The sequence below is a fragment of the Schistocerca piceifrons genome, chromosome 5 (genome assembly GCF_021461385.2).
Source record: "Schistocerca piceifrons isolate TAMUIC-IGC-003096 chromosome 5, iqSchPice1.1, whole genome shotgun sequence".
NCBI lineage: Eukaryota > Metazoa > Arthropoda > Insecta > Orthoptera > Acrididae > Schistocerca > Schistocerca piceifrons.
In genome coordinates, this window is record NC_060142.1 from 679,665,740 (window position 1) to 679,954,097 (window position 288,358).

General features: G+C 43.3%; 1 protein-coding gene and 2 non-coding genes across 3 annotated transcripts; 2 read left to right on the top strand and 1 right to left on the bottom strand.

Moving 5' to 3' along the window:
* The first annotated feature begins 2,487 nt into the window (after nt 1-2,487).
* Nucleotides 2,488-227,375, top strand: LOC124798585 (neuronal acetylcholine receptor subunit alpha-10-like). Its single transcript, XM_047262047.1, has 9 exons — nt 2,488-2,574; nt 47,857-48,026; nt 79,222-79,269; nt 101,298-101,407; nt 116,504-116,714; nt 140,985-141,165; nt 182,094-182,249; nt 192,426-192,592; nt 227,093-227,375. The coding sequence occupies exons 1-9, from the start codon at nt 2,490-2,492 to the stop codon at nt 227,225-227,227; spliced, it is 1,263 nt and encodes a 420-aa protein (XP_047118003.1). The 5' UTR covers nt 2,488-2,489; the 3' UTR covers nt 227,228-227,375.
* Trnas-uga lies at nt 226,536-226,609 on the bottom strand. Its single transcript has one exon. It is a non-coding gene; the product is annotated as a tRNA-Ser (tRNA).
* Nucleotides 227,376-274,133: 46,758 nt separating the features above from the next.
* Trnas-cga lies at nt 274,134-274,208 on the top strand. The gene has a single exon. It is a non-coding gene; the product is annotated as a tRNA-Ser (tRNA).
* The last annotated feature ends 14,150 nt before the right edge of the window (nt 274,209-288,358 follow it).

The following is a 288,358-nucleotide window of genomic DNA, read 5'->3' on the forward strand; positions in this document are numbered from 1 at the left end:
TATTTATAGCCGAAATCTAGATACGCAAGAGTAAATAGAAATATTAAAAAAAGGTAGGAAGATTTTTCTGTTTAGCAAAAGTGACAAAAAGCAGATTTCAGAGTACTTGACGGCTCAACACAAAAGTTTTGTTTTAAGTGCAGATAGTGTTTAGAATCAGTGGACAAAGTTCAAAACCATCGTACAATATGCGTGAGATGAGTATGTGCCAAGCAAGATGGCAAGCGATGGAAAAGAGCCACCGTGGTATAACAACCGAGTTAGAAAACTGCTGCAGAAGCAAAGGGAACTTCACAGCAAACATAAACATGGCCAACACCTTGCAGACAAACAAAAATTACGCGAAGCGAATGTAATATGAGGAGGGCCATGCGAGAGGCGTTCAATGAATTCGAAAGTAAAGTTCTGTGTACTGACTTGGCAGAAAATCCTAAGAAATTTTGATTTTATGTCAAAGCGGTAGGTGGATCAAAACAAAATGTCCAGACACTCTGTGACCAAAATGGTACTGAAACAGAGGATGACAGACTAAAGGCCGAAATACTAAATGTCTTTTTCCAAAGCTGTTTCACAGAGGAAGATTGCACTGTAGTTCCTTCTCTAGATTGTCGCACAGATGACAAATGGTAGATATCCAAATAGACGACAGAGGGATACAGATACAATTAAAATCGCTCAAAAGAGGAAAGGCCGCTGGACCTGATGGGATACCAGTTCGATTTTACACAGAGCACGCGAAGGAACTTGCCCCCCTTCTCGCAGCGGTGTACCGTAGGTCTCTAGAAGAGCGTAGCGTTCCAAAGGATTGGGAAAGGGCACAGGTCATCCCCGTTTTCAAGAAGGGACGTCGAACAGATGTGCAGAACTATAGACCTATATCTCTAACGTCGATCAGTTGTAGAATTTTGGGACACGTATTATGTTCGAGTATAATGACTTTTCCGGAAACTAGAAATCTACTCTGTAGGTATCAGCATGGGTTTCGAAAAAGACGATCGTGTGAAACCCACCCAGCTCGCGCTATTCGTCCACGAGACTCCAGAGGGCCATAGACACGGGTTCACAGGTAGATGCCGTGTTTCTTGACTTTCGCAAGGCGTTCGAGACAGTTCCCCACAGTCGTTTAATGAACAAAGTAAGAGCATATGGACTATCAGACCAATTGTGTGATTGGATTGAAGAGTTCCTAGATAACAGAACGCAGCATGTCATTCTCAATGGAGAGAAGTCTTCCGAAGTGAAAGTGATTTCAGGTGTGCCGCAGGGGACTGACGTAGGACCGTTGCTATTCACCATATACATAAATGACCTTGTGGATAACATCGGAAGTTCATTGAGGCTTTTTGCAGATGATGCTGTGGGTGTTTCGAGAGGTTGTAACAATGGAAAATTGTACTGAAATTCAGGAGGATCTGCAGTGAATTGACGCACGGTGCAGGGAATGGCAATTGAATCTCAATGTAGATAAGTGTAATGTGCTGCAAATACATAGAAAGAAAGATCCCATATCATTTAGCTACAATATAGCAGGTCAGAAACTGGAAGCAGTTAATTCCATAAATTATCTGGGAGTACGCATTAGGAGTGATTTAAAATGGAATGATCATATAGGGTTGAGCAGATGTCAGACTGCGATTCATTGGAAGAATCCTAAGGAAATGCAATCCGAAAACAAAGGAAGTAGGTTACAGTACGCTTGTTTGCCCACTGTTTGAATACTGCTCAGCAGTGTGGGATCCGTACCAGATAGGGTTGATAGAATAGATAGAGAAGATCCAACGGAGAGCAGCGCGCTTCGTTACAGGATCATTTAGTAATCGCGAAAGCGTTACGGAGATGATAGATAAACTCCAGTGGAAGACTCTGCAAGAGAGACGCTCAGTAGCTCGGTACGGGCTTTTGTTGAAGTTTCGAGAACATACCTTCAGCGAGGAATCAAGCAGTATATTGCTCCCTCCTACGTATATCTCGCGAAGAGACCATGAGGATAAAATCAGAGAGATTGGAGCCCACACAGAGGCATACCGACAATCCCTCTTTCCACAAACAATGCGAGACTGGAATAGAAGGGAGAACCGATAGAGGTACTCAAGGTACCCTCCGCCACACATCGTCAGGTGGCTTTTGGAGTATGGATGTAGATGTAGATGTAATAAAAGCTAACCTGATTACGACAGACTGTTGTGTGCCTCTCCTTCCTTATAGTCTAGGATCGCTGTACACGACAGTTCCTTACGGCATCAAAAGTTGATCTAATAGTCCACTCTGCACTGCATTAGGGTGATATTTTTGGTCAGGTAGTCGAGGCTGCAGGTGCGAAGTATCTGCACGCTTAAAATTCCCGTGCTGTCGGCCACGGTAGCCCTCGCTGGTAGCGAGCGGGCGGCGGTAATCGGCGGCGCGATCTCTGGGGGCGGTGCCGCGCCGCGCTGAGCCGTATCACGGGGGCCGCCGCCGCCTCCGCCCCCGCAGACAGTCTGACGGCGGCCATGGCTTCGGCGGACGCCCTCCTGCTGCTGCTGCTGCTGCTGCCGTTGCTGCTGTTAGCCTCGGCTAGAGCGGACATCCAGCCAGGTCTGTAGCCCAGTGACTGCTCCGCATCTGCATCTTTGTATACCAGTACACAGCACAGCCGATGTGCAGTGCGTGGCGTAGGGTACTTCGTGCTACTAACATCGTTTTTCTGCTCACTCCACTTGTGTACTGAACGAGGGAATAATGACTGCCTACATAAGGGAACAATTGACAGGAATGGGGGAAAGAAATACAGTAGAAGAATAATGAGTAGCTTTGAGGGATGCAATAGTGAAGGCAGCAGAGGATCAAATAGGTTAAAAGATGAGGGCTAGTAGAGATCCTTGGGTAACAGAAGAAATATTGAATTTAATTGATGAAGGGAGAAAATATAAAAATGCAGTAAATGAAGCAGGCAAAAAGGAATACAAACGTCGCAAAAATGAGATCGACAGGAAGTGCAAAATGGCTAAGCAGGCATGGCTAGAGGACAAATGTAAGGATGTAGAAGCTTATCTCACTAGGGGTAAGATAGGTACAGCCTACAGGAAAATTAAAGAGACCTTTGGAGAAAAGAGAGCCACTTGTATGAATATCAAGAGCTCAGATGGAAACCCAGTTCTAAGCAAAGAGGGGAAAGCAGAAAGGTGGAAGGAGAGAATAGAAACTTTCGAAATGTTGAAGATTAGGTGGGTAGATCACGTAACTAATGAGGAGGTATTGAATAGGATTGGGGAGAAAAGAAGTTTGTGGCACAACATGACTAGAACAAGGGATCGGTTGGTAGGACATGTCCTGAGGCATCAAGGGATCACAAAGTTAGCATTGGAGGGCAGCGTGGAGGGTAAAAATCGTAGAGGGAGACCAAGAGATGAATACACTAAGCAGATTCAGAAGGATGTAGGTTGCATTAGGTACTGGGAGATGAAAGAGCTTGTACAGGATAGATTAGCATGGAGAGCTGCATCAAACCAGTCTCAGGACTGAAGACCACAACAACAACAACAACAACAACAGGGGTCTCCAAACTACGGCCCGCGGGCAGAAACCGGCCAGCGAGGGCCGGAAAACCGGCCCGCATAAGGCTGTCCGGATATTCCCGGTATCCGGCCCGCCAACAATAGAGTTTCGAGGCCATCGCGACCAATACACCGTGACATTGGCTCTGATATTCGCTACCAGATTACATAACTAAACTTGTTGTTGTGCCGCTTGAAATAACAACGCGTTGACATACTCTACCTCTGTTACGTGTTGCAGTAATAGCGTTGCTAACAATGATTTTGACATTTCGTTAACTTCGGAGGACGCTTTCGTGAAGAATGTGCAGTGACGTACTCTTTTGACGGTGAAATTCGCCAGAACAAAATACGCCAGAATTTCGGTCAGGTACGTCCACCAATCAAAATTATGTTATTAAATAAAAATCGTAGATCGTTTCAGTGCTAGCTATTCCCACAACCTTAGATTTTTGCGATTTCTTTACATTACGGTGATCGTGGAGTGCTAGGGTGCTTTAATCCCCCTAGGTAGATCTTGGCCCTTATGACTTCGTGGAGGAGTCAATGTGGCGCGCAGACTAAAAAGTTTGGAGACCCCTGGCCTACAGCATCAACCCGAGCTTCACCGGCAAAATCTCAAATTCATTTTAGTATGAGAGACAGTGGTCTCTAGTAACATCAAAAACGAATTGCAAATCGCCTGATTTTTATCTTCATTTATGTTTGTACCAGTTGTGTTGTTGTGATCTTCAGTGGTTTGATGCAGCTCTCTATGCTACTCTATTGTGGTGTGCGTACTGTAAGACCTTCGGTACACACACCATCAGATTATTTGACTTGTCGCTCTAACGAAGTAGGCGAGCGCCAGCAATATGTCTCGTGGTTTTATCGTGGCGTGTTTATCTTCTGCCGTTAGGTCAGACGATAGAAATGCCACTTGCACGCTTAGAGTAGCACATTGACGGTGACCAACTTTAAACAGAACTTAATTTTCACACACATTTTAACTTGATTCTGGATGCTATTTACAATGGACAATCTGAAGTTCCTTTGGTCTTGGTGCGTTAATCTTATTCTCACATATATCTCTGATACTTGACAAAAGTGTCTATACATTTATCTTCATGGCTATGTACAGGAATATGGTAATCTTATTAGGCGCAGACTGAATCTTGACTATAGACTAATGCAGACTAATGTCGACTGATTAATTGGAGATCTGTACACTCGTTATAATACCTCGCGCGTTCAGGTATCACTGCGTGAGTGTGATCCGCGAGGACAGAAGGTTCTATGTTAGCAGCAATCTCATTGGCTGCGTTACATATTAATACGTGGATCGGCGGAGGCAGAATTTGGTCCATCTATATGACAGCGCCATCTCGTAGTGTGGAGATGGACGAGCGCTGCGCCTGCGCTGTTGTGCTCAGCGGGACGCGCTCTATTGGGAAAGTTGTGTACGTACTGATTACGGGGAACTATGTACACAACATCCATCCAATGCAAGCATTTTCATCTTCAAATTACTACTGCAACTACATCCTTCCGAAACTGCTTTCTGTGTTTATCTCTTTTTTCCCCTCTACCGTTTTCACTCCCACTGCCCCACTACCACTTCCCACTAATACTAACCTCATGACACCTTGATGTCTCGGCATGTATCATATCAATCGGTCCGTCCTAGTTAAGTTGTGCCACAAAATTATTCTCTCACTAATTCTATTCAGTATGTCCCCATTGATAATGCGATCTACCCATCTAATCTCCAGCATTCTTATGCAGCACTGTGTTTAAAAAGCTTCTGTAAAGTTTGGAATGTAGGAGACGAGGTACTGGCAGAAGTAAAGCTGTGAGTACCGGGTGTGAGTCGTGCTTCGGTAGCTCAGTTGGTAGAGCACTTGCCCGCGAAAGGCAAAGGTCCCGAGTTCGTGTCTCGGTCGGGCACACAGTTTTAATCTGCCAGGAAGTTTCAATGCTCCTAGTAATTTAAAATTCTGTTGAAAATTAAAAATCTTGGAGACTAACATTTCTCTTGGAAAGCAAAAATCATCTTAGAATCGAAGAATCTCTTAGAAAGTAACTTCTTAGAAGATATAAAATTGCTTGGAAAATAAAAATCCCTATGAATAACAAAATTCTCTTGAAACCTAGCCGTATATTACCTAAATTACCTTACGTTTTTATGTACTACCCCTGTGTTGGTGGCCTGCATACATGTAATTACACAACTCAAAATGATTGTGTTAATAGGTCCGTTCCACTTAGGCATATGTGTAAATTTGCCTTGCTTGAAAAATTCGAGTGCGTTATGTCGATAAACAGTCCACCCATCTGCTGAGAGGGCTACTCTTAGAAATTTCTGAAATATGAATTTGTCCTAGTTTTTCTATGTCGTGCTGCTTCACTCATTGGAGTAGATAATCTTAGAATACTTTGTGAAGGAACGTCTCCGTGGACACATCTTAACATACGAATTTGACACTGAGGGACAAAATGGACCTTTGTAAATGTTTCGAAACGTGTGCTTAAGTATTTTATTTGTGTGTGGTACCGTGGTGCATTGCTCATCGTTGTCTGATAAATTTTGACTTTTTTTGGCGATACATGGAAAGTTTACCAAAAAGACGGATTTAAAAGCAAAGGAATTTTAGATCTGGCGAGGTTCACAATAAATCCGACTACGAACCAACAGCGTCACCAGTTTTACGTCTTAGATTAATAATCGTTGTTTTTAACGGCGACCGAATGCAGACACATCGATTGTAGTCACCCAAAGGCAACCTAAACTCGATAACACGGATGTAGCCTGAACATACGTTAGTAATAGTTGGTGGCACTTTAACCAAACCAGTATCAACTGCAAGAACTGGGGATAAATTACCTTCTGGAACTCCGAAAGCCTTGAGAAACAATAACTAATACTTTGAATATTAAGGCTGTCCAAGAAGGACGCAGCTTTTGAAATGCTCGACATTTCTATTCTGGTAAGTTAGCAGCACTGAACGTTTCACGAATTTCGTCTGTTTTCATTGTGGTTAGTAATGGAGCGCTTCACGAAGAAACAGCCTGTTGTCTTAGTGAAAACTATTTGTAAATGCGTTGGACGTTGCGCAGAACCTGTCGGCGAACTCCGTGAAATGTTAGTTCATCAACGTACTGCACCGAATAAGTCGGTTATGATGAGAGTAATTGCTATATTGGAGAAACCAGGTGCAGTTGTGGGCATTAAACCCTTCAGTCTTCCTCGTGTTACTCGTTCTGCGGAAAACATCGCTACAGTTAGTGTTAATGCTGCTGTAGGTCCGAAGAAATCTAATCGCTGACGTTCACAAAAAAGGGATATTCCCAGAACCATCACACATCGAATTATAAAAGAAGATGTGCACATTTCGGTCAGTAAAACTCAAATGACACAAGAACTGAAACCAAACGATCACGATAAGCGCCGAGCACGTGCCCTTTGAGCACCTGTAAAAAAAGTGTAGACAAAAATTTCATCAAGAAAATAAAGTTCATTGGCGAAGCACTCTTTCTGTTAAATGGCTTCGTGAACAAACAAAATGGCAGGTTCTGAGACATAATACCCTCGATTAAGTATGAGAAACCTATTACATCCACAATCAGTGACAGTATGGTGTGGGATTTGGTCTGAGAGCTCAACTGATCCGTACTTCTTCGAAGATGAGGCCGGAAACGCATTAACAGTCGTCGGCGAACGCTTCAGCAAGAGTTACGAGAGTTTTGTGGTCTGAATTGTGAAAGACGTATTGTGCTAAGAAGCAATGACTGCTCCCATAACTCGTCATAGTTAAGCCTGAAACCTTCAGGCTGTTGTTGTTGTTGTTGTTGTCTTCAGTCCTGAGACTGGTTTGATGCAGCTCTCCATGCTAATCTATCCTGTGCAAGCTTCTTCATCTCCCAGTACCTACTGCAACCTACATCCTTCTGAATCTGCTTAGTGTATTCATCTCTTGGTCTTCCTCTACGATTTTTACCCTCCACGCTGCCCTCCAATGCTAAATTTGTGATCCCTTGATGCCTCAGGACATGTCCTACCAACCGATCCCTTCTTCTAGTCAAGTTGTGCCACACACTTCTCTTCTCTCCAATCCTATTCAATACCTCTTCATTAGTTACGTGATCTATCCACCTAATCTTCAACATTCTTCTGTAGCAATACATTTCAAAAGCTTCTATTCTCTTCTTGTCCAAACTATTTATTGTCCATGTTTCACTTCCGTACATCGCTACACTCCATACAAATACTTTCAGAAACGACTTCCTGACACTTAAATCAATACTGGATGTTAACAAATTTCTCTTCTTCAGAAACGCTTTCCTTGCCATTGCCAGTCTACATTTTATATCTTCTCTACTTCGACCATCATCAGTTATTTTGCTACCCAAATAGCAAAACTCCTTTACTACTTTAAGTGTCTCATTTCCTAATCTAATTCCCTCAGCCTCACCCGTCTTAATTCGACTACATTCCGTTATCCTCTCTTTGCTTTGTTGATGTTCACCTTATATCCTCCTTTGAAGACACTGTCCATTCCATTCAACTGCTCTCCCAAGTCCTTTGCTGTCTCTGACATAATTATAATGTCATCGGCGAACCTCAACGTTTTTATTTCTTATCCATGGACTTTAATACCTACTCCGAATTTTTCTTTTGTTTGCTTTACTGCTTGCTCAATATACAGATTGAATAACATCGGGGACAGGCTACAACCCTGTCTCACTCCCTTCCCAACCGCTGCTTCCCTTTCATGCCCCTCGACTCTTATAACTGCCATCTGGTTTCTGTACAAATTGTAAACAGCCTTTCGCTCCCTGTATTTTAACCCTGCCGCCTTTAGAATTTGAAAGAGAGTATTCCAGTCAACATTGTCAAAAGCTTTCTCTAAGTCTACAAATGCTAGAAACGTAGGTTTGCCTTTCCTTAATCTATTTTCTAAGATAAGTCGTAAAGTCAGTATTGCCTCACGTGTTTAACATTTCTACGGAATGGCTTCAGGCTATGCAAAAAGAAAAAAATAATGATGCTAATTCTGTGCCCCAAGTAACAATTTGTAAATGCAGTCTGACTCGTAAAGTTTGTTACATACATGTACACTTTCATGATTCAGCAAACCGGAATAATGGGCTTGCTTGGCAACTATTTGAATACTACACAGTGAATAACGATCCATGCAGACGGTGATCCAAAAGAGAGCAAGTGTTAGCTTTCTGTGCATATCGTTCATCTGTACAATGAGAACGTTTTCTCTCTATGGTAACCACTGACTTTAAATACAAAGAATAATTAAAACCTCAGAGGACAGTTCGTGAATATCTTCTTCATTCAACCTCACTGAAATATGCGAGCTCACTCTACACAGTATTTAGCAAGCAACATTCATCGATACAGCACATGTCGATCTACCTTGTCTGCACTGAAACCAGAGAAAACTTACTTATTACCTATAGTTTGTGACTGTCACTAAATATGTGGTTTTGGGTACGCCAGAATACTTATGGACTGTGAGGCAAAACCACAGTACACAACAAGAAGGCCGTCATGCAGACTGGCACTATCATGTGATTTAGATCGAAATAATTCCGGAATAAATAGATTCATGAATGTATATATTGTTATTAAAAATAGGTAAATGACATCCGAGCCTACATGGATCCTATAGCAAAAAATACAAAACTCAAAATTCACGACAAGTAACTGGAACATCACGTTCCCACTCCACGATTTTGAACAAAGCTTTAACTATTTCATAATTTAGGAAATGGTGAAAACTTTGAATTTGTAGTATGATCAGTTGAAAAGATAATATGAATTGCTATAATTCGATGGGCAGGTCGCCGAAGTGGCGTCAACTTGAAAGACCTGCACCCGGCGAACGGTCGACCCAACGGGAGGCCCTAGCCACACAACATATTTTTTATTGCTATAATTAGATTCAATTCATTCAAGTATGATCAGCGTATGAGTATCCATTTTACCACCCACAGGTACGTTTCTGCTTGCCTGAATTTCACTATGGTAAATGACTGAACTGGTCTCACTCAATTCTTTTGTCATTATAGAATCTCCACATCTGCCCAGATAGCCGCCAGACAAAGGCAGTCTTCCTCCCAAGATGGAACACAGGGCTCCTCCAAACAGGGCACTAGAAACTAACCAAATGGCGAATGCAAATTCAGAAACAGCCTGCGGCTTCCAGTACATGAAGGCTCCCCAATGGTAGAAAAAAACTTACTCCTCAAAGATGCAACACTACGCAAAGTGCCCATGGAAAGATATTCCTCATAATGTTCTACCGATTAACCGAAACTGATTACAGCAGTTATGCAAAAAGTATTGCGTAGATAAATATCGTGATCTACTAACAGCAAAATATAATGAGTAGAAATTAAAGTGTCAAATGAACAGGCAACTATTATCACACCTTCCTTTGTAAATTAAACAGATTGGCAATGTGCTGTGGAGGAGACCACTAGAGGACATTGTAAACTGGTACATCATATCCTAACAAATTTTCAAAAAAGAAAGTTGTTTAATAAGAACATTAATTAAAATGAGTATTAAATGAAAAATAAACCAGGGTAACCTCAAGGCAGTGCCTTCTGGCTTGATATTATCCAATTCTGTGACATGATTTCCTAAAATATAGGCTAAATGGTGTTAATACATTATGGCAAGACTTTCAAGTCTGTTAATACAAAAATTAGGCCATTTGCATCTCGTATTTGAAACTTGAATTTAAAATTGAGTAACCTGACATTAAGTAAAATAATAAGTAAATATGGGTTAAATTGAATAACTAAGAAATAAAATGGCTCAAATTAAATTGATTAACATTAAAAGAAATAACTCTCAAAGTTCTCTGTCGGCTACATGTGCTGAGGAAAATTTGATTTTAAAGTATAACAATAAATATAGAAATTAATCATGTTTATGAACAGGATAAGTGGTAAAACGTACATATGTACAATATCATAAATACAGATTTTTAAGTAAAAGATGTCATTATTCTAGTCATATATCAATGAGACTAGACATTATGGTGCGTAGATGATTTATGTAAGTGTATGCATACATCAATGTTATTGAAAAGAGAACACAAAGACCAAATAATTTTATGAGTTTAATAGTTTCTTTTAAACTGCTACACGTATCAATTCTACTCATACAAGGTAACATTGGCCAAGGATAGTCAAATAACTTTTAAATCGATTATGACACAACAGTTGTAAAAAAAAAAAAAGCTGTTGAATATCGTCTTCACCAATAAAGTTCTTGACTGATAATGCATCTCAGACTTGAAATGATTAATGTTCTGTCTCTTCTGCATTATCTGCATTATCGTATATAAATTAAGTACACTAACCATACACACAGACCGATTCAAAGACTTAGATTGAATTGTAATAGAATACTAATTAGCATAAAATACCATAGAAGACAGACTTAACACAGCGACTCTACATTCATTCGGAGATACTTCTCTGCAGTCAATAACTCATTATGATTAGAAATGAGTATACCACACCAGGTGCGTGTGGCTAACTACGTGATGTGCCACCAATAAAGATCAACATAAATGTAAATATTAAAGCCTTTGGCTGTACGTGTTACTGTACCTGTCAAAAATATGGAAACACCAAAAGTGCAATACATAATCATTCCTAATAAGTTGTAGGAAACGCATTGGCATTGAAACAGCTTCCAGTCGTCTCGGAATGGATAAATGAGGCCCTGTGCCGTTTAAAGAAAATCTTATACCATTCTTCTCGCAGAATAACGGCAAGCTCAGGCAACGATGCTCTAGTTGGATAGTGATCAAGAACCCTTCTCTCCAAACTAGACTAGAAATGCTTAATGAAATTGAGATCTGCTGTGGCCAGGTGAGACTCGAAATTTCTTACTTGTGCTTACAAAACCAGTCTTGGACTGCGCCAGCTGTATGAATAGGGGCCCTGTCGTCTTGCTACACAGCACCACCACTGGAGAACAAACACTGTACCATGGGTGATCAGCCAAAATGGTCACTTTATCGTTTGCAGTAATGGCACCATGCAGAGTAATCGTGAGGTCCAGGGAATCCCACCATGTAGCTGTCCAAATCATTAGTGAACCCCCGCCATGTTCCACTCTTGAGACGTAAATTTGCCCAGAAGTTGGAAACAATGTGAAACAAGACCCATCCAACCAAATGATATCACACCATTGCTCCATATACCAGGTTTTATGGCTTCGACTGAGGACTGGTTTTGAAACAATGATATTTGCGCACTTTCGCTACATGCCGTTTAAATCTTCCATATGGTGTCTCTTGGAACATGAAATACTTCGGTTTCCTTGATTGAGGAATCACCCGCCATATAAGCACCAATTGATTTAGTTGTGATACAATGCTCTCACAACCACACAGAATTCTGCTCCGGCCTCGACTAACGCTTGTACAGGGCGCTTATAATTAAACTTTGGTTGTATTACGCATTATAACATGGAAACTAATTACCGAACGAGTACCGAAGTTGGTAGCATTAATGCCCAGAATGTGGGCTGCATGATTCCCATGCATCACAGCGCCACCGTTTAGTTCCATCTATGGCCACTAGGAACCGTGATCAGTCATCTGATTCATAGTATCCCACACCTGACAAGTCGCAGGGCACTTTTGACGTGTCAGCATGAGTTTGGACAAAAGGAGCAGGGCATTATTGGTGAAGCTGTATTATCAAAACAACAGTAGTGCTGCAGCTGCCCTTCGAAAATATCGCCGGCTGAAAAGGTTACGAAAGGGTCCTGTTCCTCCACCTGCTGGGCGGAGCATGATGGGCAAGTTCGAATCAACTGGAGAGCTGGGCGTCGCTCCGGGAAGAGGCCGACGACCGGTTGCACCACAGGTGGTTGACGAAATCGCTGCTCCTATGGCAGACAACGCTGCGAGCAATTCCCGATCGTCAGGCAGTGCGCGTGCTGTGTCACGACAGTTGACCATCCCGTGGTCAACTGTACGGAACGTGCTTCCAACCATTGTCAAATGGTATCCATACAAGATCCACATCGTGCGGCAGCTTGCACCACAGGACGCACGACGACCTGTTGACTTCGCTCTCCACTTTCTCGTAATGTTGAACGATGACGAGGGCTCGCTCAGGGTCATCATATGCACGGGCAAAACACATTTTTCTGTGACGGCTGAGGTGAACACACAGAATTGCCGAGTGTGGGGACCTTCAGCTCCAGTGACTATGCATGAAGTTCCACTGTATGGTGAACGTGTCACCGTATGGTGTGACTTCACGGCTACGTTCAACATTGGTCCATTCGTTTTTCAACAGGTTGGCGCTCAAGCACCAAAGAGGTCAGCGTTACTGCGATATGCTTCGCCAGCATGTCATACCCGCCCTACAGGAGAGAGACGTGTTGAACCCAACAGTTTTCAAGCAAGACGGGGCCACACTGCACATCGCTCGTGAAGTTTACCTGCTTCTCCAAAACACATATGGAAACGATCCAATTATCACTCAATCGTTTTCCAAATGCTTGGTCGCCACGATCATGTGATCTCACTTCCTGAGATTTCTGGTTGTGGGGCTACACGAAGAAAGGGTTTACCCCGGGAACATTCACACATGTGCTGATCTGAAGCGCAACGTGTTAGGAGAGGTAGCCAGCATACCACGAACAGGCTTCGTTCTGCTGCGCAGAATGCAGTCCTGCGCTCTTTCAGACTCATCTGGACAGTGATGGGCGCCATATTCAGCCCTTTTTTAGCAGTAATGGTACCAGTATGTACTGATATGATGATTCTGCATGATTTCTCTTCGCCATGACACTGACATTAATGCTACCAAATTTACTCCTCGTACGGTAAAAAAAGTTTCGGTGTTATAACGTGTTAAATAGGGAAACCATCCGGTACATATTGAGGACATTGCACAGGGGGCGTTCGTGGTCAAATACAACAGCGCTACCTGCGGGCTTGGTTAGCATTGGCATTTATGTTCATGACATATATTTCTCACTGAGTTTCCATATTTTTGTCCAACCCCTGTATGTGAAACAGTCCTTGACGTGCTCCAGGATTAGCAGATTTGCTGCGGTTTTCTTGTGAAGGGCCCATGGACTACATCATCCATAGTTTCACGTCAATAATGCAGCTAGCAACTCATCAGGGAACCCAGGCGCCTGTTACGTGCCGAATTCCATACTGCTTGGCAGATCGATTGTTTCCTGTACTTTTCAAAAAGGTGAGGCACCTATGATTTAAGTCAACACCTCTCAGGCAAACTGTATGCGGTAATGTCTGTGGCTGTGTCCTGCCATCGACTACGTAGGTCGAGTCATGAAAGTTAAAAAAAAAATTAATCTTACGGCCTCATATGGCACATCAACATATACATTATTTACACCCATCATCTTTCAAGATGGACTCTCTATGTTATACAAGATTGGTTATAACTAGATAAATTCTTTGCAATTCACAATAACATACACAAGGTTCGCTATGTGACTGGACAGTTAACGGAAGTAAACAACATTATGAGATAACCATGACACAAACAAAACACAAGTAAACAAGATTCCCGTATCGTATCAAAGTATAATGACACATTGAACAGTAAATAAGATTCAAATCACAAATTTTATTTCCTGGAGCTATAATCTGATGATCTACCCTTTAAGCAACTGCACATGTCTCCCTACAAAGTCACAGTTACTTCAGTACCACAAAAATACTAAAATGACCACTTCTTCCGAATTCCAGCATCAACTAGAACCCTCTTATTCTTCTTCATTGGACGCCTTGAAACCTTCTTTACCTGTAGAAGCACTTGAAATTATTAATCAAATAATACCTATCATCAGTACTCAATTTGTAGTAAAAATTGAATCAAACCTCATTTTACGTTCATCACTGTTGCTGTTCTGCATCTCTCCTCTTCTCCTACAAAACATCAACCAACAGTGCAAGCTTCTGGTCACGTGATATATCAGTAAGAAATGCAAAAGTCTCAGCACCGTCTTTATTAATATAACAAAACATATTTCACATTCAATAAAACAAAATAGATTTCACATTCAAATGCCCTAAAACGGCATAGATATACATATTACCCCTAAATACGTAAGAGCAATTACAAAAAATGGTTCAAATGGCTCTGAGCACTATGGGACTTAACTTCGGAGGTCATCAGTCCCCTAGAACTTAGAACAACTTAAACCTAGCTAACCTAAGGATATCACACACAGCCATGCCCGAGGCAGGATTCGAACCTACGACCGTAGCGGCCGCGCGGTTCCACACTGTAGCGCCTATAACCGCTCGGCCACTCCGGCCGGCAGAGCAACTACACAAGTTAATATTTTAATAATGGTCAAACTAATTTTTCCTTCTGACTCATTACTTAGATTTTTTATTTAGAGCTCACCACTCAGTTTCCTATCTGACCTATAGTATGTGAAGGAGGGCTTTGCAGGTTTATACAAATGTAGAAGTCATAGTCCGAAACTAGTAATAGCATAATAAAATCGTTTCAAGAAAACCTGTAGCTGGTTGCAGTATTTCCTACAGTGTATAAATCCAGAAATCCAGTTGTGTTTCACAACCACGAGATTTTCCGAGCCCGTGCTCCACTATGTGATCAAAAGCATCCGGACACCCCTAAAACATACGTTTTTTATATTAGGTGCCGTGTGCTGTCACCTACTGCCAGATACTCCATATCACCGACCTCAGTAGTCATTAGACATCGTGAGAGAGCAGAATGGGGCGCTCCGCGGAACTCCCGGACTTCGAACGTGGTCAGGTGATTGGGTGTTACATGTCAGATAGGAAACTGAGTGGTGAGCCCTAAATAAGAGATTTATGAGAGATTTCCACACTCCTTAACATCCCTTGGTCAACTGTTTCCGATGTGATAGTGAAGTGGAAGCGTGAAGGGCCACGTACAGCACAAAAGCATACAGGCCGACCTCGTCTGTTGACTGACAGAGACCGCCGGCGGTTGAAGAGGGTCGTAATGTGTAATAGGCCGACATGTATCCAGACCATCACACAGCAATTCCAAACTGCATCAGGATCCACTGCAAGTACTATGACAGTTAGGCGGGAGTTGAGAAAACTTGGATTTCATGGTCGAGCGGCTGCTCATAAACCACAGATCACGGTGGTAAATGCCAAACGACGCCTCGCTTCGTGTAACAAGCCTAAACATTGGACTATTGAATTGTGGAGAAACGTGTGGAGTGACGAATCACGGTACACAATGTGGCAGTACGATGGCAGGATGTGAGTATGGCGAATTCCCGGTGAACGTCATCTGCCAGAGTGCGTAGTGCCAACAGTAAAATTTCGAGGCGGTTGTGCTATGGTGTGGTCGTGTTTTTCATGGAGAGGGCTTGCAACCCTTGTTGCTTTGCGTGGCACCATCACATCACAGTCCTACACTGATGTTTTAAGCACCTTCTTGTTTCCCACTGTTGAAGAGCAATTCGGGGATGGCGATTGCATCTTTCAACACGATCGATCACCTGTTCATAATTCACGGCCTGTGGCGGACTGGTTACACGACAATAACATCCCGGTAGTGGACTGGCCTGCAGAGTCCTGGCCTGAATCCTATAGAACAAGTTTCGGATGTTTTGGAATCCGACTTCGTGCCAGGCCTCACCGACCAACATCAATAACACTCCTCAGGGCAGCACTCCGTGAAGAATGGGCTGCCATTCCCCAGGAGACCTTCCAGAACCTGACTGAACATATGCCTGCGAGAGTGGAAGTTGACATCAACTCTAAGGGTGGGCCAACACCATATTGAATTCCAGCATTACCGATGGAGCACACTACGAGCTTGTAAGTCATTTTCAGCTAGGTGTCTGGATACTTTTGTTCACAATGTGTAGTATTGTGTCAATAAATCGTCTTCTTCGGTCTACTTCATAACGCTCCAAAGGAGTGTCTGTGTGTTACAAACTCGTTAAATTGATATCGATCATATGAGTTATAATTCGTGGGATGACTTCCATTTCGTTTCCTCTGCATTAGTGTGATCTGTACAGCCTTCCACTCTCTATGTATGGGTTTCTCTTGCCGTGAGATTGTTAAAAGTTGAGCCGTTTCATCAGCATACTCAGAAAGGAATCGAAATCGTTTATAACCTGGATTGATAGATCTGCCTTTGTATGTGACTTACGTTGCTTTGCTACACTGCGGGTATCTGCTTCTAAATTACTCATGTTGTCAACTGTTCTTCATTAGAATTCAGGAATACGTATTACATCCTCCTCGGTGAATGTGTTACGAATATCTGTGTTTAGTAACGCCACTGCAGCAGCGATGTTATCGGTAACATTATCACTGCTATCGTACAGTTAAGGTACTGATTGGTTCTTATTGCTGGTATGCTTTATATATCACCAGAGTCTCTCTGAATTTTTGGCCAGATTTCGAGACAGAGTTTTGTTATGTGAACTATGAAAAGTGTCTCACTCTGAAGTCCGCGCTAACGTTCGAGCTTCTGTAAAAATCGCCAATCCTGGATATTTTGTGTTCTTTAACCCTTTCGTGGGCAAAATTATTGAGCAGTTTTTTTAATGAATGGAGAGCAGATAGTAGTTAATAGATAGATATATTTATCATACAGAATATCAGATTTGCTCCAACTGTGAAAGTGAGGTCACACAACAAGGTGGGAAGTATTCTTCCCACTGCCCTTCCTTGGAGTTAAATGACAAAAACAACTTTTTCAATGTATGTCATATTTATTTGATAAACTTACTTCTCTTGTTACAATGATTGTTCACAATTACTTGCCATGAAATTTTCTGAAACATGGGTCTATGCACAATGGTATTTGACAATATGTACAAACACAGCGAGTGCTCTTTTCCGCAGCTTTGTACTACAATGACGGCACGTCCAGTAGGTTTGTCCTAAAATGGGTTGATGCTCCTCTACAGCCACATGACGAAAATCTTCAGGTACTTTACCTCTTTTTGCCAGAAAGACAGGATTTTCTCCACTCCTTTTTTGGGATGAGAAGCCAGCGATAAATTGTCTGGCTAGATGTATCCTGTATGTGAGTTGATCATGCTGTCCACTTTCTCTTTTACTTATTTTCCACAGGATAAAACTGTTCACTGCAGCAACGTCCACCAGGAAATAAAATATTCTGTGCCACCATTTTACAGAACGTCTGCCAATAGTATACCTTTCTCGTAATTGATCAAACTTATCGAGACCACCCATTACTTTGTTGTATTCTGCCACAACTTCAGGACATGAAATCTCTGTACTAGTACCATCCTTGTTTTTCCTTTTCATTGTTGCTGTTTCTCATGGGTCATGAATTGAGGACCTGAAAGTGACTGGACAGTTATCCATCCATTTTACTGCAGAAATGGCTCCTTTTGTTTCAAACTGGAATTCTCCTCGTTCCAATTTTACGTTTTCCTTCATAAATTTGTGTAAATGAAAAGTATTTACCTCATACTATAGCTTTGAGGGAAAAATCACAAAATGTCACGCAAACAGCACTGAAAGGTTCCTCCACAGAGCAACACTCAGCTATACAATGCCTCTGCGCGAAGGTACAACAAAAACGGCGGGAATTTCCGATTGGAAGCAGTACCCTATACTGTTCACTAGGTGGTAGCACCATACAGAGGTGGGAACTGTGAATCCCACGGGACTAGGAGCGAGTTCATTGTAGAGGGAAGCATGTTTCCCACGGCTCACGAAAGGGTTAAAATCTGGCCTGCATTTTCCGTTGCTTCTGCAACTGTGTTCTAGGCTGGTTTCGTGTACCACTCGCAATCTACTCCGTCTCTAGTCAATATATTTGTTATAAAACAAACCTATTCAAAATAAGACTCAAATTTTCATTGAACCTTCCGGCAAATACACCATCTGAGTCGGTGGCGGGGGAAGAGGGGAGGGAGGGGGGGTGCGGTCGGTGTAATGTACCAGTCTCTAATTTAGTACATTTTATTACCGAGTACTCTTTTATAAGTTGTCTTAAAATTTTTAGCTCAACGTAAACCCAACACACCACACGGGCTAAGCGTCGTGAATCCCGTCGGTAAATACCTGCTTGATATAGCAAGCGAGTATTGCCGTTGTGTTATTTCACGTATACATCAGAGAAATATCTGAAGAGGGCTAATTAATGGTCAAGTTTTAACTGTTTGGTTCTTTCTTTGCTCGGTGGTGTACGTTTAATTTGAGAGTGCAATTATATTACTTGCGTCAATGATAATATTGCGTCTGCTACAATACAGCAGCTACAATATAGCAGGTCAGCAACTGGAAGCAGTTAATTCCATAAACTACCTGGGAGTGCGCATTAGGAGTGATTTAAAATGGAATGATCATATAAAGTTGATCGTCGGTAAAGCAGATGCCAGACTTTCATTGGAAGATTCCTAAGAAAATGCAATCCGAAAACGAAGGAAGTAGGTTACAGTACGCTTGTTCGCCCACTGCTTGAATACTCCTCAGCAGTGTGGGATACGTACCAGATAGGGTTGATAGAAGAGATAGAGAAGATCCAACGGAGAGCAGCGCGCTTCGTTACAGGATCATTTAGTAATCGCGAAAGCGTTACGGAGATGATAGATAAACTCCAGTGGAAGACTCTGCAGGAGAGACGCTCAGTAGCTCGGTACGGGCTTTTGTTGAAGTTTCGAGAACATACCTTCACCGAGGACTCAAGCAGTAGCTTGCTCCCTCCTACGTATATCTCGCGAAGAGACCATGAGGATAAAATCAGAGAGATTAGAGCCCACACAGAGACATACCGACAATCCCTCTTTCCACGAACAATACGAGACTGGAATAGAAGGGAGAACCGATAGAGGTACTCAAGGTACCCTCCGCCACACACCGTCAGGTGGCTTGCGGAGTATGGATGTAGATGTAGGTGTAGATGCTGATAAAAGTGAGCTCACGATAAATTATTTTAAATCGCGGTTCTCTTGTTTCTGCAGTTCTATCCCAGCCATCCACTCTGACCTTACTTTTCTGCTCGTAACAAAATTAAAAAAGAAACTAAATCCACTCAGCCTGAAAATTACACATCTGACTACTATTGTCTTAAATTTATTGCGTGAATTTCTTAACAACCTGAAAAATATTGGGAGCTTCTCCTACGAAAGACGGTCTTTATCATGAACAGCTAACTGGTATTGTTGCCTTTACAATTGAACTATGTCCTCATGCTTCAACAAAATCTTCTCAAGTTAACAAGCAGAGTCACTTTGAGTAAAGAACTCGTGCTTTCGTTCGCTGTCTCCAGCGTCGTCATCATGAGTTAAAATCACTGACTGCTGAGGCTGACACACGGTTCCTTATATAGATGTAATGGCAGCATCTGAAATCTTCCAGAGAGGGCAGGAATGACGTATGTGCGGAAGGGAAATTGGGCAGCTCCTAGTAGTTCCGTTATGCCTCGGGGCCGAATGACGTCTCATAGGGCGAGGGCCGCCGCCATGTTTGAAGCTGCCACTACCGCGTCCCTACAATCGTCAAAACTACGTCCGTGCTGGCGCTCAGTGTCCATAGCCCGCCCCCATGCCGTACTAAGTGTGTAAAAAAAACTGGTCACTGTTAAAGTTGTTTCTGATTATTCTACGTAATGAAATACACTCCTGGAAATTGAAATAAGAACACCGTGAATTCATTGTCCCAGGAAGGGGAAACTTTATTGACACATTCCTGGGGTCAGATACATCACATGATCACACTGACAGAACCACAGGCACATAGACACAGGCAACAGAGCATGCACAATGTCGGCACTAGTACAGTGTATATCCACCTTTCGCAGCAATGCAGGCTGCTATTCTCTCATGGAGACGATCGTAGAGATGCTGGATGTAGTCCTGTGGAACGGCTTGCCATGCCATTTCCACCTGGCGCCTCAGTTGGACCAGCGTTCGTGCTGGACGTGCAGACCGCGTGAGACGACGCTTCATCCAGTCCCAAACATGCTCAATGGGGGACAGATCCTGAGATCTTGCTGGCCAAGGTAGTTGACGTACACCTTCTAGAGCACGTTGGGTGGCACGGGATACGTGCGGACGTGCATTGTCCTGTTGGAACAGCAAGTTCCCTTGCCGGTCTAGGCATGGCAGAACGATGGGTTCGATGACGGTTTGGATGTACCGTGCACTATTCAGTGTCCCCTCGACGATCACCAGTGGTGTACGGCCAGTGTAGGAGATCGCTCCCCACACCATGATGCCGGGTGTTGGCCCTGTGTGCCTCGGTCGTATGCAGTCCTGATTGTGGCGCTCACCTGCACGGCGCCAAACACGCATACGACCATCATTGGCACCAAGGCAGAAGCGACTCTCATCGCTGAAGACGACACGTCTCCATTCGTCCCTCCATTCACGCCTGTCGCGACACCACTGGAGGCGGGCTGCACGATGTTGGGGCGTGAGCGGAAGACGGCCTAAAGGTGTGCGGGACCGTAGCCCAGCTTCATGGAGACGGTTGCGAATGGTCCTCGCCGATACCCCAGGAGCAACAGTGTCCCTAATTTGCTGGGAAGTGGCGGTGCGGTCCCCTACGGCACTGCGTAGGATCCTACGGTCTTGGCGTGCATCCGTGCGTCGCTGCGGTCCGGTCCCAGGTCGACGGGCACGTGCACCTTCCGCCGACCACGGGCGACAACATCGATGTACTGTGGAGACCTCACGCCCCACGTGTTGAGCAATTCGGCGGTACGTCCACCCGGCCTCCCGCATGCCCACTATACGCCCTCGCTCAAAGTCCGTCAACTGCACATACGGTTCACGTCCACGCTGTCGCGGCATGCTACCAGTGTTAAAGACTGCGATGGAGCTCCGTATGCCACGGCAAACTGGCTGACACTGACGGCGGCGGTGCACAAATGCTGCGCAGCTAGCGCCATTCGACGGCCAACACCGCGGTTCCTGGTGTGTCCGCTGTGCCGTGCGTGTGATCATTGCTTGTACAGCCCTCTCGCAGTGTCCGGAGCAAGTATGGTGGGTCTGACACACCGGTGTCGTGTGTCCGCTGTGCCGTGCGTGTGATCATTGCTTGTACAGCCCTCTCGCAGTGTCCGGAGCAAGTATGGTGGGTCTGACACACCGGTGTCAATGTGTTCTTTTTTCCATTTCCAGGAGTGTACTTTAGCATCATTAGGACAATTTTTTTCGTTATGAGCATAGCTTTCTATGACGTCATTGAGTTTTTAAAAACATTTTAACTGTAGAAGACTTACAAGGAGACCACTCGGTCATCGGATTTTTGTAATTTCTTTCATTTTGGGGTACGTGACGTTTAAAACTCAAAAAACACTATCTCACAGCAGTTCTATACAGCACTCAAAACTTCCCGAGAAAATCGACTTTAAAGATTCCCGAGGAACTTGAAGCTAAGGTGGTATTTCACGACAAACTGCGTAGCTTACTCGGTAGTGTCGGAGAGTTGTGATTTGGTAATCAGTGGCTCGCTCGTTAGAATTTTACTATCGTCTTTCTTTCTTGTTTTGGTATTTTTCGTTCAGTTCGAGTACTTGCATCATTTAAATATAAAATTCGAGGAATGTATGTTAATTAACACAAATATAATCATTATTTTTATGAAAAATGTGCATCTTGTTTATAATTACATATTAAAGCATTATAAATATAAATTCTTAATCATCGATATTTTGTAAGAGATTGTTAACAAAGACGGTTTAAATTTAAAACGTTACAATTTACTAACAATCTACTGTAGAGTACCGAGTTAAGAATTTATGTTTGCAACGAAAACTAGAATTTTGCATCTGATATGTAATTACAATAAAGAAGCCCTAGAGTTCTCATTAAAAAATTAAGATTGGATATGTTTAATTGTTCGAACTGAACGAAAAATAATGAAACAAAAAATGACCATAGCGAGATTTAAGCCATCACTCTATTAGGTTATCCAGTTATCATTCTGCAGAGATTGGTGTTGCATTATTAGCTGTTCTGAGTTAGTGATACAGCACAGATATGATGTTACTGAAAAAAGAGGCTGCAGATTTAGCTTCTCCCCCAGAAAATATTTATCGAAAATCTCTTGCGCAGCGAATATTCCGACGTGACTGGGAAAGAACAAAAGTTAATTCTTATTCCGAAAACGATAAAAGATCGGATGCTCAGAATAACATAACAGTATCGCTGAAGTGCGTCTGTTGCATGATCAAACGTTAACACGTTCTTGCAGGTCAACAAGCTACTCTCAAACAATCAGCATAGATTCAGGGAAATCCGCCTTGCCGCTCGGTCTCAGGCATCTTGTCACGGTCCGCGTGGCTCCCCCCTTCGGAGGTTTGAGTCCCCCCTCGGGCATGGATGTGTCTGTTGTCCTTAGCGTAAGTTAGTTTAAGTTAGGGACCGATGACGTTAGCAGTTTGGTCCCGTAAGTCCTTACCACAAATTTCCAAATCCGCCTGGGTGAGACACAGCCTGCTTTATTCGGACACGGTATCTTACAAGATACAGGTGGACAGGTAGATCGCGTCTTCCTGGATTTCAGTCAGACGTTCACCATTGTGTCAAGTCATAGACTACCAATCAAGATCCATCTTGACAGTTACTCTATTGGCTCGGTGAGTATCTGCCCAGTTCGTTATACTGGACGACAAAGGACCGGTAGAAACGAAAGTATTTGCCCCATGGAATCGTTATGTAACCCCTAATGTTGTCAAAATAAATAAAATATTAATGGGGTAGGATCAGCAGCACTATGTACAGTGTTGCCTACAAGAAACTGTCGTTGTTGAACGACAGACAAGAACGAAAAAGTTATCACTTTGCATAATGAAAGTTGATAAATGTCTCCAATAAATACAAAGAACCTGACTGTAGAAGATTGCAACACACACACACACACACACACACACACAAGAGCGCGCGCGCGCGCGCACGCACACACGCACTCGCATACACACACACACACACACACACACACACAAACAAAAGAAAGACCGATGCACTGCGAACGAATTATCCGAATGGGACGGAAATCAGTAGAAGTGATGTACACGTACAGACAAACAAATGATTACAATTTCAGAAAAAAGAGAACGAGCCTTACTAAATAGAGCTTGTCCAGAACACGTTGGTCCACTTCTGTCATAGTGCAAGCAGTTATTCTGTTTATCGTTGGTTAACAGAGTTGTTAGAAGTTTTCCTGAGAGATACCGTGCCAAATTGTGTCCAATTGACGCGTCAGCTCATAAAAAACCGTAGATGGTAGACGGGTCTTGCCCATAACGCTCCAAACGTTTTCAGTTAAGGGGAGAGGTGCGGCGACTTTGCTGTCCAAGGTAGAGTTTGTCAAGCGGGGAGACGAGCAGTAGAAACTCTTACAGTGTGTGGTTGGGCATTATCTTCTTGCAATGTAAGCCCAGCAGGGCTTGCCATGATGGGCAACAAAACGCAATGTAGAGTATTGCTGTAAGGGTGCTGCGGATGACAACCAAAGGGGTCCTGAGATGAAATGAAATGACATCCCAGACCATTACTCATCGTTGTCGGGCCGTATGGCGTGCGACAGTCTGGTTGGTACCCTCCTGATGTCCGGGTCATCTCCAGACAAGTCGTCGTTGTTCTTTGGGGCTCAGTTCGAAGCGGGGTTCATCACTGAAGACCATCAAAACGTACTCCAGTCAATGAGATTCCAGGGCGAATGTGCTCGACACCACTGCAAAGGGCTTTTTGTGTAGAAGTTGAAAGTTTACCGTCCAACCTCCTTGCCTAGGGACACCAGATGAAAGTTGATGTCGTCAAGCCCTGAATGAAAATTGCGCAACGGACAACTGGGGAGGGGAGCTCGAGAGCGCTACCTAGAGAGCCTGCCCTTTCTGTACGATACTACGCAAGGGGCTGGAGGGCTCACACGCTGATGTGTGGGACCCTGCATTCTATAGGTTTTATTTTAAATAAATTCCTTTAACTTGACTTCTTTGTGATTTTTAAGGTATGTTAAAGGTTGATGACACTTGATTAACTATTTATTTTAAACATTATCACTCGACTTTACAGCGATTTCAGCAATTGTTTCGGTTTACAGATATTACAATTTTACAACTTATAGCTCGGGTATATTATATACTAATCTGCACGCACATTTCTACGGGTAAGACGGAATTGCTTTGGCCAAATGTATACCACCAAAGTCTCCCAATATTTTACATAGGACATTCACTATGCGAGGGCAAACTGGGGACCAGATACTTTAACACAGGGGGTCAAATTTCCGGAATTAAACGAGCACATTCATTTCCTTACACAATCCGAAGCTGGAAATAAAAGAATTAGTACAAATATTCAAATACCTCTCTTCCATCAGTGAACATTGAGACAGACGCACTGAGGGCACGTCTGCTCACTTACCCGTCTTCTGTAACCCTCCTAGAATATGGCGGGTACCCGGAGGTCTTCCTGTGCCCCGGTGGAGGGGATGGTCGAACCACTTGGCCGTGACCAACCTCTCCGCCCCAAATCTTGTGACACTGGAAAGTCTTTGACTTTTACCTGTCTGTGCTGTCTCTCTCTGATCCCCTAGCCAGGAGTAAGGTTGGCACTACTATACTACAGAACTACTTCCCAACAAAGATTTGGCCACGCATTACGGAAAGGTGTGAGGAGAATTAGGAAAGTTCATGTGCAGATTCACGTTCACGTACAAGAAATGCATAATACACGACACATATAAATACGTATTATGAAGCCTGACACATTTCTTTCCACGCGTCCACATGGGTTGTGTTGCACCCGCGGCCGGCCGCGTCGTGTAATAAAATTGGCTGCGGAGCGGTCTCTGTTTCTATTTCCCGGTGCGAGCGAGCAGCGAAACCTGCTGCTTATAGAGCGGAAACTACTGTACCGTTTCAAAGTCAATGGCAATCGGCGCAATGAAAAATAAAAATGAAATTTGTGGTAAGGTCTTATGGGAGCAAACTGCTGAGGTCATCGGTCCCCAAGCTTACGCACTGCTTAATCTCTTAATCTAACTTCAACTGACTCACGCTAAGGACGCCACACACAGGCATGCCCGAGGGAGGACTCGGTGACCTCCGACGGGGGGTGGGGGGGGGGGGGGGAGCCGCGCAGCTCGGCCCAATGAAAACCGTGAGCTCCCCGATACCTTGAGCCATCTATTAATGGTCCTTGTGGTCACCAGTTAAAGCGTCGGATATATCATAATGAAGAATCCGAGGCTCTGAGTGCCTCTCTGGTGATTTCTCGATCCTTTCGTTCTTCGTCTCTGTCTAGGTCAACCGCTTCCTTCTTGAATTTATGTCCCATTCCGGCCAACATCGTCGAATAATGGTATCCCACCAGTTCAAATGTCGAGCGATTCGCCGATTACTCCAACCAGCTTCTTTGAGCCCCATATACACGTCCTTTCTCAAACTATATGACATCTGCGTTTATTGATCACTTGCCAGTCTGCGAGGCATAGTTACTGTCGAACTGAGTGCACGGAGTTAAGCTCACAGAGAATTTAAGCCCTGGTATTCTTCTTAGATAAGCGAGTAATTTTGTTAGTATTTATTTATTTTCCTAGAGTGTATTTCAGTTTTATACCGAAACTCGATATAAAATTGCGACAGAATCAAGGAAGCCTAATGGAAGACAGATTTCTCAAAAAGATTTCTGGGGAAGTACAGTACAGTCCATCTGTAAAGGAAATCGAGTACAGAACGCAAATGAAACCGATTATAGAGTATTATTTCACTGTCTGGACTGCTTATCTCGAGGGCGTGACGACATAGTTACGCAACTAGGACAGTGATGGGTTGGTATACTTTGCTGTAGTAATTCGGTGGGAACGGAAACAGTCGCAACGCTGACTTGTGCGGTAAGTCAGTGTAAGTGGAGGCACTTTGCTATTCGTTCACCTACAGTAACCGACCAAAATTCGTGTTGCAAGTATTAAATGTATTTTTGATAGCAAAAATCTTAAAACTAATAGCGTTAAGAGCAAAATTTAAAACTGACAAAACAAATTGTGAAAACAGACTTTTACAGTATCTCAGCTGTCACGCAAAATTTCGTATATTTCTAGGGTCGTTGTGCATAAGGCCGTGACTGAAAAATAACGGCACCATTAAGTTTTGTACTCATTCGATTCCAAAGCTCCTTCCGAGGTCAATAACTGTCAACGGATGGCTGCTTCATTGGTCTTCCTTTTACGATACGGAAGGAGAAGGCCTGCTGGGCAGAAATGTGAAAGTTATGCACGTCACCAAACGAAAAAGCATAGTATCCTATGACTACAAATCAATGAGTCTCAGCTGTAATCGGTCAACTCATGCTAATACCTGGGTGTAACAATTTGTAGCGATAATATTGGAACGATCACATAGGGTCGCCGTAGGTAAAGGAGGTGACAGATTGCGTTTCATTGGTCAGCCTACGAAGGAGGCTGGATACAGAACAGTCATGCGACCCATCCTAGACTACTGCTCAAGTTCGTGGGACCCGTACCAAACAGGAGCGGACATTGAACGGATACAAAGAAGAGAAACACGAATGGTCTCAGGTTCGTTCGACCTATGGAAGAGTGTCATGAAAATCCTGAAAGAACTGAAATGGCAGACGTTTGGAGATAGAAGCAAACTGTCCTGTGAACAGCGCCTCAGAAAATTCCTAGATGAATCTAGGAATGCACTACACACCCCTACGTATCGCTACCACAGGTAGCGCGAAGATAAGATTAAATTAATTGCAGAACGCACAGAGGCATTTAAACAATCACTCTTCCCGCGATCCATGCTTGAATGGAATGAGGGAAAGCTCTAATAACTTGTACAGCAGGACGGACCCTCTGTCACACATTTCGCAGTGATTTGTAGAGTATACACTGAGGTGACAAAAACCACAGGATACTTCTTAATATCGCATAGGACTTCCTTTTTCAAGGCGTAGCGCAGCAACTCGACGGTGCTGGGGTTGGTGCATGGACTGACCTTCCGATTACGTCCCGCAGATGTTAGATGGGTCGCCAAATTGTTCGCTCGAACTGCCCAGGAAGTCTTCCAACACAAGTTGAAAAATGTGTAGTTGTCATCTATAAACATTCCATCGTTGTTTGGAAACATGAAGTCCATGAATGGCTGCAAATGGTCTCCAAGAAGGCGAGCATAACCATTTCCCGTCGCTGATCGGTTCAGTGGGACCAGACAGCCCAGTCTATCCCATGGTAACATAGCCCACACCATTATGAAGCCACCAACGGCAAGCACAGTGCCTTGTTGATAACGTGGATCCATGGCTTCGCGTGTCTGGGTAACACTCGAACCCTACGATCAGGTCTTACCAACTGAAATCGGTAGCCCATTAACGCCAAATTTCCCTGCACTGCCCTAACGGATACGTTGTTTGCGACGGTTTTTTTTTTTTTACTTGCGTGCGTGCGATGTACCAATTGCGACGGATTATACGTTGCTACTGCAATGCAATTTCTTTTATAATTTTTGTTCACCTACCTCTTTACAGCGGTAGATCTTCGCACGTAAACTCCTGACTGCAGCTACTTACGAGATCACAGAAAAGCAGTGTTGAGGAAACTGTAACCTCATAGCTACACGCCGGAGACAGCTATAAGTAAAATTTGCTGAAAATTGTCTATGTACTTTAAAGAAATGATTCGGAAAGGGGATGTCACTCGTACTTTAACCATGAAGTTCAAATTTAAACCTTCAATAGATCTCTATTGCCGTTAAGCAAGATCATCAGCCCACATTTACGAAAATTACTAAAGTTTCTGCTCACAGTTATCACCATACCTCAAACAGCCAGAACTTTTACCTTCCCAAATTCCGAAACCAATTACTTGTAACACAGTCAATGATCGGCCAATTACTTCTGCACACGATATTCAGTGGCTGTCTTTAGTAAAAGTATATGCTCGCCATAAAATACTCAGTAATAATATACTCAGTACCGTCACTTTCTCTGCCTCGTGATGACTGGGTGTTGTGTGATGTCCTTAGGTTACTTGGTATAAGTAGTTCTAAGTTCTAGGGGACTGATGACCATAGATGTTAAGTCCCATAGTGCTCAGAGCCATTTGAGCCGTCACACTATATAATTCAAAGTTCACTCGCGATTTTCGTCGGAACGAATTATCACAACACTCTGAAGTTTTCATAAACAGCTTCTGGTCAGTACCAGATACCATTAACAGTGGACCATAACGCGGAAGTCATCCCAAGACTTCATCTTACACATAATGCGAAAAGTCACATCCAGCATAACCGCCTCCAATCAAAGCTAGGTCACGACCCTCTCTCTCTCTCCCACTCCTCAAAACTATATCTCCTCGCTAGGCGGCCAACCGTCTCGCTTCTCATTGGCTGTCAGCACTTGCGACGAATGCGAACTCCCTTCTAGGGCGCGGCTCGCGCCAAAATCTAGCAAACACCAACCACTTCTCTAGGCTCATTGACGTCATCAAATTAAGTAACACAAAACTCTCTAATTAAATAAACAAAACAAAATGAACTATAAGCTTTACTCTATATCTGGAAATTTATTATGTAGTCGCGAATGTTCTGGTTGCCTTATACATAAGCATACATACTTGGACATCCGACATTCGCTAGTAGGAGAACCACTAGTGGCTTCGTTCCCACGTTACAGAGTTGGAACACTTGTCAGTTCCTGTAGAGAATTACATGAACGATTTTTAATAATGCTGAACGTCCCACATACTCTCACGCACACGCATTCTTATTCACACGCACCCTAACACGCAATACACATATTTACTTAGAATTCTTGAAATTATTATTATAGAAAAGTCACAGAGGTTTTCTGAAACTAAAAACTCTCCAAATTTATATATGAACACTGAAAGTGTTATCAGATCATCGTACATAGTCACTGAAGGTGAACTATTACATCACTGTATTTATTTAAATTCTTGACTGTCGGAAAATTACGTTTTTTTATGGAATTTTACTAACTTCCAAAATACAACTATTTTTGATCTCAGACTTTGACATATTGTTTGTTTTCACAACAGAAGGTTGTACATCAAATATGACGTTCCTCAGGTAATTCATTCATTAGTTATTAATATTTTTAGTTTCGTATAATGTAAGTGGACTGCCAGCGCTACTCCACTGCTTTCACACACGCAGCTGCAACAGATGGTCGTGACGTCAGTCTGCAGGACACAACTCGTCCCTTACTGACCGTGTAATACTCTACCGGCTTACACTGCAGCCCACATACATTCTGAAGTAAAGCTTTTAATAGACAAATGGGCGATCGCGCACTAGTTGCGACGCCACAGGTTGTACGTCCCATATTGATTTCTACGGTTATTTCACACAGTGCTGCTTGTCTGTTAGCACTGACAACGCTACGCAAACGCCACTGTTCTTGATAGTTACGTGGAGGCCGTCGGCCACTGCTTTATCCCTGGTGAGAGGGGATACCTGAAATTTTGTATTCTCGGCCAGATGTAGATCTCAGAATATGCAATTCTCTAACGATTTCCGACATGGAATGTCCAATGCGTGTAGCTCCAACTACGATTCCCCATTCAAATTTTCTTGATTATCAGACAGCTCCGCCAGTGCACAGCCCTTTTATACTTCGTGCGTGCAACACTACTGCCATCTTAAGATGTGCACATCGCTATCCGATGACTTCTGTCACCTCAGTGTTGATGTGGATCTAAATGTAGACAGAATAATAACTGCTGACGAGACGTGGGTTTAACGTGGAGACAAAAGCGCAATCAATGGAGTAAGTACGTGGACACACTGACAGAACAAGGGATAGGATGAAAGGGAACAGTCTCGCGAAAAAAACACGAAAAAGCCCGCCAAACTTTGTGAAGTCTACTGTGAGACATAAATAAAACTGTGGAGAGCCATTCTAAACACACGATGTAGTTTCTTGATTGCAGGCGTCCTGTTTTTGCACGACACTGCTCGTCCATACCCTGCCTGGTGAACACTAAACTTGTTTCGGCAGTTCAGATCAGTCGTTTTTGAACATCTTTTCTACAGCCCAGGATTGGGTCCAAGTGATTTCCACGTCTTCGTGGTCACGAAAATAATTTTGTGAGTAATTTCTTTATAGCCTAATAGAGACTACTTTATAATAGTCCTCTTATGTATACGACATGTCTGTATATCCTTACAGCGTTTTCCCTCGACGGTTCCCTCTAGTACCATGGAAGCTATTCTTCGAACTCAGTCCCTTTCATTCTATCCCTTCTTCTTGTCAGTGTTTCCACGTACTCACCTCCTTGGTGATTTTGTGGAGCACCTCCTAATTTCATATGTTACCAGGTTACTTAATTTTCAGCTCCTGTTGTAACATCACAACTCAAACGCTTTGAGTCTTTCCTTTTACTGTTTTCCATTAGGCTATAGCTCAATTCTATTCAATGTTTTTTTTCCAAATGTACATCCTCACAAATTTTATTGTCAAATTAAGAGCTGTATTTTATGCGAATAGATATCTTTTCGCGAGGAATGCTTGTGTACTGTGTCACTTTATTAATAAAGTACGATTTATAACTTATTTGAATAACTCTGTACAGCTAAGTACGTTCAGTTTGATTGTCACTGTATGGTGAACGTTTTATGTAAATCAATATGGAGTCTAGAGCACAGTGTTGTTATACTTGTAAGCATTATTTATTGTTAACGCATTTGACTTTCTGTACTATCATAAAGATTACCTAGTTCTTAAAGGAGTACTAGTACTCGAAAGTTATCACAATTAAATATTGGGTTTAGAAACGGCGTTCGAACTGAATTATCTGTAGAACAAAACTGTTTCCAGGTTTTCTCGGCGTGGTTAATTAACAGTGAGCTCCCAAGTGTTCAGCCGAATTGTTTCCATTTCCGGCACAATATTTCGACATCCAACTTCTTCAGCAGTTGTGAGTTTTGCAATTATGTGTACTCACTGCATGGACTGTGAGCTACCTTTGGTCTCACACCACTGCTTATAGCAGAGTTCAATTTCCGACGCACACTGCGCCCTTTGATGCTCTTCTGTTTTACAGAGCACGCAGTGGTACTCTGTGAAACGCAAATTCTCTCAGCGTTTCCCAACTCTGATGGATGTCATGGTCGGCGAGATTTTAATCAATTGAGTGCCGGACTCCAAGCGTTATTTAAATTGAAACTTCCATTCCTATTTATTAGGCTTGCTGACATTTTCATATCGATAGGCTCCTTCATTATACTGTCACAGAAACTTGGAGTTTGCACCGCAATGCTGGTCTCATCTTATTTCATTTCGTGATTATAAGCTCAGCGGCAGCTGATTTGCTTGGTAATTTTAGTCTGGTATGTTACTGATGTTTCTTGCATCTCTCCTCGCCTGTTCTGACAATCTGCTCAACGTAAAATATGCCTTGGCTTTCGGAGATCTAAACCGTCTTTAGGACACAAAGAAAACTTTTTATCTTAGCTGAAGGGACTGAACTATACTGGATTCCATGTTTCTGTAGGAATCAGTGCGTGCTCTACACAACAGAGGAGCATCAATGGGAGCCGTGGAAGTCGGTAGTCGAACTCAGCTACAAACAGCGGTGTGAGACCAACAATAGCTCACAGTGTGGCAGGAGTCCAGGCAACACGGGGGTGAAACTCATACAGGGAGTTCGGGGCTGCCAGACCATTTGGAGTGCTGCAAGTTTATCAGTCCACCTTCTCACTTTCTTGTTGGCTGGTTATTAGTCTTCCATGATTGTTTTCGATACATAGTTAACGGAAGCTCGTTTCACCGTATTGGGCTTCTGATTACGACTGCTTATGTGTACTGCACTCTTTGAATTGCGTTGTAAATATGTTACTCGTATTCTGATTGATTCTACTCGCATCTGTTAATATTGGGAGGTTAATTGATTTAATCTTCGGTTTTGTTTCACACAAAACAGAAGCTGGTTTCATCATATGATATTCTGTGGACTTTTGTGTATTTGTTATTGCGTTCGAATCTCTGTGTCAACTGCCCGATTTAAGTGCATGCAAAGTATATAGCTTTTATTCTGCTTTATTTTGTGTGCATCTGTTTTCCATACTTTCTCGCATTTAATGGAGAACTCCATGTTAGCAGGTTTTGAAAGTAATGGTATTCAACTTTATTACATTTTGGAAGAAATAAGTATGTAATTGCGCTTTGAATAGTGTTTCTTCTTGCCATTGAGTGTCATGCATTTCTCGGTGTTTTACTGAATATGAATGTAGATGTAGATCAGTATGCTTTGTATTCTTGGTGATTAGTGCATTCTTCCTTGCAAATGCTAAAAATGTGTCAGTAATCAGGTAAGTGTTTCCATACGATATTAACAGGTACTACAAACAGTACATTTTAGTAGAAGTCGATGAAAATTTTGATGGCCTCCATTAAATGCCGTAGTACGAAAAACGAATTCCTGTAAGCTTTCCACCTTTTCAGAGATTAAGCTACAGGCGAAGTCAGCGATATAACTTGCTACCTATACCGTTTATCTTTTAATATTTGCCGGCCGTTGTGGCCGAATGGTTCTAGGCGCTTCAGTCCGTAACCGCGCTGCAGCTACGGTCGCAGGTTCGAATCCAGCCTCGGGCATGGATGTGTGTGATGTCTTTAGGTTAGTTAGGTTTAAGTAGTTCTAAGTCTAGAGGGCTGAGGACTTCTGATGTTAAGTCCCATAGTGCTCAGAGCCATCTGATTTTTTTAAATATTTATTTTTATGAAAGTAAATCTGATTTCCTCTGCTTTTTCTGTCTTTGCTGTAGGCGGTTAGTTTGTAGTATTAATGATTTAAAAAGAATATATGATTCAGTGCTTCTTAGCTAATCTCCTTTAGTAATAGTTAGACGTAATATAATTAAACTCTTCGGTCAATTTTTTCGCAATTTCGGCCAACCAGCGAATATTGAATATCTTTGTTTTATTTGTTAGGACTTACTCAAGTTATAATGTGTAAGCAATTTTTTGTCTTGGTTTCATGAAATAGGTCGTTGAAGGGTAATTTACTTTAAACCAAATTTCTTTTTAGTTACTTTGCTTTGTTTTGTCTCTTTTATTTGAGATTTCAGCGCCGCCAATTCGACGTAAGTGAACGATTGTCAGCAATAAATACAAGTCCCCAGTGAATTAAAACATTCATCAACAAAAAGGACAACCAAAAGGCGGCAGCTGTGGCCGAGCGGTTCTAGGCGCTTCAGTCAGGAATCGCGCTGCTGCTACGGTCGTAGGTTCGAATCCTATCTCGGGCATGGATGTGTGTGATGTCGTTAGCTTAGTTAGGTTTAAGTAGTTCTACGTTCTAGGGGACTGACGACCTCAGATGTTAAGTCCCATAGTGTTTAGAGCCATTTGAACCTTTTTTCTTTTTTGACAAACAAAAAAAAAAACCTAGGCCGAGCTGATTGTACGATAGTCCGCGTCCATATCTGCCTTTGCTATCTTAGAAATTGTGTGGATGATGTTTTTCTGAAAGTATGACGGTACTACACCAGTCTCGTAGACTCTACACGCCAACTTGAATAGTCATTTGGTTACCACTTCTCTCACAGATTGTAGAAATTCTAATGGAGGGTTGTCTATCCTTTCTGCCTTATTCGGTCCCAGATCTTCCAGAGCAGTTTTAAATACTGACTCTTATACTGGACCTCCTATTTATTATACAGGGTGTTACAAAAAGGTACGGCCAAACTTTCAGGAAACATTCCTCACACACGAATAAAGAAAAGATGTTATGTGAACATGTGTCCGGAAACGCTTAATTTCCATGTTAGAGCTCATTTTAGTATCGTCAGTACGTACTGTACTTCCTCGATTCACCGCCAGTTGGCCCAATTGAAGGAAGGTAATGTTGACTTCGGTGCTTGTGTTGACATGCCACTCATTGCTCTACAGTGCTAGCATCAAGCACATCAGTATGTAGCACCAACAGGTTAGTGTTCATCACGAACGTGGTTTTGCAGTCAGTGCAATGTTTACAAATGCGTAGTTGGCAGATGCCCATTTGATGTATGGACTGGGACGGGGCAATAGCCGTGGCGCGGTACGTTTGTATCGAGACAGATTTCCAGAGCGAAGGTGTCCCGACAGGAAGACGTTCGAAGCAATTGATCGGCGTCTTAGGGAGCACGGAACATTCCAGCCTATGACTCGCGACTGGGGAAGACCTAGAATGACGAGGACACCTGCAATGGACGAGGCAATTCTTCGTGCAGTTGACGATAACCCTAACGTCAGCGTCAGAGAAGTTGCTGCTGTACAAGATAACGTTGACCACGTCACTGTATGGAGAGTGCTACGGGAGAACCAGTTGTTTCCGTACCATGTACAGCGTGTGCAGATACTATCAGCAGCTGATTGGCCTCCACGGGTACACTGCTGCGAATGGTTAATCCAACAATGTGTCAATCCTCATTTCAGTGCAAATGTTCTCTTGACGGATGGGGCTTCATTCCAATGTGATCAAATTGTAAATTTTCACAATCAACATGTGTGGGCTGACGAGAATCCGCACGCAATTGTGCAATCACGTCATCAACACAGATTTTCTGTGAAAGTTTGGGCAGGCATTGTTGGTGATGTCTTGATTGGGCCCCATGTTCTTCCACCTACGCTCAATGGAGCACGTTATCATGATTTCATACGGGATACTCTACCTGTGCTGCTAGAACATGTGCCTTTACAAGTACGACACAACATGTGGTTCATGCACGATGGAGCTCCTGCACATTTCAGTCGAAGTGTTCGTACGGTTCTCAGCAACAGATTCGGTGACCGATGGATTGGTAGAGGCGGGACCAATTCCATGGCCTCCACGCTCTCCTGACCTCAACCCTCTTGACTTTCATTTATGGGGGCATTTGAAAGCTCTTATCTACGCAACCCCAGTACCAAATGTAGAGACTCTTCGTGCTCGTATTGTGGACGGCTGTGATACAATACGCCATTCTCCAGGACTGCATCAGCGCATCAGGGATTCAATGCGACGGAGGGTGGATGCATGTATCCTCGCTAACGGAGGACATTTTGAACATTTCCTGTAACAAAGTGTCTGAAGTCACACCGGTACTTTCTGTTGCTGTGTGTTTCCATTCCATGATTAATGTGATTTGAAGAGAAGTAATAAAATGAGCTCTAACATGGAAAGTAAGCGTTTCCGGACGCATGTCTACGTAACATATTTTCTTTCTTTGTGTGTGAGGAATGTTTCCTGAAAGTTTGGCCGTACCTTTTTGTAACACCCTATCTATCGACTCCAATTTCTTCCTCTATGACGTCAATGGACAAGTCCCCCTCGTCGTAGACTCTTTCCGCCCATCCGCGCTCTACTGTGCGCTTAACAACGGAATTCCCATTCCGCTCTTAATGTTATCACTCTTACTTTTAATTTCAGTGACGTTTGTCTTGACTTTCTACATTCTGAGTCAGTCCTCCCGACTGTCATTTCTTTCCGATTCCTTCACATATTTCCTGCAGCTTTCTCGCCTTGCCTGAGCTGCACTACCTGTTTATTTCACTCCTAAGGCAATTATATTGCTATATTCCTGTCTTACCCTGAACATTTTTTACATTTCCTTCTTTCCTCGAGCAACTGAAGTATTTCTTCTGTTACCGAAAGTTTGCAGTTACCTTTGTTGCGCTTACGTTTTGCTATCCAACATCTGTGATTGCTCTTTTAGGGATGTCCACTGCACTTCAACTGAATTACCTAGTCTGGTATTCCTTATCGCAACATTCACATACTTACAAGGAGACGGCACGAGCGTGGGGTCCGGGATTTGTCCGAAATTTTGTGTGGTGAAAGAGGACCCCGAACACCTCACGTGGTTAAAATATTAGGACGCACTACCCGGAAAATCCCGGGAAAAATCGATCCAAAGTTTCTTAGGTGTCTTATGAGTATATAATGATAGTCTATTGCCGAGCCACTGTCTGGCCTAGATGTTTAGGGCTTGGATTATTACCCCAGAGGTCTCGGGTTCCATTCTTCCTGTGGCACTTTTTTCTTCTGTTTCATTTTCTTTTGTTATTCCACCAATTATTCAGAAAGTTTGCCAAACCTACATTATCTTTAACAAATTAGTTACATTATTGAATAAAAATTCCGAGGCATGTTCCCTTTTTTAAAGCAGTGACCATCGGCTGTTGGTAGCCACCCTGAGAGAGAAAAAAGATAGGAGGGCAACAGACATACAGGAGAAAAGGTTGAAGACATGGATGCTGAAAGAGGATGAACGGAGGACCCAGTACCAGACACTGATCAGGAAGAAGCTGCCAAAGGAAGATCAGAGAACAGTGGAAGAAGAATGGGGAGATTTTAAGAGGGCTCTAGTTGAGGCAGCTGAGACTGTGTGCGGAAGAACTAGCACAAAGAGGAGAAGTAAGGAAACCCCATGGTGGAACAACATATGTAAAGAGGCAGTACTTCGAAAGAACAAAGCCTTCAGAGAATGGTTCCAGACCCGAACAGAGGAAGCTAGGGTAAAATATAAGGGAAGCAAGAAAGCGGCACAGACCATAGTAAGGGCGGAGAAGAAGAAGTGTATGTAAAAATGGACAAGAATGTTAGAAGAGAACAGTGAAGGGAACAAAAAAGTACTTTACACCATGGTAAGAAATAAGAGGAACGATAGAAGCGAGTGCCTGAGGATCATGGATAATAATGGAAGAGTTGTGGAGGAAATGCATGAGCTCAAAAAGATTTGGAAGGAGTACTTTGAAGATCTGTTGAAAGCCGCCAAGCGGGTAACTAACAGCGATGGAGAGCCTAAGGCAGCAGACGATTATAATAGTGGGGAAATTGATTATCTAACTTGGAATGAAGTGGAAGAAGCCATAAAGAGGATGAAAGGGAGCAAGGCACCAGGTTGGGACGAAGTAACAGTGGATATGATGCGAGCAGCAGGAGAAGTAGGAACCCAGTGGCTATACAGAGTGCTGAGGGTGGTGTGGAAGGAGAACAGAATTCCTGAGGATTGGAAGAAAGGAATTATAGTCCCGATCTTCAAGAAAGGGGATAAAAGGAGATGTGAGAACTACAGAGGAATCACCCTGCTATGCCACTGTGGAAAAATCTATGAAAAGATCCTGGAGAAGAGAATAAGAAACAGTATTGAAAGTAGACTGCAAGAGGAGCAGTATGGTTTCAGACCGGGAAGATCAACAACGGACCTCATATTTGCGGTAAGGCAACTGCAGGAAAGGCACTATGAGTACGGGAAGGACTTAATCATGGCCTTTTTAGATATTGAGAAGGCGTATGACTGTATCTATAGGGACAAGCTCTGGGATGTGCTGAACGCAAAAGGGATAGATGAAGAGATAACACGAAAAGTCAGAAAAATGTATGAGGGAAGTGAGAGTTGTGTGAAAGTGGGGAGGGAACGTACTGCATGGTTCAAGCTGGAAAATGGGCTGCGACAGGGAAGTGCACTTTCGCCTTTATTGTTTATTATTGTTATGGATGAAATCCTACAGCAAGTATCAGATGCAATTGGAGATCATAAAATGAAAGCAGTGCTTTTTGCCGATGACCTGATGTTATGGGGAAATTGCGAGAAGGAGGTGCAAGAGCAGTTAGATGTATGGGAGGCAACGGCAGCACAATATGGAATGCATTTCTCTGCAAAGAAAAGTGAAATAATTGTCACAACAAGGAAGAAGAATAGGCCAAATGTGGATATAACTTGTGGAGGGGAAAAACTACAAGTGGTAGAGAACTTCAAGTACCTGGGAAGCATGATTGAAAGTAAGGGGGGAAACGCAATGGAAATAAATGAAAGGTGCAGAAAAGCAGGGCAGTTCTTCAAATGCATCAGGGGGCTTATTTGGAGCAAGGAGGTGCCACAGAAATCCAAGGGAATTATATACCGAACCTACTTTGTCCCCATATTGGCATACGGAAGTGAGACATGGGTAATGCACAAAAGCGACAAAAGTAGAATACAAGCTAGTGAAATGAAGTTCCAGAGGAGCAGGTTGAGTGTAACAAGACGAGACAGATTGCGAAATGTGTATGTGAGGGAAAGACTAAAGGAGGAACCAGTACAGGACAGGATAGAAAAATCAAGACTGCAGTGGTATGGACACATGAAGAGAATGGATGAGGGAAGAACTCCAAAGGGGGTGTTTGATCTGCAACTGGAGGGGAAGAGGCCCAGGGGAAGACCAAGAGATAGATGGGTGAAGGGAGTGAAGGAATGTGTGACGAGAAGAGGAGAGAACTGGACGAAGGTGGAAGAGGGGGAATGGTGGAAAGACAGAACACGATGGAGAGGCTTGTGTTCCCGACAGACCCAGCCAGTGGCTGGAAACTGTCCAAGATGATGATGATGATGATGATTGAATAAAAATTATTTTCGTTTTGTCCAACAACACAATTCATGGCGGTGGGTTTTCCATTTTCATTGTAAAGTATATACAGAGAATCACTGGGTTTTTAATCAGAATAACAAATTCTGATTGGGAAACATTCAGTCTTTATACATATAATAATAATAAACAAGAACCGCAGTGGTAATTACCATGAAAACAAACAAAGCAATAATTTTTGCGACATCTTGCACAACATACAAAAGCTGATTTTCTACCATCACAGGGCGTTTGCAATAAATCTGCCTCATTAACATTTACGAAAATGTTTTGAGTTTCTGATAATTTTGAGGCAAACCAGGCATATTGAATCATGTCTTGGAATATTGGTGACGATAACTGATGGTGAATAATAGAATGAATTTTATACAGTCTTCCCGGGAATTAATTTGACGATTCTCCTGTAACAATGCGCTGCAATTTTGCAAGCAACAGAAGGAAAAAAAAGTGCCGGAGGAGGAATCGAACCCGAGACCTCTGGCGTAGGGGTCCGACCGCTAACCATATACGCCAGAGGGCGGCTAGCAATAGATTAACATTTTATACTCATAGGGCACCTAAGAAACTCTGGATCGATTTTTCTCGGGATTTTCCGAGTAGCGCGTCCTAATATTTTAACCACGCGAGGTGTTAGGGGTCCTCTTTCACCACACAAAATTTCGGACAAATCCCGGACCCCACGGTCGTGCCGTCTCCTTGTTAGCGAACTTCAAGCGTGTCTTATCGTTCCTCGGTATTTCACTTCCTTCGACACTATTTTACTGGACGGTTCTCTTAAATTTCAGACTACTCTTTATCACTATTAAATTGTGAACTGAGTCTATACGTGCTCCTGGGTATGCCTCACAATATCTGATTTTCGAATCTCTGTCTTACCATGACGTAGTCCAGCTGGAATCTTCCCGTGTCTCCGTGTATTTTCCAAGTAAATTTCCTCCTCTTTTGTTTCTTGAACAGATTATTCATTACCATCTGAAATTTATTGCAGAACTCTATCATTCTTTCTTCTCCATTGTTCCTACTGCCAAGACCATACTCGCCCGTCACCCTTTCTTCTATTCCTTCCCTTACAACTGCGTACGAATTCCCATGATTATTAGGTTGTCACCTCTCTTAACATACTGAACCACTAGATCAATATCCTCATATATTTTCTCTGTCGCCTCATCTTCTGCATACGACGGTGGCATATATTCTTGATCTATCGTTTGGTTTGCTGTCGAATGTGATGAGACAACCCTATCACTGAACTGTTCACGGTAGGTCACCTCAATCCCAATTCCTATTCGTAACGAATGCTACATCCATTATATCGTTTTCTGTAGCTGTTAATATCACCCTTTACTCGTCTTTCCATTTCACTTCACCGACCACCACTATATCTACATTGATCCGTTGCATTCCTTTTTCGGATTTTCATGCTATCCTACTACGTTCAAACTTCTAACATTCAGAGCTCCGAGTTACAATATCGTTGGTTATGCGATCTTTTTCTCACCTCCCCCTTGGCAGTCTCGTGCCGAAGATCCGAGTGGGTGACTAGCCTGTAATCTGTTGGCAAAGGGGAGATCATCATGATACTTTTTCAATTACGTATGCTGCGGACACACATTGTGTGTCTTTAGTGCAGTATCTTCCATTGCCTTCTGCATCTTCACGCCGCTGGTCACTGCAGATTCTTCGGCCTTTAACAGGTGGTTTGCCACACCAAGGCCAAGCGGATGTCCTGAAACTCGGTCCTTTCCTCTTTCCTGTCCGACAAGGGCACTGGCAGAACGAAGGTGACTTCTTATGCCGGAAGTCTTCTGGCGCCATAGCCGACTTGCTGAAGACTTTTACTCAAAACTTAAGCAATGGCTTGGTTAAAAAGACGCTACCCTTAGTTTCGTTTCTTTTTTTTTGTCTCTTCATGATATGTTTAGCACAGTATTTGGAAATATTTTGAATAAAGCCCATACAAGTGTTGTATAATATGCTGAAGCTAATTGGCAGATACTGTTAATTTTTAAAACTAGCTATAAAACTTGTTGACGGTTAAGCCCTATTTTGTCGCTTGTGCGCCATCTTGTATCTTGAAACAGAAGAAAGTATTCTAACATGGAACACGTGATATTTGCAAATGAACTGAGTTTCTTTAATGTTTCAACGATTTAATCTTTCAGGAAAATGGAAATTTGTGTTGGTCTCCAGTAGCTGCTGTTTCAAAATGTTTTTAAATCTGATTTTTAGCTAATGTTTCTACTTAATATGGTTTCACTTACTGAATATTAGCCTATTGTAGAGTATTAATGCAACAAATAGTCTGCTAAATACAGTGTTGACAGTATTTTCTCGACTGCAACACTTTTCAATTACAATAGAAAACGTTTTCTGCAGTATACGACCATTTTTTCACATTTGGAAAAATTTTTCTTTTCCAGAGTAACTTTTGTAACTCCAGAAAAAGACTAAAGCACACAGAAAGTGAATATTGCAATTTAAGAATGGATTAGAAAATGATTAAACTTCTATTACAGAATTGGCTAGAAGGGAAAGTCTAAAATGTGTTGGATGGTACATCACTGTCCACTGCAGGGTACTAATCTGAGTATTTTGAGATGAGGAAAAAAACGATCGGAGTTGTACATGTAAGGACTTAACGGTATCTTGAATGAACTGAGCGTGTCACACTCGTGTTTCCAAACGGCTTATATTTAATTACAACTAACGCCCTATCGGTGGCACTGCTTTGAAAACCAATACGCAATCTACTGGGGTGTGGCCACGGTGGAGTTTACCGATAGCGGCCACAGGTGGAGCACTTTTCGTTACATGAAATTGCAGGCAGGAGTCTAACCTCCACTGTTACAGGATGTACCGTAGTGCCCAGAGCTGAACGGATCTAAGTTTCACGACAGTCTTCATCCTAATTGAAAGCAATTTATCGCAGGGGATAGAAACATACAAGAAACCAACGTTGAGGTGGTTAAGATTCTGTATAAAAAAGCTGTACATGCAGTGGAATATGAGGCGGCGGTGTTGGACTGTTTTGGAGAATATTCATCAATATGTGCACGTCAAGGGGCCTTTGAAACGCACTCTTCGAAGTATAGAGTACGGAGACGACGCAGGGGACAACCATGACACTGCTATACTAATTGACGAATGAAAGAAATGAGTTTAATGGTTTTTAACCCACAAATCAGCTCCCGCGCAGTACTGAACTTCCTACCGTTTATATTTTTCACTTATGGTGGGAGGCACCCACATGCCTTGCTCATACTGTGGCATCAAGCAGTCAAGCCTGCAAGATGAGTGGTCTGCCAAGCGAGTAGATTCATTCTTATTTATCGAGTAACATGAACTCTCGTACTCACAATTAAGTTACAAATTATCCTCCTATATGAATAATACGCAACGGAAACGCACATCTGACTATCAGTAATTTACAGAACTCTGACTGTTCACTACGCACTGGCAATACCACATTTTCTTTTTTTATTTAACGGCTTTTATCAACACCTGGCCATCGCACTGAATATGAGTGGCGCACACATTATAAATTCTGGATATCACGACAACATACAGTTCGAAAGAAAAGGACACCAATCTTTTTCTTTTCACTATCTTATTTATTCCGATAAATTCTATAACCTAAACACACAAATTCTATGACCTACAAGAATAACACATGAGAAATTCCGCACAGTGGGCATGGCTTTACATTGGTGAATCTCTTTCTTATGGTCTCGTAATTATTTAACGCTACAGTGCACATTCTGGATAGGGTGGTGGATCTTTTATTATATCTCACACTTCGACTCTCACAATCATCATCACGAAACTTTCCTCCAGACCAAGCGGTACAAAAGGAACACGCATAACCCACTACCTCTGAAACTACCTTGCTACTCTCCCATGAAAACCACACATACTTCAATTACATGACATACACCACACTACAACATGAAATACAACACAGGGAATAGTCACAACATTATCACTTTCAGCTTTCCCACTTCAATTAATATTTATCCCAGTTTCACACGACACTGCCCCACTTCGTAATTCTACTTTCCTACTATGAACTCTGGAGATATATGCACGTCTTCCTGTTCAATGCAAGCCAAGTGGCGTTGCTGGATAGACGACTGACTCACCTTGTTTCTCACTCAGAGTATTATAGTTTGAATCAAGCGTCACACGGAAACATATCTCGCAAAGTAATATTAAGAACATATTCATCACACACACGAGTCCTCAACTGATACCATGGATGAGTACTTCTCTTTATCCTTTGTCTCATACACAGATTGAGACTCACACAGTACTCACCACGTGGAAGTACTCGTCTCTAATTTCAAGTCCTGCACACGCTATTTCTTAAATATTTCAACTGATAGTACACATGCTAGTAATTCAGCTTAATTTAAGCACACGGAAGTATTTCAACTTATTGCTGCACGTGGTTTAATTGTGACCGTTGGTCACTTCCGAAGATTACTACGATCCCATTAATATTACCTGCCTGACATTTAATTCTCCCCACAAAAGTTCATGAAATAGAGAAATTATTATTTCAAACTACTCTTAAATATTCCACATGCATACCATGTCTCCACTCTTTTGTCTTTATGGAGCACACCTAAGACAGACCTTAACAGCACAAGATCCAGCGGCAGAGTGCTGAAATATGGCCGTTCTTCAGGTTCTCTCGCACCTCTGCCGAAGTGGGGGAGCACCTTGCTACCGTATTGGTCAGCCACATTTCAGGCTCTCAAAGCTCAGGTAAATTTCATCTCTTTGGTCCCACCAAAGGTGGCCAAAGGATCGACTGAAAGATGATCATATATTCACATTCACTATCTGCAGTTAGCAGACGACCATAAATTCATTCATTTCACAGATCTCACCAAACTGGATGTAGGGATTTACTTTGTGGGAGTGCACATGTGATCAATTAAATAAATAAATTATCATTCTTTCCCACACTGGTATCCGGCTTCGCTGTATTAATTAAAATTGAGTTATTTTACAAAAAAAGTGTTGTTGTGACAAAAATAATGAAGTATGTTGTACCTATTTTCAATGTCGGGCGGTACTGCACCCTTTCAATGGTGTCTCCCTCAACAATAGAGGTGTGTTCAATTGCCGCAGTAGTCGCGTATGGAGTGTTTAGATTTCTTATATCACGCTTGTATCACATCAGCAGCAACGATTTTCAAACAGTTAGTTAGAATTGTACCACATCAGCTAGTATGATGTAACCTGCTGCAAAACCGTTCGTACAGCACACTTTACTAAGTGCTCAGTCAGGGTGTGTTGTTAGATTGGTTGAAGACTGTACATCTTGTCGTCTGCGGGAGTATGTGGTTCCCATACGTCCGTGCGCCGGCCGGAGTGGCCGAGCGGTTCTAGGCGTTACAGTCTGGAACGGCGCGACCGCTACGGTCGCAGGTTCGAATCCTGCCTCGGGCATGGATGTGTGTGATATCCTTAGGTTAGTTAGGTTTAAGTAGTTGTAAGTTCTAGGGGACTGATGACCTCAGAAGTTGAGTCCTATAGTGCTCAGAGCCATTTAAACCAAGTCCGTGCACTACGCCACTTCGACATTAATGTCATTGCACGCCTGCAATCAGATATCAGTATCATTCCATTTGAAGTGTAGGTCAAGTCCCATAATCAGCATTGTCTCCGCATCTCATTTCTACAAATGTAGGAAATGCAAATAGAAAACCGAGCGCGGTGGCGCAGTGGTTAGACACTGGACTCGCATTCGGGAGGACGACGGTTCAATCCCGCGTCCGGCCATCCTGATTTAGGTTTTCCGTGATTTCCCTAAATCGCTCCAGGCAAATGCCGGGATGGTTTCTTTCAAAAGGGCACGGCCGACTTCCTTCCCCGTCCTTCCCTCATCCGATGAGACCGATGACCTCGCTGTCTGGTCTCCTTCCACAAACCAACCAACCAACCAACCAAATCGAAATATACGATATTATTTCTTCTCGTCCGTACATCTGGAACCACGACTGGAAAGCGACACAGGAATGTATGGCTAGTAGCTCTGCAGCGGATCTAGCTTATTAACGAAATTAAAGAGCAGAGATGCCATTTCAGTTCTCACTAACCTCAATAACGTGCGATGCGACTGCAAATAGTGCACATTGTGTGCAGACCGTGCCGCTACACGCATTATCGATGAATCAGTTCATAGGGAAAGTACATGAATCGGAGCTTGGAGACGCAATTCTAACCTAGCGCGACGATAATACTCCTGGGCGCCGACTCAACTCTGACTGAACTGTGCACAGGTTAGCTTCAAAAAGGGCAAGGTTTCTCCCTCGTAAATTATCGGAAATGTTCGGCGGATTCCTGGTAGCAATGCCAGTTGTTTCGAAAATTTAAATGTTTACCTCATTGTTTTACATACTTCCACTATACCGTCCACTTAAATATACTTTGTACTACTTCGCAAACTCGTAATTAGCATCTTTCCGCGGTTTTACAGTACTTTCGTCGGAGCTGCTTTCAATGAGATGTTACTAGTTCGAAACCTCAGCCCCGACCCCCCTAGATCACACCAAAGGCTTTGTTCCCAGCATAGATTGGCGTGGGCCTGCATTTTTCTGATTGGCCGACATCACAAACAGCAAATCAGGTTGCAGTATTATCCCGCGCTAACCCGCGCTTTACATCAATGACCAATCATAGTAAAACATTTCTTTTTTGGTAATTGCTAAATAAATAAATTTAGAAAAGTATCAAATATAAAATTACTTCTTCTGAAATTACCGATTAATTTGTGTTCTACTCACGATTTATTAGTACCATAAACTGACTACACATTTAATTATAGTAAATCCCCTGTATAGTTTAACTGGTACTTCGTGAATAAACAAAACAATTTTCATTTACTTCTGTTCTTCTTCTCTCATACAACGCTCACACTGCTAATTACTACACATATAAAACAATTATAATTATGCCAATACATTAAATATTAGTCAAACATAACTTTACAACATTGTTTTGACTTCGACTGCTGGCACTGTCCGTCAACTGCTGACCTCTGCCGCCTACTAGTACAACTCCGTGCAGCTCTGTAACTCAGGTCCATGTCAGCTGGTGGCATCTGTCGATGACTCATGCCTATAACGATATCGTCCTAACAAGTGACAGGAGCGATGCGAAGGCGCTACGCCTCAGTGTTTGATCACCTGCACTACAGCCGGTAATTGGCTCCCTCTGCGTTTCATCTCTGCTCACATTAACTACCCGCTACGAAGACAACATTTTCGCACAGACGACGAGCTACAAACGGGCGGGAAGCACAGGCGGCTACCTTATATGACGAGGTTATTGGAAAGTTGGTATAACTGTGCGACAGATGTCTTAGCTGGAGCGGGGACTATGTAGAGAAGTAGCTGGAAGTTAGAACCAACAGTCGCAAATAAAACATTCCTGATTTTCAATGTAGTCTCCATTTCGCTACTGATCGGAACTTACTTTCTGGACAAGCCTTGTATTTGAAGTATATTGCTTCTTCGTTCTGGATTCCGTAGAAATGTTGGAACATGTGAGGCAATACTGACCCTACGACTTATCTCAGAAGAAAGATTAAGGAAAGGCAAAAGAACGTTTCTAGCATTTGTAGACTTAGAGAAAGCTTTTGACAATGTTGACTGGAATACTCTCTTTCAAATTCTGAAAGTGGCAGGGGTAAAATACAGGGATCGAAAGGCTATTTACAATTTGTACAGAAACCAGATGGCAGTTATAAGAATCGAGGGGCATGAAAGTGAAGCAGTGGTTGGGAAGGGAGTGAGACAGGGTTGTAGCCTCTCCCCAATGTTATTCAATCTGTATATTGAGCAAGCAGCAAAGGAAACAAAAGAAAAGTTCGGAGTAGATATTAAAATCCATGGAGAAGAAATAAAAACTTTGAGGTTCGCCGATGACATCGTAATTCTGTCAGAGACAGCAAAGGACTTGGAAGAGCAGTTGAACTGAATGGACAGTGTATTAAAAGGAGCATATAAGATGAACATCAACAAAAGCAAAACGAGGATAATGGAATGTAGTCGAATTAAATCGGGTGATGCTGAGGGAATTAGATTAGGAAATGAGACACTTAAAGTAGTAAAGGAGTTTTGCTATTTGCGGAGCAAAATAACTGATGATGGTCGAAGTAGAGAGGATATAAAATGTAGACTGGCAATGGCAAGGAAATCGTTTCTGAAGAAGAGAAATTTGTTAACATCGAATATAGATTTAAGTGTCAGGAAGGCGTTTCTGAAAGTATTTCTATGGAGTGTAGCCATGTATGGAAGTGAAACATGGACGATAACTAGTTTGGACAAGAAGAGAATAGAAGCTTTCGAAATGTGGTGCTACAGAAGAATGCTGAAGATTAGATGGGTAGATCACATATCTAATGAGGAGGTATTGAATAGAATTGGGGATAAGAGGAGTTTGTGGCACAACGTGACTAGAAGAAGGGATCGGTTAGTAGGACATGTTTTGAGGCATCAAGGGATCACAAATTAGCATTGGAGGGCAGCGTGGAGGGTAAAAATAGGAGAGGGAGACCAAGAGATGAATACACTAAGCAGATTCAGAAGGATGTAGGTTGCAGTAGGTACTGGGAGATGAAGAAGCTTGCCCAGGATAGAGTAGCATGGAGAGCTGCATCGAAACAGTCTCAGGACTGAAGACCGTAATAACAACAACAACAACATTCTGGTCTTTGATAATCTACGGGAAGGGAAAAAATATGCAAATGAGGCAGCCGAATAATGCGTCGAAAAAGTGTAAAAGGAGAAAAAGTGTTTGATCCTTTTCTATTTTGACTCCAAAGGTCAAAGCTTATGGAGAGGTATTGAGAAGGAGGCCCTGGGCTCCGGGACTTTCTCCCGCCTACATCGACTGTCTCCCGCCTGTTGGCTGACCTACGACCCCTGACCTTCCTTCCCTCGGCAGGTGGCCAGCAGCCCTCGTGTCCAGCAGCTCCCGGACCCGGCGGGCGTAATGCAGCGCAGCGTCTGCACCACGACCTCTTCTGCGGCTACGAGAATGCCGTGCTACCCATCGCCGACGTCAACAAGAACATAGAGATCTCCATCAACGTCTGGCTGCACAGCATCGATATCGTACGTACACTCACCACATATAACTACTCACCACTCTAGCATTTCGTACTTTGTCGGGAAAGGGATTATACAGCGCTTTGAGGACATGACACTGAGGCCCGAATACTGTATTGACCCTTTTACCCCACCAGCCATTTCAGTGACTGCTGTGCTCCAGTTCGCAGAAGGTAAGATAAAAGTCATATCGAAACATATTATAAACATGGACTGTCGCGTATGCACTGAGGTGACAAAAGTCATGGGATACCTCCTAATATCGTGATGGACTTCCTTGTTCCTGGCGTAGTGCTGTAACTCTACGTGGCGTGGACCTGACAAGTCGTTGCAGAAAAACTGAGCCACACTGCCTCTACACCTGTCCAGAATGCGTCCACTTCAAAGAACAGTCTGTAACAACTGACAAGAAGTGCACAAGTCACACACAGTCCTAAAAACAGATTGCACCTTATATGTAAATAGTTAACAGCACCTCCATGTCTAATAAGAGCTTAAAGCTAGGTACCTCTTCAAGGGACCTATGCCTTCCGTTAAGAGGCAGCGCACAGTCTGGATGGAAGGATCTTAATTGTGGTCCCTCTCTTTTGAGCCCAACCCGACGGATACCTATGGTAGATCGGGGAAAACCACCGTTCAGGTAGTGTTGTCGGCAGGGCCGGGAGGTGCTTGCGCCTGATGTACTCTACTAGGAGCCTTGTAGGCTCAACACAAACTGTTAGCGTCATTACCTTTATTACTATTACCACAAGAACCCTTTCATTAGTAAGCACGAAATCGGTTACCTCTCTATTGTATATCGTAAATAGTTTAGCACGCTGGACATGGAGGTCTTAGTCTTAGTTTCTAGCTTTAACGTACCCTAATCTGCCCTAGTTAAGTTAGTTTTTAGGATGGTAGATGTTAAAGGCATGGTGGGCGATGACCAGCGTCTTGAGGGTCATTCCAAGACCCGGGCCGCCGCCCACAACCAGGTGACAGGCAATATTATACCTATCCCTTTTCTATTCAATTCTCTTCCTTCCTTCTTTCTAAATATTTAATTTCGTTTTGTTTATTAATATCTCACTTGATTTTATACCAAATGGATGTGAACAAATAGAGCCCGCCTCCACGTCGCGGGACACGGGCAAAAGTGTGAGTGGGGACTGGAGCCGGTGTGGTGTCACTTTCAGTCACTCCGGACCCCGGACCCAGTCACAGCGGCTAAGTGACAACATACGACCCACCATAAGAAATTAGACGGTGGGTCATAAAAAAGAAGAAGCTAGTGAAAAGAAAAGTGTCCATAATTGCGAAGGCGTTACCAGTGCAGGATTTTGTGCACGAACTGATCTGTCGATTGCCTCCCATAAATGCTCGATGTCGGGCGATCTGATCAGCCAAATCATTCACTCGAACTGTCGAGAATGTTCATCAACCCAGTCGTGAACAATTGTGGCCCGGTGACAATTTCGTAGGTGTTTGGGAACACGTTGTTTGGGAACTCCAAGTCCATGGTCTCCAGGTAGCCGAATATAACCATTTCCAGTCAATGACCTGCTCAGCTGGGCCACAGGACACAACCCATTCAATCTACACACAATCCATAGTGTTGACGATCCACCACCAGCCTTGTTGACAATTTGTGTCCATGGCTTCGTGGGGTCTGCGTCAACCTGGAACCCTACCATCAGCTCTTACCAATTCTAAGCGGAACTCACTTGACCGATCCACAATTTTCAAGTCGCCTAGCGTCCAACCGATATAGTCACGAGCCCAGAAGAGGCGCTGGAGATGACGATATGCTGTTGACAAAGGCACTCGTGTCGGTCGTCTGCTACCGTAGCCCAGTAACGCCCACTTTTGGCGCACTGTCCTAAAGAATACGTTAATCGTAAGACCCACATTGATGTCCGCGCTTATTTCACGCGGTCTTGCTTGTCTGTTATCACTGACAACCCTACGTAAACGACGCTGATCTCGGCCGTTAAGTGAAGCCCGTCGGCCACTGCTTTGTCCATGGTGAAAGACAATGCCTGATGTTTCGGCACACTCTTGACACTGTGGATCTCGGAATACGTAACGATTCCCGGAACTGAATGTCTCATGTATCTAGCTCCAACTACCATTCCGCATTCAGATTCTGTTAATTGACGTCGTGCGACCGTATTCATGTCGGACGCCCTTTTACATGAATTATCTGAGTACAAATGACAGCTCCGCTAATACACTGCCCCATGTGTACGTGTTACTATCACCATCTTTATGTGTGCATATCGCTGTCCCTTGACTTTTTCACCTCAGTGAATCCTGTGTAGCGGTTGAAACGTCCCCTTGGAAAAATTATAAATGACTGTGCGTAAACTGACACACAATATGTTTAGCGCAACGCAATTTGACTTTTAATAATTCCTACAAAAGAATAGCCCTGACTAACAATGACCTATACGTATCTTCTGGTAAACCTTCCGGGATGTAAGGTCGTGGTCCATGAAACTCTTCAGCTCCTAACGTTTTATGGACCACGACCTTACATCCCGGAAGGTTTACCAGAAGATATGTCATCCGGTCGTGAAAGCCTTCATACAATGACCTATACCTTTCATGAATCACTTAACTCACAAAAATCTTCATTACCCGAACTACTGCAATACAGCGAGCGCCAATACTGCCAGCTAAATGAAAGATTCTTACTACTGAAGTCACTAACTAATGATAGGCATAGTTAGCAAATGAAAGATTTTGATAAAGAACAAACAATGTGTTTACCTTAATAGTGTTCAAAAGTCATTATATATATATATATATATATATATATATATATATATATATATATATATATATATATATATATATATATACACTCCTGGAAATTGAAATAAGAACACCGTGAATTCATTGTCCCAGGAAGGGGAAACTTTATTGACACATTCCTGGGGTCAGATACATCACATGATCACACTGACAGAACCACAGGCACATAGACACAGGCAACAGACCATGCACAATGTCGACACTAGTACAGTGTACATCCACCTTTCGCAGCAATGCAGGCTGCTATTCTCCCATGGAGACGATCGTAGAGATGCTGGATGTAGTCCTGTGGAACGGCTTGCCATGCCATTTCCACCTGGAGCCTCAGTTGGACCAGCGTTCGTGCTGGACGTGCAGACCGCGTGAGACGACGCTTCATCCAGTCCCAAACATGCTCAATGGGGGACAGATCCGGAGATCTTGCTGGCCAGGGTAGTTGACTTACACCTTCTAGAGCACGTTGGGTGGCACGGGATACATGCGGACGTGCTTTGTCCTGTTGGAACAGCAAGTTCCCTTGCCGGTCTAGGAATGGTAGAACGATGGGTTCGATGACGGTTTGGATGTACTGTGCACTATTCAGTGTCCCCTCGACGATCACCAGTGGTGTACGGCCAGTGTAGGAGATCGCTCCCCACACCATGATGCCGGGTGTTGGCCCTGTGTGCCTCGGTCGTATGCAGTCCTGATTGTGGCGCTCACCTGCACGGCGCCAAACACGCATACGACCATCATTGGCAACAAGGCAGAAGCGACTCTCATCGCTGAAGATGACACGTCTCCATTCGTCCCTCCATTCACGCCTGTCGCGACACCACTGGAGGCGGGCTGCACGATGTTGGGGCGTGAGCGGAAGACGGCCTAACGGTGTGCGGGACCGTAGCCCAACTTCATGGAGACGGTTGCGAATGGTCCTCGCCGATACCCCAGGAGCAACAGTGTCCCTAATTTGCTGGGAAGTGGCGGTGCGGTCCCCTACGGCACTGCGTAGGATCCTACGGTCTTGGCGTGCATCCGTGTGTCGCTGCGGTCCGGTCCCAGGTCGACGGGCACGTGCACCTTCCGCCGACCACTGGCGACAACATCGATGTACTGTGGAGACCTCACGCCCCACGTGTTGAGCAATTCGGCGATACGTCCACCCGGCCTCCCGCATGCCCACTATACGCCCTCGCTCAAAGTCCGTCAACTGCACATACGGTTCACGTCCACGCTGTCGCGGCATGCTACCAGTGTTAAAGACTGCGATGGAGCTCCGTATGCCACGGCAAACTGGCTGACACTGACGGCGGCGGTGCACAAATGCTGCGCAGCTAGCGCCATTCGACGGCCAACACCGCGGTTCCTGGTGTGTCCGCTGTGCCGTGCGTGTGATCATTGCTTGTACAGCCCTCTCGCAGTGTCCGGAGCAAGTATGGTGGGTCTGACACACCGGTGTCAATGTGTTCTTTTTTCCATTTCCAGGAGTATATATATATATATATATATATATATATATATATATATATATATATATATAAATATATCAGTTCATGACATCCAGTCTTATAAATTTACTGTCTCTGATGGACACACGTCCAGATCAACCGCTCTCAAAACTCCGCCATCTCCCTCTCCACATCCACCGCTGCTGGCAGCTCACCTCCAACTGCGCAACGCTACGCGGTGTTCACATCCAAACTGCCCAACACTACAATAGCGACTATTTCAACAATGCCCACCAGCCACAGACTGCACACAGCGCAGCCACTGATTTTCATACAGAGCGCTACGTGGCGTTACCAATATAAAAACCTAAACAGCCTACTTACACGGTTTGTGAAGATGACGCTGAGCCCCAGATTATGTAGTGACCTTCTTACCTAGCAGCCATTTCAATCACTGCTGGCCGCCTGGTCGCTGACGGTAAGATGGTTCAAATGGCTCTGATCACTATGGGACTTAACTTCTGAGGTCATCAGTCCCCTAGAACTTAGAACTACTTAAACCTAACTCACCTAAGGACATCACACACACCCATGCCCTAGGCAGGATACGAACCTGCGTCCGTAGCGGTCGCGCGGTTCCAGACTGTAGCGCCTAGAACCGCTTGGCCAGCCCGGCCGGCGCTGAAGGTAAGAATGATATCCATAAGTATTCTAAATATGGATGTACGAATACAGGATGGCGCACTTAAACGTTTCAGTGCCGTTATCTCTGGAACAACAATCGACAGCGAAAACCGACTTTCACAGGTATGAAAATAAGGCAGGGTATCATGAAAATAAATACTGTGAAACATTCTAAAATGTAAGCATTTTCAATGCAAACTTACATATTTTTATGAACAGCCCGTATTATTCGTTACACAATCAACAAAATCACAATACGAATCGCGTTGGTTGCATCGCAATACGTCATTTATATCACGAGAAATTGCAAAGCGAATTGACGCTTGAAATAAAAGAAACGCGCCGCTATTGCACTTCCAGAGATACAAACATGAACCTCACGTTGCTCGTAGTCGCGATGTGACTGACGTACTATAATGCAACGAACGCTATACTTATTGCTGTTTACACTGTTATTACGTGGGCTGGAAACAATAGAGATATCTAGTCACTCAACTGCATACAACTACCATTTACCCTTCTGTTAGGCGCTTAGTCAGTCATGAATTATTTTTACCTGGTCGGTGATATCAGGTTTTTCGTTACCGTAGTATCCAGATTGTATTGTAGTAAAGATCGGTAAAGCACGAACGAGTGAACACTTCCATTAAATTTCATTGTGTGCGCTGAAACGTTTTAATGGACCACACTGTATAAGTATGTATGTGTATATATTTGTATGTGTATATATACCACATTTTCTCTTAAATCACTGGACCGAATAGATTCAGGCTTGGTACACATATCACTTACTGTCTGGAAATCATCGCTGTGGGGGTAAGAACCAGCTATCTAGAAATGGGTGAGGGTGAAGAGCACTGTAGACGCGCGAACACCCATGCTTTAGTCATACACTATTTCAGTTTGAGAGCGCTTAGAAACTTACAACAAACTTTACACATAATTTCAAAGCCTTTACGAAACTGTTCCTCTTTGAAGGTCCTCACATAATTATGAAAGGAGAAATTACCACATTTTCGCTGTTCGTGCTGTAATACTGCGGCACGAAACATGACGTTTTAATTTATTTTTCGTTACTAACACCTCTATTTATAACACATTTCGCTGACAGTAACCTTTTATATATCACTGGATGTATCTGCAAAATTATATTATTTTACAGCACACAGTTCAGGAGAAGAGTCGTCATAAGCTTTGAGCCGTGCGAAAATGTAACTGCAGGGCGAAATTCGCTCGAGATACAGGTGAAATATGAGTACAAACAATTGTGAAAAATCGTACAATCTAAGTTTTCACGGCCGCTGTTGACACCACTTAAAGCTTCCGGGCTATTGTGAGTACTATACGGTCTCCCACTCTCGAATTAGCTAGGCACGTTGCCTCGTTGCTGCAACCTTTTATGTTGATCGAACTATCATTTCATATCATTTCGTCGAAAAATTAAAAGAAATGCACGTGGGTCCATGTGATATCCTTGTTAGTTTTGATGTTGTGTTATTATTTACGATGATTCCGATGAATGAAGCTGCTCATGTATAGCGGATATTTTTCCAGCAGATATTGTGGAGTTATTCAGACACTGCCTCGCCACAATCTATTTTCAGGACATTAATGATTGTTATGAACAGACTGACAGGGTGAAGAGGAGCAGTCCTCTTATTCCGGCTGCGGCCAATTTGCTTATGGAGGTCTTTGATAGGGACCGACGACTTCAGCAGTTTAGGTCATGGACATTGCAGACCGCCAGAAAAAGACCAGCCAGGTGGAACCGTTATGTCTATGATATGGACACATGACGCAGCGGAGTTGAATTCCCTACTGAGACATATAAATAGTATCAATCCGAAAGTACAGTTTACGATGGAGAGGGAGAATAACGGCCAACTGAATTTTTTTGAATGTGTCTGTTATCAAGCGAGGAGTCGGAACTTTGCGCCATATATAGAATAGTCACTGTTACTGATCGTTACCTTCGTAAAGAGTCTAACCACCACTCCCAACAAAAAAGGGGTGTCATTAAAACCTTGGTAGACAGAGCGTACAAAATTTGTGAGCTTATTTAAGAGATGAGGCTGAACATCTACGGTGGACGTTCAAGAAGAATGGTTGTTCTACGAGAAGATAGGTGGAGCACTTCGCCCTGGGAAGAGCATCAGGATCGACGAGTAACAAAGGCTGCCCAAGGGGAAAGCTTTCCTTCCTTTCATCAGTAAGACTACAGATCGCATTGGGAAATTGTTGAAGTAGGTGTGGAAACTACCTCCAGACTTACAAGGAAGATAAAAGAATGTTTAAGATTGGCGAAAGATATACTACATCTTTTGATTACACGGGTGTATATAAAATTCCTTTTAGTTGTGGACTGGTTTATATTGGTACCAGGAAAAGAGTGTGAACACCAGTCTGGTTGAACACAGGAAGAATTGCCGCCTGGGGCGTAGAGATAAATCTGTCGTAGCGGAGCATGTTTACTAAGAGAGTGATCATGAAATACAATTCAGTGAGACGAGCGTCATATCGCAAACATCGCATTATCATGCGCGCCTGTATAGAGAGGCTATTGAAATTTATAAATACCTAACAATTTGAAAAGAAAAGAGGAAAGTGTTAAGTTAGATAAAATTTGGATGTTAGCGTTGCAACATAAGAGTGACGATCGATTACTTTCAGTCGAGAATGTTGGCATTACTGAAGCTAAATTCGTAGCCGACATCACGTGATGGAGAGTAGGGCCCTCTACTTTGTCCATATATTTGCGATCTCGTGAATTGTGGTTGCTGTTCGCCGCTTTAGCTCTGAAAATGTCTCCTGCAGTCGGAGAGGAAACGTTACGAGAAAGTTTTATATATCGACCTCGGCCTGTTACCAGAAGTTTTAAACATGACATGCGAAATATGTTAAGCATATGTGAGTACGCAGACAAAGCCAAGAGTAGAAAGCTCATCCAAAATCACTGGAACGATAAGGAGTACCCGGCAGTAGGTGGCAGCACAATGCTCCTAATATAAAAACGTGTTTTCGGGGATGTCCGGATACTTTTGATCACATTGTGTTTGTTTTGGAATATTCAGTGTTATTTACGATCCGTCTGATTTGAGAATGAAGGTTGAAATTAATATTTAGTGATTTCCGAATGTGTGGTTAGGCAGGAACCAAAGGGGAAAGCTTAAACTGCTGCGTGTGAATCGCGGAGCAATAACATTCATATTCTTTGTCACGAAGTAGATATCCGATCATGCGGTCGTCGATATTGCGTGTGACTCAAAATGACGTCACGTTTGCGGGAATTAATGTGAAACGAGCGTTACCCATATTGACATCCCATGGAATAAGCGTCCCTAGCTACCAGAGAGTACATAGCTAACACACACTGCAGTCACTTCTGTATCATTGCTGGCCGCGCTCGGCCGCGTAGCAAAGCTTCGCACACACACATATCGAGAAATTCATAGAGGGATGGGTATAGTATAACAGTGTCTCTCGGAGCTTCACCTTATTTTAAAACGCAATCTGGCTCTCCTTAAGTACCTCTTGAAATTTCCTTTCATCCTCTCCAACACTATTCTAATCAGTGTGAGGTGTTACATTATTTGTTCATTTCTTTACATTTTTTTCAATCTTGCCTTCGTTACCAGCGTGACACACATTTCACTAAATGTCGTAGTCAGTTATCCACGTCATAGACACCTCCTAGTGATTTTTGTAGCTCCAATTATTGATTCCTGCTAACGTTATTCACTGCTCTATCTAACTGTGCCCCTTTGTGTTTATATTAGTTATTTAAGGTAGCGAATTCGTGTTTGTTAGTTATTGTAAAACAATTTTGTTTTCAATCGCAATAGCAAATTGCCAACGATTGTGACTGAAAATAAAATTGTCTCCAATGTTTATGTTTTCTGTGTCTATCATCCATTTCTTCCAGATCAAACTCATACCCACTTTTGACCCACTTTTCCGTGACACAAATGTCGTAGAACCTCCTGCCATCTGCCCGGCGCACCCTCAACAAAATTTGAGTTCTACTGCCACCTGATACCTCATCATACCAAGAAGATGGTTTCTGAGTCGCCGATGTAGCATTTGAGCTCAGTGCTAATTGAGAAGGATCGAGAAAGGTAATCGGACGATACTTAACTGCTAAATTAATTCCGGTAATATATTCTCCATGGCCAACAAGCTGCTAAAAGAAAGAGCTTTGTATCGCCGGCACATCTGCAAATACGTGTGTGCATAGGCTACAGCATTTCAGGGAATGAAACAATAAGCCTACTGAAAAATTAGCTTTACTGTGAAATAAAACAGAAAACAATAATCGAAATATAGGCAGACTGTCGGAAAGCGTGTAAGCTGTCCGGGGGCTTCAAACAGATAAAAATTCACTGCTGCTGCACACAATGTCACGGAACACAGTTGCACACCGATCGGATACTTTATGACCGTGAGCCTAAATCGCCCGTACTTTGTTTCCCCCGACGCTTGTTCTCCTACAGCTGCCACGGTCAAGCAAAGTTAATCCTGCAATGTTAACTACCTGCACGTGGGATTATTTACACAATGAGTACCATGCATATTGGCACGAAAGACTTAAAGGGAGGTACCGGTGAAATTTCGACCCGATAGTAAAAAAATCACAAGGGGCCGAAAATTTGTTTCATAATATATCTTGGCATGCTGAATAAATCTAATTTGCTAAACAAAACTTTTTCATATTTTTGGATTTTTGAGTGTTGAAAAAATCATTATTTTTTTCAGTTCCGTACGTGAAGCTGTTGGTTATCACTGATTGTATTCATAAAAAGGATTTGAACCAAAATTATGTAGAAGTGACGGAGCAGTAAAAAGTTTTGTTTCGGTATTTTGATTTTTTCTAAGAAACTGAAGTATTGTGACCTTTTTAACACTATATAGAAACGAAAAGTGTAGATAAATTACAAAACTTTCATTTTATGATACATGATAAGAATTTAGCGTAAAATAGAATTACTACGACATCATACAATGTTTGGCCCAGTATGAAGGAAAAATAAAAAAAGGCGACTCGATACGTTTGAAAAATGTTTTCTTTATTTTCAGTTTATATATCACATGGCATTTGCACCGTATATTAGTGAACAATACGCCATTACATCAAAATAATGCGGCCCCGTAGGTTACAGCATCACATTCGGATACAGCTTCTTCTCTTTGACGTTTGGCAAAATTAATTTTTCGACGAATTTTCTTGTATTTTTTCGAATATTTCACTTCATCTTGCTGCGATGCTACTTTGTGCCTTCTTTCTGATGCTTGTGCTGCTCCATAAGCGTATTTAAGTCCAAATTTTGTCATTATTTCTGAAATAACTCTGTGAGATCCAACATTATATTCACAAAACTGATAGAAGCAGCTACTTTTACTCTCACTGCAAAAACATAGGTCTCTTTGAGATGCCTATTCATACAATAAAGTGCAAACTCTCATTAACATTTTGGGTTAGACATCCAGCATATCGTGTTAATAGTGAATCGTCAGTTAAACAGGTATAAAGCGGTAGTATGTTGTCTAAACAAAGTTGATTTATTGGTGTTTTTATGTTAGAAGCATTAGATCCATACTCAATTTCTTTTGCCAATACTAACTGATAAAAACACTATGTTGACTGTCCTTTCGTGCCGTGTGAATGCTGAGGATTTTTGTCAGCAGAAGCGCAATGATATATTGCATCTTTCGTATTCTGTAAATAATAAATTATCTGACGCTATTTCACCTGTAAAATGTCAATCATATCGAAAAGTGTGTTTGTACGTACCTTTTATCACCTTTATATCTATATATTGCTTCTTTTAAAAAATACTCTGGCATTTTTTTATAGTGTCCTTCAGTTGTCCATGACACTTGCCACCAAACGTATCAAATCGTCTTTTACTTATTTTTCCTTCATACTGGGCCAGGCATTGTATAACTTCGTAGTAATTCTATTGTAGCTAAATTCCTCTCAGGTATTATAAAAACCAAATTTTTATACTTTATCTACACTTTTCGTTTGTATATAATGTTAAAAATGTCACAATACTTCAATTTCTTAGAAAAAATTAAAATGGCTGAAACGAAAAAATGCTACTCCTCTGTCAATTTTAAACATTTTTGGTTCAAACTTTCTTGGGAATAACCAACAACTCCACATAAGAATGTGAAAAAATAGTTTTGTTTCATAACTCAAAAATCCAAAAGTGTGAAAAAAAATTTGTTTAGCAAATTGGATTTACCCACTTAATTTAGGACGCCAAGATATATTATTAAACAAATTTTCAGCCCCCTGTGATTTTTTTATGATCGGCTTGAAATTTCACCGGTACTTCCCTTTAAGGACAAAGTAACTTTCGCATGATGTGACACTACCACGTAACATAGCTCGTTGAAACTTCGACCGAAAATAGAAAGAACTGCTACTTGGTGTTTGCATACAAGATGGCCGCCGAGTGAGATCGTAGGTATTTTCTTTGTCCGACAAAAGAACTTACTTAAGAGGAAATAATGTCAAATTTAAATTTTCCTTCTTGCGTATACTTGCTGTAGTGTCTGTTCCTGTCATACAACTAAATATTAGCGTCCCAGCAGAACTTGTTCTTGTAAAAGCTTCGTGTTATCTGAAGTCCCGATAATCGCGACATAACCCGAAATTTTGCGTGACAAACACAAAAAATTCTATTCAAGTTTTCTTGATAGCGTGAAATTCGTTAAAAAAAGACAGCTACTAGTTTCATCAGTGTCTATTGTCGCAATAAAAGTATAATTAAAAGTTTCAAAATCGCATTTAACTAACACATTCCGTACTGTTTACTAGTTAGATAGATGCGGTCAAGGCCTAAATTTTCCGACCTATAAACGTTTAAAAATTGACCAAACACGCTTTATAGCGTAAATTTTCTAAAAGCAAAGTAATTACTACTTCATTCTTCTGTCATTGTATCTCTAAATCAGTACAAAACCAACAACAACCACACATAAGACCTTTGTGTCGTTTTTTGTTTACAGACAGCCAATTTGCGTCCTTGACAAATTTAAAACATCATTTAAACTTAATTATTCTTTAGAAACTGACCATGAGTGAGAAATGTGGGAGCTGTTATAGGATAGTAAGTAGAGGGATTGGTTACCAGTCTTGGAAATATTTTCACTGTGGAAGATGCAGCGGGGAGAATATTGGGAGAAGAGGCTCTCTCCTGGAACTTCAGAGTATGCAGTAGGAACAGTTTGACTGGGGAACAGGAAAGGAAAATATGTGCCCTTCAGGCTCAATTGGAGGAAGCAAGGAAGGAACTCATAACGATCAAGGGAGATAGGGGGGGGGGGGGGAGAGGGTGGTTGGGAACTGGCAGCTGGTAGGAGGATAGGAAGAAAGAGAACGCGATCTGACAGTTTTAACATCAACACCAAAAACCGGTATCTACAACTGTTAGAGTTAAGTGGAGAAGAGCCTCAGGTGGAACGAGGAGGAAATGTGCAGCACACTTCAACTGAGGCAAAGAAGCCTAGGAATGTACAAAGTACTATGATGAAGAAAGTGCTGCTGCTAGGTACTAGCCATGGGCGAGGTGTAGGCCCTCAGTTACAGGAAAGTTTAGGAGCAGCGTACCAGGTGACCAGTACCATCAAGCCAAATGCAGGACTAAATCATGTGATAATCTAGGGTCTTTATGTAAGGACTTTACAAAAGAGGACCATGTAGTGATAGTGAATGGGGCAGGAAACAGTTTGGACAGGGATGGGGCTTATGACATAGGTGGTGACCTGGACAAGATAGCTTCCCTGACTCATGGCACCAACGTACATTTTGTTGAGCTGTTCCAGGATCGACCAGACCTTGATGGAGCTGTGAGGCGAATCAATGTGGGGTTAGGGATGGCTCTGAGGACAGTCAACTTTGATCATATTTCTCTGGTGTCTGTCGGGACTATCAACAGATGGGGTTTCACTAGACATGGCCTACACCTAAACAGGACTGAGAAGGGAAGATTGGTACAGCTGATTCATGAAAGTGTAGCGGGTGGGTCTCGGGCCACACATGTTCAAATACCTGTTGTCATTGGTAGGAAAAGTAAGTCTTTTTTAGGATAAATCCAGACAGCAAATTCCCCTGCTTAAAAAGTGTCTCCAGTAGTTTAAAAAATACTAAAACAATCATTCACAAGACAGATTTTAACACTCCAAATATCACACATACCAGACATCACAAAGAAAAACAAATTGGAAATGGTAACATAGGGCATTTCCCAGATTTAACAATCCTCCATCAAAGCATGCAATGAATAAAAAATAAAACAACTGTTGAAATTTGAGACCAAATCTTTGAACTGCACAGTAGTTACTGAGCACTGGTGTAGAGACACAGAAATTCAACATGTAGAATTATCATTGTATGAAAGGGCAAACTCTTGCTGCAGGACTGCTTCAAGGGGTGGAGGATCATGCATTTATATCAGAAAAGGAACACAGTTCAAATCAAGACATGACCTCTGTACATTAAGTGAAGACAAAAACATTGAAATATCGGCTATTTTATTAATGGGGCTTGATATCACCAAAAATTAACCATTTTGTGTGTGTATAGACTTCGCAGTGGTAGTGCAATAAATTAACAGAAGTTCTAGCTAAAGTCTCAAGTACAAAGGTCAACATCATTCTATATGGGGCCATTAACATCAAGACTAATATCATAAATGAATCCAGGAACACCCTCATAAATATTGTTCAAAGTTTTGGAATGTCCCTATTGGTCAATTGTGCAACAAGGATTACTACAATCACTGCATCAGTAATTGACCATGTGGCCACAAATATTGATAGGGAAAAATGTGATGTAGCTGAAAAATCTCGGACTATCAGACCATCTCTGTCAAATAACAGTAAAATCAGTCATCGAATTATTCCCTAAACTACAAGCCTACAAACAACATCTATCAGAAATGAAAATAAAACATTTTTCAAAAGAACTAGCAAAACAAAGCTGGAATGAAGCGTACAAGGAAACCAATGTGAATATGAAATTCTCTAAATTCTCCACATTGCTTAAATTGAACCTTGAAAAGGCATTTCCAAAAGTATGCATGTCTGTATCAACATCTCACAAAAACAGATGGATAACAGCAGGCATTAAGAAGTCCTCCCAAACACTTAAAATACCTCAGTTCCATGAAAAAGAGTCGCTATGATCCAGCATCCTTAAATTTCTATCACAGATACAAAAAGATCTATAGGAAGGTGCTGACTGTTGCAAAAAAGTCATTTAATGACAAAATAATATACAATGCAGAGAATAAAAGCAAAGCAGTGTAGGATGTTATAAAAAAGGAAATGGGGAGAGGCAAACAAACACAGCATAACATACTGCTAAGAGAAGGGGATAAAACAATAAATGACCCACAAACACGTAGCAGACTATGTAAATGAGCATTTTTCAAGTACTGCAGAGAAGTTACAGCAAAAATTCCACAAAGCAAATATAACACCTGTAAACAATCTTGCACTAAATACAATGATGTTACTTCCAACCACAGAGAATGAAGTCTGTAAAACTGTTCAAAAACTAAAACGAGAAAAGTCAGTAGGCTTAGATGAAGTCCCAATGTGTGTACTGAAACAATGCATAGACATTATACAAAGCCCCTAAATATATATAATAAACGAATCCTTCACATCAGGGACATTTCCAGAGCAGCTAAAACAGGCAAGAGTTGTACCTGTGCTTAAGAAAGGTAATGCAGAAGACATAGAAAATTTCCAGCCTGTTTCTCTGCTGTCACCATTCTCAAAAATAATAGAAGCAATTATGAAAGACAGATTAATGAATTACCTGAATAAATACAATCTCTTAAGCGAATCACAGTTTGGTTTCTGAAGTGGCAAAAATACGGAGTCAGCCATAGTAGAATTCACAAAAGTTGTACTTGATGCTCTTGATAAAGATGAGTGTGTCACAGGCATATTTATGGATCTTTCTAAGGCCTTTGGTAAAGTCGACAAGAAATTCTTTAAATAAATTAGAAGCATTAGGAAAAAGAGATGTAGCTAATGACTGGTTTCGATCATACTTAGCAGATAGCGTACAAAAGTAGAGATAACACATACTTCAAGTGGATCTAATCATTTAGTAAAACACTTATCAGAACCAAAATACATCAATATGAGGGGTTCCACAAGGTAGCACATTGGGCCCAATACTATTCCTGATACACATCAATGACTTTCCCAGTAATATTACTTATGGTGAAAAAATTCTCTACATTGACGACAGCAATATTATAGTCACTGAGAAAACAAGAGAACTCCTTGCAGAAAAAGCAAATGAAACTCTCAAGGAAGTTTACGATTGGTCAATAAGCAATAAAGTGACATTGAACATAAAGAAAACTAATGCCATGAATTTCAGTTTGAAGAGGGAAAATTACAAGGTTAAATTAAATGTAGATGGTACCTCTGTAGTCTGTGTAACAAATGCAACATTTCTAGGAATGAATATTGATTCCCAGTTGAAATGGTGTGAACACACAAAGGTACTTGCAAACAGAATGTCATCAGCATGTCATGCCCTTAGAATCCTATCATTAGTGTGTAACATGCAGTGTCTTTTAGTTACATACTATTCATATGTACACTCAATTCTTAGCTATGGCATTGGTTTTTGGGCAACAAATGCACAGAATATGAACACAATTTTCAAACTCCAGAAAAAGAATAATAACCAGAAATAGTAGTCGAGCTCATTGTAAAGATCTGTTCAAAACACTAGGGATTTTAACTGCCTGTGTCAATACATTTACCAGTCAGTTGTACACATCAAAAATAACATTGGTAATTACTGCACAAACAGCTCTGTCCATGACAATGGAACAAGAGCAAGACTCAAATTACATTTACCAGGAAAAAATAAACATAAAACTCAAAACAGCATTTTCTACTGAGGAATAAAACTGTACAATAAATTATCAAAAGTCATTAAAGAAATTCCAAAAATACACTTATTTAAAAAGGCAGCTAAAGAGTACCTGTTATACATTTTATATATTGAAGGATTACTTAGACAAAACAGAGTAGGGATCTGGTTAAAAAAAGTTATACAAATAAATAATAATAATGATTGTAAGACATCCAGCATTCCACATAACACTTTCACACTATGTTTTTCCCTTATTTTTTCCTTTTCTAGAAAAACTTAGCCCCAAGCTATGTATACAACTCTTCCTCTTTCTGAGATCAAAAGTCATTAAAGAAATTCCAAAAATACACTTATTTAAAAAGGCAGCTAAAAAGTACCTGTTATACATTTTATATATTGAAGGATTACTTAGACAAAACAGAGTAGGGGTCTGGTTAAAAAAAGTTATACAAATGAATAATAATAATGATTGTAAGACATCCAGCATTCCACATAACACCTTCACACTATGCTTTTCCCTTATTTTTTCCTTTTCTAGAAAAACTTAGCCCCAAGCTATGTATACAACTCTTCCTCTTTCTGAGATCAACATCTCACTCATAGAGGGATGCTGACTCAGGTTTTCAGGATAGCAAATGGGAAGCTGCGGTACAGAAAATGGCCCAGAGATCACCAGTATGTGTGTGTGTGTGTGTGTGTGTGTGTGTGTGTGTGTGTAGTGAGAGAAGTGTTGTGAAACAATGTGTGTATAGCGTGTGCAGTGACTGTTAGTGAGATATGAGTGAACAGTGTGGCATTACATTATGTAATAAGTTATTTGTAAAAAAAGTAAAAGTAAATCTAATAATTGTCTGTAACTATAAGTCTGTAAGTGTATGTGAATACGAATTAGCTTACTTTACATTGGCCTGAACTTGTAAATATTTTGACATGTCCTATATCCTTGTACACAGAGGTCTACGGATGAATAAAGATGCTACTACTACTACTACTAGAATAGTATGCACAGTATTATACAGTACATTATAGAAGGTAAATGAAAGACTCAATGAGACGAACAGAAATGACATCTTTCATTAAATTACAATGATTACACTGAAATCACCGTAATTTATGATGGTCCCCTGGACATTACAAAGGGGGGTTGTGGTTCTTAATAGGGCGTGTGATCACCACGGACAGAAATGCATGCTATGTAACGCGCCCCAATGCTCGCTATAAGGTTGGTAAGGAGTGCTTGTGGCAGGACGTTCCTTTCTACGACCATCGCTGTTGACAGCTGGTGAATGGTCGTTGGTGGATGTGGATGTGCAGCAATGCGTCCCTCCAACGCATCCGACATGTACTCGATGGGATATGAGTCGAGGGAACGGGAAGGCCAGTCAGTGCGCCAAATATCCTTGCATTCCAAGAGGTCCTTCACCAGCTTTGGTCGACGCTATCGCGAATTATCATCTATAAAAATGAAGACGCAAATGCACCCCTGAAAAGATGCACATTTGAAAGGAGGACAGTTTTAACAACAACGTTAAATGCCAAGTGCGCCGCATTCAAAGAGGTGGAAGTCGATATGCCCATGCATCACCATGCCTTCCCACACCGCAACACCTGGACCTCATAAACGATCATTTTCGACAAAGTTTCTGGGAGTATCATGGGTACCCACCTCTCGCCATATCAAGGTTCGTTCAGAATCACCGCTCACAAGGGAACAGTCCAATCCGGGATATCGAAACCTGCCCTTAATTTTATTTCTGTACGGGAAGAATACACCGAAAGAAACACAATGTCGAAATTGTAGGTGCTAAGACAGACTGCATGTATTTTTTTTAAAATGTTGTAATTTGCCGAATTCTTAGCTCGCCAGGCGGCTCGAGAAATTTACACCTCAATCGTAGATGTAGCAGACAGTGCGTGTGCAACACGCGGGCACATGTCCTTGGTTGACGGCACATTGGTAAACACGTATCACGGTACAACGCGTTTGTAGTTTGTAAACCGAATTTCAGTTTCCTGTGATAATTTCTCTGACAATTGGTCACAGTTAGGCTACCATTCGATCGAATTTGCAAGTCATTTAATATCCATAATAATTAGCAGTTGCCTTTGTCGTGTCACTAAGCAATAATGGGGATAAAACTGAATTGATTGTCTTTGTGATTCCTTGGTATACACTTGCTAATAGCATCTGTCCTTGTGCAAGTTTCATAATTCCACAGTAATGTGGAATCTAACTAATGTTTTCAACCTGGCAAAGATGAAATGTGAAGAGCGTGTTACCGACGTGAAATCGAAATCAACAACTTCTCCTGAACATCTTTGATGTGTCAGCACAGCATGGAATTCAGCTTTTACACAAGGACACAAGCTCAGCACGATAGGCTGTGAGGTGGTAGGACTGGACCACGTGACACATCAGGCAATCACCATCGACAGTTGCACAAAACATTTATTTGGCACATTTAAACAAGAGAAATAACGAATAAAACATCAACACATTTTTAAAATTACCAGTTAGGAGAGAGCAAGTAACTTAAAAATTTAAACATTCATAAACCACGGCACTTATGGCTATTACATATTTAGTGAAATGAGATAAAAAATATTTACTCATAAACTATGATCAACCTGAAGAACAATTTACTAAAATTTAATGAGGAAATGTAGTATTTCGTTACTGCTGTGATTACTGTTACCGAAGTAATGCAGAGTACAGGCAACAACAAATGAGATACCATGGCATACATCGACGTTACTTAAATGGCAGGCACCCTACAATGTAGGACATATAATATAAAATTTCATCTGATCAAGCAACCTTGTGGGATTCAACAAACTACGCCCAAAGCCGCCGCCCGCCCACTCAGCTGTTTCCAATAGAGGCTCAGCATGGCCCCCCAAACGGGAGCAACAACGGTCACAAATAGGCACGAAAAATCCCAGAACTAGGGGGTATTACAACAGACTAACATCTGCCTTAAGTAAAAAAACACAATAATTCATTACAGCACATCACCTGAAGAATTAACCAGCCTATTAACGGACGTCAGCTAAGCAGTACAACTCTATTATCTTATGTGTGTAAGGCTACTTATACATTAAGCCGCAAGCGAACTAGATACACGACCAGCTGGCAGAGGGGGCGGAAAATGCACAAGTAGGACGCAACCTAGGAGCCCGCACCCACTACCAAAACAAACAGCAGAAGTTCCGATTAAACGAAATCAGATGCAAGTAACTAGCGTGCAGTCTAACGCTATATCGATCGAGACTGCCTCCCCCCCCCTCCCCCCGACGCAAAACACAAGGCGACTTACAGCAAATAGCCACACTTAAATCTGTGATTAAATCAGAATTAATTACCATATCCACATACTGTCATTGAGGAAATTCTTGTACTTTCATTAACAGAAGCAGTTTCAAACTATTTAAACACACAATAACAACTGGCCTCTCAGTAAGTTGTAAGAATTTATGAAACTACTCATTTGGAGTGAGACACGTGTCTCTCAGACACACTACCCCTTCAGAATAGAAACCATATCCACATACATTGAAGGAATTCTTGTAATTTCATTAACAGAAGCAGTTTCAAACTATTTAAACACACAATAACAACTGGCTTCTCAGTAAGTTGTAAGAATTTATGAAACTACTCATTTGGAGTGAGACACTTGTATCTCAGACACACTACCACTTCAGATAGAAACGTAACAGTAATGTTACTACAATTTGCTGCAAAATTATATCCAGGGAAAATTTTATACATGTACATCTACAGCAATTGCCCAGCTTAACTCCCTCGTGTGATATAAATACAAAAACCAGGCGGCACTTAGACAAGGACCAGCCAAACTGTTTTCAATGGCGGTTAACACTGACAGTAGCAATCTACAAACAGAATGTATCAGCACTCCAGGCCCTAGTAAATGTTAATCATCACATCACATACAGCTGTCACTAGAACCTTGCGTAGTAGTCGTCGTCGGCTGATACTCGTTTCCAAGTTTTCATTTCTCACCTGAGATTTCCTTTGTCACGGTTCAGGCGTGGAAGTGTCGTTGATGGCTTAGCAATCCAATCCTAGCGTGGAACAGGCGGCCACAGACATTACAGCTGATGGAAGGTGGAGGACGTGGCTGAGCCTGGAGGAGTTTAGGTCTCCGGCGTTTGTCATTCTCCATTCTTCGACGTTCCAGCTCAAAGTTTTGAAGAGCATTTGAGGTAACTGAGCGCCAGCGACTTCGATCTTCTGCTTTTGTGGACCAGTTACTCGGAACGATGTTCAAGTTTTTCAGATTTTTCTTGTACCGATCCTTATAACGTTTGAGAGGGGCACCTCGTGGCCTTTTACCTGTGCTCACTTCGCTGTACAGCATTTGGCGTGGAAGTCTGTCATTTTTCATCCGCTGGACATGTCCGACCCATCTGAGTTGATGCCCAATGATGAGAGCTTCCATGCTATACATTTTTGCTTTCTCAAGAACAGCCGTGTTGGATATGAAGTCATCCCATTTCAGGTTCATGATATATCTTAGCTTCTGTTGGTTGAAGCGTTCTAGTTTCTTCAGACCACAGCAATATAACGTCCAGGTTTCGCAACCATATAGCAGGGTGGAAATGACTACGGCTTTGTACACCATCAGTTTGGTGTACAGTGTTAGATCTTTATTCAGGAAGACACGCTTTGTAAGACGTCCAAATGATACATGGGCAGCATGTAATCTATTCTCCACATCTTTTCCAGATGAGCACTTAGATGACAGTATACTTCCTAGGTAGAGGAAATGGTCCACTTGTTCCAAGGGTGTATCATAAATGGATATGCTGAAATCGGGAACGGAGGAGCCAGGAGCAGGCTGCGCCATCACCTTTGTCTTTGGAATATTGATGGAGAGACCAAATCGTTCGTACGCCCTGCTGAAGGAATCAACTGTCAGCTGCAACTCTGCAGGTGAATGAGCTGGAGAAGCATTGTCATCAGCATACTGCAGCTCTGTCACACGAGTGGTGCAGGTGAACCTTTTTGAATGGAGTCTGGACTGGTTGAATAATCCTCCATCGAACCTGTACTTTAGTTCTATTCCTGCATTGTTTACGGACGTCTCGTAAAGTGTAGCTGCCAGATACAATGCAAATAATGTTGGTGCCAGAACGCATCCTTGTTTAAGCCCACTTGTTATTGGGAATTCACCAGTTGTTTCATTCTGGCAGAGGACCTGACCCGTCATATCATCGTGGTGAGCTTCAATCAAGTCAACAAAATGTTCAGGGCAGGCGAAGCGTTTTAAGACCATCCACATGGCTTCTCTGGGAACTGTATCAAAGGCCTTTCCTAGATCGTAGAAAACAAGTAGTAAAGGCTTTTGCTGTTTGTTGTGAATTGGCAGGAGCCAATTCACGGAGTTTGGAGGAAGCCGAAATGCACGCTATAAGCTCACGCAGGATGGCGTGAGGTCTGGAACAGTTAAAGGAGTTGAGTCTAGTAAATAAAGTACGTAGTTGCTTGAATACTTAACTTTAATCCTTAATTGTAGAACATCGGTCTGACGGTACATAATTTGAATCTCAATATAACAGGTAATGGCGCCTTGCTAGGTCGTAGCAATTGACGTAGCTGAAGGCTATGCTAACTATCGTCTCGGCAAATGGGAGCGCTATTTGTCAGTTCCATCTCTAGCAAAGTCGGCTGTACAACTGGGGCGAGTCCTAGGAAGTCTCTCTAGACCTGCCGTGTGGCGGCGCTCGGTCTGCAATCACTGATAGTGGCGACACGCGGGTCCGACGTATACTAATGGACCGCGACCGATTTAAAAGCTACCACCTAGCAAGTGCGGTGTCTGGCGGTGACACCACACTGTTCTCTGCACTTCTCCTGTAGTTGTCGTACACAGAAGTAGTTGTTGTACCTCTTGAAGGTCGAAACCCGCATTGAGACTCCGGTAGTATAGACTCTGAAAGTGTCTGTAGGCGATTTAAAAGGATTCTTGCAAAAATTTTGCCAGTGACTTGCGTACTAAGCAAGTTGAAATTAACACATTCAAGGGCAGACTCAGCAGGAGCAGCAACGGCCGGCCAAGAAAATGAAGTCAACAGCACAGAACCCAGTAGTCGATTCCAGCCACAATTTGCAGCACAAGCAAGGGCCTTACCCTCTTGCTTGTTCGACGAAGTCAGCCGCCGCAGATCCCCGTGTCAGGAGACATGCAGAAAGTGAAATTCACCAACGGCTTCTCAGTAACGTGACTGCCTCCACTCCGGTGATATTTCCTACGGCGCCGCCACCCGGGTAAACAGCCCCTTTTAGATGTGCTCTTCCTGCTGCCTCGCACGGCACCTGTACTGTCTGCCAGACTTCCCAAACGACGTTACTGCTATAGTTCAATTCTTTTATCTTGGCGGCTCGCTCATGCCCGCCCAGACGCGGGAGATTGCTGCGTTGCCAGTTGTACGCGCCAAGAGAAACAGCGCCATAGTATAGTTCGCAAACTTACGTTTAGGGGGGAGCGCGCAGTTTATGAAGTAAAGCCACCACGGCCGCATTAACCCTTTCGCTGCTACAGAGACGTGCTCCCCGCATTCCGCGCTGTGCGCGATTCTGTCATCATTGCACTGCTCGCCTGTGCAGACACATTGTGTTTCGACTGCTTTGTCACACTTTATCATTCGATTTCACAAAAACTATTTGGCACAAAAATTTGTTTTTTACACATCTTCTTGACTGATACCTTCCCCCCATAAATGACTTAATTTTGTTTCGATGTTCAACACAGTTATTGTGCAGCATTAAATGTAGTAAACCACTGAACGAAATTTTGAAGAGTTTGCAGAGGTAAAAGTCCAAAGCGTATACTTTCCGTATGGTCGATTTTAGTTGCTACTAGACATTAAAAAAAAAAAAAAAATACATTGAAACGAATAAAATTCGTGAAGTAAGACACTTCGATATTGTTTTTAAATAAATAAAATATTAAGCACCAATCAAGGTTTGAACCCTGAAATCTTCCCCTTAGCAGCTAAACACTTCAACCATTACGCTAATGCAGCTTATCGTTCAGTAGAGTTCTTGGAGGACTTTAAACTATGACGCAAAATACCGACAAACACTGTTGGTATGACTATGAATTACTCACGTTTCGTCGAAGTGCTATAGGAAATAAACGATTACCGCTGTTCTTTATTGCGAAAAAGCGGTTAGTGAGAATGATACAAACACCTTTCCTTGGTATCGCCTGAATTAGGAGGTTAGGAGAGGCTTATTGCTTGTTTGGTTTAATTAATTACTAGGATATGAAGCAGTTGGTATAAAGAATGCTTTTTCCAAACTTTCTATAAAACAAAGTCTGCTATCAAGACATTGCTTTTGATCAATTACTTTATTTATGACTGAACGTTTCTAAAACTGAAGACACTCGTCCGTGCTCTGCACTGCAGTCGAGCCCTGGCAACGTCGTTTTCTGTTCATTGGCTGACTGTGTTTTCTACATCTACATCTACATTTATACTCCGCAAGCCACCCAACGGTGTGTGGCGGAGGGCACTTTACGTGCCACTGTTATTACCTCCCTTTTCTGTTCCAGTTGCGTATGGTTCGCGGGAAGAACGACTGTCTGAAAGCCTCCATGCGTGCTCGAATCTCTCTAATTTTACATTCGTGATCTCCTCGGGAGGTATAAGTAGGGGGAAGCAATATATTCGATATCTCATCCAGAAACGCACCCTCTCGAAACCTGGACAGCAAGCTACACCGCTATGCAGAGCGCCTCTCTTGCAGAGTCTGCCACCTGAGTTTGCTAAACATCTCCGTAACGCTATCACGGTTACCGTATAACCCTGTGACGAAACGCGCCGCTCTTATTTGGATCTTCTCTATCTCCTCTGTCAACCCGATCTGGTACAGATCCCACACTAATGAGCAATACTCAAGTATAGGTCGAACGAGTGTTTTGTAAGCCACCTCCGTTGTTGATGGACTACATTTTCTAAGGCCTCTCCCAATGAATCTCAACCTGGTACCCGCCTTACCAACAATTAATTTTATATGATCATTCCACTTCAAATCGTTCCGCACGCATACTCCCAGATATTTTACAGAAGTAACTGCTACCAGTGTTTGTTCCGCTATCATATAATCGTACAATAAAGGATCCTTCTTTCTATGTATTCGCAATACATTACATTTGTCTATGTTAAGGGTCAGTTGCCACTCCCTGCACCAAGTGCCTATCCGCTGCAGATCTTCCTGCATTTCGCTACAAATTTCTAATGGTGCAACTTCTCTGTATACTACAGCTTCATCCGCGAAAAGCCGCATGGAACTTCCGACGCTGTCTACTAGGTCATTTATATATGTTGTGAAAAGCAATGGTCCCATAACACTCCCCTGTGGCACGCCAGAGGTTACTTTAACGTCTGTAGACGTCTCTCCATTGATAACAACATGCTGTGTTCTGTTTGCTAAAAACTCTTCAATCCAGCCACACAGGTGGTCTGATATTCCGTAGGCTCTTACTTTGTTTATCAGGCGACAGTGCGGAACTGTATCGAACGCCTTCCGGAAGTCAAGGAAAATAGCATCTACCTGGGAGCCTGTATCTAATATTTTCTGGGTCTCATGAACAAATAAAGCGAGTTGGGTCTCACTCGATCGCTGTTTCTGGAATCCATGTTGATTCCTACAGAGTAGATTCTGGGTTTCCAAAAATGACATGATACGTGAGCAAAAAACATGTTCTAAAATTCTACAACAGATCGACGTCAGAGATATAGGTCTATAGTTTTGCGCATCTGCTCGACGACCCTTCTTGAAGACTGGGACTACCTGTGCTCTTTTCCAATCATTTGGAACCTTCCGTTCCTCTAGAGACTTGCGGTACACGGCTGTTAGAAGGGGGGCAAGTTCTTTCGCGTACTCTGTGTAGAATCGAATTGGTAACCCGTCAGATCCAGTGGACTTTCCTCTGTTGAGTGATTCCAGTTGCTTTTCTATTCCTTGGACACTTATTTCGATGTCAGCCATTTTTTCGTTTGTGCGAGGATTTATAGAAGGAACTGCAGTGCGGTCTTCCTCTGTGAAACAGCTTTGGAAAAAGGTGTTTAATATTTCAGCTTTACGCGTGTCATCCTCTGTTTCAATGCCATCATCATCCCGGAGTGTCTGGATATGCTGTTTCGAGCCACTTACTGATTTAACGTAAGACCAGAACTTCCTAGGATTTTCTGTCAAGTCGGTACATAGAATTTTACTTTCGAATTTACTGAACGCTTCACGCATAGCCCTCCTTACGCTAACTTTGACATCGTTTAGCTTCTGTTTGTCTGAGAGGTTTTGGCTGCGTTTATACTTGGAGTGGAGCTCTCTTTGCTTTCGCAGTAGTTTCCTAACTTTGTTGTTGAACCACGGTGGGTTTTTCCCGTCCCTCACAGTTTTACTCGGCAAGTACCTGTCTAAAACGCATTTTACGATTGCCTTGAACTTTTTCCATAAACACTCAAAATTGTCAGTGTCGGAACACAAATTTTCGTTTTGATCTGTTAGGTAGTGTGAAATCTGCCTTCTATTACTCTTGCTAAACAGATAAACCTTCCTCCCCTTTTTTATATTCCTATTAACTTCCGTATTCAGGGATGCTGCAACGGCCTTATGATCACTGATTCCCTGTTCTGCACTTCCAGAGTCGAAAAGTTCGGGTCTGTTTGTTATCAGTAGGTCCAAGATGTTATCTCCACGAGTCGGATCTCTGTTTAATTGCTCGAGGTAATTTTCGGATAGTGCACTCAGTATAATGTCACTCGATGCTCTATCCCTACCACCCGTCCTAAACATCTGAGTGTCCCAGTCTGTATCTGGTAAATTGAAATCTCCACCTAAGACTATAACATACTGAGAAAATTTATGTGAAATGTATTCCAAATTTTCTCTCAGTTGTTCTGCCACTAATGCTGCTGAGTCGGGAGATCGGTAAAAGGAGCCAACTATTAACCGAGCTCGGTTGTTGAGTGTAACCTCCACCCATAATAATTCACAGGAACTATCAACGTCTACTTCACTACAGGATAAACTACTACTAACAGCGACAAACACGCCACCACCGGTTGCATGCAATCTATCCTTTCTAAACACCGTCTGTGCCTTTGTAAAAATTTCGGCAGAATTTATCTCTGGCTTCAGCCAGCTTTCTGTACCTATAACGATTTCAGCTTCGGTGCTTTCTATCAGCGCTTGAAGTTCCGGTACTTTACCAATGCAGCTTCGACAGTTTACAATTACAATACCGATTGCTGCTTGGCCCCCGCATGTCCTGACTTTGCCCCGCACCCTTTGAGGCTGCTGCCCTTTCTGTACTTGCCCGAGGCCATCTAACCTAAAAACTGTCGACGATGCTGCAGACGGTGAGCTCTGCTTTCATCCCGCTAGCGAGACTGGCAGTCTTCACCAAATCAGATAGCCGCCGGAAGCCAGAGAGGATTTCCTTCGATCCATAGCGACACGCATCAGTGGTGCCGACATGAGTGACCACCTGCAGATGGGTGCACCCTGTACCATTCATGGCATCCGGAAGGGCCCTTTCCACATCTGGAATGACTCCCTCCGGTATGCACACGGAGTGCACATTGGTTTTCTTCCCCTCTCTTGCTTTTGTGAGGTCAGATGCGCAGAACGAACGTAAACTCGTCCGCCGTCGTAAATGACACGCACGTTAGGCGTCGCAAAGCCAAAATCCTCGCTACTTGCTAGAGCCTACCCCTCGCTCCCCGATCGGCCCGGTGGGTGGCGCTACCGCGCGCTGTGCTCACACCAGCGGAAAGTTGTCCATACCGGCGGCGGGAATATCGCTGATCCACACGGCTCGAACTTATTAGTTATTTTCTTGGACATTCATTCCAATCATATCAATACATCGATAGAAATTGTGGAAACGTTATAAGAAACGGGAAACAGCTCTGTCGATTCCGTGAATTGCGGTTCGAACGACGATTCAATAACTGAAGTTCAATGTAACGCTCTTACGCCACCTTACTGGACGAACGTACATGCCTGCGTGGTACCACTCCACTGGTCAACGTCAGAGCTAACGTCTTGCTACATCGATAACCTTCCCATCGTCCATGTACTGCCTTCAGCGGAGTGCATATTTCATTAGATGGCTGTCGGAAGGTGCCAGATCCGGCCTGCTGGGTGGATGAGGAATAACAGTCCAATGAAGTTTTGTGAGATATCGGATGCGCAGACTTGTGTGAGGTATTGCTTTGTCACAGAGAAGTTCGTTTGCAATTTTTGTGGCGACCAACACGTTGAAAGGTCTCTGTTGGATTCCTTTCATGTTAATTTCTTAAATCTGTTGTCATTTACGGCACAAATTCCTCTTCGAAATTTACTGTGGTGCTTCTGACTATCTGGGAGAAGACTGAGCAGTGGAACGTGCTACTTTTACACATAAACAAGAACGATCTGCCACACTACTACACTTTAAAACACAGTTTATATGTAATTCATGTCACACAGTCTCATACGGAACCTACATCCGCTTTCTTTTATATGCTGTATATGATACGATACTGTCATCCCCCTTCCCGTCTGTGTGAGAGGATGAATGAGCAAATGTATTTCTAGTTGCATGCTTGATGGTAGCAGACAAACCTGTCTGCTAGAGAACAGTAGGAGCAATGTCGGAACAGGTAGCTACACTTTCTAAAAGCAGAGAGGTTTCTATTCTTAGTAAGGTCCTGTCCGTCCCTTGTCATGTTGGTATAGGAAGCTACCTCTCTGGTCACTTCCGTTTTGTATCTGTTAAGCACCCTCGGTAGGGGCCCAGGTCAGTCTGTCCGTGGCGAGCATCTGAAGTGGTAAGATCTCTGGCTACGCGTGTCTCTGCTACGTCCGTAGGACAATGGATTTCCTAAGTTCAGCCTAACTGAAAATTTAATCACCTTTATTTCAGGTTTAGATCTAAAATATCTAATGTTATCTTAAATTGCAATGCAGTGTAATTCAAGTGTGAAGTTCAGAATATCTTCCAGTAGTTGCTTTGTCACTACTTTGTGAGTAAAGTGGAACCACGTGTGGATGATCCGTAACTCTAACTAAGATCATCAATCTTAAATGCGAATGTGCGTGAGATTATAACGTCTCGTCTTGACAATATTTTTCAGTATAGCAACTTTTCTTTATGTTCAACCCAAATGGTTCAAATGGCTCTGAGCACTATGGGACTCAACTGCTGAGGTCATTAGTTCCCTAGAACTTAGAACTAGTTAAACCTAACTAACCTAAGGACATCACAAACATCCATGCCCGAGGCAGGACTCGAACCTGCGACCATAGCGGTCTTGCGGTTCCAGACTGCAGCGCCTTTAACCGCACGGCCACTTCGGCCGGTATGTTCAACCCACGTAGGGTGTACTTTGTGAGACCAGTACCACGTGCTTGTACAATTGTTTGAACCATCATGTTAATAATAAGACGATAGTAACCAGTTCGAAGTTTTTCTTTTGTTATTTGTGTTTCGATGTAATTTATTTTAATTATAAAAATTATTGTGGAGTTACACTATTTGTGAAAACCAAGTTGACCTCGTGAGGCGTGTGGTGTAATAATCAAAGTAGCGCTCAGCTGTTCTTTTTGGGAAGATTTCACAGAGAGCTAGCATGAATTTAGTATACCAGTGTGTGGTAATTTCATGACGGACAGGATTGCGCTACGAACGGAACTTCTTTGGGTGAAAATTGAATCGGTTGGTTGTGGTTGATTTCCTCTTGCATATGTTTCAACGTTCTTCGTGTGTTATTTTATGAATGCAGTGTTGTATTCAGTCTCCCAATCTCGGCTCCATATTTGATGTGTTCCGTAAGATTACAAACTTACATTTTCACAATCCTAAATACGGCACCAGTTTAGTTATGAATCAAGTTTAATATGCTGAAATTTTAACGGAACAATGATCAATGTTAAAATAAATGCCCAAATATAAACTGCTTTATTTTTTTTTAATTTAATTTCACTTTTTATATAAGTATCACCGGTTGTCGTAAGATGACTATTAAAAGATTATAATTAATGTTAGTCTGGTTGGGAATTTGGTAAGCTAGACTGGATACCTGGTGAAACAGTTGCTCAGCAATGCAAGGTTAACTTCCCCAGATGGCTCACAGCTTTTAACCCGCTTTTATTGTCTCGAATATCAGCACCGCTTTCAGAACAAATTAATGCATCAACATTACAACGTTAAAGTCGTTTCTTCAATTTCCAAAAGGGTAGCACAACACACTTCAGAGTTGATCGTTGGACCATGAGGGCGGACATCAAATAGAGTCCAAAACACTGTCGCATGACCTTACCGACTGAGGGTGCGGCTCTGAACTTTCTCTCCGGAGTAGAGGTGCTGTGGCGCCACTCCATGGACTGCTGCTTTGTTTCCGGTTCGGAGTGATGAACCCATGTTTTATGGCCTGTGACAGTGTTCGACAAAAAATTGTCACAATTAGCCTGGTAACGCGCAAGCAACTCCACACAGATGGTCCTTCATTGATGTTTATAGTCTTCTGTAAGGCGGCGTGGAACCTAGCGGGTCCACACTATTGAGTACCCCAGCTGGTGGGCGAAAGTGTCAGCACTGCCAACAGAGACCTCCAGTTGTGCAGCAAGATGATTGATTGTGATCCGTCGATCACCTCGATTGAGTGTGTCCACATGCCCCAACATTGCTGGAGTCACAACTTTGTGCGGCCGGCCGACTCGCGGGGGATCGGACAAGTTTGCGCGACGTTATGACGATGATGAACAAACTACCAAACTGCGCAGTGCCGTTGGTTCTGTTACCGACGACTGTGCCGCTAAAGCGGAGTTATTGAACGCAGTTTTCCGAAATTCCTTCACCAGGGAAGACGAATGGAATATTCCAGAATTCGAAACACGATCAGCTGCTAGCATGAGTTTCTTAGAAGTAGATACCTTAGGGGTTGCGAAGCAACTCAGATCGCTTGATATGGGCAAGTCTTCAGGTCCAGATTGTATACCGATTAGGTTCCTTTCAGATTACGCTGATACAATAGCTCCCTACTTAGCAATCATATACAACCGCTCGCTCACCGATGGATCTGTACCTACAGATTGGAAAATTGCGCAGGTCGCACCAGTGTTTAAGAAGGGTAGTAGGAGTTATCCATCGAACTACAGACCTATGTCATTGACGTCGGTTTGCAGTAGGGTTTTGGAGCATATATTGTATTCAAACATTATGAATCACTTCGAAGGGAACCATCTATTGATACGTAATCAGCATGGTTTCAGAAAACATCGTTCTTGTGCAACGCAGCTAGCTCTTTATTCGCACGAAGTAATGGCCGCTATCGACAGGGGATCTCAACTTGATTCCGTATTTCTAGATTTCCGGAAAGCTTTTGACACCGTTCCTCACAAGCGACTTCTAACCAAGCTGCGGGCCTATGGGGTATCGTCTCAGTTGTGCGACTGGATTCGTGATTTCCTCTCAGGAACGTCGCAGTTCGTAGTATTAGACGGCAAATCATCGAGTAAAACTGAAGTGATATCAGGTGTTCCCCAGGGAAGCGTCCTGGGCCCTCTGCTGTTCCTGATCTATATAAATGACCTGGGTGACAATCTGAGCAGTTCTCTTAGGTTGTTCGCAGATGATGTTGTAATTTACCGTCTAGTAAGGTCATCCGAAGACCAGTATCAGTTGCAAAGCGATTTAGAAAAGATTGCTGTATGGTGTGGCAGGCGGTAGTTGACGCTAAATAACGAAAAGTGTGAGGTGGTCCACATGACTTCCAAAAGAAATCCGTTGAAATTCGATTACTCGATAAATAGTACAATTTTCAAGGCTGTCAATTCAACTAAGTACCTGGGTGTTAAAATTACGAACAGTTTCAGTTGGAAAGACAACATAGATAATATTGTGGGGAAGGCGAGCCAAAGGTTGCGTTTCATTGGCAGGACACTTAGAAGATGCAACAAGTCCACTAAAGAGATAGCTTACACTACACTCGTTCGTCCTCTGTTAGAATATTGCTGCGCGGTGTGGGATCCTTACCAGGTGGGATTGACGGAGGACATTGAAAGGGTGCAAAAAAGGGCAGCTCGTTTTGTATTATCACGTAATAGGGGAGGGAAGGCGAACATATCGCCGTAATGACGACTGTACGTTTGGACAGTAGGTTGGTGGACCCTGTAACTGTTCTGCGCAACCCTCAAATTACCCTCGACAGTGATGAGACGCTCCAGATATTTGTATGTGATGCCAACCTAACCTAAAAAATTGCTCATCCACCTGTGACTGCATGCCTAAGACGTGAAATTAAATATTGTCATGTATGTACTTAAATGCCATATTTTAATTAATACTTTTATTTTTTACAGAACGAGTATTACCACGAATCGTTGCAAGTGAATACTTGGATACTGATGGTAAGTGTTCCATAGTGTTATGCCTATAGGTTTCAGTTCAAAAAATTCTGTATTCCGAAGGGACTTCAAAAAGTTACACATGTCGCCCCACGCTAAGACCACTGCAAAACGAGAGTGTCAGAAACCAGTACATGTTCTGTGTTTCACGCTGTCACAGTTCTGCTGTGGTACGGGTAACAGATGCACCACTGTTTTGGAATGAAATGGTGCAGCAACTGGAAACGTACGTCAAAGTTGAAGTATGTGGGGTAGCACGATTGTTTTGGAATAAACGTCTAAATTGCACATAGATTAACCTTAAAATTATGGCAGTATTTAGTTTAGTTTTATTTTTACGTGATCAAGCCCAACACACTGATCACTGCTACAAGTTTCTTTCTGCATTGTCTTCTACACATCGCTACCACCCGCCAACCGTCCACATCAGTGGCAGGTATTCATGGAGGCCATCCCACGACCTTTTCGTTGGTCTTCCTGGAATTCTCCTGCGTGTGGGGATGAAATCCAGGAGCTTCCGTGGCCACTTGTGTCTTTCCATCCGAGCCACATGTCCAGGCCACTCTAGTCACTTGCATCTTATGACTTCTGTATACTGGCATCTCGGTACAGTTACTCTAGTTCACAGTTGTGTCTGATTCTCCATTCATACTGTTTGTGTCGAACACTGGACCGAAGATCTTCCGCAGCATTTTTTTCTGTCAACTATGAGAAGTATTGGCAGTTAATTGGACTCTACTGAAGCAGCCTAGGACTGTAGCACACTTATGAACAGAACTGGGTCGTGATAATGTGATGAGTTCGCGAGAATAGGCAGTTGGCAGCTTACAGTTAGTCAGATGTCATCAAAAGGCAAGGTATTTGATTGGCACTTATTTGACTAAACAGGTATCAAATAATTTTAAAACCAGGGCAGCCACAACTACCGTAATTATACATAACTGACTGATCATACATATAGTATAACACAGAATATTACAGACAGGTGTCATAACTTTTAAAACACAAAACTGAATTAAAAGCACAACAGGTCGCAATAGCTGCATTTACTGAAGTCAGTTAGAGACACATATAACCGGTTTCGCAACTTTTAAGTTGCATCTTCTGCTGTACATCTGTGCAAATTTTTTTATAAATTAATGCTGTGACAATGGGGAAATGAAGTTATCTGAGATATTTTCAAACTGCTGAGTGAATAGATTTAAATAAGGAAGAAAGTATTATGCATCTGGTTAGGAAACTAGCTGTCGATCACATGCCCCCAATAAGGAAGGGGCCTCTTCGTATACAATAAGATCTGTGATTTCATGCCGGCAGATGGTTACTTACAATGCTATGTCGTTTGCTATAGCGGGCTATTACGGAATTACTGTTGGTGTAGCTAGGAAAAGTTCTCATCCTTCTTCGTCATCAATGATAAATGTACAGTCTACAGGGTGTTACAAAAAGGTACGGCCAAACTTTCGGGAAACATTCCTCACACACAAATAAAGAAAAGATGTTATGTGGACATGTGTCCGGAAACGCTTAATTTCCATGTTAGAGCTCATTTTAGTTTCGTCAGTATGTACTGTACTTCCTCGATTCACCGCCAGTTGGCACAATTGAAGGAAGGTAATGTTGACTTCTGCTAGAACATGTGCCTTTACAACTACGACACAACATGTGGTTCATGCACGATGGAGCTCCTGCACATTTCAGTCGAAGTGTTCGTACGCTTCTCAACAACAGATTCGGTGACCGATGGATTGGTAGAGGCGGACCAATTCCATTGCCTCCACGCTCTCCTGACCTCAACCCTCTTGACTTTCATTTATGGGGGCATTTGAAAGCTCTTGTCTACGCAACCCCGGCACCAAATGTAGAGACTCTTCGTGCTCGTATTGTGGACGGCTGTGATACAATACGCCATTCTCCAGGGCTGCATCAGCGCATCAGGGATTCCACGCGACGGAGGGTGGATGCATGTATCCTCGCTAACGGAGGACATTTTGAACATTTCCTGTAACAAAGTGTTTGAAGTCACGCTGGTACGTTCTATTGCTGTGTGTTTCCATTCCATGATTAATGTGATTTGAAGAGAAATAATAAAATGAGCTCTAACATGGAAAGTAAGCGTTTCCGGACACATGTCCACATAACATATTTTCTTTCTTTGTGTGTGAGGAATGTTTCCTGAAAGTTTGGCCGTACCCTTTTGTAACACCCTGTATAATAACGAAGGAATGGAATACCCCCTATAAGGAAGGGGTCTACTCGTATATAATAGTAAGATCTGTGATTTCATACCGGAAGATGGTTACTTACAATGATATGTCGTATGGTATAGCCAGAGAGAGTTGGTGTAGCTAGGTAAAGTTCTCAGTCTTCTTCGTCATAAATGATAAATGTACAGTCTATAAAAACGCAGGAATGGAATTGATAAAGAGAAACTGATGGTGGCTAAAAACTGTGTAGTAACTAAAACAAAAAGAGATGGGGACATTCCACTGCAACGTCAAACAACTGACGAAAACAGAACTGATCTGTGTTAAAATTACGATGAACTGTCATCGCTTGACCGATTACAACACCATGCTGAGGGCTGGTGTGTCTAGTAAATGTTATCCGGGAAAATGTTGGGTCTGGAGTGATTGAAGAATAAAAAATAGGTAAAGTTCATAATGGAAACTAACCAAATTAACGTATGAAAATACACTTTTTAAAATTACACTACTGGCCATTAAAATTGCTACACCACGAAAATGACTTGCTACAGACGCGAAATTTAACCGACAGGAAGAAGATGCTGTGATATGCAAATTATTAGCTTTTCAGAGCATTCGCACAAGGTTGGCGCCGGTGGCGACACCTACAACGTGCTGACATGAGGAAAGTTTCCAACGGATTTCTCACATACAAACAGCAGTTGACCGGCGTTGCCTGGTGAAACGTTGTTGTGATGCCTCGTGTAAGGAGGAGAAATGGGTACCATCACGTTTCCAACTTTGATAAAGATCGGATTGTAGCCTATAGCGATTGCGGTTTGTCGTATCGCGACATTGCTGCTCGCGTCGGACGAGATCCAGTGACTGTTAGCAGAATATGGAATCGGTGGGTTCAGGGGGGTAATACGGAACGCCGTGCTGGATCCCAACAGCCTCGTATCACTAGCAGTCGATATGACAGGCAGCCATCTTATCCGCATGGCTGTAATGGTTCGTGCAGCCACGTCTCGATTCCTGAGTCAACAGATGGGGATAATGCACGACCGCATGTTGCAGGTCCTGTACGCGCCTTTCTGCATACAGAAAATGTTCGACTGCTGCCCTGGCCAGCACATTCTCCAGATCCCTCACCAACTGAAAACGTCTGGTCAATGGTGGCCGAGCAACTGGCTCGTCACAATGCGCCAGTCGCTACTCTTGATGAACTGTGGTGTCGTGTTGAAGCTGCATGGGCAGCTGTACCTGTACACGCCATCCAAGCTCTTTTTGACGCAATTCTCCAGATCCCTCACCAACTGAAAACGTCTGGTCAATGGTGGCCGAGCAACTGGCTCGTCACAATGCGCCAGTCACTACTCTTGATGAACTGTGGTGTCGTGTTGAAGCTGCATGGGCAGCTGTACCTGTACACGCCATCCAAGCTCTTTTTGACGCAATTCTCCAGATCCCTCACCAACTGAAAACGTCTGGTCAATGGTGGCCGAGCAACTGGCTCGTCACAATACGCCAGTCACTACTCTTGATGAACTGTGGTGCCGTGTTGAAGCTGCATTGGCAGCTGTACCTGTACACGCCATCCAAGCTCTTTTTGACGCAATGACCAGGCGTATCAAGGCCGTTATTACGGCCAGAGGTGGTTGTTCTGGGTACTGCTTTCTCAGGATCTATGCACCCAAACTGCGTGAAAATGTAATCACATGTCAGTTCTAGTATTACATATTTGTCCAATGAATACCCGTTTATCATCTGAATTTCTTCTTGGTGTAGCAATTTTAATGGCCAGTAGTGTATTATTATTAAAACCTTTTGGGGGCCATCAATGAAGCAAAGGAAGAAGATTATGCTGAGGGTCAGATTTACCTGAAGACGACAGGGTTATGTGTGTGTGCCACTAGCAGAATAGCAGTCGTAACGGCTGACAACACAAGCTACGAGCGGTCCACATGATGTTGCCGGGGCGTGTGCAGTGACTGCCGTCCGGGCACTAAGATGGCTAAGCAAATTGAACGCAGGCAACACGGAAGATGAGGAACTGCGGTTGCACGCGCACTGTAGACTCTGCTCCCTGCGTCAGTTAAGAACAGAACGTGGGTGAAAAAAATATAATATGGTGAAAAAATTTAAATCTTACTAATCATTTCTGTAACATTAGAACAGAGTACACACTAAATGACTCAGAATGACCTACGTACAGTAGGAGTAAACCTGTATATTAACATAAAATGAAAATGCTGTTTTGTCGAAAATGACATTCTGAGCCAGTGGCTGTGTGTAAAATACAGAGAAGTCACTGGTGGCTGGTTGCTGTTCTCTTCTCTGCAAGAATAAAACTTGTGAAGTAGACATGTGTAATAAGCTATCCAACTATGTTGAGACTCCCTACTTAAAAATGCAAAATAGTCAAAATTGGCCAATAAAGCTCTGTGTCTTAATTCGCTTTCTTGTTGAAAGTATTACGAGGGGACTGTCTTACGAACTTTATTTCATGTATATCCTCAGGCTTATTTAAAACGCCACGCTTGGACCCTTTGTGTAGTATCTCCAAGCTACCTCTACATCTACATCTACATTTATACTCCGCAAGCCACCCAACGGTGTGTGGCGGAGGGCACTTTTCGTGCCACTGTCATTACCTCCCTTTCCTGTCCCAGTCGCGTATGGTTCGCGGGAAGAACGGCTGTCTGAAAGCCTCCGTGCGCGCTCTAATCTCTCTAATTTTACATTCGTGATCTCCTCGGGAGGTATAAGTAGGGGGAAGCAATATATTCGATACCTCATCCAGAAACGCACCCTGTCGAAACCTGGCGAGCAAGCTACACCGCGATGCAGAGCGCCTCTCTTGCAGAGCCTGCCACTTGAGTTTGTTAAACATCTCCGTAACGCTATCACGCTTACCAAATAACCCTGTGACGAAACGCGCCGCTCTTCTTTGGATCTTCTCTATCTCCTCCGTCAAACCGATCTGGTTCGGATCCCACACTGATGAGCAATACTGAAGTATAGGTCGAACGAGTGTTTTGTAAGCCACCTTCTTTGTTGATGTACTACATTTTCTAAGCACTCTCCCAATGAATCTCAACCCGGTACCCGCCTTACCAACAATTAATTTTATATGATCATTCCACTTCAAATCGTTCCGCACGCATACTCCCAGATATTTTACAGAAGTAACTGCTACCAGTGTTTGTTCCGCTATCATATAATCATACAATAAAGGATCCTTCTTTCTATGTATTCGCAATACATTACATTTGTCTATGTTAAGGGACAGTTGCCACTCCCTGCACCAAGTGCCTATCCGCTGCAGATCTTCCTGCATTTCGCTACAATTTTCTAATGCTGCAACTTCTCTGTATACTACAGCATCATCCGCGAAAAGCCGCATGGAAGATACTGTGGAGATCTGTAATGGAATTTTGATTGCCACGTAAAAATTTCGAACTATTCAAATTGAGATGGTCTTTAAAAGTAGTGTCGAAATCTCTACCAGTACGCCCAATGTACTTCTGGGTACAGTCATTACGGGAAATTGAATAAACCCGTGTGTCCTTATATGGGTTGCTAAATGACTATTCACTGCGTCTATATTTGGCATCTACATTCTGCACGTCATGTATCCGTGTCCCTTTGTAGTGCAGCATTCAGCTAAAGTTACTTGGTCTATTATAATAATGTGTAACTTAATTTTGAAGTCCCCTCGTACATCTTCACGAAAATTTAATGAAACTTTCTATATTATTTACAGATGATTAAGAAAGTAATGCTTTGCAATTACATACCAGAACGCGACATTTTGCATTGTGGTAACGCTGGTTACTTCTGATACTGTCGTTCGCTATCACAGAATAGGAGGTCAGTCTCACAGTGGAGTTCTGTTTTTCCGCTAAGTTAGCCCCGCGACTTCACTGAGCTGCCCAAACATAATACAGGCGTCTCTCTTGTATTTGACGGCACCAGCCGTCTAGAAAGTAGTGTACCGAAGGTCGTGAAAGCGTTATGTGGGTTAAGCTAAGCCAGTAGACACTCAGCTGCACAGCTTGACGCTAGAGTACGTTATTACGAATTACCAAAACGCTTTACGTCGATGCAGGCGACGTCTCAAGTGAAAGAACGTCTATGACAGCTTTTGTCTACAATCATAATCTCATAAACTGAATTTATGTGGACGGATGAAAATTTTGATAAAGCGATTGAACCCAATACTAAACTTTTCAAGCGTTCTGTCTTTCAGTATGACAGCTATAATGATTAATAACACACAAAAGTCATCTAACTGTGGTGGAGGTAGTAATTCGTCGCCAAATACTGCTGTACGTATATGCTTCAGCGAGGCTTCCACTCACTTTGCCTGTGCCTGGGAAACACCGAAGAGGGATTTTTGACGTTACGCTTGATAACGGTAGCAAGACTTAAGAAAAGGCGATATACTTTCGTGGGACTTGTGGTCACAGGAAAAAACGTTTCTTTCAGCCCATAAGCTAAAATACCACTGAGCCTTACATTACACAGTCGCCAATGACAACTTGGCAACAGTTTTATGTAATAAAATTATTAGCGGCAATAACATTTTACCTGTAAGTTACACGGCCTGGTAAAACAAGTGAAGTGCTCATAAGACATTCACAAGCTGCGACATTGTCACGAATAAAACAGTGACCCATACATACAATAAGTTTCCTTTAATTTACGTCTATGGTCACAAACGTTTTGTTAACAGATTACCGGTTTCGGTCTATAATGACCATCATGAGATCTGCAGCAAAAAATGGGAAAAACATAAATGCATTCGCAGATTGTCTACAGCTTAAAAACAATACATAGACCATAATGAAAAATACTGCTGACATATTTATGCATTTGTGGTCTATTTATTGTTTTTAACTGTAGACAATCTTCGACTGCATTTATGTTTTCCCATTTTATGCTACAGATCTGAAGATGGTCATTATAGACTGAAACCGGTAATCTGTTAACAAAAAGTTTTTGAACATAGACGTAAATTAAAGGAAACTTACCAGAAGACATTGTCGGAGGTCAATGAACTTCGTACACATCTGCACGTTATAGTCCTTTGTGAGAGATAGAACACTTATATGAGTGCATAAGAGCTGTTGGTATTTTGAAATGTTGGCAGGATTGATATGGGATATAACGGGAGTCAGATGTTGAGATATCACTGTGATGGACACGGAGATGCCGTGTATTTGTGTGGGAGAGAGTTATGAGCATCAGACGCAGTTTGAAAGAGGCTTCATCATAGGTCTCCATTTGGCCGGTTGTTCCAGTCGTGCAGATTTATGGGGCATTCTACAGCATTCTACAGCATGGGAGTGTGAGGGCAGGAGTACTTGTCATGTCAGACAACAAGGAAGGATCAGACTATTGGGCACCAATGTGTTGTGCGTACTGTAAGACCTTCGGTACAGACACCATCAGATTATTTGATTTGTCGCTCTAACGAAGTAGGCGAGTGTCAGCAATATGTCTCGTGGTCTTATCGTGGCGTGTTTATCTTCTGCCGTTAGGTCAGACGATAGAAATGCCACTTGCACGCTTACAGTAGCAGATTGACGGTGACCAACTTTAAACAGAACTTGATTAATTTTCACACACATTTATTAAAATAATAACAAGCATAAAAATAACTTAACTTGGTTCTGGATGCTATTTACAATGGACAATCTGAAATTTCTTTGGTCTTGGTACATTAATCTTATTCCCACATATCCCTGATACTTGACAAAGTGTCTATTCATTTATCTTCATGGCTATGTACAGGAATATGGTAATCTTATTAGGCGCAGACTGAAACTTGACTATAGACTGGTACAGACTAATGCAGACAAATGCAGACTGGTGCAGACTCGTACAGACTGACTAATAGGAGGTCTGTACACTCGTTATCATACCTCGCGCGTTCAGATATCGCTGCGTGAGTGTGATCTGTGAGGAGAAAATGTTCTACGTTAGCAGCAATCTCATTGGCTGCGTTACATATTAATACGCGGATCGGCGGAGCATAATTTGGTCCGTCTCTAAGGCAGCGCCATCTCGTAGTGCGGAGACGGACGAGCGCTGTGCCTGCGCTGTTGTGCTTAGCGGGGCGCGCTCTAGTGGGAAAGTTGTGTACACGCTGACTACGCGGAACTATGTACACAACAACCAAGCACATCGTAATCCCTCACATATACTCCTGCCATCCCATGGAACATTCTGCGCAATCCAAACGCCATTACTCGGAGACTAGCAGCAGACGGACTACTGGCTTACTGAGGCGGTTAGGGTAGGGTGGTGACGGGAAACTGCTGATGAATGGCATCACACCGTGTTCGGGATGAACCTCGGATGACCACCGTCGACTTGGGGAGAGGTTGCATTCTTCCAGTAACTTGGAGAGGCACAGCGGTTCTAAACTCAGTGTCATGATGTGTGTAGCCATCGAGTATGTCTTCAGATCACGGCTGATAACGACTGACGGAACAGAAGGCGCAGTCGTCTGTCACGGTTATCCTGACATCCTGCATCCCCTTGTGTTACCTGTCATGCGATAGTGTCTTGGTGCCTTTTTTCATGAGGACAATACTTGTCCACACATAGCACGTGTCTCCACGAACCGGCTGCCCGATGCTAAGGAACTGCCGTGGCTAGCACGATCCCCAGATTTGTTCCCGATCGTACCTGTGTGGTGCGGAAGACGGACGTCAAATGGCTCTGAGCACTATGGGACTTAACATCTGTGGTCATGAGTCCCTTAGAACTTAGAACTACTTAAACCTAACTAACCTAAGCTTATCACACACATCCATGCCCGAGGTAGGATTCGAACCTGCGACCGTAGCGGTCACGCGGTTCCAGATTGAAGCGCCTAGGACCGCTCGGCCACTGCGTCCGGCCACGGACGTCAACTCCCTCACAGCACCAGTATCCAGGACATTAAGGACGGGTTACGACAGCTGCAGGCCAGCTTGCCTCTGGAGAGGAAACATGGCCAGAGGAGTTCCAGCGTCCTACTGTTCACTGATCCCTTACTGCCAACTTCTTTGTAAATTGGACTCGAGTTATTAATCACTAAAATACAGGGCGGCGCACGAAATGTGTTACCATTTTGTTTTTGAATACAAGCTTTATTGTCAATACAATCTAAAAGGAACATATACTACAATGAAGAGCCGTCCATGGAGATTTGTTCTAACTCAGCACACGCTCAATATGTCCACCATTTCGTTTCCTAACTTCCTTCAAACCAACACCGAAGTCAGTGATTACCCTACGGCACATGTTTTCTGTAATTTCACTGCAAGCTTGAAGAATAAGTCTTCTGAGCTCCATTAAATCACGTGGACATTTCAGGAAAATTTTTTCCTTTAGGTACCCCCAAAGAAAAAAGTCACATGGATTGAGGTCTGGACTATTGGGAGGCCAATTTTGTCCGTCATTGAAGCGACCTGGAAACCTCAGTGAAATGATCCGCATATCGAAATGCTCGTGTAAAAACTCCAACACAGTGTTTGCAGTATGTGCGTGGCCTTCCTCCATCTTGCATGAACCACTGCGTGCTGAAGGGCAAGGCAGTAGCAAGAAGCTGTGGAATAAAGCTATGCCGAAGCAAGCTCAAATAACGCTCGCTGTTCACAGTTTCTTCAAAGGAAAAGGGTCCAATAAGTTCGTGACTGGAAATTGCTGGAACGCTGTAATCCTCGGAGCATAATGTTGTCGTTCATGAAGCACTTGTGGGTTTCAGTGGCCCAAAAGCGTACATTCTGTTTGTTAACCACACCGTCTAAACGAAAATGCGCCTCGTCTGAAAACCAAACGTTGTTGAGAGTTTCTTCCCTATCCTCCGCCAACTGAGCAACAGCAGTCTCTGCTGGTTGTGTTCATCAGTGAGCTTCTGTGCACAGGTCATCTTGTATGGGTACAGATGGAGTTCACTTTTAAGAATTAGTTGAACGGAGCGTCTGGATATTCCCAGTTGCACTGCTGCCTTTCTACACGATTTCCCGGGACTTCTCTGCACAGCAACTCGTACCGCTTCAATATTCTCCGGCGAACAAACAGGCTTAGGCCGAGGTCGCTTCGCTTCCAGTACTGCTCCTTCCTGTACAAATTTATCATAGAACCTGTGGATGGTCTTCTTGCAAGGGACCCATCGTGTGTTAAACTGTTGTCGAAAACGCCTCTGAGTCACAACAAGGCTTTTCGTTTCATGAAAAAGTAACACAATTGCCGATCGTTGCTGTGTCGTCAGTCTTCCATTGTCAGCCATAGCTGCTTACTAGTCTCCTAGCGGCAGTATCGTGAATTACACGTCATTTCGTAACTCATTTGTTTTTCCATGCTCTGCTGGTACTGCTGTAGAGATCGCAGCGGAATATCTGATGTGTGTCGTAAATTGTGAAAGAAACAATTGGTACTCTGAGTACCTCTATCGGTTCTCCCCTCTATACCAGTGTCGTTCTTGGAGAGAAGGACTGTCGGTATGCCTCTGTGTGGGCTCTAATCTCTCTGATTTTATCCTCATGGTCTCCTCGCGAGATATACGTAGGAGGGAGCAATATAAAGCTTGACTCTTCGGTGAAGGTATGTTCTCGGAACTTCAACAAAAGCCCGTACCGAGCTACTGAGCTTCTCTCCTGCAGAGTCTTCCACTGGAGTTTATCTATCATCTCCGTAAGGCTTTCGCGATTACTAAATGATCCAGGTCCAGCGGCCTTTCCTCTTTTGAGCGATTTTAATTGTTTCTCTATCCCTCTGACGTCTATTTCGATATCTACCATTTTGTCATCTGTGCGTCAATCTAGAGAAGGAACTACAGTGCAGTCTTCCTCTGTGAAACAGCTTTGGAAAAAGACATTTAGTATTTCGGCCTTTAGTCTGTCTGTTTCAGTACCATTTTGATCACAGAGTGTCTGGACATTTTGTTTTGATCCACATACCGCTTTGAAATAAGACCAAAATTTCTTAGGATTTTTTGCCAAGTCAGTACATAGAACTTTACTGTCGAATTCATTGAACGCCTCTCGCATAGCCCTCCTCACACTACATTTCGCTTCGCGTAATTTTTGTTTGTCTGCAAGGCTTTGGCTATTTTTATGTTTGCTGTGAATTTCCCTTTGCTTCCGCAGCAGTTTTCTAACTCGGTTGTTGTACCACGGTGGCTCTTTTCCATCTCTTACGGTCTTGCTTGGCACATACCCATCTATCGCATATTGTACGATGGTTTTGAACTTTGTCCACTGATCCTCAACACTATCGGTACTTGAGACAAAACTTTTGCGTTGAGCAGTCACGTACTCTGAAATCTGCTTTTTGTCACTTTTGCTAAACAGAAAAATCTTCCTACCTTTTTTAATATTTCTATTTACGGCTGAAATCGTCGATGCAGCACCCGCTTTATGATCGCTGGTTCCCTGTTCTGCGTTAACTGTTTCAAATAGTTCGGGTCTGTTTGTCACCAGAAGGTCTAATACGTTATCGCCACGAGTATGTTCTCTATTTAACTGCTCAAGGTAGTTTTCAGATAAAGCACTTAAAAAAATTTCACTGAATTCTTTGTCCCTGCCACCCGTTATGAACGTTCGAGTCTCCCAGTCTATATCCGGCAAATTAAAATCTCCACCCAGAACTATAAGATGGTGGGGACATCTACTCGAAATATTTTCCAAATTATCCTTCAGGTGCTCAGCCACAGCAGCTGCTGAGCCAGGGGGCCTATAGAGATATCCAATTACCATGTCTGAGCCTGATTTAACCGTGACCTTCACCCAAATTATTTCACACTTCGGATCTCCGTCAATTTCGTTCGATACTATTGCACTTCTTATCGCTATAAACACGCCTCCCTTTTCACTGTCCAGCCTGTCTCTGCGGTACACATTCCAGTCTGAGTTTAGGATTTCATTACTGTTTACGTCTGGTCTCAGCCAACTTTCTGTCCCTAGTACCATGTGGGCATTGTGACCGTTTATTCATGAAAGCAGTTCTGGGACCTTTCTATAGACGCTCCTGCAGTTTCCTATTAGCACATTAATATTGTTATTCCCTGTTGCATTTTGCCTACTCCTACCTTGCCGCGTCTCAGAAGGCGTCTTGTCGGGCCTAAGGAGGGAATTCTCTAACCTAAAAAACCCACATGTACACTCCACACGTACTCCGCTACCCTTGTAGCCGCTTCCTGCGTGTAGTGCTTTCTTAGGATGCGTGTCTCTTAGCACTGACAACACTACACAACGCCGCTGCTGCCGGTCGTTAAGCGAACGCCGTCAGGCACTGCGTTGTCCGTGATGGGAGGTAATGTCTGAAATGTAGTAATCTCGGCACACTCTTGACACTGTTGACATCGGGCTGTTGAATTTCCCAATGATTACCGAAATTGAATGTCCCACACGTCTACCTCCAATTACCATTCCGAGTTCGAAGTCTGTTAGTTTCCGTCGTGCGGCCATAATTACATCGGAAACGGTTTCACACGAATCACCAGACTATAAACGACGGCTCTGTCAGTGCCCTGCCATTTATGCCTTGTGTACACGACACTCCCTCCATCTGTAGGCGTGCATATCGCTATCACATCACTTTGATCACTTCAGTGTACATTGTGCACTATAATTTATTGGTTTTTAAAAGCTTTTTCTCGTAAAATTAAGACTAAATTTCAGGGAGCAAGCAGTAATTAAAATATCGGAGCATTACGTCTTATTTTCAGTTCTCATTTTGCTTCATCATCATGCCTTTCAGCGTTTAGTGTGGAGCATAGCTCCCTTATAAAATTCCTCCACGATCCCCTATTCAGTGCTAACATTGGTGCCTCTTCTGATGTTAAGCCTATTACTTCAAAATCATTCGTAACCGAATCCAGGTACTTTCTTCTCCTTGGTCTGCCCCGACTCCTCCTACCCTCTACTCCTGAACCCATGAGTCTCTTGAGTAACCTTGCTTCTCCCATGCGTATAACATGAACCCACCATCTAAGCCTGTTCGCCCTGACTGCTACATCTATGGAGTTCATTCCCAGTTTTTCCTTGATTTCCTCATTGTGGACACCCTCCTGCCATTGTTCCCATCTACTAGTACCTGCAATCATCCTAGCTACTTTCATATCCGTAACCTCAACCTTCTTGATAACCTGAATCCACCCAGCTTTCGCTCCCATACAACAAAGATGGTCGATAGATTGAACGGTGCACAGATAACTTAGTCTTGGTACTGACTTCCTTCTTGCAGAAGAGAGTAGATCGTAGCTGAGCGCTCAGTGCATTAGCTTTGCTACACTTCGCTTTCAGTTCTTTCACTATGTTGCCATCCTGTGAGAATATGTATCCTCAGTACTTGAAACCGTCCACCTGTTCTAACTTTGCCCGCATCTCGTGGTCGTGCGGTAGCGTTCTCGCTTCCCACGCCCGGGTTCCCGGGTTCGATTCCCGGCGGGGTCAGGGATTTTCTCTGCCTCGTGATGGCTGGGTGTTGTGTGCTGTCCTTAGGTTAGTTAGGTCTAAGTAGTTCTAAGTTCTAGGGGACTTATGACCACAGCAGTTGAGTCCCATAGTGCTCAGAGCCATTTGAACCATTTTTTTTGTTCTAACTTTGTTCCTCCTATTTGGCACTCAATCCGATTATATCTCTTTCCCACTGACATTACTTTAGTTTTGGAGATGCTAATCGTCGTACCATAGTCCTTACATTTCTGATCTAGCTCTGAAATATTAATTTGCAAACTTTCAATCGAATCTGCCATCACAACTAAGTCATCTGCATATGCAAGACTGCTTATTTTGTGTACACATATCTTAATCTCACCCAGCCAGTTTATTGTTTTCAACATATGATCCATAAATAATATGAACAACAGTGGAGACAGGTTGCACCCTTGTCTTACCCCTGAAACTACTCTGAACCATGACCTCAGTTTACCGTCAACTCTAACTGCTTTAAAAATTGGTGAGCTCTAACAGGATCAAGTCCAACATAAGCAAACGTATCTAGATAAGATATTCACTACCGCAATGCCGTTATGCTGGTCCAGCATACTTCACTTTCAGGGACACCCAAACTGTATTGGCTGTAGTCACGCCGACCGAGTTCTTTCGTCATTCATCTATTATAATTTCATTGTTTCTCGTAATAATGTCAAAGCGGTAGGTGGATCAAAACAAAATGTCCAGACACTCTGTGACCAAAATGGTACTGGAGCAGAGGATGACAGACTTAAGACCGAAATACTAAATGTCTTCTTCCAAAGCTGTTTCACAGGGGAAGACTGCACTGTAGTTCCCTGTCTAGATTGTCGCACAGATGACAATATGGTAGATATCGAAATACACGACAGAGGGATAGAAAAATAATTAAAATCGCTCAAAAGAGGAAAGGCCGCTGGACCTGATGGGATACCAGTTCGATTTTACACAGAGTATGCAAAGGAACTGGCCCCCCTTCTTGCAGCGGTGTACCGTAGGTCTCTAGAAGAGCGTAGCGTTCCAAAGGATTGGAAAGGGACACAGGTCATCCCCGTTTTCAAGAAGGGACGTCGAACAGATGTGCAGAACTATAGACCTATATCTCTAGCGTCGATCAGTTGTAGAATTTTGGAACACGTATTATGTTCGAGTATAATAACTTTTCTGGAGACTAGAAATCTACTCTGTAGGAATCAGCATGGGTTTCGAAAATGACGATTGTGTGAAACCCAGCTCGCGCTATTCGTCCACGAGACTCAGAGGGCCATAGACACGGGTTCCCAGGTAGATGTCCTGTTTCTTGACTTCCGCAAGGTGTTCGATACAGTTCCCCACAGTCGTTTAATGAACAAAGTAAGAGCATATGGACTATCAGACCAACTGTGTGATTGGATTGAAGAGTTCCTAGATAACAGAACGCAGCATGTCAATCTCAATGGGGAGAAGATTTCCGAAGTAAGAGTGATTTCAGGTGTGCCGCAGGGGAATGTCGTAGGACCGTTGCTATTCACAATGTACATAAATGACCTTGTGGATGACATCGGAAGTTCACTGACGCTTTTTGTGGATGATGCTATAGTATATCGAGAGGTTGTAACATTGGAAAATTGTACCGAAATTCAGGAGGATCTGCAGCGAATTGACGCATGATGCAGTGAATGGCAATTGAATCTCAATGGAGACAAGTGTAATGTGCTGCGAATACATAGAAAGAAAGATCCCATACCATTTAGCTACAATATAGCAGGTCAGCAACTGGAAGCAGTTAATTCCATAAATTATCTGGGAGTACGCATTAGGAGTGATTTAGAATGGAATGATCATATAGGGTTGATCGTCGCTAAAGCAGATGCCAGACTGAGATTCATTGGAAGAATCCTATGGAAATGCAAACAGAAAACAAAGGTTGTAGTTTACAGTACGCTTGTTCGCCCACTGCTTGAATTTTGCCCACCAGTGTGGGATCCGTACCAGATAGGGCTGATAGAAGAGATAGAGCAGATCCAACGGAGAGCAGCGCGTTTCTTTACAGGACCATTTAGTAATTGCGAAAGCGTTACGGAGATGATAGATAAACTCCAGTGGAAGACTCTGCAGGAGAGACGCTCAGCTGCTCGGTACGGTCTTTTGTTGAAGTTTCGACAACATACCTTCACCGAGGAGTCAAGCAGTATATTGTTCCCTCCTGCGTATATCTCGCGAACAGACCATGAGGATAAAATCTACATCTACATTTATACTCCGCAAGCCACCCAACGGTGTGTGGCGGAGGGCACTTTGCGTGCCACTGTCATTACCTCCCTTTCCTGTTCCAGTCGCGTATGGTTCGCGGGAAGAACGACTGTCTGAAAGCCTCCGTGCGCGCTCTAATCTCTCTAATTTTACATTCGTGATCTCCTCGGGAGGTATAAGTAGGGGGAAGCAATATATTCGATACCTCATTCAGAAACGCACCCTCTCGAAACCTGGCGAGCAATCTACACTGCGATGCAGAGCGCCTCTCTTGCAGAGTCTACCACTTGAGTTTATTAAACATCTCCGTAACGCTATCACGGTTATCAAATAACCCTGTGACGAAACGCGCCGCTCTTCTTTGGATCTTCTCTATCTTCTCCGTCAAACCGATCTGGTACGGATCCCACACTGATGAGCAATACTCAAGTATAGGTCGAAAGAGTGTTTTGTAAGCCACCTCCTTTGTTGATGGACTACATTTTCTAAGCACTCTCCCAATGAATCTCATCCTGGTACCCGCCTTACCAACAATTAATTTTATATGTCCATTCCACTTCAAATCGTTCCGCACGCATACTCCCAGATATTTTACAGAAGTAACTGCTACCAGTGTTTGTTCCGCTATCATATAATCGTACAATAAAGGATCCTTCTTTCTATGTATTCGTAATACATTACATTCGTCTATGTTAAGGGACAGTTGCCACTCCCTGCACCAAGTGCCTATCCGCTGCAGATTTTCCTGCATTTCGCTACAGTTTTCTAATGCTGCAACTTCTCTGTATACTACAGCATCATCCGCGAAAAGCCGCATGGAACTTCCGACACTATCTACTAGGTCATTTATATATATTGTGAAAAGCAATGGTCCCATAACACTCCCCTGTGGCACGCCAGAGGTTACTTTAACGTCTGTAGACGTCTCTCCATTGATAACAACATGCTGTGTTCTGTTTGCTAAAAACTCTTCAATCCAGCCACACAGCTGGTCTGATATTCCGTAGGCTCTTACTTTGTTTATCAGGCGACAGTGCGGAACTGTATCGAACGCCTTCCGGAAGTCAAGAAAAATAGCATCTACCTGGGAGCCTGTATCTAATATTTTCTGGGTCTCATGAACAAATAAAGCGAGTTGGGTCTCACACGATCGCTGTTTCCGGAATCCATGTTGATTCCTACATAGTAGATTCTGGGTTTCCAAAAACGACATGATACTCGAGCAAAAAACATGTTCTAAAATCCTACAACAGATCGACGTCAGAGATATTGGTCTATAGTTTTGCGCATCTGCTCGACGACCCTTCTTGAAGACTGGGACTACCTGTGCTCTTTTCCAATCATTTGGAACCCTCCGTTCCTCTAGAGACATGCGGTAATCAGAGAGATTAGAGCTTCTGTTGTGGTTAAACTGAAAGCTTCGTTCACCCCTTTTCATAATCACCGTAAGATTAGTCCGCATAAAGCGTAACAAAGCTGATGGGCCGATATGCCTTCTCTGAACAGATCAGCCAACTAGAACAGGGGTCTCCAAAGTACGGCCCGCGGGCCCAAAACCGGCCCGCGAGAGTCGACAAACCGGCCCGTGTTAGCTGGCCGGACATCCCCGGTGTGCGGCCCGCCAAATATTTGAGGTGGTGCCTGAACTGCCAACAATTAAGTTTCGAGGCCTATCGCGACCAATACAGCGCGACATTGTCGGAGTTCTATCTTAACAAAGCGGAAGGTCATGGTTAAACGTGCCGCTATCCACAATAAACAGACCATTCTCCGTGAAATAGTGAAAAAAGAAGAACGGTTTACAGACTGGTTTGGCGGAAACATTTTAAGTAAAAAAATTCTGTGCATTTTATTCTACTCACGAGTCTGGTGCAACTCTTTCAAATGGACGCCACTTCGGCGACTAGCCTTAGTAATCAATCATTATTGAAGATGCTTCTTAAACGAGGTTTCACATTCTTTTGATTACGTTGTAAAATACATATAGCAAGTAAATGGTATAAAACATTTTTATTTAAAGGCAATTTAAAGAAAATACAATACCTGGTGTACATAATGATATTGGATATTTTAGTTGTAATTGATGTATAAAAGTAACTGTAATTAATTTATATCTTGAAAACTCATAGTGTTAGAGTATTCATGTAAAGAAATTTAACATCTGAGTGATAATTAGTGACTTTTATGTAGCTGTAACATTCGTTTCATAATTACCTCCAGTTGTAGATCAAGTTCACTGGTAGGGATAATCATCAGCGAATTAAAATGCTCATCACTTAATTTTGATCTGTAAATACTATTTGCATGTTTCATTTTGGAGACAGATTTTTCACACAAATAAGTAGTGCCAAAAGCGGAAAAAAGCCACGGGCAAATTTGGAAACTGTGGACGGAAGACACTTATAAAATTCCAGTAATGTTGACTTTGAATGTTTTTCTTTAAAACAGTCGCTACATTGCAAATCAATAATTTCAAACTGAAGTTCTGCGGGTAACCCTTCTCCGTTCCGTAACTCAGCCAGAGGGCGATTCCTTTCGTTCAAAAAAATTTCAGTTACTGTTCGGAATTCCAAAAAACGGGTCAGAACTTTACCGCAGCTAAGCCAGCGCACTGCAGTATAATATGGCAAGTCACTTTCCTCAATATCTTCGAGAAACTCCCGGAACTGGCGATGACTGAGTACTTGGGATCTGTTTTATTAACAATTGAAATAACTGGCTTTAAAACTTCTGACATATCTAAATGCTTTCCACACAAAGACTGTTGGTGAATAATACAATGCACTACTAATGATTTTGAGCCACCGTCATTTTCTATGGCCATAGAAAGTAGAGCAACAACACCTTTATTTTTCCCACTGGGTAGATCTTGGCCCTTATGACTTCGTGGAGGAATCTATGTGGCCTGCGGGCTAAAACGTTTGGAGACCCCTGAACTAGAAGATCGCATTGCCCTCTTAGCAATGAGGATATTTTTTTTAATCAGTGTTGACCGTTTGTGCTTTATGATCTTTATGTGTTGTTGTTGTGGTCTTCAGTCCTGAGACTGGTTTGATGCAGCTCTCCATGCTACACTATCCTGTGGTAGTTTCTTCATCTCCCAGTACCTACTGCAACCTACATCCTTCTGAATCTGCTTAGTGTATTCATCTCTTGGTCTCCCTCTACGATTTTTACCCTCCACGCTGCCCTCCAATGCTAAATTTGTGATCCCTTGATGCCTCAGAACATGTCCTACCAACCGGTCCCTTCTCCTCGTCAAGTTGTGCCACAAACTCCTCTTCTTCCCAATTCTATTCAATACCTCCTCATTAGTTAAGTGATCTACCCATCTAATCTTCAGCATTCTTCTGTAATACCACATTTCGAAAGCTTCTATTCTCTTCCTGTCCAAAGTATTTATTGTTCATGTTTCACTTCCATACATGGCTACACTCCATACAAATACTTTCTCGCAGTATCGTATCTCCCATTTCATCTTCATCTACATTCTCTTCCATTTCTATAATATTGTCCTCAAGTACATCGCCCTTGTATAGACCCTCTATATACTCCTTCCACCTTTCTGCTTTCCCTTCTTTGGTTAGGACTGGGTTCCCATCTGAGCTCTTGATATTCATACAAGTGGTTCTTTTCCCCAAAGGTCTCTTTGATTTTCCTGTAGGCAGTATCTATCTTACCCCTAGTGAGATAAGCCTCTACATCCTTACATTTGTCCTCTAGCCATCCCTGCTTAGCCATTTTGCACTTCCTGTCGATCTCATTTTTGAGACGTTTATATTCCATTTTGCTTGCTTCACTTACTGCATTTTTGTATTTTCTCCTTTCATCAATTAAATTCAGTATCTCTTCTGTCACCCAAGGATTTCTACTAGCCCTCGTCTTTTTACCTACTTGATCCTCTGCTGCCTTCACTATTTCTTTCCTCAAAGCTGCCCATTCTTCTTCTACTGTATTTCTTTTCCCCATTCCTGTCAATTGTTGCCTTATGCTCTCCCTGAAACTCTGCACAACCTCTGGTTTAGTCAGTTTATCCAGGTCCCATCTCCTTAAATTCCCACCTTTTTGCAGTTTCATCAATTTTAATCTGCAGTTCATAACCAATAGATTGTGGTCAGAGTCCACATCTGCTCCTGGAAATGTCTTACAATTTAAAACCTGGTTCCTAAATCTCTGTCTTACCATTATATAATCTATCTGATACCTTTTAGTATCTCCAGGGTTCTTCCATGTATATACCCTCCTTTTATGATTCTTGAACCAAGTGTTAGCTATGATTAAGTTATGCTCTGTGCAAAATTCTACCAGGCGGCTTCCTCTTTCATTTCTTGCCCCCAATCCATATTCACCTACTATGTTTCCTTCTCTCCCTTTTCCTACACTCGAATTCCAGTCACCCATGACTATTAAATTTTCGTCTCCCTTCACTATCTGAATAATTTCTTTGATTTCATCATACATTTCTTCAATTTCTTCGTTATCTGCAGAGCTAGTTGGCATATAAACTTGTACTACTGTAGTAGGCGTGAGCTTCGTGTCTATCTTGGCCACAATAATGCGTTCACTATGCTGTTTGTAGTAGCTTACCCGCACTCCTATGTTTTTATTCATTATTAAATCTACTCCTGCATTACCCCTATTTGATTTTGTATTTATAACCCTGTATTCACCTGACCAAAAGTCTTGTTCCTCCTGCCACCGAACTTCACTAATTCCCACTATATCTAACTTTAACCTATCCATCTCCCTTTTTAGATTTTCTAACCTACCTGCTCGTTTAAGGGATCTGACATTCCACGCTCTTATCCGTAGAACGCCAGTTTTCTTTCTCCTGATAACAAAGTGCTCTTGAGTAGTCCCCGCCCGGAGAACCAAATGGGGGACTATTTTACCTCCGGAATATTTTACCCAAGAGGACGCAATCATCATTTAACCATACAGTAAAACTGCATGCCCTCGGGAAAAATTACGGCTGTAGTTTCCCCTTGCTTTCAGCCATTCGCAGTACCAGCACAGCATGGCCGTTTTGGTTAGTGTTACAAGGCCTGATCAGTCAATCATCCAGACTGTTGCCCCTGCAACTACTGAAAAGGCTGCTGCCCCTCTTCAGGAACCACACGTTTTTCTGGCCTCTCAACAGATACCCCTCCGTTGTGGTTGCACCTACGGTACGGCCATCTGTATCGCTGAGGCACGCAAGCCTCCCCACCAGCGACAAGGTCTATGGTTCATGGGGGGAGGACGATCTTTATGTGATTTCCAATTTCGATTCTTTTAGTTCCACAGCACATACTTACTTAATTAAACTTCTTCCAGGAGCACACGTTTCCCAGGACAGATTCTGTGAAGTTTGGAAAGTAGGAGACGAGGTACTGTTGGAAGTACAGCTGTGAGGACGCCTTGTCGGATGTGCTTGGGTAGCTCGGTCCATAGAAGACTTGCCTACCAAAGGCAAAGGTCCCGAGTTCGAGTCTCTGTCCAGCACACCGGTTTAATCTGCCAGGAAGGTTCATATCAGTGCACGCTCCGCAGCAGGGTGAAAATTTCATTCTGGAGGATTAAATTTATTTGCACACTTTATTATTATCCTTTATTGATTTACTTACCTTATTAAGCCTCCAAACCTCATCAAGCCTTCTATTTCCGCCTATTCCGAAACGGAAAAAATACAAATGAAGAAATCTGCAGAACCTATTCTGGAATCGAACACGTTTCTCTGCTCTGCAGCCAGATGTTTTCATCAAACAGCGGTTGCTTTACAGTTATATAAGCAGAAGTCATAAAAATATCTTTCCTCAATTTCTACGACAATATGCGTTTGTGGACCCCATATATCGCGAGGAAGAATGCTCAGTTTTCAATTACCAATAAAACCCGGCAATTTTTGGGTTGGTTTTCACAAAAAAACTGGGGTGATCGACCCAAAATATCTTAATCTTTCATTTTAGGTTATACGCAAGCGATCCCCCAACATGTAAGTCGACTCTGACGGCTACATCTGAGGCCTTTCCCTATAAAGTTGCTGGCGTCCACCATATAAAATATTTCGTGGAAAGAAGGTATAATATGCATACATTATCACTTGCTGACACATTACGACAGTGAAACAGAACCTACCACAATCTGTCGTCTTTTACAGGACTGGAATGATGATTACCTGCCGTGGGATCCTAACGTGTATGATGGCATCCAGGATGTGAGGCCGAGGCCCGACGAAATATGGACACCGTCCTTCATTGTGACTGACCAGTGAGTTACATCATTACACAGTTCTACTGACTGCTATCAATGTAAATCAAAAGATAATGTCTACAAAATTATCTTCTCTTGGTTTTATTATGAATGATCTGAATTACAGGATTCTTCTTCCTGTTTTCAGAAATGATATTGATAGTGTCATTTAAGTTGAACACACACCTGCAGCATAGATTATGCAGCTGCATACTCGTCAGGTTGCTGGTTGAGTTAATAAAATGTTTCATTCAGTTTTAATTTCACGTTAATTTATTCAACACATTTGTCTTCCAATACACTTCCAGAATAGTTTTGCTGACATTCGACTACCTAGTAAGATCAACATCAACGCGTTATCGCTTCTGACAGTTATGAGATCTGCAAGTAAAAAATACGCCGCCACTGCGGCTGATCATTTCTGCATCCACTGATACATTAAAAAACACATCCATATTAACCAACGATTAATATGATTACGCGTTCACCCAGTCCCAGTTGCACATTTTATTCATCAAATTCAAAAATTTAAAATGTTGTCGTAATATATTCATTTAGAGCCATATCCTTATGTTAAACTTTTAAAATAATAAGTATTAACAGTTGCATACCAATGCTGTATGTTGCACTAGCCAACACCAATGGCAGGGGTCAGCGACTGACACCACAACCATCACACATTCTCTATCTAGGATAAATCACATTACTTATGTATTTCCATAATTTTGGCAGATTAGAAGATTAATATGTTGATTATTATTACTGGGAAAGAGTTTCTGCGACATTTTTAGTAAAAGATAAATAGATTTTTTACATTTATTTGTATTAATTTCACAATTACAAGGGTTACTCAGATTCACATTCAGAACACTTCACAATACGAACTACTTCTTCTTTCTTGGTGTGTGCAGGGCAGATATACTTCCTGCAAGAAGTGCAAGCCTTCATGTACTTACGATCTTTGTTTCTGGCACATAAGTAACAGCGTCCTTTCTTTGGCAGATTACGCACAGCTGCACATGTTACTTTCCGTCGTGGCTCCGTAACGTTGTTTCCTCTGCCCACAGCATCTTGATTTTGATTACACTCATTCCCAAAAGTTGATAACGCTGTAGTGTATTTTGAGGCCTACGGCATTTTGAGCGCGTCTTTTCATATTGAGGTCACAAAGTTCACGAGCAAGATCTTTCAGGTACTTCTTTCTTCCAGAACTCTTTGAGCTTTCGGATAGTTCACCACTAATTTCATTGTCTGAACTTTCACGCAAATTTCTGATTTCGTCACCTGTCAATTTCATTTTCTTGTGCATCCTGTCAAATGCCACAATGATATTACCTTCCACTCACCGCACTGTTTACCGGTTGATTGCGAGTGGTGATTGTTGACCTGCTACACCTTCAGTTATAACAATCGCTATAACTCAACGATGAGTGTAAACCAAAAGCTGTTCTTATTGTCCATTGTAGCAGTTATAATTACGATAAATGTCATGTATTTATTGAATAAACTACTGAACATGACAGGAGCTTTAGCCTAAAAACTGCGTTGGGGTCAGTTACTGACCCCATCCATTGGTATGCAACTGTTAGAGACTGTTTGTATGTCTTCAGACAGTGAAGCTCAAGGTGCTCAAATCATCCGGAATATATTCATCCCGTATTTGAAAAGAGAGCACTTAGCGACTTCCAACAGACTCTACAAATAATTTCAAACATTCTGGAAACCCTTTATTGCTGACAAAGCTTACATAATAATGACAGGAAAAAAATTCATCGATTGCTACATTTTCACCGTTCATGCAGTAAAACTTCAGCATCAGGCATGATGTTTTAATTTAACTACTTTAAAAGCAAGGGTACTAACATTAAGAGTCCACACTGAAAGCCTCTATGAGGGGAATATAAGAAGAACAGGAGTCGATTTAGAGGAGATTGGGAACCAGTATTAGAATCAGAATTTGAAAGAACTTTGGATGACTTAAAATCAAATAAGGCAGAAGGGATAGATAACATTCCATCAGAATTTCTACTATCATTGGGGGAAGTGGCAACAAAACGGCTATTCACCTTGGTGTGTAGAATGTATGAGTCTGGCGAAATACCATCTGACTTTCGGAAAAGCATCACACAGTTCCGAAGACGGCAAGAGCTGACAAGTGCGAGAATTACCGCACAATCAGCTTAACAGCTCGTGCATCCCAGTTGCTTACAAGAATAATATACAGAAGAATGGAAAAGAAAATTGAGGATGCGCTAAATGACGATCAGTTTGCCTTTAGGAAAGGTAAAGGCACCAGGGAGGTAATTCTAACGTTGCGGTTGATAATCAAAGCAAGACTAAAGAAAAATCAAGACACGTTCATAGGATTTGTCGACCTGTAAAAAGCGTTCGACAATGTAAAATGGTGCAAGATTTTCGAAATTCTGAAAAAAGTAGGGGTAAGCTATAGGGAGAGACGGGTCATATACAATATGTAGAACAGGCAAAAAATGTTCAAATGTGTGTGAAATCTTATGCGATTTAACTGCTAAGGTCATCAGTCGCTAAGCTTACACACTACTTAACCTAAATTATCCTAAGGACAAACACACACACCCATGCCCGAGGGAGGACTCGAACCTCCGACGCGACCAGCCGCACAGTCCATGACTGCAGCGCCTTAGACCGCTCGGCTAATCCCGCGCGGCGTACAACAGCCAATAGGGTATAATAAGAGTGGACGATCAAGAACAAAGCGCTCGTATTAAAAAGGGTGTAAGACAACGATGTAGCCTTTCGCCCCTAGTATTCAATCTGTACGTGGAGGAAGAAAGGTTTAGTAGTGGAATTACACTACTGGCCGTTAAAATTGCTACACCAAGAAGAAATGCAGATGATAAACGGGTATTCATTGGACAAATATATTATACTAGAACTGACATGTGATTACATTTTCACGCAATGTGGGTGCATAGATCCTGAGAAATCACTACCCAGAACAACCACTTCTGGCCGTAATAACGGCCTTGATACGCCTGGGCATTGAGTCAAACAGAGCTTGGATGGCGTGTACAGGTACAGCTACCCACGCAGCTTCAACACGATACCACAGTTCATCAAGAGTAGTGATTGGCGTATTGCGACGAACCAGTTGCTCGGCCACCATTGACCAGACATTTTTAATTGATGAGACATCTGGAGAATGTGCTGGCCAGGGCAGCAGTCGAACATTTTGTGTATCCAGAAAGGCCCGTACAGGACCTGCAACATGCGGTCGTGCATTATCCCGCTGAAATGTAGAGTTTTGCAGGGATCGAATGAAGGGCAGAGCCACGGGTCGCTACACATTTTAAATCTAACGTGCACTGTTCAAAGTGCCGTCAATGCGAACAAGAGGTGACCGAGACGTGTAACCAATGGCACCCCATACCGCCAGTATGACGATGACGAATACACGCTTCCAATGTGCGTTCACCACGATGTCGCCAAACACGGATGCGACCATCATGATGCTGTAAACAGAACCTGGATTCATCCGAAAAAATGACGTTTTGCCATTGGTGCACCCAGGTTCGTCGTTGAGTACACCGTCGCAGGCGCTCGTGTCTGTGATGCAGCGTCAAGGGTAACCGCGGCCATGGTCTCCGAGCTTGTAGTCCATGCTGCTGCAAAACGTCGTCGAACTGTTCGTGCAGATGGTTGTTGTCTTGCAAACGTCCCCATCCGTTGACTCAGGGAGCGAGACATGGCTGCACGATCCGTTACAGCCATGCGGATAAGATGCCTGTCATCTCGACTGCTAGTGATACGAGGACGTTGGGATCCAGCACGGCGTTCCGTATTACCCTCATGAACCCACCGATTCCATTTTCAGCTAACAGTCCTTGGATCTCGACTAACGTGAGCAGCAATGTCGCGATACGATAAACCGCAATCGCGATTGGCTACAATCCGACCTTTATCAAAGTCGTAAACGTGATGGTATGCATTTCTCCTCCTTTCACGGCGCCAACCTTGTGTGAATGCTCTGAAAAGCTAATCATTTGCATATCGTAGCATGTTCTTCTTGTTGGTTAAATTTAGCGCCTGTAGCACATCAACTTGGTGGTGTAGAAATTTTAATGGCCAGTAGTGTAAAATTCAAGGTGAAAGGATATCAATGATACTATTCGCTGATGACATTGCTATCTTAAGTGAGAGTGAAGAAGAATTACATGATCTGCTGAACGGAATGAACAATCCAATGAGTACAGAATATGGACTGAGAGTAAATCGAAGAAAGACGAAGGTAATGAGAAGAAGTAGAAATGAGAACAGCGAGAAACGTAACATCGGGATTGATGGTCTCGAAGCAGATGAAGTTAGGGAATAATGCTAGATAGGCAGTAAAATAACCAATGACGGACGGAGCAAGGCAACATCAAAAGCAGACTAGCAATGGTAAAAAAGGCATTCCTGACCAAGAGGTCTACTAATATCAAATATCGGCCTTAATTTGAGGAAGAAATTTCTGAGAATGTACGTCTGGAGTACAGCTTTGTATGATAGTGAAACATGGACTGTGGGAAAACCGGAACAGAAGAGAATGGAATCATTTGAGATGTGGTGCTATAGACGAATGTTGAAAATTAGATGGACTAATAAGGTAAGGAATGAGGAAGTCCTGCGCAGAATCAGAGAGGAAAGAAACATGTAAAACAGTGATAAGGAGATGAGATAGGATGATAGGTTTATACATAAGGGAACGACTTCCACGGTACTAGAGGGAGCCGTAGAGGGAAAAAACTGTAGAGGAAGAGAGAGATTGGAATACATCCAGCAAATAATTGAGGACGTAGGTTGCAAGTGCTAAAAAAAAAAAAAAAAAAAAAAAAAAAAAAAAAAAAAAAAAAACTACCACTAATTCTATCCCCAACACATTTTACTCGCAGTATCCATATACATCGAAGCGCCAAAAAAACTGGTATAGGCAAGCGTATTCAAATGCAGAGATACGCAAACAGGCAGAATATTGCGCTTCGGGGTCGACAACGCCTATGTAAGCAACAAGTGTCTGGCGGAGTTGTTAGATCGATTACTGCGGCTACAATGGCAGGTTATCAAGACTTAAATGAGTTTGAACGTGGTGTTATAGTCGGCGAACGAGCGATGGACACATCGTCTCCGATGTAGTGATGAAGTTCGGATTTACCCGTACGACCATTTCACGAGTGTACCGTGAATATCAGGAGTCCGTAACACATCAAATATCCGATATCGCTGCCGCCGGAAAAAGATCCTGCAATAACGGGACCGACGACGACTGAAGTGAATCGTTCAATGTGACAGAGGTGCAACCCTTCCGCAAATTGGCGCACATTTCAATGCTGGGTCATCAACAAGTGTCAGCGTGCGAACCATTCAACGAAACGTCATCGATATGGGCTATCGGAACCGAATGCCTGCTCGCGTTCCCTTGGTGACCGTACGACACAAAGCCTTACGCCTCGCCTCGGCCCGTCAACACCGACATTGGCCTGTTGATGACTAGAAACATGTTGTAATTCTTCATGCTTTCCCGGCGATCTGTTGACATCTTGGATATTCGGGAATCCAGCCGTATGTTCGCGTCGTTCTCGCACGATATTTCAACAATGTGCCTCGCTGTCTTCTTCAGGTGCTACCTGAGACTGGTCCTTGGGTCTTTTTTTTTTTTTTTTTACTTTATTGTTATTTTAAAACCTGTACAACTCAGGTAGGCTGGCAGCGGCACACTACGCCGCTCTTCAGCCATAGCGTTTTACAAGAGTATAAAACATGGTGAATGACAATGAACAAAGTGACGGGCAAAAGAGAGAGGTCACAGAGACATAAAAAACACGGAGTCGTTCACATGTGACGATAACAACACTGAAAACACGTTGGCACGGCGCACAAAACACTGATGAGTCCGACGGCACAAGTGAACGTAGGAGTGGGACGGCGGACACCAAAAACACTATACGACGTCACACACACGAGACACAAAAGGCGACGATCTCCGGCGCGCGAATGTTCACTATACGTGTGCGAGTCTGGGGACCTGCCAAGAGAGGAGGAGGAGGAAGGGGAGTGGGAGAGCGAGAGGGGAGAGCAGAGATGCCACGGGCAGGGGAGATAGGGGGGAGGGAGGAAGGGGGAGAGGAAGCCCGGGGGAAGAGGGGGAAGGGAGGGGACAGGGAGATGGAAAAAGAAGGGAAGAGAAGAGAAGGGAGGGAGGGTGCCGAAAGGAAAGGACACGGGAAGTGGGGGGCGGGGCAGGGTCAAAGTTGATAGGAGGGGTAGATGGAGGGGACGAGGACATCATCAGGGAGAGGGAGCTGGCGGAAGCCACCTTGGGAGAGGGTATGGAGGGTGGAGAGATGGAGACCGGGTGGGACGTGGGAATACAGGCGCGGCAGCGGGCGGGGGTGGGAGAGGATCGGGGAAATGAGCGGGTGAGGAGGATCAAGTTTACGTGAGGTGTACAGGATACGTATCCTTTCAAGGAAAAGGAAGAGGTGGGGGAAGGGGATGAGATCATACAGGATACGCGTGGGGGAGGGGAGACGGATGCGATAGGCAAGGCGGAGAGTATGGCGTTCAAGGATTTGGAGGGATTTATAGAAGGTAGGGGGGGCGGAGATCCAGGCTGGATGGGCGTAACAAAGGATATGGCGGATGAGGGATTTATAGGTGTGGAGGATTGTGGAGGGGTCCAGACCCCACGTGCGGCCGGAAAGGAGCTTGAGGAGACGGAGTCGGGAACGTGCCTTGGCTTGGATTGTCTGGAGATGGGGAGTCCAGGAGAGGCGACGGTCGAGGGTGACGCCAAGGTACTTAAGGGTGGGAGTGAGGGCGATAGGACGGCCATAGACGGTGAGATAGAAATCAAGGAGGCGGAAGGAAGGGGTGGTTTTGCCTACAATGATCGCCTGGGTTTTGGAGGGATTGACCTTGAGCAACCACTGGTTGCACCAAGCGGTGAACCGGTCAAGATGGGATTGGAGAAGGCGTTGGGAGCGTTGCAGGGTGGGGGCAAGGGCGAGGAAGGCGGTGTCATCGGCAAACTGGAGGAGGTGGACGGGGGGCGACGGCGGCGGCATGTCCGCCGTGTACAAAAGGTACAGAAGGGGGGAGAGGACGGAGCCTTGGGGCACACTGGCGGAGGGGAAAAATGTGTAGGAATCGGTGTTATGGATGGTGACAGAGGAAGGACGGCGGGAGAGAAAGGAACCGATCAGACGGACGTAGTTAATGGGAAGGGCAAAGGTTTGGAGCTTGAAGAGGAGACCGGAATGCCAGACGCGGTCATAAGCGCGTTCGAGGTCAAGTGAGAGGAAGATGGTGGAGCGACGGGAATTAAGCTGTTCGGAAAGGAGATGAGTGAGGTGAAGGAGAAGATCGTCGGAAGAGAAGGATGGCCGAAAGCCACACTGGGTGACGGGAAGGAGGCGGTGCTGGCGGAGATGCTGGTGGATGCGGCGGGTGAGGATAGATTCTAGGACCTTGCTGAAGACCGAGGTAAGGCTGATGGGACGGTAGGAGGAGACGGCGGACGGCGGTTTGCCAGGTTTAAGGAACATGAGGATACGGAAGGTTTTCCACAGGTCGGGGTAGTAACCGGTGGACAGGACTACATTGTAGAGCCTGGCCAGGGTGGAGAGGAAAGAGACAGGAGCTTCACGAAGGTGACGGTAGGTGGCACGATCGTGACCAGGAGCGGTGTTGCGTTTTGTGCGGAGTGTATCAATGAGATCCTGTGTAGTGATAGGGGCATTGAGTTCCGTGTGTGTAATGTTGTCCAAGCCAGGAGCGAGGGGAGGGGAAGAGGTGTCAGTTCGATCGCGGATATCTGGGAAGAGGGAGTAATCGAACTGGGGATCATCGGGGACGGAAAATACATCGGAGAGGTAGGAGGCAAAGTGATTGGCCTTACTAAGGGAGTCAGGGAAAGGGTGATCATCATGGAGAAGAGGATAATAGGGGGAGGGTTTAGTTCCGGTAAGGCGACGGAAGGCCGACCAGAACTTGGACGAGTTGATTGGCAGGGTAGCATTTAAACGGGTGCATGTCTGTCGCCAGTCCCGGCGTTTCTTAGCCGCGAGCAAATTACGAACGTGTCGCTGGAGTTGCCGGTGGCGTCGTAGTGTGTCCGGGTCACGCGTGCGGAGGAAGGCACGGTAGAGACGACGGGATTCACGGAGGAGGAGAACGGCCTGTGGGGGTAAGGTAGGACGGTGGGGGTGGATGGCGACAGTAGGAACGTGGGCCTCCACGGCCTCAGACAAGGTCCGCTGGAGAATGGAGGCGGCATGGGTGACATTGTCAGGGTGGTGGTAGGTGAGAGGGTGGCTATCGACCTGGGTGGAAAGGGTATCCCGGTAGGCATTCCAGTCAGCTCGGGAATAGTCGTGGACATACTTAGGGGGAGGGTCAGTACGAGGGTCGGGGCGAGGGCGACGACCGTCTGAAATGGTGAGGAGGACAGGGAGATGGTCGCTACCAATAGGCTCCAGGACATCCACCGTTATGCGGCCAAGGAGATTGGGGGAGGAGAGGATAACATCAGGAGTGGAGTTGGATTCAGGACGGGTATGCCGGGGGATGGGGACGAGGTCACCTTGAAGGGTGGAGAGGAACCGATGCCATCGCCGTAACTGGGCAGCGGAACGACTATGGATGTTCAGGTCGGCGGCGATCACGTAGGAGGAAAAGGTATGATCGACGTGGGAGAGGAAGTCGAAGGGAATAGGAGCGTTGGGGCGGACATAGATGGTGGCGCAGGTAACGGTAAGGCCGGGGAAGAAGAGACTAAGGATCAGGTGTTCGGTGGGGTCGGGAAGGAGAGGTTGGAGCCGAACGGGGATCTGGCGGTGGTGACCAATGGCAACTCCGCCACGCGCAATCGGGAGGGGATTATCGGAGCGGTGGAGGAGGTAGGGCGAAGTGTGAATGGTGTGGTGGGGTTGGAGGAAGGTTTCATTAAGGAGGAAGGCATCCACGCGGTGGGTGGCAAGGGTGTGCAGGAAGAGGTTCCTGTTGGCGGGTAGGGAGCGGATGTTGTTGAAAAGGATACGTTGCTGTCGCGCCATGATAGGGATTTAGACGAGGGTGTCGAGGCGGGAGAAGGTGAAATGGGCCTGGTTGTTGGAGTAGGTGGCGTACATCTTGAGTTGGAATATGGAACGGGCGGCGAGGGAGATCTGTTGGAGGGTGTGTGGGCGCTGAAAGGGATGAACATTCTGGAGGACGATGGTAAGGAACCTGATGATGTCCTCAGCGGTGGGGGGGGGGACGAAGGGAATTGCCAGGAGGGGTGGGGGCGTCCAGGGGACGGACAGGGACGGTGAGTTCAGGAGTGGTTGGAGGGGGTCGGGCTTTACACTTTTGGGAGTAGGTGGGATGGGGGAGATTGCAGGTATTGCAGGAAGGAGGGGATTGGAGGTTGGGGCACTGCCTGAGGAAGTGCGCTTGCCGACAATGCGGGCAGGTGGGGGCCTCGCGGCACTCAGCTGTGGGGTGCGCGTTATAGCGTAGACACCTCTGGCAGCGCAGGGATTGAGGAGGGGAGCGGGAGGGGTCGACCTTGTACCGCTGGTTAAAAAGGAGGGCACCCTCCTTCAGGAGACGGTCAATGGAGGGGGTGTGCTCAGAAAAAACCCGCATAAGGCGGGTGGGGCTGGCAGCGTTATGTATGCGGCGAACCGCACGCACCTCCAAATGGGGATGCGCCTGGAGCTCCGCCAACACCTCCTCCTCCGTGATCACTGGACTAAGCCGAGTGATCACGGCGGTGAGAGTTGGCGGGCGACGCGGAGGTTGGGGTTGGCGGGAGGGAGGTGGTGAAGGAGCAGGGGTGAGAGAGGCATGAGGGCCAAAGCGGGTGACAGGGATGCGGGAAAGGAGGTAGGTGTGGAGGGTTGGGCTGGGGGAGGAGATGAGGACCGAATCTCGGCGAGGAGTGAGGAGGGAGATGGGGGCACCAGGACAATGCTGGCGAAGGAAGAGGGTGAGGTTCCGGGCTTCAAGGAGAGAGGGATCAGGACGGGAGAGGAGTTAGCGGTAGGAGGAAGGGGGAGAGGAGGAGGATGAGGGGGCAGGGACAGGCGGGGAGACTTCCATGGCATCATGGGTGGGGGAAGGAGGACGAGGCGCAGCCTTTTTGGAAGCAGAGGAAGCAGGAGGGCCACCGGGGCGCTTGACGGCGGTGGAGGAGGTGTGGGGGATGGGAACAACGGGAATGTGGCGGGGAGGGGCAGGTCCCGGGGCCGGAGTCGGCGCCGGAGATGGTGACAGTGACGGTGAAGGCGAAGGCGACGGCGACGATGACGATGACGGTGGCAGTGGCGGCGGTGATGGCGAAGGTGACGGGGAGAGCTGGGCGTGGGCAGTGGCCCGACGGGCCACCACCCGAGCCGAAGCTGCAGTGACAGGCTGGGGGAGTGGGGGGAAGGGATCAGAGCGAGAGGAGCGGGAGGAAGAAGAGGGAGAGGGTGCGACAAAGATAGAGGGTGAAGGGAGAGTGAGGAGAGGTGGAATGGAAGGAGGGGGGTGGGACTGGGCACACCAAGTTATAGTGGTGGAGGCGGCGGAAGGGGAGGTATAGACAATGGCGGTGGTGGTAGTAGTGACAGTGGTGGTGGGGGCGGACATGACGGGAGAGAGAAACAAGAACGAACAGAACGAAGAGGAGAGGACAGAAACTGGGGACAGACAAAGACGAAGACGGATGAAGACGAAGACGGCCGTAGACCAGGGTCAGGACGGCGGCGATGGCGGCGACCAGGCGGCACCGGATGGTGGCGGCGGCGGCGGGCACCGGATGGCGGCGGCGGCGGCGGCGGCGAACCCCGGCAGGCGGCGACGGCGGCGGCGGCGGCAGCGGCGTCGGCGGCGATCAGCAGGCGGCGGCGGCGGCGGCGAGCACCGGCAGGCGGCGACCAGGCGGGGGCGGCGAGCCCCGGCAGGCGGCGACGGCGGCGGCGGCGGCGAGGACCGGAAGGCGGCGACCAAGCGGCGGCGGCGGCGGCAAGCAGACGACACGGCAGGAATCTTCCACGTCGAAGGCGCACCCTGAGAGTAGCCCAGGCAGTGAAACTCTTCGATAAAGAAGAGAGGAATCCAACCCTCGAATGGTCCTTGGGTCGATCGAGTCCAGTATTTATGCCTGGGAGGAGCTCGGCGTTCCCTAATCGGTCCGCGTCGAGTGTTCCATCTGTGGTCCGCGCCCACCAGACTCGGCTTCAACGGACGCCTCCAGTCGCGGATGTTCCGACTGCCGTCGGCGCCCGTTTTGGCCGTCCTCAACGGTTGTGGTTGTCATCTGAGGTGTGTGAGACCCGATCTGATATGTTGGGTACTCTATCTCATGACTGTTACTATGATTTCCACTTCTGTTTCGTGCCGGGCGCTCTCTAATCGGTCCGCGCCGCGTCGTGTGTTCCGTCTGAGGTCCGCGCCCGCCAGACGCGGCTACATTGTCCCTCTCTGGTTGCCGGTGTTCCCTCCGCCGTCTGCGCCCGGCCTGGCCCTCTTCTGAAGTCGAGTTCATGATATGGGGTGTGTCAGATCTGGTCTCTAATGTCCGACACCTTGTCTCACGGCTGTTCTCTCGGTCTCCACTTCTATTTCTTGTAGAATCCTGGAGTGTCCTGCGTTGAGTTTCACAAGCTCAAGCGCTGGATTCCAGGCAGTGCTGATTTGGTATCCCGAGTCACGGTTGATTAGATTGTCTGTGACCTTAATCTCAATGGCTTCTTTAATGACACTGTCCCAAAATCTTGAGGTCTGTGTCACAATCTTGGTGTCATTGTAATCCATTGAATGACCAAGTTCCAGACAATGCTCTGCTATGGCTGATTTAGTTGCCTACTTGAGTGTGGTATGTCTCTGGTGTTCTTTACACCTGATGTCCACAGTTCTGGTGGTCTGGCCAATATATGACATCCCACACTGGCATGGTATGTTGTAAATACCTGGCTTGCGAAGCTCCAGGTCATCTTTTACATTCCCCAGCATAGCCCCAATTTTGGTGGGTGGGCAAAATATGCTCTTGATGTCATATTTCTGGCAAATCCTGCTGATCTTGGCAGAGATAGGTCCGGCGTATGGCAGGTATGCCATCTTATTTGCCTCTTCTGGTTCTTCTTCTGGATCTTTTGGCCGGTTGGCAGGTTGAAGTGCCTTCTGGATATCTCTAGAGGAGTACCCATTTCTGCTGAACACTGATTGTAAGTGTTCTATTTCTGTGGCCAGACTATCAGGATCTGACAGAGTTTGTGCTCTGTGGACCAGTGTTTTGAGCAGTCCATTCTTCTGTGCCAGATGGTGGCAACTGCTGGCTTGTAGGCATAAGTCAGTATGCGTAGGTTTTGCGGTACACACTGTGTCCAAATGTGACATCTGCCTTTCTCTTCACCAGAACATCCAAGAACGGAAGTAGTCCATCCCTCTCCATTTCCATTGTGAACTGAATGTTCGGATGGCAAGAGTTCAGATGTAGCAGGAACTCATCTAACTTCTCTCTACCATGGGGCCAGATGACAAAGGTATCATCCAAATACCTAAAAAAAGCACTTGGGTTGATATGTGGCTGAAGGAACATGTTGCCTGGTCGGACGAGTCTCGTTTCAAATTGTATCGAGCGGATGGAGGTGTGTGGGTGTGGAGACAACCTCATGAGTCCACAGAACCTGCATGTTAGCAGGAGACTGTTCAAGCTGGTGGAAGCTCTGTAATGGTGTGGGCCGGGTGAAGTTGGAGCGATATGGGACCCATGATACGTCTAGATAAGACTCTGACATGTGACACGTACTCAAGCATCCTGTCTTATCACCTGCAATCATTCATGTCCACTGTCCATTCCGACAGACGTGGGCAAATCCAGCAGGACAATGCGACATCCAACACGGCCAGAATTGCTAAAAACTGGTTCCAGGAACACTCTTCTGAGTTTAAACACTTCCGCTGGCCACCAAACTCCCCAGACATGAACATTATCGAGCCTATCTGGGTTGCATTGGAACATGCTGTTCAGAAAAGATCTCCACTCCCTCGTACTCTTACGGCTTTAATGATAGTTCTGCAGGATTTATGCTGTCACTTCCCTCCAGCACAACATCAGACATTACTCGAGTCCATGCCACGTCGTGCTGAGCCACTTCTGCGTGCTCGCGGGGGACCTACACGACATTAGGCAGTTGTACCAGTTTCTTTGGCTCTTCAGTGTTTGTCACCAAATATACAATCAAAATTATATTGTTGTACAACTCATAGTTCAAGAGATAGGTCTTTTCTTAAAACTGACTGTAAATTACTCACTCTATACTCACCCAGTCTTATGTCTTAATCATAGCCTCATTGAAGAATGGGGGAGGGGAGGGGGGAGGGTTACTTGTCTATTCGAAGCGCCCTGAGCACAACACTTTCATGCTCTAACCTTAACCACATAGCTGATTGATTTAGCAAATATATATATATATACCAAGGGAATTTGCCAGTTTTGGTTATTTCTATCGTTAAGAGAAATTTTTAGATCGTATAAAAATTATAATTTTACGGTGTTTTTTAATTTTGTTAAGTACAGATTTTAGCCTTGACGACTACAGATTTTAATTAAGTATTTTTGGAGATAAAAGTTAATCACAAAAATCCACTGAATACAGTATGTGCATGTGTAATGTAACAAATGTACCAGACGCCACCTGTCGGTAATAGTATTATAATTAATATAAATGACGTGCATTCTGCCAACCAATTTTATGTGGCGCAGCATGTGAAAGTTGCTGGATTTGGACGGGTTACTCCTGTAACCGAAATATCAGGTACGTTCTGGTACATTTGATGTTGATTAGATAGGATGAAAAAGCTTTGCATTCGTGAAATAGTAAATTAGTACCATTATCGTTGCAGATCTGAAGGTGGTTCTAGATGATTCGAAAGCTCATATGAATAAAAATTTTGCAATCTACATCTACATCTACATGATTACTCTGCAATTCACATTTAAGTGCTTGGCAGAGGGTTCATCGAACCACAATCATACTATCTCTCTACCATTCCACTCCCGAACAGCGCGTGGGAAAAACGAGCACCTAAACCTTTCTGTTCGAGCTTTGATTTCTCTTATTTTATTTTGATGATCATTACTACCTATGTAGGTTGGGCTCAACAAAATATTTTCGCTTTCGGAAGAGAAAGTTGGTGACTAAAATTTCGTATATAGATATCGCCGCGACGAAAAATGTCTTTGCTTTAATGACTTCCATCCCAACTCGCGTATCATATCTGCCACACTCTCTCCCCTATTACGTGATAATACAAAACGAGCTGCCCTTTTTTGCCCCCTTTCGATGTCCTCCGTCAATCCCACCTGGTAATGATCCCACATCGCGCACCAATATTCTAACAGAGGACGAACGAGTGTAGTGTAAGCTGTCTCTTTAGTGGACTTGTTGCATCTTCTAAGTGTCCTGCCAATGAAACGCAACCTTTGGCTCGCCTTCCCCACAATATTATCTATGTGGTCTTTCCAACTGAAGTTGTTCGTAATTTTAACACCCAGGTACTTAGTTGAATTGACAGCCTTCAGAATTGTACTATTTATCGATTAATCGGATTCCAACGGATTTCTTTTGGAACTCATGTGGATCACCTCACACTTTTCGTTATTTAGCGTCAACTGCTACCTGCCACACCATACAGCAATCTTTTCTAAATCGCTTTGCAACTGATACTGGTCTTCGGATGACCGTACTAGACGGTAAATTACAGCATCATCTGCGAACAACCTAAGAGAACTGCTCAGGTTGTCACCCAGGTCATTTATATAGATCAGGAACAGCAGAGGTCCCAGGACGCTTCCCTGGGGAACACCTGATATCACTTCAGTTTTACTCGATGATTTGCCGTCTAATACTACGAACCTGCGACCTTCCTGACAGGAAATCACGAATCCAGCCGCAGCTTGATTAGAAGACGGATTACAAGTAACAATGTACCATAGGCTGCAACGGGCCAAAATCTTACCCTAGAATGTCAGGTCATGAGATTATGTTTCAGAGTCAATGAAACGAGATTCCTGCGTGTACGCCAGACGGACGGAGAGGCCTCAGAGTTGGGGTGTGTGGTGCGCAGGTGGCAGGGGCCGTCGCTGCAGGCGCAGCGGCCGACGGAGGAGTGCGTCGCGACGCACGCGGGCGAGGTGGAGTGCATGTGGCCCGCCTCGTTCAGCCTCGCCTGCCAGCTCGAGTACGCCCTCTGGCCCTTCGACTCGCAGCTCTGCGAGTTCTCGCTCATCTCCATCAGCGACAACTCCAGCAGGATGACGCTGCACGTCAACAATCAGGCGAGTTTCTCACCTCGATTTGCCTCTTACTTGTGAACCGTGATCTATTTTCAAAGAATATTCTTAATTACAATGAAATGAACACCCTAAGCTGCTTATTGGCGTTGACATACGTCAACGGGGACAGATGAAAATGTGTGCCCCAACCGGGACTCGAACCCGGGATCTCATGCTTAATCACATTTTGTTCGTTTTCGTTCGTTGTATCTGCTCTGGGCGGACGTCGAAAGACAGTTTTTTTTTTGTTACAGAGGGCAGCTAGCCCTCTGACCGAACACGCTGAGCTACCGTGCCGGCTGATAAATTTAAGCTTTGAGAAGTCTCTTCTGAATGTATTAGGGTTGGATTATTTGGGGAAGGAGACCAGACAGCGAGGTCATCGGTCTCATCGGATTAGGGAAGGATGGGGTAGGAAGTCGGCCGTGCCCTTTCAGAGGAACCATCCCAGCATTTGCCTGGAGTGATTTAGGGAAATCACGAAAAACCTAAATCAGGATGGCCGGACGCGGGATTTAACCGTCGTCCTCCCGAATGCGAGTCCAGTGTCTAACCACTGCACCACCTCGCTCGGTGCACGCCTCCCGCGAAACGCACATTCTCAACGTATTGTCCCGTACTACGTTCGTAGTGCCCCCGCCCAATGTAGTGCGGGACAATTCTTTAGGCCGGCCGGAGTGGTCGTGCGGTTCTAGGCGCTACAGTCTGGATCCGTGTGACCGCTACGGTGCAGGTTCGAATCCTGCCTCGGGCATGGATGTGTGTGATGTCCTTAGGTTAGTTAGGTTTAAGTAGTTCTAAGTTCTAGGGTACTGATGACCACAGGAGTTAAGTCGCATAGTGTTTAGAGCCATTTTGAACACCCATGCCCGAGGGAGGACTCGAACCTCCTCCGGGACCAGTCGCATAGTCCATGACTGCAGCGCCCCAGACCGCTCGGCTAATCCCGCGCGGCTGTCACGCTTGCAGTTCTTTGGTTGTGGAGTCAACAGCCAGTAATAGGGTTATCGAATTGGAAGTACTGGGTGCCTCCGGTGGCTGTAGCAACAAAGCCTCCAAACAAATGGAGAACACATTGGGGGTCCACGACAGATTAACCCTTGGCGTACAGCGAGAGATACCTCGTACAACGCATCTTTTTTTTTTAACATGCAAAATCCTAACGAAACAGCCTGCACGATATCAGAGAAGGCGAATCAGCAACATAAGGCTGAGTAGGCTTGCAGGATTCTATAGGGTGGTCAGAGACTGTCTGAAAAGCTTGCAAGGGTGTTGCAGGGTAGGCTGTGCAGAGAAATATGAGTAACTGTTAAGAAAATATTCGATACATTGTACCGTTTTCGAGTTTGTTAGTACTGAGGGTAGCCAATCAGACCGTTGCGCTCGCAAATTCAAGCGGCCCGCCAGATACAATAATTAGTAGTGTTAGTTGCTGTCATATCGTAGTAGATAGCGCACGAGACTGCTCAGTCTTTGAATCGTATTCGATCCTCACTACCGTCGCATGTACAACGTTTGCATCACTTTCGTGCTCGGTTTTAGGAAACCAAACGAACAACACGTTTGGCCACACAGTCTCTCGTGGGCCGCTTCAATTTGCGTGCTCAAATGCCTGACTAGCTAACTTCGGTGTTAAGTAACTCGCAAACGACGAAGTGTATCGAATTTTTTTCTTGACAAATTTTTCTGAGCACTACCTTCTCTGCAACACCCTTATAAGCTTTTCATACTGTTTCTGACCACCCTGTTCGATTTTTCAAGCAGCCGTGGGATTTGTATAATGTGTTACACAACCAAAACGATACAAATTAATTTTCCAACGCTACAGGCAGCTGACAATATTTTGCAAGTACAATAACCTCCTTACAGTTATTAAAGACTCTGCAGTTTACTCAGACCAGTCTTTACATGCCGGTGCGAAAGTTACGATTTTGAACAGGCGTGATAATATTCTGTGAAGGCTCACGGACGAATCTATTTCGAGCCATATTTCGTTAATGTTTTGTCAGTACAAGATACGTTTAGCAGTGTTAGATTACTTCAGATTAACGCTACGCACTGCGCGTCGCTTATTAGTGAATATCAAAAGATTGTAGAGCAGCTTGGTGTCGACATCGAGCTAGTCCAGAAACTATACGTGGGGAACGGGCTCTGGCACAGTAGTCGGACACTAGAATTCCATTATTTTCTCAACTGTGGACATCTTGTCACGAAATTCACACTGTTACCCAACGAGCATGCTGTAACTGTAGAGATGTGTACTCCTCAGTGCATATATAAACAGTCTTAAAAGCTTTATGGATCTTTCAGGGTGGGCTGTGCTAATAAGAAGAAAAAAATTGATACATTGCCAACCCGATCGTTGCGCGCACGAACTCACAAGGCGCCCGCTGGTGTAGATGTTAGCAAATATGTTTCCCGCTTTGTTTCCTAAAGCCGAACAAGAGAGCAATATGAAAACTGGACATGGGTGGGTAGTAATAATCGAAGTCGAGCCAAAGGCTGCGTAGTCTCATACGCTGCCATCTTCACTATCAAAACAACTGACACTTATTGTATCTGGGGCGTCGCTTGAATTTGCTGGCGCAACGGCCTGATTCGCAAATTTCAGTGCCAATTAACTTGGGAACGGCTCAACGTACCGAATTTTGTTCTTAACAATTATTTCTCATCACTACCCAGCCTGCAACACCTTTACAAGTGTAGTGTAACGACGCAAGTTTTGTATAAATGATTTTCTTTTGACATATGACCATGTGCAGACTTCGTCACCTACGTCAGTTACAACACACTTCAAAATTATTTAAATTCTTTTTAAATTGTTTCTGAATGGTTCTTGAATGAAACTGTAAGACATCATCCTTTGAGTCGTATGCGCAGAATTACGTCACTCAGTCCAATGGGTTTGCGCAAACTTTTTTCAATTTAGGTGTCGTTTGTTTCTTCTCAGAAATTATATTAATGCAAGTTATCTGATTTAATATATATTAAAACCACATTGAATAAACTGTTAACACTCAAACTCGCGATGAACGTTGTCAAAAATTTATAATCCTGTCAAATAAATTAGTAATGCTTCTTCCTTAATATAATTCTTCATAAATAAATTCTCGGTACACGTATTTAAACTTTTGTAGTATACACTAGTTTATTATCTTCCTATATACTACATATAGACGTGAACCTGAGCCTTGACAAGATAGGACTGAACATTTACAACATGATTAAACTTTCTATGACGTCATTGTTGTAGAAGCATTACAAATTCTTATTTTTTCAGTTTTTAGAAGCACGACGCAACAACTCGGTTTCAGGATCTTCTGTTGCTCTTTGGCTGTCGACCCGGGACGTATAGTGGCCAGCAATTTTCTCTCTGGTCCCGGTAGTGAAGATACTGTCTCCGTTCGTTGCGCCGCCCTCTCCGTGCATGAAACATAAAAATAAATACAAAACTTTAGATAATTCACAACCATTACAAATACCACAAAATACATAAACAAAACACTAAATTAAACTTATATTCACCTGCAAACTGGGCTGACACTGGTGGATGGGTGACGCTTCAATTTCGCGTCCCACTACAACACCAGATTACTTTAAACTACGAGTTTTAACAATTTACACAAGCACACAAACTATGCACCCCACGTAGGAGGGATGGAAATGGTACAAAACACTAACAATTAAAATATTAACATTGCCACCGAAGGTGCAACTTGTTTTTAACTTATAAGAAAAGACTTACGGTGAAAGGGTGGCAACTTTATATACTAAAATGATCATTTAAATAGAAGCCCATGAAATGCAATCTTATATAAAATTCTACAAGGTTGGCCAAACAATAGTCTAGATGCTCTACAGTACACAGATGCCGCCTCTCAAGATCACAGGCAATAATATCAAAATTTCAAAAGATCAAATATATTTCAGGTATTAGGCCGTTACACTCCAAGCAATAAATTCTTTAGGCCGGGCGGAGTGGCCGTGCGGTTCTAGACGCTACAGTCTGGACCCGTGTGACCGCTACGGTGCAGGTTCGAATCCTGCCTCGGGCATGGATGTGTGTGATGTCCTTAGGTTAGTTAGGTTTAAGTAGTTCTAAGTTCTAGAGTACTGATGACCACAGGAGTTAATTCCCATAGTGCTCAGAGACATTTGAACCAACAAATTCGTTAACACATCAAATCAGACAAACGTGACAGAGGCTGCTACTAACATACGGTAGATTGATACGGAGATTACCGAACAACCCGAACCGCAGGTTGCTCTAATCCGCCCGTACTCCACAAGGGAAAAACGGACCACCCAATTTATAAACAACCACCTTCCCGCGGGTGCGCAAACGGAGAAGAATGGTGGGACGACCCCAAAGCAAGACAGCTGGTGACCTCACCAAGAAAACAAGTAGAATTTAACAAGAGTAAATCGAACAACATATCACGAATCACTTTTCTAATAAACTGCGATTTCTCGAGAAGACTTGGCGAAGCACCCCCAAATCGCTCTCCCGAACCATCCGCTGCCAGCCACTTCAACGGACGCAGGAAGGCGCGCCGATCTCCCGTCTCACGGCGTCGCACCTCGCACCGGCCAGACTGATGTCGTGGGTTGACTCCTGTTGCTCTCGTGTCGACCACGAAGCCCCTACCCCTCGCTATACGGCGCGGCTCACTGGACTCACGTGGCGACCTCACATGAGCCGACGCTCAAGACGGACAAGTCATCTCGTGTCTCAGTGCACGACCGACCAACCGATCGAACCAACCGCCAATGACCATTGCCTGAGCGAACTCGAGCAGACTGGCGACCTAACGCGCAGACTCAGGTGTACGAAGTAAGCCCCGACCGGGCGACCACTCGCTGAGTTCTCTTACTGGCGGAGTGGAAAGACTCTCATTTTGCCGGCTTTAAACGTTGATACGAACGAGAGACACACTAGCACTCCGAACGACAGACAGACACAAACTGCCTGACAAATGCCGACGAGAGACAGACTAGCAAGCTGGGGACGAGAGGCTGACTCAGACTGACCCTCTGGCAACTTGTTTTTCTTTATTGTGTTTCAATTCCCCATAGGGGCGGGCTGGCAGCAGCATATGCGCTGCTCTTCAGCCGAAAGACATAGAACAAACAGTAGAAGACATTTAAAAATAACAAAGGAGAGAATATGGTGAACATAGATATAAAAAGGGGGCGAACATCAGGGAAGGCAATAGACAAAAAAAGGGGCGACTGTAAAATGGAGATAAAAAACTGTTTAAAAGTAGCACACACAAAAAACCACACACTGCGACAATTAAAAGAACACAAGGCACAGTATGACTGGAGCATAAAAAGTATCGACGGATGGCGTAGCACGTAACAAACACTACAGCAAACCTCAAGGCGGTACACAATTAAAATCACACCTCTTGACGCACAGGGGAAACAGCACTAAACACAACACTGATGTGGCACACTGACGATGATCAAAACGGAGGATCTGCCAGGCGCAAGGAGATGAGGGAGGCGGGAAGAAGGGAGGGAGGGAGGGGAAGAGAGGGGGGAGATGAGCTATGAGTGGGGGGTGCGCTGAAGAGAGCCAGGTAGGGAGGGATGTGGGAAGGAAAGAGCAAGTATGGGGTGCAGGGTCTCAGGGGGGGGGGGGAAGGAGGAAAATCCGCTCTGGGAGAAGAAGGGGAGAGGAAAAAGGGGGCCCTGGGGAGGCGGGGGGGGGGGAACAAGGCTAGGTATAGTTGGAAGGGTGTATGTCATGCCGAAGTTCATCTGGGAGGGGGAGGCGCTGCAAATTGCCCTGATGAAGGAGATGGAGGGTGTGGAGGTGGAGAGAGGGAGGGATACAGCGATAGAGGCGCGGCAACAGGCGGGGGGTGGAGAGGAAGGAGGAAACCAGAGGGTGGGGGGGATCAAGCCTATGAACAATGTAAAGGATGCGGAGATGTTGGAGGAACAGGAGGAGATGGGGGAAGGGGATCAGTTCAGACAGGAGCTGTGTGGGGGAAGGAAGGCGGATACGGAAGGCAAGGCAGAGCGCATTGCGTTCAAGGATTTGAAGGGCCTTGTAAAAGCAGGTGGGGGCGGAGATCCAGGCAACGCTGGCATAACATAGGATAGGACGGATGAGGGATTTGTAGGTGTAGAGGATGGTAGAAGTATGAAATCCCCATGTCCCCTCTGGCGACCTCATAGTGCCCCTTAAATGCACGTGAACCTTTCCCATTTCCCACCAGAGGGAGACATCAAAGCTGCGATTTCCACTGTGGCGCCACCGCCAGAAACGGAGGGCGACTGCTTCACACTACACGATGCAGTGCGCCCTTCAAAACAGCAATTTTAACCACAGCTCAGCTTGCAGCGGTACACAGCTTCTCGTTGTAGTTATGTACTGCGGTGATCAAAACATTCAAAAGTGGCCGTGTGATTACTACTTCCCCACTGCGAGGCGCCGTCACGCTGGGACGTGACCTGGTAATCTGTAAACAAACGACTCTGTCTTCCTTTACGTCTTGACCAAAAAAAAAAGAAAAAAAAAGAAAGTGAGTCACTCACAAGGGGAGGACAAAACGAAACGAAACTTCACGGGTCAAAAGTATGTCATTTTCGTGATTCCAAAGTCCAATCAAAGTTACAAAGAACTTGGCTGTATGAACCCTTTCATCAGCACGACGTTATATCCACTCTAGCCTGGATGCATACGGTCATCCGATTGGTGAGGGTGTCATAAAGTCGTTGTTTCATCTCCTCCAGCAAGCTACACCACAGCTATTGTAACGTGTCAGTGATATCCTAAAATGTGGCACTGGGACAGAACTTATGTCCGAGCTGGTCGCACACAAGTTCTATTGGGGACAGATCTGGCGATCTTGTTGACCAGGGGCGTTCTTCAACATCAAGCAGACATTTGATTGACACGCATGCCATGTGTGAATGAACATTGTGATGTTAAAAAATGGCACCTCGATACTGTCACATAAGAGGTAATACATGTATCTGAAGTACCGTCGTGCGGTCAAGGATTTGGTATTATTTCACATACTGTGTCCACCTGTTTAGCTGAGTGGTAACGTGTTTGAATACCATGCAGCGGACCCGGATTCGATTCCCGGCCCGGTTGGAGATTTGCTCCGCTCGTGGACTGGGTGTTGCGTTGTCCTCATCCTCATATCATCATCCCAATGTGGCGTCACCTGAAGTACGACTCGCAACACGGCGGCCGAATTTCCCCGGCCGACAATGCCACATGATCATTTCATTTCATTTCTTACATATTGTATGTCAGCAAAGTGGAAACATTAAATCATTTGGAACATTCATCTACATCTGTTTGATTATTCTGCAATTCACAATTAAGTGCCTGGCGAAGGGTTCGTCGAAATGCTTTCAAGTGTTCATCTCACTTGCAATGCAGAGCGCCCAGTCTTCGAGATCGCCCTCGATAACAGTTCAAAATGGTTCAAATGGCTCTGAGCACTATGGGACTTAACTTCTGAGGTCATCAGTCACCTAGAACTTAGAACTACTTAAACCTAACTAACCTAAGGACCTCACACATCCATGCCCGAGGCAGGATTCGAACCTGCGACAGTAGCGGTAGCGCGGTTCCAGACTGAAGCGCCTAGAACCGCTCGGCCAGCCCGGCCGGCTCGATAACAGTGCTTTGACTCTCACGAGCAGCTCTAAATCTTTCGAATAGTTTTCCTTTCACACTTTTGTGGGTTTCATTTTGGCGTACATTTCGTATTTATTGTAAATTTTTTTCTATTTAAACATTTCGTGTTAAGATTTTGTGAAAGCGGCTTTGAGGAGTGCTTACGTTTAACCGTTTCCTCCTTTCATCATTTAACCAAACGTGAAAGCTATCATTACGCCCGTTTTATTTGGGTTTGGAAGTTACGCCGTTTTCGTTCTGGACGTTAATTAGCGCAACAACCATTGCTTGAGCCACAATTCGTGGAATCATTCCTGTTTTTTCTTATGTTTCAATTTCTAACAAAATGTCGCCATCTCTGGAATGCGTGTCCAGTAATAAAAAATCATTACTGTGATTACGAAAGTCACTGGATAGCAGTGCGCACATATACAGATGGCAGTAGCATCATGTAGACATGTTATAAAAGGGCAGTGCACTAGCAGAGCAGTCATTTGTACTCACATGATTCATGTGAAGAGGTTTCCCACGTCATTGTGGCCGCACGACTGAAATAAACAGAATTTGAACACAGAATGGTAGTTAGCGCTAGAGCCATGGGACATTCCATTTCGGAAATCTTTAGGGAATTCAACATGCCCGAGCCACAGTGTCAACGGTGGGCCAAGAATACCAAATTTCAGGCGTTCCCTTTCCCAGTAATTCAAATCCCAAAGAAAGCAGGTGTTGACAGATGTGAAAATTACCGAACTATCAGTTTGATAAGCCACAGCTGCAAAATACTAACGTGAATTCTTTACAGACGAATGGAAAAACTGATAGAAGCCGACCTCGGAGAAGATCTGTTTTGATTCCGCAGAAATGCTGGAACACGTGAGTCAATACTGACCCTACGACTTATCTTAGAAAATAGATTAAGGAAAGGCAAACCTACATTTCTAGCATTTGTAGACTTAGAGAAAGCTTTTGACAATGTTGACTGGAATACTCTCTTTCAAATTCTAAAGGTGGCAGGGGTAAAATACAGGGAGCGAAAGGCTATTTACAATTTGTACAGAAAGCAGATGGCAGTTATAAGAGTCGAGAGGCATGAAAGGGAAGCAGCACTTGGTAACGGAGTGAGACAGGGTTGTAGCCTCTCCCCAATGTTATTCAATCTGTATATTGAGCAAGCAGTAAAGGAAACAAAAGAAAAGTTCGGAGTAGGTATTAAAGTTCATGGACAAGAAGTAAAAACGTTAAGGTTCGCCGATGACATTGTAATTCTGTCAGAGACAGCAAAGGACTTTGAAGAGCAGTTGAACGGAATGGACAGTGTCTTGAAAGGAGGATATAAGATGAACATCAACAAATGCAAAACGAGGATAATGGAATGGAGTCGAATTAAGTCGGGTGATGCTAAGGGAATTAGATTAAGAAATGAGGCAATTAAAGTAGTAAAGGAGTGTTGCTATTTGGGGAGCAAAATAACTAATGATGGTCGAAGTAGAGAGGATATAAAATGCAGACTGGCAATGGCAAGGAAAGCGTTTCTGAAGAAGAGAAATTTGTTAACATCGAATATAGATTTAAGTGTCAAAAGTCATTTCTGAAAGTATTTTTATGGAGTGTAGCCATGTATGGAAGTGAAACATGGAGGATAAATAGTTTGGACAAGAAGAGAATAGAAGCTTTCGAAATGTGGTGCTACAGAAGAATGCTGAAGATTAGATGGGTAGATCACATAACTAATGAGGAGGTATTGAATAGAATTGGGGAGAAGAGGAGTTTGTGGCACAACTTGACAAGAAGAAGGGATCGGTTGATAGGACATGTTATAAGGCATCAAGGGATCACCAATTTAGCATTTGAGGGCAGCGTGGAGAGTAAAAATCGTAGAGGGAGACCAAGAGATGAATACACTAAATAGATACAGAATGATGTAGGTTGCAGTAGGTACTGGGAGATGAAGAAGCTTGCACAGCTATTAATCGTCCATGTTTTACATCCATACATGGCTACACGCTATACAAATACCTTTAGAAAATACTTCCTGACACTTTAATCTATACCCGATGTTAGCAAATTTCTCTTCTTCAGAAAAGCATTCCTTGCCATTGCGAGTCTACATTTTATATCCTTATATCCTCTCTACTTCGACCATCATCAGTTATTTTGCTCCCCAAATAGCAAAACTCCTTTACTACTTTAAGTGTCTCATTTTCTAATCTAATTCCCTCCGCATCACCCGACTTAATTCGACTACATTCCATTATCATCGTTTTGCTTTTGTTGATGCTCATCTTATATCCTCCTTTCAAGACGCTGTCCATTCCGTTCAGCTGCTCTTCCAGGTCCTTTGAGTAAAACTATGTAAAATTACTCATAAATATTTCATGTTAGTACATAGATACTATACAACATAAGTATTACAAAAAGTGTCGTCAAAACTGTAAACTTCAGGCGCAGCTCATAGAGGGCGCCATACGCATAACCGATGTGTACTGTGAAACCAACATATAATTTTACGACAGTAATGGTTGAACTGTGCAAGCATTCACTTGAGCACGAACAACTGCTACAATTCCGCACTGGTATGTAATGTCAACATTAAAAGACAACGATGTGAGGGACTTATAACTTTCGTAAATCACATTGTAATATATACTCTTGTATTTGTTTTAGCATTGATAATGACCTGACACAGGTCGAAATCTGATCTGCGTTGTGACTATAAATGTCACATTAAAGCAGCTTAATTCTACGACCGATTGCTGCTCTATCTAACCCAATAGTATGAAATTGGTTCTATGAACTCTCTGCCACCAAGCACTTAAGTGTGAATTGCAGAGTAACCATGTAGATGTAGATGTAGATATAAATTGGTCAATACAGGGACGGTTAATGGTGGATGTAGACGACGCTGGAATTGTAGTCCGATGATGTCCTGTATGTACTCGATTGGAGTCAGCTTTGATGATCGAGCAGGTCAAGGCAACATGTCGACACTCCGTAGAGCACTTCAGGTTACAACAGCGGTATGTGGGCGCACGTTATCCTGTCGGAAAACACCCACTGGAGTGCTGTTCATGAATGGTAGCACAACAGGTCGAATCGTCAGAGTGGCGTACAAATTTGCAGTCAGCGTGCGTGGGACAACGATAAGAGTGCACCTGTTGTCATACGAAATAGCACCCTCTACCACACACCAGGTTTTGGTCCAGTGTGTCTAGCATGCAAACAGGGTGGTTGCAGGCTCTCAACTGGCTGGCCATCACTGGCATCGAGGCAGACCTAGCCTTCATCAGGGAACACAACAGACCTCCATTCTGCCCTCCAATGAGCTCTCGCTTGACACGACTGAAGTAGAAAATGACTGTGGTTTGGGGTCAGTGGAATGCACTGTATATGGCGTCTGGCTCAGAGATATTCTTGAAGTAACAGATTTGTAACAGTTCTTTGTGTCAACGTGGTGCCAACTGCCGCTCGTGTACATGCAGTACGATGCATCAGAGCCATTCGCCAAACATGATTTTCATCCATCTCTATAGTGCCACTTGGCGGTCCGGAGCCCAGTGTTCTTACGACCGTACATTCTCTTCACCGCCGATACCAGTAATCATCTACACCGTGCTATATGACTGCTCGTTGGCTGTATGCCGGTCCTTTATATATTTTTAATTTTTACTGAACTCGTGTGACCATCTCCTCGCGTTACCTTAGAGAATTATACTCGACTTTGCGTCCTGGCTGCTAATATACCAGGCCCATAAGGAATGGTATCTATATTTTGACCCTTATTTGATTAATTTGGTAAACAAATTAATTATTTTAGAAATGCGCGCAACGGAAACTGGTGTGAGTTTCTCTAAGATAACACATTCTGTGGTGGTTGAACTTAAAGCCGTCACTATAGCATCTGGTAGCCTATCTAAATTCACATTGCAGATTATTTCTGTCTTTCATTAACTTTAGAAAATCGAACTGAATAAGATACGTCCTACCCATTTCATGCGTCAGCTGACTGGGGGAATATTTCGTAACTGAAATGCTGACTCCAATTTAATAGATTTATTTTCTACTTTGATGAAAACTTTAGAAGCCGACACATTACAATTTTTCTTTAGTTACAGAACTTATGTCTGAATCAGCGTTACCTCTCATGGGTAGGACAATGACAAAACGGAAACACTACACGAATAATTTCATATATGACACATAATTTCATAACACAAAAAATATATGACACATAATTTCGTAATAACACAAAAAATACATAAGTGGGTCACACCGTCTTTAGCGGGAAAATCGTCATTCATTCTTTAAGAATCAGTTATCGTCATGCATGAATTACACCACTAGAAATTTAAGGTAGGCCACTGCTGAAGGTAGATAACCTCCATCAGAGAAAAGATTCTGGGGAAAAAAATGATGTACTATTGGCGCCAAAATGAAGTGCGAACTGAACTCACAAAGGAAGTACCAAAAATAATTAAATTTCGCGACAGAAATTTCTCGATCTACCATCCGATACGCAATCTGCACTCATTGAGCTAAAAGTGAAGCTTATAACTCGGGAAATAGCTACATGAACTGATGGTTCCTGTTGCATGCTCACTACCACAAAGCAAAATTTCACAAACACGTTTCAGAGAAAACTATTGAAAATAAATTAAAACCGTAACCTGTGCCGATGAATGTATGTTGAATGCGTGCTATGAGCATACCCTGTCGTGAATTTTTAGCCATATTACCTCATTTCTATCTCACCAAATCTGCGAGCTGCTCTGCTCCCGCGTCCAGTCCGTCTCATGGCTGGCCCCACAGACCTCTCCACGCGCCGAAATCCGACCAACGTTCCTATTCAAACGCGGTGGTGGGGAGACTCACCTCACCCACGCACCAACTTTGTAACCTACCCTCGTGCCTGTTTTTATCATTGTTTGCTGCTCTGGCCTACCTGCCGTTATTCTTGTAATGTTGGCAATGACTGCTATTCCCTTAAACTGTTCCCTTTGGTCCATGCTCCCGCTACATTTGACTTCCATTCATACCCACGCACACTCATACAGGATGGAACAAGGAGTATACATACAAACGGCGTGTGACCTCTTTGTGAAATGAAGAAAAGAAATAAAACAGATGCGTCAATTATTCCTTTCACCCAGCGAGGTATTGAAGCTGCTAGCAATCAAAGAAAACTTATATCTCGATATAGAAAACATAAAAACTTCCTACTGTAACCTGAGGCAAAACGAAAGTAACGCCTCAACTGGCGTAATCCCCTGGTAGCTGAGAGGTCAGCGCGACGGAATGTCTTACCTAGCAGCCCGGGTTCGATTCCCGGCTGGGTCGGAGATTTTCTCCGCTCAGGGACTGGGTGTTGTGTTGTCCTTATCATCATCATTTCATCCCCATCGACACGCAAGTCGCCGAAGTGGCGTCAACTCGAAATACTTGCAGCAGGCCTACTCGACGGGAGGCCCTAGCCACACGGCATTTCCATTTCCATCTACACTGGCTACATTACTGCCTTGTCTTTCTGCAATATCGCAAAAGGAACATCCAGTTTTTCGTATCCCTATAACACGACCTCGTTCGAACTCAGTAAGGCGTTGGTAATGGCGACTTTGTCGCCTTAAAGGCATGTCGTTGTTGTTGTTGTGGTCTTCAGTCCTGAGACTGGTTTTATGCAGCTCTCCATGTTACTCTATCCTGTGCAAGCTTCTTCATCTCCCAGTACCTACTGCAGCCTACATCCATCTGAATCTGCTTAGTGTATTCATCTCTTGGTCTCCCTCTAAGATATTTACCCTCCACGCTCCCCTCCAATACTAAATTGGTGACCCCTCGATGTCTCAGAACATGTCCTACCAACCGATCCCTTCTTCTAGTCAAGTTGTGCCACAAGCTCCTCTTCCCCAATTCTAGTCAATACCTCCTCATTAGTTATGTGATCTACACATCTAATCTTCAGCATTCTCCTGTAGCACCACATTTCGAAAGCTTCTATTCTCTTCTTGTCCAAACTATTTATCGTCCATGTTTCACTTCCATACATGGCTACACTCCATACAAATACTTTCAGAAACGACTTCCTGACATTTAAATCTATACTCGATGTTAACAAATTTCTCTTCTTCAGAAACGCTTTCCTTGCCATTGCCAGTCTGCATTTTACATCCTCTCTACTTCGACCATCATCAGTTATTTTGCTCCCTAAATAGCAAAACTCCTTTACTGCTTTAGGTGTCTCATTTCCTAATCTAATTCCCTCAGCATCACCTGACTTAATTCGACTACATTCCATTATCCTCGATTTGCTTCTGTTAATGCTCATCTTATTCCCTCCTTTCAAGACACTGTCCATTCCGTTCAGTTGCTCTTCCAAGTCCTTTGCTGTCTCTGACAGAATTACAATGTCATCGGCGAATCTCAAAGTTTTTATTTCTTCTCCATGGATTTTAATACCTACTCCGAACTTTTCTTTTGTTTTCTTTATTGCTTGCTCAATATACAGATTGAATAACATCGGGGAGAGGTTACAACCCTGTCTCACTCCCTTCCCAACCACTGCTTCCCTTTCATGCCCCTCGACTTTATAACCGCCATCTGCTTTCTGTACAAATTGTAAATAGCCTTTCGCTCCCTGTATTTTACCCCTGCCACCTTCAGAATTTGAAAGAGAGTATTCCAATCAACATTGTCAAAACCTTTCTCTAAGTCCACAAATGCTAGAAACGTAGGTTTGCCTTTCCTTAATCTTTCTTTCGTAGGGTCAGTATTGCCTCACGTGTTCCAACATTTCTACGGAATCCAAACTGATCTTCCCCGAGGTCGGCTTCTATCAGTTTTTCCATTCGTCTGTAAGGAATTCGTGTTAGTATTTTGCAGCTGTGACTTACTTACTTACTAAATTCACTTACTTGACTAAATTCGACCAGTAACTAACGCTCACTACAATTGCAACGTTTATTTAAAGCAAATCTGATATACATCTTCCTAGGGACGCTAGGAGCGCCATCTTATGCGACTGGCGCGAAATTTGAATAGACATCTTCCTGCGGACGTAGAAACACGGCTACCAACTTTTAGTTTATGTTGCACATCTCCTTTTTGGTACTGCGAATTTTTTTTCCATCAGTGTGTGTAGACTACTGGGTTAGATGTAAGTGATCTGATGGTTCTAATGTCCTCAATTTTTTTTTTTTTTACATTGGCTACTAATTTCGATATTAAAGTATCAGGCTGACAAATGTTGCCACCATAGCAAGTGGGTAAAGGCCGCAAATATCAAAAGAACAGGTCGAATACAAGAAGTGAATGTATCAACCATCAGTATAGTTCAGTTTGTTGATTTCTGGTTAACATGATAGGAGTACCTACTGTACAGAGGAAAAATGGCTTTGAATTTTGATTTAAAACTGAAATTAGTCTAAAATCATAGTAATTATTTTCATATCAGCATTTCGTGCTTTTATGACATATTTTCAGAGTTATTCTACTGTATAAGTATCAGTATTAAGCCGTGAAGTATGGATGAGGTGGCACGGGGAATAACCGACTGGTTGCCTCGGAACTGTTAATAACTGTTTCTGGGACTGGCGTACGTCTCCCTCTTCTCTGCAAACCTTTTATGACACCAGCCTTGGAACGTACTCTGGCAGATTCCACGTTTGGCCACTCGCGAACGAGGTTTTTTCGAAGTGACGGGAAAATTCACCTGCTGCTGCAGGCGTGTTATCCAGGCTGCTACATTTACATATTACTCGGCACGGCGAAGTAGTAACTTCAACATGGGGGCAGCGTTGGCATGTTTATGCCCGGAAAACGGGGAGGGGGAAGCAGTACTGGCGTACACACGAGTCGCCTTACAAGTGGAGCACTGTCACACGCTGCCCGTCTGTGACCACGTTTACACGCGACACAATCTGCGGAGGCGAATGTTTTCTTTTCCTTTTTTTTAATAAAGGGAGGAGATTGTTCAAGAACAGATTTTTAAAAATCTAAGCCTGGGAGACTTTATTACTTCCACCAGAACACACATATTACTGAAAATATTGCGAATTGGTCACTGGTCGAACATTATTGTGATCAAACATTTTGAACACTTAAAAATGGCTGTAAATATTTCGAATGGATAAAGACACTGGGAGTAATAGCTGAAAAAGAATTTTTTTTCATGCCTTGACCCTTAAAATTAGTAGTATTGTAGACACTGGCGGCAAAGCGCTCCTTAGAAGATATCATTTTTAAATCTTTATCAAAATGGCTTTGACCATTATTTTTAAGCTATTAACTGTATTTATTTTATTTCCAAACATTTGTAACATCATTTTAATCATCCTTTTAACTTTTCGAATGATTTGTCAGCCGCACAAGATGATGGACGAGAACGTCCTTCAGTAAGCGAGAGTGGATATAATAATCACAAGTTAGTCTCCTACGGTTGTTACCGATTAGTTTAGTTTTGTTAATTCATCAAATAGTTCAGCATTTGTATATCTTCCTTTGTCAAGGAAAGGTAGAATGTGATTATCCTCAGATACGTGGAAAAAGACGTCATGCTCAGCACAATACCTTTTTCCCTTCACTCCAGAAAAAATCATTTCATCCAAATAATAAACACGGAGAAACCAATAATAACTGAAATAATAAACAGTTTGAAAGACAAGTAGCAACCTGGTAACTGTAAAATTGTGCGCGCTCTGCTGCACATTTGCAATCATTGAATCCATGTTTTATCTAAGTAAAACATTGGCTGCTTTAATTCTGAACCACAGTATTCTCCTAGATAAATTGAGGTTTTATGGGGTTGATGATATAGCCAGCCAATGGATAATGTCGTACCTAAACAGAGGAGTGCAAAACGCTGTACTTCGTTATACCTTGGAAGTAATTCTTACTAGAGAGAAATCATGTATGGGTTCAACCTTAGGACTGCTACTGTTCCTTCTACATGTAAACGATCTTCCGAATTGTGTACGAAAAGCAGAATTTATTCTTTTTTAGTATTGTAATAAATCTCGATTTTAAAAAGACACAACATAGTCAGTTCTGCATATCTACATGTACTACACCAATGATAAGTGTAACACGTGCCGAGGAAATTATAAATAGGGTGGAAACTTCAAAATTCTTAAGGGTCCATATTGACGAGAATTTAAATTGGAAAAAATACATTTTGGAATTCCTAAAACAACTTAGTTCAGCCACGTTTGCGGTTAGAAACATTGTAAATCTTGTGGAGGGACAAATCAGTAAGTTGACATATTTTCCATATTTTCATTCATTAATGTCATACGGAATAATGTTCTGGGATAACTAATTCTTAAGAAAGAAAGTCTTCATTGCGCAAAAACGTGCTGTGAGAACAATATATGGCACTCACCCACGATCATCTTGTAGACAACTGTTTAAGTAACTGGACATTCTGACTACTGCTTCACAGTATATTTATTCCCTCATGAAGTTTGTTGTAAATAATCGATTACACTCCAAAAGGAACAATGACGTACGGTACCAGAAGGAACAATGACATTAAGGTTGCCTTTAGCACAAAAAAGGGGTGTACAATGCTGCAACAAAAATCTTTGATCACTTAACCAGTGATACAAAATTTGTGACAGACAGAAAAGTAACATTTAATCACGAACTGAGATAGTGTCCCCAAGACAACCCCTTCTATTCCCTCTGCCAGGTACTTAAGTGTGAATTGTAGAGTAACCATGTAGATGTAGAAGAATTTGTGTTACTCTAACGTGTAAAAGGCTGTGGGTAAGAAATAGTGACTCACTTCTGTATATCTCTTCTCTCGTTGTTAAAAAAAAAGTATGTTCAGAATGTAACTGCATGTACAAATTAATTTGCTTTTTTAATGTTGACGGAGGAGATAGAGAAGATCCAAAGAAGAGCGGCGCGTTTCGTCACAGGGTTATTTGTTAACCGTGATAGCGTTACGGAGATGTTTAACGAACTCAAGTGGCAGACTCTGCAAGAGAGGCGCTCTGCATCGCGGTGTAGCTTGCTCGCCAGGTTTCGAGAGGGTGGGTTTCTGGATGAGGTATCGAATATATTGCTTCCCCCTACTTATACCTCCCGAGGAGATCACGAATGTAAAATTAGAGAGATTAGAGCGCGCACGGAGGCTTTCAGAAAGTCGTTCTTCCCGCGAACCATACGCGACTGGAACAGGAAAGGGAGGTAATGACAGTGGCACGTAAAGTGCCCTCCGCCACACACCGTTGGGTGGCTTGCGGAGTATAAATGTAGATGTAGATGTAGATGTAAAATGATTCGTTCCACATCGTTACGATCTGTCGTGCAAAATGTCCCATGGAAAATGCAACTAACTAACTAACCAAGACAACTGGGAAACCGCGGGTTAGTCAGATGACTCCCGTCTGCATTGGTAAGAGCTGGTGGTAGTGTTCGAGTTGGGAGCAGACCCCACGAAGCCATGAACCCAAGCTTTCAACAAGGCTTCCTGCAAGCTGGTGGAGGTTCTATAATGGCGTGGGCTGTATTTACATTGATTGGAATGGGTCATCTGGTCCAATTGATCCGATCAGTGACTGGAAATAGTTATGTTCGGCTGTTTGGACACCATTTCGACTTTGTGTTCCGAAGCAACGGTGGGATTTTACCATGTCATAATATTCTACATCTACATCTACATATCTACTCCGCTAGCCACCAAGCGGTGTGTGTCGGAGGGCACAATTCGCGCCAAAGTCATATCTTCCCCTCTCCCCCTCCCCCCTCCCCGCCACCCCCTCTGTCCCTCTCGCGGATCATGCGAGGGAAAAACGACTGTCTCAATGATGATCATTGCGGGATTTGAAAGTTGGTGGTAATAATATATGCTCTACATCCTCGGTGAAGATCGGAATTTAGTGAGCAGCCCCTTCCGTTTAGCCCGTCGTCTATCTGCAAGTGTGTCCCACTTCAGACTTCCTCTGAGATTTGTAACGCTCTCGCGATGGCTAAATGTACCAGTCACGAATCTTGCCGCTCTTCTTTGGACCTTCTCAATCTCTTGAATCAGATCCAACTGGTAAGGGTCCCATACAGACGAACAATACTCTAAGACTGGACGAACTAACGTATTGTAAGCTATTTCCTTTCTTGAAGGACTGCATCGCTTCAGGATTCTACCAATAAACCGCAATCTAGAGTTCGCCTTACCCGTTACTTGTGTAATCTGATCATTCCATTTGAGATAATTTCGTATAGTCACACCCAGATACTTCACTGATGTTACCGCTTCCAAAGAATCATCATCTATTTTGTACTCATACATTAATGGGGATTTTCGCCTTGTTACAACCCCCCTCAACCGATTACTCCATCTGCTATCTATTATCCTTTAACGCAGATCCATCTTAATTTACAGGCAGGGGGTTCTTTTTCTGGGGGGGGGGGGGGGGAAGTATCAAAGACAACAGTCTACTTGTATGTATCATTATCACCTCAGCACACATACAGCAAAATGCTGATAAAAACCATGAATCAACTGTTCCGTAAGGTATTTGTTAGCTGATTCTGCATGGTTGTGATTGGTAGAGAGTATAGAGAAGCACATTGTAAATCCTGTTTGTTAGCGTTTAAAATACGCAAATAGTCTTGCACAGGGTCAAATATGCCATTCATTCTGTAGTTTAATATTGCAGCCACAAGCTGGCGATGCAATACTGTTCGACTAATGACACTTTATAAAAATCTATGAGGTGGTTACCGGTAACTCTGAGGTCACACCTGAACTTGTGATCCAATATACACTCCTGGAAATTGAAATAAGAACACCGTGAATTCATTGTCCCAGGAAGGGGAAACTTCATTGACACATTCCTGGGGTCAGATACATCACATGATCACACTGACAGAACCACAGGCACATAGACACAGGTAACAGAGCATGCACAATGTCGGCACTAGTACAGTGTATATCCACCTTTCGCAGCAATGCAGGCTGCTATTCTCCCATGGAGACGATCGTAGAGATGCTGGATGTAGTCCTGTGGAACGGCTTGCCATGCCATTTCCACCTGGCGCCACAGTTGGACCAGCGTTCGTGCTGGACGTGCAGACTGCGTGAGACGACGCTTCATCCACTCCCAAACATGCTCAATGGGGGACAGATCCGGAGATCTTGCTGGCCAGGGTAGTTGACTTACACCTTCTAGAACACGTTGGGTGGCACGGGATACATGCGGACGTGCATTGTCCTGTTGGAACAGCAAGTTCCCTTGCCGGTCTAGGAATGGTAGAACGATGGGTTCGATGACGGTTTGGATGTACCGTGCACTATTCAGTGTCCCCTCGACGATCACCAGTGGTGTACGGCCAGTGTAGGAGATCGCTCCCCACACCATGATGCCGGGTGTTGGCCCTGTGTGCCTCGGTCGTATGCAGTCCTGATTGTGGCGCTCACCTGCACGGCGCCAAACACGCATACGACCATCATTGGCACCAAGGCAGAAGCGACTCTCATCGCTGAAGACGACACGTCTCCATTCGTCCCTCCATTCACGCCTGTCGCGACACCACTGGAGGCAGGCTGCACGATGTTGGGGCGTGAGCGGAAGACGGCCTAACGGTGTGCGGGACCGTAGCCCAGCTTCATGGAGACGGTTGCGAATGGTCCTCGCCGATACCCCAGGAGCAACAGTGTCCCTAATTTGCTGGTAAGTGGCGGTGCGGTCCCCTACGGCACTGCGTAGGATCCTACGGTCTTGGCGTGCATCCGTGCGTCGCTGCGGTCCGGTCCCAGGTCGACGGGCACGTGCACCTTCCGCCGACCACTGGCGACAACATCGATGTACTGTGGAGACCTCACGCCCCACGTGTTGAGCAATTCGGCGGTACGTCCACCCGGCCTCCCGCATGCCCACTATACGCCCTCGCTCAAAGTCCGTCAACTGCACATACGGTTCACGTCCACGCTGTCGCGGCATGCTACCAGTGTTAAAGATTGCGATGGAGCTCCGTATGCCACGGCAAACTGGCTGACACTGACGGCGGCGGTGCACAAATGCTGCGCAGCTAGCGCCATTCGACGGCCAACACCGCGGTTCCTGGTGTGTCCGCTGTGCCGTGCGTGTGATCATTGCTTGTACAGCCCTCTCGCAGTGTCCGGAGCAAGTATGGTGGGTCTGACACACCGGTGTCAATGTGTTCTTTTTTCCATTTCCAGGAGTGTACATAAATTTATTACTCTACATTTGGTCATCCAGGCTAAACAATCTTTACCAGTCACCTTATTGCCGTTCACAAAAAATGACTGTTTCCCTGGTTCCAGGCGCTTCTACGTCAACTTTCTCGTATATTTTCCTGCAACAAGCAGATATGTAAATACTCCCTCATTCTACCTCAATTTCCCCACATTATTGCGTATTTTCCAGCAGTTTATACATATGTGCACCTAGTAGGTTTCTTTCAGAGTATGCTGATGCAATAGCTCCATACTCAACAGTCAATATTCTGGACAATTCGAGAGAATGATTTGGCCATCTAAATCGCCCGACATGAATCCTATCGAACATTTATGGGACGTAACCGAGAGGTCTGTTCGTGCACAACATCCTGCACTGAGAATACTTTCTCAATTACGGACTGCTATAGAGGCAGCATGGGTCAATATTTCTACACGGGACTACCAACGACTTGTTGAGTCGATGCCCAGCCGAGATGCTGCATTACACAAGGCAACAGAAGCACCGACACGATGTCAGGAGGTATCCCATGACTTTTGTCACCTCCGTGTATGTTAATGAAATTTTTTTGACTATCTTTCTACGTACAGCATTGAAAATACAATTTCCGTTGATCATCTTTGACCTTACTGATTGAAAAACTAGGGCGTGTCTAGCAAAAAGGCCGAAACACGTATCTATTTATTTTCAATATACAGGGTGGTCCATTCATAGAGACCGGGCCAAATATCTCACGAAATAAGCATCAAACGAAAAAACTACAAAGAACGAAACTCGTCTAGCTTGAAGGGGGAAATCAGATGGCGCTATGGTTGGCCCGCTAGATGGCGCTGCCATTGGTCAAACGGATATCAACTGCGTTCTCTTAAATAGGAACCTCTATTTTTATTACATATTCGTGTAGTACGTAAAGAAATATGAATGTTTCAGTTGGACCACTTTTTTCGCTTTGTGACGGATGGCGCTGCAATAGTCACAAACGTGTAAGTACGTGGTATCACGTAACATTCCGCCAGTGCGGACGGTATTTGCTTCGTGATACATTACCCGTGTTAAAATGGACCTTTTACCAATTGCGGAAAAGGTCGATACCGTGTTGATGTATGGGTATTGTGATCAAAATGCCCAACGGGCGTGTGCTACGTATGCTGCTCGGTATCCTGGACGACATGATCCAAGTGTCCGGACCGTTCGCCGGATAGTTACGTTATTTGAGGAAACAGGAAGTGTTCAGCCGCATGTGGAACGTCAACAACGACCTGCAACAAATGATGATGCCCAAGTAGGTGTTTTAGCTGCTGTCGCGGCTAATCCCCACATCAGTAGCAGACAAATTGTGCGAGAATCGGGAATCTCAAAAACGTCGGTGTTGAGAATGCTACATCAACATCGATTGCACCCGTACCATATTTCTTTGCAGCAGGAATTGCATGGCGACGACTTTGAACGTCGTGTACTGTTCTGCCACTGGGCACAAGAGAAATTAGTGGACGATAACAGATTTTTTGCACGCGTTCTATTTAGCGACGAAGCGTCATTCACCGACGTAAAGCGGCCTAATATGCAATATTGGGCAATGCAAAATCCACGATGGCTGCGACAAGTGGAACACCAGTGACCTTGGCGGGTTAATGTATGGTGCGGCCTTATGGGAGGAAGGACAACTGGCCCCATTTTATCGATGGCAGTCTAAATGGTGCAACGTATGCTGATTTCCTACGTACAAGATGTTTCACTGCATGACAGAATGGCGATGTACTTCCAACATGATGGATGTCCGGCACATAGCTCACGTGCGCTTGAAGCGGTATTCAATAGAATATTTCGAGACAGATGGGTTGGTCGTCGAAGCACCATACCATGGCCCGAACGTTCACCGGATCTGACGTCCCCGGATTTCTTTCTGTGGGAAAGTTGAAGGATATTTGATATCGTGATCCACCGACAACACCTGACAACATGCATCAGCGCATTGTCAATGCGTGTGCGCACATTACGGAAGGCGAACTACTCGCTGTTGAGAGGAATGTCGTTACACGTATTGCCAAATGCTTTGAGGTTGACGGATATCATTTTGAGCATTTATTACATTAATGTGGTATTTACAGATAATCACGCTGTAACAGTATGCGTTCTCAGAAATGATAAGTTCACAAAGATACATGTATCACATTGGAACAACCGAAATAAAATCTTCAAGCGTACCTACGTTCATTATTGGAATTGAAAAAACGTACCTGTAACCAACTGTTCGTCTAAAATTGTGAGCCATATGTTTGTGATTATTACAGCGCCATCTATCACAAAGCGAAAAAAGTGGTCCAACTAAAACATTTATATTTCTTTACGCGAAACGTCCCTTAGAAAAAATAATGAATTACTGTGCTGATAAACCTCTTACATTATTTGCTTTTCAAACAGCTGAGGAAAACTGAACGTACTCAGACTTTACTCTCTTTACATATTCTGATCAACACTAAACTGACACACAATATTTTTAGCGCAACGCAATCTGACTTTCAAAAATCCCTACCAATAATGGCCCTGAGTAACAATAACCTATACCTTTCGTGAATCACTTACCCCACAAAAATCTTCGTTACTCGAACTACTGCAATACAGCGATCGCCAATACCGCTAGGTAAATAAAAGATTCAAACTACTGAAGGCACTAACTACTGATAGGCATAGTTAGCAAGTGAAGGATTTTGATAAAGAACAAACAATGTATTTACCTTAATAGTGTTCAAAAGTCATAATATATATATATCAGTTCATGGCATCCAGTATTACAAATTTACTGTCTCTGATGGACACACGTCCAGATCATCCGCTCTCAAAACTCCGCCATCTCTCTCCCCACATCCACCACTGCTGGCGGCTCACCTCCAACTGCGCAACGCTACGCGCTGTTAACAGCCAACTGCCCAACACTACAATGGCGAATATTCCGACAGCAATGCCAACCAGCCACAGACTGCACACAGCACAGCCAGTGATTTTCATACAGAGCGTTACGTGGCGTTACCAATAAAAAAAACCAAAACAGCCTACTTACATACGTACTACACGAACATGTAATAAAAAATGGGGGTTCCTATTTAAAAAAAAAAAGAGCAGTTGATGTCCGTTTGACCTATGGCAGCGCCATCTAGCGGGCCAACCATAGCGCCATCTGGTTTCCCCCTTCAAGCTAGAAGAGTTTCGTTCTTTGTAGGTTTTTCGCTTGACGCTTATTTCGTCAGATATTTGTCCCGGTCACGATCAATGGACCACCCTGTAGAATGTCCTTGCAAGACTTGATCGAAATCAATAACCCACACGTCAGCTGCTCCTCTTGTTAGGCTACGTTTACTGTATTGAAGCTAACACTGGCACCAACCATTCCAGCTGCCCTTCACAGTAAGAGTGAGGTGTACCGTTCTGCCGCAGACGCTGACGATGTGGATGCTGGAGAACGCTGAGTGGGAAGTGGAGTGGTCGCGGGTGGAGCCGGCGCGCATACCGTGTCCGTTTTGCGGGCCGTGGCAGACCACGCCGGTCATCCACTTCCAGGTGGCTCTGCGCAGGCGCGCCGCCCTCTACCTGGCCGCCATCACCGTACCAGCGTTCGGTGAGTCACCTGCACTGCTCATCCCAGTGTCTGCGTCCGCTGTGTTGTCTCTCGCAAGGAGGCGCAGCCTATCAGTTAGTTTACAATTGGCAGCCGCGGCCTCAAGTGCCAAATTCTGTAGAATTGGCGCGTTCTTCTTGTTGTTGTGGTCTACAGTCCTGAGATTGGTTTGATGCAGCTCTCCATGCTACTCTATCCTGTGCAAGCTCCTTCACCTCCCAGTACCTACTGCAGCCTACATCCTTCTGAATCTGCTTAGTGTATTCATCTCTTGGTCTCCCTAAACAATTTTTACCCCCCACGCTGCCCTCCAATACTAAATTGGTGATCCCTTGATGCCTCAGAACATGTCCTACCAACCGATACCTTCTTCTATTCAAGTTGTACCACAAACTTCTCTTCTCCCCAATCCTATTCAATACTTCCTCATTAGTTATGTGATCTACCCATTTAATTTTCAGCATTCTTCTGTAGCACCACATTTCGAAAGCTTCTATTCTCTTCTTGTCTAAACTATTTATCGTCCACGTTTCACTTCCATACATGGCTACACTCCATATAAATACTTTCAGAAACGATTTCCTGACACTCAAATCTATACTCGATGTTAACAAATTTCTCTTCTTCAGAAACGCTTTCCTTGCCATTGCCAGTCTACATTTTATATCCTCTCTACTTCGACCATCATCAGTTATTTTGCTCCCCTAAATAGCGAAACTCCTTTACTACTTTAAGTGTCTCATTTCCTAATCTAATTCCCTTAGCATCACCCGAGTTGACTTGGCTACATTCCATTATCCTCGTTTTGCTTTTGTTGATGTTCATCTTATATCCTCCTTTGAAGACAATGCCCATTCTGTTCAACTGCTCTTCCAAGTCCTTTGCTGTCTCTGACAGAATTACAATGTCATCGGCGAACCTCAAAGTTTTTATTTCTTCTTCCTGGATTTTAATACCTATTCCAAATTTTTCTTTTGTTTCCTTTACTGCTTGCTCAATGTACAGATTGAATAACATCGGGGAGAGGCTACAACCCTGTCTCACTCCCTTCCCAACCACTGCTTCCCTTTCATGCCCCTCAACTCTTATAACTGCCATCTGGTTTCTGTACAAATTGTAAATAGCCTTTCGCTCCCTGTGTTTAACCCTGCCACCTTCAGAATTTGAAAGAGAGTAATCCAGTCAACATTGTCAAACGCTTTCTCTAAGTCTACAAACGCTAGAAACGTAGGTTTGCCTTTACTTAATCTTTCTTCTAAGATAAGTCGTAGGGTCAGTATTGCCTCACGTGTTCCAACATTTCTACGGAATCCAAACTGATCTTCCCCCGAGGTCGGCTTCTACCAGTTTTTCCATTCGTCTGTAAAGAATTCGCGTTAGTTCGTCAAAATCCAGAGCTGAACAAAGGGCCGTACCCATAATTCTCCGAACGTTTTCAACTGGCAGAGACCCGGCGACCTTGCTGGCGAAGGTAGGGTTTGGCAAGCACGAAGACAAGCCGTAGAACCTCTCGATGAGGTGAGAATTATCTTGCTAAAATGAAAGCCCACCACGGATTGCCTTGAAGGCCAACAAAACGGGGAGGAGAATATCGTAGACGTACCGCTGTGCTATGAGGGTTCGGCGTATTGGAACCTCCCCCTCACTTATCGACCTTAATGACAGTGAAAAATAAAACAGCGTGCACCTAATGGAAATTTGGGAAAAGCAATCGTCACCGAAGTTAATTTGTCGCTAAAGAGGGAGGAAAGGGTTACATCTTAATAAAAGGAAAAATGCAAATAAAATTGATGAAAATTAATTTTGAGAAAAGGGTAAAATTAATAAAAAAAGTAAATGTGAGGTCGTTACGTTAACAATTAATTGTCGTTAATTAGGTATTTGAGATTTGGGGAAAATTACGGTGGCCAGTCCTATGGAGAACTACTATAATAACTGGAAATGAAAGATTAATGCACATGTAATTAGCTCTAAAAGCGTGGCAACTCAAGGTTGACACGTGTTGTGTGAAAACTGAAAGTTTGTCAGAAGTAATAAATTTTGCTACACACTGACTTAATTTAGCAAAAGAATTAATAAAACCTGAAAATTGAAAGTTAATTTAGTGACTGAAATTAATAGTTAACTTTGTTTCTGAAGCACTACGAAATTCAACAAAATAAGGTTAGTCTTGGGCTACCTCAACAATCATTTCAAAAGCTACTTGAATCTACGCAATTTAGAAATAACAGATTTAACTTTGAACTTGAATTAAATGATTATGAACAATTAACAATAGTAAAATTTAGTACGTGCCAAGCTGAGCTGCAGTCATAGGTAAGCTAAAATATGCTAACAAAACTCGTACTCTTTATTTGTGCTTGTGTAATCTAAATATTGTAGCCAGCGATGAATACCATAACTGAACTTTGAAATTAAAGCAGTGAAATGGAATGATATTACTTTAATGCTGGCGTATGAATTTCAACGACACTCTGGTTCATTCCAGAAAAGGAAGGGACCCTGCTTGGTAATGCAATTGGGACAATGAGCAATAAAGGTTCACGTTAAGTTGCTGTATTTTTGTGATGCAACAGTTTGAAAAGCTGAGGTCTGCCATACAGTTCTAAAACTTTACGTGCTTTCAGTCTTCCTTGTTGGTTGATTGAAGGTTTGCAGTTGTCGATCGGGAAGGTGGCGAGAGTCACTCATTGTCGGCCGTCGCTGTTGCAGAAGCTGGATGTAGGCGCGCCTTCTTCTCGACATGGTCACCAGGCGAAACGGGCTCTTGATGTGCGCCAGCTAATGCTTCCCATCCGCGACACCATGTCAGAAACTATCATAGCAAGTCGAGCGCAATTACATGCTGCCAAACCCCGAAAGCGCGGCAACTCGCGGGAGCGTCACACAACACACCTGCTCCACCGCCCTACTCCAGCCAGCCTCTGCTCTGCCCGCGCTCCACGCGGTAGAGTTAACACTACCAAACATCCTAAACACTTTGGTTCTCCACACGACCTATCGATGTAATCGTTCGATAGCATAGTTTTCCCTAGGCCAGACTCAGCGTAAAACTACAAATAATATTTACAAATCAACCAATTATACATGGACATAAATGCATATATATATATATATATATATATATATATATATATATATACAAATAGTAGAGCAATACAATATATAAAGACACAGAAATGTCATATCTTCAGGTATCAAAATAAGAAAAAAAATTTATAGTACAATAGACGGAAATAGGACGGTATGCATTTCCGGCGTTGCATTATGACAACCAAAGTAGAAAATAAATGGCATCCTAGACCATCACTTCTGGTTATCAGGTTGTAGGGGGGGGGGGGGGGGAGTTGGGGCCTGCAGTCAGGCTGATATCCCTCTGCTGTCAGAGCGTTTCCAGACACGACGTCGCTGGTCACTGGGGCTCAGTCCAAAGTGGAACTGCTGGCCGGTGTGGCCGAGCGGTTCTAGGCGCTTCAGTCCGGGACCTTGCGACCGCTACGGTCGCCGGTTCGAATCCTGGTTCGAGCAAGGTTGTGTGTGATGTCATTAGGTTAGTTAGGTTTAAGTAGTTCTAAGTTCTAGGGGACTGATGACCTCATGTGTTAATTCCCATAGTGCTCAGAGCCATGTTGCCAAAGCGGAACTCATTACTGAAGATAATTCCATTGCGGCCAATATGATTCTGCCCAGATGGCCAGTGAATACGTGTCAGCAGACGCCCCAGACAGCGGTGGGATAGGAAACTCGTTTAGGGCCGCCGTATGGTCCACCAACAAGCAACGATAATCTTGGGTGACGTTTCTTTTCGTAGCAGCACCCCTTTGATTGTCATTCGTAGAACCCCTGTAGCACTATGGTACGACGACGATATTTTGCCTCCGGTTTTGTGCCCTTCGCGGCAAGCCATGTGGGGCTCACATTTCAGCAAGAGCATTGCCGCCTTTTCGCGGCGAGAGTTTCTACTACTTGTCTTCGTGATTGCCAGACTCTACCTTTTCCAGCAGAGTACGCGAAAGAACTTGGCCCCCTTCTAACAGCAGTGTACCGCAAGTCTCTAGAGGAACGGAGGGTTCCAAATGATTGGAAAAGAGCACAGGTAGTCCCAGCCTTCAAGAAGCGTCGTCGAGCAGATGCGCAAAACTATAGACCTATATCTCTGACGCCGATCTGTTGTAGAATTTTAGAACATGTTTTTTGCTCACGTATCATGTCGTTTCTGGAAACGCAGAATCTACTGTGTAGGAATCAACATGGATTCCGGAAACAGCGATCGTGTGAGACCCAACTCGCTTTATTTGTTCATGAGACCCAGAAAATATTAGATACAGGCTCCCAGGTAGATGCTATTTTCCTTGACTTCCGGAAGGCGTTCAATACAGTTCCGCACTGTCGCCTGATAAACAAAGTAAGAGCCTACGGAATATCAGACCAGCTGTGTGGCTGGATTGAAGAGTTTTTAGCAAACAGAACACAGCATGTTGTTCTCAATGGAAAGACATCTACAGACGTTAAAGTAACCTCTGGCGTACCACAGGGGAGTGTTATGGGACCATTGCTTTTCACAATATATATAAATGACCTAGTAGATAGTGTCGGAAGTTCCATGCGGCTTTTCGCGGATGATGCTGTAGTATACAGAAAAGTTGCAGCATTAGAAAATTGCAGCGAAATGCAGGAAGATCTGCAGCGGACAGGCACTTGGTGCAGGGAGTGGCAACTGACCCTTAACATAGACAAATGTAACGTATTGCTAATACATAGAAAGAAGGATTCTTTATTGTATGATTATATGATAGCGGAACAAACACTGGTAGCAGTTACTTCTGTAAAATATGCGTGCGGAACGATTTGAAGTGGAAAGATCATATAAAATTAGTTGTTGGTAAGGCGGGTACCAGGTTGAGATTCATTTGGAGAGTCCTCAGAAAATCTAGTCCATCAACAACGGAGGTGGCTTACAAAACACTCGTTCGACGTATACTTGAGTATTGCTCATCAGTGTGGGATCCGTATCAGGTCGGGTTGACGGAGGAGATAGAGAAGATCCAAAGAAGAGCGGCGCGTTTCGTCACAGAGTTATTTGGTAAGCGTGATAGCGTTATGGAGATGTTTAGCGAACTCATGTGGCATGCCCTGCAAGAGAGGTGCTCTGCATCGCGGTGTAGCTTGCTGTCCAGGTTTCGAGAGGGTGCGTTTCTGGATGAGGTATCGAATATATTGCTTCCCCCTACTTATACCTCCCGAGGAGATCACTAATGTAAAATTAGAGAGATTCGAGCGCGCACGGATGCTTTCCGGCAGTCGTTCTTCCCGCGAACCATACGCGACTGGTACCGGAGTGGGAGGTAATGACAATGGCACGTAAAGTGCCCTCCGCCACACACCGTTGGGTGGCTTGCGGAGTATAAATGTAGATGTAGACGTAGAAGGTCGCCCGATTTGGAGCATTATGTATGGGCAGCGCCCTCCAATCAGCTCGGTATTTTGATGATATAATGCATGGACATAATCTGGCACGATATCCCTCAAGATGACACTGAAGAAGTCTTTCATTTAATGCTACGCTAAATAATTACTTGAGTAAGGACCAAAGTTGGACCTATCCGTTATTGACTTGCTTAATTTGTGAAGCTCTTTCTCTTGCGTAAATCATCCAATTGTTCTGAAACTGTAATTATTTTGTTTGTCTAGTCATGTACATCACACCTAACTATATTAAGTAACGTCCCCATAGAAAAATTAATTAATTACTGTGCTGATAAACCTCTTACATTATTTGATTATCAAACAGCTGAGCAGAACTGAACGTACTCAGACATTTCGCTCTTTGCCTATTCTGATCAACACTAAACTGACACACAATATTTTTAGCGCAACGCAATCTGACTATCAAAAATCCCTACAAAAGAATGGCCATGACTAACAATAATCTATACTTTTCACGAATCACTTACCTCACAAAAATCTTCGTTACTCGAACTACTGCAATACAGCGAGCGCCACTACTGCCAGCTAAATAAAAGATTCTAACTACTGAAGGCACTAACTGCTGAAAGGAATAGTTAGCAAATGAAAGATTTTGATAGAGAACAAACAATGTATTTACCTTAATAGTGTTCAAAAGTCATAATATATATATAGCAGTCATGACATCCAGTCTTACAAATTTACTGTCTCTGATGGACACACGTCCAGATCATCATCCGCTCTCAAAACTCCGCCATTTCTCTCCCTACATCCAATACTGCTGGCGGCTCACCTCCAACTGCGCAACGCTACGCGCTGTTAACAGCCAACTGCCCAACACTACAATAGCAAACAACAATGCAAACCAGCCACAGACTGCACACAGCACAGCCAATGGTTTTCATACAGACCGCTACGTGGCGTTACCAATATAAAAATCTAAACACCCTACTTACAATATCCGTCCATTCAGATAATTCTTAGTAGTGCGTCTTTTTTCTTCCTTTCTTCGAGTGCATATGATTATGTTTTACATTCATGATAAGCTGCCACCAGTTTATCCTTAATTTACTAATTCTTATATGGTGACATACTCGTTTTAGATGAATATCATCTCTGTCTCGTGATGGCTGGGTGTTGTGTGATGTCCTTAGGTTAGTTAGGTTTAAGTAGTTCTAAGTTCTAGGGGACTGATGACCATAGATGTTAAGTCCCATAGTGCTCAGAGCCATTTGAACCATTTTTTTGATGAATATCAACGAAGGTGAAACAAGGATGACGGAATGTAGTAGAATGAAGTCAGGCTACGCAGAGGGAACAAAATTAGGAAATGAGACACTAAAATTGTTAAATGAATTTTGCTATTTGAGCAGAAAAATAACTGACAATGTTCAAAGTAGAGATGATATAAAATTCAGACTCGTAATAGCAAGAAAAGTGTTTCCGAGAAAGAGAAATTTATTCGCATCGAATACAAATAAAAAGGGTTAGTTTGTCTTTCCTACAGGTGCTTACTGTATAGCCTTGCGCAGAACAGAAACATGGACGACAATCAGTTCAGGTAACAATAAAGTAGCAGCTTTTGAAATATTGTACTACAGAGGAGTGCTGAAGATTAGATGAACAGATATGACAACTAATAACAGGTACCGAGTAGACTTGTGGAGAAAAGAGATTTATGACACAAGTTGACCGAAAGAAGAGCGAGGTTCATAGGGCATACCCCAAGGCATCAAGGAATCACGAACTTGGCAATGGAGGGAAGCTTGGGGGGGGGGGGGGGAGAGGGAGGGGGTGGTAAATATTGTAGTTACAAAGAGATCAAAAGGCCATTGCACGATGGATTAGCGTGAAAAGCTGTGTCAAATCAGTGGTTGGTCTAAAAACAATAACAGTAACAATTACCACAAACATACACTCGTGATAATACAGGATGTAGCGAAAAGAATTATCCCAATTGGAAGTCTATATTTCTGAAACTAATAAACATGTACAACGAATTTTGTTTTCTGATGAACGGGAAACTCAGAAATTCTTTTTTCATACCTTTTCATAGGTGTTTAATATGGCCCCTCGAGAGGCACAGCATATGTCAATGCGGTATTCATACTGTTCCCCTCACTGCAGAGAGCATGTCTTGAGTTACAGTTTCCACAGCTGCTGTTATGCTGTGTCTTAGTTCATTCATTGTTCTTGGTAACGGAGACACATGGTCTTTTATAAACACCCACAAGAAATAATCACATAGTTAGGTCCGGTGACCTTGAAGACCAGTAATGTAAGGCTGAATCATTTGGTCCAGTGAGACCGATCCATCGTTCAGTAATCCGTTGCTTTAAAAATTCCCACACTTCCAGATGGCAGTGTGTGGGTGCCCCACCCTGTTGGTAAATGAAGTTGTTGGAATCAATCTCTAACTGTGGGAAAAGAAAATTGCAACTACATCGAGATATGTGCTTCCTGTAACAGTGTTCGCGGCAAAGAAAATGGACCATACACATTTTCCCGTGAAATTGCGCAAAACATATAAAATTTAGGAGAGTCCCTGTCATATTGTACAACTCCATGTGGTTGTTCCGTACCCCATATTCTCACATTACGACGGTTCCCCTTTCCATTTAAATGGAAAGTTGCTTCGTCACTAAACACTAAGTGTAGAAGAAAACTGTTATCCTCCATCTTTCCAAGAACGAAATTACAGAACATACGTCGTTGATTGTCACCCTCACAAAGAGCTTGCAATAGCTGAATGTTGTACGGTTCCGTGTGTAAACGTCCACGCAACACACGCCAGACTGACGTCGGGGGCACGTTGAGCTGACGAGCTGCACGCCATGTAAAACTCGAGAGTTTGCTCTTTCCAACAGTACGTTGTTCATGCACATATCTCAAATAACATAATAGTTAGGCTTTTTTAAAATCGGATGATTCTTTTTGATACACTCTTTATTACATATTCAGAAATTAGTCTGTGGATTAAATGAACTGCTTAAGAAAATATAAAGTTTCAATTTGTGTGTCCAGCTAAGTTTTTCACACCATTAAGTACGTGTTCGGATAGATTTTTTTTTGAATACCTCAATCCTTTCTGTGTCAAACTAAGCAAAACCTTCTCCAGTTTTGTACCTATGAATGGGACTTTTGTTTTATAATCATAGTTGAACATAAGTTTCTAAATGTACTCTGAGGTATTAGCTGTATGCTCATCTGCATAGTGTTGTCAACAAGAGGTTCCAGCGTGGACGTAACATTATATGGTGCCGGCTGCCTTTGTATCTTTGGTACCATGGATTGATCTGATAGTAAACTTGTGATCTTAATCTGTATTTCTGGCTATAAATAGGCAAAAATGTGAGAGTAATATCCTCCATCACTGATTCTTATTGGACTTTCCACTGATGATGCTGTCGTTCAACAGTAAGTGCAATGACACACTGTGTTTCATTAAAGTAGGAGGAATTCCTGTCCTGATAACAAGTAAAAAACAGTTTCTTTAACCTAGCGCAACGGAAACAAGCAGCACAGTGTGGCCTTATGGAGACAAACACAATCTTTAGCCCTACCTCATTTACTTCTTATTCTACTGCCTGATATATCTGAGAATGACCTGGGGGACTTAAAGTACAAGATCGAATTCAAACTTTTAGATTTATTAACATTTAATTTTTACATGAAGGGAATTTGAACGTTCTTAAATACTACTGTTCCTTACGAAATAAAGACTTGAAAATAACTTAGCATACAAACATACCAGTTTGAGGGAATCCCTCTGTGGGAACAAAGGAAAGGATTTTATAAGCTTGTATACGATATAACATGCTGTAACAGAGATAAGCGTTGCTGAGGGCAAAGAACAAGAGAGAATGTTGCTATTACTCATTCACAGAGATTCGAGGGGCTGATAAACTTACAAGTTCGCTAACCGCTTTGCGCGGGACGAGAGCAGAGCGATAGAAACATGGATATTACCCACAATGATTGAAGCAAGAGAATGAACATACTAATCAACCTAAAAGAGGGCCATGTAAAAAATTTAGTTCACTACGCTCGTGGTAAAGGTTTCCGCAATTCGGAGACTTTGGAACAAAGAACTGTGACTACGAACAAACTCCGATCGCTACCTAACTATCAGTACGCCAGCAAGTACTTGGATTGCATCTCACCATCACTGTTCCATGGAACAGCGGCACATCTACATCTGCATCCACATCTACACAGATAATCTGCAAGCCACTGTACCACTGCTTACAATTTCCCCTCTTGTTCCTCTCGCAAATAGACCGATAAACAACTTGAAAGTTTACCCCTCGTTCGTTAAGCTGATTAATTTTCATGTGAGAAGTATCTGCCTTTAATACAAGCGGGCGCAGTGCTCCATGGTTCCCATTTCTAGCGCTATGTGTCTAATTCTTTCAATTAGGCCCGATAAATTGAGATGTGGGTAATCAAACCCGCTAGGAAAGATAGTAACTAATTTAAAAATGAAGCAACAGATAACGCAATAACGGTGAATTGCCATGGAACAATACGTGCGCATTAGGGACTGTAAGAATTTCTTTTTTTCGATACTATGAATTCAGTTAGTCGCATGAAGTGCATAATGCATACAATGGATATGCCTGGATTGAAAATTCATAGAATATGGTCATTATCTCAGTGGTATGGATGAAGAATACTAAATAACGCTAAGAGAGAATTTCAATTATCATTCTGATTTGTTTCGATAATATTTAATAAAACTATCACTCTCTGCGACAAAACATACATGAAGTCTACTATATTTAAGAAAACTACCACTCTCAGTGACAAAACCTTCATGAAGCACTCACTATCTCTTGCATCTCGTCATACCGGAAACATAGACAACACTTCGTTGTCAATTACATCCACTAATGATTAAAATGGGTAAAAATGAATGTTACTGAATGGTGGCCTCTTAACACCATTTAGTTATGTCACACCTATTTAACGCGCGGAGAAGCGAAGGATACCACCTTTCACTCTCGCAAACATTACTTGTGTTACTTCACATGCAGTACCACGCGGACAAGTTCATGTTGAAACTGCGTATTATGCAACCGCAATGCAACGTGAGCAAACCAGCCCAGGCTTCATGACTCCTCATTATTCATGTTATGATTAACGAAAGGCAAATCTAGTGACTACCGCTATGAATGCTGGCAACACGTGGCCAAGTTCGACAACAAAGAAACGAGTAAAATAAATCGTTGAATCATGGAAAATTTATATTGCTTGTATCTGGAACTAAACTATGCAACACATGAAACATTAATGAACCTATCTGCTATTGACCTAAGAACAAGAACGGTTGGTTCATGCCCTCAGTCACCTCGCGCCCAAGTCTGAAAAATTTCTACAAATACAATATCGCTGAACGTTTCCCGGTATTAATTCACACCTGAACATGTTTCATAATCAATGTTACCCCAAAAGACCAACATTATGAGTAACTTTTCTCACCATCCATGACGAGCGGCGCACCCCTGCGTCCGTCTCGTTCAATCGGCGGCCCCAGAGTGTCCCTCTCATGGCGCATTCCAGGACCAACCGCCAATCGTTCAAAAAAACTGGTGGTGGGGGTAGGACCTCAGTGAGAGCCAACCTCACAAACTCTGGCCTGCTCATCCCCACTATCTTTGGAATCACGAACTCTCTGCCGAATCTGCTCACGTTGTTATGTTGGTGCTAAACTACGCTACTGCTATCATCTTTGACTAACCCAGACTATTATACTGGGTGATTCAAAACGAATACCACAACTTTAGGAATTTAAAACTCTGCAACGACAAAAGGCAGAGCTAAGCACTATCTGTCGGCGAATTAAGGGAGCTATAAAGTTTCATTTAGTTGTACATTTGTTCGCTTGAGGCGCTGTTGACTAGGCGTCAGCGTCGGTTGATGCTAAGATGGCGACCGCTCAACAGAAAGCTTTTTGTGTTATTGAGTACGGCAGAAGTGAATCGACGACAGTTGTTCAGCGGGCATTTCGAACGAAGTATGGTGTTAAACCTCCTGATAGGTGGTGTATTAAACGTTGGTATAAACAGTTTACAGAGAATGGGTGTTTGTGCAAAGGGAAAAGTTCTGGACGGCCGAGAACGAGTGATGAAAATGTAGCACGCATCCAGCAAGCATTTGTTCGCAGCCCAGGAAAATCGACTCGCAGAGCTAGCAGAGAGCTGCAAATTCCACAATCAACTGTATGGAGAGTCCTACGAAAAAGGTTAGTTATGAAACCTTATCGTCTGAAATTGGTTCAAGCACTGTCTGCAGCTGATAAGATTAAAAGAATCGATTTCTGTGATTTTATCCTTGCTCAAATGGAAACAGATGAATCTTTCGTTTCAAAGATTGTGTTTAATGATGAAGCAACTTTCCACACTAACGGGAAAGTCAACCGTCACAATGTCTGTATATGGGGCACTGAGAATCCGCGGGAAACAACTCAGCATGAACGTGACTCGCCTAAGGTGAACGTTTTCTGTGCCATTCCAGCCAATAAAGTTTTTGGTCCCTTTTTCTTCGAAGGTGCTAATGTAACTGGACTACAGTATCTGGAGATGTTAGAGAATTGGCTGTTCCCTCAACTCGAACAAGAAGCACAACAATTCATATTTCAGCAGGATGCAGCGCCACCACATTGGCACTTATCTGTCCGTAACTACCTGAACGTCAACTACCCGAGGCGATGGATCGGCCGCCAGGACAGAGCACTTCATCACTGGCCTCCAAGAAGCCCTGATCTTACCCCCTGCGATTTTTTCTTATGGGGGTATGTTAAGGATATGGTGTTTCGGCCACCTCTCCCAGTCACCATTGATGATTTGAAACGAGAATTAACAGCAGCTATCCAAACTGTTACGCCTGATATGCTGCAGAGAGTGTGGAACGAGTTGGAGTATCGGGTTGATATTGCTCGTGTGTCTGGAGGGGGCCATATTGAACATCTCTGAACTTGTTTTTGAGTGAAAAAAAACCTTTTTAAATACTCTTTGTAATGATGTATAACAGAAGGTTATATTATGTTTCTTTCATTAAATACACATTTTTAAAGTTGTGGTATTCTTTTTGAATCATCCTGTATATTCCATGCATAATTACGTTTATCCATCTACATACATCACGGGATCAAAGGATGAGAGAGGATGTGTGATACCCACAGAAGAAAAAATATACACGGAAGCATTCTTGAATCCAGAGGTTAATTAACTAGGCGAAACATTGAAAGGACGCTCTCGGCGTAAAAAGGTTAATAAACATGTAGAAATTAATCAATTAGTTAAATGAAGCGTAAACCTGCGACGTTTCAAAGTGTCTGTACGCCTCCGTATGAACCATAATTTCACGTACCTTATCTTCGTATTTCTTACGCGAAATGTATGTTGGCGGCAGTAGAATCGTTCTGCAGTGAGCATCAAATGCCGGTTCCTTAAATTTTCTCGATAGTGTTTCCCGAAAAGAACGCCGCCTTACCTCGATGGATTCACATCTGACTTCCCGAAGCATCTCCGTAGCACTTGCGCGTTGTTCGTACCTACCGGTAACAAATCCAGCAGCGCGCCTCTGAATTGCTTCGATGACCTCCTTCAATCCGACCTGGTACGTATCCCAAACACTAGAGCGTGTAATGGTACTTGAATTACGTAACCATTACGGCACCTCACCTGAACCTCTCGATACCAGCAATACTACTGTGTTTCTGTAAAGTAGTTGACATATTTTTGAGACAACATTCAGATTTGATTTCATTAATGTAGAGGTACTTTGATACATCGATATGTTTATATTGCAATGATATTATTCTTATGTGTATTCTTTATTTTGTCACTATGATCTCTGACGTTTTTGTAACTCTGATTTGTGGCGCGTAAGCGATTATTAGTTAGTTGTTAGAGAGTCGGACCTTGAGAAAGTCAAGTCTTGGATGTCATGTTGGAAAGACGCATAATGTAGTCAGCTTATAAAATGTGAACCTTAACAGTGAGGAAGATGTTTTCAAGTATGTTTTGTATTGTGAAGTGATGTTTTGTGTGTTACGAGATATTGCAACAAATGTAATAAAAAAGAAGTGTAACTTAAATTCGGAGCGCTGATTACTCTTTTTACATCACTATTGTGCTAACTTTGAAAGGTTTAATCTTCAAGAATGGTTTGTGAAGCGCATCTACAAAACTTTTGAATATAGCAGAATAAAACCTAGGCCTCTTTGCATCCGAGCTTGGCATCATCAGCACCTAGATTTTCGACGATTGAGCCATGATTTTACAACGAGACCAGCGTGGGAAACACGAAAAGATGAGTTCCTAGTTTATTTATTATTGCATGAAATGACTTTATTAACTGTGCTCTAATGACACCTGCCACATAATAACTATGTTGTTCCCCGAAAATGCAGTATTTAGCAGCGTGAGCAACACCACAATCATTAAATTTTGACCTTTGTTGTGGTAGGGTTGTTAGAAGCGGCACTCCAGTATAGGTCGCACCAGCGTCCTGTATGCGGTCTCCATTATCTGGTGAATCACGCTTTCCTAAAATTCTCCCAATAAACCGAAGTCGACCATTTGCCTTCGCTATCACACTTCTCACATGCTCATTCCACCTGATATACCTTTGCAACGTGACGTCCAGATATTTAAAGACTTCACTGTGTCAAGCAAGACACTACTAATACTGTATCCGAACATTACGGGTTTGTTATTCCTACTCATCTACATTAACTTAAATTTTTCCACATTTAGGGCTATCTGCCATACATCACACCAACTGGATATATTGTGAAACTTCTTCATTTAAAATGAGTGAGTCTGTACTTAAATTGCAGAATGACTGAGACGGTGAAGCTTCTACGTTATTTGATTCTGAAACAGCTGAGTAAAACTGAATTTACTAAGCCTATTTTCTCTTTACTTGTTCTAATCATGTCAACATTGACCCACAGTATTGTAGAGCAACGCAATATGACAGTTCAAAAAAATTACAACCTGACTTCAAATAATTTATTCAAAAGAATGACCCTGAATAAAAAGAAATCTTAACAATAACCTATACATTTCATTAATCACTTACCTCACAAATATCTTCATTACACAAACTACTGCAATACAGCGAGTGTCAATACTGCCAGCTAAATAAAAGATTATAACTACTAAAGCCACTAACTACTAATAGGCATGTGGTTAGCAAAGGAAAGATCTTGTTCCAAACCAAATAATGTATTTTTTTTTACCTTAAAAATCTGACATCCAGTTCAGACACAAACATAAATCGTCATTGACATCTAGTACAAAGGTATATAACCATGAATAATATTCAATCTCCAAGTCGGATACTTCCAGATTGTTAGCCTACGCTAACACTTGAGACCTCTACCCTCTGTCAATGCTAACTTGTCACATTTAACATCCATCACTACTGGCTGTTCACCTCCAACTGCCCAACAGTACTTCCATCACTGATGGCGACTAACATCCACCTGCCCAACACTACTGGCGATTAACTTCCAACATCGAGTCCAACCAGCCACAGAGTCTCTTACAAACAATGCGCAGTCAGAGATCCAATGCAAAGCGCTAGACAGCGCTGCCAAACCAGAAGCAGCCCACTTCTTCCTACAGTCACTCAACTTCGATACCTTATCGTGCACCACGGCCTCACCAGCAAACAGACTTGCTGCCCACCCTGTCTGCCAAATGATTTATATATACAAATAACAACAGCGGTCTTGTCACTCTTCCCTGTGGCACTCCAGACGTTACCCTTGTCTCTGTCTCTGTCTCTGATGAACGCAGAGTGCTCCCACCGGCCAACAGCACCTCCAACACGTACAAACTGTAGCTCGTCCTGTGCTCAACCGCTTCCCAACTGCCTGCGTCTCTTAGCGCAACACGACGGCCCTCTACACTCGCGTCAAAAATGCATCCTGCGGATACCCTGTTCGCTCGTTTCAACTGACAGATTTTCTCAAAACATCTCGCAGCTTCTACCGCGAACTTCCAGCAATCAACGGAAACACTCACCCACGAGTTCGGTGGGAAAGACCGTTCTACTGCGCGCTCAAAGTCAGGTACCTCAAAGTAAGAGCATATCGACTATCAGACCAATTGTGCGATTGGATTGAAGAGTTCCTAGATAACAGAACGCAGCATGTCATTCTCAATGGAGAGAAGTCTTCCGAAGTAAGAGTGATTTCAGGTGTGCCGCAGGGGAGTGTCGTAGGACCGTTGCTATTCACAATATACATAAATGACCTTGTGGATGACATCGGAAGTTCACTGAGGCTTTTTGCGGATGATACTGTGGTATATCGAGAGGTTGTAACAATGGAAAATTGTACTGAGATGCAGGAGGATCTGCACCCGAATTGACGCATGGTGCAGGGAATGGCAATTGAATCTCAATGTAGACAAGTGTAATGTGCTGCGAATACATAGAAAGATAGATCCCTTATCATTTGGCTACAAAATAGCAGGTCAGCAGCAGGAAGCAGTTGATTCCATGAATTATCTGGGAGTACGCATTAGGAGGGATTTAGAATGGAATGATCATGTAAAGATGATCGTTGGTAAAGCAGATGCCAGACTGAGATTCATTGGAAGAATCATAACGAATTGCAATCCGAAAACAGAGGAAGTAGGTTACAGTACACTTGTACGCCCACTGCTTGAATACTGCTCAGCAGTGTGGGATCCGTACCAGATAGGGTTGATAGATGAGATAGAGAAGATCCAACGGAGAGCAGCGCGCTTCGTTACAGGATCATTTAGTAATCGCGAAAGCGTTACGGAGATGATAGATAAACTCCAGTGGAAGACTTTGCATGAGAGACGCTCAGCTGCTCGGAACGGGCTTTTGTTGAAGTTCCGAGAACATACCTTCACCGAGGAGTCAAGCAGTATATTGCTCCCTCTTACGTAAATCTCGCGGAGAGACCAAGAGGATAAAATCAGAGAGATTAGAGCCCACACAGAAGCATTTCGACAATCCTTCTTTCCACGAACAATACGAGACTGGAATAGAAGGGAGAACCAACAGAGGTACTCAAGGTACCCTCCGCCACACACCGTCAGGTGGCTTGCCGAGTATGGATGTAGATGTAGATGTAGATGTAGATGTAGATGTAGAGAATGCTTGGGATCTCTGTCACTATTTCTCTCACCTTCGACTATCCCACCTGTTATTGTCGTGTGCATTCCAATGGTTCAGCCCTCCGTTCTTAAGCTCAAAGAGATCAGAATATTCGCCTTAGCCCACAGCCAAACTAACAGAGTGGATTTGATGCAAGAGAGGAAGTATTCACGAAACAGAGGCTACTGATCACAAAGGGAGACTTCGGATTGAATAAAACACATACTCCACGGATCACTTTCTATACGCACTGGTCCGAGTATAATATGATGAAGATGGCATACAAAAATGATAAAATACCATAACTGATTCATAGGATACACTCTAACGACAGATGCTCTCAAAGTAACCTACCTCTTACAGCACATCCTGGTTCACATGTTTCCAAACAGCGAACATTATCTTCCTCAAATTTGTACCCGAATGTGATGAGTAATATGACCGATGAATGGAACAATATATCAACTTTTTGCAATTTTCATGTCCAGATTTTCGTGCAATCCACAGTCAATTACTTCGTAAATTAATATATAATGTGATTCCCTGTACGGGCCCTTATCAATATAAACATCAAATATTTTAGAATATTCTGTTTCCTTTGTAGATATTTCTCCTACACATTATCTTTAACATTATGGTCAGGTGTTCTACGGTAGAGAATAGCAAGCATCTATTGTATTCTGTCCAAGTTCAGTGACACAGTGTGTGTCTACAGTACCATACAATAACATGAAAAGATTTTTTAAAATATATTTTCAGGTGTTGATATTTTCCCATTAGGCTTGATTATAATACTTAATTCGACATAAAAGAGCTATTTCAGCTTCTTGGACATGCGATGCAAATCAATTATAAAGGGTATTAAAAGAGGTGTTGAGTTCACTCTTAGAGAAAAAAGAACGACGTACCACGAAGAATTATCGGAATGGGATGGAAATGGATAGATGCGATGTACATGTACAAGCAAATAAATTATTTCAATTTAAAAAAAAATTATTCAAGACAAAGGACTTTACAAACTGAGCAAATTAATAATACGTTGGTCCACGTCTGGCCGTTATACAAGCGGTCATTCGGCTTGGCACTGATTGATACTCCTGAGGAAAAGCGTCTCACTTTCTGTCCAGTTGGCGAGTGTGTCGGTCAGTCCACCCTAATCAGGCAATTGCTGTTGAGCGGGAGGTCCGGGCCACAACGCAACGTTCACAGTTTATAAAAACAACACTTTTATTAAACTGTTCTTTGGCCAAATAAAATTTAATCTTTAAAATTCAAAATCCTTACAAGCACGGGCAACCGCCCTATTCAAACAACAACATTGATCTTTAACCAAGCATTAAGTGACTTGCAAGCTAATTAAATTCTATACACAGTAAAGATCCCAAAAGGAGACTGCAATAATGAGATAAACTTTAACCAATGATGGATGTCACAAAAAAAATTTTAACACAAAAGAAAATACCAACAGAACGCTCCATCATGCCACATTTTCAAAACAGGTGACGTCTCAAAGGCACGGGCTAATTCAAGTAGCAGAAGGGGGGCCCACTGGAGCCAGACCAGAGGCGGCTAGACCCAGAACCCACAGCAAGCGGGCGAGCTGGACAGGGTGCCCCGTACAGTACACTATAACACACTACATCTACATCGACATCTACATGATTACTCTGCAATTCACATTTAAGTGCTTGGCAGAGGGTTCATTGAACCACAATCATACTATCTCTCTACCATTCCACTCCCGAACAGCGCGCGGGAAAAACGAACACCTAATCCTCTCCGTTCGAGCTTTGATTTCTCTTATTTTATTTTGATGATCATTCCTATCTATGTAGGTTGGGCTCAACAAAATATTTTCACATTCGGAAGAGAAAGGTGGTGACTGAAATTTCGTAAATAGATCTCGCCGCGACGAAAAACGTCTTTGCTTTAATGACTTCCATCCCAACTCGCGTATCATATCTGCCACAGTCTCTCCCCTATTACGTGATAATACAAAACGAGCTGCCCTTTTTCGCACCCTTTCGATGTCCTCCGTCAATCGCACCTGGTAAGGATCCCACACCGCGCAGCAATATTCTAACAGAGGACGAACGAGTGTGGTGTTAAAAAAAATGGCTCTGAGCACTATGGGACTTAACTGCTGAGGTCATCAGTCCCCTAGAACTTAGAACTACTTAAACCTAACTAACCTAAGGACATCACACACATCCATGCCTGAGGCAGGATTCGAACCTGCGACCGTAGCGGTCGCGCGGTTCCATACTGCAGCGCCTAGAACCGCTCGGCCACTCCGGCCGGTACGAGTGTAGTGTAAGCTGTCTCTTTAGTGGACTTGTTGCATTTTCCAAGTGTCCTGCCAATGAAACGCAACCTTTGGCTCACCTTCCCCACAATATTATCTATGTGGTCTTTCCAACTCAAGTTGTTCGTAATTTTAACACCCAGGTACTTAGTTGAATTGACAGCCTTGACAATTGTACTATTTATCGAGTAATCGAATTTCAACGGATTTCTTTTGGAACTCATGTGGATCACTTCACACTTTTCGTTATTTAGCGTCAACTGCCACTGACACACCATACAGGAATCTTTTCTAAATCGCTTTGCAACTGATACTGGTCTTCGGATGACCTTACTAGACGGTAAATTACAGCATCATCTGCGAACAACCTAAGAGAACTGCTCAGATTGTCACCCAGGTCATTTATATAGATCAGGAACAGCGGAGGTCCCAGGACGCTTCCCTGGGGAATACCGGATATCACTTCAGTTTTACTCGATGATTTGCCGTCTATTACTACGACCTGCGACCTTTCTGACAGGAAATCACGAATCCAGTCGCACAACTGAGACGATACCCCATAGACCCGCAGCTTGATTAGAAGTCGCTTGTGAGGAACGGTGTCAAAAGCTTTCCGGAAATCTAGAAATACGGAATCAATTTGAGATCCCCTGTCGACAGCGGCCATTACTTCGTGCGAATAAAGAGCTAGCTGCGTTGCACAAGAACGATGTTTTCTGAAACAATTCTGATTGCGTATCAATAGATCGTTCCCTTCGAGGTGATTCATAATGTTTGAATACACTATATGCTCCAAAACCCTACTGCAAACCGACGTCAATGATATAGGTCTGTAGTTCGATGGATTACTCCTATTACCCTTCTTAAACACTGGTGCGACCTGCGCAATTTTCCAATCTATAGATACAGATCTATCGGTGAGCGAGCGGTTGTGTATGATTGCTAAGTAGTATCAGCGTAATCTGAAAGGAACCTAATCGGTATAGAATCTGGACCTGAAGACTTGCCCGTATCAAGCGATTTGAGTTTCTTCGCAACCCCTAAGGTATCCACTTCTAAGAAACTCATGCTAGCAGCTGTTCGTGTTTCAAATTCTGGAAAAAGGTCTTAGAGCCCGTGCTGCTATACAATGTCAGAGAAGGGGGTGGGGGAGGGGGAGAAAACGGCAAACATTAATTCCTCAAACGTAAAATAACTACGATGTATGAAATAACAGCCTATTTCACGAACATTGGAATATAATAGTCAAGGGTGAACCAATAACTAATGCCCTTGACGTAACCTTAAAGGACGAGGGCGAAAAGCATAATACCAAGTCAGCTTAGAAATTTAAACTACACTAGTAGGTTAACACATGCTCACTGAAACTGGGGAGCTCATTTCAATTACCCTTTAACAGGATACTGATAAACAGTCAAGTAAGGCTACCATTTCACAGCTTACGAGTGAACTAGTACTGCAATTAGATAACACAGAACGTGCAGATTCAATGTTAAGCCTGTGCTTTGAACCAACTATAACAACGTGCACACGGCTCACTGTACCAGGAAAAAAATTACAGTTTCACCATACTGGCTTATGCCGTCCGTCACTCTGAACAGCAATAGTACCAATCAATACACCTCGCTTACTCGGACTGTATCGCATCACAAAATCCAGATCAACCTTTAACCAAACACAATAACACGTGTTTACTTTAACAGCACTAAATAGAGGGGACCTTTTGGTTGGCAAGACAACAGTTTCCGGTCATGGTGCCGATACTTGGGAAGCAAGGATCAGTATAATATGCGCACCAAAAACATGACAAGTATTCCTCACCAAATCTTTTATAAAATCCTTTTGCCAGCATTCTCAAAAGCTTTAGAAAAAGTAATGTACAGGCAGCTTCTCAACTGTCTGACCACAAATAGCATATTATCAAGAACACAGTTTGGATTTCTGAAGGGTTCTGATATCGAAAAGGCTATTTACACCTACAGTGAAAATGTACTTAATTCATTAAATAACAAGTTACAAGCAGCACGTATTTTCTGTGATTTGTCAAATTCATTCGATTGTGTAAACCACAACATCCTTTTAAATAAATTAGCATTCTATGGTGTCACGGGCAGTGCTGCAAAATTGTTCAAGTCATACCTCGCTAACAGGAAACAAAGGGTGTCAGTGCAAGGGACTAGTGAATTAAGTCATGAGTCATCATCAGAATGGGAAGAAATTACATGTGGTGTCCCACAAGGATCCATCTTAGGGCCATTGCTTTTTCTTGTGTACATTAATGATCTCTCATCAGTTACACTGCCAGAAGCAGAGTTCGTTTTGTTTGCAGATGAGACAAGTATTGCAATAAATAGTATGTTGAGTGTAGTTCTAGAAAGATCTGCTAATTATATTTTCATGGATATTAATAAATGGTTTAAAGCCAATTCAAAGACATTAAACTTCGAAACGACTCACTATATGCAATTCAGAACCTGTAAGAGGTTTCCACCCAGCATATGCATAAAGTACGAAGAAGAGCTGATAGAAGAGGTTGGCAGTCTTAAATTCCTGGGATTACAACTTGATAATAAATTCAGTTCGGAGGAACACACCACAGAACTGCAGAAATGCCTTAACAAATCTATATTTGCAATTCGAGTGTTAGCAGACATTGGCGACATAAAAGTGAAAAAGCTTGCATACTTTGCCTACTTTCATTCCATAATGTCATATGGTATAATATTTTCGGATAATTCTTCAAGTCAAACAAAAGTTTTCAGAGTCCAAAAGCGTGTAATACGTATTATTTGTGGAGTAAATTCACGGACGTCCTGTAGAAACCTCTTCAAAGAACTGGATATACCAACTACTGCCTCTCAGTATATTTACTCCTTAATGAAATTTGTCCTAAATAATATATCTCTTTTTCCAACAAACTGTTCAGTTCATACATGCAATACCAGGAACAAAAATGATCTGCACAAGGACTTAAAAGCACTTACTTTAGTTCAAAAAGGGGTCCACTACTCAGGAACACTCATCTTCAATAATTTGCCAGCAAACATTAAAAATTTAGTTAAAAATAAAGATCAGTTTAAATGGAGCCTGAAAGACTTACTAGTGGCCAACTCCTTCTACTCCATTGACGAATTTTTTAACAGAAACAAATGATGTACTGTATGTATTCATACTATTAGTATTGTTATTTCAGCTTTAAAAAAAAGTGACATGTTCCACATCCACGAGGATCTCCTCAACACGGATCTATGGAACGAAAAACTAATCTAATCTAATATAATCTAGATCCAAGCCAGAGCCACACGACTGGATTCGGGTAATGTGGCCGAGTCCAGTTCCCACACCACAAGCCAGGTTCGGTCTTGCAAACGTACCAGACACACCACGACCTCTGCGTCGTGCCCCGGCCTGATCAACCACGATCGCCTCCGATTCTCACTCCGCGCGCGGTTCTCCAGCCTGTCCCCTTTCCAGCCCCCACGCCCGTCGCGGCCAAAAGCCACGCCAAACGGCCTAGACCAAAGATCACAGCATGCCGACCCGATCGATCAATCGATACGAGCCGGCACGGCTCAGCGAGATATATCGCCAAAACGTCGAGCTGACTGGAGGACCCTGCCCATAATGCTCCAAACATTCTCAACGGCGGAGAGATTCGGCAGGTTTACTTTGGTACTTCACCTTTCACATAGCACTTTTATTAAATATGACGTGCTCCTACTATTATTTACTGATATTTTTAAACGATGATTTTACATCTGCGATTTCGTGGGGAGCGAATATTTTTCTTAATTTAAGGCCAACTTAGAGTTTGATGCCCTCCAGTATATGTCAGTGACATAAGCTCAGTCACCTAAAAAATGGCATAAAAGGCCGAAACATCAGTCGAAATTAAATAAACAACAATGGAGTCAAATGGCGGTGTGTTCATTTAGAACTGTTATTGTCTGGTAGTGACCGCCGCTGTGTGAGCGCGCAACGGCTTCAATCGTCTCGTTCAAGCATAATGGCCGAGTTTTCTCTGTGTGTATACCGATGGCTCCAAAATTCCGCAAGAAGAGTGTACAGGATGCGCATTTTTCTGCCCTCAGATCCAGATCCGCAAAACCTTCCAACTGCCTACGAGCACTTCTATTTTTACGGCGGAGACAGTGGCAGTTTTGGAAGCACTTAAGTTTGTCTCTAGCACTTACTTCCCCAACATATTGATAGTATCTGACTCGCAAAGCGTTCTTAAAAACATGTACAGTCGATGGAACAAAACAACCAACAGTTATATCTTGGATGTGATATATGAATATATTCGCAGCACACGCACGGGCCGGACGATCCATTTGTTGTGGGTACCTTCCCACTCTGGTATCCTCTATAATGATGAAGTTGATGGATTAGCCAAACAAGCTACAACCTTAGGCACCGTCCTGGATCTGCACCTTCCTTATACAGACTACTTACGTGAAGTCAAGGATCACGCAAGACAACAATTGCAGGAAATGTGGAACGTTTCTCAACAGACAAAAGGCGGTTATTACGCAGTGCTACAACCTCGGATTCCTCCGCAGCCTGCCGGCCAAAGTGGCCGTGCGGTTAAAGGCGCTGCAGTCTTGAACCGCAAGACCGCTAAGGTCGCAGGTTCGAATCCTGCCTCGGGCATGGATGTTTGTGATGTCCTTAGGTTAGTTAGGTTTAACTAGTTCTAAGTTCTAGGGGACTAATGACCTCAGCAGTTGAGTCCCATAGTGCTCAGAGCCATTTAAACCATTTTTCCTCCGCAGCCGTGGTTCATGAGGACACATCTGGACCGATCCACGATTTCTACCATCATAAGACTCCGCTTCAATCATGCCTCTTTCCCACAACATCTACATCGGATCAACGTTTACAGTTCACCAGCATGTGAGTGTGGTCCTGAGTCGGAAGCTGATGTCAACCACATCTTATTTATGTGCCCCAAATTTGACCGTGAACGGTTGGTCTTTCTGAAGACATTGCTGAGTATGGGCTACCATCTTCCTCAATCAGCTTCTTCTCTTTTGTGTACTAAAGACGTTCGTCTATATAAAGTGATAGTTAACTTCATCAAGAGTACTGGTCACAATCTGTAGGTTTTAATGGCGTACGTAAATTATAAATATGTCTTGCTGTTGAAGATATTTCAGAATTGGTGTGAATTGTAAGCCAAGGCACTTTTAATTATTTTCCAATTCAATTCAATTCAATTTTTAAAACATTATGTACAAACCTGTAACAGTTAAGCTTTTTATTCTTGTAAATATACATTTCTGTATTTGTTTATTCAATTATGTGTACATTGTCACTATGTGTTGCCGATGGCTAAATTGAGTACACACTCGAAGGCCAAATAAAAAAATTAAAAAACTTTCGCCTCTGTGCGTTGACGCTGTCGCGGCTCGCTCTGTTTTCCGGCAACCGCATGTCACATGTTTCGTGCATCTTCTTGTATTACTGAAATCTAATAGCGGTGGCAATACTTCCAGTGATTTGGACAGTTGTGTGGGAAATGATCGGGTATGATTTCAGGTCACAGCTGGTAGTGGTTGACGGAGCTCTTACAGCACAGTGATACTTCACAGAAATACTGCTTTCTCATGTTTTATCTTTCATGCGATATTATCTTGGTGCCACAGTTTTCAACAGAACAATGCTCATCCACGCTTGGGACATGTCTCTATGAGCTTCTGCTTGTTATTGAGGTACTCCCTCAGCCAGCTAGATCCCGAGGTCTGTGCTGAAACCACTTGTTTTGGACCAGATAGGATCGAAAGTCCGTTCCAGTGCCATTATACTTGATATCAAGGACCAGCTGCAAGAATTGTGCTCCCGATTGCCTCAGAAGAGGATAAAACTGATTTAAGACACCCTTCTCAATCAAATTCGTACGTGCCTCCAGGCCAGAGGGGAGCAACGGTATGCTGACAAGTTTGCTCATAGTTCCAAGTTGCTCATGAGTCTTCCGGTTGTATGCCTGTGATCGAAGAAGCTTTTCGATTCCTGACGTTTCGGGCAGAGCTGCGCTGGACGTCTTCGGAAGTGCTCCTGCGACGCTGAGTCTTACCGACTCTTCGGCCACGGCCATACAACCCGGAAGACTCATCAGCAGCTTTCACATCCAGTAGTGAAAGCCTTCATCGTATGAAGTCATACGTGAATTTACTCGGCTTTGTATTCACTTAAATTAAATTAAATACTTTTTCAACGTGTGAAATTTCATTTCATTCCCTCTGCCCCCTTCTGGTGCTTCACTTTTTCTTCAGACAGTGTGTATTTGTACTTCTGCTGAAACAGGGTTACACAGCAAGTACGCAGCACATCTGCTTGGCTTGATTAGCGTCCATCACTAACAAGAGCTGGCTACAAAATGTTCAAATGTTCAAATGTGTGAGAATTATTAAGGGTCCAAACTGCTTAGGTCATCGGTCCCTAAGCCTACACACTACTTAACCTAACTTAAACTGACTTATGCTAAGGACACCCATGCCCGAGGGAGGACTCGAACCTCCGACTGGGGCAGCCGTCCGGACCGTTGCAAAACGCCCTGGACCGCGCGGCTACCCCGCGCGGCGGCTACAAAATCGGCAGTTGTCAATAACTTAAATTTTTCAGAAGAGCGACAAGACATCGCAAAGGTTGGATATAGTCTGGTGGTCAATTTTCTTTTTTATATCGTTTCCCAGTGATACGTTAAACATTGCTGTGACAATGTGCTAACTTACTTATCAACCTAGCTATAGTGAATTTTTTTTTTCAGGTTATGCTTCTCACTGACATAACTCACATAAGATGTTTTGCCAGAACTTTTTGCTCGGAGCAGGAAGGAATGACACAATAGCTGCACTGCTTATACTTATTAACCGCATGGGACATTAATATATCAAAGTTAAAGAAGAGTGATTTACATTAAAAATGTGTGTAGCTGAACAAATCTAACCATCCATGGTCCTCAGTGCTACCGTTGTCAGATTTGATCAAGTTCGGTCTGTCATCTTCTTTTCCTCCGTCAATCGGTGTGTTCAAAAAGTTTTGACTCTTAAAACTGAAACAGAGTCTTGACGTCTTGAGCTTTTAACTTTTTTATCTTGATTACATCTTTGTACATGTGACTGAAAATCAACTCACCCAAGATCTTTACGTCATTTAGAACTAACTTAGAGCCCACTCCTCCGCTCATGTTTGCGTAGTAATTACATCAAAAATAATTTGATGAGCATGTATTAGGCCTACTGAAAAATTAATGTATTAAAAAGTCGATTCTATTTCTACGCAATTCTGACAAAGTCATTTTGTCGTGGTGACTGTGAAATGTTTTATTTGATTTAGTTCAAAAACTCCAGCACTTTCTAAACTTTTCACGCTAATCTCTAACGTCGATCAGTTGTAGAATTTTGGAACACGTATTATGGTCGAGTATAATGACGTTTCTGGAGACTAGAAATCTACTCCGTAGGAATCAGCATGGGTTTCGAAAAAGACGGTCGTGTGAAACCCACCTCGCACTATTCGTCCACGAGACTCAGAGGGCCGTGGACACGGATTCACAGGTAGATGCCGTGTTTCTTTCTTGACTTCCGCAAGGCGTTCGATACAGTTCCCCACAGTCGTTTAATGAACAAAGTAAGAGCATATGGACTATCAGACCAATTGTGTGATTGGATTGAAGAGTTCCTAGATAACAGAACGCAGCATGTCATTCTCAATGGAGAGAAGTCTTCCGAAGTAAGAGTGATTTCAGGTGTGCCGCAGGGGAGTGTTATAGGACCGTTGCTATTCAAAATATACATAAATGACCTTGTGGATGACATCGGAAGTTCACTGAGGCTTTTTGCGGATGATGCTATGGTATATCGAGAGGTTGTAACATTGGAAAATTGTATCGAAATTCAGGAGGATCAGCAGCGAATTGACGCATGATGCAGTGAATGGCAATTCAATCTCAATGGAGACAAGTGTAATGTGCTGCGAATACATAGAAAGAAAGATCCCATACCATTTAGCTACAATATAGCAGGTCAGCAAGTGGAAGCAGTTAATTCCATATATTATCTGAGAGTACGCATTAGGAGTGATTTAAAATGTAATGATCATATAAAGTTGATCGTCGGTGGAGCAGATGCCAGACTGAGATTCATTGGAAGAATCCTAAGGAAATGCAATCCGAAAACAAAGGAAGTAGGTTACAGTACGCTTGTTCGCCCACTGCTTGAATACTGCTCAGCAGTGTGGGTTCCGTACCAGATAGGGTTGATAGATGAGATAGAGAAGATCCAACGGATAGCAGCGCGCTTCGTTACAGGATCATTTAGTAATCGCGAAAGCGTTACGTTGTTGATAGATAAACTCCAGTGGAAGACTCTGCAGGAGAGACGCTCAGTAGCTCGGTATGGGCTTTTGTTAAAGTTTCGAGAACATACCTTCACCGAAGAGTCAAGCAGTATATTGCTCCCTCCTACGTATATCTCGCGAAGAGACCATGAGGATAAAATCAGAGAGATTAGAGCCCACACAGAAGCATACCGACAATGCTTCTTTCCACGAACAATACGAGACTGGAATAGAAGGGAGAACCGATAGAGGTACTCAAGGTACCCTCCGCCACACACCGTCAGGTGGCTTGCGGGGTATGGATGTAGCTGTAGATGTAGAATCAAGGCTTCTAAACCATGGTTTTTTCGGGTGCACTTCTGACCAAAAAGCGACTCTGGTATCTGGAGTCGGATGTTGATGTTAAGCACGCTCTTTGCGTTATTGTGGTGGTATTTCCACAGGAACTTTCATCCCCTAAAACATTTCCTTATATCTAATCAAGAAGTGAAATGCCAGTTTTCATAGAATTAGACTTTTTTTTAAATATAACGAAATATTTTATTAAACGTTTTTATCCCCTATTTCACCTCCTTGGGGGCTGAATTTCGGAAAAGAGTGAAGAAGGTATTTTATTAATTTCTAATAGACATACCAAACATCAGTTTTCATAGATTTAGCTTTGAAAAGGCTTTCACAATGAAATTTTATGAAATTGTTATCCCCTGTTTCACTTCCTTAGGGTGCAGAACTTCCAAAAACACTGAAAGACCTTTCTTTTTATTTCTTACTGAGAAGTCAAATACCAATTTCCATACCTGTAGCTTCAAAAATTTCTTAGTTCTTTAATAAGGATTTATTGTCAAAAAACTTTCATCCACTATTTCACCCTCTTAGTGGTTGAATTACTAAAAATGTTGAAACTAGAAATTTTAATTCCTGACTGAGAATCCAAATATCAATGTTCGTTATTATTTTCGTTATCACCTTGTTGTTGTTGTTGTGGTCTTCAGTCCTGAGACTGGTTTGATGCAGCTCTCCATGCTACTCTATCCTGTGCAAGCTTTTTCATCTCCCAGTACCTACTGCAACCTACATCCTTCTGAATCTGCTTAGTGTATTCATCTCTTGGTCTCCCTCTACAATTTTTACCCTCCACGCTGCCCTCCAATACTAAATTGGTGATCCCTTGATGCCTCATAACATGTCCTACCAACCGATCCCTTCTTCTGGTCAAGTTGTGCCACAAACTTCTCTTCTCCCCAATCCTATTCAATACTTCCTCATTAGTTATGTGATCTACCCATCTAATCTTCAGCATTCTTCTGTAGCACCACATTTCGAAAGCTTCTATTCTCTTCTTGTCCAAACTATTTATCGTCCATGTTTCACTTCCATACATGGCTACACTCCATACGAATACTTTCAGAAATGACTTCCTGACACTTAAATCTATACACGATGTTAACAAATTTCTCTTCTTCAGAAACGCTTTCCTTGCCATTGACAGCCTACATTTTATATCCTCTCTACTTCGACCATCATCAGTTATTTTGCTCCCCAAATAGCAAAACTCCTTTACTACTTTAAGTGCCTCATTTTCTAATCTAATTCCCTCAGCATCACCCGACTTAATTCGACTACATTCCATTATCCTTGTTTTGCTTTTGTTGATGTTCATCTTATATCCTCCTTTCAAGACACTGTCCATTCCATTCAACTGCTGTTACTAGCGATATATTTTCAAAAAGACTTTCGTCCCCTGTTTCACCCCTTTGGGAGTGGATTTTAGTACTGACCCTTCTTAAACTATGCCTGCAGTGTAACGTCAACATCCTCTCCAAATTTCAAGCTTCTATCCTTAGCGGTCTGGGCTAGGCAATGGTGAGTCAGTGAATCAGTGTCGCCTATTCCACCCCCTTAGGGGCTGAATTTCCAAAAACAATGAATCATGTATGCTTTTATTTCTAATACAGTTTCCAGATACAAATTTTTACAGCTTTAGCTTCAAAAATATTTGCATAATGAAATGCTGCTATAAAAACAGTGATCCCCTACTTCACCCCCCAAAGGTGTTGCATTTCCAAAAACAGTAAAACACGTAATTTTTATTTCTAATCGAGAAGACAAATTCAAATATTAATAGATTTAGCTTCAAAAATGCTTTCATAATGAACTATTATCATGAAACATTTCATCCCTTATTTCACCCCCTTAGGGGTTTCATTTAAAAAAAAAAAAACATTGTAGGAAGTGTTTTTCATTTCTAGCCGAAAAGTCAAATATCAATTTTCATACGTGTAGCTTTATAAATACTTTAGCAGTTCTTTAATAATGATTTATTTTCAAAAGCATTTTCATCCACTGATTCAGCCTCACGCGGGTCACATTTCCAAAAATAATGAAACACATATTTACTTATTACCTACCGAGGAACCAAATACCAGTTTCGTAGGTATAGCTTCAAAATTTTTACAATAGCGATATATTTTCAGAAAACCTTTCATTCCCTATTTCGCCCTCTTAGAGATGTAATTTCGAAAAAAATCACCTCTTGAACGACGCCTACAGTATAAGATAAAAACCCTCTGCAAATTTCAAGTTTCTATGATTAGTGGTTTGGGCCGGACGATGATGAATTGGTAGTTGCAATTGTATGTCAAGGCCTGGAATAAATGTCCCGCACAAGAACTTAGCTCTTAGATGACTCTAGTTTATACACTCCCGCTGCTTTCAGTTTAACGGTTTCCTTTGCAGTTGATTTCAAGTAGCGATCACTACCTTCTTCCGTGTTGAATACTAATGTCTGGTACGTCTTGCTGAAAGATGCAGGCAGCTGTTGAGAAGAAGTAATGATGTCCCTGCCACCAAAAAATTCAATCATTTGATGCCATTTTTTACAAAAAGACCAAAATTATGATCGTTGTGCAAAAAATAAAGAACTCTCATGTGGAAGACATAAGTTATTTTCAGGTTGTGGTCCAGTATACGTACGTATAAAAGTACATCTACATCTACATGACTTCTCTGCAATTCACATTTAAGTGCTTGGCAGAGGGTTCATCGAACCACAATCATACTATCTCTCTACCATTCCACTCCCGAACCTTTCTGTTCGAGCTCTGATTTCTCTTATTTTATTTTGATGATCATTCCTACCTATGTAGGTTGGGCTCAACAAAATATTTTCGCATTCGGAAGAGAAAGTTGGCGACTGAAATTTCGTAAATAGATCCTCCCGCGACGAAAAACGTCTTTGCTTTAATGACTTCCATCTCAACTCGCGTATCATATCTCCCATACTCTCTCCCCTATTACGTGATAATACAAAACGAGCTGCTCTTTTTTGCACCCTTTCGATGTCCTCCGTCAATCCCACCTGGTAAGGACCCCACACCGCGCAGCAATATTCTAACAGAGGACGAACGACTGTAGTGTGAGCTGTCTCTTTAGTGGACTTCTTGCATCTTCTAAGTGTCCTGCCAATGAGACGCAACCTTTGGTTCGCCATCCCTACAATATTATCTGTGTGGTCTTTCCAACTGAAGTTGTTCGTAATTTTAACACCCAGGTACTTAGTTGAATTGACAGCCTTGAGAACTTTAGTATATATCGTGTAATCGAATTCCAACGGATTTCTTTTGGAACTCATGTGGATCACCTCAGACTTTGTGTTATTTAGCGTCAACTGCCACCTGCCACACCACACAGCAATCTTTTCTAAATCGCTTTGCAACTGATACTGGTCTTTGGATGACCTTACTAGACGGTAAATTACAGCATCATCTGCGAACAACCTAAGAGAACTGCTCAGATTGTCACCCACGTCATTTATATACACTCCTGGAAATTGAAATAAGAACTTTATTGACACATTCCTGGGGTCAGATACATCATATGATCACACTGACAGAACCACAGGCACATAGACACAGGCAACAGAGCATGCACAATGTCGGCAGTAGTACAGTGTATATCCACCTTCCGCAGCAATGCAGGCTGCTATTCTCCCATGGAGACGATCGTAGAGATGCTGGATGTAGTCCTGTGGAACGGCTTGCCATGCCATTTCCACCTGGCGCCTCAGTTGGACCAGCGTTCGTGCTGGACGTGCAGACCGCGTGAGACGACGCCTCATCCAGTCCCAAACATGCTCAATGGGGGACAGATCCGGAGATCTTTCTGGCCAGGGTAGTTGACTTACACCTTCTAGAGCACTTTGGATGGCACGGGATACATTCGGACGTGCATTGTCCTGTTGGAACAGCAAGTTCCCTTGCCGGTCTAGGAATGGTAGAACGACGGGTTCGATGACGGTTTGGATGTACCGTGCACTATTCAGTGTCCCCTCGACGATCACCAGTGGTGTACGGCCAGTGTAGATCGCTCCCCACACCATGATGCCGGGTGTTGGCCCTGTGTGCCTCGGTCGTATGCAGTCTTGATTGTGGCGCTCACCTGCACGGCGCCAAACACGCATACGACCATCATTGGCACCAAGGCAGAAGCGACTCTCATCGCTGAAGACGACACGTCTCCATTCGTCCCTCCATTCACGCCTGTCGCGACACCACTGGAGGCGGGCTGCACGATGTTGGGGCGTGAGCGGAAGACGGCCTAACGGTGTGCGGGACCGTAGCCCAGCTTCATGGAGACGGTTGCGAATGGTCCTCGCCGATACCCCAGGAGCAACAGTGTCCCTAATTTGCTGGGAAGTGGCGGTGCGGTCCCCTACGGCACTGCGTAGGATCCTACGGTCTCGGCGTGCATCCGTGCGTCGCTGCGGTCCGGTCCCAGGTCGACGGGCACGTGCACCTTCCGCCGACCACTGGCGACAACATCGATGTATTGTGGAGACCTCACGCCCCACGTGTTGAGCAATTCGGCGGTACGTCCACCCGGCCTCCCGCATGCCCACTATACGCCCTCGCTCAAAGTCCGTCAACTGCAGATACGGTTCACGTCCACGCTGTCGCGGCATGCTACCAGTGTTAAAGACTGCGATGGAGCTCCGTATGCCACGGCAAACTGGCTGACACTGACGGCAGCGGTGCACAAATGCTGCGCAGCTAGCGCCATTCAACGGCCAACACCGCGGTTCCTGGTGTGTCCGCTGTGCCGTGCGTGTGATCATTGCTTGTACAGCCCTCTCGCAGTGTCCGGAGCAAGTATGGTGGGTCTGACACACCGGTGTCAATGTGTTCTTTTTTCCATTTCCAGGAGTGTAGATCAGGAACAGCAGAGGTCCCACGACGCTTTCCTGGGGAACACCTGATATCACTTCAGTTTTACTCGATGATTTGCGTTCTATTACTACGAACTGCGACCATCCTGGCAGGAAATCACGAATCCAGTCGCACTACTGAGACGATACCCCATAGGCCCGCAGCTTGATTAGAAGTCGCTTGTGAGGAACGGTGTCAAAAGCTTTCCGGAAATCCAGAAATACGGAATCAGCCTGAGATCCCCTGTCGATAGTGTCCATTACTTCGTGCGAATAAAGAGCTAGCTGCGTTGCACAAGAACGATGTTTTCTGAAACCATGCTGATTACGTATCAATAGATCGTTCCCTTCGAGGTGATTCATAATGTTTGAATACACTATATGCTCCAAAACCTTGCTGCAAACTGACGTCAATGATATAGGTCTGTAGTTCGATGTATTACTCCTACTACCCTTCTTAAACACTGGTGCGACCTGCGCAATTTTCCAATCTGTAGCAAGACTAAATTTTTATCTCACCAGCACATCCATCCGAAATGATAACTAAACGTCTCTGCAAATGTCGGCTGTTTTTTCAAGCAATTAAATAGTAAGAAGGTTACTTAATTTAACATTTTCATGTCAAAAAGGAAAGAAGAGACACTTAATGGAGAAAGCGTTGTAACTTGCTTTCACGAGGGAAAGGTGAGGAACTGATAGTGTGTACATAAAGGAGGAAAGAACACGATTCCAAGTACAGGGATTCTACTGAAAGAAGAAGCAATGAGTTACTTAAAGCAAGCACCAGATTGACTGATATACATGTATTTTACTGTAGGCCGAAAATCCTTCTGACGGTAAGGAGAACACAAAGAAATGCTATGTTAAAAGTGATTTCTTATGTTGTGCAAAACTGTAGTTGTATGTGAACATAGAACATCGCAGGAAAATATTTCTATGTACGTCGTCGATTAAAAAGAGTATCATGTTAAACGAACGGTCTTGCTTGAACAACGAATCGCATTTGCTCACCCTAAGAGATTTTTAAGAGAAATTGAAGCATCACTTTTCAAACAGCCATTGGTTTACGTCGATGAAACAGTTGTTCACAAATAAAACCGTGAATAGTTATGTTGAGCATAATGCACGAGGGCAATCAGAAAGTCTTTGCCCCTAATTTTTATTACGCAAGATAAGGTACATACAGGTAATGACAAATATACATTCTATTCTACATACTTTACACTATTTTTCCACTTAGTACTCACACCAGTTCACACATTTGTCCCATGGCTGCACTAAATTTGAGATGGCCCTGCAGCAGAATTCGTCCAGCTGATTATGGAACCATAGTTGAACTACTGTCTCGACTTCATTGTTATTTATGAATCGCTGCACTCTCACACGATATGTCGAGCTCCCGGGAAATGGCTGTGATGTGCACAGACCAAGCTGTTTTCACCTTTGCGTCCACTTAGGAAATGTTGTCGTCAGTCAACGACGAAGACGGCCTTCCCGACCGCTCTTTGTCGTGCAAGACTTCACGGCCTTTGTCGAACTCAAATCACCACTACCACCATCTCACTGTTCTCAAAGCGAAACAGTTTTCCCCATATGTGAGCTGCATTTCCCTGTAGATCTCGATAGGTGTTCGTCCATTGCTCCATAGAAAACGAATCAAACTTCGTTGTTCTAAACCCCCCCCCCCCCAAATTCTATCAGTCCCTCCAGATCCTTGAGCGTCATGCACTCCGCCTCGCCTTCCGTATCCGCCTCCCGTCCCCCACGCGGATCCTCTATGATCTCATTCCTTCCCCCATCTGCTCCTATTCCTCGAACATATCCGCATCCTCTACACCTCCCGCCGTCTTGAACCCCCTCACCCCCTGGTTGCTCCTCTCCTCTCCCGTCCCCGCCCCCTGCCACGTCTTCACCGTTGTGTCCCCCCTACCCTCCATCTCTACACCCTTCATCTCCTTTCCCAAGGTGGCTTCCATCAACTCCCCCTCCCGGATGATGCCCTCTCTCCCTCCATTTATCCCTCCTATCAACTCTGATCCTCCATCCCCCTCCTTTCCTCTGTCCTTTCCCTGGGCTCCCTCTCCCCCCCCTTTCTGTCCTGTTTTTCTCCCCACTAAACCTCTCCCTACCTCCCTTCTCCCCCCCAGTCCTTTTGTATTCCCCTCCTCTGCCTACCCCACTCCCTGTCGCGTCTGCCCCTGACCCCTCTTATGGGTCCTCATCCTCCTTCAGCTCCTTTCCCGGCTCCCCCCTTCTTTTTTACTCTCCTTGCCCCCCTTTTTTGTTTTCCCATCTTCTGTCCAGTTTCCCCCCACCTGCTCTCGACTGTGGTGTCACATTTGCCAACTTTTTAGTGCAGTGTTCCAGTGACTATTCAGTGTTGTTTGTCTTTCTCGTGTTGCGAACAGAAACCATGCTGTCGCTAGGTGTGAATTTTATGTCCTTTGCGAACAGAATCCAGACTGTCGCCGTGTTTTTTTTAATTGTCTATTGTTTTCCCTGTCTGCTTCGTATGTATTTTTATTAGCGTCATCATCCCTATGTTGTTGTTTTAAGTTCCACGATTTCTTTTCGCCTTGTTACTCTCTAAGTCTCCGATTTTATCGCCTGTTTTTTATTATTTGTTCTCTTGATCTTTGTCACAAAATCTGTCGGCTGAAGAGCGGCATACTAAGCTGCTGCCAGCCCGCCCCCTTCGGGGGGAATTGAAATTCAATAAATGAAAAAAAAAAAAAGGTTGTTCTAAGGTTTGAAGCAAAATCACTGTTGTGTACATAGTTCCGCATTCTCAGCGCGTACACAAATTTCCCACTAGAGCGCGCCCCGCTAAGCACAACAGCGCAGGCGCAGCGCTCGTCCGTCTCCACACTACGAGATGGCGCTGCCATAGAGACGGACCAAATTCTGCTTCCGCCGATCCGTGTATTAATATGTAACGCAGCCACTGAGATTGCCGCTGATGTAGAACCTTTTTTCCTCGCGGATCCCACTCGCGCAGTGATACCTGAACGTGCGAGGTATTATAACGAGTGTACAGACCTCCGATTAGTCAGTCTGCATTTGTCTGCACCAGTCTGTACCAGTCTACATTTGTCTGTACCAGTCTATAGTCAAGTTTCAGTCTGCGCCTAATAAGATTATCATATTTCTGTACATAGCCATGATGAGAAACGTATAGATACTTTGTCAAGTATCAGAGATATGTGAGAATAAGATTAACGTACCAAGGCCAAAGGAACTTCAGATTGTCAATTGTAAACAGCATCCAGAATCAAGTTACGTAATGTTTATGCTTATTATTATTTTAAGAAATGTGTGTGAAAATTAATCAAGTTCTGTTTAAAGTTGGTCACCGTCAATCTGCTACTCTAAGCGTGCAAGCGGCATTTCTATCGTCTGACCTAACAGCAGAAGATAAACACGCCACGATAAGACCACGAGACATATTGCTGACACTCGCCCACTTCGTTAGAGCAAAAAGTCAAATAATCTGATGGTGTGTGTACCGAAGGTCTTACAGTATGCACACCACAATCACCAATTTAAAATAACAACTGATAGCAGAGCTGTGCGGCGGAGCGACCGGGATATAAGCCCGGCACGAACCAAGGAAGGTCCAACGCTGGTAATAAATGACTTCGCATTTACTGCCGCAATTTGGCTAAAAGAGTAGGGGAAAAGATTTTCTGATTTGCCCTCGTATCAATAAACATTAACTTTCGTTATTCATTTAGTCGTGGTGTATGCACTAGTGGCCTAGCTACGTTATGGCTGATGTGACAGTCTGACTTGGCTCGCCGAGTGCGAGACAGCTGGATGGCACTGTCAGGCGCCCCAGTGGCTCGGAGGCTACGAGGGCCTCAGTTTGACCCTCGGCTCACCAGGCGGCTACTGGACTCCGTGTCAAAATGACGATGGAGTGGAGAGGCTTCATGGTGGATGCTTCTCTGTGGAACATGCCGGACTGGTGACTCACCAGTTCGATGACCTGCCTTTCCGGGCAGTCAGTATTTACATGTGCACTGTTGCTGCTGATGAAAATGTCACACACGCCGCTTCAGTATCGCCCCGGGCGTGACAACACCATAGAATCGTCGCTGCCGGGAGGAACGTAACCATGCTAGCTTATGGTGTCTGGAGTACAAGCCGGGGAGCTGAACACTAGAATAGGTAACAAATCTCAACCAGTGAATTAATCTACAGTGGCGTAGAGGACGAGCACGAAGGTAAACACAAGACGAGATCAGCTTGACGCTGCATGAGGCTAAGGCTTGGTAACCAGCTGTTGAAATCGGAACTGGAACGTCCCGACCACGCCCGTCGCTACCAGTAGGTAAACATTTGGCCCAGTGGCACTGCACTACTCTGCAGCAGTACGTTTGCCAGCTCCACTGCATCAATCTCGATGTCTACTGGAGGGGTTAGTAAAGCCGTGTAGAGAAGTGTCCCTCATTACAGTAACTAGCCAGGCTGCAGCGACGTCCAGCTGGTGCGATGGCACAATGGTGTGCCAGCACGCTGCTGCATTGGGGCCTCTTTACAGATGTCGACCGATCGAGGTGGCGCAGTGGTTAGCACACTGGACTCGCATTCGGGAGGACGACGGGTCAATCCCGCGTCCGGCTATCCTGATCTAGGTTTTCCGTGATTTCCCTAAATCGCTCCACGCAAATGCAGGGATGGTTCCTTCCATAATCCGATGAGACCGATGACCTTGCTGTTTGGTCTCCTCCCAGAAACAACCCAACCCCCCAACCCAACAGGTGTCGAGCCTTGTTGCATAGGCCCATGCTATTATACGAGGCTGTGCAGTGTTGCTGCTTCATGGTCCAGTAGGTAAGTGCCTAATTCAATGGCCTGGATTTTAATTCCTGGTCTTAAATTGTTTTTTTTTCTCTCAGTAGACGCTTCTTCCATCTCTGGTACTAATTCCTTAATAAGCTTCTTCGCGTTGAAATGCGCTGAGTCACAGGAATTTCGCCACAAAAGCATCACCATGATGAATGGTAAAAGTGATGTTTTTACGGTACTGTGCCTCAATCTGTACAAACGGAACCCTCATGGCGTCGCTTTGTTGTCAGCTAGTCAGCCAGTTTGTCTCTATGTCCGTCCGACTATTAAGAACCCTTTTTCTCAGGAACTGGTAGACGCACCGAGCTCAAGTTTCTGTCTCATATTAAGATCCATGGTGTCTTCGAGGTAGAACCATTTGAAGCTTCTGAATCATTTCAATCAAAAGATACGGCAATTTATGTTACCTATTCAGATACTCGAAAACTCACTCACGAAAAGGTAAAAGCAACAGTAGAGATCGCAATTATATTTGTTTATTTACCGGTTACGGCTCCCTTCGTCAAGACTCTTGTGACCTCAAAAGCCGCTCAAGGGACCTGTGTAACAGAGGTAAAAGTAAATCTGCATTGCCACTGCACTTCAGGAGAGCGCCCTGTGTCTCCAGTCGTGAACACGACAATCTGGCTTATGGTCGCAATGTGACGCAGAGAACTGTGCCCACGTTATCTCTTTATACCAAGAACACTCGTCATCATGGTAAGCTGACCAACAGTGGCTTACATAACATGTACGTCATTTGATGCTAATTCATTTTCACAAGCCGCAAACTGTAGGTCTTTCCTGTAATGGTTGGCTGCAGTCAACAGCACAAGATGATGACTGATCTTTGCAAGTTATGGTCTACAGGTAATCCGAGAATGACCAACACAACGGAACACTGAACTGTTGGAGGCGACTGGGAGTGTTATGTTGACACACACAGTACAGAATGGTCTCCACATGATCAATCTGCATTCCAGTCTTCCCTAATGAACAATAATCCAAATCATCCAGTACCATTGTGTGCAAAGAGAGTGGGCAAGGGAGTACCAGGAACAGAAACTGGATCAATAGCGTCGGGTTCTCGAAACTGTCGCACTGCACAGACCGACAGAGTTTCGGGATGGCGACTTCAGACTCCAAAGTGACATTCGTTGGAAGCTGGGGGATGGGATTTCCAGCGGCGAGCGCAGAGTCAAGAATTCCTGCGCAACGCTTCCACGCAGGACATCAATGGCTGCAGCCTAGGAGTCGATCGCAGCAGGCGAGCAGCAAGCGAGAAATCTGAGGCAGTGGAATACGGTGGCAGCGTAACGGCGGCTGGATCGAACGTATAGAGTTCAACCGAGGAGCCTCAGGGACTAGCTGGGGTGTCAGGCGATGGCACCAACTGGGCAGCGTCGCCTCGGTGGATCCAATTCGAGACTCGGAACCATCAGAGCTCGCTGACGGCTTGTAGAGCAGCGGTTTAGCATAGTTGATGCTACTCGATGAGGATGTAGCTGATCGGCTGCACATCCAACCAACGACTGAAGAGGAGACTTGTATGCACAGACTTCATGGAACTCTGGTGTAGCTGAGCTGGAAGCATAAAGATTCGCTGTGGCCGAGGGTGTTATAGTATTGTAAGAGAAGCTTGGTTCCTTTCGTGTTGTCGGCAGTGGAGCTGCTGCTTGTTGGCACAGCGTGTAGCAGTCTCATCAACTGGTAGTGTTAGAAAGCCGTACTGCAGAGCACTATGATAGCATATTGCAATGCCCAGCTGCAGGACTACGTGGTTGCTGGCCCACATACACCATGGCTGTTCATATTGGCCTGCCGGCAGCTGATGCCACAACAACACCAATCAATGTGAGATTTATCTGCGGTCTGAGTAACAGGCAAAGAGGTACTAATGCACAGCTCAGACACGCAGTCCTATGGGTTCAGAAGGGAGAAATCTCAACCATGTTTTGGGCTAGTATCAAGTACTTATGTCAGACGAAAATGCGTCGCTCAGACACGCAATTCTATGGGTCAGTAAGGAATCTCAACCATGTTTTGGGATAGTGTCAGGTATCTATGTCGGACGTCAAGGCAGAGCACAATCATGCAATCCTTTTGGTTGAGAATGGAGGAAACTAACCATCTTTTGGGCTAGTATCAAATATTTATCTAGACATGTAGTCCTATGCTTTCAGAAGGGAGGAATCTCAACCATGGTTTGGGCTAATATCAAGTATTTACGTCAGATGCCAGTGCACAGCTCAGACATACAATCCTATGGGTTCAGAAGGGAGAAATCTCAATCATGTTTTGGGCAACTACCAAGGACTCATGTCAGACACCCCTCACTATAGACGGCTGTGCAATACTGTAAGAGGATCCCCCAACCTATTGTCCATCAAATGGTTCAAATGGCTCTGAGCACTATGGGACTTAACTTCTGAGGTCATCAGTCCCCTAGAACTTAGAACTAGTTAAACCTGACTAACCTAAGGACATCACACACATCCATACCCGAGGCAGGATTCGAACCTGCGACCGTAGCGGTCGTGTTATTGTCCGTCCCTACAGTCAATACACCAATTATGAGTAGTCGTTCAAGACGAAAATGTATGCACACATTGCACCCACCTAGTGAACATATTCCTCCAGAAGGCAAAATTCAACAGAATACAATGATCTGCAGTATATGATGACATGACTAATACCAACCAACACTCATAGTACGTCGTCGTACCGTCGCAGGAACCCACCTCCCAAACAAGATGACTTCAGGAGGGCAAGTTTCGAACAGGCATCAGCAGCAATGTTTTGACCATCATCTGGATGGCCAAGGAGAATCGAAGTGCTTCATAAAACATGGAGTGGAACAAATGGTACCGAACATTACCCAGAAGCAGATTTTGATTTCACAGACGTGTATAGGGGGACACTTTCGAGCAGACTTCCTTTATTTTGATTCTTGTTTGTTTTTATTTCACAGTAAATACTTACTTAAGTTTCATAAGGCTTATTCTTTCATTCCCTGCTCCCCTTGAATGTAATTCCAGACTCGTTTTCAGATATACAACTGGTTAAAAATGTTTTTTTGAGCAGCAATGCCAAGTTTCATCATTACTCAGAATCCAGGCTAAACTGTTAATCCCCTACAAATAATTGGTTAAGTAAGTTTAAAAATAGGAGGAACTCAGAGTAAGCTGCCTCAGGTAGGAAAATGCCTAGGAAAACACCGTGGTACTGAAATCAGACATCGGATTGTGTACGAGTTACCCTTCTACGCTGTTGTTATCTCCATCGTTCTTTTTTTTCGGGTGTAAACATATCAGTTAGCCTGTTGCTAATGCATACTTAAGATTGATTCAGTTTTCAAAACAAAGCTACGCATTTCCTGGCCTAACTATTTAAGCACTATCAGTATCTCTCTTCATCACTGCAGTTACCAGTACATCAAATTCTGCTGTGGAGGTCTCATCGAGTTGTATGATTGCCGTCACAGCTTCCTCGTGTAAGACGTGTGATATCAGGCGACCAGTACCAGCTTCAAGTGCGTGCGCAGACCTGGCTTACGTATCACTTCATTTACTACGCTGTGCTCCCTTAGTCTTGGCGCAGTATGTGGTGAATGTGCTGTTCGGTGCTGTTCTGTAGGTCTGGCACTACTCACACTGCTGCCATACTTGCTGCCGCCATCCACGCCGCAGCGTCCCTTGCTGGCGGCCGCCGGAGTGTTGGCACACCTGTTTATCCTGCAAGTCATCGCCAGCGTCATCTATGGTCCAGCCGGCATCTCTGTGCCGCCTATCGGTGAGTGTTTCACTGCTTCGCAATTGCTGACATCAAAACGTCCTCCGACCCACAGATTCACACGCTTTATACAACACTGGCCATTAAAATTGCTACACCGAGAGGAAATGCAGATGATAAACGGGTATTCGTTGGACAAATATATTATACCAGAACTGAAATGTGATTACCTTTTCACGAAATTTGGGTGCACAGATCATGAGAAATCAGTACCCGAACAACCACCTCTGGCCGTAATAATACGCCTGGGCATTGAGTCAAACAGAGCTTGGATGGCGTTTACAGGTACAGCTGCCCATGCAGCTTCAACACGATACCACAGTTCATCAAGGGTAGTGACTGGCGTATTGTGACGAGCCAGTTGCTCGTCCACCATTGACCAGACGTTTTCAGTTGGTGAAGGATCTGGAGAATGGGCTGGACAGGGCAGCAGTCGAACATTTTCTGTATCCAGAAGAGCCCCTACAGGACCTGCAACATGCGGCCGTGCATTATCCTGCTGGAATGTAGGGTTTCGGAGGGATCGAATAAAGTTAGAGCAACGAGTCGTAACACATCTGAAATGTAACGTCCACTGTTCAAAGAGCCGTCAATGCGAACAAGAGGTGACCGAGACGTGTAACCAATGGCACCCCATACCATCACGCCGGTTGATACGCCAGTATGGCGATGACGAATACACGCTTCCAATGTGCGTTCACCGCGATGTCGCCAAACACGGAGGCCACCATCATGATACTGTAAACAGAACGTGGACTCATCCGAAAAAATGACGTTTTGCCATTCCTGCACCCAGGTTCGTCGTTGAGTACACCATCGCAGGCGCTCCTGTCTGTGATACAGCGTCAAGGGTAACTGCAACCACGGTCTCCGAGCTGATAGTCCATGCTGCTGCAAACGTCGTCGAACTGTTCGTGCAGATGGTTGTCGTCTTGCAAACGTCCCCATCTGTTTACTCAGGGATCGAGACGTGGCTGCACGATCCGTTACAGCCATGCAGATAATATGCCTGTCATCTCGACTGCTAGCGATACGAGGCCGTTGGAATCCAGCGCGGCGTTCCGCATTACCCTCGTGAACCCACCGATTCCATATTCTACTGACAGTCATTGGATCTCGACCAACGCGAGCAGCAATGTCGGCTACAATCCGACCTTTATCAAAGTCGGAAGCGTGATGGTACGTATTTCTCCTCCTTACAGGAGGCATTACAACAACGTTTCACCAGGCAACGCCGGTCAACTGCTGTTTGTGTATGGGAAATCGGTTGGAAACTTTGCTCATGTCAACACGTTGTAGGTGTCGCCACCGGCGCCAACCTTGTGTGAATATTCTGAAAAGCTTATCATTTGCATGTCGTAGCATCTTCTTCCTGTCGGTTAAATTTCGCGTCTGTAGCACGTTATCTTCGTGGTGTAGCAATTTTAATGGCCAGTAGTGTATATACGGGGTGATTATAATTAAACTTCCCTATGTACACGTTATAACACGGAAACTAATTACCAAACGAGTACCAAACTTGGTAGCATTAATGTCTAGATTATGGGGTGCATAATTTCCATGCATCACAGCGCCACCGTACAGTTCCGACTATGGCCACCAAGTGCCGTGATCAGTCATCGCGATTCATAGTCTCACACCCTGACCAGTCACAGTGCACTTGTTGACCTGTCAACATGAGCTTGGACAAAAGGAGCAGGGCATTATTGGTGAAGCTCTATTATCAAAACAATAGTAATGCTGCAGCTGCACTTCGCGAATATTGCCAGCTGAAAGGCTTGCACCACGGGACGCACAACGGCGTGTTTACTTCACTTCCCACTTTCTCACAAGGACTGAAGTTGACGAGGGCTGGCCCTGAGCCGTCCTATGGACAGCGAAGCTCATTTTTCTCTGATGCGTGAGGTGAACACTCAGAATTGCCGAGTGTGGGGATGTGCACCTCCAGTCACTGTGCATGTAGTTTCTCGCGTGGTGTGACTTCACGGTTACGTTCATCGTATGTAAAGTACACAAGCGGCAAGACGCAGTCAGTACCTTCGCTGCGCAGTGCCGATGGTACTGTTACCGACGACTGTGCCTCTAAAGCGGAGTTATTGAACGCAGTTTCCCGAAATTCCTTCACCAGGGAAGACGGATGGAATATTCCAGAATTTGAAACACGAACAGCTACTAGCATGCGTTTCTTAGAAGTAGATACATTAGAGGTTGCGAAGCAACTCAGATCGCTTGATACGGGCAAGTCTTCAGGTCCAGATTGTATACCGATGAGGTTCCTTTCAGATTACGCTGATACAATAGCTCCCTACTTAGCAATCATATACAACCGCTCGCTCACCGATAGATCTGTACCTACAGATTGGAAAATTGCGCAGGTCGCACCAGTGTACGAGAAAGGTAGTAGGAGTAATCCATTGAACTACAGACCTATATCATTGACGTCGGTTTGCAGTAGGGTTTTGGAGCATATAGTGTATTCAAACATTATGAATCACCTCGAAGGGAACGATCTATTGATACGCAATCAGCATGGTTTCAGAAAACATCGTTCTTGTGCAACGTAGCTAGCTCTTTATTCGCACGAAGTAATGGCCGCTATCGTCAGGGGATCTCAACTTGATTCCGTATTTCTAGATTTCCGGAAAGCTTTTGACACCGTTCCTCACAAGCGACTTCTAATCAAGCTGCGGGCCTATGGGGTATCGTCTCAGTTGTGCGACTGGAGTCGTGATTTCCTGTCAGGAAGGTCGCAGTTCGTAGTAATAGACGGCAAATCATCGAGTAACACTGAAGTGATATCACGTGTTCCCCAGGGAAGCGTCCTGGGACCTCTGCTATTCCTGATCTATATAAATGACCTGGGTGACAATCTGAGCAGTTCTCTTAGGTTGTTCGCAGATGATGCTGTAATTTACCATGTAGTAAGGTCATCCGAAGACCAGTATCAGTTGCAAAGCGATTTAGAAAAGATTTCTGTGTGGTGTGGCAGGTGGCAGTTGACGCTAAATAACGAAACGTGTGAGGTGATCCACACGAATTCCAAAAGAATTCCGTTGGAATTCGATTACTCGATAAGTAATACAATTCTCAAGGCTGTCAATTCAGCTAAGTACCTGGGTGTTGAAATTACGAACAACTTCAGTTGGAAAGACCACATAGATAATATTGTGGGGAAGGCGAGCCAAAGGTAGCGTTTCATTGGCAGCACACTTAGAAGATGCAACAAGTCCACTAAAGAGACAGCTTACACTACACTCGTTCGTCCTCTGTTAGAATATTGCTGCGCGGTGGGGGATCCTTACCAGGTGGGATTGACGGAGGACATCGAAAGGGTGCAAAAAAGGGCAGCTCGTTTTGTATTATCACGTAATAGGGGAGAGAGTGTGGTAGATATGATACGCGAGTTGGGATGGAAGTCATTAAAGCAAAGACATTTTTTGTCGTGGCGAGATCTATATACGACATTTCAGTCACCAACTTTCTCTTCCGAATGCGAAAATATTTTGTTGAGCCCAACCTACATAGGTAGGAATGATCATCAAAATAAAATAAGAGAAATCAGAGCTCGAACAGAAATGTTTAGGTGTTCGTTTTTCCCGCGCGCTGTTCGGGAGTGGAATGGTAGAGAGATAGTATGATTGTGGTTCGGTGAACCCTCTGCCAAGCACTTAAATGTGAATTGCAGAGTATTCATGTAGATGTAGATGTAGGTGTAGATCATTGGCCTATTCTTTTTTGAGGGACCAGAGACATGCAGTGTGACTGGCCAGCGTTACTGCGATACGCTTCTCTAGCATGTCCTACCCACCCTACAGGCGAGAGTCGCATTGAATTAAACAGTTCTCACGCAAGATGATGTCCCACCGCACATCGTTCGTGAAGTTCACCTGCTTCTCCGAGACACATTTGGAAACGATCGAATTATCAGCCGGTCGTTTCCAATCGCTTGGTTGGGACGATCACCTGACGTCACTCCCTGTGATTTTTGGCTGTGGGGCTGCCTAAAGGACAGGGTTTACCAGGGGAACTTGTTGATCGGCTGATCTGAAGAGCAGCATATCAAGCGAGGTTGTCAGCATAGCTACGGACATGCTTCGTTCTGCTCTGCAGAATGCAATCCTGCGCTTTCAGACTCTTCTGCGCCATATTAAGCCCCTTCTGTAGCAGTAATGGTACCGGTATGTAATGGTATGATTTACCGTAGCAGGACATTAACAGTGTTCCAATTAAAAACATTCTGCATTATTTCTCTTCCCCATGTCCTTGACATTAATGCTACCAAGTTTGGTCCTCATACTGTAATTAATTTCCGTGTTACAACGTATTAAACAGGGAATATTCAATTATAACCTCCTGGCTATATATATATATATATATATATATATATATATATATATATATATATATATATATATATATATACGGGGTGAGTCAGGAGGAAAGGTACATGCTTTGAGGGGTGATAGTTTTGGTGATTCTGAGCAAAAAACTTCGTATGGACATATGCCATATTCCGGATGGTTTCCGAGATACGTACAACACATTTAATATCACTTTTCTTGAATAACTTGAAAACCACAGCCTCCAGCTAAAGCAGGTCGCAGTAAAAAATTAAACTATGTTTAATTTCCTACAAAAAAGGTCCTATTCATTGTTTTCTCTAGAACTAATGATTTGTGCGAAGAGAGCGCGAGAATGTTGAGAAACTCGCTCGACGCGCGTGCGCTGTACTTCACGTAGTTTTTGTGGGCCAATTTCAGGCAGTTTCCCGACTTGATAGACCACAAGGGTATCGCATCAAACTGTTCGTCTCAGCTTGCTCTACAGTACTGTCTTAATTTGTAAACATGACAATGTTTCATAGTATAGAAAATAAATAACAACCTTTCATCCTGACTCACCATGTATTTACTGTCTCTTTCCTGTATTAAATGGTTTGTTCACTAATGGTTACTGTTCACTAATAGTTGTCACCTTTCATAAAAGTATATTCTGAAAGTACATTGGTGAACAAAACTTAAGGACGAAAGTGACTTTCGCATATGTGGCTGTCATAGCTCAACGAAACATGGACTGTACATAGAATGAACTGCTGCAGTATAGTAAAGAAGGTAACTGAAACAAATATGCAGTGAGGCGAACAGAAATGACACTTTATTTGAGAGGCAATAGTTGAAGGGCTGAGAGTCAGAGTGGGTCAAACCAGTTTTCATGTTTTTGTAGCTGATGTCATCTGTGGATTGTATGCTGATTGAAGTGCTTCACTAAATGGATGGTTTGGTCCAAATCCCTCATACTGCGATATAATAATAGAGAGAGAGAGAAAAACGCTCTCTATGAAATCACAGTTCCCTTAAGAGCCATAGAGGGCCATATCCAAGGAGCCAGTGGGAACAAATAGCTCGTACCATGTGATGTAAACATTCAAGATGGGTGGCATAATGCAAGGAAATAGTGAAATAATTAAAAAAACAAGGAAACGTGTGCAAAATTGTGATCAGTGAATGAAAAACACTGGAAAAAGGAAAAGAAATGTGTGTCAAGTGTATGTTAATTCAAGTGGGAAATGTGTATCTGCGAAGAGATAAAGATATTGTAAATGTGGCTTGTGATACAAATACTGTAAATGTGGTTTATGATACAAATATTGTAAATGTGGCATGTGATGTTTCGAACGTTTGGGCGATACAAATGATGGAGCATATGATCATGACACGTCGTGGTGCATTAGTGATTTCGACCAGCAAAATGTACATATTTCAGGAATGGTTCATGTAATGAATATCAAGAAACGTCGTGGAAATACTAATTCACAAGACAGTCATAAAAACAATCACATATTTATTTCATCAGATTTAAGGTGTATACCATCTCATGGAATTTAACAAGCTGGGCACTGGTTTACAGTCATAATTAATTTGTAATTATATTAAATGGTATTAGCTGTATATTATTTAGTTGGGGTGGCATTTTTTCCTTATAGGACAATAATAACGTTAAAGTATGCAAAACCAAATTCCTCAACTTTCATGGTGTTGGTAATGAGAGGTTATCACGAATTCTATTGAAGCAACTGAGTTCTGTTTCGCCAGTTGTTCTGCAGGATGAATGTGGGAAACATGAGTACCTGATAGCGACATCGAATTTCATGTGGAACGTATTTAAAGTTTTCCGACCGAGAAAAGTCATTACAATACTGTAGATAATGAAGAGCCAGCATTTATCACAAGACCTATCAATGAGCAAAATGGATGAATTTCATAATAAGCTACGCAAGGAAAAAGTTAATCCTGTTATAGAATAGTATTACAGAAATTTACTTAGTACTAAGTTCAGTTTATTTTTGAAGAAAGCTAAAAGTTATACAGGTTCTGTTTGTGATCGAATGAGAGTCACAGTAAGGCAGGAGGGATAACTTCTCAAAATGTTGAAATTGTATAAGCAGCGTGCAGAGGAAGCAAGAAGGGAGTAGATATTGAAAAGCCTAAAAACAATAGTTTGTGCATGACATGGAGCAAACATTATCTCTGCCTCTTCTTACTACAAATGTTTTTTTATAAAAGAAAGTTGGGAGTGTGCAATCTAGACATGCATGGTTGCGAACATGATTCAGGATGCAAGTATTTGTGGAGGGAACACACTGCTCAGAATGTTGCTAATGAAGTGGGATCATGTCCATTATCTTACCTCAGATCAGTAAATACGAAAGCTGACCGTTTAATAACACATTCTGACACGTGTGAGGGACAAAAGAGAAACAAGAATATAGCTTTGCTGTGGGGCTGTGTTGTCCACCACACTACGTTTGAGAAAACAAATCAAAAATTTCTAGAATCACGTCATTGTTTCCTCCCTAATGAAAGGGACTGCAGCAGCAATGTATCTGCTAAACGCAAAGCCAAATTTATATTCCCAGTAGATGATTATGGGATCTCATAAAACACTGAAGGAGAAAGAACCCGTTTGAAGTTTAAACCGGATCAGTCAGAACTTTTTCAAATCAAACATAGTACAAAATGTATATTTTCAATGGCTAAGGAAACTGTAGGTGTTGAAAAGGTGCAATGGTTGAAAATTAAATTGATGGGGTCTGATGCAACTCAACACATGAAAAATAATGTTTCCATTCATTAAATGGAATAGAAATCTGGAAAATTATTGAGATTTGACCAGGGACAAAGGGCAGCAACACTGTGAGGATTACGCCTGCTGTTCCTTCCCCATGGTCTTCGCTAACAGTTCATTTTGTTGTTGTTGTGGTCTTCAGTCCTGAGACTGGTCTAATGCAGCTCTCCATGCTACTCTATCCTGTGCAAGCTTCTTCATCTCCCAGTACATACTGCAGCCTGCATCCTTCTGAATCTGCTTAGTGTATTCATCTCTTGTTCTTCCTCTACGATTTTTACCCTCCACGCTGCCCTCCAATACTAAATTGGTGATCCCTTGATTCCTCAGAACATGTCCTACCAACCGGTCCCTTCTTCTTCTCAAGTTGCGCCACAAATTTGTCTTCTCCCCAAATCTGTTCAATACCTCCTCATTAATTATGTGATCTACCCATCTATTCTTCACCATCCTTCTGTAGCACCACATTTCGAAAGCTTCTGTTCTCTTCTTGCCCAAACTATTTATCGTCCATGTTTCACTTGGCCACATGGCTACACTTCACACAAATACTTTCAGAAATGATTTCCTGGCACCCAAATGTATACTCGATATTAACAAATTTCTCTTCTTCAGAAACGCTTTCCTTGCCATTGCCAGTCTACATTTTATATTCTCATTACTTCGACCGTCATTAGTTATTTTGCTCCCCAAATAGCAAAACTCCTTTACTACTTTATGTATCTCATTTCCTAATCTAATTCCCTCAGCATCACTCGAGTTAATGTGACTACATTCTATTATCCTCGTTTTGCTTTTGTTGATGTTCATCTTATATCCTCCTTTCAAGACACCGTCCATCCCGTTCAACTGCTGTTCGAGGTCCTTTGTTGTCTCTGACAGAATTACAATTCATCGGCGAACCTCAAAGTTTTTATTTCTTCTCCATGGATTTTAATCCCTATTCCGAATTTTTCTTTTGTTCCCTTTACTGCTTGCTCAATATACAGATTGAATAACATCGGGAATAGGCTACAATCCTGGCTCACTCCCTTACCAACCACTGCTTCCCTTTCATGCCCCTCGACTCTTATAACTGCCATCTGGTTTCTCTACAAATTGTAAATAGCCTTTCGCTCCCTGTATTTTACCCCTGACACCTTCAGAATTTGAAAGAGAGTGTTGCAGTCAACATTGTCAAAAGCTTTCTCTAAGTCTACAAATGCTAGAAACGTAGGTTTGCCTTTCCTTAATCTATTTTCTAAGATAGGTCGTAGGGTCAGTATTGCCTCACGTGTTCCAACATTTTTACGGAATCCAAATTGATCTTCCCCAATGTCGGCTTCTACCAGTTTCTCCATTCGTCTGTAAAGAATTCGCGTTAGTATTTTGCATCCGTGACTTATTAAACTGACAGTTTGGTAATTTTCACATCTGTCAACACATGCTTTCTTTGGGATTGGAACTATTATATTCTTCTTGAAGTCTGATGGTATTTCACCTCTCTCGTACATCTTGCTCACCAGATGGTAGAGTTTTGTGAGGACTGGCTCTCCCAAGACTGTCAGTAGTTCTAATGGAATGTTGTCTACTCCCGGGCCCTTGTTTCGACTCAAGTCTTTCAGTACTCTGTCAAATTCTTCACGCAGTATCATATCTCCCATTTCATCTTCATCTACATCCTCTTCCATTCCACAATTTTTTCCTGAAGTACATCGCCCTGTGTAGAATATCAGTATACTCCTTCCACCTTTCTGCATTCCCATCTTTGCTTAGAACTGCGTTTCCATCTGAGCTCTTGAAATTCATATATCGTGGGGATATTACTCAAAACAGTCTTCAGAACTGTAGATTATGCAAAAAAAAAAAAAAAGAACAGACAAAAGACGTTATTACACTTTTAAAACCTCGTGGTATTGTTTACGCCATTGCATATCTAGCCCTTTAACGAAGGAAACAAAAGAAAAATTCGGAGTAGGTATTAAAATCCATGGAGACGAAATAAAAACTTTGAGGTTCGCCGATGACATTGTAATTCCGTCAGAGACAGCAAAGGACTTGGAAGAGCACTTGAATTGAATGGATAGTGTCTTGAAAGGAGGATATAAGATGAACATCAACAAAAGAAAAACGAGGATAATGGAATGTAGTCGAACTAAGTCGGAGGATGCTGAGGGAATTAGATTAGGAAATGAGACACTTAAAGTAGTAAAGGAGTTTTGCTAATTGGGGGAGCAAAATAACTGATGATGGTCGAAGTAGAGAGGATATAAAATGTAGACTGGCAATGGCAAGGAAAGCGTTTCTGAAGAAGAGAAATTTGTTAACATCGAGTATAGATTTAAGAGTCAGGAAGTCGTTTCTGAAAGCATTTGTATGGAGTGTAGCCATGTATGGAAGTGAAACATGGACGATAACAAGTTTAGGCAAGAAGAGAATAGAAGCTTTCGAAATGTGGTGGTACAGAAGAATGCTGAAGATTAGATGGGTAGATCATGTAACTAATGAGTAGGTATTGAATAGGATTGGGGAGAAGAGGAGTTTGTGGCACAATGACTAGAAGAAGGGATCGGTTGGTAGGACACGTTCTGAGGCATCAAGGGATCCCCAATTTAGTATTGGAGGGATGTGTGAAGGGTAAAAATCGTAGAGGGAGACCAAGAAATGAATATACTACGCAGATTCAGAAGGATGTAGGCTGCAGTAGGTTCTGGGAGGTGAAGAAGCTTGCACAGGATAGAGTAGCATGGAGAGCTGCATCAGACGAGCCTCAGGACTGAAGACTACAACAACAACTGCTCTGGACGTGTTAACCCGCGCGCTTTTGTACCTGTCCCTGTAGATACGTTCAGAGTACCAGGTAGAAGGGCTGGTGGCGTGCATAAAGACGTTCAGAGCACACAGGGACAGGTACAACGGCGCGCGGGTTAACACGTCCAGAGTAGTTAAAGGGCTAGATCCTGTTCACGGAGAGAGGCACCGACATGATGCTTCTGCGACGCTAACTACTCGTAGACACAGTTTCCTTGTCCAGAGGGACACTGTACGCCGTGGGCGCCACGTCTCTTGCAGTGCTGCTGGTCCGGGACTCCCTCGGGCTGTGCACGCTGTCTCTGGTGACGTCAGTGGCGCACCGCTGGCTGGTCGCCACCTGCCCGGAGCCGCCGGCCATCCTCAGGGCGTCCTCCACCAGGCTGCTCGACCTCTGGGCCGCCAGCCTCTCCTTCGTCCGCTTGCAGGTAACTGTCAGACTGGCTACCCGATCCTGGGCTACAGCTGAATTTGCAAGGGCATGGCTAGGTACCGCATTGCTGATATAGAAGAAAAACCACTAGAGCACATATCCCCTAACAGGTTTATAAACACTACATCTACATCTGCATGATTACTCTGCAATTCACATTTAAGTGCTTGGCAGAGGGTTCACCCAACCACAATCGTACTATCTCTCTACCATTCCACTCCCGAACAGCGCGCGAGAAAAACGAACACCTAAACATTTCTGTTCGAGCTTTGATTTCTCTTATTTTATTTTGATGATCATTCCTACCTATGTAGGTTGGGCTCAACAAAATATTTTCGCATTCGGAAGAGAAAGTTGGTGACTGAAATTTCGTAAATAGATCTCGCCGCGACGAAAAACGTCTTTGCTTTAATGACTTCCATCCCAACTCGCGTATCATATCTGCCACACTCTCTCCGCTATTACGTGATAATACAAAACGAGCTGCCCTTTTTTGCACCCTTTCGATGTCCTCCGTCAATCCCACCTGGTAAGGATTCCACACCGCGCAGCAATAGTCTAAGAGAGGACGAACGATTGTAGTGTAAGCTGCCTCTTTAGTGGACTTGTTACATCTTCTAAGTGTCCTCCCAATGAAACGCAACCTTTGGCTCGCCTTCCCCACAATATTATCTATGTGGTCTTTCCAACTGAAGTTGTTCGTAATTTTTACACCCAGGTACTTAGATGAATTGACAGCCGTGAGAATTGTACTATTTATCGAGTAATCGAATTCCAACGGATTTCTTTTGGAATTTGTGTGGATCACCTCACACGTTTCGTTATTTAGCGTCAACTGCCACCTGCCACACCATACAGAAATCTTTTCTAAATCGCTTTGCAACTGATACTGGTCTTCGTATGACCTTACTACATGGTAAACTACAGCATCATCTGCGAACAATCTAAGAGAACTGCTCAGATTGTCACCCAGGTCATTTATATAGATCAGGAACAGCAGAGGTCCCAGGACCCTTCCCTGGGGAACAAGTGATATCATTTCAGTTTTACTCGATGATTTGTCGTCTATTACTACGAACTGCGACCTTCCTGACAGGAAATCACGAATCCAGTCGCACAACTGAGACGATACCCCATAGGCCCGCAGCTTGATTAGAAGTCGCTTGTGAGGAACGGTGTCAAAAGCTTTCCGGAAATCTAGAAATACGGAATCAACTTGAGATACCCTGTCGATCGATAGCGGCCATTACTTCGTGGGAATAAAGAGATAGCTGCGTTGCACAAGAACGATGTTTTCTGAAACCATGCTGATTGCGTGTCATAGATCGTTCCCTTCGAGGTGCTTCATAATGTTTGAACACATTATATGCTCCAAAACCCTACTGCAAACCGACGTCAATGATATAGGTCTGTAGTTCGATGGATTACTCCTACTACCCTTCTTAAACCCTGGTACGACCTGCGCAATTTTCCAATCTGTAGGTACAGATCTATCGGTGAGCAAGCGGTTGTATATGATTGCTAAGTAGGGAGCTATTGAATCAGCGTAATCTGAAAGGAACCTAATCGGTATACTATCTGGATCTGAAGACTTGCCCGTATCAAGCGATTTGAGTTGCTTCGCAACCCCTGAGGTATCTACTTCTAAGAAACTCATGCTAGCAGCTGTTCGTGTTTCAAATTCTGGAATATTCCATTCGTCTTCCCTGGTGAAGAATTTCGGAAAACTGCGTTCAGTAACTCCGCTTTAGCGGCACAGTCGTCGGTAACAGTACCATCGGCACTGCGCAGCGAAGGTATTGACTGCGTCTTGCCGCTTGTGTACTTTACATATGACCAGAATTTCTTCGGATTTTCACTATCTGATCGAAAGTATCCAGACGCCTATTGTTGTTGTTGTGGTCTTCAGTCCTGAGACTGGTTTGATGCAGCTCTCCACGCTACTCTATCCTGTGCAAGCTTCTTCATCTCCCAGTACGTACTGCAACCTACATCCTTCTGAATCTGCTTAGTATATTCATCTCTTGGTCTCCCTCTACGATTTTTACCCTCCACGCTGCACTCCAATACTAAATTTGTGATCCCTTGATGCCTCAACACATGTCCTACCGACCGATCCCTTCTTCTAGTCAAGTTGTGCCACAAACTCTTCTTCTCCCCAATCCTCCTCATTAGTTATGTGATCTACCCATCTAATCTTCAGCATCCTTCTGTAGCACCACATTTCGAAAGCTTCTATTCTCTTCTTGTCCAAACTAGTTATCGTCCATGTTTCACTTCCATACATGGCTACACTCCATACAAATACTTTCAGAAACGACTTCCTGACACTTAAATCTATACTCGATGTTAACAAGGATCTCTTCTTCAAAACGCTTTCCTTGCCATTGCCAATCTACATTTTATATCCTCTCTACTTCGACTATCATCAGTTATTTTGCTCCCCAGATAGCAAAAGTCCTTTAATTCTTTAAGTGTCTCATTTCCTAATCTAATTCCCTCAGCATCACCCGACTTAATTCGACAACATTCCATTATCCTCGTTTCGCTTTTGTTGATGTTCATCTTATATCCTTCTTTTAAGACACTGTCCATTCCGTTTAACTTCTCTTCCAAGTCCTTTGCTGTCTCTGACAGAATTACAATGTCATGGGCGAACCTTAAAGTTTTTATTTCTTCTCCATGGATTTTAATACCTACTCCGAATTTTTCTTTTGTTTCCTTAACTGCTTGCTCAATATACAGATTGAACAATATGGGGGAGAGGCTACAACCGTGTCTCACTCCCTTCCCAACCACTGCTTCCCTTTCATGCCCTCGACTCTTATAACTGCCATCTGGTTTCTGTACAAATTGTAAATAGCCTTTCGCTCCCTGTATTTTACTCCTGCCACCTTAGTGAACATTAATATGTGGTGCATCCACCCTTCTCCTTTATGACCGATTGAACGCTGCTGGAGACAATTTAACTGAGATGTCTGACCGTCTGTGGAGGCATGGAGATCCATTGTTTCTCAAAAGCCGAAACTGGGGGAGAAAGTGGTGTTGGACGCTAGGTTTCACAGGGAGGTTGAATTTCTAATCCATCTCGAAGGTGTTCCACGGTGTTCAGGTCGGGACTCTGACCACGCTAGTCCATTTCAGCGAAGTTGTTGTTCATAAACCACTGCCCCACAAATGCTGCTTTATAATAGGGTGCACTGTCCTCTACCATGCACAGTATGCAATGCTATGAAATTTGTTTATACCTTTTCATATTCAGCGTTTTCTTAAGGGAAATAGGAGGATCACATCCTAAGCTCTGAAAACATCCCACACCACAACACCATCTTCTCTGTACTTGACTGTTAGCATTACATCTGATGGCAGGTAACCTTCTCCAAACCAGAATCCATCTATCCAATTGCCACAGGTTGTAATGTGATTCATCACTCAGAATCACTCGTTTCCAGTCATCCACTGCCAGTAGCGTCGCTCTTTACACCACCTCAAGCATCACTCAGTACTTTGTGCAGAAATGTGTGGCTTATGAATACCTCCATTCTTTTGACCTCCCTATGCACGGTCGTTGTACTAGCTGGATTTCTTGTAGCTCGTTGGAGCTCCTGCTGATTTCATGCGATGTTTTATAGCCACTCTCTGTCAGTCACTACATCAGGTCTGTCTGGTCTTGCTTTAGCTGTAGTTTTTCCTTCACGTTTCCATTTCACAGTCACATCACCAACAGTCTACTTGTGGAGCTTTAGAAGGGTTCACGTGTCCCTGATGTACTCAGTTCACATACAATGACTAGTCCACGTTCGAAGTCACCGAGGTTTCCTTATTGACGCGTAACGCTCGCTGTTTACATGGCATTCGATAAGCCACACGTGCGTGCCAGCTCGTTTCAAATGTCACACACCTCAGGAAGTTCAGTCTTTGTAACTGGATACGGGCTTGGCGATCCCAGATTTCCTTAACTGGGGGTCGTTAAGCGCCACATGTCAACTCTAGCTGTGAGGTCTGGGCATGTGTCAGCCATCACTGCATGGCTTAGTGGTGGAACGTTGTACGTCCAAGGAACAGGGATCGTGGCTAAAATGACTGGTTTGCTAGCACAGAACAAACCCCTATAAAAGAACATCAGTCTTAAGGTGTACTGCGAGCCAATAAGGTGCATGGCTGTGGAGGAAGAACAGTAATTAGCGAAATTACACCTCAAGTTGTAAATGTCTTACCTAGGCATTCGGAGCTCTGTCTGGTTGGACGATCGATTTCCTATTGTGTCTTCGGGCCAAAATGGCTCGCAAAATCCAAACTCCCAATGAAACGCTTGCACCACTGGAGTATTTACCTGCCCACTCCACAAAGAGAAGTCGGGTGGACAGCCCACCTGACACTTGTATTTCAATGGTGAATAACAGTAATATAAAAATACCAAAATACAGGGAGCGAAAGGCTATTTACAATTTGTACAGAAACCAGATGGCAGTTATAAGAGTCGAGGGGTATGGAAGGGAAGTAGTCGTTGGGAAGGGAGTGAGACAGAGTTGTAGCCTGTCCCCGATGTTATTCAATTTGTATATTGATCAAGCAATAAAGGAAACAAAAGAAAAGTTCGGAGTAGGTATTAAAATCCATGGAGAAGAAATAAAAACTTTGAGGTCCGCCGATGACATTGTAATTCTGTCAGAGACAGCAAAGGACTTGGAAGAGCAGTTGAACGGAATGGACAGTGTCTTGAAAAGAGGGTATAAGATGAACATCAACAAAAGCAAAACGAGGATAATGGAATGTAGTCGAATTAAGTCGGGGGATGCTGAGGGAATTAGATTAGAAAATGAGACACTTAAAGTAGTAAAGGAGTTTTGCAATTTGAGGGAGCAAAATAACTGATCATGGTCGAATTAGAGAGGATATAAAATGTAGACTGGCAATGGCAAGGAAAGCTTTTCTGAAGAAGAGAAATTTGTTAACATCGAGTATAGATGTGTCAGGAAGTCGTTTCTGAAAGTATTTGTATGGAGTGTAGCCATGTATGGAAGTGAAACGTGGACGATAAATAGTTTAGACAAGAAGAGAGTAGAAGCTTTCGAAGTGTGGTGCTACAGAAGACTGCTGAAGATTAGATGGGTAGATCACATAACTAATGAGGAGGTATTGAACAGAATTGGGGAGAAGAGGAGCTTGTGGCACAACTGGACTAGAAGAAGGGATCGGTTGGTAGGACCTGTACTGAGATATCGTGGGATCACCAATTTAGTATTGGAGGGCATCGTGGAGGGTAAAAATCGTAGAGGGAGACCAAGAGATGAATACACTAAGCAGGTTCAGAAGGATGTAGGCTGCAGTAGGTACTGGCAGATGAAGAAGCTTGCACGGGATAGGGTAGCATGGAGAGCTGCATCAAACCAGTTTCAGGACTGAAGACCACAATAACAACAGCAACAATACCAGTACGCAATAGTATATATTCCATGTTAAGAAGAGTGTACATTCGAGAAAACATCCCCATTCCACGTACAGAAGGGAGCGGGAGGAGTTGTTGGAGTTCCTAAGTCAATTAAAAGGTTGCAAATGGCATTCTGCTAACAGAGACAATGGTGTCCAGTCAAGCTGAAATGCAAAGCAAACATCTTGGGGAATATTCTATAGCTGTTGCCATGCACACCACTGTCAATTACAGCAGAGTTCTCGTATCAAGTAGTGCCCTCATGCATCTGGACCCAAATGAACTTTTAGTGGAATGCCAAAACGAAGGTATAAGAGGTGAAGAACTTGTTGAAACAGGTGGACGGTCAGTTAGATTAAACACCCACCTTTCTACTCACCTTTAGTTTACCCACGTTATCTGAGTACGTCAACTTTGGTTTCTTATATCTTAGAGCCTATCCATATGTCCCTAATCCAGCGCATTGCTCTCAGTGCCAAAGAAAGGTGAACCAATAGGCAGAAAGATCAGATCTAAAAAGCACGACGTCTGAATCTCTAACCGTACTGGTTCAGAAACGTCTGATGGGAAAGACTGTCAAATAGAATTATGTTTGGGCGATCATCAAGCCCATCTACTCCTCCTCTAAACCTTTTTAAATTCCTTCCCAGACTACAGGACTTACCAATAGTTAAAATCAGTGGTTAAAATGCCTCCCATCCTTCAGTAGAATGTGAATGTTTATAGAACACATCAAAACTGCTTCTACAAGAAAAGCCTATTCAATATGCCTTCAGGAGACGCACTTCAAGGCCACAGATTCTCCTGTGATGCCAGGATTTAATCTTCACAGAAACAGTGACCTAAGTGGTCAGTGAGCCAAGGGGTAGAGGAACAATTAAAATCGCTCAAAAGAGAAAAGGCCGCTGGACCTGATGGGATACCAGTTCAATTTTACATAGAGAACGAGAAGGAACTTGCCCCCCTTCGTGCAGCGGTGTACCGTAGGTCCCTAGAAGAGCGTAGCGTTCCAAAGGATTGGAAAAGGGCACAGGTCATCCCCGTTTTCAAGAAGGGACGTCGAACAGATGTGCAGAACTATAGACCATATCTCTTACGTCGATCAGTTGTAGAATTTTGGAACACTTATTATGCTCGAGTATGATGACTTTTCTGGAGACTAGAAATCTACTCTGTAGGAATCAGCATGGGTTTCGAAAAGGACGGTCGTGTGAAACCCAGCTCGCGCTATTCGTCGACGAGACTCAGAGGGCCATAGACACGGGTTCCCAGGTAGATGCCGTGTTTCTTTCTTGACTTCCGCAAGGCGTTCGATACAGTTCCCCACAGTCGTTTAGTGAACAAAGTAAGAGCATATGGACTATCAGACCAATTGTGTGATTGGACTGAAGAGTTCCTAGACAACAGAACGCAGCATGTAATTCTCAATGGAGATAAGTCTTCCGAAGTAAGAGTGATTTCAGGTGTGCCGCAGGGGAGTGTCGTAGGACCGTTGCTATTCACAATATAATGTTGTTACTTTAATTTTCTATGATGAAAGCGGTACTGATGGACAATAAAAGCGGGTTAAAAGCTGTGAGCTGTCTGGGGAAGTTAACCGTGCATTACTGCGCAACTGTTTCACCAGGTAACTAGTCTAGGTTTACCAAATTCCGAATCAGACTAACATTGATTATAATCTTTTAATAGTCATACAACAACCGGTAATATATATATATATATATATATATATATATATATATATATATATATATATATATAAAAGGAGAATTTAAATAAAAAGAAAGAAATCAGTTTATATTTGGAATTTATTTTAAGATTGATCATTGAAATTTCAGCATATTAAACGTGAGTTATAACTGAGCTGGTGCCTTATTTAGGACTGTGAAAATGTGAGATTGTAATCTTACGGAACACATAAAATATGGAGCCAAGATTGGGAGACTGCATACAACACTGCATTCATAAAATAACACACGAAGAACGTTGAAACATAAGCAAGAGGAAATTAACCACAACCAACAGATTCAGTTTTCCCCCAAAGAAATTACGTTCGTAGCACAATCCTGTCCGTCATGTAATTACCACACACTGGTATACTAAATTCATACCAACTCTCTGTGAAATCTTCCCAAAAAGAATAGCTGAGGGCTACTTTGATGATTACACCACATGCTTCACGTGGTCAACTTGGTTTACACAAAGCGTATAACTCCACAATAATTTTGATAATTAAAATAAATTAGATCGAAAAGCAATTTACAAAAGAAAAACCTCGAACTGGTTACTAACGTCTTACTATTAACCTGAGGGGTCAAACAGTTACTGATCAACACGTGGTTCCATTTTACTCACAAAGTAGTGACAAAGCAACTACCGGAAAATAATCTGAACTTCACACGAGAATTACACTGCGCTGCAATTTAAGATAACATTAGATATTTTAGAGCTAAACCTGAAATAAAAGTGATTAAATTTTCAGTTAGGCTGAACTTAACAAATCCATTGTCCTACGGACTTAGCAGACACGCGCTTAGCCGGAGATCTTACCACTTCAGACGCTCGCCACGGACAGACTGACCTGCGCTCCTACCGAGCGTGCTTCCCAAATACAAACGGAAGTGGCCAGAGGGGCAGCTTCCTATACCAACATGACAACGGACGGCCAGGACCATACTAAGAATAGAAACCTCTTTGCTTTTAGAAAGCGTAGCTACCTGTTCCGACGTTGGTCCTACTGTTCTCTAGCAGACAGCCTTGTCTGCTACCCTCAAGCATGCAACTAGAAATACATTTGCTCATTCATCCTCTCGCACAGAAGGGAAGGGGGATGACAGTATCTTATCATATACAGTGTATAAAAGAAAGCGGATGTAGGTTCCGTATGAGACTGTGTGACATGAATTACATATAAACTGTGTTTTAAAGTGTAGTAGTGTGACAGATCGTTCTTGTTTAGGCGTACAAGTAACATGTTTCACTGCTCAGTCTTCTCCCATATAGTCAGAAACACAACAGTAAATTTAGAAGAGGAATTTATGCCGTAAATGACAACAGACTTAAGAAATTAACATGAAAGGAATCCAACAGAGACCTTTCATAACCCCAACGCTCCGGGAAAAGACTGTGCAGGGAATTTTCTGGTCATGCTAGGACATTCCCAAGCAGGCTTCTCACACCCAACTTAAACCAAAAGTGTAAAGAGAAGGCAAAAGGTCACCAGCTACTTGCTAAAACACAATAATTTCAACACATCTTTAGAATCTACCAATTTCAAAGACAAAAAAAAGAACACAATCTGTGACACCTATTTAAAAGATAGTGTAGACCTAATTCGGTCAGCAAGTAAAAACAATGATTCCTGTGTCATTAATATGAAAACAATTTCTGGTTGTTACCCTTATGGAGTTCACCAGTATTTGCTCATTGCAAGAGCCAACTGATCACAGGAAAATTTATGACTGTTTATTAACAAACAAAATTTATGAAAATAGCAAAGGTGGTTATGGCAGAAAAATTTTATATCTTATAAAACTAATAATTTGTAGAATTAAAATAACTATGTGGCACTAATTTAATCACTCTACTATATTTCAATTAGTTAGCAAACAATGAGCACTGTGTCATTATACTGAAACTACAATAATTATGTGATTGTTACCCTTAAGGGGTTCCTCACAATAAATATGCCCCATGCAAAGGCTAATCGATCACAGTCCAATGAGAATGAATAGCAATCTGACTGATAAACGAAGCAATGCCACAGGAATGAATTTACGAAACAAAATATCACAAATCTATTACATCACACAAAAACAAACATTGATAAATAAAACAGTACAATAGTCAGCATCTAAAAAAAACACCAATAAATAAACACCTGCAAAATACAAGAGTCAAAGTCTAAAAAAAAAAAAAATAGAACACCTACAAAATATAAGAGTCAGTCTAATAAACACCAATAAATCGAACCCCTGCAAAACACACGAGTCAAAGTTTCTGTGACAGAAACACACGTATATGCATTGAACTAAGAACCGTATAATCACTGTTCACTGACACACTCAGTAGTTCCACGGTTCCGAGGCACAGTATAAGGGGAAGGGGGGAGGGTTCGTCGCCGCAGCTGTCAGTAGGGATTTTTGTCCATCTGTTGCGTGCAATCCCGCCGTCTCTGCCCTCTCATGAAGTTTCTCTTGGTGGCCCGTGTCATGTACATCTCGATTTGGTTCCATGTTTGTGTTGTCAAATTCGTGCGGTATCCTCGATTGACACGCCAGGTTGATATTCCTGGGCAAGGATGACACTTAATGGCTCTTCTTTGTGTCACCCTTAGCGACCAGAGAACATCGAACCATGATTTACTGTCGCTTGACAGTGGGCATCCGTCAGGAAACGTTGATAGGCGTCGTTGAAGTCTGCCAATTTCTCTGGACAGTACCTGTCAAAAGGCTCCACGCCCCTTGTGTTGTTTCACCGCGGCCGTCTCGTCACGGTCGCGTGCGTGTGGTGCGTTGCCAGCAGATGGATTTCCGCGCGGTGGACCGCTCGCCCATCTCAGGTCATCGCCTCCAGGAAGGGTCGCACGGGGCGGCCGCCCATTAGCTCCAGGTGCAAGGGAAAGTGTTTGCCGCGTACCCTTCTTTTGTTGTCGGCCGCGCTCCCGAAGTGGCCCGGTTGACAGCGTGTCCTGCTGGGAAACCCGCTAGTTTACAACTAGCCCTCCTCCCCGCTGCTCCCGCTGTCTTGTAAGAGTTTAGCCGGTTCGCTTTCACGTTCTCAACTGCATTCACAGAAATTGTTCATCATACTTATGTCATTACCAAATGTCATACATAATACCGCTTAGTATTGTCTTTCACAATTTTTTAAGAACAAAAGTGAGACTTTTTTTTTTAAATACAAAAATTACATGAATCGACAATATAAAAATAAAAGTTAAATGACTTGACAATATAAAAAAATAAAAGTGAAATGACTTGACAGTATAAAAATAAAAATTAAATGAACTGACAATATAATATTTAAATCCACATCACTAATGTGGTTCACTTACGTTTTAATAAATCAAATGCTACTTATTAATTCACTAAAATGAATAGGATTATGCCTTGTGCAAGTATAGGTCAGGACAGCATAGGGTTCACATGTTATTTACACACACACATGCACACCTGTTGTCTATTCTACAAACTAACTACCCATAAGCATGCATTACTCAAAATTCTACTTCAATCCACTACTAGTTAATCCAACAGGCTACTTCAATGCTACTTCAACGAAGTGTTTACACCTCTACAACATTGTTCTAATTCGTCCTCTTCCTGACGCTCGCGGCATACGTCTTGTCACATGATAAACATGGAGAAACGTTCCTTAAACATACACAGTAAAAAGAACAATGATTATTTACGCGTCAAAACATTTATACCAGTTGACACACCTGATAAGAGACTCGCAATTATACATTTATCATACTCATATGTTCACACATAAAACAGTAAGACAATTTCATCTAAAATTACGTTATCACAATAGTTAATCACGCAGATGACTCTGAGAAGGTTAATTTTTTTTTTTACAGTTTATATTACATTTTCTTACCCATTTTGCTGCGATTTCGTTCCTTCTTTAAGTTACCTTTCGCTTCTAAATTACTTATTTCGCCTGTGGTGGTCATTCTGGATTCATTTCTCATGAATGGCAAAATTGTGGTCACCTCTATTCTGTAAAACAGTATCATCTTAACATATTGAACTTACAACAGACACAAAAGATCCGAATCCTCCTGTAGTTTAAATGACAAATGTTTTGCTTCATCCTTATTACCTTAAACCAAGCTTTCCTTCGGTCCCCTACTCAAAATTATTTAATCTTCCTCTACCTTCAAGAGGGAAATTTCCTCAGTACAAATCATATAGGCTGCAGTGCATCCCACACCAGCGAAAACAGTAAGCTGTAATGCTCACAGCATCAGCAAAACACATAAACGTCTCTTTTCTAGGACAAGTATTAACGCAGAATAAATTTTCAGGCTCTGGCTTAACATCAATCAAGACTACAGAAAGGATCCATATTTCTGTTCCATTCTCCATTTGCTGAAAAACTGCTCGTATTTGACTACCACAATAATATTTCAGGGCCACGTAAATTACACAAACCACAATTCTTCTTTCACCTTGAAGGGAATCAATATACTGACGAAATCCACAGACAGCACTTTACATACTCAGCTATAAAGAACAAAAGAAAACATATATCATCAATTTTAACATATCATCGCATATTGGGAAGCCAATGGTTAAACAATCGTATTATCGCATCCTGTTTTCAAGATTCTACACTTACTCATTCCTTTCTCAGAGTTCTCCTATCTTAAAATATTCATACAGCACGCTTACTATAGTAAGAGATCCTCATTTATACTGACAGATATAGAATAGTAATAGGTAGATAGTAGCACTGAAAGCAGAAAATCGGAAACAAGGCTACTAACAGCTGGGGACCTGGGTTTGCCAGACCCATAATACCCACAGATCGGATATTCCCCTGAGTTTTGCATTAATTCAACACAGGTCTTGCTTCTCTCAGGAGCAACTCTTTACAATTTACACAAAAAAAACATAAAGAACATTTCACTCGTTCACAAAGAAACCTTTTATCTTCACATTTCAACCAATCTAAATCCTAATTGCGCAAGGAAAGAAAAAAATATTAAAAACATCACTTCAATCAACCACATAGAAACATCTTTATCATTATTTTTACCAACATATTATTCAAAATGCATTTATCACAAATGTAAACTATTTAATTGTTTCTCTTCACCGTCCTCTCTACTCCTCACTGTCCTTTCTACTCATTTGCCATGTCGCTCATTTGTTCCGATTGGGCGCCTTCTGCGCTGATCGTTTGTCATTGCCGGTTTTGTTCATGTCCATTTGCTGGATTATGTCTAGGGTTGGCCGGCCGAATTTCAACATCATGTGGGGCTCCGCCTACAATCCTACTCCCACCGTGTTCATCGTAGTATCGATTCTGGTTGCCGTACCTGTAGCGTTCACGATCCTGTCCACGTCCTCGATCATTTCCGACGTTCCACCTGTGTTCGCGACTGTTACCCCAGTTTCTATACGGCCTGTCCCGATTATTGTTCCGTTCGCGTCGCGACGACCAGTCACGCCGTTGATTAGTACTACGGCCACGACTGCGGTCGCGCTGCTGTGCCCCGTAATAACTTTGTGCCTGATTAGGCGGGCATTCTGCTGTATTATATTCCAACTCTTGGAGAAGTGTTTTAAACGTTTCCACGTCCTCTTTGCATCGTCCTGCAAGAATGACGTGCCGCAAGTGCATCGGCAATTTGGTGATGCATGTCCTAATTAGTTCCACAGGCCCGTATGGGTCGTATAAAAATTGATTTGCCTGCAGCATGTGGTCGAATAGGCGTGCAGGGCTGCCGAAACCAGACCGGTTCAAATTTGGCAGCATAATTATGCCATGTTTGACCCTATCTTGTGCCGCTTCCGACTAATAGGCGGAGAGAAAGGCTTGTCGGAACTCCCGAGTGGAGTTGCAGTGACGCGCTGCCGACCTCATGCGAATCGCCGGTTCGCCTTCCAAATAGCCACACATATATTCTATCTTATGTGAACTTGCCCAGTCGGGGGGAAGACAAAACTCAAATTGCTCGAGCCATGCTCGTGGATGTATTCCTTTTTTCGAATTTCGGAATATCTCAAACTTTCTCACCGTAAGGAAATGTTTGAAATCAAATCCCCGCATTTCCTCCTGGCGAGGCCCTTGAATGTTTCTATTATTCTCATGTCTGCCCCTCAAATTACATTCTTCCCTGTCGTCAAAATCTCCCTCGTGGCCGGAGTCCCTCTCTGCACTGTTCGTACGGCTATTTTTAATGCTATTGACGAGTTCGGAATCACACGCCATGCGGTTTTCCAGATGCGCCACGCGTTCTTGTAATTCGCCTGTTACAGCTCTGTTTTGCCTGTTCACTTCGAACTGTCCCTTCTGAAATCTCAGAAGCGAACGCACTTCTTCGGTCTCTGCGGCCGCTACCGGTGTAGTATTGTTCTCGCTTTCCGTCAGCTTCATCGTGCCTACAATGTCCGCTAATGCCGCAATCTTATCATCAATTTGTCTCTTGTCCTCCGCCCCAGTATGCTTCAATTGTTCTACTTGCTGTTCCAACGCGTGGATCGCTAAACTGTTGTCCGCTATTGTGTTGCTAACGGACGTGGGACAATGCGTTTCTGCCTCTTGGACCCTCGAGAGTACCTGCTGGTGCTCCCTTTGGCATTCTTCCCTCAGCTCTTGGAAATTCCTAAGTAGCCGTTCTTCGCTCTCTTTAGATTCGGCATCGCCACTCCGCTTGCCCTGTTCTAAGGCTTGCAGACGGTCATCGATTTGTTCAAATGTACGGCCTAATTCTTTCATAATATCACTTTTAATTTCACTTGCCAGATTGTTTATTCTTTGTGAGATATCATCGGACACTCTCTGCATCGACTTGTCGACTTTATTTGTCTGCTGGATTAGTTTTTCGTCTATTTGTTCGCCTAGCTCTCGGATCGATTTTTCTGATTTCTGTGCGTTTTCTTCATTTTGTTGCAATAAGGCTTTCATGAGTTCTGCCAAATCAATTTGGTTAGTAGGTGGCAAATTTATTTCTGGCTCTACTGTGATCCCGTTCGTACTGTTTTGCATTTCGTCTGAAGTATTTCCCATTGTATTTTCGGAATTGTCCGACGCATTAACATTCGAAATCAAATTATCCCCTTGGTCCATGTTGCTTAAGTTGTCAGACCGCTTACTTTTAGCTTGGTTACGTGTCTGCATTAGTGCAATTTATACCTGGTACGTGACACACTAATCAAAATAAATGTGTCCCCCAAAAATTACGACAGTCACACGAAAGATACCCAACCTAGTACGCACTTTTTCACACGCAAAACAAATTAATATCTTTGATCGAAGTCAGTGCAATTAACAAGCGAGAAAAAAAACACACACATATAAAACACACAAATATAGAAAACAAAACAAGACAATCAACACAACGCTGCTCAACGACGCCGCGAATCTTTTGAAAGTCTGCTCAGAAACAACGCAGAAGTTGTTTGAGCGCTGCAGGGAAAGAAAATTAAGATTATATAACACTCGCAATCTTACGTTTCTGAGATTCCAGAGTCTAGCGGAATCACAGAACAGGGTCGCCATGTATAATGTTGTTACTTTAATTTGCTATGATGAAAGCGGTACTGATGGACAATAAAAGCGGGTTAAAAGCTGTGAGCTGTCTGGGGAAGTTAACCGTGCATTACTGCGCAACTGTTTCACCAGGTAACTAGTCTAGGTTTACCAAATTCCCAATCAGACTAACATTGATTATAATCTTTTAATAGTCATACAACAACCGGTAATATATATATATATATATATATATATATATATATATATATATATATATATATATATATATATATAAAAGGAGAATTTAAATAAAAAGAAAGAAATCCGTTTATATTTGGAAATTTATTTTAAGATTGATCATTGAAATTTCAGCATATTAAACGTGGGTTATAACTGAGCTGGTGCCTTATTTAGGACTGTGAAAATGTGAGATTGTAATCTTACGGAACACATAAAATATGGAGCCAAGATTGGGAGACTGCATATAACACTGCATTCATAAAATAACACACGAAGAACATTGAAACATAAGCAAGAGGAAATTAACCACAACCAACAGATTCAGTTTTCACCCAAAGAAATTACGTTCGTAGCACAATCCTGTCCGTCATGTAATTACCACACACTGGTATACTAAATTCATACCAACTCTCTGTGAAATCTTCCCAAAAAGAATAGCTGAGGGCTACTTTGATGATTACACCACATGCTTCACGTGGTCAACTTGGTTTACACAAAGCGTATAACTCCACAATAATTTTGATAATTAAAATAAATTAGATCGAAAAGCAATTTACAAAAGAAAAACCTCGAACTGGTTACTAACGTCTTACTATTAACCTGATAGGTCAAACAGTTACTGATCAACACGTGGTTCCACTTTACTCACAAAGTAGTGACAAAGCAACTACCGGAAAATAATCTGAACTTCACATGAGAATTACACTGCGCTGCAATTTAAGATAACATTAGATATTTTAGAGCTAAACCTGAAATAAAAGTGATTAAATTTTCAGTTAGGCTGAACTTAAGAAATCCATTGTCCTACGGACTTAGCAGACACGCGCTTAGCCGGAGATCTTACCACTTCAGACGCTCGCCACGGACAGACTGACCTGCGCTCCTACCGAGCGTGCTTCCCAAATACAAACGGAAGTGGCCAGAGGGGCACCTTCCTATACCAACATGACAACGGACGGCCAGGACCATACTAAGAATAGAAACCTCTTTGCTTTTAGAAAGCGTAGCTACCTGTTCCGACGTTGGTCCTACTGTTCTCTAGCAGACAGCCTTGTCTGCTACCCTCAAGCATGCAACTAGAAATACATTTGCTCATTCATCCTCTCATACAGAAGGGAAGGCGGATGAAAGTATCTTATCATATACAGTACATAAAAGAAAGCGGATGTAGGTTCTGTATGAGACTGTGTGACATGAATTACATATAAACTGTGTTTTAAAGTGTAGTAGTGTGACAGATCGTTCTTGTTTAGGCGTACAAGTAACATGTTTCACTGCTCAGTCTCCTCCCATATAGTCAGAAACACCACAGTAAATTTAGAAGAGGAATTTATGCCGTAAATGACAACAGACTTAAGAAATTAACATGAAAGGAATCCAACAGAGACCTTTCAACAATATACGTAAATGACCTTGTGGATGACATTGGAAGTTCACTGAGGCATTTTGCGGATGATGCTGTGTTATATCGAGAGGTTTTAACAATGGAAAACTGTACTGAAATGCAGGAGTATTTGCAACGAATTGACGCATGGTGCAGGGAATGGCAATTGAATCTCAATGTAGACAAGTGTAATGTGCTGCGAATACATAGAAAGATAGATCCCTTATCATTTAACTACAATATAGCAGGTCAGCAACTGGAAGCAGTTAATTCCATAAATTATCTGGGAGTACGCATTAGGAGTGATTTTAAATGGACGATCATATAAAGTTGATCGTCGGTAAAGAAGATGCCAAACTGAGATTCATTGGAGGAATCCTAAGGAAATGCTATCCGAAAACAAAGGAAGTAGGTTACAGTACGCTTGTTCGCCCACTGCTTGAATACTTCTGAGCAGTGTGGGATCCGTACCAGACAGGGTTGATAGAAGAGACAGAGAAGATCCAACGGAGAGCAGCGCGCTTCGTTACAGGATCATTTAGTAATCGCGAAAGCGCTACGGAGATGATAGATAAACTCCAGTGGAAGACTCTGCAGGAGAGACGCTCAGTAGCTCGGTATGGGCTTTTGTTGAAGTTTCGGGAACATACCTTCACCGAAGAGTCAAGCAGTATATTGCTCCCTCCTACGTATATGTCGCGAAGAGACCATGAGGATAAAATCAGAGGGGTTAGAGCCCACACAGAGGCATACCGACAATCCTTCTTTCCACGAACGATACGAGACTGGAATAGGAGGGTGAACCGATAGAGGTACTCAAGGTACCCTCCGCCACGCACCGTCAGGTGGCTTGCGGAGCATGGATGTAGATGTAGTGCAGCCATGTTCATCAACGAAGCGGACCACTACCCGCCCATCATTCTCAACATTAAATAAAATAAATGTCTTGTGACAGCATGGCCTGGTGCAAGTCTTTTATTTGAGTGACATGTTAGTGACTTTCATTTACTTTTTATCTACCCTCACCACTGACCTATGAGCAGCTCCAGTAGCAGTGGCAGCAGTAGCCATATCGCCCTATGGTATGCCATGTATACATGAAACCCTTGCTGGCACAGCACTTACTGATCTCGTGCGTCAACTCCCCCGCCCATTCCTGTTACACGGAGACATCAATACATATCATGTGCTCTGGTGTTCTTCTACTGTCTGCCCAGGTGTTGGGTAATTGGCCGGTAGTTGTCAGAAGATATCTGCATCCTTAATACCGGGACAATGACACAATTCTACTTAGCCACTGGGCTGTTGTCTGCCCTGCATCTGTCCCTATCCTCTCCTGTCATCGCCGATGCCATTGTGTGGAAAGCGATAACCGACTGACACTCAAGTGACTACTTTCCCATCCACCTTCACCTATCCGCCGCTACAACGCCTGAACGCAGACATCCTAAGTGGATATTGAGCAAATCGAATTGGGCACTGTCTGCATTCCAACAATCTGACAGTACTCAGAGTTGGTGGATCACATTACAGATGTGATGCACCATGCTGCTGATTCCCCCTTTCCTACATCTTCCAGCCAGCCCAGACGGCCGGCCGAAGTGGCCGCGCGGTTCTGGCGCTGCAGTCTGGAACCGCGAGACCGCTACGGTCGCAGGTTCGAATCCTGCCTCGGGCATGGATGTGTGTGATGTCCTTAGGTTAGTTAACTAGTTCTAAGTTCTAGGGGACTAATGACCTCAGCAGTTGAGTCCCATAGTGCTCAGAGCCATTTGAACCATTTTGAACCAGCCCAGACGAAAAGCCGTCAATTGGTGAACGAGGAACGTCGATTGGCAATTCAGGACAGGCGAACTGCTTTACACTGCTTTACATTGGTTTAGGAGTACACCAAGTGAAGACTATCTCGTAGCCTTTCGCAAGCGAGGACTAAAACGTTAAGTAACATCAAGGAACGAAAACAGAGTGCTAGGAGAGAAGTGTTAACATCCCTTAACCATTTCACACCAGTAACGAAACTGTCGGAGTCCATTCGGAAGATACCATGACTAAAACTCCAGGCTCGAAACCGGTGATATTTAACCATCTTCTCCTCCAAGTAGCACCTACAGAATTAGTGCAGACGACGGTGAAACACTTTTGTGATTCGACTTCCGCCTATTATGTTAATCATCGATTCCACTAGCATATGGGACACATGGAGAAACAGAGCGTAGACTTTTCGTCGAACAACTCTTCACGTGTAAACTCCAGTCTGCGGTAACCACTGGACGTGACACTACGCCAAGACATGATAGGAGTCGATATGGCATGCAGCTACACATGGAGACAGAAGAAGTCCTCCTACGGCTCTTCAACAAAATATGAGCTGAAGGCTAGTACCCGGATCCATGGCGGAAGGCTATTCTGATAACCACAGGGAAGGACAAGTTGTCTCCAGACAGGAGCGCTGCGCTCGCTACCTTTAGCTGATGGTGAACAGACGCATGGTGTGGTCTCTGGAAACCTCGAGATTGCTCAGCTGTTTCCAGTATGAGTTTCGGAAGTACCTCAACACTTGACAACTTCCTCCAATCAGAGGTTGTGGCTCGACTCATTCCTATGCAGCAATGTACTCGTATTGGCATCTGGAGAGAGCATAGGATACCACATGGGGGCACAACATCTGTCAACTGCATGAATGGGGATTTTGTGGGAATCTCCCATCTTGCTGCTGTCCTTCCTTGGTGGACGATATTTCTGGTATCAATTCTATGCTGTATACTCCGACCAACTCCCTCAACAGAATTATGTTCCTCAGGCTAGCTTTCTGAGAGTCAGCATCTTTATTATTGCTGTATCTCTTTAACAGTAAGGTATCCCGTCAGACATTCATTATTACTGGAAAATTTTGCTGTAGAGTGCTCTCCCTCCAATCTCATCAATAACAGACATCAACTACAGCCGACCCTAAAGAGGTTGGGAGATTGGGCTGAAGCAACTTACTTTAATTTCTGTACAGGATGAACTGTTTGTTGTGTATTTAATCGTTTGTGTGGGTCCTTTCCTTACTTAGGGCTCTGGTTGAGAGAGACCATCTTGGATTTCAAAACCTCAATGTTATTCTTTGGCCTCATCCTTGTGACAAGTGGTTAACATGGCTGACTCACCTGCATGGTGGGAAATGTCGATGTCCGAAGACACTAAATATATTAAAATGCCTTAGCAGTAGGTCGTTTTCTCACATTCTACAGAACCTTTGCCTGCACATGTCTTGACTATGGCAGAATAGTGTATGCCTCATCTAGACCTTTCTATTTAAAGATGCTGTGCACCACGCAGGCATTAGACTGGCTACAGGAGCTTACCGAACCTTTCCTAGCCACTGTGCAGAGGCAGGCGAGCTGCCGCTTACCATCCGGAGGGAACTCCTCTTCTAGCGACATGTATACAAAATGAGGACCATATCTGGACATATTTTTGTCGGCACTGGGGCTGAACAATCCGCACACTGAAGTTTCATCAGACACCGGGCAACTAAGCCTTTCTCTGTCCGTGCAAAAGACTATCTCGAGCAACTTGATGTACTAAACCCACCAATAATTAAGTAGGGTTAAAACAAATATCCTCCCTGGATGATTCACAGGTTCACTCTTAACGTGTACATGCTGAAGTATAACAAGATCACGGCTCCACCTACAGTTTAAAAAAAGGATTTTTAAAGGCGTTTTATCGGAGTATCGCGGGCACGTGATGATTTTTACTGATGATTCGAAGCAAGGGGACAATATAGGCGTGTGGGTGACAGAGTGTTGGCTGAGTGGAAAAGATAATGGCTGAAAGTGACAACAACAGGCTGCAGTCGATCAAATTAACTTTAAGGCGCACTTCCTTTCGATCTGCGAGAAGGAACGAAATGGTCCTCAGTCGCCTTCGTATTGGACACAACCCAATGATGCTTGCTAATGTAGCATGGACTCCACCGGAATGCAGTGCTTACAAGGTCCCAGCGATGGTGCATCACGTTTTAACTCCGTCTGTTTTCTATGCAGGATAGAGGGAGGCCTTTGGTCTACTGAGGGACTTATCCTCAATCTTATGCGAAACAATAGCAAGTAATTTGTTGACATTTTATATGGTGGCTAAGAATCCTGCCTAATTTAATTGGGTGGAGATTTTAATGTGTTATGGGGTGGCTGGCTCGTCTTATTAGTGAAGTTCGGTGGCAGGAGGAACAAGACTTCTGGTCTGGTGACTACAGGGTTATAAACACAAAATCAAGTAGGGGTAATGTAGGAGTAGGTTTAATAATGAATAGGAAAATAGGAATGCGGGTAAGCTACTACAAACAGCATAGTGAACGCATTATTGTGGCCAAGATAGATACGAAGCCCACACCTACTACAGTAGTACAAGTTTATATGCCAACTAGCTCTGCAGATGACGAAGAAATTGAAGAAATGTATGATGAAATAAAAGAAATTATTCAGATAGTGAAGGGAGACGAAAATTTAATAGTCATGGGTGACTGGAATTCGAGTGTAGGAAAAGGGAGAGAAGGAAACATAGTCGGTGAATATGGATTGGGGCTAAGAAATGAAAGAGGAAGCCGCCTGGTAGAATTTTGCACAGAGCACAACATAATCATAGCTAACACTTGGTTTAAGAATCGTGAAAGAAGGTTGTATACATGGAAGAACCCTGGAGATACTAAAAGGTATCAGATAGATTATATAATGGTAAGACAGAGATTTAGGAACCAGGTTTTAAATTGTAAGACATTTCCAGGGGCAGATGTGGACTCTGACCACAATCTATTGGTTATGAACTGTAGATTAAAACTGAAGAAACAGCAAAAAGGTAGGAATTTAAGGAGATGGGACCTGGATAAACTGAAAGAACCAGAGGTTGTAGAGAGTTTCAGGGAGAGCATAAGAGAGCAATTGACAGGAATGGAGGGCTAGTAGAAATCCTTGGGTAACAGAAGAAATATTGAATTTAATTGATGAAAGGAGAAAATATAAAAATGCAGTAAATGAAGCAGGCAAAAAGGAATACAAACGTCTCAAAAATGAGATCGACAGGAAGTGCAAAATGGCTAAGCAGGGATGGCTAGAGGACAAATGTAAGGATGTAGAGGCTTGTCTCACTAGGGGTAAGATAGATACTGCCTACAGGAAAACTAAAGAGACCTTTGGAGATAAGAGAGCCACTTGTATGAATATCAAGAGCTCAGATGGAAACCCAGTACTAAGCAAAGAAGGGAAAGCAGAAAGGTGGAAAGAGTATATAGAGGGTCTATACAAGGGCGATGTGCTTGGGGACAATATTATGGAAATGGAAGAGGATGTAGATGAAGACGAAATGGGAGATAAGATACTGCGTGAAGAGTTTGACAGAGCACTGAAAGACCTGAGTCGAAACAAGGCCCCCGGAGTAGACAACATTCCATTGGAACTACTGACAGCCTTGGGAGAGCCAGTCCTGACAAAACTCTACCATCTGGTGAGCAAGATGTATGCAACAGGCGAAATACCCTCAGACTTCGAGAAGAATTTAATAATTCCAATCCCAAAGAAAGCAGGTGTTGACAGATGTGAAAATTACCGAACTATCAGTTTAATAAGTCACAGCTGCAAAATGCTAACACGAATTCTTTACAGACGAATGGAAAAACTAGTAGAAGCCAACCTCGGGGAAGATCAGTTTTGATTCCGTAGAAACACTGGAACAGGTGACGCAATACTTACCTTACGACTTATCTTAGAAGAAAGATTAAGGAAAGGCAAACCTACGTTTCTAGCATTTGTAGACTTAGAGAAAGATTTTGACAATGTTGACTGGAATACTCTCTTTCAAATTCTAAAGGTGGCAGGGGTAAAATACAGGGAGCGAAAGGCTATTTACAATTTGTACAGAAACCAGATGGCAGTTATAAGAGTCGAGAGACATGAAAGGGAAGCAATGGTTGGGAAGGGAGTAAGACAGGGTTGTAGCCTCTCCCCGATGTTGTTCAATCTGTATATTGAGCAAGCAGTAAAGGAAACAAATGAAAAATTCGGAGTAGGCATTAAAATCCATGGAGAAGAAATAAAAACTTTGAAGTTCGCCGATGACATTGTAATTCCGTCAGAGACAGCAAAGGACTTGGAAGAGCAGTTGAATGGTTGGTTGGTTGGTTGGTTGTTTGGAAGGAGACCAGACAGCGTGGTCATCGGTCTCATCGGATTAGGGAAGGAAGTCGGCCGTGCCCTTTCAGAGGAACCATCCCGGCATTTGCCTGGAATGATTTAGGGAAATCACGGAAAACCTAAATCAGGATGGCCGGACGCGGGATTGAACCGTCGTCCTCCCGAATGCGACTCCAGTGTCTAACCACTGCGCCACCTCGCTCGGTCAGTTGAATGGAATGGACAGTGTCTTGAAAGGAGTATATAAGATGAACATCAACAAAAACAAAACGAGGATAATGGAATGTAGTCGAATTAAGTCGGGTGATGCTGAGGGAATTAGATTAGGAAATGAGACACTTAAAGTAGTAAAGGAGTTTTGCTATTTGGGGAGCAAAATAACTGATGATGGTCGAGGTAGAGAGGATATAAAATGTAGACTGGCAATGGCAAGGAAAGCTTTTCTGAAGAAGAGAAATTTGTTGACATCGAGTATAGATTTAAGTGTCAGGAAGTCATTTCTGAAAGTATTTGTATGGAGTGTAGCCATGTATGGAAGTGAAACATGGACGGTAAATAGTGTGGACAAGAAGAGAATAGAAGCATTCGAAATGTGGTGCTACAGAAGAATGCTGAAGATTGGATGGGTAGATCACATAACTAATGAGGAAGTATTGAATAGGATTGGGGAGAAGAGAAGTTTGTGGCACAACTTGACCAGAAGACGGGATCGGTTGGTAGGACATGTTCTGAGGCATCGAGGGATCACCAATTTAGTATTGGAGGGCAGCGTGGGGGGTAAAAATTGTTTAGGGAGACCAAGAGATGAATACACTAAGCAGATTCAGAAGGATGTAGATTGCAGTAGGTACTGGGAGATGAAGAAGCTTGCACAGGATAGAGTAGCATGGAGAGACGCATCAAACCAGTCTCAGGACTGAAGACCACAACAACAACAACAATGAGTAGAAGCGGAGACTATACGAAATTTTTTATTACTGTGGCCGTAGCTATATAACCTATGCTTTTCATTTTGACAAGAGTAACTACACATGCACCACCTCCGCGATAGAGCACCAAAGCATTATGAATCTATTCGACCCACTCCGCTGTAACTGCTTCTGTAATGGCAACTAACGGTTCCTTTGTTCTGACGTATCCGCTTCTCGCGACATCTAGTGGTCAACACGGCATTACGTAAGGGTGTCCGGATACTTTCGATCAGGTAGTGTACAGCGTGCTCCTAAATTTTAGGCTCGAAATCATGCACGTCGTAGAGAATGTCAAACTGATTTTTTCCGATAACGAACTAATGTTCAGAAATGAATATTTACTTGTTTATTGATATAAAAACTCATCGCAATTCTTCAAACTGGCGACTGTCAGTCTAAACGTGTACTTAAGAACGTAATTATTTGTATAAGGGAACTCTGTGACATCATTTGGCCAATATCGCGTATGATAGGAGTGTAGCTGCTACTCTAACTACTACTGCTACTTTTGAACAACTATTAAAGAATCATCACCTGCATAACCCAAACGAAACCCTTAAATTCTACTGCGCCAACAATTATTCAGCGAAAACCTCAACGTACCTTGGGAAATCCAGTGGCAATAAATTTGTTCTCAAGAGGATGACACGTTTGCAAAACTAATTACTGGGCATCCGTTCGGTACCACATCCTGCTGCAGCATGCATTAAATCCATGTTTGCAAATTTCTGAAAAGAACAATGCTCCATCTTGGGTCACCAATTATGAATTATCGTGGTTGCCCTTACCATGGACACGCATACGATTGTTTTCATGTGGCAGGCAGTTGCTTGTTGTGATACACATGTAGTCTGCAAGCATATGTCTCAGACGCACTGCTCGTTCAAAACATCATATCCGATGGAAATCATACCATTGCTTCCTGATCTCAAAATATTCGATCCAGGATCCTCTACTCTCCGTATTACAGTGATAGAGTGTAAAAAGTACACCTCTGCGACATGTCAAGGCAACTGATAAAATAAATGAACGACGTTCCTAAACACCAAGGCGTAGAAATTAAGCTGCATACCGACAATAAAGCAATTTCCTTTCCAGTCAGGAATTTAATTCCGTGGCCATGATTCGACAATGGTACCTCAGGAGAATTATTCAGTAGCGCAACTTTGCGGAAAATGAAATTAAAGCGAAAAATGTCGGAGTACCGTGTTCACTTAAAAATGACACATAATCTAGAATACCAAATCACCATAGTTAACATGTCTTATTTCCGCAGTGGACTAGGATACATCATTCAATCACGTATAGTGTCTGGGCGAATGATACCATCCTTCTTTATTTTGTGCAGTTGTCTTAATTTCTTGATAGTTTTTACATTTCGTTCCGTCAACTACATCTTCAACTATTTTCTTTGTTGACATCTTGTTCTTCTTTCCCAACTTGTCGTATCTAAATAAATTTCCAGATGTTTCTTTTTCCTTTTTTTAAATATTTTTGTGAGGTTTATTCCTCATCTGTAACTTTCAAAACATTTTTATTGGATTTGCTTTCTGTCCTGACAGACCTTTTTTAGCCTCCTCCAAAGCCACGTTTCCAGACTTCTCACTCACACGGGAGTACACTCCCGGTGGATTTCTTAACAAACTGTGTTGCTTTCTGTTCTACACGAAATCACTTCTTCATTAATAATTTCTTCAGTTTCTGATAGTGTACTTGGTGTTGTATTTTCTTTTCTGACTTTGAAATAACAGTTGCTGTTTCTGTAATTAAGGTGTCTAAATAATACAGTTTATGATCTTTCCTGTTGCTTTGTATTTTAATAGTATGTGTTCTTTTCAGACTGTCATAATTTTGGATTTTTACTATTATCTGAAGTTCAAACATTTTCAAAATAATGTAGTTGCAAATATAGAAACCATATTCTGCATACAGTTTTAACTATCACCTACTATAGCAACATTGTCTGCAAACATGATGCAGTGAGAATTCAGTTCACCTTAACTATAGATGTTTTGACTTTGTGATCATCATATCTTTTTCACGAAACTTCTAAGCAGATATAACGACAATGAGCAAAGTAGTACTGCTACATTTCTCATTTTAGATTTACGTTGTCCTCCGTTAATCGTTGTTCTCACCCTTCAAATTTTGTGTTTTTGGATATTGTTCTTCTATCTTTCAAATCTGTATATGTATTTTCCAGGCTCGTAAAGAGTTTCTTCCAGATAATGATGTCAAATAACTTTCTAAATTCATGAAGACCATGTCATCACCACTGTTTAATTCCTACCATGGCTGTAACCGGATTGTGAGTGCTATACGCCTTTTCCTGCCTCTATTTTTTATGTAAGATTGGACGGGTGCTCAAGTTCTATTTCTATTTACAATTTTATTATAATTTTTAAATATGTATACCAGTGTTTTATCTCGAAGCCAAATTAGGCTAATATTGCCCCATTTCTAGATATGACTTTTCCTTCTCGTGTTGAACGTAAACAGCTGACAGCACCAGCATGACCCTGGCCTCAACGCTTTTCTTTCACAAAAGCTAAAGAATGGTAGCCAAAGAGTGACATCTAGGAAGTGAAAGAAGGGTGCCGAAGACTTGTCCACCCAAATGCCCCAACTCTCAGCCTGAGGTCTCACGTTATCCTGCTGCAGGATAATCTGTAGGTCCAAAGGAGTCTAGGCAGGTGCAAGGACATCAGCCAGAATGCAGCGTTCTGCTTCTCAGAAAATTCTGCCTGTAACTATCGCAGCAGATCTCACTGTTCTTGTTTCCTTTTTTTTTTTTTTTTTTTTTGTGCCAGATGCGATCCGTACTCTGGCGCTAGATTCAGGCTCAGAATTACGAAATCGACGTTCTTCGCCTGTTAAGATAGTTAGGAAAATATCGTGATCTTCATTTCAAAATTTCTGGAGATGGCTTCCGATCACGGTTCTTCCTGAACTTCTTGGTATTCCAAATCATTTGGTATGTGAGGCAACACAAGCCGTGATCATACATTTCGATTGATGAAAACCGCAACATCTGCTTTAAAATTATTTACTTTTCAAAGACTAGTTTCGTAATATTCTAGTCAAACTTTCAGATAAAAGACTGTTGACCTTTGAATACATAATGTCCTTAAAACTCCATAAGGGTAAATAATTAAAGTACCCTATCTCCAACACGAAATTGGCTTACAAAGTATACAACCGTCGTGAATAAAATAACCAGAGAGACACGTAGCGCGGGCACACATGGGGCCTCTTCTCGGGCAGCGGTGAGCTACACTTATGGTGTTAGAGCTATAAGTGTTGGACCTAACACGTACAAATTTCTCCGTTATCTGTGCTTCGACCGTCGCCTGCGCCGCACTGTGTCCTAATGCAAGATTCGTCCAACTTCATTCTCAGTGACACGTCCGCCTTCCATCTCGTCAGTTCATTGCTCGGCGCGAGTACCATGGAGCTGCTTCCAGAGTGACTTGCCATCCAGGATACTCGTCCTCACAAAAGTGTTTCCACCCATCTGCTGCAATTTCTGGAACCCACGCACATACCATCACACACACATACTCGATGAAGTCTGAAAACTGTTTTGGCAGCACAGTTGTCCTCTTTAACGATGAATTCAATGACAGCACACTGTCAAACCGAAACATGAACCACCTTGTTGTATAAACACTGAGGTAACAAAATTCATGTGATACCTCATCATACTGAGTCGGGCATCCTTTCGTCCGACATAGTACAGCAGTTCGACATGCCATGTACTCAACAAGTCATTGGAAATCTACATCTACATCTACATCTACATCCATACTCCGCAAGCCACCTGACGGTGTGTGGCGGAGGGTACCTTCAGTACCTCTATCGGTTCTCCCTTCTATTCCAGTCTCGTATTGTTCGTGGAAAGAAGGATTGTTGATGCTTCTGTGTGGGCTCTAATCTATCTGATTTTATCCTCATGGTCTCTTCACGAGATATACATAGGAGAGAGCAATATACTGCTTGACTCTTCGGTGAAGGTATGTTCTCGATACTTCAACAAAAGCCCGTACCGAGCTACTGAGCGTCTCTCCTGCAGAGTCTTCCACTGGAGTTTATCTATCATCTCCGTAACGCTCTCGCGATTACTAAATGATCCTGTAACGATGCGCGCTGCTCTCCGTTGGATCTTCTCTATCTCTTCTATTAACCCTATCTGGTACGGATCTCACACTGCTGAGCAGTATTCAAGCAGTGGGCAAACAGGCGTACAGTAACCAACTTCCTTTGTTTTCGGATTACATTTACTTAGGATTCTTCCAATGAATCTCAGTCTGGCATCTGCTTTACTAACGATCATCTTTATATCACCATTCCATTTTAAATCACTCCTAATGCGTACTCCCAGATAATTTATGGCATTAACTGCTTCCAGTTGCTGACCTGCTATATTGTAGCTAAATGATAAGGGATGTATCTTTCTATGTATTCGCAGCACATTACACTTGTCTACATTGAGATTCAATTGCCATTCCCTGCACCATGCGTCAATTCGCTGCAGATCCTCCTGCATTTCAGTACAATTTTCCATTGTTACAACCTCTCGATATACCACAGCATCGTCCGCAAAAAGCCTCAGTGAATTTCCAATGTCATCCACAAGGTCATTTATGTATATTGTGAATAGCAACGGTCCTACGGCACTCCCCTGCGGCACACCTGAAATCACTCTTATTCGGAAGATTTCTCTCCATTGAGAATGACATGCTGCGTTCTGTTATCTAGGAACTCCTCAATCCAATCACACAATTGGTCTGATAGTCCATATGCTCTTACTTTGTTCATTAAACGACTGTGAGGAACTGTATCGAACGCCTTGCGGAAGTCAAGAAACACGGCATCTACCTGTGAACCCTTGTCTATGGCCCTCTGAGTCTCGTGGACGAATAGCGCGAGCTGGGTTTCACACGACCGTCTTTTTCGAAACTCATGCTGATTCCTACAGAGTAGATTTCTAGTCTCCAGAGACGCCATTATACTCGAACATAATACGTGTTCCAAAATTCTACAACTGATCGACGTTAGAGATATAGGTCTATAGTTCTGCACATCTGTTCGTCGTCCCTTCTTGAAAACGGGGACGACCTGTGCCCTTTTCCAATCCTTTGGAACACTACGCTCTTCTACAGACCTACGGTACACCGCTGCAAGAAGAGGGGCAAGTTCCTTCGCGTACTCTGTGTAAAATCGAACTGGTATCCCATCAGGTCAGCGGCCTTTCCCCTTTTGAGCGATTTTACTTATTTCTCTATCCCTCTGTCGCGTACTTCGATATCTACCATTTTGTCATCTGTGCGACAATCTAGAGAAGGAATTACAGTGCAGTCTTCCTCTGTGAAACAGCTTTGGAAAAAGACATTTAGTATTTCGGCCTTTAGTCTGACATCGTCTGTTTCAGTACCATTTTGGTCACAGAGTGTCTGGACGTATTGTTTTGATCCATCAACCGCTTTGACATAAGACCAAAATTTCTTAGGATTTTCTGCCAAGTCAGTACACAGAACTTTACTTTCGAATTCATTGAACGCCTCTCGCGTAGCCCTCCTCACACTATATTTCGCTTCGCGCAATTTTTGTTTTTCTGCAAGGCTTTGGCTACGTTTATGTTTGCTGTGAAGTTCCTTTTGCTTCCGCAGCAGTTTTCTAACTCGGTTGTTGTACCACGGTGGCTCTTTTCCATCTCTTACGATCTTGCTTACCACATACTCATCTAACGCATATTGTACGATGGTTTTGAACTTTGTCCACTGATCCTCAACACTGTCAGTACTTGAGACAAAACGTTTGCGTTGAGCCGTCAGGTACTCTGTAATCTGCTTTTTGTCACTTTTGCTAAGCAGAAAAATCTTCCTACCTTTTTTAATATTTCTATTTACGGCTGAAATCATCGATGCAGTAACCGCTTTATGATCGTTGATTCCCTGTTCTGCGTTAACTGTTTCAAATATTTCGGGTCTGTTTGTCACCAGAAGGTCTAATATGTTATCGCACGCGAGTCGGTTCTCTGTTTAACTGCTCAAGGTAGTTTTCAGATAAAGCACCCAAACAAATGTCACTGGATTCTTTGTCCCTGCCACCCGTTGTGAACGTTTGAGTCTCCCAGTCTATATCCGGCAAATTAAAATCTCCACCCAGAACTATAACATGGTGGGGAAATCTGCTCGAAATATTTTCCAAATTATCCTTTAGGTGCTCAGCCACAACAGCTGCTGAGCCAGGGGGCCTATAGAGACATCCAATTACCAAATATTGACCCAAGCTGCCTCTATAACCATCCATAATTGCGAAAATGTTGCGGGTTTGTGCGCGAACTAACGTCTCGATTATGTCCCATAAATTTTCAATGGGATTCATGTCGAGCAGTCTGCCAGAATATCCCTCAATTCCATCGCGAACAACTGTGGCCTGGTGACATGGCACATTGCCATCCATAAAAATTCCATCTTTATTGTTGTCCATAAATGACTGCAAATGGTCTCCAGGTAGCCAAAGAGAACCACTTCGAAATCAGTGATCCATATAAACACAGCCCACAGCATTGTGGATCCCCACCAACTTGCACAGTCCCTTGTTCACAACTTTCGTCGTGTCTTCGTGGGGTCTGCGGCATGCTCGAAACCTACCATTAGACCTTACCAAATGAACTGGGACTCATCCGACAAGGCCCCAGCGTCTAGGGTCAAAGCTATATGGTCACGAGACCAGGAAAGGCGCTGCAGGCGATGTCGTGTGTTTACCAAAGGGACTCGGTCAGTCGTCTGCTGCCATACCCCATCAACGCCAAACTTCGCCCCATTGTAATAATGGATATGTTCGCAGTAAGTCCCACACTGATTTCTGGAGGTATTTCAGGCAGTGTTGCTCGTCTGTTAGCACCGACCACTCTATGCAAACACTGTTGCTCCTAGTCGTTACGTGAAGGCCATCGGCCACTGCGTTATCCATGGTGAGAAGCAATGCCTGAACTTACGTACTCTCGGCTCACTCTTGATTCTTTGGATCTCGGAATATTGAATTCCCTATCGATTTCCGAAACGGAATGTCCCACCCGTCTAGCTCCAACTACCGTTCCACGTTCAAAGACTGTTAATTTCGGTCGTCCAGCCATAATCACGTAGGACACCTTTCCACATGGACCACATGAGTGCAAATGATAGGTGCGCCAATGCACTGCATTTTTATATCTTGCCTATGCGATACTGTCGCCATATGTATATGTGCAAATCGCTATCCCACGACTTTTGTCACCTCACCATATAGCCTGCAGGCGGGTGACGGAAGCTAATGACATCACAATGCGTCAAAACACAGTGTTAAGTCTGCAGCTACCGAGAGTACTATCGTTGTTACTACCTGACGTTTTACTTTCACCGAACGGGCATATGATTAGTGAAACTGAACAGTTCAAATTTCTTGGTGTTCAGATAGATAGTAAGCTGTCGTGAAAAGTCAACGTTCAGGATCTTGTTCAAATACTTAATACTGCCGTTTTTACTATTCGAACGGTATCTGAAGTGAGTGATCGTTCGACACGAGAATTAGTCTACTTCGCTTATTTTCATTCGCTTATGTCGTTGTTGTGGTCTTCAGTCCTGAGACTGGTTTGATGCAGCTCTCCATGCTACTCTATCCTGTGCAAGCTTCTTTATCTCCCAGTACCTACTACAACCTACATCCTTCTGAATCTGCTTACTGTGTTGATCTCTTGGTCTCCCTCTACGATTTTTACCGTCCACGCTGCCCTCCAATACTAAATTGGCGATCCCTTGATGCCTCAGAACATGTCCTACCAACCGATCCCTTCTTCTAGTCAAGTTGTGCCACAAATTTCTCTTCTCCCCAATCCTACTCAATACCTCCTCATTATTTACGTGATCAGCCCATCTAATCTTCAGCATTCTTCTGTAGCACCACATTTCAAAAGCTTATATTCTCTTCATGTCCAAACTATTTATCGTCCATGTTTCACTTCCATACATGGCTACACTCCATACAAATACTTTCAGAAACGACTTCCTCACACTTAAATCTATACTCGATGTCAACAAATTTCTCATCTTCAGAAACGCTTTCCTTGCCATTGCCATTCTACATTTTAGATCCTCTCTACTTCGACCATCATCAGTTATTTTACTCCCTAAATAGCAAAACTCCTTTACTACTTTAAGTGTCTCATTTCCTAATTTAATTCCCTCAACATCACCCGACTTAATTCGACTACATTCCATTACCCTCGTTTTGCTTTTGTTCAACTGCTTATCCAATTCCTTTGCTGTCTCTGACAGAATTAGAATGTCATCGGCAAACCTCAAAGTTTTTATTTCTTCTCCATGGATTTTAATACCTACCCCGAATTTTTCTTTTGTTTCCTTGCTCAATATACAGATTGAATAACATCGGGGAGAGGCTACAACCCTGTCTCACTCCCTTCCCAACCACTGCTTCCCTTTCGTGTCCCTCGACTCTTGTAACTGCCATCTGGTTTCTGTACAAATTGTAAATAGCCTTTCGCTCCCATTATTTTACCCCTGCCACCTTCAGAATTTGAAAGAGAGTGTTGCAGTCAACCTTGTCAAACGCTTTCTCTAAGTCTGCAAATGCTAGAAACGTAGGTTTGCCTTTCCTTAATTTTTCTTCTAAGATAAGTCGTAGGGTCAGTATTGCCTCACATGTTCCAATATTTCTACGGAATCCAAACTGATCTTCCCCGAGGTCGGCTTCTACTAGTTTTCCCATTCGTCTGTAAAGAATTCGCGTTAGTATTTTGCAGCCGTGAATTATTAAACTGATAGTTTGGTAATTTTCGCATCTGTCAACACCTGGTTTCTTTGTGATTGGAATTATTATATTCTTCTTGAAGTGTGAGGGTATTTCGCCTGTCTCATATATCTTGCTCACCAGAAGGTAGAGTTTAGTCAGGACTGGCTCTCCCAAAGCTGTCAGTAGTTCTAATGGAATGTTGTCTACTCCCGGGGCCTTGTTTCGGCTTAGGTCTTTCAGTGTTCTGTCAAATTCTTCACGCAGTATCATATCTCCCATTTCATCTTCATCTACATCCTCTAGCATATCCATAATAACATCGCCGTTGAATAGACCTTCTATATACTCCTTCCACCTTTCTGCTTTCCCTTCTTTGCTTGGAACTGGGTTTCCACCTGAGCTCTTGATATTCATACAAGTGGTTCTCTTTTCTCCAAAGGTCTCTCAGTAGGCAGTATTTATCTTACCCCTGGTGAGACAAGCCTCTACATCCTTACATTTGTCCTCTAGCCATCCCTGCTTAGCCATTTTGCACTTCCTGTCGATCTCATTTTAGAGACATTTGTATTCCTTTTTGCCTGCTTCATTTACTGCATTTTTATATTTTCTCCTTTCGTCAATTAAGTTCAATATTTCTTTTGTTACCCAAGGATTTCTAGCAGCTCTCGTTTTTTTATCTACTTTATCCTCTGCTGCCTTTACAACTTCATCCCTGAAAGCTACCCATTCTTCTTCTACTGTATTTCTTTCCTCCATTCCTGTCAAATGTTCCCTTATGCTCTCCTTCAAACTCTGTATAACCTCTGGTTGTTTCAGTTTATCCAGATCCCATCTCCTTAAATGCCCACCTTTTTGCAGTTTCTTCAGTTTTAATCTACAGTTCATAACCGTTAGATTGTGGTCAGAGTCCACATCTGCCCCTGGAAATGTCTTACAGTTTAAAACCTGGTTCCTAAATCTCTGTCTTACCATTATATGTCGTATGGTATTATATTTTGGGGTAACTCTTCCCATTCTAAAAGGATATTTTTGGCTCAGAAACAGGTGGTTTGAGCAATAAGTGGTATAAGTTCACGAACCTCTTGTCGATCCCTGTTCACGAGTATGGGTATTTTGACATTGGGATATATATATTCCTTACTGTCGTTTCTGGTGAACGATATTAGCTTATTCCGAAGAATAAGCAGCTTTCACTCGGTTAATACTTGGCAGAAATCAAACCTGCATTTGGATCGGACTTCCTTAACTCCCGTGCAGAAAAGTTTGTAGTATACTACTGCATCCATTTTCAATAAGCTACCACTGAAATTCAAAAACCTTAGCAGTAATCCACGCGCTTTCCAATCCAAACCGAAGAGTTTCCTCGTGGGTCACTCCTTCTATTCAGTCGAGGAGTTCCTTGAAAAATTAAGATGATTCGTGTTGTATTGTTGATTGCTTAAACTTACGGACTGACTTTTTTCGGGTTCATAAACATTTATTACTTTTATGTCGTAATTTCACGTACTGACACGTTCCGTGACCTTGGAGATTTGCTCTTCAATTTGGTCCTACGGAACTTGATGTGTAAATAAATAAAATAAACATTGTTGACACTGTGCTGGTTGCTCACGAGTGTGAGTACGACTCCCACACCTGGGAGACTGTCCAGCTGGATTACCTTTAGAATTCCAGAATGCTATTTTCTCTCTGCAGCGGAGTGTGCGCTGATATGAAACTTCCTGGCAGATTAAAACTGTGTGCCGGACCGAGACTCGAACTCGGACCTTTGCCTTTCAAGGGCAAGTGCTCTACCAACTGAGCTACCCAAGCACCGCTCACGCCCCGTCCTAACAGCTTTACTTATGCCAGTACCTCGTCTCCTACCTTCCAAATTTTACAGAAACTCTCCTGCGAACCTTGCAGAACTAGCTCTCCTGAAAGAAAGGATATTGCGGAGACATGGCTTAGCCACAGCGCACACTCCGCTATAGAGTGAAAATTTCATTCTAGAATCATCCCCCAGGCTTTGGCTAAGCCACGTCTCTGCGATATCCTTTCTTTCAGGAGTACTAGTTCTGTAGGTTTCGCAGGAGAGCTTCTGTAAAGTTTGGAAGGTAGGAGACGAGGTACTGGCATATGTAAAGCTGCTAGGACGGGGCGTGAGTCGTGCTTGGGTAGCATAGTTGGTAGAGCACTTGTCCTTGAAAGGCAAAGGTCCCGAGTTCGAGTCGCGGTCCGGCACACAGTTTTAATCTGCCAGGAAGTTTCACCTTTAGAATTGTTCGGAATGTAACGACCGCCACTGCCTCTGCAGGTTTCGGAGTCGCCGTCGCCGCCCGGCACACCCGCGGCGGACTTCTGGCTGCGCTGGACGGGCGCCGTCGACGTCTGCGTGCTCGCCGTCTCGGTGGTGGCCTACGTCATCGTGCTGGCCAGGTTCCTGCCCTGACGAGCGGGCAGGCAGCCGCGCCCCCTGCCGCCCCGAGGCGGGCCGGCTTCGGCGTGACACCAGCGGCCACCTGTTCCTCATCCCACGGCACGGCCGCTCAGCAGCAAGACCTAACACTGCCTCATTGTATACTTCTACCTCAAGTAAAATTTCAGTACAAAACTAAACACAAGGGTTTTATTTTATCTGGCCCACCAAGGAACAAGAACTGGACAAAAACACTACCTGTTAGAAAGGTGAAGCATTCAGAAGTCATAGTCGGGCGCCAATGTTACATCGTAAATGTACACATCATCAGCGGATACGCAAATGATTAGTCGTAATCCTCTGTGACAGGTAGAGCGGTCACCAGAGTGCGTTGGTGTTGTTCCTGTTTAGCGTCTACATCTACATCTACATCCATACTCCGCAAGCCACCTGACGGTGTGTGGCGGAGGGTACCTTGAGTACCTCTATCGGTTCTCCCTTCTATTCCAGTCTCGTATTGTTCGTGGAAAGAAGGATTGTCGGTATGCCTCTGTGTGGGCTCTAACTCTCCGATTATATCCTCTTGGTCTCTTCGCGAGATATACGTAGGAGGGAGCAATATACTGGTTGACTCTTCGGTGAAGGTATGTTCTCGAAACTTCAATAAAAGCCCGTACCGAGCTACTGAGCGTCTCTCCTGCAGAGTCTTCCACTGGAGTTTATCTATCAACTCCGTATCGCTTTCACGATTACTAAATGACCCTGCAACGAAGCGCGCTGCTCTCCGTTGGATCTTCTCTATCTCTTCTATCAACCCTATCTGCTACGGATCCCACACTGCTGAGCTGTATTCAAGCAGCGGGCGAACAAGCGTACTGTAACCTACTTCCTTTGTTTTCGGGTTGCATTTCCTTAGGATTCTTCCAATGAATCTCAGTCTGGCATCTGCTTTACCGACGATCAACTTTATATCATCATTCCATTTTAAATCACTCCTAATGCGTTCTCCCAGATAATTTATGGCATTAACTGCTTCCAGTTGCTGACCTGCAATATTGTAGCTAAATGATAAGGGATCTATCTTTCTATGTATTCGCAGCACATTACACTTGTCTACATTGAGATTCAATTGCCATTCCCTGCACCATGCGTCAATTCGCTGCAGATCCTCCTGCACTTCAGTACAATCTTCCATTGTTACAACCTCTCAATATACCACAGCATCATCCGCAAAAAGCCTCAGTGAAATTCCGATGTCATCCACAAGGTCATTTACGTATATTGTGAATAGCAACGGTGCTACGACACTCCCCTGCGGCACACCTGAAATCACTCTTACTTCGGAAGACTTCTCTCCATTGAGAATGACATGCTGCGTCCTGTTATCTAGGAACTCTTCAATCCAATCACACAATTTGTCTGATAGTCCATATTTTCTTCCTTTGTTCATTAAACGACTGTGGGGAGCTGTACTGAACGCCTTGCGGAAGTCAAGAAACACGGCATCTACCATCTACCTGGGAACCCGTGTCTATGGCCCTCTGAGTCTCGAGGACGAATAGTGTCGTTACCAGGTCAGATAGGATAAACGATGGGTGTGAGCAGAGATGTATTCATCACTGTGATAGACACCTGTGTGAGACAGCGTTATCAGCATCCAACCGAATCTGAAAGCTGCTGCATTGTGGGTCTCCGTTTTGTCGGCTCATCGAATTATGTAGTATCTAGACTTGTGGGGCATCCAGATGTTGCACTGCATGGGAACGTGATGGCAGGGATGCTCGTCATCACCGTTCCCATCAACTATGTTCAACCACTACAACGGAACCTCATCGCATTGTCGAAGAACATCGTAATCGCTTCACATCTGCGCCTGCGATGGAAGGTTGTATAATTTTTCCTCCTATCTATGTAATTATGTAGTTATGTAGTTCTCAGTTCGTTCGAGCAATCAATCATTCATAATAGGAAACACAGTCATAACTCAGTCACTCAAAATGATTAAGAAATTTTACTTGTTAGAATGAAATCAGGTGATGATTCTTCTTCTCTGCAGGCTCGTGCTTTGCGGCAGTCTGCTAATCTGTACAAATAAAATGCCTCGTATTTTTGGGAGCGTTGTATAATCAGTCGGGAAACCTCAGATCAAGCGCATATTTGGCTTTGATGAAGTTTAACCTTCCGAAGAAGTAATGGAGCTCTTGGATTATTAAATGCAGGTTCATATCCAGTCTTTCGGAAGTTCCTTTCTAATTAACAACTACGCAATATATCGATGAATATCATTAATTCTCAAAAGTCAAATAATGTAAATTGTTACACACCTTTTGTATGAAGGAGCAATATATACAGGGTGAGTCACCTAACATTACCGCTGGATATATTTCGTAAACCACATCAAATACTGACGAATCGATTCCACAGATCGAACGTGAGGAGAGGGGCTAGTGTAATTGGTTAATACAAACCATAAAAAAATGCACGAAAGTATGTTTTTTAACACAAACCTACGATTTTTTAAATGGAACCCCGTTAGGTTTGTTAGCACATCTGAACATATAAACAAATACGTAATCAGTGCCGTTTGTTGCATTGTAGAATGTTAATCACATCCGGAGGTATTGTAACCTAAAGTTGACGCTTGACCACCACTCCTCCGCTGTTCGATCGTGTGTATCGGAGAGCACCAAATTACGTAGGGATCCAAAGGGAACGGTGATGGACCTTAGGTACGGAAGAGACTGGAACAGCACATTACGTCCACATACTAACACCTTTTTATTGGTCTTTTCCACTGACGCACATGTACATTACCATGAGGGGTGAGGTACACGTACACACGTGGTTTCCGTTTTCAATTACGGAGTGGAATAGAGTGTGTCCCGACATGTTAGGCCAATAGATGTTCAATGTGGTGGCCATCATTTGCTGCACACAATTGCAATCTCTGGCGTAATGAATGTCGTACACGCCGCAGTACATCTGGTTTAATGTCGCCGCAGGCTGCCACAATACGTTGTTTCATATCCTCTGGGGTTGTAGGCACATCACGGTACACATTCTCCTTTAACGTACCCCACAGAAAGAAGTCCAGAGGTGTAAGATCAGGAGAACGGGCTGGCCAATTTATGCGTCCTCCACGTCCTATGAAACACCCGTCGAACATCCTGTCAAGGGTCAATCTAGTGTTAATTGCGGAATATGCAGGTGCACCATCATGCTGATACCACATACGTCGACGCGTTTCCAGTGGGACATTTTCGAGCAACGTTGGCAGATCATTCTGTAGAAACGCGATGTATGTTGCAGCTGTTTGGACCCCTGAAATGAAGTGAGGACCAATGAGGTGGTCGCCAATGATTCCGCACCATACATTTACAGTCCACGGTCGCTGTCGCTCTACCTGTCTGAGGCAGCGAGGATTGTCCATGGACCAGTAATGCATGTTCCGTAGATTCACTGCCCTGTGGTTTGTGAAACCCGCTTCATCGGTAAACAGGTAGAACTGCAACGCATTCTCTGTTAATGCCCATTGACAGAATTGCACTCGATGATTAAAGTCATCACCATGTAATTGCTGATGTAGCGACACATAAAACGGGTGAAAGCGGTGACGATGCAGTATGCGCATGACACTACTTTGACTCAGTCCACCGGCTCTCGCAATGTCCCGTGTACTCATGTGTGGGTTCATGGCAACAGCAGCTAACACACCAACTGCAACCGCTCCTCCTGTGACGGGCCTGTTACGGACCCGTTTGCGTGCTACGACCATACCTGTTGCATACAGTTGGCGGTAGATGTTTTGCAATGTGCGGCACGTTGGATGCTCTCTATCCGCGTACCGTTCTGCATACACCCTGCAGGATTCAGCTGCATTTCGTCGACACTCGCCATAGATGAGTATCATCTACGGCTTTTCAGAGTTCGAATACACCATGGTCACAGTTCGTGCAACACTACACTATCACAGACGTCTGGTAACACGGTGTACTACAGTTGGTCTGCGTGCGGAGACGAATGCAGAATAACAATAGCAGCAAGCGCTACATGCGGACACTGCGACAGCTAGACCAAACCACAACAGTGCACTACAGCCACACTCGTAAACACTGTCGTCATCGTAAACATGTCCCTGCAGATGCTGCTCGCCGACCGTGGCCCGTGTTTGTTACAACACGCACTGAACGCCGGAGGTTTCAAGCGTCAACTTTAGGTTACAATATCTCTGGATGTAATTAACATTTTAAAATGCAACAAATGCCACTGATTACGTATTTGTTTATATGTTCAGATGTGCTAGCAAAACTAACGTGGTTCCATTTTAAAAAAAACGTAGGTTTGTGTTAAAAAACATACTTCCGTACATTTTTGTATGGTTTGTATTAAACAATTACACTAGCCCCTCTCCTCACGTTCGGTCTGTGGAATCGGTTCGTCAGTATTTGATGTGGTTTACGAAATACATCCAGCGGTAACGTTAGGTGACTCACCCTGTATATATTTCCCTTTTAATCGTACAATTTCGTATCAGTTATCTTTTGTCATAAATCTCAATAATCAGATTACAGTTCTTCAAACAATGCTCAGGCTAATCGGCACGAAGACAATCTCGGAAGCTTTTTTCTAACAACCACCAGAGAGAGTACTACAAAGAATAATTATGCGCTGATGGCATAGCTATTGTATGAAACTACTTTGCGCATGGATTCTGCGAGTATGAAGATAGAAAATTAGTAAACGTCATTCAAGGGTAGAATTGTATCAGAATAATTCATCGAATATAAAGGGATATTACACTTGGAAGAAGTCGCATTTTCATTGTTTTGGAGAGACAGAGCGGTGTTACTCATGGCATCGTGGTGTTGGAAGTCACAATTATGACTTGATGTTACGGCTGGTAGCGATTGAGGGAACTCTGACGAGAGAACAGTAGGTTACCGACGTCCTGCGTTTTCATGTGTTACCTCTCATGTGACAGTATCACGGTACCATTTTTCAACTGGACAAAGCTCTTCCTCAGATGTCACGTGTCTCTATGAACTCTCAGCACGATTTTGTGGCACCCTCGTGGCCAGCGAGATCCCCAGAAATGTCTTCAACAGAACATGTATGACACCAGTTTGGATGTCAACCCTGTCCAACTTCCAGTATCCAGAATATCAAAGGCGATTTGGAAAAGTTGTGGCCAGCTTACTTCAGGAGAGGATCAACGGCTTCATATCACCCGTCCCAACAGAATCAGCGCTTGCATACCTGTCGGGGACGGGGGAAGGGGGGGGGGGAGAGGTGCAATATTATACTGATCAGTGTGCTGCGCTCATAATTCCAAGATCTTGAGTAACTGATAAATTGATTTTAATCTGTAATCACAATAGTAACATCACATACCCTCTCAACCAAAAAAGTTTTATTTAGTTCCCACCTCCCACTCTGGGCAGTTCATTTTTTATCAGGCAGTGTAATATGATCACCTAGCAAAAAATGAGCAAGGAGAGAGAGAGAGAGAGAGAGAGAGAGAGAGAGAGAGAGACAGGCAGACAGGGAGAAGTGCTGCAGAGGAAGGAGACCCCTTCCAAGCTGACAATCCTTACAAACCGTAAGCACTACAGCCACCAATGCAGGACGGCCACGCTCCAGACTGCAGGAGAACAGTTATCACAGCCCGATTAAATCCCTTTGGTTACCAGCAATTATTGGAGGCGCAGGAGAAGAACTGTTCAAAACTCCACCAGCTTCAGATGTGACTCGCAGTATACGAGGTGCATTCAAGTTCTAAGGCCTCCGATTTTTTTCTCCGGACTGGAAAGAGACAGAAACATGTGCATTGTTTTAAAATGAGGCCGCGTTCATTGTCAATACGTCCCAGAGATGGCAGCACCGTACGGCAGATGCAATTTTACCGCCAGTGGCGAGAATGAGAACTGTTTTAAATACTTAAAATGGCGACGTTTTCCTTACTTGAACAGCGTGCAATCATTCGTTTTCTGAATTTGCGTGGTGTGAAACCAATTGAAATTCATCGACAGTTGAAGGAGACATGTGGTGATGGAGTTATGGATGTGTCGAAAGTGCGTTCGTGGGTGCAACAGTTTAATGAAGGCAGAACATCGTGTGACAACAAACCGAAACAACCTCGGGCTCACACAAGCCGGTCTGACGACATGATCGAGAAAGTGGAGAGAATTGGTTTGGGGGATCGCCAAATGACTGTTGAACAGATCGCCTCCAGAGTTGGCATTTCTGTGGGTTCTGTGCACACAATCCTGCATGACCACCTGAAAATGCGAAAAGTGTCATCCAGGTGGGTGCCACAAATACTGACGGACGACCACATGGCTGCCCGTGTGGCATGTTGCCAAGCAATGTTGACGCGCAACGTCAGCATGAATGGGACTTTCTTTTCGTCGGTTGTGACAATGGGTGAGACGTGGATGCCATTTTTCAATCCAGAAACAAAGCGCCAGTCAGCTCAATGGAAGCATACAGATTCACCGCCACCAAAAAAATTTCGGGTAACCGCCAGTGCTGAAAAAATGATGGTGTCCATGTTCTGGGACAGCGAGGGCGTAATCCTTACCCATTGCGTTCCAAAGGGCACTACGGTAACACATGCATCCTACGAAAATGTTTTGAAGAACAAATTCCTTCCTGCACTGCAACAAAAACGTCTGGGAAGGGCTGCGCGTGTGCTGTTTAACCAAGACAACGCACCCGCACATCGAGCTAACGTTACGCAACAATTTCTTCGTGATAACAACTTTGAAGTGATTCCTCATGCTCCCTACTCACCTGACCTGGCTCCTAGTGACTTTTGGCTTTTTCCAACAATGAAAGACACTCTCCGTGGCCGCACATTCACCAGCCGTGCTGCTATTGCCTCAGCGATTTTCCAGTGGTCAAAACAGACTCCTAAAGAAGCCTTCGCCGCTGCCATGGAATCATGGCGTCAGCGCCGTGAAAAATGTGTACGTGTGCAGGGCGATTACGTCGAGAAGTAACGCCAGTTTCATCGATTTCGGGTGAGTAGTTAATTTTAAAAAAAGTCGGAGGCCTTAGAACGTGAATGCACCTCGTACTATGGAATATGGCCACCTTCAGTAACCAAAACTGCCCAAATTTTCCTTTATGTTGAAGCACGCAGATCCCAAATTTGGTTATTTACAGTTCACTCCGCTGTGATTCCAAATTAGATGTGATGGTTCATAATCTCAAGAAAAAAGTCTCGACGTGAGCGAACAAGACGTTTGAGGGCAGAGGAAAACAGCAGTGGCTTAATCCGGGATGATGGCGATGATGACATGAATGATAGTCACGTTGGCATCAGTGCTAGACTATTCGACGGTGAATGCCTCAAATCGACGACTTCTAAGGTTCTTCTTGTACTAAAATAAATGACCTTGTGGATGACATCGGAAGTTCACTGAGGCTTTTTGCAGATGATGCTGTGGTATATCGAGAGGTTGTAACAATGGAAAATTGTACTGAAATGCAGGAGGATCTGCAGCGAATTGACGCATGGTGCAGGGAATGGAAATTGAATCTCAATGTAGACAAGTGTAATGTGCTGCGAATACATAGAAAGAAAGATCCCTTATCATTTAGCTACAATATAGCAGGTCACCAACTGGAAGCAGTTAATGCCATAAATTATCTGGGAGCACGCATTAGGAGTGATTTGAAATGGAATGATCATATAAAGTTGATCGTCGGTAAAGCAGATGCCAGACTGAGATTCATTGGAAGAATCCTAAGGAAATGCAATCCGAAAACAAAGGAAGTAGGGTACGTACGCTTGTTTGCCCGCTTCTTGATTACTGCTCAGCAGTGTGGGATCCGTACCAGGTAGGGTTGATAGAAGAGATAGAGAAGATCCAACGGAGAGCAGCGCGCTTCGTTAGAGGATCATTTAGTAATCGGGAAAGCGTTACGGAGATGATAGACAAACTCCAGTGGAAGACTCTGCAGGAGAGACGCTCAGTAGCTCGGTACGGGCTTTTGTTGAAGTTTCGAGAACATACCTCCACCGAAGAGTCAAGCACTATATTGCTCCCTCCGACGTATATCTCGCGAAGAGACTATGAGGATAAAATCAGAGAGATTAGAGCCCACACAGAGGCATACCGACAATCCTTCTTTCGACGAACAATACGAGACTGGAATAAAAGGGAGAACCGATAGAGGTACTCAAGCTACCCACCGCCACACACCGTCAGGTGGTTTGCGGAGTATGGATGTAGATGCAGATGTAGATGTAATGTTTGGCGATGGTCTTCAGAAAACAAAAACAGTATTAGAGTTCTCACAACTTATGTCAGTGGCAGCCACCTCCACTTTCTAATACCCACTGATTCAGCAGATAGTGTACCATTCCTTACTTGAAGTATAGCGTTCAGTCATGTTGACGACAGATACCGCACTGAAGACACAAAATTTAATGGACGGCATTCTTGCCGGCTTTATAAAAGGTTGTCCGACTTCCTCAGGATGTTAAATAGTCAAGTGTTTCAGGACGATTGCCCTTTTAATAACTTAAGTGATATTACTTGGTTAGGAGTCATTACAGTAAACTTTCAGAAGGCAATAATTTTGTGATGAAATTTACGTATGGGTATTGCCACACTTCATCACTTTCATTTCATCTCTTGACAATGGGAAAGGATATACCCGCCCAAATATAGGCCGTAATCCTCTGGTTACCCTCCAGCAAGCTTTTCCAGCAATACCTTGAACAATTGTCTGTACCTTTTTCGTGGCTATGCACGTCTCTCATTACCTGCTTGCGTCCTGGTTTTCAAGACCAATCATTTATGTGCATGCAATTCTATACGATCTCGAGACCAGCAGACGTATCGATATCGGAAAGAAGAAATGTTACAGCCTGGCCATCTCCACTAGCCTAGAGCACTCTCTCAGTGGGGTCGACGGCGTTCATGTCACTCGCACTCGATTCTCTGGTAATGGTATGGTAACGTCTTGTGTCTGACATTGTTCTAGTGTTGATCTTACACTTGCTGCCTTACGAAAAGATCAGCGAACCTTAGATACAGGTAATGAAGTTCAACACCCAGCAGAGAAATCAGCACAGCAGCCAGCACCGGTAGGCAGTCCTGGGATCTACCAATAACGCTCCAGTCCACAGCAGAAGCTGTCCTAAAACCCCAACGTCGCACAAGTCTGACGGTCTACCATACAGGTGGGTCAGGTTCTGCACTTAGTCCGACATTACGGCATCCTACATCGTGGTTCACCTGACGGGGCAACTTGGGCATGATCTGGAACAGACGGAGTACTCCCTGAAACAGTGTGTGAACCAAACACGCACACCGTGGTCACCAAGGTCGAAGCAGGGCTAAGGATGGACTGTGCCTACCTGTCAGTGGCCGGCAAAACAGCCGCACCAGGTTGTCATCGACTTCCACACCGAGCTGATGCAGAGTCCTCGACAGCCTTGAGTCCGCTGTTAGATTCAGCGAATTCCTCTCCAGAATGCGTAACAACCACCAGTCGCAGAAGACGTGGCAACGACATATGTTCTGAGCAATAAATGGAAAAATGTTGTTGTTGTTGTGGTCTTCAGTCCTGAGACTGGTTTGATGCAGCTCTCCATGCTACTCTATCCTGTGCAAGCTTCTTCATCTCCCAGACCCTACTGCAACCTACATCCTTCCGAATCTGCTTGGTGTATTCATCTCTTGGTCTGCCTCTACGATTTTTACCTTCCACGCTGCCCTCCAATACTAAATTGGTGATCCCTTGATGCCTCGGAACATGTCCTACCAACCGAGCCCTTCTTCTAGTCAAGTTGTGCCACAAACTCCTCTTCTCCCCAATTCTATTCCATACCTCCTCATTAGTTATGTGATCTACCCATCTAATCTTCAGCATTCTTCTGTAGCACCACATTTCGAAAGCTTCTATTCTCTTCTTGTCTAAACTATCTATCGTCCATGTTTCACTTCCATACATGGCTACACAACATACAAATACTTTCAGAAACGACTTCCTGACACTTAAATCAATACTCGAAGTTAACAAATTTATCTTTATCAGAAACGCTTCTTTGCCATTGCCAGTCTACATTTTATATCCTCTCTACTTCGACCATCATCAGTTATTTTGCTCCCCAAATAGAAAAACTCCTTTACTATTTTAAGTGTCTCATTTCCTAATCTAGTTCCCTCCGCATCACCCGACGTAATTCGACTACATTCCATTATCCTCGTTTTGCTTTTGTTAATGTTTATCTTATAGCCTTCTTTCAAGACACTATCCATTCCGTTCAACTGCTCTTCCAAGTACTTTGCTGTCTGTGACAGAATTACAATGTCATCGGCGAACCTCAAAGTTTTTATTTCTTCTCCATGGAATTTAATACCTACTCCGAATTTTTCTTTTGTTTCGTTCACTGCTTGCTCAATATAGAGATTGAATAACATCGGGGAGAGGCTACAACCTTCTCTCACTCCCTTCCCAACCACTGCTTCCCTCTGATGTCCCTCGACTCTTATAACTGCCATCTGGTTTCTGTACAAATTGTAAATAGCTTTTCGCTCCCTGTATTTTACCCCTGCCAACTTCAGAATTTGAAAGAGAGTATTCCAGTCAACATTGTCAAAAGCTTTCTCTAAATGGAAAAAATATTGATTACTTTTCTATTGAAAATAATATCACACAGGTCCTCAGTCTGCATCATGCTTGACAAAACAGTAGGGGTTTGCAGCTCGCCAGTGGGCGACCCCTAGAAACTGATGGTCAGAAAAGTTTCAGCCCATCGCCAATAAGAGTTGAAGGACAATGATCCGCCACAGCACCATCAGCAACTGTCTCAGAGAGTGAGTCGAGCAGAAGACATTCTCATTTGTTCTCAAAAGAAAAATTGTATTCGTTGTATGTCGAGATTAAGACTTAAACACTTTTAAGTTACCTTCTATACACCGAGAGAACTGGCAGATAGACTATGTGTTCAAAAGTATCCGGACACCTAGCTGAAAATGACTTACAAGTTCGTGGCGCCCTCCATCGGTAATGTTGGAATTCAATATGGTGCTGGCCCACTCTTAGCCTTGATCAAAGCTTCCACTCTCCCAGGCATACGTTCAATCAGGCGCTGGAAGGTTTCTTGTGCAATGGCAGCCCATTCTTCACAGAGTGCTGCACTGAGGAGAGGTATCGATGTCGGTCGACGAGGCCTGGCACGAAGTCGCCGTTCCAAAACATCCCAGAGGTGTTCTATAGGATTCAGGTCTGGATTCTGTGCAGGCCAGTCCATTACAGGGATTTTACTGTCATGTAACCACTCCGCCACAGTCAGTGCATTATGAACAGGTGCTCGATCGTGTTGAAAGATGCAGTCGCCATCCTCGTATTGCTCTTCAACAGTGCGAAGCAGGAAGGTGCTTCAGACATCAATGTAGGCCTGTGCTGTGATAGTGCCACGCAAAACAACAAGGGATGCAAACCCCTTTCATGGAAAACACGACCACAGCATAATAGCACCGCCTCCGAATTTTACTGGACACGCTGGCAGATGATGTTCACGGGGCATTCGCCATACCCACACCCTGCCATCACGTCACCACATTGCGTACCGTGATTCGTCACTCCACACAACGTTTTTCCACTGTTCAATCGTCCAATGTTTAGGCTCCTTATACCAAACGGGGCGTCGATTGGCATTTACCGGCGTGATGTGTGGCTTATGAGCAGTCGCTCGACCATAGAATCCAACTTATATCACCTCCCACCTGTCTGTCACAGTACTTGCAGTGGATCCTGATGGAGTCCAGAATTCCTGTGTGATGGTCTGGATGGATGTCTGCCTATCACACATTACGACCCTCTTCAACTGCCGGCGGCCTCTGTCAGTCAACAACAGATGAGGCCGGCCTGTGTGCTTTTGTGCACTACGTGTCCCTTCACGTTTCCATTTCAGTACCACATCGGAAACAGTGGACGTAGGGTTGTCTAGGAGTTTGGAAATCTCGTGTACAGATGTATGACGTCCAATCACCTGACCATTTGCGAAGTCCTGAGTTCCGCGGAGCGTCCCGTTCTGCTCTCTCACGATGTCTAACGACGTCGCTGATGTGGAGTACCTGGCAGTAGGTGGCAGCACAATGCACCTAATATGAAAGACGTATGTTTTGGGGGTTTCCGGATAGTTTTGATCACATAGTGGGTATCGCATTTCAAGGGTAACAGTTGTCCTTGTAAAATTTTTAATTTACTGGGACATAGTGCACCATGTGATAATTTGTACTGGCAATATGCACTATGTATAGAAAGTATGGTCACATGGCAGATGATTCTTCATGGTGTCGTTGGTTAATTATTAGGCTTAGGAATTATATGTAATTGTTCTATTTTTGCACCTGTGACTATTGAGTTATTGTCAGAAGTATACTAGTTTCATTCGCGTAAAACAGAAAAAGGTAAATTGCTCAAAAATGGTACAGACATGGTTAGTGGATATAAACACAGCGATAGGGAAGCTCTCACGCAGCAAGTTTCCAAATTGTCAGAGAAAAATGAGCAACAGAAAGCTCTTAATGGACAGCTAAGACAGCAGTTAAAAGTAATTACTGGTGGAACAGCAGACACAATCAGGTTTAGGGCGGATCTGATAACCCTCTTCTCCGGGGAAACAACACAGGACGTTCCTATGTTTGTAGACTATGCATTAGCCACCTATTTGCTAAGTAGCTGGTCAGTTGAAACATATTTACGGATGGCCAAGTTACGTATGATAGGAGAGGCAAAACACTTTATCTCGTCTCATGATGTGCTTAATAATTTATCCAACAGCAGTACAACGGCAGCATCTCCGAGTATTCCAGGGCAGTCTTCAATGTCGATTTCCACAACAACCAACGGCATCATCATGGCAGAGGGAACCATCTCAGATCAGATAAGTGCCTGAGCAAATAGCGAAATAGCGTTTGAATCTGAAGTTCAAGCTCCACTTATAGCTCTCGCGAATATTAAACACTCACTTGGTATGTGTAATTCTGAAAACGGAAGTGAGCCACTTAGTCCGAAATCAGAGCGTGAAAGTGTAACTAGTAGGAATTCAGGCAAGGGGAATGAATGTGGGGGGGAGATATGATATCTCAGCTAATGCAAATGATCTAGGGAATGGCAAATAATATCAGTAGAATTCGAGCAGACATGGGTACAAAGCGAACTGAAATAGGTTCCGTTGTGAAAGAGGAAGTTGAAAAAATTATCGATAACCTTGAAAAAACAATTGATGATAAATTAAAATAGGTCCGAGTGGATATGGGGAAAATTACAGATGAAGTTATAATAGTAAAATCTAAAATCGAATCAATGGAGAAAGATCTTGGAGAAAAAATGGATAAGATACAGACAGAACTTGGGGGCAAGGTAAGCGACTGTATAAAAGCGCAAGATGCTGATAAAAGCAGTATAAATTTAGCAATTAGTGACATTGCCAATCGAGTTGGTGAGGGGGAGAAAGAAGTAGGCAAAATTGAAAATAAAATAGAGTCTAGTATCACTAGTGAAAATGAATTTAAAAAACAAATGCAACAGATAACAAGTGAGTTAAATTCGTTAGCCTCACAACAGGCTACAGTGGTTGGAAATATCCCTTCGGCAAATACCGGATCTGTATCTGTGAGATGTTACACAGATGACGGAAGATATCACTCGGTAAATTTCTTGGCTGCGTGTAGGGACGCTTTTGTCCACGGCATGTCGGACGAAGCGAAAATAAAATACGTTAAACGGCATTTGCAGAAGAAACACGGTCTTGGGCAAATGTTAAATGTAGTTCGTGCGAATCGTACCAAGAGTTCTAAAAGTGTTTTCAGAATAAATTTTGGAGCGAGGCAAAACAGACAAGGATCCAAAACGAATTCTTAAACGGGCCGAGTTACAGGTACGGTGATGGGACGATGAGAGAGTTTTGTAAGCGCGAAACATGGCAAGCTTATGCAAGTGAAACGTCCGTTGGGGGTTTTAACAGAAATCATCACGTTAAATAGGCGATTACCCGAAAATTTGCAGTGGGGTCTTATCCATAGTCCATGTGATTCTGTGGACGAATTTCTAGAGTTTGTAGAGAAATTAGAGAGGGCTTTGAAGTTCAAACCTCAGAGCAAACCGGGTGGTAGTTATCAAAATTGGAATCCAAATAATTACCACCAAAATAATAAACGTGAGAGAAATCAAAAGAATTCTCAGGTTGATAGTAGGAGAACGAACAGGAGTGATAAGTTCCGTGAACGAGATCCAAGTAAAGAACGCAGATTTGACAGGGCAGAGTCGTGCGAAGTGTAATCGTGTAACAACCGGTCGGGAAACTGATGTTCACCACATCTCAGGTCCGGGGATGGCGATCTCAACAGATGATGAAAGGACTGGAGATAATGGTAATGGTAGAAATGTTGATAGGTTTGGAAAAAGACAACAAATATGTAATATGGAGTATGTTGGAGACAAAGGCTATGTAGGTGGCTCTTTCAATAAAAGCAGGCGTGAACAGCGGAAGCATAGATTTGTGAGAGATTTCAGTAAAAGTAATGGGAATAAATTTGCGGGGAATAACATAAGTTATGAATGTGTAATGAATGAGTGTGTGGCTGGTGACGAATGGAAAGATTCAGTGGTTCAAAAAGAAGTTAAAGAGGAGATGAATTTTGTGAAAGCAAATTGTGTGGAGAGTTCTGAAGAGGTATTAACAAAGAGTAGCAATTACACTCACGAAGGTGTCCTAGCTGCAAGTATTAGTGAGTTGGCAACAAGCGTGGATGACAGTGAAGGCGGCGTAGTTTTGGTCTCGCCAGCTGCAAGTGAGGGTGACTGTGTTTCGGCGGAAAGCGTCAATGTTACTAAGGGAGACTTAGTATTGGTCTCGCCAGCAGTAGAAGTGAAAAACGTATCTGCGGAGGTAGATTATTTCTGTTTAAAGGAACAGAGTAACGGTAATTCATGTAATAATGTAGAAGCTACTGGTATTGATACTTCGGAGGAAGGATTTACGAGTTTCTAGTCACGAATGAAGGCGAAACGAAACTTATTGATGAATGTGTGAATCTAAAACGTTTGTCAGAGTGTGAAAGTGATAATGTATGTAAAATAGGATCGGGGAATAAGCTGGATGAAAGGTGTGTAGAAATAGCAGTGTGTGCTGATTCTGTCCGATCACAGAGGAATGTAGCGTGTCTGGAAGTCCGAAAATTGTACGACAAGACAGCAGCAGTTTGTGTAATGTAGCGGCAGCGGATAAAGTTTTGTATGATTCACGTAAAGTTAATTTGTCGACAGAGGAAAGTGAGGTTTCTGATGTGAATTTTTGTAGTGATTTAAATGGTGTATCAGCAGATAAGGTTGCTGAGATGAATATTTATGGTGATGTTGCCTTAGGCATCGATGTATTATTTCAGGAAGATAAAGTGTTTAACAGTGAATTGATGTGTAACTTTTTTGAAGCTTCAAGTGTCGATATTTTGGAGGGGAAAAACTGTAAAGTTGTGCATGTTGTGGGTAGTCAATCGGCGAAATTTGTGGAAGAACTAACAGAAAATTTTGTGAGGGCTGGAGTAAATAGTGTAGATGGGGATAGTTTCTGTGGTGAATTTCGTACAAATTGGTATATGAAGGAAGAGTGTGATTTTAGTGTGACTGATTGGCGTTGGTGCGGTAGAACGTTACGGTCGTTACTGCCGCATATGTGGAAACGAGAGAAGTTTAAAATTACAGAGCGTATATAGAGAAAGGGCAGAGGTGAACAGCTGTTCTTATCTGTAATTAGTGGTAGTAATTTTGGAGGGATAATTTATATGTTTATTTGGGAATTCATTAGTAACTGGTTAGTTTATTGTGGCACTGGAGGGAATCTTTAGCGAGGATCCTGGTTGGTTTGGGAAATGATTTGTTGTGGGGTTTCTACTTTTGGTTCGTTGTAGACAGATTTGTCACGATAAACGGTGGAGCTCGAAATTCAGAGGCAGACACGATTTCTGTGAGGCACCTGGTCAAAAGACTGATGTGAGTTGATCAATACTTCGTGCGCAACTCCGTGTGAGCGTGTGTAGTGCGACAGAAAGAAATTAGTGCAAGAAGGTGCTTAGCGCTGAGTGAATGCCACAAGAAGTGCTTCAAAATCCCACATAAGTGAAAGTGCATTTAAAAATTTTATATCTTGTCCAAACAAAAATTGCATGCAGGCATTTATTTAATATGCCGTTTCTTTCATAATTTGTGTTAGTTTAAGATTATTTCGAAATTCATGCTGCTCCCACACCACTACAAAAATTTGGTAAACACCATTGGCCTGGCGTTTACTCATAAAATTGTGTTCTTTGAAATATGGTTTATATGTACTTGTATGAACAGAAGGGTGCACCTTCTGATCATTCTTGCATGCCAGAATGTTAATAAGTGGAGGTGTGTGAGGTAACAGACGAGTTGCGGCGTCCTGAAAATATTCTAAGTTCAGAGTTGGTGGCCACCGCTCGGGCCAAGCTCGTCAGCATCTGCGTGGTGCCTTACAACGGCCGGAGCACGTGGTCCATCGAACACGTGGCTGGGAATTCCTTGGTGACGCTGTGCGCCGGGAGGGCCAAAGATGGCGCACTTTGCGAAACCTTAATGGCAGACATTTCACAGTTCCTATAGAAATTAATAGTAGCCACATGAATCATGATACCTCAAAAAGAAGCATGTACTATTATTTGCGCAACAATTCTGATGGTGTAATCAGATTTTCAGTATCTTTATTAGTTTAAAGCTTAGTATCTGACGGTAAATTATAGAAGCAACACCCAGCAACGAATTTCCAAAATATAAACGCTTCATCCGATTTTGTCGATCGCCGTGTCTTTACAAAGCTAAATTGGTATAAATTACAGTCATGTAACTTGAATAGTAAATGAGTTATTGGAGGTCAAAGTGGCCGATTACTGTGGATCGCATCAGGCTGTAAGTACTCCACAGTTACACGAAAAAACTGTAGCAGCATGCTTATAAATATATTTATTCATATATGTGTTTGTTTATATCCGATATATACTATTCATGAAGAAATTGGATAAATATTTACTGTGTTTTAGAAAGGACAGAGAAATTAGGATACTGGTCTACCTTTTGTTGCTATTGGTTTGATATATGTATATTTTATTGGTTTATGTTGTTCAGAGTCTCAGAGAAGGCATAAGGGAACAATTGACAGGAATTGAGGAAAGGAATACAGTAGAAGAAGAATGGGTGGATTTGAGGGATGAAATAGTGAACACAGCAGAGGATCAAATAGGTAAAAAGACGAGGGCAAGTAGAAACCCTTGGGTAACAGAAGAAATATTGAATTTAATTGATGAACGGAGAAAATATAAAAATGCAGTAAATGAAGGAGGCAAAAAGCAATACAAACGTCTCAAAAATGAGATCGACAGGAAGTGCAAAATGGCTAAGCAGGGATGGCTACAGGACAAATGTAAGGATGTAGAGGCTTATCTCACTAGGGGTAAGATAGGCACTGCCTACAGGAAAATTAAAGAGACCTCTGGAGAAAGGAGAACCACTTGCATGAATATCAAGTTCAGATGGAAACCCAGTCCTAAGCAAGGAAGGGAAAGCAGAAAGGTGGAAGGAGTATATAGAAGATCTATACAAGGGCGATGTACTTGAGGAGAATATTATGGAAATGGAAGAGGATGTAGATGAAGATGAAATGGGAGATACGATACTGCGTGAAGGGTTTGACAGAGCACTGATAGACCAGAGTCGAACCAAGGCCCCCGTAGTTGACAACATTTCATTAGAACTACTGACAGCCTTGGGAGAGCCAGTCCTGACAAAACTCTACCATCTGGTGAGCAAGATGTATGAGCAAGGCGAAATACCCTCAGACTTCAGGAAGAATATAATAATTCCAATCACAAAGAAGGCGGGTGTTGACAGATGTGAAAATTACCGAACTATCAGTTTAATAAGCCACGGCTGCAAAACACTAACGTGAATTCTTTACACACGAATGGAAAAACTGATAGAAGCCGACCTCGGGGAAGATCAGTTTGGATTCCGTAGAAATGTTGGAACACTTGAGGCAATACCGACCCTACGACTTATCTTAGAAGAAAGATTAAGGAAAGGCAAACCTACGTTTCTAGCATTTGTAGACTTAGGGGAAGCTTTTGACAATGTTGACTGGAATACTCTCTTTCAAATTCTGAAGGTGGCAGGGGTAAAATACAGGGAGCGAAAGGCTATTTACAATTTGTACAGAAACAAGATGGCAGTTATAAGAGTCGAGAGGCATGAAAGGGAAGCAGTGGTTGGGAAGGGAGTGAGACAGGGTTGTAGCCTCTCCCCCATGTAATTCAATCTGTATATTGAGCAAGCAATAAAGGAAACAAATGATAAGTTAGGAGTAGGTATTAAAGACATGGAGAAGAAATAAAAACTTTGAGGTTCGCCGATGACATTGTAATTCTGTCAGAGACAGCATAGGACTTGGAAGAGCAGTTGAACAGAATGGACAGTGTCTTGAAAGGAGGGTATAAGATGAACATCAACAAAAGCAAAACGAAGATAATGGAATGTAGTCGAATTAAGTCGGGTGATGCTGAGGGAATTAGATTAGGAAATGAGACACTTAAAGTAGTAAAGGAGTTTTGCTATTTGGGGAGTAAAATAACTGATGATGGTCGAAGTAGAGAGGATATAAAATGTTGACTGGCAATGGGAAGGAAAGCGTTTCTGAAGAAGAGAGATTTGTTAACATCGAGTACAGATTTAAGTGTCAGGAAGTCGTTTCTGAAAGTATTTGTATGGAGTGTAGCCATGTATGGAAACGAAACGTGGACGATAAATAGTTTAGACAAGAAGAGAATAGAAGCTTTCGAAATGTGGTGCTACAGAAGAATGCTGCAGATTAGATGGGTAGATCACATAACTAATGAGGAGGTATTGAACAGAATTGGGGAGAAGAGGAGATTGTGGCACAACTTGACTAGAAGAAGGCATCGGTTGGTAGGACATGTTCTGAGGCATCAAGGGATCACCAATTTAGAACTGGAGGGCAGTGTGGAGGGCAAAAATCGTAGACGGAGACCAAGAGATGAATACAGTAAGCAGATTCAGAAGGATGTAGGCTGTAGTAGGTACTGGGAGATAAAGAAGGTTGCACAGGATAGAGTAGCATGGAGAGCTGCATCAAACCAGTCTCGGGACTGAAGACCACAACAACAACAACATTTAATAATGTGTGTTGGAGCGTGTTTATGGTCCAGCCATAGGATAGAGATTTGTGATGAGAATCGGACGTCTTCACCGAAGTCCATTGAGCGCTTGGATGTCTTAATAAAATGTAAGGATTTCATAGCCCAAAATTTTCGCACACTATTGAAAAGCTAGTTTCTCAGACGTAACTCAGATAATAATATATGACTCAGGATAGGTTGTAACTAACCTGTTTCTACGGGTTATTACGTTATTATTGGGAATGGAAATGCTTATTGATTGTGAAATTAATGTGAGAAGATTAGGGTCGCCACCGACTCTAACCATACAACTAATCAAAGGTTTGGTCGAGTCGGAAAAATAAATTAATTTGATCACAGACCAAAAACTCATAGAAATGCATACATCGTGATATCGCTCATAGCGTATGCGATGCAATTAATAGTATTTCCTGTGCAATGTTCACGAGAATCAACCATTTAAAATAAAATAGCACATGCAAGAACACTGTGCAGAATATAAGCTCCCAGCAACACAACTGAAAATAAGACTTAATCTAAGGCATTTGTTTTAAAATAAAAGGGAAACTAATCACTGGACCTGTGCGTAAGGAAATGCGTTGGATGTGCTAACAGGAAAGCTACGAGGTGCGTGGCTTAGGTGCAAAGAAGTAACCTCGGAATACAAGAGAAAATTGTGGGTAAAATCATTTATTCCTAAGATATGGATGTGAGGCATGTACACAATTCCTGATAACATTAATTCCTAAAACATTAAAGAAAAGCGTCGATACATACACCGTTATAATCTACACCTAAAGTCATTAGTGTGAATCATTCATACAACTGCTGTTGCCTGATAACGTTTCGCAGTACACCCGCGTGCCCACGTGGTTTGTGGAGACGCAATTTCTAGGTATCGTGGCCAAGTTGCAACAATATCACATCACACAATCATGAACAGTTAACATTCCTTAAAACAAACATGAGACCGGACAGTTAGTGATGGCGGTAGCCCAACAACTCTAATGTTCAACCACGTGGTCGGCTCCCCACGGACGAAAGATACATAAAGCAAGGAAATTTACGAGAAGGCGAAGCTATTAATATTTAGAAAAATGGAAGCTTGTACAGGCACAGCTGAAGGCAAACAGACATTCATACAGAAGCGAGTGCTCACTTTTTATCGACATATTTGTGTGGCGCTCTTCCGTTGGTTCCAAGTCTGCTATAGAAATTTACTAAAAGAAAAATCTGCCAAACTTTTGAATTCCTTGCTGCGACAAGGGAAAGCAATCTTTCAGAGCTGAAAAGCGAGACCAAAAGCTAACAGCTCTCCCCTCGCCAAGTAACAACGCGCCACGCGGTCAGTCTAACTCACCCTTCTTCGACTGGAGCACAGCTGTGGACGCTTCCCGTATCGGCGGCAGACTGCCACCCTTTTTCATCTCCAGCCTCCTCCACGCTCCGCGTGGCCCGGAAAACCCAGGGATACCATTTCCGCAACCAACCTAAAGCAGGTGGATTTCTCACAAGTAGCGGAAACCTCTTTGCCGACTTGACCACTACGAGAGTTGGCTGTTCTGTACAACTGCTGCTGAATCTGTACGACTATCGCAGACTTTCTGCAGCAGACTACGCCACTGTCTAGCAGCGAGACACACAAACACATTCATTCAATCACACCACTATGAGAGTTATGAGAAAAGATAAACAAGGAAAGGAAAGAGAAATGCTAGTGAAATTGGGCTACCGGACTAATGAAAGGTGGCTACAGGGCCCTTTCAAGGTTTCGTTTACAGGCTCCCGTACCTGAGTCGGTTAAAAACGGAACCATTATAGGATAACTTTGTGGTCCGTCTGTCTGTCTGTCTGTCCGTCCATCAGCTGAAACGCCGTTTTCTCAGGAACGTTCAGAGATATCAAGTTGAAATTTATGTCAAATGCTGAGGTCTAGAGACCGTTGACGCTGTAAAAGATTTAACCCTCGAAGTCTATGGAATGAAAAGATAGCGCCATTTATATACATAAACTCACTCATCAGAACCTATAACGTACTTCCTGTATGAATAATAGCTCAGATGGTAAACCAGTCCTAAGCAAAGTAGCGAAAGCCGAAAGATGGAAGGAGTATATAGAGGGTCTATACAAGGCCGAGATACATGAGGGTAATATTATGGAATTGGGAGAGGATGGAGATGAAGATGATGTGGGAGATATGATACTGCGTGAAGAATTAGACAGAGCACTGAAAGACCTAAGTAGAAAAACTGCTCCTGGCGTTGACAACATCCCGTTAGAACTACTGATAGCCTTGGAAGAACGAGCCAGGTCAAAACTAATCCATCTGGTGTGCAAGAAGTAAAAGGCAAGCGAAATACCCTCAGACTTCATGAAGAATTCAATAATATAATAATACCAATTCCAAAGGAAGCAGGTGCTGACAGATGTGAAAATTACCGTACTATCAGCTTAATAAGTCACGGTTGCAAAATACAAGCACGAATTCTTTATAGACGAATGGAAAAAGTGGCAGAAGCCGACCTTAGGGAATATCACTTTGGATTCCGTAGAAATGTTGGAACACGCGAGGCAGTACTGACCCGACGACTCATCTTACAAGCTAGGTTAAGGAAAGACAAATTTCTAGCATTTGGAGACTTAGAGAAAGCTTTTGACAATGTTGACTGGAGTACTCTCTTTCAAATTCTGAAGGTGCAGGGGTGAAATACAGGGAGCGAAAGGCTATTTACAATTTGTACAAAAAACAGACAGCAGTTAATAGGGAAGCAATGGTTGAGAAAGGAGTGAGACAGGGTTGTACCCTATGCCCGAAGTTATTCAATATGTACATCGAACAAGCAATAAAGGAAACCAAAGAAAGTTTTGGAGTAGTAATTAAAATCGAAGGAGAACCTTGAGGTTTGCCGACGACATTGTAACTCTGCCAGAGAGAGCAAAGGACTTGGAAGAACAGTTGAAAGGAATGGACAGTGTCTTGAAAGGAGGATCTAAGATGAACACCAGCAATAAAAAAAAATAAAGAGGATAATGCAATATAGTCGGATTAAATCAGGTGACGCTGAGGGAATTAAATTAGGAAATGAGATGAGTTTTGCTATTTGGCCAGCAAAAAAACTGAGGACGGTCGAAGTAGAGAGGATATAAAATGTAGGCTGGCTCTGGCAAGGAAAGCGTTTCTGAAGAAGAGAAATTTGTTAACATCGAGTATACATTTAAGTGTAAGGAAGCCTTTTCTGAAAGTATTTATGGAGAGTACTCATGTATGGATGTGAAACATGGACGATGAACAGTTTAGACAAGAAGAGAATAGAAGCTTTTGAAATGTGGTGCTACAGAAGAATGTTGAAGATTAGATGGGTAGGTCATGCAACTAATGAGGAGTCACTGGGGGAAAGCATGGAGGGTAAAAGTCGTAGAGTGGGACCAAGTGATGAATACACTAAGCAGATTGAGAAGGATGTAGGCTGCAGTAGTTACTGTAAGTTCAATTCTTTTATCTTGGCGGCTCGCGCATGCCCGCCCAGACGCGGGAGATTGCTGCGTTGCCAGTTGCACGCGCCAAGAGAAGCAGCACCATAGTATAATATACACTCCTGGAAATTGAAATAAGAACACCGTGAATTCATTGTCCCAGGAAGGGGAAACTTTATTGACACATTCCTGGGGTCAGATACATCACATGATCACACTGACAGAACCACAGGCACATAGACACAGGCAACAGAGCATGCACAATGTCGGCACTAGTACAGTGTATATCCACCTTTCGCAGCAATGCAGGCTGCTATTCTCCCATGGAGACGATCGTAGAGATGCTGGATGTAGTCCTGTGGAACGGCTTGCCATGCCATTTCCACCTGGCGCCTCAGTTGGACCAGCGTTCGTGCTGGACGTGCAGACCGCGTGAGACGACGCTTCATCCAGTCCCAAACATGCTCAATGGGGGACAGATTCGGAGATATTGCTGGCCAGGGTAGTTGACTTACACCTTCTAGAGCACGTTGGGTGGCACGGGATACATGCGGACGTGCATTGTCCTGTTGGAACAGCAAGTTCCCTTGCCGGTCTAGGAATGGTAGAACGATGGGTTCGATGACGGTTTGGATGTACCGTGCACTATTCAGTGTCCCCTCGACGATCACCAGTGGTGTACGGCCAGTGTAGGAGATCGCTCCCAACACCATGATGACGGGTGTTGGCCCTGTGTGCCTCGGTCGTATGCAGTCCTGATTGTGGCGCTCACCTGCACGGCGCCAAACACGCATACGACCATCATTGGCACCAAGGCAGAAGCGACTCTCATCGCTGAAGACGACACGTCTCCATTCGTCCCTCCATTCACGCCTGTCGCGACACCACTGGAGGCGGGCTGCACGATGTTGGGGCGTGAGCGGAAGACGGCCTAACGGTGTGCGGGACCGTAGCCCAGCTTCATGGAGACGGTTGCGAATGGTCCTCGCCGATACCCCAGGAGCAACAGTGTCCCTAATTTGCTGGGAAGTGGCGATGCGGTCCCCTACGGTACTGCGTAGGATCCTACGGTCTTGGCGTGCATCCGTGCGTCGCTGCGGTCCAGTCCCAGGTCGACGGGCACGTGCACCTTCCGCCGACCACTGGCGACAACATCGATGTACTGTGGAGACCTCACGCCCCACGTGTTGAGCAATTCGGCGGTACGTCCACCCGGCCTCCCGCATGCCCACTATACGCCCTCGCTCAAAGTCCGTCAACTGCACATACGGTTCACGTCCACGCTGTCGCGGCATGCTACCAGTGTTAAAGACTGCGATGGAGCTCCGTATGCCACGGCAAACTGGCTGACACTGACGGCGGCGGTGCACAAATGCTGCGCAGCTAGCGCCATTCGACGGCCAACACCGTGGTTCCTGGTGTGTCCGCTGTGCCGTGCGTGTGATCATTGCTTGTACAGCCCTCTCGCAGTGTCCGGAGCAAGTATGGTGGGTCTGACACACCGGTGTCAATGTGTTCTTTTTTCCATTTCCAGGAGTGTAGTTCGCAAACTTACGTTTAGGGGAGAGCGCGCAGTGTATGAAGTAAAGCCACCACGGCCGCATTAACCCTTTCGCTGCTGCAGACACGTGCTCCCCGCATTCCGCGCTGTGCGCGATTTTGTCATCACTGCACTGCTCGCCTGTGCACACACATGGTGTTCCGACTGCTTTGACACACTTATCATTCGATTTCACAAAAACTATTTGGCCCAAAAATTTGATTTTTACACATCTTCTTGATTGATACCTTCCCCCATTAATGACTTAATCGTGTTTCGATGTTCAGTGCAGTTATTGTGCAGTATTAAATGTAGTAAACCATTTCAAGAAATTCTGAAGAGTTTGCAGAGGTAAAAGTCCACAGCGTATACTTTCGGTATTGCCGATATTAAATGCTACTAGAAATTTCAAAAAATTACATTCAAAGAAATAAAATTCATGGAGTAAGACATTTCGATATTGTTTTTTAATAAATGAAATATTAAGCACCGAACAAGGTTTGAACTCAGAAACTTCTGCATAGCAGCCAAACACTATTTTTTTTTTTTAAATTCATTTTTTCGATATTGTTCGTTGCGTTTGGTCTGGGCGGACGTCACAAGACATCCGTTCAAGTTCATCGTTGATTCCTTAACTCCGTTTTTTTATTACAGAGAGCACGCAACCCTCTGACTGAACACGCTGAGCTACCATGCCAGCGACACCTCAGCCATTACGCTAACACAGCTCTTCATTCGACACAATTCCTCGAGGACTTTAAAGAAGAACGCAAAATACCGACAAATACTGTTGGTATGACTATAAATTACCCACATTTCGTCGAAGTACATCAGGAAATAAACAATTAATGCTCTTCTTTATTGCGAAAAAGCTGTTAGTGAGAATGAATTTCCTTGCTATCGCCTGAATTAGGAAGCTTATTGCTTGTTTGGTTTAGTTAATTAACAGAATATGAAGCAATTGGTATAAAGAATGCTTTTTCCAAACTTTCTATAAAAGAAAGTCTGCTATCAAGACATTGCTTTTGTTCAGTTACTTTATTTATGACTGAACGTTTCTAAAAGTAAAGACATTCGTCTGTGCTCTGCACTGCAGTTGAGCTCTGGCAACGTCGTTCTCTGTTCATTGGCTGACTGAGTATTGTGACGTCAGATGCGCAGAACGAACCGAAACTCGGTCGCCGTCGTAAATGACGCACACTGTAGCAGATGAAAAGGCTTGCCCAGGACAGGGTAGCATGGAGAGCTGCATCAAACCAGTCTTTGGAGTGAAGACCACAACAATACCAGGGTACTTCCCCTTGACCTAGAATCATGAAATTCGGCAAGAAGCAAGGTTCCACAGTACAAACAAAGAAAAATAGTATAAATAAAGAAAAATCCGAAAATCTTTAATTTGTAATTACATCACATTAAAAATAATTTTTTTGTCTTTTGATGTCCGTCTGTTAATGCCTATTTTTCTCAGGAACGGGTGGAGATATGAAGATGAAATTTACGTCAAACACTAAGGTCAACGGTCCCTTGGCGCCGTAAAACATTTAAGCTTCTAAGTCAATGCAATCAAAAGATACAGCCGTCTGTTAAGACTCCTTTTTCTCGGGAACGGGTAGAGATATCAAGCTGAAATGTATGTCAAGTCCTAAGGTCTGCGCTTCCTCCGCGGTGTACAAACTTTAAGCTTATAAGACAATGCAGTCGAAAGATACGGCCGTTTATGTCACACGTTTTGGTACACGCAAACTCGCTCATTAATACTTGTTGATAAAGTATCTACACTGCGCAACACAATTAAAGTATCATTTTTCGAAACTCTGTAATTCTCTCCCATTGTGACGTGTAAGTTTTAAATTTGCCTCAAGGTGCAACAAAATATCACTGTAACGGTGCCAAAGCGTGGCGCACCACGACGTCATCCTCGACGCTTGAAACAGCAAGGTATCGGCACATTGGAAAAAAATGGCCAGGGCTCAGAAATTCGCGTTAGGTTAATGAAGTAACATTGGCACCAAGGGTCACCACAGTTCTGCCCAACGCCACCGTGAACGTGTCGCACCATAGGAAAGTTGTCACATACCCTCTTTCAACACATTTCACCCCTTTTTTCACGCCTCTGCGATGGAGGTCAGCACCGTAACCCCCAGCTCTCCAATCACGCGGTTTTCTAATGGATGGCCTAGGAGGGACGATTGAAACCTACTCTAAAGCCGTCGGCACACGGGCCGTGCTGTCGAACGTTAACGTTGAGCGTGCCACGTTCAAAGTGCTGCTGAACGCTCAGGAACGATGCTACTTGTGCACACTGTACGTGAGCCCCAACGTGGTATACGCGATCGCAACGCACTCCAGCGGCAGTTTCAGGGATGTTTCTAGTTCGTAAATCACACTGTTTACTCAATGGGCGCGCGAAAATTACCACGTTAGCTCTATTAAAACGCAAATTCCCTCCATCGTCCACGAAAAGGAAAGTACCATGTCCAATCAGTAAGGACACAGGCTTATAAAAGTTTCATTACAACTGGTGCGGTACAAATTTGGAATACTTCTCCGTATAAGATAAACATTATTTCATGATTCCCACATTTTAGTATAACCCTAAGGTCAGTCTTACTTGATCAGTGTGCCTACCCAGTAGCAGAATCTTTGCAACATGTGAATTACGAAGCGTAAAACAAAAAGGAGCAAAATATCTTTATACAAGTAGCACAAGCTGTCCTGTAGATTAAGGCAATCGAACAAAGTCACCCCTCAAAAAAAGGTGAACTTATATTTACATAACATGAAATATTATAGCATATACTTGTATTAAACAAATAATAAAGTATCAGAACCTAATAAAAACGCGAATATTAGGAAAAAAAAATTGCAAGTGTTAAGACGCGAACCACTGCCTCAACAAAAACTCATTATCAGTCAGGGACACTACTCATTAAGCTTTTTTTTTTAATCTCATTTTGTTCGTTTTCGTTCGTTGTATCTGCTCTGTGCAGACGTCGAAAGACACTCGTTTCAGCTTGTTTTTGATCCATTCACTCAGTTTTTTTATTACAGAGGACAGCTATCCCTCTGACCGAACACGCTGAGCTACCCTGCCGGCAGGGCTAAACCAACAACATGTTCGTTGTGCTTAATCATATTATCTTACCCCTCCCTAAAAATGTTAATCATAGATAATTATGTTACTAATTGAAATTTAATTATAACAAATTGTACCAAGAACAATCCGTATTGGGTGGATCTTCAGTGTGTCACTGCCTTCAATTAGCCTACCCTTACAACACGCAAGTTATAATTCTTTTGCGACGAATATGATGTTTCTCATTATTTTATTGGAACGGATCACACAACTAACAACGAGTTTTCCAGTGATTCTCAATTTTCTGGTGCTCAGAAACGGCACATACACATATAGGCTTGAAATGGATGTCAATATGGCGCCTCACAAGTCTGTACAGAAGGGAGATGGCGTGCCTGTGACGTAGGTGGCGTTGTGGCATCTGATTGGTCGACGCTCAGACGCACGCTCAGAATATCTGACATGCCAGATACTGCTCTGCACGTTCGGAAAGACTCCCGAACGTGCTACTCCACGCTATGACGTCAGAAACTCGGCACGCTCAACGCTCAACGTTCGGATGCACAGTCCGTGTGACGACGGCTTAAGGATATCGTGGGCCAGAAGCCACATAGAAAGTGCTGATATCCCTTTCGAGGGCAGTGCTTTCGCAATTATTGCTCTGGTGTACTGGATGAAACCACTAGGACCCGTTAAACCATTCTACGAAATTTGAACATGAGCCGAAGCAGCGAAGTATGGTATGCTTCTTGTGGCCTCCGGTTTTACGTCCTCCTGTGACGTGATCACAAAGGGGTGTGACTTTAACACATGCGTGAATAAAACGACAAAGGCTCCCTCTAAGACCCGGTCAGCAACACTGTCAGTACCACCACAGAAGTTTGTTGAGCTCTTTGAAAATGTACCTGTACGGACAGTTCCGCAATGACTCCCTTCATACACTACTGGCCATTAAAACTGGTACACCAAGAAGAAATGCAGATGATAAACGGGTATTCATTGGACAAATACATTATACTAGAACTGACATGTGATTACATTTTCACGCAATTTGGTCACCTAGATCCTGAGAAATCAATACCCAGAACAAACACCTCTGGCCGTAATAAAGGCCTTAATACGCCTGGGCATTGCGTCAAACAGAGCTTGGATGGCGTGTACGGGTACAGCTGCCCATGCAGCTTCAACACGACAACACAGTTCATCAAGAGTAGTGACTGGCGCATTGTGACGAGCCAGTTGCTCGGCCACCCCTGACCAGACGTTTTCAGTTGGTGAGACATCAGGAGAATGTGCTGGCCAGAGCAGCAGTCGAACATTTTGTGCATCTAGAAAGGCCCGTACAGGACCTGCAACATGCGGTCGTGCATTATCCTGCTGAAATGTAGGGTTTCGCAGGGATCGAATGAAGGGTAGAGCCACGGGTCGTAACACATCTGAAATGTAATGTCCACTGTTCAAAGTGCCGTGAATGCCAACAAGAGGTGACCGAGACGTGTAACCAATGGCACCCCATACCATCACGCCGGCTGATACGCCACTATGGCGATAACGAATACATGCTTCCAATGTGCGTTCACCGTGATGTCGCCAAACACGGATGCGACCATCATGATGCTGTAAACAGAACCTGGATTCATCCGAAAAAATGACGTTTTGCCATTCAAGCACCCAGGTTCGTCGTTGAGTACACCATCGCAGGCTCTCCTGTCTGTGAGGCAGCGTCAAGGGTAACCGCAGCCATGGCCTCCGAGCTGATAGTCCATGCTGCTGCAAACGTCGTCGAACTGTGTCTGTAGATGGTTGTCTTACAAACGTGCCCATCTGTTGACTCAGGGATCGAGACGTGGCTGCACGCTCCGTTACAGCCATGCGGATAAGATGCCTGTCATCTCGACTGCTAGTTATACGAGGTCGTTGGGATCCAGCATGGCATTCGGTATTACCCTCCTGATCCCACCGATTCCATATTCTGCTAACAGTCATTGAATCTCGACCAACACGAGAAGCAATGTCGCGATACGGAAAAACCGCAATCGCGATAGGCTACAATCCGACCTTTATCAAAGTCGGAGACGTGATGGTACGCATTTCTCCTCCCTACACGCAACATCACAACAACGTTTCACCAGGCGACGCCGGTCAACTATTGTTTGTGTTTGAGAAATCGGTTGGAAACTTTCTTCATGCCAGCACGTTGTAGGTGTCGCCACCGGCGCCAACCTTGTGTGAATGCTCATAAAACCTAATCATTTGCACATCACAGCATCTTCTTCCTGTCGGTTAAATTTCGCGTCTGTGGCAAGTCATTTTCGTGGTGTAGCAATTTTAATGGCCAGTAGTGTATCAACCTCTGAGCGGCGGTGTGCCTGAAAGGTTTTCCTCGACTACATATAAGGAAACTGTGTGATTTCAGCGCTGGGTGCCGTGGTCCTAAGGTTCTAACTCCATCGCGGAGGCGTCAAAGAAGGGGTCTATTGTGGACAAGAGGGGTTGGACGACATTCCCATGGTGTGACTCGTTCATGGTTGCATGGGGCAGTAATGCGGTGAAATGTGGTGTCAATATGACGTCACTGACCCACCTTTTGTCTACATTTTCCTATTCGCAGCGTTGCAGGGCGCCATGCATTTTTGAGACAAATTTCAATCTTGTATATCGCAATGGGAAATAATTACTGGGTTTCGAGAAAGTGATCTTTTAATTCTATTATGCAGTGTATCAGACACAGACAATGGTAGTTAAAGTGCTATGATAAGGAAACGAAGTGACTGCATGAAACATTCAGGGCTTTCAACCAGTTTTCCAAAAGAAAGAAAGTTGTTTGGTTTATAAATATTGAATTAGACGCTGATCTGAAACTCGCCGATGATGCCTTATTAAAATGGCAAAATTCGTCTTGGTGCGTAAATAAAATAAAAAAAACTAATATGCAGCACGCAAAAAGCCTTTTTCTTGTAAACTATCGCAAATTATATTTGTAATAGCCTGTTCCGAAGAAACGTAGTAGTTATAGAAAAGTAACGATGAAGCATCTAGGGAAAAAGATGCAAGTGGTTTGCTTCTTTCACAAATATGCCTGAAAAGTAACACGGATTACTGCAGGGAGATAGGCGAATTGTTGCATTTCTGTTGCCAGAACTTGAGAGATAAACCCACACGCGTTCTGGTATTTACCAGTTATAGCTGGATTGTTGACTATCGCAGGGAGGAACTGCGTAGAAAGATATCTGGTGTCAGTTGATCCGAACAAAGGTCAAGGAAATGTTTTGCCTGCGCTGTTAGTATATCAACCTTTTTTTTAAATAAAAATGCACAAATACCGACCACTTCTGCTGAAGCTGAGCATTTATAGACCTAATCACTTCTGACATGAAACCTTCGTATGTTATGGAATAATAAATGGAAAGCAGATTACGCTTGTAGTACAACCTCGGAGGCGGAGGGGGGGGGGGGGGCAAGGATGGGGAAGGAAATCTACTGCGTACTTTCCAAAGTAACCACACTGTCGTTCCCCTTTCCCGATTTAGGGCTACCATAAGAGTCCTAAATCTTTATCGCCGGACGGAAGTTATAGCTGTTTTCGTCGAGAATATGAATCCAGTATGCTAACCATAGCGCCACCTCGTTTGTCGCGGAGTTTACGCATAACGTACAAAATCCATTCACAACAAGCTATTAAGTGGAGCTACTCGTCTCTGGAGTAAAACATTCTCTTTTAATGACTTCAGATAAACCCCATACGTGCTGCAATCTTGATTCTTGATGCAATGTAAACATCCTTACAACTAAATAATTAGTACTAGAAACATCACAACAGAGTGTTTGCACGGGAAAGAGTCAACTCGTACAGATATATACATATTTTACTTTCTTCCCCAAATGCAGATTTGCTAATCTTCATTGGAATATAGTCATTTCACCTTCATCACGCGACGAAAAGAAGTGAAACTACTTGCTCAGTTCATGAGTTAACGTATCTTCATCTGCAAAGAAGAGAAGATTTCAGGTGAGTTTTCAACAGAATACTTTTTCCTACCTGATATCTTTGCATTTGTAGTAAACTTTTATCATAGTAGATTTTTTTACGTATGCCTGCTCGGTGAGTGCGACTAGGGCTCGTATTACTTTTTCTTTCCAGGAACTTTCTTGTATCTGAAGATGTTGAAACAGATCTGTCCATTCATTCTTCACCTTTGTTTTGAAATTAGTTCATTTGGAGTGAATTGTGTGGTGTACAGTCTCAAACTGTTTAGGATCTGTTCAAATAATAGACACATGACGACTGTGTATATATGTTAAGATGAAGCGGTTAAATTCATGAAAAATACATACTGTGGGAATCTGTCTGGGAGAAATCGTGACATTACTTTCTGTTTAATTTCATATTCAAGGTAGTAATGTTTTTCATGCTTGACAAATGAAATTTGATGCGTTGTCCGACAGCAAGATAGTAGGCTTGACAACTATTGATATATAATCGTTTACTATCCTTTTAATGATTGTACTTACTGCCGTATATAATCGTTTACTATACTTTTAATAATTGTACTTGCTGCAGTAGAATTTTTAATAGTATATGGTTTAACATAGTTTGAGAAGATATCATACAGTGCCACTACATACTTAACTCCACCTCTAGCTGAGGACAACCTCCCTGCAATAGCAGTTGCAACGATTTATAGCAGTTTTGTGGAACGATAGGCTGTAATTCGGTATGACAGCATTTGTTTGTGGATCTTGCTTTCTGACACATAAGACTTGTGTTAAGGAGCTGTTGTACTCATCTTCTCATAATCTGAAAATAGCACTGCAGACTGATTTTTCTCGTATACTTAGAAGCAACATAATGTCCCCTTGCATATGTGTACCAAATTAAAGTATCGTCATACATGGCTGGAATGCAACATTCCAACTATCAGATTGAGTATCATATATGAAGAGCAGAACCAATTACGTATTCTGTAACGTTTTAATTTTCTGTATGATCTTGTGAGAGTAGTCTTTTAACTTTACGCCAGTGCGTAAATCAGTCATGTTTCTGCACATATCTAAATAATATTATCAGTAATTACTGTATTTCATTAGTAATATATAGTATCGTTGGTTAGTTTTATAAGTTCAGTGAATTCTTGTAAACGTTGTGGTAGGTGCAACACTACGCCTGTCACTCTATTATTTTTTCTGAGATGTGTATGACCTCAAAACTGTACTGAATAATAGTGGCCAACACGCTAAGTGTGCATGGAGTAGTTCGCACAACGTAAGAAAGTTTAATGCCTGAAGTTCACAGAAGACCTTGATGTTTTTTCCATAAATATAATAACTGAACATTTTAAAGGCCCAGACTACTGCTAAATCGTTAGCATAGTGGGCTCGATCATGTTCTGAGAATGTGTGGCTCACAAAACTTGTAATACAAATATCTTGCTTCCCATTCTCATCACAAACTTCAAATAGACATGTTCCCAGACCTTAGAATAAGGCATCAGTCACTAAGCAAAAATCTTTGGTCCTATATCGACGATGTAAAGTATTAGAATTATCTAAAGCATCCTCTATTGCTACAAAACCTTTCTTGCAGTCGCTTGTCCACACCTGAGGTACATGCTTCTTGAATAAACTTAAAACTGTGGTATTTATGAACTGATTTGGTACGAATGGTCTGAAAAATAAACATGACCCAAAAAGTGCCTCAAGCTGTTTTTTAGTGTTTTGTAAGGAAAATTCTTCATAGCACTCATTTTGTCCAGGTCTGGTATTATCCCTCTGGAAGAAAGTACATGGCCTAGAAATTAAATTTTTTCTTTCATAAATTTTGACTTCTCTAAGTTTGCTGTAACCCCCGTATCTGAAAATTTGTGTAGTGTTCTGTGTTACAAATCTACGTGCCCCTCCCATGTAGGGGTGAAGATTAATAGATCATCAAAACATAAAACATTAATTCAGGACCTAAGACCGTATCGAAGGCTGTAAAGAGCGCACCCAAATCAACAATTAGTCTGAAGGGCAGTACACAACATCGGCAACTCCTTCCTCCGAAGTTGAAAGCAGTGTATTTCCTGGAATCTATGGGCAGGCGAACCAGCTAGTATGAATATCTCAAATCAATGCTTGTAGGGCACATAACGCCATGGAACTTCTGAAACTGTTAATACAAATTCTTGGGTCTGTTTCTTACGGGTATAATGACTTTGTTGATGCTCTTGTATATAAAGCTAAGCGAACATTTCCATTGGGCTTATAATAGCTAACAAGGACTGCAACAACGTGGTATCGAGGGGTCTATTACTCTCCAGCTGAGCATTTGCTTTATCTTATTAATGACAGCTGCCCTCTTTTTCCATGGGATGGAGTATGTGTCCTGACACTGTATGTGTTGGGGCATATTTACATATGATATCGCCCCCCCCCCCCCCATGAACCATGGACCTTGCCGTTGGTGGGGAGGCTTGCGTGCCTCAGCGATACAGATAGCCGTACCGTAGGTGCAACCACAACGGAGGGGTATCTGTTGAGAGGCCAGACAAACGTGTGGTTCCTGAAGAGGGGCAGCAGCCTTTTCAGTAGTTGCAAGGGCAACAGTCTGGATGATTGACTGATCTGGCCTTGTAACAATAACCAAAACGGCCTTGCTGTGCTGGTACTGCGAACGGCTGAAAGCAAGGGGAAACTACAGCCGTAATTTTTCCCGAGGGCATGCAGCTTTATGATTAAATGATGATGGCGTCCTCTTGGGTAAAATATTCCGGAGGTAAAATAGTCCCCCATTCGGATCTCCGGGCGGGGACTACTCAAGAGGATGTCGTCATCAGGAGAAAGAAAACTGGCGTTCTACGGATCGGAGCGTGGAATGTCAGATCCCTTAATCGGGCAGGTAGGTTAGAAAATTTAAAAAGGGAAATGGATAGGTTGAAGTTAGATATAGTGGGAATTAGTGAAGTTCGGTGGCAGGATGAACAAGACTTCTGGTCAGGTGACTACAGGGTTATAAACACAAAATCAAATAGGGGTAATGCAGGAGTAGGTTTAATAATGAATAGGAAAATAGGAATGCGGGTAAGCTACTACAAACAGCATAGTGAACGCATTATTGTGGCCAAGATAGATACGAGGCCCACACCTACTACAGTAGTACAAGTTTATATGCCAACTAGCTCTGCAGATGATGAAGAAATTGAAGAAATGTATGATGAAATAAAAGAAATTATTCGGATAGTGAAGGGTGACGAAAATTTAATAGTCATGGGTGGCTGGAATTCGAGTGTACGAAAAGGGAGAGAAGGAAACATAGTAGGTGAATATGGATTGGGGGACAGAAATGAAAGAGGAAGCCGCCTGGTAGAATTTTGCACAGAGCACAACATAATCATAGCTAACACTTGGTTTAAGAATCATGAAAGAAGGCTGTATACATGGAAGAATCCTGGAGATACTAAAAGGTATCAGATAGATTATATAATGGTAAGACAGAGATTTAGGAACCAGGTTTTAAATTGTAAGACATTTCCAGGGGCAGATGTGGACTCTGACCACAATCTATTAGTTATGACCTGTAGATTAAAACTGAAGAAACTGCAAAAAGGTGGGAATTTAAGGAGATGGGACCTGGATAAACTGAAAGAACCAGAGGTTGTACAGAGTTTCAGGGAGAGCATAAGGGAACAATTGACAGGAATGGGGGAAAGAAATACAGTAGAAGAAGAATGGGTAGCTTTGAGGGAAGAAGTAGCGAAGGCAGCAGAGGATCAAGTAGGTAAAAAGACGAGGGCTAGTAGAAATCCTTGGGTAACAGAAGAAATACTGAATTTAATTGGTGAAAGGAGAAAATATAAAAATGCAGTAAATGAAGCAGGGAAAAAGGAATACAAACGTCTCAAAAATGAGATCGACAGGAAGTGCAAAATGGCTAATCAGGGATGGCTAGAGGACAAATGTAAGGATGTAGAGGCCTATCTCACTAGGGGTAAGATAGATACTGCCTACAGGAAAATTAAAGAGACCTTTGGAGATAAGAGAACGACTTGTATGAATATCAAGAGCTCAGATGGAAACCCAGTTCTAAGCAAAGAAGGGAAAGCAGAAAGGTGGAAGGAGTATATAGAGGGTCTATACAAGGGCGATGTACTTGAGGACAACATTATGGAAATGGAAGAGGATGTAGATGAAGATGAAATGGGAGATACGATACTGCGTGAAGAGTTTGACAGAGCACTGAAAGACCTGAGTCGAAACAAGGCCCCCGGAGTAGACAACATGCCATTGGAACTACTGACGGCCCTGGGAGAGCCAGTCCTCACAAAACTCTACCATCTGGTGAGCAAGATGTATGAAACGGGCGAAATACCCTCAGACTTCAAGAAGAATATAATAATTCCAATCCCAAAGAAAGCAAGTGTTGACAGGTGTGAAAATTACCGAACTATCAGTTTAATAAGTCACAGCTGTAAAATACTAACGCGAATTCTTTACAGACGAATGGAAAAACTAGTAGAAGCCAACCTCGGGGAAGATCAGTTTGGATTCCGTAGAAACACTGGAACACGTGAGGCAATACTGACCTTACGACTTATCTTAGAAGAAAGATTAAGGAAAGGCAAACCTACGTTTCTTGCATTTATAGACCTAGAGAAAGCTTTTGACAATGTTGACTGGAATACTTTCTTTCAAATTCTAAAGGTGGCAGGGGTAAAATACAGGGAGCGAAAGGCTATTTACAATTTGTACAGAAACCAGATTCCAGTTATAAGAGTTGAGGGACATGAAAGGGAAGCAGTGGTTGGGAAGGGAGTAAGACAGGGTTGTAGCCTCTCCCCGATGTTGTTCAATCTGTATATTGAGCAAGCAGTAAAGGAAACAAAAGAAAAATTCGGAGTAGGTATTAAAATTCATGGAGAAGAAATAAAAACATTGAGGTTCGCCGATGACATTGTAATTCTGTCAGAGACAGCAAAGGACTTGGAAGAGCAGTTGAATGGAATGGACAGTGTCTTGAAAGGAGGATATAAGATGAACATCAACAAAAGCAAAACAAGGATAATGGAATGTAGTCTAATTAAGTCGGGTGATGCTGAGGGAATTAGATTAGGAAATGAGACACTTAAAGTAGTAAAGGAGTTTTGCTATTTGGGGAGCAAAATAACTGATGATGGTCGAAGTAGAGAGGATATAAAATGTAGACTGGCAATGGCAAGGAAAGCGTTTCTGAAGAAGAGAAATTTGTTAACATCGAGTATAGATTTAAATGTCAGGAAGTCATTTCTGAAAGTATTTGTATGGAGTGTAGCCATGTATGGAAGTGAAACATGGACGATAAATAGTTTGGACAAGAAGAGAATAGAAGCTTTCGAAATGTGGTGCTACAGAAGAATGCTGAAGATTAGATGGGTAGATCACGTAACTAATGAGGAAGTATTGAATAGGATTGGGGAGAAGAGAAGTTTGTGGCACAACTTGACCAGACGAAGGGATCGGTTGGTAGGACATGTTCTAAGGCATCAAGGGATCACCAATTTAGTATTGGAGGGCAGCGTGGAGGATAAAAATCGTAGAGGGAGACCAAGAGATGAATACACTAAGCAGATTCAGAAGGATGTAGGTTGCAGTAGGTACTGGGAGATGAAGAAGCTTGCACAGGATAGAGTAGCATGGAGAGCTGCATCAAACCAGTCTCAGGACTGAAGACCACAACAACAACATCGCTACATGTCAATTACGCCAGGTTTGTGTCCAAGTATACTTACATACTGTAACAGTAATTCCTTTAATTCCGCCTATTTCGAGGAGTCAGTAGTAGGAGTCTCTGAGATCTTATCTTTTACTTGATCTTCAATATTCTCTATCCGACTGCTTTGTGAAGGTGATGTATGTTATCTTTGTCTTAAGAAACTTTTTCTTTAAGCGCTGGTAGTATTTACAATGCATTATCTTTGTATTTACTACGACACTCGAGACATGTCCTCGGCTTGAAATCTTATTGGTTGGAGTAGAATTGTCTCCAATGATAAATCCTGCTTCGAATTAAAGCCTTTTGCGTGCTGCACGTCAGTTTTTTTTATTTTATTTACGGACAAAGACGAATTTCGCCTTTTTAGTAAGGCATCTTCGGTGAGTGCCAAATCAGCGTCTAATTCATTATTTATAAACCAAGCAACTTTCCTTCATTTGGAAAACTGGTTGAAAGCCTTGAATGTTTCGTGTAGTCACTGTGTTTCCGTGTCATAGCACTTTAACTACCATTTTCTGTGTAATATAATGGGTAACGGAATTGAAGGATAACTTTCTCGAAACCCCGTAATTATTTTCCATTGCGACACACATGGTTCACATGGCTCTGAGCACTATGGGACTCAACATCTGAGGTCATCAGTCCCCTAGAACTTAGAACTACTTAAACCTAACTAACCTAAGGACATCACACACATCCATGCCCGAGGCAGGATTCGAACCTGCGACCGTAGCAGTCGCGCGGTTCCTGACTGAGCGCCTAGAACCGCTAGACCACCGCGGCCGGCTCCATTGCGACATACAAGATTGAAATCTCTCTCAAAAGTGCGTGGTGTCCTGCGACACTTTGAACAGCAAGATGTCGAAAAAAGTGAGTTAGTGACGTCATATCAGCGGTGAACAGTAAAATGTGTGCCAGACCCTGAACCAAGGATCCCCTGCTTACTTCATTTTTCTTTAATATATTGACCACCCCTGGGCAGGAGAGGGAAACAACAAAAAAAATCTACTTGCCACCGCCACTTCTGCCCTAACAAAAAAAAAAAAAAAAATTCACCTCTTTAGGCGTTGGTGTCTATCTACGTGTATCCAAAAACAACTAACCTGTTACTACAAGGATGTAGGAAAGAAGAAAGTAGGGTGGAAGAGCATAGACAATAGCGATGAAAACGAAAGTAGTTGTGTATGGGCTTTGGTTGTTTTTAGTTTATTTTGTTTCTTTTTTTTATTTTTGTATGTATATTTTTATTTTTTATGTTTTATTTTTTTAACTTTTTTATTAAAATATTCTATGTATCAGAATTCCAGGAGTCGCTAACGCTTTCCAATTGGCTGAACATCGAAATGTGTTTTCGCGATCTTGTAATGGAGAGTCCGCTTGTAGTGCGAAGAAACCATGGGTAGCAGAAGAAATACTTCAGTTGATTGATGAAAGGAGGAAGTACAAACATGTTCCGGGAAAATCAGGAATACAGAAATACAAGTCGCTGAGGAATGAAATAAATAGGAAGTGCAGGGAAGCTAAGACGAAATGGCTGCAGGAAAAATGTCAAGACATCGAAAAAGATATGATTGCCGGAAGGACAGACTCAGCATACAGGAAAGTCAAAACAACCTTTGGTGACATTAAAAGAAACGGTGGTAACATTAAGAGTGCAACGGGAATTCCACTGTTAAATGCAGAGGAGAGAGCAGATAGGTGGAAAGAATACATTGAAAGCCTCTATGAGGGTGAAGATTTGTCTGATGTGATAGAAGAAGAAACAGGAGTCGATTTAGAAGAGATAGGGGATCCAGTATTAGAATCGGAATTTAAAAGAGCTTTGGAGGACTTACGGTCAAATAAGGCAGAAGGGATAGATAACATTCCATCAGAATTTCTAAAATCATTGGGGGAAGTGGCAACTAAATGACTATTCACGTTGATGTGTAGAATATATGAGTCTGGCGACATACCATCTGACTCTCGGAAAAGCATCATCCACACAATTCCGAAGACGGCAAGAGCCGACAAGTGCGAGAATTATCGCACAATCAGCTTAACAGCTCATTCATCGAAGCTGCTTACAAGAATAACATACAGAAGAATGGAAAAGAAAATTGAGAATGCGTTAGGTGACGATCAGTTTGGCTTTAGGAAAAATAAAGGGACGAGAGAGGCAATTCTGACGTTACGGCTAATAATGGAAGCAAGGATAAAGAAAAATCAAGACACTTTCATAGGATTTGTCGACTTGGAAAAAGCGTTCGACAATATAAAATGGTGCAAGCTGTTCGAGATTCTGAAAAAAGTAGAGGTAAGCTATAGGGAGAGACGGGTCATATACAATATGTACAACAACCAAGAGGGAATAATAAGAGTGGACGATCAAGAACGAAGTGCTCGTATTAAGAAGGGTGTAAGACAAGGTTGTAGCCTTTCGCCCCTACTCTTCAATCTGTACATCGAGGAAGCAATGATGGAAATAAAAGAAAGGTTAGGGGCGGAATAAAAATACAAGGTGAAAGGATATCACTGATACGATTCGCTGATGACATTGCTATCCTGAGTGAAAGTAAAGAAGAATTAAATGATCTGCTGAACGGAATGAACAGTCTAATGAGTACACAGTATGGTTTGAGAGTAAATCGGAGAAAGACGAAGGTAATGAGAAGTAGTAGAAATGAGAACAGCGAGAAACTTAACATCAGGATTGATGGTCACGAAGTCAATGAAGTTAAGGAATTCTGCTACCTAGGCAGTAAAATAATCAATGACGGACGGAACAAGGAGGACATCAAAAGCAGACTCGCTATGGCAAAAAAGGCATTTCTGGCCAAGAGAAGTCGACTAATATCAAATACCGGCCTTAATTTGAGGAAGAAATTTCTGAGGATGTACGTCAGGAGTACAGCATTGTATGGTAGTGAAACACGGACTGTGGGAAAACCAGAACAGAAGAGAATCGCAGCATTTGAGATGTGGTGCTATAGACGAATGTTTAAAATTAGGTGGACTGATAAGGTAAGGAATGAGGAGGTTTTACGCAGAATCGGAGAGGAAAGGAATATGCGGAAAACACTGATAAGGAGAAGGGACAGGATGATAGGACATCTGCTAAGACATGAGAGAATGACTTCCGTGGTACTAGAGGGAGCTGTAGTGGGCAAAAACTGTAGAGGAAGACAGAGATTGGAATACGTTAAGCAAATAATTGAGGACGTAGGTTGCAAGTGCTACTCTGAGATGAAGAGGTTAGCACAGGAAAGGAATTCGTGGCGGGCCGCATCAAACCAGTCAGTAGACTTATGACAAAAAAAAAAAAACAGAACATCATGTCGCTAAAAACGCTCCAGCATCTCATGGCTTGGACGTTGCAGCGGGAAGGCGAGTCATCGAGTCATAAAAGGCGCTCCATAGAAAACTGGAGAAGAGCTGCTTGTATCTGGGATTGCGAACAAGTGCACAGTCTTCTTCTTCTTCGGTTATCAACCCACAGGTTGGTTGGCAGCAGCACGCCATTCCGTTCTTTTGTCAACTTTCTTCTTCATATCTGCATAGGTCTGGCACCCGATGTCATTTATTACTTGTTGAATGTAGCTTAATCTAGGTCGTCCTCGGCGAGTTCTTCCTTCAATGATTCCTTCTAATATTCTCTTAATGAAATTGTTATGCCGTAAAATGTGACCTATGAAGGTTATTCTTCTTTTCTGTATATTTCGCCAAAGAGATCTGTTTTCTTTCACTCTTCTGAGGACATCTTCGTTTGTAGCCTTGTCTCGCCAGCTGATTTTTTCCATTCTCCGGTAGCACCACATTTCGAATGCCTCTAATCTTCTCTGCACAGTGTCGATCGTTAACGTACGTCCAGTATCCTAGTTCTGATTTCTCGCCGGGGCCAAACAGGTAGCGGACCGTATGAGACCGCGCATCCAATTCACAGCGTTAGTTTTTGTTGTGGGGTAATGAATCACATCCGGAAATAAAATTGTCAGGAAGGTGAACTGAGCAGGTGTCTGTCGGGTAAGGAAAGCCAAGATAGGCTGCGCGAGCCTCCAAACGCCAGACGACGGACCACATGAGAATCAATGAGCGTCTCTGTCGTGTCAGCGAGGCGGATGCGGAGCAAACGAAACTGGTTGACCTCTCTGCCATTTACGGTGATGTACCTTATGGACTGGATGCCTGTGTTGAGATAACCAGCATGCACCACTTTCCACACACGACGCCATATGATCTGGGGAAACTTCTGTTGAATGGGCTTGGGGTTCGACACATTTGTAATGTGTCGTGAACAGTTTTTGTCTACACGGAACAGGTAAGGAGTGGAGGATGTAACTTAATTCAAGAAAGAAGTGCCGAAAGTGATAAAAGGGTGGTGTAATGCCTGATAACATGACTGGGGCTGACATGGTGACTGGCGCATACTCATGCAAAAGTAGTCTGGTAGGCTCGTCGGGCAGCGACGCCAGGCCTTCTGATGGGAGATGACAAAAAGTTACTCCGTCTGGCACATGGAATAAGCGCACTCCACCAGCTCCCGTCGGAGGTCACTCATAAAATCAATGCCCAACAGCGGACTCTAAATAACATCCCTGTACAGACAAAGGATCCCACCGCCATCAACATACGATGTGCAAGGGTAATAGGAATCGGGAACACGTGCCGCATGGGGGTTGCCTGAGGCATGGTGAACATTCACGTATTGCACACGCAGTACAATGTCGAGGGATCTAAGCCGGTGGTCTATCAGGCCAGCCCTAATCGTTTGGAGGAGACGTCTGCTGTTAGTTGCCGCTGAACGACGGAGGTCACTCATAAAATCAATGCCCAACAGCAGACGCTGGTGGCCACACTTAGAGGAGTGCCGTATCTCTCAGGTAGACCCTCGCCAATGAGCAAAACCTTCGAATTGGAAATGTTAAGAGAACTACCCGATGCCTCCCCATATGTCGCCACCCAACTCAGAACCCGTGCGAACATCGTCTTCATTGCGGAGGTAGAGGACTATATCGTCTGCATAGGTTGTACAACAGAAGCGGTGCCCATGCCATGTCAGGCCCACCAGCCGTTGGCGATTTCCCCAGGAATAGGGGCTCCAATGCCAAAGTATACAGTATCATGGAAAGAGGGCAACTCTGTTGGACAGAGCACTCGATCGCTAGAGGCGCGGTGAGGCGACCATTACAAAGTATTCTTGAAGTCGAACCGCTCAATAGCCGTATTACCACTGTTACTATACGAGCCGGAAAACCCATGTGTTAGAGGACAGATTTCAGAAAGGTATGGTCGATACAGACGAATGCCTGACTGAAGTCAAGCGATGCTAATGCGCCAAGTAAATGTTGCGACCGCGCGAGCGCCATCATGTCCCTGTAACGGCAAAGGGCCGTATGGATGATGTTGTCACTGCCCACTGAAGTCTGATCAAGGGAGGTGACTTATCTGGCTGCCTTCTTGAGTCGTGAGGCCAACAAACGGATGAAAATTTTGATGTCACTATTGATGAGAGTGATGGGCCGGTAATCGCAGATCCATGATCGCCCATGTGGCTTAGGAACCAGGATGATGACCCCCATCAATGAAGGTGGCTGGGATCGTCGTTGTGGGTGACATCAGTTCACGACAGATGGACGTCCAGGAAGGTACCAAAAGATATCTTAAACACTTGTAAAATTCGAGGGGGAGGCTATCAGGTCCAGGGGACTTGTTCACAGCTCCCACCTTGATATCATCTAGGACTTCATCGGGTGTCACGTTTTCCTGAAGTTCTTGAGCCATATGCTCTGGCATGGTGTTGACAGTCAGTGCTGCTACCTCCTCAATTAAGGCTGGGGGATGTGGGACGGCAGCGTACAGCCAGCGGAAATGAGAATAGAAAGCGTGACGAATGGCGCATTGCGTAGTGTTTCTAGTCCTTCCGCATCGGTGAGGTCGTGGATGAGAGCTCGACGACGACGTCGGTGTTCTGTGAGGAGGTGGTACATCGATAGCTTTTCGTGAGGCATATGGCCATGGGTGCAGGATCTGACAAGGGTTCCTTCCACGTGTCTTCGCATGAGTGAGGTGATCTGCGCTTTAGAATGATGCACTATCACCTAATGGACAGGAGAGAATGTCATTGAAGTCGTGAAGTACCGAATAGTAAAAGTCCATGGTGCTCGCTTTCCAAGCTTTGAAATCTTTGCGGTATCCTGTGTAGAGCTGGTTTTGCCCAGGATAGCCACCAGGATAAGGTATCCACCTTATCTCGTGCGGGGCGACGTCGACGACAGAGGGCCCACGCATCCTCAACAATCCGTCGGCAATTAGGAACAGTCAGGTGAGAAACGTTTAATTTCCATAGACCGTGACTGTGCCATACCTGCTGACAGGCGAGGAAATCGTTGCAGATGCAGGCGTCGTGGTCAGAGAAAGCCAGAGGCCATACTTCGGGATGTCAAGAGTTGGCAGCAAGGGAATGTGTGAGGTATATACGGTCGAGGCGACTGGAGGAATGAGCCATATACTATGTGAAACCTACGCAGGTGCCATGAACCTTTGCCCATGTGTCAAAAAGCTGAAGTCTGTCGATGATGATGGAGAGGACCGCACATGGGGAATGATGTGGAAATTGGTCATCAGGCCCTTGTGTGTGCAGTGAAATCGCCACCGAGGACCATTTCATCCAGGGGACCCTCAAAAAGCGGCGTTACCTTGTCAGCAAAGAAGGTGTGTCGGTCACGACGTTGACTGGAGCTGGACGGCGCATATACATTGAGGATGCGGACGCCGAACAGCGTGAGAGCCAGACATCTAGCATTAGGAAGGTACACTACATCTTCAGCAGGGAGTCCAGAGGAGGAGAGGATGGCGACTCCACTACTATTGTCAGAAGCATGGGAGATATGTGCCGTGTAGCCAGTGGGGCATAGAAATCAGCGACGATCACTTCTTGGAAGAGGGCAATGTCAACATCAGCAGCATAAATGGACTCTCGGAACATTGCCAGTTTGTGTGAAGCCAGAATGGTGGCCAGATTCATCGTCGCGATGCCGTAGTGTTGTGGGCGTGCTCCGACCGTTGGCACAGATGCCCAGACGGCATGTAACATTCGGCGCAGTCACTGTAGCTGCAATCACTAGGTGGAAGGTGGGTCAGGCACCTCCAAAAGACACTGCCCAAAGGGAGAGTCACCATCACGATCTGCTCCATCGTCGATCTCATCAGCCCGGGAGACTGAAACAGGTGGGAAGCAACTGTCGCACTCATCAAGGGTGAGGTTTGGTGACGCTGCTGTAGCGGGATCCAGGGAATCTCCGTCCATTGGATCCATCGTTGTCAGGTGTGATCGTTCCTCAGATGGAACATCAGGAGTGGTCACTCACGTCGTCAGGGCGCTCGAAGGGAGACCACCGTCTTGAATCCGCTCCACTGCCTGTGATGCCACATGAAGAAGTGTGTCGTCGGATTGCGTTTGACTTCTTCCATTCACGGGGCGACCGCTGCTTTCGGAGGTGCTGTTCTGTGTCAGAATGTGGACGTTCAATGTCTGAGGTCGCGCCCTACTGAAGAAAAGCAGAGGTAGGCACCGCACCCGCATAGATGTCCATCGCAGCTCTGGAGAGTTGGTGGTCTCGTAGCCGTCGGAGGAGTGCCGAGGGGGGGGGGGGGGAGGGGGAAGGGAGGGGGAGGGTGGGAGGGAAAGGCGCTTCCTGAAGTGACTGTAACGTACCCTCTCTGTTATTGTTATTGTTTTTTTGTTATTGTTCTTTGTTATTGAAGTTGTAGAGATATGAAATTATTGTAGCGGTTTGCTTAGTCAGCCGTACTTCGGAATTTTTTGACATTAAATGGAGCCTGAAACTTGCGTAATAAATACTTCGCGTGAAGTGCGATTTGCGGCATAAACAAAAATTAATTGCGGAGATGCAATCCAAAGAATATTAACAGAAACGCTTTAGAACAATGCGCACGACTGACTAGACACATTCAGAGGGTACGTACATTCGCGTACGAGTGGTTGCAATGTGATGAGAAAGATCTATCTTAAATTTTTTTGCGTAAAATAATCACGTCGTAACACACTCGGAGATTGCGAACGTACAATCAGGGTAGAGGCACGTACTTTCTATCATTCCCCGTGGCCTGGGTAAAAGAATTGCAATTATTTAAATTTAAGAATTTTCTTTTTCAATCGGACTCCTATTTTTATACGAAAAGGAAGATTGCAGGTTCTGAATGTCTCGGCAAAAACACATCGAAATTAATCTTAGCGGCCGCCAAACGAAAGTAGTGAGCACAATGACGTACCTCTATTGTTGGGCAGCGCCGTCGTAAAGATTGTCGCCTCCAACTTAAATTCGCCTTCTCGAATTAACAGAATAATTTGTACGCCATTGGTATGGGATTTAGGCTTGATCTTGACAGAAATTATAAAACATATTTTTCATGATTTATCACCTTCATTTAACACACCCATAGACATGAGCCTACAGAGTCCGTCTTTACGCCAGCACATCAGAACAAAAAGGTAGTTAATACTAGAAGTAATAAAAGAATCTCGAAATTAGTCCTTTGACTCTGAATGATAAAAAAGTTTTTTAGAGTATTCCTCTGGTATGACAGTCGAACAAATTTTCTTCTTGTATCTTTGAGGTTAAATTACAACATTTTTTAGTTCCTTTTCATTACGCATCGGGGCTGCGTACGGCTGTGGCGTAGCTGTCTAGTCTGTCACCTTTGGGAGTTGTGTCACTGGTTGCGACCTGGAGCAAACGTCGAGGGAGGCAGTGTGACCGAACATGGCCCTCTTGTCCGCAGCCGGCACACGTCCGCGGCTGGCCATCGTACATAACGGTGGCTGGCACTCCACCTATCAGCAGATAGGACGGTACATGTTTGGAGAGTTCGATCATGATTTGGCGGCCACCTCTTAACACGTGGTATGTCGTGAACGTCTGCTATTTTTCCGCAATGTGACCCACAACATTGCCGTAAGGTCGGAAAGCTCGTGGCAGTTCGAAAGGGAGCTCAGAGACCCGAATTGTTCGAAGGCTGAAACCAGCGTGGTCTACCGTTACCTCCTAATATGCCTTTCAGAATGCTTAAAAAGGAGTCTGTGTAGCGTGTTGTCGAACTACTTCGGCACATGCTTCTTCCATCGTCATCTTAATATAGACAATACTGCCAGTGATCGAGAAGTGAATAACTGTCTCTTCCTCGGGGTCCAGACGTAGTAGCTCTTCGCGAAGGAATTGTTCAGTTTCATAATCGCGTGGTCGAACACGTTCGGCTTGGAATGTTACTCTAAGTGTTCTTCGGCGGTAACAGTGCGCCACGAGGTGCAGTAGTAATGGACGCTACACGACACGCCAATACCGCGGTGCGCTGTCCGGCGCGGGGAACCGTCCCGCACGCGACAACGGCCGAAGGCCGGCTGACTGCTCTGGAGCGCCGCGCACTCGCTGTGCTGCCTGCTTTGTAGGCACGTGTACCTCCCTGTGAAGCACGGCTCGCCGCACGCCGGCAACACTGTGAGGTATTCAGAATCAGATTTTCACTCTGCAGCGGAGTGTGCGCTGATATCAAACTTCCTGGCAGATTAAAACGGGGTGCCGGACCGAGACTCGAACTCGGGACCTTTGCCTTTCGCGGGCAAGTGCTCTACCAACTGAGCTACCCAAGCACGACTCACGCCCCGTACTCACAGCTTTACTTATGCCAGTACCTCGTCTCCTACCGCACACTCCGCTGCAGAGTGAAAATCTCATTCTGGAAACATCCCCCAGGCTGTGGCTAAGCCATGTCTCCGCAATATCCTTTCTTTCAGGATTGCTAGTTCTGCAAGGTTCGCAGAAGAGCTTCTGTAAAGTTTGGAAGGTAGGAGCCGAGGTACTGGCAGAAGTAAAGCTGTGAGTACGGAGCGTGAGTCGTGCTTGGGTAGCTCAGTTGGTAGAGCACTTGCCCGCGAAAGGCAAAGGACCCGAGTTCGAGTCTCGGTCCGGCATCCGTTTTAATCTTCCAGGAAGTTTCACTGTGTGGTATTGTTCCATAAAAACACGGGAGAACTGCCGGATATCAGTAACGTCCTGCCACGATATTTCGGCGCAGAGTCTTCTGGCCATCTTCAGGCGAGTGCCACTGTAGTAGTACAGGCGAGTACGCGCTGAGCTCCGCTATTTAAAGCCGTACTGAGGTGACATTGCGCACGCACTGCTCAGCGTGCGCGTTCATAACAACTCCGTGCGCTGCGCCTCGCGCCCTCCACGGTGAAAGCTTAGTGTATCGATATCAAGTCGATTTTGATCTTTATGCATATAGCTACGTCGACTACTAAGTTTCTCTATAACAGGATTCCAAACAGAGTTTAGCTGATAACCGCTATCTCGATTGATGAGACTCTCGTTGTCAGACAATCTTATTTCCACAGATTCATTGATAACCGAGCTCCAAAAGTTTGATGTATGGGCCAAAATTTTTGTGTCGTTGTAATTCATGGAATGGTCTGTGGAAATACAATGTTCGCCGATTGCGGACTTTGTGGGTTGGAGAAGGCGAGTATGCCGTTGGTGTTCCACAATGCGTTCCTGCACAGTTCGTGTTGTTTGCCCTATATATGATTTGTCGCATTCACACGGAATTTTGTATACACCTGGTTTACGCAGGCCCAGGTCGTCTTCAACGGATCCTACCAGTGATGAAATTTTGGAAGGAGGGCGAAAGATGTCTCTCGCTTGATACTTTCTCAATATTCTGCCTATCTGTTGTGACATTACAGCCTTTATCACTCCGATTTTTAACATGTAAAAGTTTTTTTTTCTGTATCCGCGTCAGTATGTGCGAACTTTTAACATATACCAATGAATGTTGTAACCAGATATCTTTGCCGCGCTCCTGAAAAGCACAGAATATCACAATAGCTATAAACTGTTATACGCTGCTATCGATCAGTAAAAAAAGAACGATGCACCTATGTTTCAAAATAACAATTGCCAATTTTTACTTCTGCAGGGAGCCGCGCCGCTCTCTAGCTGTTCTTCTGTGAATGTGTTGCGAGTCGGACGCAAAACTATTGTGCTCCATAGTGATATAATCGTTTTATTGTAAATTTAAGAGTTTGAGTGATTAAAAATATATGTAGCCACAAACAAGCGAGAATGTGTATCATGAAAATTCGCTCCACCGCCACAATGGGTGGCCATGTTAATGTAAGTTTCCATTTTATAATATAATACTTGAAGCCTTGAAGTTTATTTAATTTCAAAGAAAATCTCTCAACCTTATTTTCATTAATTATACTTGTGATAATCTTTTCTGTTTAAAAGATTTATGCAGCTTATGATCCAGCGTGTGTTCTGTCGGAACAGGAGGCTGTCGTGACGACATCGTTATAGTATTTATTCCAAGTTCTTTCAGTTCCGTTTATATGTTCGTACAAATCCAATTAGTTGGTCTCTTAGGTGTCTTTCATGTAACTTCTGTCTGTTTTCTCCGCGCGATCTTCCTCCGAAAAAAAAACTTCTGTTCATTTTTTAGTAATTTTCGATAACGCGAATGAGAAAAGACAGCCGCCTCCTGCTCCGAACGGAACACCACGACTTTTCTAACGTCGGAGAGTACCGCACGAATTTTCCGCTAAAAGGTAATAGAATTTTTTAAAGCTGGATCAATTGCACATGTTGCTGCTGTTCTCCGACAAATCTGGTGTGATTAATAGTAATTTATTCTGTCACGACAAAAAGAACCAATTTTATTTTTACCAAAGCAAAAAAGCTTTCAATTAAATTACTAAAAAAAAAAAAAAAATCATACCAGATCTGGCGCCCGAACAGTGACTCGACTAAAATATTGAAAGTGTCACGGTACTAATATATGATTGTCTTATTTCATGTATCGCTCTTTGGAAACCAATGCTGCATAAAATTACGGATGAGCAATAAATATACGCAATATTGAAGGACGCGGTATTTACACAAATATCTTGGGATTTAATAAGACGCAGATTTGCAGTTTTGAAGACAACGCCGAGTGAGTACCAAATTTTCGTTTGCCATAGTTCTGTCTAAAGAGTAGCTCACTTGACCTTCAAATTCGACCTCACTCTATCCTTTCTGTAGCTTAATGTAAAAAACCATTTTTTTTCTACATAAATATTTGAACATTTTCTGTAACCTTTTGCTTTGACTACTTGTTTTATACTGTAGTTAGTATTCTCGTGTAAGTTCAAGATGGATGCCATTTCAGTCTTTTCTGTGTAACAGCGTTGGCAATCAATTGTTTCAACGGCGTTGACTCCATCTTGTCTTTTTGCTACAGACGTGTGTCAGTTATTACCCACGTAACATTAGACATTTGACGAACGCGCCGCGACTTTAACTTGCGCGGCAAGAATAATTGACAATCAGAATTTCAGTTGGCAGTACCCATTTTAAGTTGGCAATAGTTGAATTTCATTATGGCGGACGGACAATCGAGCGCGAACTCTGCAGACAAAAGCGACGGCACTGTTAACAAACATTACCGACTCCGCTCACGCGGAACGACGGCCAGGACAGACGACAGACAAGAGGTAGCTAACGTGAACGACACTCAGCAGGAAACACCCACCTCCCCGATAACGGTATCAATTGACATTGTCAAAATGTTACAGGAACTGATACTAGACAGACAGGAGAGGGAACAGCGCGAACGTGATCGCGAACAGCGTGAGAAAGACAGAGACAAGTTTTTATCAGAGTTGAAAACGGATATGACAACACAGATTGACTCAGTTAGGAATGACGTAAATACCACCATTGATGCGAAAGTAGGTACCCTCACTACGCAAGTAGGCTCTCTCACAGCACAGATAGATTCGGTTAAGGGTGACGTCACGGCGCAAGTAACCACTTTGACAACACAGATAAGCACTCTGAATAACAAAATTGATAACATTGGTCAGAATCTCACACCTCAAATCGAAGCGCGTCGCAAAGAAACCGATTCGGTAAAACTTGCGTATAAAACAGTTGCAGACAGGTAGACGAGTTAGCGACAGCGGTAGCCACTGTAGGATCAAAAGTAAGTGCAATGGCGAATGACATTTCGGACCGAACTGTTGAGGAAAGAGTTAACAGTAGTGTTGCTTCGCACACTAAAGCACTTACCGAACATTACAAAGAATGGATTGATGTACAAGAGAAGCTTGTTGAGGAGAAGGTTACACGTGACTTGAAAGATGTTGTTAAATCCGCAACCTTAGGCATATTATCTGCACCCGCCAGTTCAGGAGACACTGTTTGTACTGAACTAGGCCAAATTAGACGAGTGTTTACCCGGGATTTGCCGGAATGGCGGAAGCAAGTAACAGATGAGATATCCGACCTGAAACAGCAAATTCAAATACTACAGTATGATAACCAGAGTGACGGGAAACACTCACTACCTTCTGAGCCAGATGAACATCAATACCAGACAACACAACACACCACAGTACATTCCGCGACCGAAAAATGAATTTAACGATTCACAAAACAACAACACTGAACAATTGACACTCACAACCCTCATGAAAGAGGAGAGTGTATTGAAACACACAGTTTTTCAACCATTCCAACCGGAAAAGCGAAATATTCATCCAGTCGTTTTCCAAAAGAACTTTTCAGGCGTCTTTCCAGCTGCCTGGAATGACAAACAGAGAATACAATTCATTACCGGATACATGCAAGGAGAAAGTGCTATATGGGGAACCGAGATGGTTGATAAGTGCAAAACATTTAGCGAGTTTGAGATGAATTTTTTAAGCAAATTTTGGAGCGCAGGTGTTCAGCAACGCCTACGCAAAGAGGTCTACAACGCCGAACCTTTCCATTCGAACAGTGGCGGACTTCGCCGGTACTTTGAAAAGTACTTGAGAAAGATACAATATTGGGACACTCCCATAACAACAAAAGATGTTATTATGATTCTTAAGTCTAAACTACCCATTTCCATACGCGAAAATTAGTGAACGTGTCAGAGGAAGATCAGGACTCATTTTTATCCGTCCTTGATTCGCTCGATCTTATACACGAAGACGCGCGTGTGAATGCTAACCGTAAGAACAACAACGCAGGCACGTATTCGAATGGAAACGGTAGTAATGGAAATGGATCACACGAAACACAATACGGAAACAACCAGTACAATAACCACAATAGAGGCCGAAACAATGGTTACCGAAATGGTAAACACAAAAACAAGCATTACGGCAACCAACCGTACAATCCAAAATACAACACGCAACAACAGTATTACGGGAATGCCCCATACCAATCAAACAATAACGGTAGTAACTTCTACCAGAATGGGAACAAATACAAGGGTAAACGTTGCAACAATCAAAATTGCGGAGGTCAGCTACCTCCACCACAACCCCATGGGCAGCCACAACACCAACAACAACAGCAATACACGCCTCAGCAACAACCATTCATGCAACAACAACAGTACACGCCACCACAACAGGACTTTAGATACAATAACAATAAACCAAGAAAACAATACAATCCACCGGTATATTTTACGCAGGCAAGTAATGTACCGATTTTTCAGCCTGGTAACCAAGTGCAGTACCAACAAGGGTTTGATACAAATCAACACACACAATGGGTAAAAAACCAGCGAGAATGGTCAAGTGATGTGACAGAAGAATCAAATCAGTCGCATCACAAGAAAGCGGAAAACTAAAGGCAGCACCTTTTCGCCTCCTTGGGGATGCTGCGGGACATAATGGGGGCAAACTCGACCTTGAACGACTTAACGTAATACGTTATGATCGCGACACTGACTTGAGAGACGATTTGTTGCAGGAAAATATTGAGACAGACTTGAATGACGTATGGGAAGACGAAGTACAAGCAATGACTAAAATTTACATAGCCAATACACCAATAGATGCTATTATTGATACTGGTGCAAACGTAAATGCTTTATCACTATGTATGTTTAAGAAAGTTTCTGCAGGGATGAAAATTTTAACGTTACCAGTACAAGGTTGTTCAGTAACAGGAGCGGTAGGATCTTTATCACAGCGAGTCAATTTGCAAGCTCAGGTACCGATAAGGATTAATTCTACTTCTTTCATGTGTGTATTTCTAGTAGTTAAGAATTTGTCAGTGTCATGCTTATTAGGAATGGAGTTCCTGAGGAAGAATAAGGCAGTGATTGATATAGAAAAGGGTATCTGTACAATCCGAGTAGGTGAACAGGAGGTAACGCTGCAATTGTTGTGTGGCAAGGTCAAAAGAGTCAACACTGAGCACAAAGTTAAGGTACGCAGACTGGTACAGCGAATGTTTTTGAACCAAGCACACATGACAAGACAGGGTAACAGTTGGGCGGATTTTGATACTGATGACGGACTTCCGACTAGAGAAGAGATTTTGAATAAAGTAAGCGAATCAAGTGAACTTGATTACATACAAAGGCAAGATTTACTGCACTTACTTATGAGGTATCTTCATGTCTTTTCTTCGAAACCTGGAGTAATACGTGACTACGAATATGACATGAAGGTCGCTCCCCATTCTACTTTTTGCAAGACAACGTACTCTGTCCCGTATGCGCGAGGCTGTGAAAAATGAAATACGTAAAATGCTTAAGTGGGAGATCATTGAACCGTCAGACTCACCTTACAGTAGTCCGTTATTGCCAGTTTTGAAGCAGGATGGTAGTGTACGTATAGTTTTGGATGCAAGAAACATAAATAAAATAATTATTCCAGTAACAACTCGACCTGAGGCTATGGATGAACAATTACAAAGGTTTCATGGAGTAAAATTCCTCACATCGGTAGATTTGAGATCGAGCTACTGGCAGGTCAAGATGACATCACAGTCTCGAAAATATACAGCGTTTATATTTGCAGGTAGATCATACCAATTCAAAGTAGTTCCATTTGGTTTGAATGTGAGTTCAGGCGTATTCATAGCTGCACTTGATCATGTATTAGGACCTGAACTGTTTGATCGAGTAACAGTGTATGTTGATGACTTACTGATTGCTACGAAATCTTGGGAAGAACATTTAGACATAATAAGCAAAGTTTTCCAGAGGTTTGTTGACTATGGAGTCACAGCTAATCTACATAAGTCTAAATTTGGTAAAAGCGAGATTAAATTTTTAGGACATCTTGTATCATCAGAGGGAATTACCCCAGATCCAGACAAACTAGCAGCTATTAAAAACTTTCCTGTGCCCTCTTCTACACGCCAGTTGAAAGGCTTCCTCGGAATGACTTCCTTTTTCAGAAAGTTTATTTCGGACCAGTCGATGAACAGTCAAGCATTGCATGATCTTCTAAAGAAAAATACTCACTGGCATTGGACGCCAGAGTGTCAGGCAGATTTTGATCCCATTAAACAAGCACTTCTTAACAGCAATATTTTGTTCCATCCAAAAATGGATAAGGAATTCTGTATTTCGTCAGATGCTTCATTTGAGGGGCTTGGTTCTTGTTTGTTTCAAATAGAAGTAATTGATGGAAAAGAAGAGATAAGAGTTATCAGCTTTGCAAGTAGGGTTCTCACAGAATGTGAGAGCTCATACTCGGTGACAGAGTTGGAGGCTCTGGCCGTTGTATGGTCCTTTAAAAGGTTCAATTACTACATCCATGGTCGGAAAATTAAGGTCTTTTCTGATCACCAAGCTCTTAGTTTCTTGCTCTCGTGTAAACTTCTACATCCTCGTCTTACACGATGGAGTCTCTTGTTGCAAGAGTATGATTTCGAAATAGTATACATCAAGGGTAAAAACAACATTATCGCGGATGCTTTGTCACGCATGCCGCAAGGACTTCCCAAGTCCAGTGAACTTATCGAGCAGATGTCTAATTACCGAATTCTTCTAATGAAAGACCCACTACATAGAAAGTATTTCCTTCAGCTCAGCAAGCAGATCCGTATACTCCAAGAAACAGATCCCAAATGGCGTAAGGTCAAACAAATTCTTCTAACAAAACCCGATCACCACTTGTCCAAATTTTATAAACTAAACAACGATGTTTTATTCCATCGAACTTCTCTCCTCTCTGGTAGATGGTATGAGTGTATACCACACGCATACGTTGAACACCTTATCTGATGCACACATCTTTCCTGGGGTCATTATGGACCTGAAACATGCAAACGAAAGATTTCTACGTATTGCTATGTACCAAACTTGCACCATCGAATCCACAAGTTGTTAAGTACATGTCTTATCTGCCATAAGGCAAAACCCTTCAACCATTCGAACCTAATTCCTCTGAATCCAATTATTACTGAGAGACCAAATCAAGTTCTGGCCCTTGATCTCGCCGGCCCCCTGCCGCAAGGGAGGGGAGGGGTGAAATACCTAGTCGCATTGATGGATCTTTTCACAAAACATGTGAGACTTTATGCAGTGAAATCATCCAGTGCACTTCCGATCATCCGTCGAATCGAACAAGACTATTTTCCTCGATTTGGCAAGCCGGAGGCCATTCTATCAGATAATGCATCGAATTTCACTGTCAGACAATGGCGCAATTTTCTTGCCAGACATGGCATCAAACAAATACTTATATCTCGTTTCAGACCGCAATCTAATCCCACCGAACGTATCTTCAAAGAGTTCAATAGATTCATTCGAACCTACATACCTAATCGACAAACCCGTTGGATTGACTTTGTATCTTCATTCGAGCAGATTGTCAACAATCTTCCACACTTCTCAACTGGATTTACACCTGCGGAATTAATGACGAGTCATCGGGAAAGAAATGAATGGTTAGATCCCGTACCTAAAATTGTAGAACCAGAATTAGATTTAGATGCAAAACTTAGGCAAGCATTGGTATCCTTAGCTGTACAGGCGAGTCTACGCAAGAAGTCTTATGATAAGAAGGTATCTAAGGCTCTTACATATGATATTAATGAAAAGGTGCTTTTACAGACACATTTTAAGCCATCGAAGTTGTCGAAAAGAAATCGGAAATGGAGGCTATTGTACGACGGACCATTTGTAGTAATTAGAAAACCACATACAGGATGTTATCTAATAGCGGATCCAGCATCTGGCAGAATTAAAGGATTGTATCACCACCAGGATCTCAAGAAGTATAACGAGGCAAAGTAACAAGCAAAGGAACATTAGCCTAAGGTTTAACCTGTGAAACACTTCGGTATTCAAACACACCAATACGAGTACTCACACTTTGGCGAAAAACTATGGAGGTAATTGAAGATTTGATTTATCATGGCGTACGAAAAGGAAAGCACATTCCATTTGAGAGGACAGATTCTCAGTTAGTTTTAAGTTAGTCATAGGTGTAAGCAGTCCAAGTTTGCTGTTGGCATTGAGGAATGCCGTTATTGGTGAAAGGAGATACGGAAGGAAGTAGCAGATTGCCACCTTCCAACTCCAATGAATATACATGTATGTGAAATATTAGGTTAAGCAATTTCTTTTCAGCCCTCAAGATGGAATGTTAGTCTTTAAGTGTACAGAGTACAGCCTATTGCGTGTTAACTGTGCGTTATTGTAACACCGCCATGAACTATACCTTTTGTTAGCGCGATCTTCAGAATTAAACAGATTTCTGTAGCCAAGTGTTTGAACTGTCAAAAGCAGTAAATAACCGAGAGAGAGAGAGTATCACGTAGTATTTGATAGTTTTCAGGAGATTCAATCTCAGATTCAAAGTATCATCTACGAACAGTAAGCCTCATAAAGATTTAATAGCTAAGCAACAAAGCATTTCCTTTATTCTGTTTTACAACAGCTGTTAGGTCATGTAGTCGAGAGTGCCACTACATGGAAACATATACGTCGTACTGACAAGTCTGAAGTATTCCTGATGGTAAACGTTTCTTCTTTAAACATGTAAGATGCACTAAAGTAATTAGCTATTTCACAGCCAAGCCCGACAATCGCCCAGAAGGAAGCGTGAGAAACTAGAAAGCTGTCACCAGATATGACTCACATTATAATAATAAAACTAAGATCTGATATTAGATTAAAGAATAGCCACTTGAAGGCACACGTGACGCATGTCATGCATCTAAGGTCACAAAAAATATCCTAGTGTAGTTGTGCTAGAATTTGTATATGTATATAGTGTATTTATGTTCATATTTGATCCTCTCCTCTTCCACTTCCCCATCCTATCCCATTAAAAAAAAGTGAGGATTAGAATTTGACAGGCTCATCTGAGTGCTCTTTAGACGGTTGAAGTGGAAACGAAATTTGTGGGAGAGATCCGTTAGCGAAAGTTTTGTTCTAATCGCGAGTAGCGATGTTGAGAGATTATAATACATTCCGCGAATAGTACTTGCAGCCAGTAACTTTATGAAGCATGAATCTTCCGGAGAGAAATGCATGAGTATGCTCGACCAGTAGAGACAGAATTTGTTCAATCTGTGCTCTACATAAACAGTGACACTAAATTTTGAAGAGAAACGAAATAACAAGCTGCTTAAAAGATTTGTTTTAAGAAAAATTTTACCTTTGTAAAAGGGAGAGAGAATAACCGAAATAATCGTGCCTTGGTGCACAAGTAGTGGTATTCAATACGCTAATCCGGCGTGGCGTGACTGAAAAGGTTAACAGAATTTTGTGACTGTAAGCAAACTTAAGAAATGTATTTATGTATGTATGTAATTTATGGACATTGTTAAATCTTGTAATGTATTTACCTGTGAGTAACTTGAACTGTGAACTTTGAAATCACAATGTGAGATGGGAGATGTGAATTTGCAGACACTCTAAGACGTTCTAAACAAAATGCGAGTGATAAAGTGTACAAAATACGTGTGCAGTGACATGTGTACACGCAAGTGCAGGTAGTGACAGCGATCACAGCAAAGCATTTTGCAAACTATATGTAAAACGTTGGCTTCACTTACCTGTGTGTAAGCAGCATGGCAGGTCGCAGGGACTGTCGTGTGAAATCCTCGAAACAGACGGTGGTATTTTCTACCCAAGTTTTCGATACGCCGATCGACGATGGAGAAAGGACACTAGACGTGTGTTTTCCGCGTGTTCTCATTTTAGCAGAGCGCGAGTGACACACGTTAAACTTCATACGAGCATACACGAGCGCGTGTTGCACTGGACTAGTAACCGGCAACAGCGCGGAGCTGCTTGCAGTTGGACTCAACAATTAACATTTGAAACACAACCGACGCGCGCGCTGTGGAGGCGTGTCATTGACCTTAGAATGTCTTCCGTCTTACAACTACGCAAGAGATATTGCTAAAGCTATCACAGTGAAACTTAATTATGAACTTTATTTATTCTGTAAAAAGAGAAGTCTTAGCTTCAAATTAATTTCCATTTAATCAGTCACGTCGGATATTTTGCGATAGATAGTTAAATAAAGACAAGGCATTACTGAGCACTGAAACGCTAACTGGAAGGGAAGGTTATCAATCCTGTCCAGAATCCTATAAAACCTTTACCTGTAAGTCTACATTATAGCACGAACCTAACACAGGTTTCTTTCTGTTTATTTGCATGTAAACGACATGACGCTTGATGCGAGACACTAGAGAGGCAACACGAGCGAACACAAAAAAGACGCTACCCAGGGTAGTGACCTCTCGGACGACGCCGCTCACCGAACGAGAATAGACGTTGCAGACTCCGGTTAAGTGAGCGCGTGCAAATAAAAGTGTACAGTGTAGTGTCAAGTGAAACGTCCTGATTAACAACGACATTCTAAAAGAATCTAATGAAACGGATAAAACATTACGAGACCAAACAGGTCACAGACAATTTTAGAGGACTGTTTAAGTAATTATTTCAATGTATCTGTGTATGTTTGTCTACTGACATGTTTTGTTTTCTATATGGAGTATTATTCATTTATCTTTGTGTGTGTTGGACTTAAGATTGTTTTTTGTCATATTTTGTTTCACAGTAACAGCAATTAAGATAACAGTGCAAGGACACCTTACAATGAACTGAGAGAAGTGCCAAAGTGCACAAAAGACACTGAAAGACTTTATTTGTTTTCATAACTGTACTGGAAGCATAAAATAACTAGATGACAAACTCATTCCAATTTTATGTTAGAACGAAAGTAAACAGATGATAAGACACAGTAATGTCTTGAAACTACATGTGAGTCCTGATGATCCTTCCGGAATCATCATGCCTCACATGGGAGGCATTGTGACATTACAGCCTTTATCACTGCGATGTTTAACATGTAAAAGTATTTTTTTCTGTATTCGCGTCAGTATGTGCGAACTTTTAACATATACCAATGAATGTTGTAACCAGATATCTTTGCCGCGCTCCTGAAAAGCGCAGAATATCACGATAGCTATAAACTGTTATACGCTGCTATCGATCAGTAAAAAAAAAAACGATGCACCTATGTTTCAAAATAACAATTGCCAATTTTTACTTCTGCAGGGAGCCGCGCCGCTCTCTAGCTGTTCTTCTGTGAATGTGTTGCGAGTCGGACGCAAAAGTATTGTGCTCCATACTGATATAATCGTTTTATTGTAAATTTAAGAGTTTAAGTGATTAAAAATATATGTAGCCACAAACAAACGAGAATGTGTATCATGAAAATTCGCTCCACCGCCACAATGGGTGGCCATGTTGATGTAAATATCCGTTTTATAATATAATACTTGAAGCCTTGAAGTTTATTTAATTTCAAAGAAAATCTCTCAACCTTATTTTCATTAATTATACTTGTGATAATCTTTTCTGTTTAAAAGATTTATGCAGCTTATGATCCAGCGTGTGTTCTGTCGGAACAGGAGGCTGTCGTGACGACATCGTTATAGTATTTATTCCAAGTTCTTTCAGTTCCGTTTATATGTTCGTACAAATCCAATTAGTTGGTCCCTTAGGTGTCTTTCATGTAACTTCTGTCTGTTTTCTCCGCGCGATCTTCCTCCGAAAAAAAAACTTCTGTTCATTTTTTAGTAATTTTCGATAACGCGAATGAGAAAAGACAGCCGCCTCCTGCTCCGAACGGAACACCACGACTTTTCTAACGTCGGAGAGTACCGCACGAATTTTCCGCTAAAAGGTAATAGAATTTTTTAAAGCTGGATCAATTGCACATGTTGCTGCTGTTCTCCGACAAATCTGGTGTGATTAATAGTAATTTATTCTGTCACGACAAAAAGAACCAATTTTATTTTTACCAAAGCAAAAAAGCTTTCAATTAAATTACTAAAAAAAAAAAAAATCATACCAGATCTGGCGCCCGAACAGTGACTTGACTAAAATATTGAAAGTGTCACGGTACTAATATATGATTGTCTTATTTCATGTATCGCTCTTTGGAAACCAATACTGCATAAAATTACGGATGAGCAATAAATATACGCAATATTGAAGGACGCGGTATTTACACAAATATCTTGGGATTTAATAAGACGCAGATTTGCAGTTTTGAAGACAACGCCGAGTGAGTACCAAATTTTCGTTTGCCATAGTTCTGTCTAAAGAGTAGCTCACTTGACCTTCAAATTCGACCTCACTCTATCCTTTCTGTAGCTTAATGTAAAAAACCATTTTTTTTCTACATAAATATTTGAACATTTTCTGTAACCTTTTGCTTTGACTATTTGTTTTATACTGTAGTTAGTATTCTCGTGTAAGTTCAAGATGGATGCCATTTCAGTCTTTTCTGTGTAACAGCGTTGGCAATCAATTGTTTCAACGGCGTTGACTCCATCTTGTCTTTTTGCGACAGACGTGTGTCAGTTATTACCCACGTAACATTAGACATTTGACGAACGCGCCGCGACTTTAACTTGCGCGGCAAGAATAATTGACAATCAGAATTTCAGTTGGCAGTACCCATTTTAAGTTGGCAATAGTTGAATTTCATTATGGCGGACGGACAATCGAGCGCGAACTCTGCAGACAAAAGCGACGGCACTGTTAACAAACATTACCGACTCCGCTCACGCGGAACGACGGCCAGGACAGACGACAGACAAGAGGTAGCTAACGTGAACGACACTCAGCAGGAAACACCCACCTCCCCGATAACGGTATCAATTGACATTGTCAAAATGTTACAGGAACTGATACTAGACAGACAGGAGAGGGAACAGCGCGAACGTGATCGCGAACAGCGTGAGAAAGACAGAGACAAGTTTTTATCAGAGTTGAAAACGGATATGACAACACAGATTGACTCAGTTAGGAATGACGTAAATACCACCATTGATGCGAAAGTAGGTACCCTCACTACGCAAGTAGGCTCTCTCACAGCACAGATAGATTCGGTTAAGGGTGACGTCACGGCGCAAGTAACCACTTTGACAACACAGATAAGCACTCTGAATAACAAAATTGATAACATTGGTCAGAATCTCACACCTCAAATCGAAGCGTGTCGCAAAGAAACCGATTCGGTAAAACTTGCGTATAAAACAGTTGCAGACAGGTAGACGAGTTAGCGACAGCGGTAGCCACTGTAGGATCAAAAGTAAGTGCAATGGCGAATGACATTTCGGACCGAACTGTTGAGGAAAGAGTTAACAGTAGTGTTGCTTCGCACACTAAAGCACTTACCGAACATTACAAAGAATGGATTGATGTACAAGAGAAGCTTGTTGAGGAGAAGGTTACACGTGACTTGAAAGATGTTGTTAAATCCGCAACCTTAGGCATATTATCTGCACCCGCCAGTTCAGGAGACACTGTTTGTACTGAACTAGGCCAAATTAGACGAGTGTTTACCCGGGATTTGCCGGAATGGCGGAAGCAAGTAACAGATGAGATATCCGACCTGAAACAGCAAATTCAAATACTACAGTATGATAACCAGAGTGACGGGAAACACTCACTACCTTCTGAGCCAGATGAACATCAATACCAGACAACACAACACACCACAGTACATTCCGCGACCGAAAAATGAATTTAACGATTCACACAACAACAACACTGAACAATTGACACTCACAACCCTCATGAAAGAGGAGAGTGTATTGAAACACACAGTTTTTCAACCATTCCAACCGGAAAAGCGAAATATTCATCCAGTCGTTTTCCAAAAGAACTTTTCAGGAGTCTTTCCAGCAGCCTGGAATGACAAACAGAGAATACAATTCATTACCGGATACATGCAAGGAGAAAGTGCTATATGGGGAACCGAGATGGTTGATAAGTGCAAAACATTTAGCGAGTTTGAGAT

Bases quoted from the DNA above. Each gene is read 5' to 3' on its own strand.
- LOC124798585 (XM_047262047.1), top strand. From the start codon at position 2,490: ATGGCTTCGGCGGACGCCCTCCTGCTGCTGCTGCTGCTGCTGCCGTTG. The intron at 79,270-101,297 runs GTAAGTGTTCCA...CGTCTTTTACAG, and splicing joins TGAATACTTGGATACTGATG to GACTGGAATGATGATTACCT. The intron at 182,250-192,425 runs GTGAGTGTTTCA...CGTCTCTTGCAG, and splicing joins CATCTCTGTGCCGCCTATCG to TGCTGCTGGTCCGGGACTCC.